General features: G+C 36.9%; 3 protein-coding genes across 3 annotated transcripts; 1 reads left to right on the plus strand and 2 right to left on the minus strand.

Annotated features, from left to right (window-relative positions):
• Positions 1-69,730: 69,730 nt before the first annotated feature.
• On the minus strand, positions 69,731-71,612 carry LOC129240583 (leucine-rich repeat-containing protein 15-like). Its single transcript, XM_054876484.1, has 3 exons — positions 71,326-71,612; positions 70,804-71,234; positions 69,731-70,727 (listed from the first exon to the last, which is right to left on the minus strand). The coding sequence occupies exons 1-3, from the start codon at positions 71,549-71,551 to the stop codon at positions 69,744-69,746; spliced, it is 1,641 nt and encodes a 546-aa protein (XP_054732459.1). The 5' UTR covers positions 71,552-71,612; the 3' UTR covers positions 69,731-69,743.
• Positions 71,613-84,570: 12,958 nt separating this feature from the next.
• On the minus strand, positions 84,571-207,003 carry LOC129240584 (uncharacterized). The gene is made up of 15 exons (XM_054876486.1): positions 205,767-207,003; positions 186,423-186,777; positions 185,724-186,017; positions 177,796-178,105; positions 177,028-177,734; positions 175,631-175,734; positions 175,275-175,554; positions 174,464-175,205; positions 174,222-174,374; positions 108,761-109,166; positions 104,547-104,567; positions 100,750-100,917; positions 97,959-98,090; positions 96,405-96,442; positions 84,571-85,848 (listed from the first exon to the last, which is right to left on the minus strand). The coding sequence occupies exons 1-15, from the start codon at positions 206,910-206,912 to the stop codon at positions 84,822-84,824; spliced, it is 5,883 nt and encodes a 1,960-aa protein (XP_054732461.1). The 5' UTR covers positions 206,913-207,003; the 3' UTR covers positions 84,571-84,821.
• A 21,062-nt stretch (positions 207,004-228,065) lies between these two features.
• LOC129241529 (long-chain fatty acid transport protein 4-like) lies at positions 228,066-240,856 on the plus strand. Its single transcript, XM_054877919.1, has 5 exons — positions 228,066-228,559; positions 234,838-235,247; positions 235,327-235,947; positions 237,920-238,121; positions 239,856-240,856. Exons 1-5 carry the CDS (start codon positions 228,488-228,490, stop codon positions 240,795-240,797), a joined length of 2,247 nt encoding a protein of 748 aa, XP_054733894.1. The 5' UTR covers positions 228,066-228,487; the 3' UTR covers positions 240,798-240,856.
• Positions 240,857-288,358: the final 47,502 nt, after the last annotated feature.

Below are 288,358 nucleotides of genomic sequence, written 5' to 3' on the forward strand. Positions count from 1 at the left end.
ATAATTGCCTCTTATGACAGTCACTTCTACCTTACCAGAACTCCCCAAATTTATATCCGGCTACAGACTGTGACTCCAACAACATTTCCCATACATAGAAGTTGCTGCAACAACAACAATCGTATGGCTTTAACCATTTTGAGAAATAATTTTTGTACATTGATGATCAAATTGTGACATTTTAATATATATAAACATTTATATTCCGAGGTAGTACTCCAATCTACCATACATCAATAAGATTGCCTTCTGTATTTATAGAGAATTTTTAGTGCAACGAAGACAACTCTGCATTCTGAAGCAATAATAAAGCAGAGCTTCAACAGCGATTTTAAGTGGTCCCATGAAAGTTACAATATACAAATTCGGGACATGTAAGTAGGTTAGGTTAGGTTGACCTGGCTGGCTGAAAATCATCACATAGACCTATTGGTCCTCAGTGATACCAGATGGAGCTTGACCCTTATGTTTTCTTGTAGTAGGCTTCTTGTAATAAGCCTGCGTCTTTTGCGAATCTAAGTAAGCTCTGAAGCTCTAACCCCGAGAGATATTCTAACCTCTCATATTGTAGAGCTGCGAAACATTTCATTCGGGTTCTAGCTAATGCAGGGAAAGACTCTTCTAGTTCATTGCAAAATCTGCAGCTATCATTGATTGTAATTCTCATCTTGTATGCGTGTGCCGCTAACAAATTGTGGCCGGTCAGTATAACTACAATAGTTCTGCTTTCCGTTCTAGACAGGGCTAGTACGAATCTGGCGTATTTATCTGCATTTTGTGTACACATAATTTTCGCGGTTTTGCAAGTGGCTAGATTATTCCACCTCCTGTCTATTCATATTTTCATGTCCGCAGCGATGTCATTGTATATCGTATTTAAATGTTTCAGAGTTTCGTTTTCTTGTTCGAATTGTATCTAAGCAGCGCTTTTGGCAATCTCATCTACAATTTCGTTTCCTGCAATGCCCTTATGTCCGAGTGCCTACCGGCACAGACTACCGTCTGTCTGCGGCTAGTCTCTCTATGGCTTCTATGGTCCTAAGAACGTTTTTAGATGAAATTTCATATGAGTTCATTGCCTTTATTGCCGCTTGACTGTCAACGTATATATTTATGTTGGAATTGCTCGATGTCTTTACTAGAGCTATTTCTGCAGCCTCTCCTACCGCAAAGATTTCTGCTTGAAAAATACCGCAGTGGTCAGGGAGCTGAATTGGCCGCCTGATGGCTAGCGGTGTGCAATAAATCCCTGCACCTACTCCGTCCACCATTTTTGAGCCGTCAGTAAATATATTTAGCGTATTGGAGCTAGGTTTTATATCTCTTGTCCACTCCTCTTCTTCTATTGTTGTACGGAGTCTCTTCACCCAATTGTATTTCGGAGTCATATAGTCCATATTGGTCCGATAACTCATACCTATTGAGCTATGACCCAATATTTTACAAGTAAATTCACCCGTTGCGTTGACCTTCTGCCGCAATGTCAATCGGTGGTAGGCTTAGTATTCTTTCAAGTGCTGCCGTAGTAGTAGTTTTAATTGCGCCTGTCATGCAAAATGCACCAAGGCATTGGATACTTTCCATAAGTGTTTTGTGCGTAATTTTTCTCAATTGTAGATCAATTTTCTCCACAGTAGATCACCATAAAGTAATATTGGCTTTACTACAGCTAAGTAGCACCAATACATTATTAAAGGAGATAGACCCCATGTAACTCCCAGCATTCTTTTACATGCATACAGTGCGTTACTGACCTTTTTCTTACTCTCCAACATATTGTGCTTCCATGTCAATTTGCTATCCAAAATTACGCCAAGGTACTTTGCGTGGTCATGTAAGTACATACGTATGAATATTTATACATAATTGATATAAATCACTCGAAAATAACAAAAAATGTGGTTCGAAAAGCTGCCATCTCTAGGCCCACAGTTTCTGCACAACTGCTTGTATATTATTTATGGAGGAAGCAAAACAAGATTTAGAGGGATTTTACCTTGAGCTCTTAAATTTTTTTCATGAGCTGAAAATTCCCAGGCCTAACAAAGACTGATCAAACTTGTAGCCTCACCGGATGTAATATTAAAAAAATATGTGCCTTGAAATTATCTATCTCAAGTTCTTAAAAAACACTCGATACAAGAAAACCAGTTTGAGTGTTGGAAATTTTATTTTAATATGATTGTCGCACAACGCCATTTACAAAAATTATAAATCTTCCGATGGAGTGATTAATTTTGCGCCACTTCTTACGTACGAATATTGCTCAAGTGCACTTCAGGGCGTTTCACTCAGCCACTTTCAAGTAAGTACAAGGTGGTGCAAAAGTAACCTTGCGATGTTTTTTGGCTGTAATTTAAAAAAAAAGAAAAACTTTGATTCTTCTTGTGGATTAATTTTATTTGGTCTTTTAATTTTTTTTACATCAAGTCGAGAATATGATGTCATGTAAATGGCCGCTGCCACAGTTGATTGCCATTTGAGCCCTTTTTATGGCATTTTCCATCACTTTGGCCAAAACTTCCGGCGATAGGTCCTCACATTCTTGACGGATATTGTCTTCAAGAGCTGCAAGAGTCTGAGGCTTGTTGACATAAATCCGCGACTTCAAAAAGCCCCACAAAAAGAAGTCTGGAGCGGTCAAATCAGGCGATCTTGCTGGCCAGTGTAAATCGCCAAAACGGGAGATTAGGCGCCCGGGAAATGTATCCTTCAGCATATCGGTTGTGGCACGTGCAGTGTATGCCGTTGCACCGTCCTGTTGGAACCACATGTTTTCCAATCCCAATTCATCAAGTTGAGGCAAAAAGAACTCGTTGATCATTGCTCTGTAGCGCTCTCCATTCACAGTAACCGTTTGGCCCGCGACGTCTTCGAAGAAAAAAGGTCCGATGACTCCTCCAGCGAAAGCAGCACACCATACAGTGACTTTGAGCAGATGTAATGGCTCTTCGTGGGTTACACGCGGATTTTCAGTGCCCCAGAAGCGTAAATTTTGCTTATTTACGTACCCGCTAAGATGGAAATGGGTTTCATCACTCATGATTATTTTTGATGAAAAATCATCTTCCTCTTGGTGGTGATTAAGGATGGCTTGAGCGTATGTTAGACGCGATTGGCGGTCAGCAGCTAACAGCTGATGCACCGTCTGGACTTTGTACGGAAACATCTTCAAATCTTGTACCAAAATTCGCTACAAAGACCGTCGACTGATACCCATTTGCGTGGCACGTCGTCTGGTCGATGTCGACGGCGCTTCCATGACATCCCCGGCTACAGTAGCAATATTCTCTGTAGAACGGCTACTCCGGGGTCTGCCACGCCTGGCAGCATCTCGTGTTGTGCCAGTCTCTTCGAGGCGAGCGGCTAAACGTCGCAGAATTTCACCAGTAGGCGTTGGACGGCGAGGAAATCTGCGACGAAATTCACGTTGTGCCAAAGTCACCGACCGATTATTGGTCAAATAAATAGTCAGCAATATTCCGCGTTCTGGAGCAGTGTAGCGTAATAAACAAACGTGTATTTCGCATGTGTTTACTACACAAATGTCAAAACAGAACTGACATTAGGGGCCAATCGCAAAATTTATAGCATTTTGTGATAGGTGGATTACTTTAGCGCCACCTGTTATATCTCCACCTTAAGGGGCTCCGTTGGTCTAGAGCTCGAAAATTAAGGGTATTTTCAGGAATTTTTTTACAATAAAAAAAATTAAAAACGATATTTAAATTTTTTAGGCTTTTTATTTAACTTCTTTTACTTTTACATGAAAAAACGAAAATACCTGTTTTCTGTAATTTTAATAATTTTAAAAATGGCGCTGAAGTTGACCCTCCCGAAAAATTTTACCTGGACGGTGTAGTCCATTTTGGCTCTTCTATTTATCTGAAACACAAAAACCAAAAAAATTATTAATCAGTATGACTGAGCTATGTCCCACTACTAGAATAAAAAAAAAAATTTACAAAATGGCTCAGTTTTCAGTTTGACACTCTAAAAATCGGGTTTTTTTTTCAGTTAAAAAAAAAAAAATTCGAAATAATTAAAATAATAATAATATGGTTCTAGTACAGGCGATAGCCATTGATGTTGTGAGCAACATATTTAAATTTCAGACGATTCGGTTGAATAGTTTTTTTTTTGTCAACACCGAAAAAAGTAGTTTTGAGATAATTGAGTTTAAATTTTTGACCACTAAAATGCGACCACTGATTACTCCGCGTGACGAATCTGACCCTACCTGCTAAAACGCTTGTAGAATCGAAAATACTGGGAATATACTTTCAAAAATGTTACAGGATATTCTTAAAAGCCTATACTTTCGAAATACTAAGAACAAAAAAAAAACAGATTTTTGGAAAATTCAAGACCACCAAATTCAAGGGACCCCTTAAGTGATTTTTGTCATATTTATTTAAATTATGATTTTCTCGTAATAAAATTAAAAAGTAATAAAATTAAAGATTACATTTTAGTGATGATATTACTAACAAAGACATTCGAAAGCTGGTACAAGAGCATTTGCATAAATTTTACGCAAGTAATTGAATACCTTTCAGCACCCTTATAAAAAATACAATCCCACCGGAGCGAAACCTTTATATCCCTCTAATATAGCCTGTCGAACTCTAAAAAAATTCACGCGACTCAGTATTGGCCATTCAATATCTTCTCACGCTCATTTGCTAAATGGTTCGCCCAAACCACTCTGTCCTCACTGCAACTCCATCGATTACTCAACCCTACATACTCTTGACTACTGCCAAAAATGGGAGGAATATAGAAATGCGATGTTTCCTAACTGCAAGCCCACTGATTTATTAAGAAACACAGATATTAATAGTATTACCTTAATTTGTAAATTCATTTCACAAACTAGATTAAGTATATAGATCATTAAGCTCTGAACAAGCCATACAATCCATAACAGCTATCCCTAACACTCACCCCAAAAACTATCCTTCCCCTCCACCATAGTTCCTCCTCCTTTAACTTCACCGAAAAAAAACAAATTAGTATGTTAGTATGTATATAGTATATAGATACTTAAGTTTATATTATCATAAGCCGAAGCCAGCGCTTAGTACTTACGTGTATTTAAAACAGGTACTTACAATTTTAATAACAAAAGTTGCATTCAATTTTCGAGAGCTTCTACGCGCTGAGCTGCGTCATAAAAAAATTAAATTATGGAAACTATATTAGAATTAATGAGAAAAAAAGGAATGAAGAAAGGCTAACATGAAAAGGAAAAATAATTAAACTGTCTTTCTTACGAATGAGAAAGCGCAAGTTTACACTTCGACTTCAAGGTCCTGTGTACCCCTTTCTTGCATTACCAGGTACTAGCGAAATAGGTAGGAAAATGCTAGTTATATCTTTGGCAAAAATTGTCACTCGCAAAACCGCTGATAGAATATACCCATGCATATACTCGTACATGTAAATACAATGAAAAATATCCATGCAATACCCCTACATAAGCACAATGGGTCCACATTTTAATGCGTACGACGTGCGCACTGACCTAACCTGAGTTGTTGAAAAAAATAAGAAAAACACAAACCATTTCATTTTCCCTTGTTGCAACATAATTAGATAAGGAGAACAAAAACACAAACACACAACAACAAAGAAGAAATACAGAATACGAAAAAGAGATACTCAGCTGCTGCAATGCAGAGTGTAAATATTTTCTATTGTTTTATGCCGTCAAAAAAGAAAATTGAATAAATCACTTAGAGCAACAACAATTGCAAGGCGAAAAGCAGCAAAGTGACAAAATTGACCCAAGCAAAGAGAAAGCTTCCGAATATTGGGAAATACTCATATATACATATGTGTGTACATACATAAGTAACGTATGTATAAGCATAAATGATCGTATGCATGCGGATGTGTGTGTGTGTATGTTTGTGATGACTGACTGCCCAATTGCTTATTAGATTAGCAATCCTTGTTACTCGAATGAGCACGTTGCCTTTCTCACTTTGACCAACACTACGCCGTCCGTAATTGCATCTTAACTTCTGCTAGTATGGTGTTTATTTGACAAGGGTCAAGTACGAGAATTGCCCACTTCGCCTTGACTATGGAAAATGTCAACCCAATTCCGTGGTTGTGTGCACAAAATTGGCTTGCTTTTATGTGTGAATGAATTGGGGAAGTCAAAAAGTCGACTAGATTATGGGGAGATTGGATTACTTTTAAGTTGTTCATTGATGATTTACTAGAGACGAATTTTGATTTTTGTAAAAAATTTACTTAAAACCATCAAGAGCTTCTTTGAGCAATTTACCAATAAATTAGAAGGCAATCAAGGTGTAACCAAGAATAGAGCTTTGATGAAGATATATTTAGCTTTGACTTAGCATTAACACCGATAACAATGTCAGCCTTGAAATCCAACGTAGAATCTCTCTTGCCAACAAGTGCTACTTTAGACTAAGTAGGCAACTGAGCAGTAAAGTCCTCTCTCGACGAAAAAAACTAACACTCTACAACGCTTACATCATGCCCGTCCTAACATATTGCGCAGAAGCGTGAACGTTGTCATCGTCCGATGAAGCGACGCTTGGGGTATTTGAGAGAAAGATTCTGCGTAAGATTTTTGGACCTTTGCACGTTGATAACGGCGAATATCGCATTCGATGGAATGATGAGTTGTATGAGCTTTACGAAGACATAGACATAGCTCAGCGAATAAAGATCCAGCGGCTACCTTGGCTGGGACATGTCGTCCGAATGGATACAAACGCTTCGGCTTTCAAAGTATTCGATGCGGTACCAGCTGGTGGTAACAGAGGAAGAGGAAGACCTCCTTTGCGTTGGAAAGATCAGGTGGAGAAGGACTTGACTTCACTTGGTGTGCCCAACTGGCGCCGGTTAGCACGAGAAAGAAACGACTGGCACGCTTTGGTAAACTCGGCCAAAAGCGCGTAAGCGGTTATCGCGCCAATTAAGAAGAAAAAGATGTTTAGCTTTGAATGACGTCGAGGAAAAATAGAACATCTGCGATCTATAGAAAGACTTTCATATAAACCAGAATAATATTACAAGCAATTATTTTCTTGGCTTGTTCATGTCGTCAAAATAGACTCAAATGCCTCACCACACCACTGAAAGTATTCGACGCTCTACATGAAGGTGGTGGTAGTCGTGGAAGACTCTTCTTTGCATAAAATAGCGAATAAGCGTCTGGTGTTTCTAGTAGCACGAAAAAGGAAAGCTCGTTTTCTTATTTTTGGAATCGGTGAAAATATTTTATGCGATTGGGTGTACCCTGTACTCTTTGGTCTTCTCTGGGACAGAAAGGTTTCGAATAAGTTCAGCGAATGCTGGGCTAAAACATTGAGATGCAGAACTCTAAAATATATCTTACTGCGAGTGAGGCAAAGCCAGTCTTCTAAAGCAAAACAAGTCTAAATTCTCTTTAGTTGTGGGGTCATAACTGGATAATATAATATTTCTTGCAAATTGAAGCAGTAGAACTCTTCGTAACATCGAGTCTTTTCTTCCGGAGCAGCATGGAGGATGATGAGGTGAAACTTTCACAGCATCTATAACTCAGCCATTATACTTTTGGAAGGCAAAGGTTTAGACATCTTGACATGAATATTATTCCAATTACACATTGTTTGGAAACAAATTCTCTGTCTTTATTCCCGTACAGCCTTCCCGTAGATCTTTTACTCCTTTACGCAACCGGTTTCCCCGGTTTAGGAGGCCAAAACTTTGGTGTTTTTCGAGAATTTTTTTGAACAAAGAAGGAATATTCAGAAATTGTTTAAATTTAGAGGATATTTTATTCATATTTTTAGGTACACTTTTGAATTTTTTTGAAGCTATTTCCGCGGGAGTTAGAGCGTGATGTCCATGGACGACCGCCATCCGAGTGTCTTGCTGGTGAGAATTCCTGAAGTTGCAATTTTTCTCTGAAATTAACAGCAATTTTTTTTTTATTAACAACATATTTCGTAAGAATATGAACCTAATTGTGATAAAAAAATATTGAAAATTGCATGCTTTTGAGGCGCTTGAACACAAAGTAGTTTTTTTATGCCATATTTTTTCAAATATTTTGCTTAAAAAACCATTTTTTTAAATAATAGTATAATCCCGAAAAGTTTAGAACGATTGGTCGATAACTTTTAACTATAAGCTAGAATGTTTATCTAAATAATAAACATACCAAAAAATTAAATAATTGTGAGATTAATAGCATTTCTCCAAACCTTTCCAATAAATTACTCTGCATTACTTTTTGACCACCCCCCGCAAGTGTAGCATATCTTAATATTTCATTTGCCCAAGTCTCCATATATGTATGTACGTATGCATGTATTTGTAAAGCGTCTGACACAATAGTTTATTTATTTGCGCTATGTTTTTGAATAAGGCACATTTGGTCGGCCAGCATAAAAGTCAGTAAGCAAAAGGAAAATCCAAAATACGGACAAATTCATCACTCACTTAGCTATATATGCTTCCAATGCAGTCTAATATATTTTTAGTTTTGACACACAAGCTTACATACAAACTTAACAAGTTTTCTAGACGAAAAGTTTTCAGCCAATATTTGCCAATGGGATTTGTTTAGTACCGAAATTCCAGCACACGAGTAACAGGCATTTTCTTCGTGCACCGTACAAATCAACTTGATTTATTTGTGCCGCAAAAAGAGGAATGTTGCGCTTCGAAAGCTTCAAGTAACTGTAAATAAATAAGGATATTATATAATTCCACAACACAAACAATGGGCACATACACATACATACCTATGCACATATGTAATACATTTATCAGTGAGTTTTTGTGTGAAGCTCCGCTCATTTGTATGTTAGCGGAACTACCGGACGGGTATGTGTTATGAAATTACTGCAACAATAAATTGGTACGTTGCCACATCACAATTCTCCACTTATTCCTTCTCATTTGCAAAAAAATGTATTACGAATTCTACTTTCGGGAGGCTTTCTAAACTATCTCGGCTTGGTCTTCTTCTTTTCAATAGACATATCGACTACAAAGTGATTTTGTCTGAATTCAGTCAAGCGTTGTATTGGTGACCGACATTTCAGGGTTGGCCGAGGCTAAATCCTGCGCTCTTGGAGGTATGAGGTGCCCATTTTTATCGACCAGTATTTTAAATATTTTACATTGAACCACTACTGAGGCAGCTAAAAGCCTGCTCAAATGGTTTGGTCCGTATCCATTTTTCCAAATATTAAATATTAATTAAATATTATTAATAAAATAATATTAATAAAATAATATTTAAGTATTCTATTAATAAACTACATCCAGCTGCGCAAATTTCAACCTTCTACTTTCAACCCAGTAAATACAAGACATACTTGTGAGGCGGTAATAGGGGAACTGGTAGGTAGGTGAAAAGGTTGAAGTGCCGGTTTGGCACTCCTCAAATAGCAGATATCTACAGCCAGCCAGAGCTGTTGATATAATGGGGGAGATTGATTGAATTTAGGTTGTTGCACTGCCCCAGGCTGTCGAAGAAAGGAGGACTCAGTGACCTTAGTCATCTAGCTGCCAAACCCGGACATTTACAGAGAAAATGATCTACAGTCTCTTTCTCTGAAAGGGCCCCATAGCTTCTACAATGAGGACTAAATGATAACCCTAGCTTCTCCGCGTGGGTACCGATCGTCCAGAGACCGGTAAACACTGCCACAAGTTTGGAAATTGAAAGCCGAGGAGTCCAAAGGACTTTCTGAGTCCTTCGTATATCGTATTGAGGCCAAAGAGTTTTCGAATGGCTCCATCTTTTCTGCGCTTTCCTGAGAAATAATTTGTGCAGTTCCCATTTAACAACTGTGGAGGGGATGTCGTTGACTGGGTAGGAGGTCTCTGAGGCCAATTTAGACTCCTTTCTAGCAAGCTCATCAGCAATTTCATTCCCCTCCATGTTCCCATTTCCTGGAACCTCGATCAGAGAAATGTTACCGGTGCACCCAAGAGATTTGATCTCCTCCTTAGAGGAGTTTACTAATTTCGTTCTACGCTATGGCGTCGTCAGATCCTTAATCGCGGCTTGACTATCGGAGAAAATGTTAATATCTCCCTCACTCTCCTCACTCTCGGGATCGCAAAAACTTATGCTTGAAAAATACTAGCAGCAAATTGGCTGTGTTAGAGAAAACCCCTGCTCTTACTCTCGATTGCATCGTGGAACTTCGCTGCAGATTTTTCCCTCAATCCAATCGTGCCTATTTGGAAAGATTGCCCTAGCACCACCCTCAAACTCTAATTTGCGGATAGAGAGATCTGTTCGAAGTTCGGAGCAGTACGGTGTTAACTGCCCGAAAATGCTACCATGTCCCTTGAGAGATTGTCTCCAGAGGCCAATCTCCTGTAACCTCATTGCACTTTGAGCTGCGATGGAAATGACGGAAAAGTCGATGGGAAGTAAGTGCAAAAGGACATTCAGAGCAGCACTGGGGCAAGTTTAACATGCTCCGGTGATGCCAATGCATGCAGTCCTTTGCACCCTCACCAGTTTAGTGATATTATAGCCCTTCCGAAGAGCTTCCCACCAAACCAGGCATACGTTAAAATTGGCAAAAATCACTGCGTTGGACATCCACAGCACGACCTGTGACTTGAGGCCCAACTTTTACCGAACATTGATTCGCAGGAGTAGAAGGCTATACTGGCCTTCTTTACCCGATTTTCAATGCCTAGCCTCCAATGGAGTTTGTAATCAAGTATCACTCCAAGATATCTAACTACCGATGAGAGTGGGAGAACGTGGTTGTTTAAGTTGGGAAGTCGAAAGGGTGAAGGTTCATATTTTCTAGTAAATATCACCAGCTCCGTTTTGTCCGAGTTGACTCGGATACCGCAAGTGGCAACCCACCGACTGAGTACAGCCAGTGACTTTTCCAAAATCTCAGCCGTGACTGAGGGAAATGCCAAGTCATCCGCGTATGCTACTACCTTAACCCCACCCTTATTTAGCATTATCAGAACTCCGTCAATAGCAACTAGCCAAAGTAGGGGCGAAAGGACACCACCAGGAGAACTGTATTCTGTATGAGAATTTTTCCAAGCTGACACATTAAATAAGCTATTGACGTCCCCAGCCATATGTCCAGATTAAATTTGGTTGGACCAGCTGTTCTTAAACACAATATTTCTGACGCATCCTTAAACATTGTCTATCTTTGGCCAATTCAACAGGTTATGAAAAAAATTGTCTCCATGACTAAACTTAGAAACATAATATTCAAAGTGCAGGGTGAACACACAGGAAACGCTTGACAAACTCTACTCTGTGCTCATCTCTACAGTTTCTACAGAAATGGTTATGAGGAACTCCGAATCTGGCGAATATGTGTCCATTAGGTAGTGTCCCTCTGTTCGTCTTTGATTGGCGCCGTAAGCTCGAATTCTTTGCAAGCCAAAGTAAACGCAATACTTTGCAAGTATCCAGATTATTTCCCCTACTGTTAGTAGATTTAATCAACTCCTGTTTAAATGTGCAATTTTAAATCCCCTGAAAAGTTTGCAATCTTTCCTCACTGCTTACAATATCGGCTCCTAAGCCATTTCTGTCACGAAAGTGAAAATCAATTTTGTGATTGCTTCCCCAAGCTAATAACCACATATACCTATAGGTTTTACTCCGGTTCATTTTAAGATAGCGAAATATTATTTGTCAGTCATTCCTAGCCTCGCAATGGCCTAAGCCTTCAGGTGTTCTGAATTGTGAAGCATTTAAATATAAGATCTATTGGTTTAATGTTGGGAAGTGCATCCAACGTCAAGTTAAATAAATGAATAGAGTGGAGTGCTGCTGTTACATATACAGATTGATTAAATGGGATTTAGTATTATATTAACAACCAATGACCAGATTAATGCGCGATAAATATAATATATTTGCTATCTGAACTTAGTCTCTCGCAGGAGTTAAGCACTTAAGCCACTCTTTGACATTGCTTTTCTTGGAAAAAATCAGTGTTCCACCTTGCACACTTGGACATGCCATTAAAGACCGACTGCACATCATCAACATAGGTATTAATAAAAATGAAGACAGTCCGTTCATTATATCTCACGATGTACAGAATGCAAATAGGTTGCCAACATCAAACCATTAATCCCCGTTCTTCAAATTTGAAGGAACCAACTGATTTGCCGACGTAATACGGAATATGACAGCAGTTTATTTACAATAAAGGTCGGCAAAAACTGAGCTTGTATTGGCCATATATGTATGTATGAGAACCTCAATGCAGCCAATGTTCATCTTACTGCATTGCCGTTTGAACAACTATGGCGAAAAAAATTCAGAAGGTGTGCCCATATATAAGACCTTTAACCAGCTCTCGGCGAATTTGAAAGAATCAGCAGATTGGCTGACGGAACCGGAGGTACGGCAGCGGTTTGTTTATGAAAAAACTGAGGATGTCTTGGAGATAAAAGAAAATTATCACCAAAACTGAGCAACGATTGATTAGACAATTGAAGTTGTCCGCACAATTGCTCTCACTTGGGGATTCGGCAGCCGAATTCTGCACGTACATTTTATAAACTCGTCCAATCAGTTTCTGTTCAGACGGTAATTAAGTGTCATTGGTTGATGTTTTTCGTATATCACTAAACATTTTTTGTAGCATGCATGCGGTCAGCATTTACATTTTGGCGGCTGCCTTTGAGCAATGTCCTGGGTTAGGTTGACTTAAGCATCTCTGTCGTTTATGCCTCAGTAGCATATATCGGGTATTTTTTAAGAGCTTGAAAACTTAAAATGATAGTACAAAACAGAAATATTGTTGAATGATTTGTGATAGATAATTTCACGCCGTTTGTTTTTTTGAATATAATATCCGGAAAATATCCGCCGCGGCAATGTAATCCATGTAAATACGATCAGTCTAATTTTTTACAACTTTTCCCAATACATCTGGCCGTATGGCGTCAACAGAGGTTTAAATGTTGCAATAAATCGATTGCTAAGCGCTCTATATGGCAAGTTGCGCCATCTTGTTGGAACTTCCCATTTATTTTATTTCGAATGATATAAAGGCCAATGATGCACTTCGCGAACAGATTGTTTTTTTTTTTAAGTAAATTTCCACAATTCAAAATCGTTATTCTGGCATTAAAAGATCCATCAAAGCTTGCTGAGCCTTACTGAATAGAAATGTCCACACAGCTTGTCATTCTCGGCTGTCAAACTATAGTTATCGATATGGATAGTTCTTATGCATCTAGAAACACCCACTACAGACATATATATGTACATATATGCGACCTCAGAAATTTCCACAAGAAAATTCCAAAAGCTTAGTTGGATCGAATCATATGATCATTTCGGTTAATTCAGGTCGCCTTCCGTGGCCCCTAAAATTGTTCACGTTTGTTTAACTTGCCGTAGTGACTTGGGATCAATGACTGAATATTTTCGACTAGATTTAACAGATGCCATAAAAACAACATAGCTGATACAGCCTTCCAAGATCAACCAACTCCTGTTCGAGAACCTTATATACGAGGGTGGTTTAATAATTACCCGTGCTTGATGACAGAGGCCGTTCCTGAGGGAAGTTGGTGTTAGCACTGATATTGGTTAGTTTGGATTTGGCAGCCATTCGAGTAAGGCGAGTTTCGTGATTTTCGCTAAAATGTGAGAAAAAATGCGAGATCGCCATCTATGAGGAGTGACCAAGACGCCCAGCAGACGTGGTTACCGAAGAAATCATTAAGAAATTCCACGACATTATTCTCGCTGATCAACGAACGAAAGCGCGCAAAGTTACAGAGACCATAGGTGTATCGACCGGAACGGCAATTAATATTTTACATGATAAGTTGGCCATGAAAAAATTGTCGGCAAGCACAAGCAACAAAAAGCGGATGCGGCTGTTAACTGCGAAACAGTGTTTGGAGCAATTTAAGTGAGATCCGAAGGAATTTTGGCATCGATTTATCACCGTTGATGAAACCTGGATCCATCATTGCATACCAGAAACTAAGCAACAATCAAACCAATGGATTTTTCCCGTTAAATCTGCTCCAAAGAAGACGAAAACAGTCCCATCGGCTGGAAAGGTCCGCTTGCGTTTTTTATAAAAAGAAAGACCAATCACTGGACAATAGTAAAGTGAATTATTGGACCGCTTTCACAACAAAATGAAGGAGACACGGCCGCACTTGGCGAAAAAGAAGGTGCTGTTTTACCACTATAACTCACCAGCACATTCATCCGGAGTTGTCGTCGCCAAACTGCATAAATTGGGTTTCGAATTGCTGCCGCACCCCCGCACTCACCCGCAGGGAACCAGCTGCGACTCTTTCTTGTTCCCTAAAAAGAAGAAATGGCTCGCGGGGAAAAAATTAGTTCAAACGAAGAAGTCATCGCCGAGACTAAGGCATATTTTGGAGAGTTCGACAAATCCTATTTTTTGGAGGGAGAAGTCTATCTTTCTAAAAGGGTACCATGTTGAAAATAAAACAAACACCCCTCGTAAGTGTGATTTTTATATATTTTAGTAGCGCTCATTTAGTTTAAACAGTTTAAATAGTTTTTAATATGCATTTTAATCTTGTTCTTCAGTGCTTCACACAAGCAGACTGCTTTTGCCGTTAATTAAACTGAAATATGCTATAATTAAAAAGCGAAGTAATCGAACTCGGTTGGAATTCAAAGTTTCTGGAATGGTCTGCTATCCCACTGTTCAATGGAGATAATAGGAAAGTGAATGAATTTTTTGTTCATCTTATATTTTAAGTAAACTATCCTTCCGCCAATTACTTATTTTGCTCATTTCTTTTCCACTAATTTGCGCTTCCTTTCCATCCATTGAGTTAGTTACATCATTGCTTAAACCAACTATTTCAAAAACTTTCCACTACCAATGCGACACTAAGCGCAAGCAACAAGTAAATGTTATCATTTTTCATTATTGGATGAACTTATTGGAAAAGCTTACTGTGAATGTAGATATGTACAGCAATATAATTCAAGTTTCTTCAAGCTACTTCACTGTATTTTTGTGGCATCTATAGCTGTTTTTAGTTTGGCCATTAAAGTGTCTAGACCGGGTAAATGTTGAGTAATCAAACAAGAAGTAGCAACGTCCTTTTCGCACATTAATGAAGTGCTAAATGTCGATGATTACGTTCTTAGCGACAGGTGCACCGAGGCAAAGGGAATGCACATGCTTTGTGTACGTAATTATATATGTATTATATGGTGTATATAAACGCACATATATGTTTCCGCCTAAATGTGTTTGTGTGTGCGCCGAAAACCACTTTGGAGGTTGTGTGTTGGTGATACTATGAAAGTGAAGGCAAGAATAGACGAGCGCGTGCAGGGAAATCATTTGTGCAGCGAACTGTGTTAAATAGAACTCTACATGCATCTACGCTACTTCAATTAATTAAATTATATTTCTATACACCGCATGTTTCCGCAAATAGTTCAACACAAGTCATCTAACTTTTTAACTGGATCGATATAATAATTGTTTTTGCCCCATTTAGTTCCATTGAACAACCGCATAATCGTGTACCGCAATGGATTCTCAACCATTAATTGCGGAAATTACTACTTGAAAGTTGATGTCACTTTTCTCTCACTTTTTTCATTTCTATTTGCTATTTCACCCCTGGCTAACTACAATAGTCAGGTAAATGTAAAGTGGCCGCGAAAATACAAGGCGTTCCTATTTGTAATATAGATAGTTTTAATTTAATGTAAAAGGGAACTGTTAAAAGATAAATTAGTCTGAATTACAAAAATCCTATCGAGTTAATTGTTAACAAGTCAGGAAGTATTAAATTTCGTCGGGAACGAATTTTGTATACTCGCGCACACTTTCTTTTCACTTTTTTCGGGCTTGTTGTAAATTTTTAGGATCATGGACAATGAGAGTTAAGCTTGCAACACCAGACGGATGGACACAAATTCACTCTTAGTTTATAAAAAGTGGACATGGTTTTTATCTGATATCAATAATATTTAATTCAGCGCCATCTGAAGAGGAGCGTGCCCCAAGTTTGGTTGAGTTTTATTAAATCGTTATCGAGATACATATACACCTTTACCCCATAGTGGGCGTGACAACCCCGATTTTTAAAAATGATGCCTTTATGGGCTCATTATTTCTACCAAATTTGAGTAATTTTAAAAATTCTTTGAAAATTACTTTCAAATGTGAGGTTGACGTGGTTATTGACCACTTTCATCCATTTTCAATACAAAACTAACATACCGGGAAAAGAATACACCCGTGGTAAGACATGCATATCGTAAGAGACGACTAAAAGCCGGCAGGAGAGGAAGGGGCTCGGCTCGAAAGGCCTCCTATAACCCGATTAGCTCCAGTGGCAGGGCTGTGAAGCTTATCAGGATCGGGACCAGTAAGATCCTGATTATGGAATACTGGAAAATATTCTAGGCTGGCGAAGGTAGTACTCTATCATCTCATTACAGGAGGGTGACGCCTTACCGAAATGGCTGACATGTCAATGCTACAATCGCCTCCGTCCCGTTATATGGTCGAATGTAAGTACTGCGGTACAGAAATACATCGAGAACGTACTTCGGAAAAATAGATAGACCTCGACACAGTGTAACAAAGCGAAGCCGCACAGATAGAGACACAAGAACACGAGCCTATAGCATGAAAGGTGGCAAGAAATATGGTGGACTCAGACGTGGGTGAATAGAATTGGTCCTTTATGGATGCCATTCCGTACCCTCCCGAAGTAATACAGAAAGTAGTCCCGAGAAGAGTGTCTCCTCAGAAGGTGAGGTGAGGTTTTAGAGGCTACACCGCTCGATCCAGTAGACGACGGTCGCTAAAAAAAACAAACATACCAAATTAACTTTGACAAAGAGAAATATGTGCACTGAATTTCATGGAAATATAATAAATTCCGTTCAGTATGATGGACAGATATGAATAAATCGACTCCGTTTGCCATTCTGGGCCTCTTGTCATACATACTCGTCGATCAACATTTATCTTGATTCTTTAACGTAACTAAGGTTGTAGGTATTTGACCAAATTATTATTCCCTTCGGCATGAATTCGCGCTGGTATAAGAACAGTGTCACTTAGATTTGTTACAATTGTTTTTCGATATTTAAGCACTCTGACAGCCCGTAGAGAAATTCGACCTCCGCTAACGATAAAACTTTCGTTGAGGACTCATTTAGTGACATCATGCGAGTTCCACGCTAGCACTTAGTCTGTTGTGTCAGCTTCTAGCAAGTTACGTGACTGTATCCTGGTATGGGGAGCCTCAATATTGTTTAGGAGTTTTAGCGAACCCGAAAATACCAAATTTTGAAACCGAAAATAAAAATCAACTCAAGTACTATATTTTCTCTTAATCGGGTTTAAAGTCGCTTTTGGCAGCATGATCACATGCCGCGTGATCTAAATTACCCAAAAAAAAAGGACTTAGCCTACTCTAATCTAAAAATTACTGGCACATCGCTAGATGATAACATTGCAGAGTGCGCTCCGAAAATGTTGCGATTCATGCCCTTCAGCATTACCCAACATTTCTATGAAATTTCTACTTTTTTTGGTATAGTTACCCTGTTTAAATCAATAGGGAAAATGCGAAAAATTTCCGGAAGTCCTGAAAACGTATCGACGGAAATTCAAATAAATGACATGCGAAAAATAACATTTCCTACTGCATAGAGGAAAAATATGCTCATTAACGACACCATTACAAGTGCACATAGTAATATTTGATGGCCGGAAATTGCTTTTATGAAGCAACCAAAGCAGTAGTGGAAATAAGCAGTAAAAGTGATTAGTAAACTGATTAGTGGTTCTCAATATGTTTTCAGTTTTTTTAATTTATTTTCTAAATAAGCGATAATTATTATAAGATTAAGTAGGTGACCAAGAAAATAAAAAAAGAAAGATTGGGATATAAAAGAGCAAGCAACTGGACTATAATCCATCTCATTATTTTCTACAGATAATTATGCATCGCTCAACCTTTATCTGTAGGAGTTGAAAGCCATATACATACACACATCACAGTAACCGCTGCACTTCTGTACAACTGCTACTCAACTTCTTTATACTGATTGCGAGGAGTACTTATGGTAAATTACGAATCTATGAACAAGACGAGTAGGACAACTAATGTTAACTAGATGACTAGAAGGACAAGATGGTTTCTTATTTTTTTACTAAGTGCCTGTTTTTAGGAAAGAGTGAACCTTTTAATTAAACATAGAATACACTGTAATTTAAATTACTTCCTCGGCCGGCTTTAGAGTACCCATTTTTATCTCAACCCAACGTAAAGGGAACTGCTGAAAACCGGTGCAAGATACTTCTCTAGATAAATCCATATGTATATCGTATATTACGTTCGTTTACAAATCGATCTGAAAAAAATCTGAGGGGTATGTTTTTAAAAATGAGAAAAAAATTCCCAAATATGTTTAACAAGAAAATTAAACTTTTTTTCAAAACAAAATATATATAAATTTTAAATTGCTAATATAGTGCTGATAATCTGCTTCTTCGAATCTCGGTGAAACACCAAAATTAAGAAAAACATTTTTCTAATAGCGGTCGCCTCTCGGCAGGCAATGGCAAACCTCCGAGTGTATTTCTGCCATGAAAAAGCTCCTCATAAAATATCTGCCGTTCGGAATCGACTTGAAAATGTAGGTCCCTCCATTTGTGGAACAACATCAAGACGCACACCACAAATAAGAGGAGGAGCTCCGCCAAACACCCAAAAAGGGTGTATGCGCCAATTATATATATATATGGGGCATTCTTCGCCAACCGGACACCCCCATCTGCCCAGAACAGTTTTTATAAAAAAAATTTTTCCCTATGCCGAAATAAAAGCTTATGTCATGTACTTTAATTTGTCATGTGGCACTTTTTAAATATTCAAGATGGACGACGAATATTGACAAATATGTTGGAAAACACCAAAAAAAATGAAGTAGTTTGTTAAGAAAAGTAGAGAGAGAGATTCTGGTGCAACGTTCGACTGTTTCATTAACAGCACTAGTTCTTGATGTATTTCACATGTCAAACGGTACAGAAATAATTTGAACAAATTATAGAAAATTCTAAACGAATAAACTATTAAAAATAAATCTGTCAAACTGTTCTTTTTAGAACTATTATCGCATCTGTTGTAGAACGTCGTACGAGATTCTGGTGCAACGTTCAACTGTTTCATAAACATCACTAGTTCTTGAGGTATTTCACATGTCAAACGGTACAGAAATAATTTGAACAAATTATAGAAAAGTCTAAACGAATAAACTATTAAAAATAAATCTGTCAAACAGTTCTTTTTAGAACTATTATCGCATCTGTTGTCGATATCGCTAAACTTCGTAAAACATTGTTTAACAGTTTTATTGACAGCACAAGTTCCGTATATGTCTTAATCGTTAAACTGTCTGGAGATTATTATAAAAAATTCTGAAAGAAGAAATTAATATCTAATACCTGTCAAACAGTTCTTTTCAGAACTATTATCGCCTAAAAAATGTCGGGAAAATCGAGAAGAGATCGATGCATTAATCCCTTTAGAAAAGTAGGTCCATCTTGAATATTTAAAAAGTGCCACATGACAAATTAAAGTACATGACATAAGCTTTTATTTCGGCATAGGGAAAAATTTTTTTTATAAAAACTGTTCTGGGCAGATGGGGGTGTCCGGTTGGCGAAGAATGCCCCATATATATAAAATAGTAAAATAGTAAAAATAAATAGTCAAAACTTTGCGATATGTCGCTTTCATCGTATGCAGCAGAGGAAATTCCTGAAATACAACTGAAGGGAACCGCGTTGATGTTAGATGTTGCGAATAAATACAGCTGAAGCTTCATCAGGAAGAAGATGGTTCCATATGTAGAAGTCGAGGCAAGGGAGGAAAGTCACTAACTGCCATTCACTTAGGAATGGCCAGGGCCATTCTTCTACATTTGGTCCAAGCAGCTCATAATTTCCGGGTTTAGTCCAAGTATCCTCTGGGTAGCTCTCGAACACTCGTTTGAGAGCGAGCTAAAGTGGGAAAGCGGAGCACACCAAGACAGCTGGTTGCGCGCTTTTGTTGGGACCCGCCACCTAAAACACCCGAATGAAAACACGAACAAATCCTGACAACTGCCTATACTGATGACGACAACTGACGAATGAACTAAGGATTATGATTTGAGGACACGCAACTAAAATGTCCGATCTCTTAATGGGGAAGGTGCTTCTGCGCGGCTGGTTGATGCCCTCGGCAAAACAAAGGCTGCCATCATTGCTCTATTTATTACTCTTAATCTATTGATCTGAAAAAAAAAATGAAATTTAACGGAAAGGATGAACCTATAAAATAAAAAATAGGTATAAATTTAACTATAAAATAAGCCTTTGAAAAAAAGTCAGAATTTACGGCAATTTTATTGACATTTTTAATCCCCAAAACGTAATTTATCAACGCGAAATATCTGAAATTTTAGGCTTTTCCTTCCGATAGTAATGTACAGAAAGGTCTCACCAAGCTTCAAACAAATCGGTCGATAACTTTCTGAGTTACAACACGAGTAGTTTTTAAAAATACAGTTTCGAAATAAATGAGTTTAAAGTTAAAGTCTCTACATAGTTAATGAGCTATAGAAGCGATAATATTAGGAATTTCCGCATAAAAATTACACAGTATATTCTTAAGATACTATACTTTCGAAATATCGAAAAAAAATTGTTTTCAAAATTTTACATGGGCTTCCCCCCTTAACATTGCCTACCGTGAGGCGAACGCTATTAGAAACAACTTTTTCTATCGTTTGATACATCATGTTTGGTGTACAAAGCACAAAGTAATGGTAGTTGTGCACCACCCATTCGGCGGACGTCAGCAACACGTTTTTAGTTCAATGAAGTTCATTATGAAAATCATTTTTAATACATTTATATTAAGCAATCCTTACAAAAATCTTTGGAAATTCAAACAAACTTTACACACATCATACGATTTTCGTTAATGTTTGGAATAAATTTGGCACCTGCCTCCAGTAGAAATTTCTTTTGTATTCATTTTGTACGACATAGATGGTTCATCTTGTCTTATTTAATTCACAAAACGAAATGTGGTGTCCCCTCAGAACTGCGTCATCCGACGCAGGATTTAAGTTTTGATCAGGCTTCTGCACAGTTCTTCCAAAAATAAACACCGCCTATACAGTTTACGCTCACTCCAACCGGGGAAGATTTCAAGTCAAATAATAAAAGTAAAGCCAGGTCAACGTAACCTAACCTAATAAAAGCAACGCAAGGCAAAGAGTCAACGTGTAGCTTTACGGTTTACAGTGTGCGTTCCAGACAACTGATCCAACGTACCATTCTATTGCAGATCTATTTCCACCTTATTCAATCTGATTAATATTAGGAAAATTTATCGAAAAGTTGACGTTTTTGCCTTTTTTTTGGGTACATATTGAGCCAAAAATACTTCATCGGAGATAAAAAACAGGCTTGAAATTGCTGGTTGCTTGCATTGCTGCTGTTTGTAGTATGAAAAGGGCGGAAATATTTTGTTGGAATGTCAACTGAAGAGTTTTCCATATCAAAGTGTAGTAGATAATTTATCACAAGTGATGCCGCGCTTTTTTTTTTGTGCAGACTTCCAGCAGGCTTGCCAGTATATCCCAAAATGTGACAAGCGAAATAGGTCATGACACCGCAAATTATCCATATTTTGCCGACTTAGAGGGCAAATATTATTTGAAGCTACATCGACCACGAGGGTACACTAGTTGCTCATCAATAGTTAGGTTTTCATATTTTAGTTATGGGTTTTGCACCAACTGATCCCAAAAGTCTCGTATAAGAGCAAGTTTCTTGGCTGTTCGTAGAGTTCTATAGTAGTCGCTTTGACAGCGAATCTTATTACAGGAGTAATCGTGACAAACTTCTTTTTGAACATTATTCCGCGAGAAACCGGACGATAGGTAGTGTCATTTTACAAACGTTCAAGATATTCTTCATGACATTTATAAATTCCTGCTAAAACCAAATGGTCAACGTAAGCCTTAATTGAAGTGTCGCCGACTGGTCACCAGTTATCGCCCAATACATTAACCTTTCCACATTAGTGCAGTGAATGGCAATATGGCGCATAGACACAGTGAAAGTCACATCAAGTGCGTCCAGAATTGCAGAAAAAAATGTTTTCTTGACAATCACGTTCAACACGTGGAAGAAGCTTCCAAATTCCAAATAAATTTCTAATCTTTTTTACGTTGTGGATACATTTCATTGCTGCCAATCTCGTCGTCATTGCCAGCAAAACACTTTCCTATCTCAGTTTTCTCACGTGACGTTTTCTCACGGCTTTCTAAATCGCCATCAGACACCAATTCATCAAAAACTTAGTAAAATTATACATAATTAGCCACTACGAGAAACCCAAAACTTATTCAACAGAAAAATGTAATATTGTATCAAAAAATTGGTGGTTTATTATTGGTTTAACCAATAAAAAAGCGCAAAAACTTATGAGTTGCTCTAGTTGTCACAGTAACTTTACCAATATCAATAAATCAGTCATTAGTTATTTGGTATTTACTGGAGCAGGTGGAATCAAAATTGAATCGTCTTTGCCGAAATAAATAAATTCAAATAATAGAACAAAAATAGGAGGGTAAAGGGAAATTAAATTACATGTACTTTATAAATAAATTGCGCTTATTCTAAATAATTCTACTTAACCGAAAGCCTAATGCCGGTTAAGTGGGCTCGGAACAATTTAAATTCGAACTTCTTAACAATAAGCACATTTTGTACTATTTATTCGAAAAAAAAAAATTAAATCGTTGCTTAAGGCTGCACGCCTTTTTTATAATTATTTTTATATACACTTTCGTTCACTCACAATGGCTTAAGCCCACAACAAAAAAAAAACAAACAGGTTGAACGAATAAAAGTAAGCGAAACGAAGTAAAAATATCGTTGAAAGGGCAAACGAAACTTTTCACAGCCTACAAAAGTGCGAGCGTGAGTAAACGATTAAGAGTAGCTCGCAGCAAAACATTCATCTCTAACGATGATTTGTTATGGTGGTCGTACAATCGTTGAATATGTTTAGGGGCAAAATGCATACTCAGAATGTGGTAGGTATGCGACCCGGCAGGGAAATTATGAGGTATTGAACCGAAGTTGGTTTGAAACGTGTCTGTTAACCCTCTTTGGAAATTTGTACGATGTTGTTATATATTTCAAACTTCAAAAAAATAAATAACATTTTCTTGAGAATAAATAAGTACATATAATGTGAAGGGAAGTAGCAAGTTCTTAACATTTTGTCACTTAAATTAACTCAACATTTCGACACTCAATTAGTTATCAAGAGTAGTTATCTTTTCAGACAGTCAAGCAGCTATAATGGCCTTAGACTCCAACTCCATTTCATCCAAACTAGTCTTACAGCGTAAAGAGGGCTTGAATTACTTAGTCATTGGCTTGAAATAACTCTGATATGGGAACATACGGGGTAATGAGATAGCGGATGAGCTAGCAAGAAAAGGTGCGACACTAGACTTAGCAGAGGCAGTGGCAGTCTCCACCCCACTGAACACAATAAAAGCATCCATTGCTTCACACAATCATACCTTAGCCGAAAGAAGATGGAAGCAACTAACTACATATATTACAACAAAAAACACATGGCTGTCATGCAAAATCCAAAGGACGAATCACTTGTTAGTATGTTCTTGACCAAACATTTCACGCATCACTGCAACCCTTACAGGTCATTGGAAAGTAGGGGATGATGCAGTCAGATTCAACCTCCCCTTCAGTCCCATCTGCTCAAGCTGTCAAGCGGAAGGGGTGAAGGAAAGTCTCTTCCACTACTTATGTGAATGTCCAGGGCTAACTAGGACACGACTTCGCTCTTTCGGTAAGCCTTTCTTACAGCAAATTAATTAACAAAATGTATCTGACTTAGAAAAAAAAACAACATCATGAACAAGGACAGTCGTAGTAAAAGGGTGCTGGTGCTGGTCACTAATTCAGATTATTTCAGTAGAAATACTCAACCACTTCAAGAACAACAGAAACAACAACAAAGCGCATTTTGCCTCTTGGTTGTTTGAAAACATTATTTGATTAATACGATGAAGAGGAAAGAAGGCAGCTCATTGCTTTACAGCTGTTGGCAATAAATTAGTTAAAATATTTCTCAACATGAATTGTTCATTTCACTCAATGTGACTAGATTGACAATTTCATTCAAATTGACCATTGAAAGTAATCAAGATATTAGAGTCGAGACGCTAAGTAACTGAGCTAATATTTTAAATGTCTGGGCAATACATAGAATAAGTGCTCACAAGCCGATTCGACATGACGACTCCCATGACTTTATCAACGTTTTTTACATTTGGCCTACGGAACAGAATACTGCAAGGGCTCTTTTAATATTATTATTAAATCGTGGAGCTCACATCATTTGTTCGACTGACTCAAAACGTTTATGCATATAAAGGACAGCTAGATCTACCTTAACTCTCAACATCCAGATGTCGGTAATTTGTTTAGAGCTCTTGCAAGTCGGCGATTCCGATTGTACAAGATACTTACATATGTATGTCTCATCGACAAGTCGCTATTAAATCAATCTGAGTTTCGCATCGAAAGGTATAAACTGTAATTGTTTTGAAATTAAATTTTCTTTTAGCGGTGCTTTGTTCATTTTTATAATAAGTAACGGGTCTAAATTGTGCTGATTTCAAGTTGCATTAATAAGCAGCACATTTTGATTGCTCGATTCAAATGTTTAAAATGAATGTCGTAACGTTTCCTTTTTGATTAGGAGAAGTTTTTGCCTTCTCAAAATCGTAAGTTCAAATTTGTCTAATTTATTTTCTAAGATTTTATTTGGCCAAGTGGAGGAACAAAAACATCAGCGGCAATCAATTTCGTTGAAAACGAAAATTACAATTTTGAGCGCTTAGCAAAAGGAAAGGATCTACGGCGATTGAAATCTACTATAAGAGTAATTAAGAAGAATGAAGTGGCAATACATATGAATTCCTTCTGACGTTCGAAGTAATTTATTTATCTTTATTTCTGCAAACACTACGCGATTTTAAATTAATTTTACCTTGTTTTTTTGGTTTTATGCGAATTTAGTAAATTGTCAAACGTATCCCACTTTTTCAAGGCAAGCAAAGTCTTTTTAATGCGATTTTTTTATATAGAGCTGGCTATTACTTTTCCAATATTTCTGAGATCTCGTATACACTCGCGGTAGAACTGTTCATCTATTGAGGCTATCCATGGATCAAGCCATTTTTGACTTCATATGAATGGAACTGCTGGTCAGCTAGACCATGTGCCATCGATCGGAACAGGTGATAATCGGACAGCGCAATATCTGGAGAATATTGCGAATGAAGTAGGATTTCCCATTTCAGTGTTTCGAGGTAGGTTTTAACGGGTTCGGCAACGAGAGGCCGCTTCTCGTGCAGTGCTCGGCTCAATCGCATCAATTGAAGTCGATACCGATCCCCAGTGATGGTTTCGCTTGGTTTTAAAAGTTCGTAATAAATAACACCAACTTGGTTCCATCAAATACGGAGCATAACCTTCGCAGCGTGAATATTCGGCAGTCCCCATGACTTTTTTTTCTTTGGACTGCTGTAATGAACCTATTTTTTATACCCGTCACGACGCGATGAAGAAAACCCTTCCTTTTTCGCCTCTGGAGCAGTTGTTCACAGGCGAAAAAACGACGTTCATCATCCCATGGTTTTAACTCATAAGGAACCCAAGTTCCCTGTCTCTGAATCATTCCCAAAGCTTGGAAATGGAATGGCGGGTAACTCCTAATACTAAAGCAAGGTCTTCTTGCGTTTGACATAGATCCTCATTGAGCAATGCCTCTAATTCAGCGTCTTCGCAGACTTTTGGCCTTCCTTCACGCGGAAACACTTCCCGCAAATGATTATTCGACACAAAATCAGACATTTTCACAAAACCAAAAGTAAATGATACCAGAACAAAATCATTAATGTGTCGAAGCAGTTTGTTTACCATATATCTAAGCTTGGTTTATGACGTTTAGGTTATGTTAAAATCGACACCCTGCTGGCGACATCTATTGACAAACGGCGGGAATTTAGTTAATATAATCAGTACTTGTTTTTTCTAAATTATTAAATTAAACAACATTTTCCCGAATGCTTCCTAAGAGTATATAATACAATGCCTTTTGCTTCCTTTGGCCTTTTGGTACACTGTGGTAATAATGATTTGAAAAATATTAGTCTAGGGGAAAAACTGCATTGATTTTGTGAAAAAAAAAACATTTTTTTCTCGGTAGATGGCTGTAGTGATCGATATCTCGTAAAATATAGATCAAACAATTTCAAGTTTATGCTCGCTGTCAAGACGACATCTCGCACTAAACAAGTCAACAAAGAGAAAATTTTACACACTTTACAGTTTTTCTTTGATAAAGGCGAAAAAGCAAGCCAGGCTGCAGGTCAATGGATTTTATGATGCCGATATGTGAATTATGTGCAATTTTGGTTTCGTCGATTCCGTTCAGGCGTTTTTGATGTTAAAGAGAATGCCAATTATGTCGATAAACTCACAGAAGTTATCAAAGTTGGTCGGCATATGAGGAAACGTATCATTGCGCAGAACCTAAATATCGATTATTAAACAGTTTTAAACCATTTGCGTAAAAATTTTACGCCATTCTTATAAGGCTCTCTCATTTCTATAAGGTCATGTGGTATGGTGCATAAGTTTGTACAATGAGAAGATACGATGAGTCGTCATTTAGAGTGTTTGGGAGAAAGATTCTGAGGAAGATTTTTGGACCTTTGCACGTTGGCGACGCCGAGTATCGTAGGCGATGAGGTAATGAGTTTTATGAACCCTACGACGCCCTAGACATAGTGCAGCTAATAAAGATCCAGTGGCTTCGCTGGCTAGCTGATGTCGTCCGAACGGATACAACCAGTCTGGCTCTGAAAGTATTCGGTGCGGTACCAGCTGATGGTAGCTGAGAAAGAGGAAGGCCTCCTCTGCGTTGGAAAAATCAGGTGGGGAAAGACTTGGCTTGGTACAAAAGATCAGTTGGAAAAGGACTTGACTTTTATTAGTGTGTCCAACTAGCACCGGTTGGCACGAGAAAAAAACGACTGGCGCACTTTGTTAAACTCGATGTTACCCACAATATTACCTAGAAATCCATCATTCAAGTTCTTGTTTGAAAGTAAAAGAAGAAAAACTAGCTTTAGTACTTAACTCACAAGTATGGCACCAGTTCTGCGCTAGCGGTTTTTCTTACAGACAAGTGATAGGGCAAGGATAAGCGAGTGTTAGTGTTTGTAGGCGTATGCACAATTTTAAGTCAGCCCACTCTGGCCTACCCTTGGGGAGTACTTAACAAACTTGGCTATAAATCAAAATCGATATTTTAACAACTTTGGCAATTTGCAAAACTTTATTCATTTCATCCATATCTCAGAGGTGTTGTTTTTTTCTTTTTTTTATTTATGCGCTATAGCAAAAAGCATAAATAGAAAATATTGTATAAACAAAAAGACATACATACGAACAGCATCCATAATGGATATTTTGCAACCCGTCAGTGCTTCGCCTGGCTAGAAAATGGCGTACAGAGACGCAGGAGGGAAAAGTGGAACGCAGGCGGTTAAGCGGCTTAAGAGCATCTTGGAGCGAGCAACTTCGTTCCAAAGCTACTACAGGTTAGCCACAATAGCGAATAATAAAAAGTACTTTTTGTTGCATACAATTGCCGATCAGATAAATGGAATAGATGATGAGAAATACTCACAACACTTGTGACCTAACGGTTTACTGGCTGTATACTGAATGTATAATAGTAGGCGCTTATGCTCTACTCATCATACAGGATGTGAGACACTTGTTGCCCGCTGGGCCTATTACATTTAATGTGTTGCATTTACTTTATATCAGAGTTGTGTTCAGAGGTGTAGAGTGGCATCATTATCTGCCATTTCACAAATTTTAAATTCTGCTCACTATAAGGACAGCACATGTTTTCAATCATTTTGATAATAAAATATTGAAGTTGTTATTAGCAACACAAAAAATGAAATAATAAGTTTCTAATAATAGATTCTGTTAAATAGGAAAAACTTTGTTTTAAGGAGAATCAAAATGTTCAAGTTTTTGAGTATTCTTATGATAAATTGGAAACTATGTGATGCTTACATTTTACCCATATAATTTATGGTGTTCAGCGGTTCTATCGAAAAAAAGCCACGTAGAATATTTTTATTTAGCATTTTAACCCTCGAACTATATATAATTGGCGCTTACACCCTTTGGTTTTTTATGAGGAACTTTTACAATACCTCACATTTGAGAGCAATTGCCACAAATACTTATAATAGAGGGTTGAATAATATTTTTCATAAAATTCCAATACATGTCCCTCCATATATCAAAGCTGAAAATTCAAGTTAAACGCCAGAAATAAGTCGGCACGGAAAATGTGCAAGAATTAATTAAAATGTTTATGGCTTAAAAAAAAAAAGATTTTAAATATATTATAATAAATCAATAGAAACGTTGTGATATATTTTGAGTGCTTTTCAACAGAAGTGGGTTGATTTTGATGGACTCCGGCGGGCATGTGGTTTTGATGCGCATCAAATCAGTTATATATTACTCAATTACAGATGTCAAACCACCCATGACTAGTTATACGGTTGATCAGCGCGTGTAAATGATGCAATCTTATAATAAAATATTTGGGATTAGAATTACAGCTCGCTAAAGTGATGTGAATTGGCCATGCAAATAGTGCGGTGTAAACCCGCTAGATTAACGTCACACTAAGTCGGCAATCGACCAATACCCTCAAAGCCAACATTACTCTGGCAATTATTCATTTGGATAATGACTAAATAAAATTCGCCCCATATTAAAACACACATTGCTTTCCACGTTATTCATGGACTAAATAAAGAAATATTATTGAGGTTGGACACAAAACATGGCCACTTTTTATATTAGTATGGGGATAAAGAAATTTGAGTCAAATTTTTGCGCAAATGGTTTGAAACTGTTTTATGATCGATCTTTAGCTCCCGGGCGGTGCTGCGACTATTAACTTGCCGGTCAACCTCGAGTATTTCTCTGATTTTATGGACATTTTCGGCATTTTCTTTAACATTAAAAATGCCTGAACGGTACAGTATCGGTACCATAAACTTCATTCATCTGCGGCCAGGCTAGCATTTTCTACTTTATCAAAGAAAAACTGTCAAATGTACCGATTTTTCTCCTTGTTGACTTCCACTGTAACACCCTCTAACCCAGAACTGAATGGATTAAATGAAAAATAGCAAAGGAATTTGTTTAGTGCGAAATCTAGTCTAGACAGCCAGCATAAATTTGAAATTGTGTGATCTATATTTAACGAGATATGGATCACAGCGGCGATCTACCCAGAAAAGGCTAAATTGTTGATGTTACTACCTACAACTATCATTTTCTTTGAGTTTTTAACTCCAAAAATGAATAGCCAGCTTAAAAATAGTTCGGCCCAGACCGAGTTTAGGCTTCCTTATTTTTTCTCTAAAAAGTTTTCGATTTTTTTAGCGATTATGGTTATTAATGCGCCAGTCGTTAGAAATAGTAATAGTAATTTTCAATTCATACCTGAAACACTTTCTCCTTACATAAATCGTTTAAATGCTGTAGGTAAGATGATTTATATTAAAATATTCAAGTACTTTGTTTTACTGATATTCGTAGGTTTGGAGGGCGAACTACATAAGACAATTATAGCAGCTTGACAAGAAAGTGGCTGTCGTCATAGCAGAAGGGATTTATGTGTGAATATAATTCGTAGTGCTCGTGTTTGAAAACCCTAGCAGACATAAAGCACAAAGTTAAAAAAAATGTTTCTTTCTATTATCTTTTCGCTAATTTCGATATTAGCTATTCGAGGGGTGGACAGACAATAGCGCACTTCTGAGTATATTTGTGCTATGAAAAAGTCTCTCTCTCTAAAAAAGCCATTCACCCTTCGGAGACGGCATTGATGCCACCATTTCGATGGCATTTTGGATACTATTAGGACATACAGCAGAAAATGTAAGTAGAAACTTGGCAAAACACCTAATAAAGGATGGCCTAGAATATCTTGTAGATTTTATCAGCATAGCATCGATTGCCAGTGAATGTATTTTTTTGTTAAACAATAAGAAACCAATGTGTATTATATATATATATATTAAATGATAAAATAAGGAAATCAGTTATTCATAGTAATTAGCGTAAGACTTTAAGGGTTTTATTATTTTTTATTCGATTTTTAATGTCTAAAATACTCACATACCTCTTACTACACTAGGCCATGTATGCCTTGCTGAAATGCATTTGTTTTCAACGCGGCTCGGAATTTACTTAATTATTACATAAACTTTGCTAATAAATTCTGCGGCTGATATATATTCTCCAGTAACTTCTATAGCTATTTTAAATGCTGACTCATAATATTTTATGGTTAGAGGTGGATAGAACTAATATGTTTTGAGGTGGTCTAGAGCTCCAATAAAATCTAGTTGTAGCTTTTTGTATAAATATATTTATTACTACCACAGCATTACCTTTGATGTTAATAGCAAACAATTTTACTTATGAGAAACACATAGCAAATCTGCACGCTGCCATTACTCGGAATATGCGTAGAGCTTTGCCAGCTGCTCGACAATTGTAGTTATTTAAATTATAGTTGCATTCCAGGAAATTCAAACTGCTAACTGGAAATGTTGCATCGCCTTTACAGTCTACATTGTACAAAACAAAAGTCTGCACCTATCTAGTAAAATTTTCAGTGCCAAAATCACTCATACGCCCGGTTGTTCATAGATTAGGAAAACTTCCTATCATTTTTCGCAATTTTCTTTCTTTCATTGAGTTTTTCTTAGTTGCTATGAACATTAATCAAGGCTAAAATTTTACAGTATGGACTCTCTGTAAAAAAAATTTCTAGCGATACTCCGGGAATATTTGATCTGTAAATCTTGTATGATAATTAAGACACATTGGGCCGCGTGAGGTCTGGTGAGGTCTGGTGAAGCCTTGCAGATAGCACCCGGATGCCCCATCTTGGAATGCAGGATGCACGTCTTGGAAACAACTAGTCTATAAGACGAGTGCATTGATCATCGATAGGCGCTCACCTTATGGAACAGACTGATTCTATGCTCACATAGATCAGACTACTTATTATATATCCCGAATATGAGCGTTTAGAACCATATAAACAGCTTCATTAGATATCTCATCCCTAGTGCTAAATTTGGAAAACTATTTGTTCTAGGTAATTGATTTATGTTCCGAATATGATTCCATATATATAATAAATATTTTTCCACATTTGTTTACGTCTACCACATTGTCATCTAGCAGATCGAAATAAATCCGTAAATCCATGAAAATACCATTGCAATTGTATAAACGGTTTAGAAGTCCATAAGCTATAAATAAACAAACAAATTTTCTGTCCAATGGAAATGCAACCGGCAACTTATAGTTATTTTATAAAAAAGATTTAAACGCTGCCGTTCGAAGTCGGCTTAAAACTGTGGGTCCCTTCATTTATGGAGCAACATTGCATCAAGACGAACACCACAAGATTACGCGCCAATTATTTATTTATTAGCTATTTTTCATAATATGAGTTGTACAACTTAATAGTTTTGTGTGAATTTAGGAAAAATATTTGCAAAATGAGTCCCGCATATGAAAGACGATTTAAAGCACTGTTTCTATGTATACACCCTGAAAGTCCAAAAATGTAATGTGAATCTGTAGAAAAATATATTAGGAAGTCGCCTATACCCTATAATTAACACCTATATCCTTTTTTGGGTGTTTGGCCGAGCTCCTCTTTCTATTTGAATATACCAAAGGTATACCGAAGTTAAAAACGTTACCGATTTCACCGGATGAGGTCAAAAAACAAAAAAAGCAAGATGAGAAGATCATTGATTAGTTTGTGACAAAGCCGAACTTATCGTTGCGTGATGCTAAATCAGTTTTATGGAAAACTGGTGTTAATGTGTAAGTTAACACAAAATGCTTAGCCACTAAACTCTCACCAAAGTGTTGCGCGTGGCCTAAGTCAGCGCGATCGTTCGTCTTACAAACAGGATCATCTTACAAACAGCCACAAAAGTCAAACGAAAAACTTGCGCGTGGCCTGAGTCAGCAATTCGTAGTCTTGTGTTAGTTCTTACCTAACGCAAGCAGTAGGGCAGCGCAGCGAGCTTCTGTAGTGCAGCGGGCGTCGGTAGCGCGGCTTCGGTAGTATAAGTAAGGGTTATTTTTATTGTAAGAATTAGAATTAAGTCGGTTATGTAACACGCCAGAAGTGAAAATAAATATTTTGTACAAGGACACAGGAGGATTAGAGAATGTTTACGTGCAGAAGTCCTCAAATTCCGCAGTACATTGAAAAAACCGGTGTTCTCATTAGCAGAAATTCAAAAAAGACTTGTATGGTCAAGACAAATTCATAACGGAATTGGGCAAATGAAATATTCTCGGATTAATCTTCTTTTTGGGTAAATATGTAGTTGCATACTTCGGTCCTGATTTACTAGTGATAATCGACATCTTCAAGGAACTGTTAAGCCTCGAGCTGTTAAGTTTCTCCAAAAAAATATTTCTCTTCTTATTTATGTTTACCGCCAATTTGAGAGCAGTTTTGATGAATAAAATTTACCAAAAAGAGTTAATATCGTCATTTGCGAAGATGTTTAGACGAACTAACCAACCTTGCATTTAACAAGAACATAATAATCCCAAGCATAGAAGCCGAAGATGTGTGAAGTAGGAAAATCAAAATGGAATTTGAATATTGGATTCGCCCTGACAGTGGTTTGATGCTAACTCCATTGAAAATGTTTAAGCAATAGTTAAGCAAAAGCTCAAGGGAAAACAAAGAAAGAAAGAATTATCAAGACAAATTCGACTGATTTGGAGCCGATGGCATCCACTCAAAGATGTGAAGCCATCATAGCTAAGTGGTGAGTGCTGATTTTATTGAATATATTGTATTATATTATAAGCTCATACAAGTATACAATGCAGTTTGATAGAACCGAATCGCTCAATTAGTTTCTAAGTTATGGCAGTTCTGTTAGACAGCCTGTTTATAAGATTTGTGTTCAGGATTGAAGGTGGTGTATGACAATAAAAGTTCTAGGTGGTATAAGAATTTTCAACATGGCCGAGAAGAACTTGAGTTGAATTGGATACATTGATCTTGTCCCTGTCATATCAAAATATCAGGAAAACAATGTTACTCCAGAAGGTATTCTTTGAAGTTCGACAGAGTAGCCTTCTCAATTTTTACCCTTTCTATTGGGAAAACTTTAAGACTGCATTTGTTGGGAATGCACATATTGCTCGTGCACTTTGGAAACTTAATTAAATCTGATCTTGAATTCGCTTTATCTACATCAAATTTCGTAAAAATTCTTAATTGAATTGTTTAATATTTTTTTTATATTTCTATTTAGCCTGTAAGGTATTTTGTATTGCTACAGTTCGTGTAAGGATACGGAATAAAGCGACCCGAGTTTTCTAATTGGGTTACTCGCCAAAACGATGCACCGCCTCATACGAAATTGTTTGTTAAGATATTTTTATTTGGTGCAAGACCTGATATGTTAAGTGAAAGCTGATTAAAGAAAATACGATTTTAAGCTTTGTGTGAAAATGAATGGCAAGCATACTAAATTACCAGGCTTAGCCCAAGAAAGATAGAATACAAGATTACGCTTTCTGAGTTCGCTATGGTGTCAAGCTTAATGAACAAACAAACAATAGGAAGAAGAATTACTTGTATCTTATGAAAAAGAGGAGGCGAAAGCAATAGAAACTACAAAAGGAAAGATATTATAAGTATGTATATACAAACACACACATTGTTGCCACGGCATTATCTGCATAAAAATGCATCACAAATCAGAAATAGTGCCAAGCAATTCACTGAATTTTCACAAACCTGTAATTTCTCCTCCTTTTGCTTGTTTTGTATTAGAAAGGGACCTGACATCGGACTTGTCACGAAAAATAAAGTAACTGTTTTGGGAAGTCGCCATCTTCAGTATTCCATTCGTCTTGAGTTTGGCCTGTCTGCTATGGTGAAAAACGAAATTGAGCGACCAACTTCGGCTGCCACGTCACCAGGTACTCGGCAGTAGAATTCTGCCCGCTCGTTTCACAAGTAATCACCTAATCGTCCAATCAGACGAACAGTAGACCGCGTATCACCGTTCGTATATCACCAACACAATCTCGTTTTTTTTTTGTAAATAAACCAGTGTCATAATTCCGATGACGCCAACCAATCAACGGATTCTTTGAAATTCGCGGAGAGCTTGTTAACGATCTGATCTTCGCCATACCCTCTGAATGCTTTTCACCATGGATGAAAGTGGCAAGCGTTCTGAAAGAGCTGTCATAAGAAGACTTGCAGTACTTGCAGTTAAACAATAGCGTGGAGCGGTGTGCGAATAGAAGAAACGCATATGTTGAAGTAAATATATGTATGTGTATATGAAGTCAAAATAAGAAAAAGTACATCAAAAATTGCAAAAAAGTTTTTAGTTTTTGTAACGAAAAATTAGTTCCTTTTTCATTAATTTTTAATTTAGTTTTAATAAATAACATGAAAAAATAGAAAATAATACAATTTTAATTTTGAAACTTTAGCGCTCGAATAGTCGAATTTTTTGCTTAACATAGTTTGTTGCATAGTTCTCCAGTTTTTGCAGCCTCAGCCTGGTTACTTAATCGCCGCGCTTCGGATTTACTTATGCATGTATTAATTGTACTTTTGAATGGTAATTTGTAAAACAAGTATTTGCGGGTATGAAAATGATTACTTCACCGGTAAAAATATCCATTATGCATACTTCGCCATTGAATTTTCGCTTAGCTGCGATGAAATAATAAATTGCTGATGTACATATTTGTGCAAAGTTATCTAGTAAATAACAACTGTAAATACGAAATACCAAGCTTAAATTGGATTATCCAGCTGAGAGCTACGAAGTATGTAAATATTAAAATTTTAGTGAGCAGTAATTTTACAAACATACCATGCTGATCAAAAAATTCCGGAAAAACCGCTAGGTGACGCTATAAGCCAATTGATTTGAGATCCGCTTTTTGGTTTTTTTTGTTAGGTTGCCGCATCCGTCACCAACATTCCTATTAATATTGTATAGGCTGTTGATTGGCATTTCCAAAAGTTCGACCGTCATGAGCAAATCTACCTCTGCAAGTGTTTTTTGTTTTTTAAACCTTTAAAAATGGAATTCAGTTTGTATTAAATTTTGCGTTAAAAAAGCGATACAGATTCAACGATGCGAAAATCTTAGAGATGTTGGGAAATTGTTTTGGTAATTTTACTCTAAAGAAAACAGCCGTTTACGAGTAGAATTAATGTGGCATGCCGTTGACATGGAAATGTGATGAAAACATGAATAAAGTGAAGGGAAAGTTGATCAATAAAGTTGATCAGTAAATTTATTTATTTATTTAATTAATAGTCTAAAAAATACAGTACTTCTTAGAGACTATGAAAACAGATTAATGCTAAATAAATTAATCAAAGTAAAATTAAACTTATAATTATAAGTAGGTAGGTAGGTAAGATGGCAAGAGTACCCCAGGTACACTACAAGCAGCACTTACGCGCCGTTTTGATACCATAATGTGGCCCACTACCTGTGAAAGGATTTAGGGAGGAGAGAAAGTCGCATATAGCCATCCAGTGCTGTTGATGTAGCGGAGGAGAGAAAAGGGATCTAGGCTGGATAAGTACTACTTTCAATTGTAATGAGTGAAAGAAAAAGATAACATTTCTTATAATTTACAGAGGAAGATTATTAGAAAATACTAAGAATTTAGTTCAAAAATTCATATAGAACCAATTTGAAGTGATTCTTTGTGGAAGAAAAATCTTGAAAGCGAATTATAATCACCCAGAGTTCTGGAAATCGGAGCATTGGAAGCATTATTAGTTCCTACCATCTCTAACCAGAAAAAATCATGATTCCGCAAACTTCGCTGAGGAATATTAAAATTATCTTTCTCGAGTAGCAATGGGGAGTCAATAACCCCATTTATTAAATCGAAAACGAAAGTAAGGGAGAGAATAGTCCTTATATCTAGTGATTTTAGATTTATGAGCAAGCACCGACTTTTATAGGATGGAATTGTATCAGTGAAATTTAAAGAACGCAAAGCATAACGCACAAAAGCTTTCTGGACACTACTAATATGACAAGCATAATATGGTCTCCAAATAAAGTAGGCGTATTCCAACCTCGAACGCACCAGAGACGTATGTAACAACTTTAAAGTATGTATATGGATCAACAAAGTCCAAACTAAAACGTCGAATAAACCCAAGTACGGAATAAGGCTTTGAAATGGTGTGATTTAAATGTTTTTGAAAAGAGAATTTAGAATCAAATACCACCCCAAGATCAGTAATTTCACTTCGATTGGATAAATTAGAACCACTAATGTGGTAGGAAGTGGGTATAAGAGAACAAGATTTAGAATAAGAAATATAAAAACACTGGCTTATTAAATTAACCATAAAAGAGCTGGCAGAGGAGATGAAAATTGGTCATGGATCCGTTAAGTACATTTTAGTTAATGACTTGGGCTTGCGCCGAGTTGCTGCAAAGTTAGTACTGAAGAACCTGAATTTCATGAAAAAAAAAACATGATATCCAAGGCTGAATCCAACCCAACATTCATCAAACGCATCATTACTGAAGGCGAGACATCCAAAGATGTCAAATCAAAAGAGAAAGCGGTGCTCAAAGCTTTTATGGATTACAACGCTTTGTGCAGCACACATTTTTAATACGGACTATTATTTGGGCGTTATGAGACCATTACGTGAAGCTATTCGCCAAAAAAGGAAGGATTTGTGGGAAAACAATTCTTGGATTTTGCACCATGATAAGGCACCATCGCACAGTGGCATCATTATTCGTGAATTTTTGACCAAAAACAAAAATAATACCATCCAACAGCCATCGAATTCACCTGATATTGCTCCGTGCGAAGTTTTTCTATTTGATCGAGACAAAAACCACTACGGCGAATGCAAAACGCAGCCGAAAATAAGTAATGCAAAAGTCGAAGATGACGCTGATGGCTACCATATACCTAAAATAAAGTTCAAGAAATGCTTCGTTACAGTTAATGGAAACTACTTTGAAGACGATAATTTCACTTTAGAGGAATAAACTTGTATTTTGAATTTTTTGAATATATTCCGGAAACTTTTTGAGCAAGGTGGCACATATATGGTTGCATATGCAGAAACATACGCAGAGTTTGACTTAGGATGCACATATCTACGTTCATGTTTCCACTTCTTATCTCCGATTTCCCCCAAATCCTTCCTTTTGAAACGACTACATACACATCTCAATACGTGTGCAGCTACAAGCTGCTGCTTGGCGTGTAATCAATATGCGCACTACCGTGTTAAGCTACCGCAAATAACATTGCCACCAGCAGCAAGTTACGTGCGATCAACCGAAATATAATATGTTGACTATAAGTACTTGTAATGTGTGGTGCAGATGAAATGTGTCCAAAATTCGATGCAAATGTTTTTTGAGTGCCTTTATGAACATTTTTTTCAAATTAATAGTTTAAAATATTAAAAGGAAAATGTATGCAAGTATTAAAATTTGTTTACAAAATTGTTTCATGTAATATCTGAAAACAGTCGAGGTAGATATAGACATATGCATGCTAACTAGAGAAAAAATTAACATAATATATTCCAATGATACTGTGTACCTTTGTCCTTATACATATATATCCTGTGACCAGAAAGCACCGGAAATATTTAAATAAAACAAAATAGAGCTAAATTTCAGGCAAATTTATTTTATCTCCTTCAAAATATGACCGGTCTGAAGTAGCACACATGTGCCAACGTTTAACCCAGTCCTCCATGCATCCCTGTAGGCCGACGAAGGGATACGGTGCTTGCACGATGGTATTTACTTGGTGTTTGGTCAAATAATCCAGCTCTATTTGGGCTCGGTGCGATGGCGCGTTATCATCATGCAAAATCCACGAATTGTTTGCCCACATTTCCGGCCGTTTGCAAAGTACAGCATCTCTCAAAATGAGACGATGGAAAAATAATCTGAATGGATCTTTATTCGCTGCGCTATGTCTATGTCGTCATAAAGCTCATACAGCTCATCATTCCATCGCTTGCGATATTCGCCGTTGCCAACGTGCAAAGGTCCAAAAAGCTTACGCAGAATCTTTCTCCCAAACACTACAAGCGTCGCTTCATCGGATGTTGTCATCGTCCAAGCTTCTGCGCTATACGTTAAGACGGGCATGATGAGAGCCTTGTAGAGTGTTTGTTTTGTTCGTCGAGAGAGGACTTTACCGCTCAGTTGCCTACTTAGTCCAAAGTGGCACTTGTTGTCAAGAGAGATTTTACATTGGATTTCGTGGCTGACATTGTTATCGGTGTTAATGCTGGTTCCTAAGTATACGAAGTCATTTACAACCTCGAAATCGTAACTGTCAACAGTGACATGGGTGCAGATACGAGAGTGCGCCGATTGTTTGTTTGAAGACAGGAGCTACTTCGTTTTGTCCTCGTTCACCACCAGACCTATGCGCTTTGCCTCTTTATCCAGTTTAGAGAAGGCAGAACTAACAGCGCGCTTGTTAACGCCAATGATATCGATATCATCGGCTTACGCCAACAATTGTACGCTCTTATAAAAAATGTACCTGAGCGATTAAGTTCTGCGGCTCGTACGATCCTCTCCAACATCAGGTTAAAGAAGTCACACGACAGCGAGTCACCCTGTCTCAAACCTCGTTTGGTAACAAATGGCTCGGAGAGGTCCTTTCCAATTCTGACGGCGCTGCTGGTGTTGACCCATGTCATCTTGCATAGCCGTATTAGTTTTGCGGGGATACCAAATTTAGACATCGCGGCATACAGGAAACTCCTTTTCGTACTGTCGAATGCTGCTTTGAAATCGACGAAAAGATGGTGTGTGCCGATTCTCCTTTCATGGGTATTTTCCAAGTTTTGGCGTATTGTGAATATTTGGTCAGTGGTGGTCTTTCCAGTGGTGGGCTTCAGCCTTTCACACAATACGCTCGCTAGAACCTTAAAGGCTATATTTAGAAGACTAGTCCCGCGGTAATTGGCACAAACTCCAGGATCGCCTTTCTTATGGATTGGGCAGAGCACACTTAAATGGTTGTTCTTTAGCCGCGTTATCGCTATTCTCACCTCGTCATGATCGGGTATCGGAACGAAAATTCCGTCGTCAACGATTAGGGTATCGGGATCTTCACATGCTCTGTGACATGCGCAGCTATCACTCTTTAACAGGTTCGAGAAGTGTTCCCTCCATAATTTAAGAATGCTCTGTATGTCGGTCACCAGATCGCCGTCTTTGTTCTTACAGAAAAATGCCCCGGTCTTAAAATCTTCTCTAAGCCGCCGAACTTTCTGGTAGAGTTTTCGGGCGTTGGTTCTGTTCGCCAGCAGCTCAAGCTCCTCGCACTCACGTATTTCGGCCTCTCGTTTCTTTCGGATAATACGTCTCTCTTCCTTTTTTAGCTCTCTGTAGCAATCCCACATGGCTCGCGTTGCGCCCGATCGCAGCGTGGCTCTAACTTAATTAACTATCCGTAATAAATAATAAATTCCTTCCGACAATAATAGGTATGATACTAAATATCATTCCGGGCATTTATTTATATCTGATATGCTTTCCTTAGTAGGTGCCTGGAGTTTCTTAACATATCAGATAAGACCAAAGGGCAGTAGAAATGTCAACTTGAATAAGTTTACAAAAATAAGAAATCAATTATATATAAGTAAATAAACAAATATAATCGGATGGTCAACGCACACGACTTTTCTTAATTATTAACCTTGAATAAATGTAAAGTTGCTGACAAGGGTTCAGACAGTGTCGCCGCTCATAGTCAGTTATTTTATGGCCATGAGACTAGAGTTTGTTTTCAACCACTGCATTAATCAGTTCACCTTTAGATAAAAATCCTAATGCAAGCAAGTAGACAGTACCAGAAAGTAACATCCAGCGAAAAATGTAACAAAAGTAAATTAATGGTCAAATATTTAATTATAGAAATACATACATACCACGTAATGGTGAAAGACCTCAGTCATACATGAAGGTTGAATAATAGAAAAGAGATTTAGTTTTACGTATATATGGTGCAAGTCTATATGTACATACTTACACATAGATATGTATGTATGGGTATGTACGCATGCTTAATAAAGTTGTGTTGTTTTTAACGAAGTTTTGTATATACGGGTATGTAATCTGCCATGGATTGGCCGTGGGTGCTAGTAGTGACCATGGCGGAAATTTTTTATGATGGAACGAAATTCACCCTACGATATTTTTTTTATCTTTTCGTGACTATTTTACTTGAAAATTTAGTAGTAAACAAAATGTTCTTATAGCTTAGGACAATCCTATAATAACATAAATGCTTGAAAGCTTCTGGCTTTTTTTCGACCACTAGTGGTTCTGCGTATTCTCGATAAAAAAGGGGCTTGTAAATTGTACTTGGCTGTAAATAATTCTCTCGTATTTATAGTAAGTAGCTTTTGCATTTCACTCTTGTTCCACTCTGGCCACACGAGACTAGCTCTTTATAAATATTATAATTTTCAGCTTCTTTTAGGAAAAAATCCCTAATCAAGAACTTGCTGTAATGGAATCTTATAACTTATAGGTCGGTTTGAGCAGTACGGTAGCACTTTTCTTTCAATATCAACTGCCTTCTCGTTACCTGGTACATTAAAGTGTACCTGTACCCATGCCCAATAAAAAGCGAACGGCTTTGCCAATAATTTTAAAGAGATGTTTGTAAGTTCTTTACTATTTCGGAATTAATCATAACGGAAAAGTACCTTTTCTTGGCTCTCTGAGTAGATATATATTTATTGTTTTTCGGAAATATTGTGGATTTAGTACTGAATCGCTTTTTAATTTAATCCTGTTTTTAAATCTTAATTGAATTTATTTACTCAGGCTGCTGCACGGGCTATTTTTGATTTATCTTATAGCTATTATTTTTCTATTGGGCTCTACTTTTTGCAACAACGCCAATTTAATTGTTACATGTTTCATTTTCATAATCAAAATCGTACTTTTCTTTACATTACCTAAGTCTATCAGAAGAATAACGTCTGAAGGAAATTGCAGTATCTATTGTATTTTACAACACATTTTTTTAAAGGATGCGCTACTTTAAAATATTTTGATAATTTAAAGAGAGTATACTTCGAGAGATATCTTTTATACTTTGAGCCCAATAATGAAAACAGAGGCGTTGTTTCATAGAAAATTGGACAATTTTAAAATTGCGTGACCAAATTGCTCATGGCGCACCTTCTAGAGGGTTATCAGTTGCTTGGACATTTTTTAGACATAACATAAGTAAATATGTATATTGTGACATGTAACATATGTCTTTAATTTTTTTTGCATGGCGGTGGATCTCTTTTGCCTTCTTTAGTTATGTGGAAATTGTTCGTTTTTCGTCAAGAAGGGAGCGCTCGACCTTCTAGAACATGATATAATATATTAGAAGAGAGTATGCTTTGTTTATCGGCTTGAACAATATGAGAGCACTCTCTTTATCTCTTCCGATGACCCTAATAGCGTTCATAGTATGTTGCCTATTCCTATTGGGTGGTTATTTTCCGCTTAATTTGAATGTGCTAATGAGCTGAATGGAGGAACGTTCGCTCGCACGTCCCAGAAGGTGCAAAGGTGCAAAGTTGCAAGCGTTTAATCATATATTGTTTATTGTTGCAATATTTTGTAAACTCTGTGGCAGAATGCTGAAATGTAATTATCTGCAAAATCATGGTGGTGACATATTGTGCTGCACTATGGAAACACTTTATTTTGTGTCACAACCTTTCCTCGCATTTGATTATCTAACTTACCCTTATCAAACTAGTTTCTGCTTGGTTTTTGGCAAAAGTCTATGTATTTGTACATATATATAATATGTATGTGCATATGCTTACACACCTTATGAGATGTTATCCTTTCTATTTGCTATATTTGCCAACAACCCGAGTGTTGCGGAAAGGAGCTGCTTGTGGTTAAATTCAAATTAATGAGTGTCGAGCATTTAATCAAGGTAGCTTTGGTTATTTCTTCCAATTTCGGGGCTGTTACCCTTTTCGATTCGTGGTATTGTTGTAGGAAATAATCTTTTACTTGTCTTTTGAGCGCGTGTTTGCCATTTATTTTTCCATATTTTAGATTTATGAGCATATAATTTAATCATCATTGCCATTTGAAACTATTTGGACAATTTGGATTATAAAAAGAGATTTTTGCGTAAAGAGGTCGCATAAAAACCACGACCATTTCTCTATGTTAAAACTAAATTTCCATCCGTTTACCCGATGTTACAGGCTTATTAGATATGATCATCCCAAAAATCTGGCGGCTATAGAAGGCTTGATCCGGACCGAATTTAGCCGTAGGTTAGGTTAGGTTGAAGCGGTTGTCAGGCTCATAGCTCATTGTGATGCCGCGTGTTTAAAACCAATGTGTGCTTCTCAAAAATTTTAGAATATCTCAGATTTTTGCAGAACTGAGGTCTGTCACTCATTAAAAAATTGTCTATCTAGAATAATAAATCTGAATAGGGCAGGACAATGGCACAGTAGGTGCGAGACTGTCTCTTCCTCCTCCTTATCTTCTACAGAATGTGCGAACCTATCAAAGGTGATTTCGGTAAATCAGCAGATAATATTTTTTTTTTGCCGTGTCCATGTGGCTGTCAGTCCAGAATGAAACAAGGCGAATTCATTCTTTGTTTTCTACTTGGCCAATACTTTGCGCTGATAATCAAACGTAAAAAACATTGTTGTTTGTCTAGTGCCACCAACATTAATGAATACGCCTTGGCTATGCTTATTTTGGTTTAGCAGCGATTCTGTGCGTTTAACCTTGAGAATCGGCGACAATTGTCGGGCGATTCTGCAGGTCGTTTCATTAATCCATCTTTCGTTCGATGTTCTTACGTTTCTTTAAGGATAAGTAGCTTGCGTGTCTGTAAGGGTATTCCTATGTCATTGTCTATGTACTCATCCGTCAATTTGGTGACGAGTCTCACTTGTTTATCGGTTCTGCAGTTACCCTCAATTTCGCGATGACCAAGAACCCATGATATCTTTAGGTGAAATGGCTCAGCCGTCCCGTTAAGACATGTGATTTAAGAGTTTTCGACTGTGAGGGATTTTATCGCCGCTTGGTGCCAGTATCGCGGCTTTCATTATTGGCATCAGTACATCCTGAAAGGCACTACAGAAGCAGAAGAGCCGAAAACGAGTTTACACCTCCACCCACCCTGCCCTTAAGCTTTGAGTCTTCTGCGTATACATAGATGGACTCGCCCTGTCTTACATCGTCCCGTTTCCACTCTTCCCTTGAGGGTGGGAGGGTCGTGAGGTATAGGCAAGCAAGTGACCTCCAATAAATGACATCCTTACAACGCCCGATGTAACTACAGCTCCCGAAACCATTACACTACCTCCGCCGTGCTTGGCAATATAAATTTTTCATTTCCATACCCGCACTTTTTCTCCTCCATATTTTAAATCCGCCCAAATTTCTTCAAAGACGAGGTTAACGCCAATGTAACAGTGAATGAAGAACGCTATCGTGGCATGATCAATGACAAGACGGCGCTACTTCTATACAGCCCGTGAAACAATGGATTTACTGCGTCATCGTTTCGATGAGCAATGTATCTCTCGTCTCGGACCAGTGAATTGGCCACCGAGGTCATGTGATATTAAACCTTTGAACATTTATTTGTCGGTGTATGTAAAGTTGGAAATCATTGGAAGTCAACATTACTGAAGGTATTCACAAGATACCGACCGAAGTCCTTTAGCGAGTTATTCGAAATTAATTTTTACGGATGGCCGAAGTACCGCGCAGATGCATTTGAAAGGGACTATCTTAAAAAAATTAATGTTATGAATGGTTCTACACACAAATAAAATATATCGCCCAATCAATTTGAATTTTCAACTTAAAATTCGATACCTTTATATTGATCGCCTTGTACTATGTGGGAGTAAATGTTAAGCTACATGCATTTGAGCACATAAAAAAACCATTTCTTCAAGAACATCCGAAATTACAATTTCCGCTTAAAAATCACCCACTGGGTGCTAAGGTTCATCTCTACTTCATTAAAATCTAGTACTTTATCGGAGATGATGTAAAGTAATTGAATGTTCACTTGCAAGCCTCTACTTGAGAAAGAAAGCAAATTGTTCAGTCATTGCAACAAAAGCTATCATATTTGGCAACATGCATTCAATTTCGATTTCCGAAAATTAAATTGACCTCATGTCGTTAGACAACCATAGAATTGTTTTTCAAGCTGACAAAACTGCAGTCGGTGCGCACATCAGACAACATAAAGCACCAACAATTGATGATGTGCCAATTGCAATGGCTGGAGTGCTAATTATGAATATCACTTCGAAGCATCACCAGACTAAGTTATGCAATGGCACACGATTGGTAATAAAGAAATTGAAGAACAGTTTAATTGAAGCAACGATTTTAAGTAGACTTCATAAGGGGAGGACATACTACCTCCAAGAATACCACTCATTGCGACCGAGTTGGCGTTCGAATTCAAACGACTGCAATTTTCTATACGCCTTGGGCTCGCCATGACTATCAATAAAGCGCAAGGTCAGTCTTGGAAATGCCCAGTTTGAATTTAGAAAACGAATTCTTTTCTCATGGACAATTTCATGTTATCGGTAAGCTATCTGATCTTTATGTTGAAATCGAAGACGGACAAATAGTAGTCAATACACCAACTTAACAATACTCGTAAAAAAACTATGGCCATGTAAAAAATTGAATTGCGTCATGCTTCACAAGGCCACTGAAATAGAAGAAAATGTCGAGTTTTATACCCAGTACTACTCGTTTTCGTTTTTCAGTCCCTGATCGAAGCTTGCAGTTAATCTTTTGTTTTTATTTTGTTAAAATATGACTTTTTATTAAAAATTTTTTTTTTTTTATTTAAATACTTTTTTTTCTATTTATTTTATTAAGATTCCAAAAAATATTTAGACCTAAATATTCGCTCCTACGAATTCAATAGAATTCCCTAAGACTATGTGGATTTATTTATTCTATTACAACAACAATAAGGACGAATTCAATAATATTTTAAGGAAATTAAGCAGGTACTAGAACACTTTTATCCGAATTTCCATTCATTTCCTATTTTGATGAGTTTGCAATTTTTTATATATTAAATATAGTTCATAACAAAGACCATATTAATCGAAGTTTCAAACTTTGTACAAGGCTTACAAAACTTTGAAAAATTGTATACTTTTTAATCAGATTTACCTAATTTCATAGCTTATTAAATCTTATGTTATAAAGTTTGAGGTGACTCAAAATTCTAGCTGACTTTTAAACATTTTTTTCACTGACGGGTTTGCCTATTTGCCCCGTATAACGATTATATTGGGTTCGGGAATAAGTTAGTACCGGTTTTATATTTTCTCTTATTTTACAATGATTTGTTTGCCGTTTGGCAAACGGTAAGTATTCATTCGATAGAACTCTTTCTACTCTACAAAACTATGTTAATTGTATTTTTGAGGTATTTAATTTTTTATTAGTTTTGAGGCTTAGAACTCGGATACGCAAGAGGCAAAAACTAACATTTTCGACACCTGCTTTTCTTTGCTTTTCATCGAGGTCAAAAAGCTGCCGAAGCAGCCCAGGACATTTGCGGCATGTGTGGAGAAGGTCTCATAGGCGACTTCAAAATGATGACTGTGACGTCGATGATACGTTCCGCAGCGGAAAGTCTTCTGAATTCGATGAAAAATGACTCAAATCGATTTTGAAGGAGAACTGTCGCCAAACCAGTCATGAACTGGCGGAAAAAATTAACTGCGATCATAAAACGATTTTGAATCACCTTCATTGAATGGGATTTACCGAAACATTCTGAGCCTGTGGATCTCACGTGTTCAATAAAAAAACAAAGAAATTCACCTTCACATTGCTTCTCAGCATTTCGCCCGTAATCGAGCAACACGCAGTTATAAGCAGCACTGTTTGTACTGAACCGTCACGGGAGATGAGAAATGGTGCCTGTACATCAATATACAGCAAAGAAAAGAGTTGGTGGCTGCAGTAGATACGCCAAAGCCGAGAGTCAAACCAAATCTTCACTCAAAGAAGATCGTGATATGTGTTTGGAACGACTGAGAGGGTACGGTCCACTGGGAAATTCAAAGAACTCCACGGTCAACAAGGAGCTCTACATTGCCCAGCTACATGGCGTGAGTGAGGCTATTCGACTGAAAAAACCTACTCGACATTGTCAAACCATATTCCTTTACGACAACACCAGGCCCTATGTTGCACAAGTCGTCAAGCCGCACTCCAAGATCTCGAATGGGCATCCTTGAGTATCCGTCGTATTCTCCGTACCTTGCACCTACCGATCCGATCCGCTCCCTGTCAAACCATATGAAGGTTTGATTAGCTTATTGATATAATTATTATTTTTTTTCGAAATTATTCCGCAACCCAAAATATTTTTTTGCCAATGTGTGGCGCTTTTATAACTTTAGAACGCAGTGTACAAATGTGCATTTATTAGCTCACTAATGTCAACAACTTTTACAACAACTACTTTTTATCTTGCATCTCTTACGTAAATTTGTTAAGTGCAAAATTGATCAAAATTCTTCATAAGTAAGATCGCGAAACTACACACTAAGAAAATAGCAAAGCTTAATATCCCACAACAACAAGTGAAAGTGTCAAAAGTTGAGTAAAAAATTAAAAAGGGAATGCATCAAGCGGCAAGGCATCAGGACATCAGAGCGCGTAAAATTTGACTTACCAAAAGGGCAAATATTGAAATTTTTGTGATATTGCATAACAAAATTAGCTTGCCGCACAGCTAGGTAGTTCCCTTTACCGAAAACCGACACAAAGGAAAGTTGGTCGTTGCCACTTGCTTGCCGGCTGGTTTTTCTTGTTGGTTGGTGCCTCGAGCGACTTCTCGTCTCTACTTTTAGGTCATCAAACAGTGTACGCTTGTGTGTATTTTACATAAGAAATGCTTTGAAATTCTGCTATAGCAGCATAGTAGTGCGACCAGAGATGTCAGTCGCCGCAAAGAAAGCATTCGTGACAAAAGGCCAAGCCTTCGAGGATATGAACCACAAACTTTTCTTCTCAATTTGCATAAAAAAGTACAAGGAAAGAGATTTAGTTTACATTTCTCAACAGCGTCTTATTACTTCGTGTACAGATTAAAAGCAAAATGTAGCTCAAAATTTTAATTTTTTGTACAGCGGAAACTATGAAACTCTTTAAAATAGTAGACGTAGTGTAGAAAGTGAGAGCCGAACAACAGGCTTTAAAATATGAGGTAAAGTAAAAAGTTCTGAATTGTTTCCGCTAGACGCTTTGGTGAGCCATATTTTACATCTCATAGGGTCATACTACAGAGCGTTTCAAATGTCATATTACCCATAAAAAAAAATTAATGAAGAAATGGTGTACAATAGTCTTATGTTCGGTGAATCCTGTTGGATGTTGCTGATGAATGATGGTACAAGAAAAAAAAGTAAGTAATGAATGCTTTTTTGGTCCGAAGTGAACTTTATATGCGCGCACATTTTAGTAAAATTTTATTTGAGCGTAGACAATGAGAGTTATTGCTTGTAATGTCGGAGGGCCGGGCGAAAATTTAATCTTAACATATAAAAAGTGGGCGTTGTTTTCATGCTATCTCAATAATATTTATATACTTCGGATCTAAACGAGGCGGAGAGCAATACCAAGTTTAGGCGAGTTTAAGATGCACCCATTTTTCAGAATTTTACTTTTTCGGATTCATCATTTGTGCCAAATTACCTTTATATGGTAGGTATATTAACCGATATTCCCCATTTTAAATGCCACACTTCCCGATATATATAAATTTATGCTCAAGTTATCGTACGATAGGCGGACAGATATAGCTAAATCGACTACTCTTGTCGTTCTGAGCATTTTCGTATGCATGGGTATGTCTATAGCTATCGCGATTCCTTTATGCTGTTACATACAACTATGGGAATAAAAGTATAATACCCTCGTGCACAGTTCTAAAAAATCGCGATCAAATCGCAGTATGCCATCCCAGATGATCACCAAAATCGGAGTAACGATCACAGATCGGGCGAGCTTCTGAGGCTGACAAAATATCAGCTCTCTAATCTCGAGGGTTTTCTCACAGGACACAATGCGCGAGGAATGTATGCTGTGAGACTTGGAATCACCTCGAGTCCTTTTTGCGCTGGATGTATGGAGGATGAGGTGGAATCATCTCAGCACCTTCTCCTTAGCTGCCCTGCTCTGGCGGGGCTAAGATCTAGGCATCTTGGCTCCTACTTCTTTGTCACGCCTGCTGATATAGCTGGCACTGACATTAAAAATCTGATGAATTTCATCAGCAGCATAAAGCGGTTGACGCAAACATAGTCATCGTTCGTAATCCGCACGCTCCTAACCATCCCAGCACCACTTCTCCCCGCCCTCTCCCTGTATCCCATCGGTCTTTCTCTCCCGCCTCAACCCCCTTAATGGCATCACAAAGGACGAATCCTTTTTCGTCCAAGTGTGCCCATTCCCTGGGCAACCATATCAACCTAACCTAACCTAACGACCAAAAAAGTTTTACTGTCTGTTTTGTGGGATCGAAAGGAATAAGAGACTCTGAGCTTCTTCTTCTTTATTGGTACGATAATCGCTTAAGCGATTTTGGCCGAATTTAACAAAGTTCGCCAGTCCTTTCTTTCTCGGGCTAACCGGTAACAGTTGGACACACCAAGTGAAGACTAGTTCTCCTCCACCTGATCTTTTCAACGCAAAATATGTCTTCTTCTTCCTCTGCTACCACCAGCTGGTACCGCATCGAATACTTTCAAAGCCGGAGCGTTTGTATCCATTCGATCGACATGACCCAGTGAACGAAGCCGCTGGATATTTATTCCCTGCAATGTGTCTATGTCGCCGTGAAGCTCACACCGCTCATCGGGTACGATACTCGTCGTCACCATCGTGCAAAAATCCAAAAATATTCCGCAGAATCTTTCTCTCAAACACTTCAAGGGTCGTCTCATCGACTATGAGCTACTTCCACTTACTTCTGACCTCTGCTGTCAATAACAAAGAATTGCGTCTATAAATGTCAATAAGGTAGGGTGTCCTTCAAGTGAACACCAGGTCGCAAAAATCTTTAACGATACACTGGAAAACGTACAGTGCTGGCTTACTACCCAATGTTTTTTTAGGAGCTTGAGAACTTAAAATGGTAATACAAAACAGAAATGTTTTTGGAATACATTTTTTTTACTACAATCTGACAGATAATTTCATGGCATCTATTTTTTGAGTATTACGAGTTGAGCTGCGAGTTACACGGTCCATTCTATCAGCCTAACTTTTAACTACTTTTTCGAATAAATCTGGCCGCACGGCTTGATAGCGATCGTCATTCATCGTAACGGCATATCCCACGTTATTTCGAAGTAAGTGAGAAGCGATGATGCCGCCAGTGCTCTATGAACTTCGCGAACAGATTTATTAATTCTTTTGTTTTTTCAAAGTAAAGTAAATTTCCACAAATTGAAAGTGTTGTTTTGGCGTTAAACGATTCATGATGACTTGCCAAGCCCCACTGAGCAGAAATGCCAACACCGTTTGCCAATATCAGCTATGAACCCATAGTTACCGATATCGATAGTTCATATGCAGCTAAAAACACCCGATACTAACTTTCGGTTTTTTAAACATTTGAAAAATTGTCCTGATTTTTTTTTTTTTTTAATGAGTTGGTCATGTTGTGTTTGCCAATAGAGAAAAAGGGTTCTTGAATCGCGTAATTATGAAATTGCTTTGAAAGTTTTATTTTTATCGAACAAGGCGACTCATATTTGATCTAAATCGAATAATCCTTACCATATTTACTTTATTATTATATCAGAACTTTTTACTTGAGCAATATGCCAAATGATGTTTTTATACCAGCGCGCACCTGGGCCCAAGGATATAGTAATTTTATTCACATAGTGGTTGTCTGTAATGGCATTAAGGAATCGAGATTAATATTGACCAGAGGGTGGTCCAAATGGTGATGTGTTTTAGAAATTTCAAAAAACTAAGAAAAATCAATGTTTTCTATTTGCAATAAATAGAAATCGACCAACCGTGGTACACTTTATTTTTATTGAGTTCGAATAAAAACCACACCTACTATGTATATGTTAAAATTAAATTTCCTTAGCTTTGCTTCTCGGCAGACAATGGAAAACCTTCGAGTGTATTTCTGCCATGAAAAATCTTCTCATAAAAGAAACTGCTTAAAACTGTAGGTCCTAATTTCTCACTTGTCTATGTTACATCCTATAACTCTCATTTTCAATTAACAGCTAGCCTAAACTCAATTTAACTAAAATGTAAGTGGGTATATAAAGTACGGGTCGAATTCAGTATTTCCTTATTTTTATGCCAACACAGCTTTGTATTTCAAATATTGTGATTCATGAGCTCCTTATATGCCACCTGTTGTGTGTAAGGTTTCAAATTTCTATGCGTTGAACAAAACGCTGAATACCAATCATTGGAGTCCTATTCATTAACAAGTACTCGTACATGGAGCACTTTCTGTAGAACAATAGACAGCCCTATTTATTCAGATAAAATTTTCATAGTATGAAGTCGAGTTTGATAGAATTTTCCGCCTTAACCGCCTTGTATTCATATGAACTTGTAGTTTAGCGCGTGAGTATGTGTCTCGAAAACTTTTTCAGCACCGAATGGGCTCAATGCTTTTAATTAAGTTGCCAATATGCAAGAGCAAATCTAGTTGCATGGCTCAAGTGGCGTTGAGAACAATAAAAATACTGCACATTTTTCCCTCTAAATAGCTGAGCAAGAATTCAACTTTTCCAGGTGCACAAGGTTTTGTGTGTCTAGGCATAGGAGTTGTAGGGCCAACTTAATATACACACCTTAATGAAAATTCTTTGAGAATACTAAGTAATTTGAGGGAATGTCAATGCATATGTGTGAAAGAGCTTACTTAGAATTTGGCCTAAAAAGCTGAGAACGAACATGAAATTTGTGAACTGATTGCAATTAGAGTATTTTGATTTAAAATCTATTTCAAATGTCTAGCTTTGCTATTGTCTTCGAATTGAGATGTATTTTTAAACATTATGTTCCTGTTCTAATTGTTTGGCTTTGTAGAACAATCAATTTATAAAATTTACGCAGTACGATCTTGAACTCTTCTCTTATGGAATAAACTATCTAGTTATCAACCAGTGCTAAATGCGACCAAAAAGATATAGTTGCCTCTGCATTCATTCGCTAGTTTATAGTTTGCTAATTGCAATAAATTGCCCAAATTTGCACAAATATTTGTACGAACGATTGTAAGCAGAGTTGGCAAAACAAAGGTTTTTCAAAAAACGAAATGTTATAATATTATAAATGTTAATAAAACTGATTTCAGTTTTCAAGCCTCAAAGATTATTACGACCGCTTTAAAGTCGGCGACATTTATATCCTGTGAATGCAAGTGCTTTAAATTAAAAGGTGAGCAATCACAAACCTCCGACCAACTTTCTCCTAATGCTGTTCTTCCAGCGGTGCGTACTCGCCGTGTTGCCACCCCGCAGCTCGCATTAGTTACTTGCTTGGCAGGGTTGCTACAAATGCTTTTAAAAAGCTCGCAGCTGTATGGACCTCATGGCCTTTGTGCCCTCTACTCATCACAGTACCTCATCCAAGCCTAGTTCCCCTATTAAGCTCAGGATAGAGCTGGATTGGATTGAGCGTATGTGCCTTTCTTCTGACTACATTTGGCCAAGATGTTTCGACCTTCTCCGCAATATAGAGCTGCATCCCAGTAGAAGGTGCATTGAAGTCTCCTGAGATTGGTCTCAGAAACAGCATGAGTCCGTAGACCGAATTCCGATCATGTGAATATGACTTCGCAGTCTGAAATGACCGTCAGCATTCTCAGATTATCCTTGGGGAGGGTTATGAGTTTTTAAACCTCTTTTGGTGCCAGCAAACCTCCATTAGCCCTAGCTCTTCACTCCTAAGCTTCTTCTTGATCGAGTGTTGTGCTATAGCAAGGAAGGGCTCGGGTGCTATTAAAGGCGAGGCCACAGCCTCTCTTGCTAATGCGTCCCCTACTTCGTTCTCAGTTATACTTCTGTGTCCAGGACCCAAATAAGCCAGATGCAATTGTGCATTCCTAGTAGATTAAGTTTCTCGACACACTCAAGTACCAGTGAGGATTTGATCTTATAGGACCATAGGGACTTAGTGTCGCCTGACAGTCACTCAGAATGGCAATTCGCTCATTCCGGACATTCCTGTCTAAGTTTAGCTCTGCATATAGACATATGCCATACTTCTCCGCTTGGAAGATACTGCCCATCGGCACAGACCGTTTGGTTCTGGGGCCTTAAATTCTAGCACCTATGCCTTCTGGGCTCTTCGAGCCATCTGTATACCATTGCAGGGTACTCCTCTGTAGTTTTTTTTCAAATGCAGGTCTACTCAAGATTAATTTATTGTTCATTTCAAGTCTGTACTTCTTTCCGAATTTTGATCACCTAAGTGATATCATCTCTGTGTAGCTGGGTAAGTGCAAGCTTAGCACTTCCATGTTTTTAGATGGCATCACTTTTCCTCTCCCGAAGCCTTCCCTGGTAATATTCAGCTTGGCTGTTTGATGAATAACAAATGGAGCGGTGTTAGCTCAAGAATCACCTCCATTGCAGCTAGGCGGTCCGCTCCCGTGATGCACAAGCATGCTAAGCGCTGAAGCTTAGTTAGCGCAGCACACACCGTTGAGAGAGTGACTTTCGATACCCAAGAAACCGCTCCATAATAATTTCCCTAAACATTTGAATACGTTCCACGGCTGCTGGAGAGGGATTTTTTTGACCTCGTTTAAAATCATTATTCTTCGCGCCGATTTCAGTCGTGCCCTTGGCCTAGGTAGCTTTTATTTGCAATTGAAGAGTCCCTTTTGCATCTTCGAATTATGCAATGCATTGCAGAATGAGTACTGTTTATTCAATTGTCGATTTATCTAAAATTTGCTCACTCTTAAGGAATTTAACAATCATTCGGCGTTCCACTTTAGATGTCTGCTTTCCTGACGGATGCACTGTGCCAAAACGATGTTTATCGCTTCAAAACCTCTTGCAAACTAAAAACTGCAGCGGTTTTTATGAATTTTGACGCGCTTGATATATAAGGGGACGCGATTATAAATCTTCCTATATGGATCATAAAACTCTCCGACAAGAATAGGCTAAAATCATTTGAAATGTGGCTTCTCCGGAGATTGCTCAAGATACCATGGACCGACCACGTTTCTTATGAAGAAGTACTGCGAAAAGTACACAGTGACAGACAACTACTCAAGTACATCAAGCAAAGATAAATTTCATATTTGGGGCATATTTTGAGGAACCCGAAATATAAACTGTTGCATCTCATATTGCAAGGCAAGATTGAAGGAAGAAGAGGTATGGGGCATAAGCAGTTTTCTGGGACCGGAATACAACGTCTGGGTCTCCTTTTAGAAGCAGCTAGAGACCGCGAATTATTTTCACATATAGGTCAATATTTGTACTAAAAATAAAAACAAAAAAAATTAAAAAAAAATATTATTACCTTTAAATTGTAAATGGTGGTTAAGTTTGAAGGGCCGGTATTGATTTTGAATTGAATAGAATGTTTTTAGGAAATTATTGTCATTTATCTTTATTATGATAATACTAATGTTATTCAATTACGTATGGAACAAAATATCGGCCAAATAGCTGCTGCGGCTTCGGCGGCACACCTCCATCCGATGGTTCAAATTTTCGATGACGCTGAGGCATAATTGAGGTTCTATGCCGCTAATGTGCCGAATTATCTCATCCCTTAGCCCCTGAATTGTTACTGACTTATCGATGTATACCTTTTCTTTCAAATAACCACAAAGAAGGAAGTCCAACGGTGTCAAATCACATGATCTTGGCGGCTAATTGACATCGCCGCGACGTGAGCTTATTCGGCCATCAAATTTTTCGCGCAAAAGAGCCATTGTTTCGTTAGCTGTGTGACAAGTGGCACCGCCCTATTAAAACCACATATCGTCCACATCCATATCTTCCAATTCGGGTCATAAAAGTTCGTTATCATCTCACGATAGCGAACACTATTCACAGTAACTGCCTGACCGGCCTCATTTTAGAAAAAATTCGGCCCAATGATGCCGCCGGCCCATAAATCGCACCAAACAGTCACTCTTTGTGGGTGCATTGGTTTTTCGGCAATCACTCTTGGATTATCATTCGCCCAAATGCGGCAATTCTATTTATTGACGAATCCACTGAGGTGAAGAGGTGCCTCATCACTGAAGATGATTTTCTTCGAAAATTGGTCATTCACTGTTGCCATTTCCTGTCACCATTCTGACCATTAACGACGCTTGAAATGGTCAAGAGGCTTTAGTTCTTGAGTCAATTGCACCTTTTAAGCGTGTAAATGCTAGTCATTATGCACAATGTTCATCAACGACGAGCGTGAGAGGTGCAATTGTTGGGCACGACGACGAGTTGAGGTGGACGGCTCTTCAACCACACTATCGCGAACAGCAGCAATATTTTCTGCAGTACGAGCTGTACGAGCATGCATTGGTTTTTTCACATCTCCTACAGAACCGGTTAGCTCAAACGTTCGCACAATTTTTCCGATTGTACGCACATTTGGACCAAGAATGATAGAAACAAGATTGCGCCCATCAGAGCGTACGTGACGTCACGTTTGCTGAGTTGTGCAGTATTGCCAACCATTTGCTCTTCGCAATAAATTTAGTGCTTTTTTATACCGAAAATGCGAAAATTTTGAAGTTTCGTGTTTGTTTCTTTTTGCGTTTAATTTAAAGCTACCGAAACTGTAAGTTAAAAAAAACTGTATTATTAAAGAAAGAATGTTATAAAAGGTCACTCTGAGAAGATTTTAGTGCTAATGAAAATTTTTTTACTCTTATAAAATTTGAAAGTGCAAATTTAATTTTGGGCTCCATTTAAGGTTATGCAAAAGTATTAAATGCCCCTCTCTCAACTCTTCTTTAGATTGAAAACCTTTTTACACATTTTAAAAAGCCTTTGAATTTATTGAATGCGAATTAAAACCATAGAGGTGTAGTCGTTTCTTCCAGTCATCAATCCTTAGTGAGACATAGAGTATCAAGAGGTGTATTCATAGTAAAAATAAGCAACAAAATACCAGAAAATACTAAAGAAACCATACTGACATTTTTACAAAAAGCGTACCTTATCTAGTTACATAACTTCAAATATAGCAAAAAAATCGTTCCCTTAACAAAAGAGTCTCGCTTAAAAAAAACCTCATAAATTAAATTGTACATAAGCATGACACATTTATTTAAAAAAACGCACATTTTAAAGACAATTTGTCACGCATACAAAGTTCTTTAAGTGATTCAATAAAAATTTGTTGGGTTATTTTCTTTGAATGGGCATTTCAATGCGTTTTTATATCCAAAGCTAGGCAACACTGCAGTAGCGAGAGAGAGATTTGACTGCCGAAAGCAAAAGAACACCAACAACACCTGCAATCGCGGGCAATGCCACCAGATGTTAAAAAAGGGTAAAGCTAAATAAAACTGAGTGAATTATTTAACTAATTATTAAAAAATGTATATTTTACAAAATTGTAAACATGACATTTTAATTAGAACAACTAGAAAAATGTCATGAAGAAAGAACTAAAACTCCGAGACACAAAATAATAAAAATAACAAAAAAAAAAAGCTAAATCAAGTTACGAAAATGGTAATCTGGCCATACTGGAGCTAAAATCACGTAACTAGTTGTCAAATTCGCTGAGCGCAAAGTAACGGGACCACGATGGGCGCCATTTCATTATTCTTTGCATCATGCATTTGGACGATTAAATTGACCGAAAAAATCACGAAGTGCGCGATATGTATTTTGATTTGAACGCCCGTTTTTATAATAAGCTTGAATAACTTTGACGCGTTGCCCGATTGTGTATCTTTCCATGGTTCAAATTGAGTTAGTCTTAAATTGAAAAATGTCAAATGAAATGCAGAAAGAAACTTGACGTTTAGGTGTGGTTCACATTCGATTACGAATAGCAAATAAAGAAGAAGAAGATCATAAATCTTCCGATAAGGTGATTAGTTTTCCGACTTGTATGTAAAGCGTTTTTCAGTAAGAGCGCTTCAACTTTTGAACTTTTTTGAATAAAACACAAACGGTTTGACTTTTTTAACTAATTTTTTTTTTATTATCGAGTTTGAACATATACATTTAAGTATGAAATTCGATTTCTTTTGCATGACCACCGCGTGCACGTTTTACGAAGTCCAATCGTTGAACCCAATTTTCGACCACTCTTTTGCATAAATCGGCCAAAATTCCAGCAATTTCGCGTTCAATATTGGCTCTGAGCTCACAAATCGTCGCTGGCTTGTTACTGTAGACCAAAAATAATCGTTTATCATGTCGCGGTATCGATTTCCATTCACAGTAACGTGGCGATCGTTCTCGTCAACGAAAAAATATGGGCCAATTACGCCGCCGGCATGTAAACCGCACCAAACAGTGATTTTTTCGGGATGCAACGGTGCCTCATGAATCACTTGTGGATTGCTTTCTGCCCAGTAACGCATATTTTGCTTGTTGACAAAGCCATTGAGCCAAAAGTGAGCTTCATCACTGAAGATGATTTTTTGGAAAATCTGCTCTTAAAGTAGCAGCAACAGAACGATTATTTTCATAAAAAATTTGCACGATTTGCAATCGTTGCTCAAGTGTGTAGCGTTCCATGATGAAATGTTTACTAATGAGGTCTACAAATGACAAGCGAAAAATAAAAAATATTGCGTCGTTCGCCCTCCCTATCGGAAAAAAGTTGAAGCGCACCTATTGAAAAACGCTATATGTATATTTTTTGGTGATATTTTTGTATGGTCGCTCCTATCTCCTTTTATTCAACATCAATTCTAACGATTGAACATTTTAAAGGCCAGTACTAAGGTGCGTGAAGTTTTAAGTAAAAAATTCAAACTTTTCAGGTCTCACAAGTTAAAAAAATTAGTAAATTGCAATGGATTCATTTGCATTAAAAGGATTTACAATATAACCAAAAAGAAAACGTTATCACTTTATCAACAAACATACTGCAACAATGGACATGCAGTTCCTTTCACTTGTTAACATTTACAGCCAATTCTTAGTTAAAGGTTGCATTATTACTCACACAAACTAAACTTATGCACTCTCATTCCAATCATTTTTTACTGCTTATATTTTGCCCTAATTAACTGTAACGTTTTGTAAACTTTTGCTCAACTCGTGCATAATTAATTGGAAAAATATATTGTCGAAAAAGCACATCGGGATTAAAACAAATCTGTCATCTCAACTCTAAAAAAGGTATAAAGCAACCTTTTCATTGCCTATTATTAAAAAAATAATAATAATAATAAAATTACTTCCGTTGATAAATAACTGCAATTAATTATTTAATATTATTACGAGTATATACAGGGTGGCTGATGAATTTTGCTACATTAAGAAACTCAAATATCTTTTTTTTTAGTGTATGGAATTCATTTATTTTTTTTCAAGTTGAAGGTCATTAAATTTTATTAAATGTAGCTTAACTAGTTTTAAAAATAATTTAATTTAAATGCCCCCCATGCTCGTTGACACAAATGCGGCATCTTAGTAAAAATTGTTCATTGCTGCTTTGAGAGTTGCGACAGGAATAGCCGCAATTGTTGCCCGAATGGATTGTTTTATTTCATCCAAATTTGTTAGCTTTGTTTTATAAACTTTTTGTTTACATAAACCCCACAAGAAAAAGTCAGGTGCAGTAAGGTCAGGCGACCTGGGAGGCCAACGAAATTCGGAGTTTCTTGAAATCAGTTTATTGGGAAATTTTCGTCGCAACTCTGTCATAACAGTCTGGGCTATGTGAGACGTTGCCCCATCTTGTTGAAACCACACAGAGTTGAAAGGAATTCTCTTTCGGCGTAGTTCTGGATAGAAAAATTCTTTCAGCATTTTCAAATAACGGTCTCCAGTAACCGTAACGGTGTGACCATTTTCTTAAAAAAAATAAGGCCCGACAATACAGCGTGAAGAAACCGCACACCACACTGTCACGCGAAGAGGATGCAATTCCGTCTCGTGGAGTATCTGTGGGTTAGAAGTACTCCATATTAGACAATTTTGTTTGTTCACATTGCCGTTTAAATCGAAATGGGCCTCATCAGACATGAAAAGGCAGTTTAACATGTTTTGGTCTTCTTCCACCATTTGCAGGATCTTCTGGCAAAATTCCAAGCGAATCGGCAAGTCTGCTGCATTCAGTTTGTTAACCATTTGAATTTTGTAGGGAAATAAGTCTAAATCTTTGTGCGTTATTGTTTGCAAAGACTGTCGGCTGACACCAAGTTGAGCAGATAAGCTTCTTGTTGAAACCCTTGGATTGCTTTGTATAGCTGCAGCCACAGCAGCGATCGTTTCCTCCGTCCGAACTGGTGGGTTTCGATGATAAGGCCTTCTTGCGACTGTTCCTTGCTCAGCAAAATTATTCACCAGTCTCATTATGGTCCATCTGCTCGGGGGATCGCCGCCAAACATCCGCCTGTACTCTCTCTGTACCAAAACTACGGACTCCAGTGCGTGATAGCGGCGGACTATCCAAATTCTTGTTTGCGTGTCCCAGTTATCCATTTTAATAAATTTTAAAGATCAATCTGCAAATTAAAACAAAAATGGAACAGATAACTTAAAAAGAAAAAAAGTTATTCAATTTTTTTTTGGAAGCGGCTTTTATCAGCCACCCTGTATTTCAAAATTAATATGTACCTTTTTATCAATTCTCTAGTGATAGGAATGAACGTGTTTAATGCGCACAATGCCCCGATTGCTCGTTCCCTGCGCGAATTAAATACGAGGATCAAAGAAATTGCAACAAGTTTTGGAATGAAATGGAATAAAGTGCTTAAAATTTTGACAGTGGCATACGGTTACAGTACTCTCAGTTAAAAAAATGTTTACAGAAGGTCGAGACGACGCTCGCTCTGGATGACACAGCACATCAACAACCGATGAAAATGTTGAGGAAGTGAAGAAAATTGTTATGGAGAATCGTCGAATCACAATTAGAGAAGTTGCTGAGGATGTGAGCATATCGGCATATCGGTTGACTCATGCCATGCAATCTTTTCAGAAATTTTGGGCACGAATCGTGGGCAGCGAAGTTCGTTCCAAAATTGAATGACGTCAACGATGATCTAGATTTGCTTAAAAGGGTAACACCTGGTGACAAAACTGGGTATATGCTTATCACAGCGAAACCAAAACCCAATCGTCCCAATGGAAGAGTCCAAGGGAGTCAAGATCAAAAAAAGCACGCCAACTTGAATTAAATATCAAGGTGTTGCTCACTGTTTTTCTCGATTACCATGTCGTAGTGGATCAAGAGTTCTTACCACAAGATCGTACGGTAAATAAGGATTATTACCTTGAATAACACCATTGAACCTTGAAGAATACCATTTGGAATTCACAGAGAGAACGTAGGTTCAAATCTCGGTGAAACACCAAAATTAAAGAAAAACATTTTTCTAATAGCGATCGCCCCTCGGCAGGCAATGGCAAATATCCGAGTGTATTTCTGGCATGCGAAAGCTCCTCAAAAAAATATCTGCCGTTCGGAGTCGGCTTAAAACTGTAGGTCCCTCCATTTGTGGAACAACATCAAGACGCACACCACAAATAGGAGGAGGAGCTCGGCCAAACACCCAAAAAGGGTGTACGCGCCAATTAGATATATATATGTAAATATATATACATATATACCTTGAATAATAAGGAGTATTACCTTTATGGCGTTTTACGACGATTGAGGCGATAAAAACCGAATCGCTGAGAGAACTCAAGAACATACCAAAAACTGCATATCAGAATTGCTTTTAGGATTGGAAAAAATGCTGGCACAAGTGTGAGTAATCTAGACGAAGGACATAAAATAGATAAAATTGATGAACAAACAAATATTTTTTGAGAAAAATTTAAATTCACCTTACTTTTTGAACACACCTCCACCACATAAATAAAGAATGAACCTCTAACTCCCTAGAATTTAATTGTTCAACGTCGAAATTGATGAACACAATTTGAAAAATATTACACCAGCTGTAAATAGTCAGTAAGAGCCTATGCATGTTTGTTGACTTACAAAATATGTGAATTAATTTATTGAGTGACTGCAAATAATTTCTAATAAGTACAATAAAAACTATGTATTGTAGCTACACAATTTTCGAAGTCAAATATTTCTGTTATTGTCGCTCTGGAGTCATACCACATACCAACAAATGTGATTGATTACAACATTGCGACATCCGTGAAAGTATTTCCGGCTGTGACGTAACAAGTATGCAAAAAAGAAAGGGAATTGTGTAGTACGATAATACGCTCTTTAATAACAATAAAAATAAAAAGACGCACTACAACAATGAAATGAAAGCAGATGCCCACCTATTATGGCAGTTTAATAGTTTATTCTGTAAAATTCGCTGGGAGCGCGATGGTGGTTCGAGGGCATCACCACCTTCTGCACTCCTTTTACCATTATATGACATTTTCTGTCAAAATGTATACACATTAAAAATTGTTTACATAGGTTAATGGCACACCGCAATGTTAATCATCGTACATGCTGAACCTGTCTGATGCGTAACAGTGCAGATGTCGCTGTAAGCAGTACATTTAATCGGTTGTTAACTTGACTATGGAATTCTCTCTAAACATCACAAGGTGACAACTTGCTTATGTTGAATTTGAGTATATGCATGTACTTCTGCTCAAATATGAACGAGACGGTATCAATAAAGCGGTTCGCGGATGACATATGGCAAAAATAAATTTTTCGTTTTTTAGTAGGACTGTTATAAGCTTACATGGCAAATTTCAGCGTGATATGTCACATAGTTTGTTTTCTGTGCTACTGTAAACAAGTCAAGCTCGAGTGTGTTCTTCGAATTTAACGATGGAAATTCAAAGAATTTGTTTGAAATTGTGTTATTCCAACAAAATTTCGGCTTCAGACGCCTTAAAAATGTTGCAGACAACCTATGGGGACTCTGCTCTATCGCGTGCACGTGTTTTCCAGTGGTACAAATCGTTCAAAGAGAGCCGTACATCGGTTGAAAACTTGTCTCATGAACGTCGTCCAGCAACATCAGTAAACGACGAAAACATGGGAAAAGTAAAGGAAATTGTGCTTGAAAATCGCACAAATCGCAAAACCGGTTAACGCTGAATATTATTTAGACGTTTTAAAGCGTTTGCGCGAGAACATTCGTCTTAAAAGGAAGGAATTGTGGGACAACAAGTCATCGTTCTTGCATCACGATAATGCACCAGCTCACACATCACGCCTTGTTCCCGATTATTTGAACAAGAATAATATTAATATCGTTCCGCTAGCACCGTATTCGCCTGATATGGCTCCATGTGACTTTTTCCTGTTTCCCAAGCTCAAGTTGCCGCTCCGTGGAAAACATTTTGAGACAATTGAAGTCATAAGAGAGAATTCGAAGAACACTCTCGAGCTTGACTTGTTTACAGTAGCACAGAAAACAAAATATGTGGCATATCACGCTGAAATTTGCCATGTAAGCTTATAACAGTCCTACCAAAAAACGAAAAATTTATTTTTGCCATATGTCATCCGCGGACCGTTTTATTGATACCGTCTCGTTCATATTTGAGTAGAAGCTAATTACATACATATGTACATTCAGACCGCTACAACCGATAGCACATCGACATTTGAGAATTTTTTTTTATGTAGTTTGTTTTTAATGTTCATAATTTTTTTTTAGAAAACTACAGCGCACGCTTGATAACGTGAACGCTCTAAAGCGCGAACACCCCAAAACGTGAACAGACATTTTTGTGCATTGACTACTCTAAAACGTGAACAAACCCAAAAGCTATAGCATGAACAATAAACGTTACAATTATTTGAATGCAGTTTACATTGATCTCAAGTAAGTCTGAAATCGGGGAATCCCCTAATTATAAAATAGGCATTTTATTTGTAATTGCATGTAAGGAGCTAGTGGATCCGTTTGAAGAAAAACTTAAAGCTAAAATGGCCGAATTGGAGTTTTGCAACGATCAGTTATATAATGCTGATGAGTCGGGGTTATTCCGGAAACTTTTGCCAGAGAAAAGGTACGCGTCAAGTTTGGAGAAGAGAGCCCCAGGGGTAAAGTCCGAAAAGCAACGAATCACGTTTTTATGCTGTTCAAATGCCACTGGATCCCACAAGCTTAAGCTTTTGGTAATTGGAAAGGCGAAGAATCCACGCTGCTTTAAAAACTTTCAGTGTCCCACCAACTATAAGAGCTCGGAATCCGCCTGGACGACGTCGGCTATTTTCAAGCAATGGTTTCATGAGTCATTTTTTCCACAGGTGAATATTCCTTTTAGGTTTTGTCCGGTTTTTAAGGTTAACTGGTTGTTTTTTAAGGTTACACCGTTTTTAAAGGAGAAAGCCTTTCCAATTAAAGCTCTCCTCCTAATCGACAACGCTCATTCTCGCCCAAATGAAGCTGAACTGACAACGGAGAATGGGCAAATTTCGGCGATGTTTATGCCACAAAACGTTACTTCCCTCATTCAACCGATGGATCAGAATGCAATAAAAATCTCTAAGTTGCATTACAGAAACAGCCTTCTAGCTTCAATAGCAGCGACAAAGTCTGATTTGCTCGAGTCGTTGAAAAAAATTAACTTAAAAAAAGCCATAAATCTTTTGGATGCGGTTTGGTTTCCTGTTGGTGAAGCAACATTAGCTAAGTGCTGGAACAGTACTGTAAATTTTACAATTTTTTTTACGGTAAACAATGATGATCCCGAAGATAATGTTCCGTTGGCGGTTTTAAAAGAAAAATGGGAAGCTGAACTTCGCACCTTGATGAGCAGCACCGTCGATCTCCGTAGTAGTTTAAACCCTGAAGTTCGTGTTCGCAGATATGCTCAAAGATATGTATTTGGGTTATTGAAAAAACTTGTTTAATTAAAAAGTTCAGATTGAATTCACGTTACCAGCCATTAATGAATGGAACGTCGATATCGATGAGGGCGGTGCAGATGACGATCATCAACAAGAGGACGAATCCGATGATACGATCAAAATGATATGAGTGTGCTAAGACGGTTAAGGGAGAAAGCTGTTCTTCAAGTTTTAGGAAAACAGAAGATACAAAAAAAGGTGACTGATTTAAAAAAAAAAAACCATCGTGAGACCTAATTTTCAATTAATATGTAACGAAAGCAAGAATAAAATGTGAACTTAAATTGTGAAAAAATATATTTACTTAGTCTTTTTCGGCATTCCAAAACATGAACACTTTTGTTAACGTAAACTGCCTTGGTTTGAATTAGTTCACGTTATCGAGCGTACGCTGTATAGCTGATTGTCTAAGAAAATCCGCATAAAACAGAGTTTCAAACTTTATACAAAAATTTGAAAAACTCCACAAAGTTTCATATGGAGAAAATGCGTAACACTGGGAAAGAAATAATTCTAAAAAATCAACCAAATTTTCTTACAACTTCAAACTACCAGTTTATTGTACTAAATAATATGTTTATACGTTTCTTAATAAAAACCTGATTATATATCAGCTATAAAACTGGATACGAAAAACCTCTCCAGAAATTCTAAATCGTGGTATTGCGATCTAAAGTTTGTTGAATGTTTCTAAAATTTTGTTTATGTACATAACTTCTGCTCAAATATGAACGAGACGGTATCAATAAAACGGTCCGCGGATGACATATGGCAAAAAGAAATTTTTTGTTATAAGCTTACATGGCAAATTTCAGCGTGATATGTCACATAATTTGGAGTGATATGTCACACGGAGTGGCAACTTGAGCTTGGGAAACAGGAAAAAGTCACATGGAGCCATATCAGGCGAATACGGTGCTTGCGGAACGATATTAACCCATTTTCTACCGCCGTTGCGTTTTCGCAACAGCAACTTTGAACTTTGTGGCTACAGTAAAAAAAAAGATATCTCTAAAATGTTATATTTTATATTGTAATTTGGACTGTTGACTTTATAATTATGCTGTAAGATGTTTTGTGTGCGGATTTGTTCCAAATCAGGACAAGTGTAGAAAAAAGTGTGCAAAATAATAACTTTTTCATATAACTGTTTGAGAACTAAAAATAGTTTTTTTTTTACGTTTTCTACTAGTTTCTTAAAAATAAGATATGAAATAATGACATTATCATACCAGCTGCTAATGCAGCTGAAGTTTTTTTGCAAAAATTTACTCTTAAAAACAGGTGTTGCGAAAACGCAACGCTGGTTGAAACGACTCATATGACTTCAACGTTTTGATGACATTATTTTTGGTGGGAAAATTGAAGTTTATGTCATACCAGCTGCTAATGCAGCTGTGGCAATTTGTACCATAAGTGCTATTATTTTTATTTGTGCAAGTAAAAATACATTTAGAAGTATTTCGTTCAAAGCTTTTATCGTTTTGGTAAGACTAATGTGCTCTTGATATTTTTTGTCAAAATTTTGTACCCTTACTTAATTCTTTATTGAAGAGTGATGGATCGTTGACGTTTTTTGACCATTGAGAAAATAGAATCCTATATAAATACTTCGAGCAGTGAGGATGAAGGCGAAGTAGTTTCAGCTAAACGAATGAAAATTGTTAAGCCTATTTCGAAAAAAATAACTTCTGTCGTATATATTCCACCAGCAGATGTTGATGCTGTAAGTAATGAAGAACTTATTGACGATAATGAGATGATAACGGAGGTACCAGCTATGACGAATGTTTGTGAAGAGTTGGAGGTCGAACATGAATCAGATGTGGAAGATTTTGCGTCGCCGCCGTCATACTTAGTTGGAATACCTGATGATGGACCATCCTGTCCTGCAAAAACAACTAGGTACACAGCAGAAAAAGACTTCGGTACACCAAACTGGAAAAAACCAAACGAATTGATTTTAAATTTGGACCTCCTGACGAATCAGGTGAGGAATCTTTAAAAAGCAATATTGCTGATTCTATGAGTGAGTCTGAATATTTTATTCCTATGATAATTTTTGGCTCATAAAATTTTTCTTTCAGGTGGCAAAACACCATTTGAATTGTTTCTGCAGTTCTTCGACGAAGAAATAATGGAAATGCTGGTCGTGAATACAAATATGTATGCTCACCAAAATAATATCGGATAATGGATATTAGCAAACAACAGATATATCGTTTCATCGGAATTTTGATACTAAGTGGTTATCATAAAGTACCTCACGTTGAACATTATTGGAGTACACAGCAAACACTTGGTATACCTATAGTAATAACTTCCAGTTGATCAAAAGAATATTTCATCTAATGGACAATTATGGCATTGATGCCACAGACAGATTTGGTAAAGTTCGTCCACTTATTGATGCACTGAATCGTAAGTCATGCAGTTTGGAGTTTTTGAAACGTTTCTGTCAATTGATGAACAAATGATACCATATTTTGATCGACATTCGTGCAAAATGTTTATTCGTAACAAACCAATTCGATTTGGTTTCAAGTATTGGGCTCTTTGTTCAGACAGCGGTTATTTATATGCAGTAGCACCATATGGAGGATCGAGTGTACCTTATGACAAGAATGTAGGCTTAGGCGCTTCTGTTGTTCTATCATTGTTAGAAAACGTTCGAAATGTAGATAACCATGCCATATATTTTGATAATTTTTTTTCGTCATACTATTTGTTTTGTTTGTTGAGTGAAAAACGTTTCAGAGCAACAGGAACTGTCTTAGAGGTGCAGAGAAATTGCCAAGCACTGGAAAAACTGAAAAATCACCAATACGACTACTGCTCCGAGATAAATAATAAATTATTTGTTGCTCGTTGGCAAGATAATGCAGAAGTAACAGTCATTTCTAATTTCAAGTCTGTCGACCCACTAGCTGTCTCACAATGTTGATGCAAAGCCGAGAAGAAAAAAGTATCTGTTAAACAACCTGGACTTATTCATGACTACAATCAACACATGGGAGGGGTAGACATGATAATGCCGTAGCTACCTATCGCGTTGGTATTCGTGGAAAAAAGTGCTGGTGGCCGTTATGGACTAATTCAGTCAATCCACTAGTACCACTGTTAACGCATGGAAAATTCATTGCCTGATTTGTAAGGCAGAAGGAACTCACCATATGTATCAAATTTCTTTTAAAACTGAAATTGCAGAATCTTTACTTTTATGTTGTGAAGAAGTTTCTGATGAAATAAGAGATTCATCAGATATCGAAGAAGCAGAGAGACCAGTCCATTTACCTCGCATAAATGTTCGTGGTCATGTCGTATGGAAACCTCCAGGCAACAAACGTAAAAGATGTGCTATGTGTCACTCACAAACTGTTTATGAATGTAAAAAAAGTAATTTGAGATTACATCGAAAATGTTTTGATGAATACCATACAGATTTAGGAAATAAGAAAAAATAATGTTTTTTTTTTAAATATTGCAAAACTATTACATTGTAAATTTAACAAAATACAACTATATTAATAAAGAAAATTCAAAAAAAATACCCAACTACAACTCTGCGTAAGTTATATTGTATTATTTCTATTAATAAGATCACAGCGTTTCAACCAGCGTTGCGTTTTCGCAACAGTCTGTCGTGGTGCATCCGGAAGACCTATCGGTCTGAAAATTTGTAAAGGTGATCAGGAGTCCTTTAATACCAACCATACAAAATTTCACGCAATTATCTACACGGAATCTAGTACCGGTAGAAGATGGGTTAACATTATCAAATAATCGCGAACAAGACGTGATGTGTGAGCTGGTGCATTATCGTGATGCAAGAACCATGACTTGTTGTCCCACAATTCCTTCCTTTTAAGACGAATGTTCTCGCGCAAACGCTTTAAAACGTCTAAATAATATTCAGCGTTAACCGATTTTGCGATTTGTGCGATTTTCAAGCACAATTTCCTTTACTTTTCCGATGTTTTCGTCGTTTACTGATGTTGCTGGACGACGTTCATGAGACAAGTTTTCAACCGATGTACGGCCCTCTTTGAACGATTTGTACCACTGGAAAACACGTGCACGTGATAGAGCAGAGTCCCCATAGGTTGTCTGCAACATTTTTAAAGCGTCTGAAGTCGAAATTTTGTTGGAATAACAAAATTTCAAACAAATTCTTTGAATTTCCATCGTTAAATTCGAAGAACACACTCGAACTTGACTTGTTTACAGTAGCACAGAAAACAAACTATGTGACATATCACGCTGAAATTTGCCATGTAAGCTTATAACAGTCCTACCAAAAAACAAAAAATTTCTTTTTTCCATATGTCATCCGCGGACCGTTTTATTGATACCGTCTGGTTCATATTTGAGCAGAAGTTATATGGTTTTTTTAGACAACGAATTATTCTTCTATAAAAATATAATAAGTTGAAAAAATCTAAATAGTCAAAACTGATCAAAATTTTAATGTAATATTGCACATTTATAGTAACGATGATATCCCATCGATATCTCTGAGTTCAATCATACTTTCTATATCAAATGATAGCTTTCTTAGCAGCAAATGGAAGAATTTTTGCTTGCTTTGAAGCACTTGAGCTTGCCTCCACCCATATTTCTTGCTTTCAGGTGTGTAGTGATGATGCAGAAGGCCTTCAGCTACGGGACGTGTCAGCGACGTCAAAGTCGCCATTTTTGAACTTTGCAAAGCATTTCCGTGCTGTAGACTCGCCTACGACACCTTCTCCATACACTTCGCAAATGTGCCGGGCTCCTTCGACAGCTTTTTGACCTCGATAAAAGGCAAAGAAGAGCAAATGTCAAACATTTGATTTTTACCTCCGGGTATTCCATTTCCAAGTCTCAAAACTAATAAAAAATTAAATAACTCAAAAATAAAATTAACATACATAGTTTTGTAGAGCTGAAATAATTCTATCGAATATTTACACTTTTCCAAACAGCACACAAATCATTGTAAAACAAAACAAAATATAAAACGCTATGAACTTATTCCCAACCCAATAGAATAAGCTGAAATATGGCTAATGCCCCTTTGGCACTTCTGTGCCATATATTCCGCATATCGTTTGACCGTTTTACTATACAGGATGGCCCATATAATGGTTTCGTTTAAAAAAATTCAGAAAGTGAGCAAAAATCATTTTTTTCGGTATATTATTGCTTTATTCGAAATAGTAATATTTCCATTATTTTTCGAGTGCGATTCCTTTAATTTACATTTATGCTTTAGCGCGCCTCACAGGTGCCAATAGTAGCAGTAGCTGTACTATGCGTATCAGCTATCATGCGCACTCGACCTATTCTTCTTAACAATATATAAAGATATTTTAATAACTTCCTCAATGAAGGTTAACAAACGTTAAACTATTTTACAAAAACTTGAGCGAATGGCTCTTCGGATTCTTATTCTTTACTATATTTATTTTTTTTTTTGCAATTTGATTACTATAGGAAATTTTTCTTTCCTTATTTTCTTAAAAAAAATCAATAATTACAACCAATGATCGGAACAAATAGGAAATGTCACGAATAGGCAGCTCAAACTCTGGTAGCTGATACATAAAACAATCTGGGTGCAAATAAAAATAAAATCTATACACATACTTGTACATACACATGTATATACATTAGGGTGGTCCAAAAAAAATTTGTATGCTGCCGCCCCCCAAAATAGTAAAGAATGAAAAATAAAAAGACCCGTATTTTTTTTTTTTTTAATCAGACCATATTTAATGGTGCCGCCGGGGCTTTGAAATATCCCATGTATTTTGCATGGGAAAAAATACTTTTTCGTAGATTTCATCTAAAAACCTGGAAAATGAATATATTTTAACCGGATACCTCAGTTTCTCTTCATAATTGGTCAGGGAATAACAACCAATTATGAAATAATTAATTTTTTTTGTATAAACTATTTTCAGAAAAGTAATATAAAATATTGTTTTTCGATTTTTTCTTAGATTTTCGTTTTATGGGGGCTTTTTGGGGTTCTATAAAAAACAGTTAATACAAAAAAATTAATTATTTCATAACTGGTTGTTATTCCTTGACCAATTATGATGAGAAACTGAGGTATCCGGTTAAAATATATTCATTTTCCAGGTTTTTACATGAAATCTACGAAAAAGTATTTTTTTCCCATGCAAAATACATGGGATATTTCAAAGCCCCGGCGGCACCATTAAATATGGTCTGATTAAAAAAAAAAAAAATACGGGTCTTTTTATTTTTCATTCTTTACCATTATGGGGGGCGGCAGCATAAAAATTTTAATATAAATTTTTTCCCATGCATTTTTGGACCACCCCAATATACATACGTATTAAATTTATTCACTTTCTTTCCTATGTGGAAATCCAATCTCTTTTACAGTTGCCAAGTCTCTCACGCACACATCTTTATCCGTCACAAAACACAGGGGTCTCTGCCCCTGGTAGTAGGGACTCTGCCGCCTGAAGTAGTCCACATTTTTGGCATTCAACCAATCGAACAAATCATCAAGGCAATTGCATTGCCACGGATTACCTTCCAAAGAAATTTTACGCAATTTGGGAAATGCTGTGACATCCATTTTCGGTAGGAAGGATAATTGATTATTGTCCAGCAAAAGTTCCGACAAATCATTAAGAGTGTCGAGTACTTTTTCAGATATTTCTTCAAGCAAATTATGGCCTAGATGGAACTTCTGCAGACGACGCATTGGCGCAAATGTGCGCACATCCAATGTGGTTAAATCATTGTTGGCCATCGAAAGATATTCCATAGAAGGCAACGCAGTGAAAGCTAGAGGGTGAATATGCTTCAAGCTGTTACTCTTAAGCGTGAGCTTTCGGAAGCGTTGTAAGGTCGTTGCGCCAAACACCAACGCTTCCAGCTGTTGTATGTTGTTCGCAGATAAATCCAGCATATCGAGCGCAGTGAGATTTGCGAAAGTATTTGGCACGATGCTGCCGATATCATTGTCATGCACATACACTTTACGCAGCAGCGTCAATCCTGTGAATAATGCGGCAGGCAGCGAAACCAATCGATTGCTGGAGAGATTCAAAATTTGTAATTTGCTTAAGGATGCAAACAGCTGAGCTGGCAGTGAGCTTATATCATTGGAACTGAGATCCAAGTATTGTAGCGGGGCTCGTTCCAGACCGCGAAAGGTTTCTGCAGAAAGTTGATGCAATGCATTGCCCGCAAGGTTGAGTACTGCTAGACTTCTGAGCGGCTCGAATGCGTCATTTGCGATGCTGCGAATACTATTGGAGGTGATCTTCAAGTGTCTCAGCTGCGGCAAGCCCACAAAGTCATATGCAGACAACTGAAATTGGAAGAAAATATGCGTATGTATGTAAGTATATGGTTTTATATTTTACCATACTTGTGTTTGATTGTACCTGTTTAATGTCATTATCACTAAGCGTTAACTCTTTCAGCCCACTGCAGGCACCAATGGACGCGTTCGTCAACGCGTTGTTATCCAAGTTTAGGTACTGTAATTGCGTGAGCGCAGCAAAGGCACCTGTTTCGATACGCTGTATATTATTTTGTGAAAAATTCGCAACTTTCAATTGCGAAAAGCTCTTGAAATTATTCGCCTTCAATTTTTGAAAATCATTCCAACTAGCATCGAGATACTTTAATTTGACAGGGTTAGGAAAATATCGGGGTTTCAAATCTTCCAATTGTGCATTTGTTAAATTCAAACGCTCCAAGGCAGTGAACAAACTAAATCCATTATCCCCTAGATTTAAAGCGCCAGACTGTGATAAGTCCAATTCTATGATCTGTGCCCAGCTCGATTGTTGCAGTTGCTCGCCTGATTGCGCTGCGAATCATTAACACTATATTAAAAGGCTACATACATATATATGTACATACCCACTCACAGGCATTCACTAGTGCTATCAAAAACTCACCTGAAAGGTCGAAGAACTCTTCTTTGCGATTTCGCACAACAATACCGCGCCAACTGGCCGTCAATTCCTCTTCTATTTCACCAAGCGTCTGCACTCCCCGGCAGCTGTAGATTCCAAAATAGTCTTCACCTTCTAATGCTACGCATTTCTGCGCCACTAACAGCAGTATTCGTTGGCTTATTAATGCGATTAGTATCAATACGATTGGAAATTTACGTTGGACCATGACTTCTTCTCGATTATTCAAGCGTCTCCCCAGAGCGACAGTTGTGGACTGGCGACTCAATGCACTTTTTGGTAAGCGTTTAATCAGTCATCACAAGTCGAGAGGGAGGTGCATCTGCGTTTGTAATACATTTCGCAGAATTTGCCTCTTTTCGCGGTACTGAGCTTGAAGCGCTCTCTACTGGAAATATTTCTCTTAATATTGGATTCGAGTAAAAAAAAGAAGATAAGTTTTTCATTAAAATGGGGGAATGTGTTTTAAGAGCATAAATGAAGAGAATTAAATTATAAACTTATCCATTCAATGTATGTAAATATACATTTGTGCTTGTATATGTGCGTAAATATGTGTGGCGGAATGGATATACTCGTAGTAACTGACTAATAATTGTTTCAGTTAATTAACAATAACTAAAGGCAATTTAACCACAATATTTCCGTCATTTATTATTATTATTATTATTTTTTGAAGAATTTAATCACAACTTTTCCTACAACAGCTACATTTTTTTAAATATGTCCACTATTGATTCTCCATGTCAAAATCTGTATAGCCCCTTATCAAAAGATTGTCTGTGCATATAAAAATACATATGATTTTTACCCTATTTTCAAAAGTTTGTGACGCTCCAGAAGTACAAATAGATCCGTTTTTTTAATACTTTTCATAAAAAGTGAAGCCAATTGGAACTAAATAGTGAATCACTCTAAGACCACAGATTTCCTTCTATAAACAAAACCTAGCAAAATTGAGCGAAATGATTTGTTTTTTATTTTACCATATTTTTAGTAAAAAAATTCTTCTTCATTGGCAAGACAACTGCTTAAAACCATTTCTTTCTCGTGCTAAACGGCGACACACGACTGGACACATCAAGTGAAACCAAATCCTTTTCCACCTGATCTTTCCAACGCAGCTGGTACCGCATCGAATACTTTCAGAGCCAGAGCGTTTGTATCCATTCGGACGACATGACCCAGCCAACGTAGCCGCTCGATCTTTATTCTCTGCGGTATGTCTATGTCATCGTAAAGCTCATACAGCTCATCGTTCCATCGCCTACGAAACTCGGCGTCACCAACGTGCAAAGGTCCAAAACTCCTCAGCAGAATATTTCTCTTAAACACTCCAAGTGACGCCTCGTCGGATATTGCCATCGTTCAAGATTCCGCACCATATGTTAATACAGGCATGATGAGAGCCTTATAAAGTGATAGTTTTGTTCATCGAGAAGGGACTTTACTACTCAATTGCGAACTTAGTCCAAAGTAGCACTTGGATTCTTCGTTGGATTTCAAGGCTGACCTTGTTATCGGTGTTAATGCTGGTGCCTAAATAAACGAAGTATTTTACAACCTCGAAATCATAACTGTCAACAGTGACGTGGGTGCTGATACGTAATTGCGCCGACTGTTTATTTGATAACAGGAGGTACTTCATTTTGTCCTCGTTTACCATCAAACCCAGTCGCTTTGTTTTTTTATCCAGTTTGGGAAAGGCAGAACAATGATATCATTATCATCGACATGTGGCAACAATTGTACGCTCTTATAAAAAAAAAAATAGTATTTCAAAAATAATTGCTCCCAAAGATCTGCATTATACTTGAATCATTTTACAATAAAAAAAAACTATTGTATATGTGTTGAACTTTAAAAAAATTTTTTTATTAATATTCATTGAAAAAAGGTGGTGCGGCAGTGGTTGTCCGTTAATTCCTCTGTATTGCAAGGCCAACCCACGTTTTCCTGAAATTTTTGAAATATCATGAGTACTCAAGAATGATAGATTAGAAGGTTTAGTTGTTCGAAACAAAATTGTGCGAGAAGCTTCGGCTGCCATGCCATCGGGGACTCGACCCGCTCATTTTACGCCTATTCTGACGCTCCTCCAATCAGTTTTTTGTTCAGATGGCCACGAAGTAAAAGAGACAGCGGTTGTATCGAGGTTTTCGTATATGACCAACACAATCTCAGTTTTTGTCTACTGTGTTGCCCATATTCGACAGACCCATGTGTCAAAGAAAAACCCAATTTTTTGATGTTGACCATAATAATCATTTTATTTGGTTCAAGTAGATTTGTTGACATCACTTTTTGAATATGATATCTCTCAAATGGCCGCCTTGAGCCTGTACGGCGTATTGTGCCCGTTTTGGAGCATTTCCCATAGTTTTAGCTAACATTTCGGCTGGAATAGCGGCTATTTCCTCACGGATGTTGTTCTTGAGCTCTTCTATGGTCTTTGGCTTATTAATATAAACCTTTGATTTTAAATATTCCCACAAGAAGAAGACAGGTGGCGTTAAATCGGGCGAACGCGGTGGCCAGTAAAAATCGCCATTTTTCGACATCAAACGACGAGGAAATAATTTCATCAAAAAATCGATTGTGGTGCGAGCTGAGTGTGGTGGAGCGCCGTCTTGTTGAAACCAGAACTGCCACATACGCTTTCGACGAATAATTGGCATCACAAAAGTGGTTATCATATGGCGATAAAGCTCCTTATTGACGGTAACAGCTTGACCATCTTCATTTTCGAAGAAAAACGGCCCAATAATCGTTTTCGCACTAACGCCGCACCAAACAGAGACTTTTTCATCGTAAAGAGGTACCTCTTGAATTTCGAGAAGATTTTGAGCGGCGTAAATACGGCAATTTTGCATATTTACCGTCCCATTCAATAAGAAATGAGCCTCATCGGACATGATGATTTTGTTCTTCTTCTTTTGACTTCTTTTGTTGAATGTAAATTTCAACAATTTGAAAGCGCTCGCATGGCATGTACTGTTCCATGGAAAAAATCTGCCTTTGCCGTAAACAAACCCCTGTTATAATCACGGTTACGTCAGCAAGTCATGTGATACCTTCGCTGAGGGCCCGTCAACGGCTTGATGTTGACCACATCTTCTGAATTCTTTTCACCAATATGAATGCCTATATTTTTGCTTATTTACCCTAGAAAGATAATTCATACTACAGATAAGATAACCATATATCTGAATGACCGAAATCGCTTTGCCTACCATTCGGAAGTGTGCAGGTTCGAAACCCTGGACACAAAGCACTAAAGCATAGAAAAAAATATTTTTGCTTGTAGCGGCCGCCCCTAGTCTGGCATTGCATACGTCCGAGATTATCTTCACATTAAAGAAACTCTCACTTCTTCTAATATTTGCAATAGTTTCTCATCTTTGGTGCAGCTATATTTTTTCTTGCTAAGTTTGTATATTACATAATATAGAATATATACCATTTTATCCTAGTCAGAGATTTAATATTCAGCATCGAAGTTATTCAAAGAGTTATGCATAAGACTATTTCTAGATTTCTTTAAGAAATTTGGTGCGGATACATCGTTTTCTCGACTGGCAATGGCAAATCTACTACTGTATTTCTGGCAATAAAAAGCTTCTCGGTAGCGTAAAACTGTAGGTCCTTCCCCACTTGTGGAAAAAATCAAGATGCATACAACACATAGCAAAAGGAGCTTGACCAAATGGATGTAAGTGATTTCCTAGTTTACATGATGTAAGGACTTGATGTGTTTACAAATGTCATTATCAAGATGCCATAAAAGATTTTCATAGGCCATTTGCTGCTGAACACAGCGGATAGAAGATATTCGCACCGCCTTTGGTTTCATTATAGAAATGAATCACACTGGGCTTTCAAGTACTCATCAGACTGTAAGTCTTAATTAATAACAAATTTATCAAAATGTGGTTTCTATTTGATTTCGTAAGAATTTGCAATCATCAGTCAAACAACTCTCCTGCAAACAAATATTTTCTGCTTGCAGTAAATTTCTGCATAGTCCCTCCTCCATATATACTTAGGTAATTGGCACTTACATCTCTTTTGAGTGTTTGGCCGCGCTTCTCTTCGTATTTGTTGTTCCACAAATGGAGAGACCTACCGTTTTAGGCCGACTCAGAACGGCAAATGGTTTTTTATGAGGAGCTTTTTCAGTGCAGAAATATTAATAACAAATAAAAATAAATGAACGTCCCAGGGTTACCATTGCCTCTCAAGGAGCGCCCCTATGGGAAAAACCTTTTATATCATTTGGTGCTTTGTGTCCGGCATTCAAACCTTCGCTCTTTCGAATGGTAGTCACATACCATGCCATTCTGCTACGGCGGCCGCCGTAATCCATTTAATGTTGTTAAATTGTATTCTCCTCATACGAAACATTTTGCTAACTCTTCAATAGTTTTCTTCTTCTTCTTAATTGGCGCGATAACCGCTTACGCTACTTTGGCCGAGTTTCACAAAGCGCGCCAGTCGTTTCTTTCTCGTGCTAACCGGCGCCAATTGGACACACCAAGTGAAGCCAAGTCCTTCTCCACCTGATCTTTCCAACGCAGAGGAGGCCTTCATCTTCCTCTGCTACCACCAGCTGGTACCGCATCGAATGCCTTCAGAGCCGGAGCACTTGTATCCATTCGGACGACATGACTCAGCCAACGTAGCCGCTGGATCTTCATTCGCTGCGCTATGTTTATGCAGTCGTAAAGCACTTACAGCTCATCGTTCCATCGCGTGCGATATTCGCCGTTGCCAACGTGCAAAAGTCCAAATATCTTACGCAGAATCTCAAACACTCTAAGCGTCGCTTCATCGGACGTTGTCCTCGTCCAAGCTTCTGCGCCATACGTTAGGACGGGCATGATGAGAGTCTTGTAGAGTGTTAGTTTTGTTCGTCGGGAGAGGACTTTACTACTCAATTGCCTACTAAGTCCAAATTAGCACTTGTTGGCAAGAGAGATTCTACATTGGATTTCAAGGCTGACATTGTTATCGGTGTTAATGCTGGTGCCTAAATAAACGAAGTATTTTACAACCTCGAAATTATAACTATCAACAGTGATGTGGGGGCCGATACGCGAGTGCGCCGACTATTTGTTTGAAGACAGAAGGTATTTCGTCTTGTCCTCGCTTTGCCTCTTTATTCAGTTTGGGGAAGGCAGAACTAACAGCACGGTTGTTAAGGCCGATGATGTCAATATCATCGGCATACGCCAAAAATTGTACGCTCTTGTAAAAAATTCTGAGCGATTAAGTTCTGCGGCTCGTACGATCCTCTCCAACATCTGGTTAAAGAAGTCACACGACAGCGAGTCACCCTGTCTGAAACCTCGTTTGGTATCAAACGGCTCGGAGAGGTCCTTCCCGATTCGGACGGCGCTGCTGGTGTTGAGCAATAATTTTAGAGCCTATAAATTAAAATTATTTTCGTTATCGCTAGAAAATAATTGAGCAGATTTTTTTTTGTGAACAGAATTCAGTAGGTAAAGTGTTAATAGAGCTTCGAATTTCTTATGGTCTTTTATGGTACCTCAAAAAGAAAACTCATTTGCTAGATTTTGTTGTACATTGAGTACGGATTTTATTTTATTTTCATATAGTTTTACTTGATTCTTTTTTTTTAGTGAAGTGATGGAAATGTAAATTCACTACCAAATTACTTTCAAACAATGAAGCATTATATGTATGTATGTAAATATGTAAAATAAAGTAGTAATAAAAAACACTGTATTTATAAATTGGATCTAAGAGTTTAAACAAAAAATGCAAAAAACACTGGGTTCCTTACTAAAAGTAATTTATAGAATTTTTTTTCACATTTTAATGTAATTCAAGGTAATAGAATATGTTTTTTGAAGAATATATATGCACGCACACACATGCATATATGGACTTACTCATAACAAAATTAAGCTAAATCAGATTGAGCTATTTATACTAAATTATATATGGAGATGTGAGTACATATTTTTTGGGGGCATATACTTATGTACTGATATTCTATGTATGTATGTATAAGTAAGTATGCAGTATTTGTGTTTCAATATGTAATTTATAGATAAGGCATGCCTTCCACACGCTTATAATCATATTCGGACGATTATGATAATTGTTTAAGGTTGTACATATACCTGTATGTATGTATGTATATATGTATGCAAGCAAGTACGTACATACATAGTTTAAATACCTAACGTGAGTATATGTAGCGTGTGTATGTAAGGAGGTTTGTTTTTGTTTCAAACAAATTGCATCTAAATGTAGTTGTGGCAATACGTAAGCTTTTCGCATGTTTGTATGCATATTTGCACACACGCACATACGTTTTTAATTTACCTATGTATGGATGTATGTACATATGTATGGTCCTTCGATTTGCCATATCTGGATATTTACTGCACATGCACATATGCTGTTGTAAACCTCCTCCTGTGTGTGTGTGAGTGTGTTGTTATTATTTAATAGATCCTTGCAACTGATTGCATATATACTTATGTACGTATATTTGTGTGTTAACATTTTTTAGTACATTTTTGAATTGTATACATATGCAAGCACTAAACTATAACTTTTCACATTTTTCGTTTGTTCTTTTTCATTTCTTTCAGTTTACTAAATATACATACAATGTCATACATATATAATATTCTATGTATCTAAATGTAAATATTATATTTTTTGTTGTTACCATTGTATATTGTAAGTATAGTAAATGTGGCTCTAAATTAAAGTAAATTCAAAAATTCAAAAAGTGTACATACATTTGTATCAGTAGTGTAAACAGAAATGGTGTGCGTTGTACCTACGAGTATAATATTTTTAGTGTTAATATAAGAATTCGTATTCATAGAGAAAACTGATGACTACATACAAATAAACCACAGCATATCATATTAGACAAGTTTTTTGAACATACGAGTATTGTGCAAATTTATATTTTCGGAATAATTCACGTAACTCTCAAGATAGGCAATAAAAGAGTTATCTAAAGAAAAGGCAAAAGGGTTTCTCAATCAGAGCACTCAAGCTTCAAGGTAAAATAGAATAAACAAAAATGTAATTAAATAAATTTACAGAAAATATCAATAAAATATAAATAAGATAAAAATAAAATTATATGAATTGAGTGAAAATAATATAATAATAATAAAAATGTATATTCAGAGTGCCCAATGCTCCGACGACATGTGTCGTAGATGTGGCATGCCACGGCGAAACTCTAAACTATGTTCTAGCTGGGTGTACTCTATTAACAAACTCTTTCCACCTTAATCGGCACGACGATCCTGCAAAAATTATGCGCCTACGACTTGCTCAAATGCACGATTTTCACCGTGAGAAGACAGCCTATTACAGATATGTTCCAGAACCAATGCATGAAGAGAACAACATGCAATGAGAGAACAATCCTTACGAATACCACAAGAACTCATAATAGACCTGACATATTTGAGGTAAATAAAAATGACAACACTGCGTTTGTCAAAGACATTGGCGACCCATTGAACAAAAATATTCATAAAACGTACACAGAGAAAATCAGCAAATACTCGAATTTGGAGATTGACATCAAGCAGCAGTTGAAACTCAGAAAGGTCTTTATATTGCCGCAGATCATATCGGCCCATGCATTCATTCACGTAGATCTGGCGGAAAACCTCAAGAAGCTCAAGCTGGAGAAACACTTTATCTACGAGCTCTAAAAAGCGGCTCTGCTGAATTCTTGCCACATCATAAGAAATTTCCTTCAGAAAATTAGTAATACTTATTTATTGTTATAATATTTACATCTGTACCTGTTAGTTTTATTTTAATTTAGAGTACGATAGTCTAAGAACTTTTTAAAATAGTGACTTGCAGCAAAGCTACCGCCAAGTTGTGTAAGTGCCTCCCAAAGATGTTTGAACAAAATAAAAAATAATAATAAAAATTTACTATAGACATAAAAATGGAGTTCGAAATAGATAAATGCAAAAACCCAACACACAGAACGCGGACAATGGACTGACAGAAACACAATACAAACACTAAACAATTAAATTCTCCTCAATATAGAAAAAAAAGAGTTTTATAAATACCTAGGTTTTAAATAAAATATTAAAATAGACCATATGTACATCAATAAAAAAAATAATTAACCGCTGCGTATTAAAAAAATCTTGAAAAGCTAAATAAACTCGAAGAACCATTTTAAAGCCAATACCATTGCTGACATATTCCTTTGGACACAAACACCATTCACATTCATGTAAGGAGCGTATAACAATCCACAGAAAAATGGAAGAAGTTTACTTATTGATATCCATCATCCACACACCAACCCGATAAATAATTTAAGAACATACACTCCTACAAGCAAAACACAGCACTTCATAGAGCAATAATACCCGCAGACAAAGAACTAAGGCCCTTAATTACCACAACCAAAACTAAATCGTCAAAAAACACACAATAGAAGAAACCCCAGCAGCATAATAGCCACATATAGCTAAGAATGTCAACTTAGATTAGCAAAACACATACATGTGCCTAGGTGGGAACCTACTTCGGATGTTGTTGCGGATTTCTGCCTAGTGCTCGAGTATAGTCTCCAGAGAATCATATCAAGATCTTTGTTTTGAGTACGGATGCATATGAAGAGTTCTACTGAACTACAGGAAAGTCCCAAAATCCAGACACTCGCTCGTACCAGCCTTTTTGCTACTCTCAACAAGAACGAACTTGCAGTTTTCGCAAGCTGGAATTTTGGCTGTAACCTTCTCCAGCCATTTTCGGGAAAAAGCATTGACACATTGCACTTTTACAATGCCGTTCACCGCGCTTTTACCTTCGAAAATCGGTGCGTCTTTCAACTCACCGATGGCTTTCCAAAGATAGCCGTCAAGATAGTCTTGTTACCCTTTGGATAAAAGACCGTTTTGTTTGTCGATGTGTATCTCTACCGTTATTGTCTTGGCTGCCATTAGCGCGAATGATGCGCCACACGTTGACGGAAAAGTGTCATTCGACATTTGAGGTTCTTTAGCCTTTTCAGGTAAAGGTTCATCTGCCTCCGATTGGGTCGAGAATGCACGCATTTCCGGCTTCAGTCTCGTGACGTTCCTCTTCTTTGTCTCTCTCCTCTGCCCTGACGTTGGCACAGATCCCGTTTCGGCTTGGAAATATTGCAATATTACAGAAGATTAATCTGTTTTATCGCGCTTTCCTGTTGCCATTACAGGTGGCGAAATTGATGGAGCTTGAGTACTTGCTTTAGCTAATGCTTCGGCTTTCTTGGCCTTCTGTCTTCTCTATTTGATCTCTGCCCTTCCGATAGATCAGCCCCTGCATTCGCATCCCCAGTAACTACAGCCTTTTTACCGGTACTCTCCTGATTCGCACCAGATTTAACCGTTGTCAGGGACTTACTCGTTACCAGAGATCCGTTTGATTGATAGATTTTCCGCCATCTCCGCCATCTCCACATCCCCGACAGCTTGTTCAGTTGCTTCGGATGGTTTCGACACGGTATATCGCTCTCACTTATTCGGCTTTCCGTTGACGTAGTCAATGTGCCATTTTTCACCACACTCCCATGAGATAAAAGCAAATGACACTGACCAAAGCACTTTTGTAGATAAAAAAGCAATACCACAATAAAGAAAAATAGACTCTAGTAAATTAAATTAATATAAAATGAAATAAAAATTAATTAAAAATACAATAAACCAAAATAGAATAAAAGCTCAAGTGCATCTATTAAAAACCCTTTAACAGAGGATGTAAATATGTACGTTTCATAATCCACCTTTCATACTTTCCTCAAAGGGAATAATTTTACATGAACGAGCAATGTTTGAAAATTTTTAAAACTTACCTAAAAAATTTTTAGTCGCTTATTATAACTGTGACCTTTACTCATTATAAGCGTGCCAGCGGGTATTATTGGTTAGCAACGCACCCATATGACCTTCAATAAACTAAATTGTAACTATTTGGTTTGGATTTAATGCCAATAATGTCATTGGGCCGCATTTTTCATATCTATTTTATGGTGAATGAAACTTGCTGGGGGCTTTGAGTGCACCTGATCTATTTTTTTCATCTAGCTTTACATATGTATACTCGAGTGGTGGTTTTTAGCGAGTCAAAGAAATGAGTTTTTTTTCTGTTTTTTTTTTTTTTGTTGACGGCCTAGTGATAAATGGAAGCTTATTTTATCAAATTTCACAGGGCGGAGATGTCAAAGAGAAAAGAAGGCATAGTTCATTTTAACTTATTTTATATACCTACAGTAGCAACAAGAATAAGAATAAATAATGATAATAGTGACAGTAATATTAATAATAGTAATAATAATAAAAATAATAATATAACAATAACATAGCAATAATAAGAGTAATAATAATGATAGTAATATGAATACGAGTAACAATAATAACAATACTATTAACAATAAAAATAATAAATATAATTTTAATTAATATACCAAAAGGCTTCCTTGTTGCTGCTGTATATTATTATTTAGTAATACTAAACTCTGTGCAGAGTGGTAAAACTCGCTTTTAAGAGGAGAATACTCTAATATCCTCTCATTCACATAAAATCCACATACTATAGGCTATCAACTAAAAAATATAGGCAATACAGATGGACACTATTTTACCTACATGCGTAAGTACGAGTAAATATAAGCTATGTATGAGCTTTGAGTGACGGCCATTGTCAGAAACTCTGCCCTTCAGCGCGTTACAAATTACGAGTACACATGGGTTCAAATTTTCCAATTGCGACTACCGATTTTTTTCATTTGACAGCTAAAATCACGTTCATTCATCTAAGATATGTGTGCGAGGAATTTAGTTTTGCCGTTCAACATTTACAAAATGAGCGACTTTTCACTTGAAAAGAAAGGGAGGGGGAACAACAATCGGAAATCTTCGAAAATCGAGTAAAAAACCGAAACGGTGATATCTATTGCTAACCTAGAACCTGCAATTTGCCTCCATTGTACTATTGTGCGGCGCCTTTAAGGATTGATGTCACTCCTACGCCAACAATCTGGGGAATTCAAAAGTTGAAATCTGAAAAATGAAGTTGCCAGTAATGAGATATGTGTTGAAACTTATTAAATATATCGAAAACTTGGCTTGACGGAATGATTTACTCGCAAAAACCAGACGTAATTAATTAAGTAATTTTAATTGAATTCGTGTTCCGTACACTTAGTGATAAATTTCCGTATTTAAAAAAAAAAAAAAGCAAAAGAAAAAACGCATGGAAATATATTGAAGCGCACTTTGTTTATAGCCAAATCAAATTCCATTCTAAACGGTGATTTTCGATTGCTTGCATTGAGTTTGCTCAGAGAGAGTAGCCTTGCATGAACGTGCGAGAAATGCATTTTGCAAAATGATGAATTACCTCTGTTTCTCGCAGCTCCGAAGTCCAATTAGATCATGTTTCTACATCAATTCTCCTCAATGTAAAATTTAAAAAAATTGGCCACTTTGACTCACAGACTAAAAATACTATTGCAATGATACCTATTTAAAAAAAAAAATTCGGCAACTAAAATAAATAATGAGATGAATCCCTTTTGCCATAGATATGCCATATCAAAAATCCGATAATTTCCTCTTTCGGCTGCTGAAGTCAAGCGTCAACTTCCTTGTTTTAAACAATGCATGTAGAATTAAGGGATTATTCTGGCAAAGACTATGCACGTACATATGAATTCATAACCCCTTGAAGAGTGAAGCTGAATATTGAATGCTTATCTGAGTTTTACGTGAAGTATTCCGCTATGTTTCAACGTAAACTTCCGCTAATATTCTGTACAGTGCGCACGGGAATAAAATGCATTTGCAGCTAAGTGCTATATATTTATGGACTTTTGAGAAAACAACTTATCGGTCTTTAGCAAATTTTGTTTTTGGTTTGTATACAGGTCGGCATGTCTATTTTTGTTTTTTGCTGTTTCTTTTTGTAAGTCTAGTTTTCAATGCATTTTTGTGCGCTGAACAGGAGTCTGGTATCTAAAAGTAATAATTAACAATTCGATCATAATCACTGGGTTAACCTCATCCTTATAGGGTCAACCTCATCATACTCAACATTTTTTTCTTTTATTTTGGAAATTGCACGCACACACAGTTCTCATAATAATAGCAACGCAGCATAGTGCAAAATTTTGTTTTGATTTTTAATGAATTTCATTTAGTTGTTTTTATAAAAATATAGTTTATACTACAACAAAATCCATATAACTTAAAGCTTCAAAATTTATACAAAACTGCAAGAAATTCAACAATTTTTAAAGATGCTCTTTTTAATTTGCAGTTTCATAGCTCATTAAAAAATTCACAATTCCAGCGTGCCTTAGAGAACAGATACCTCTAAAATTTGGAAAAAAAAAATTTTCCCTTTCATAAAATGTTAATATAATCCTTTAAGAATATGTCAAAAAGTACGTAAATTTACGTATTTCTTATATTATAGATCGTCAATCGTGGCGACCCTTTTCTTTGCGTTTTAGCGCAGGGAGAGGTATAGTTACGTTGCCGACTTTAGACGCGTTTTTCTCAAAACTATACGGAGAATTGAGTGTACATCCGCCATTTTAAATGATTTAAATAAAAAAAATGTATATTATTTTAATGTATAAAAAATTGTATGCCAATTTTGAAAAATATATATTGACTTCTTCATTTTAAATAATTTTAATGAAAATCAGGGAAAATATGGCCGTTTACAGGTATGTATATGTCGCCTTAAATGGATGGCAAATGCACAATAGCGTCAAAAACCAAAACTTGCGAAAAATCAACGCGAATTTTAAGCCACTATAAACTGGCGCAATATTTTAGTGTAGGGTTCAAACTTTAATTGAGAGTACAGGTTGAAATTTCAGGCACGTAAAATTTTTGAGAAGCGTCACTTTTAGGCCTCAGAAACGTGTTCAGCGCATAAAAATGCATAGAAAGCCAGTCTCGTATAAAACAACAAAAAAGCCGAATTTTGTAGGCTAGTATAAATCCAATAGCCTCTCACAGAATATTTGTATATTTTTGTGGAAATTTTAATAAAGTGGCATTCTAAGCCAAGACTAAGGATGATTAATTGTTTATATTTTGCATTCGCACTAAGCCATTTCAGGTAAAAAGTGCCAAGTCGACTTAAGTTGTTTCGTTAAAAGCCCATTGACATACATGCATTGGTTTGCAAGCTGCGTCAACGCACTAGCGCACAAAAATTAAAAGGAAGTTTGTGTTTTTACTCGGCTAACAAAATACATATAAATTGTGCTTTCATCTTATTCGTACATACATAGGCATAATTTCTATAAAATTCAAAAATTCAGTTTCTCAGAAATTCTTCAAAAAAAATGTTCTTAATTTTCATTTATATTAATTCTATGTTGTATGTAGTATATGAATCTCAGGCATTACAAGCTATTCGTAACTAAAATACATTCGCGCTCAGACTATAGTAACTGTTGGATTGAAATTGGCATTACTGCCATTAGTGCCATTTGGCGTTTGATAAACTTGCAGTGGCTTTTGCTGCTGTTGATGGCTATTTCTGCTTGCAAGTTGTGTTTTTTGTTGTTGTTGTTGTTGTTGTCCTGGTGGAAGCAGCGCCTGTTTTATATGAGGTTTATGCACATGATGATTTTGTTGTTGCTGATAGATCATCTGGTTTTGTTGGCCATTATGCAAATCAACAACACTACCGCAACCCAGCTGCTTGCCATTGCCAACACCGCCAATTGCTTTTACCTTGTAATTATTGCTGCTACCATTTGTACGAGAATATCCATTGCTGCCATACGAATCAGCCGCACCATTGCACAATCCGTTCTTGAACTCTTTGGAAAGGCCATTGGTGAGACCATTACACATCCCATCACTATTACCGTTACTTTTATTTCGACCATTCCAATTACCATCACCAGCACCCCCACCGCCACCATTCGTTTCACTCTTTACACCTCTGACGCCACCATTGCTGATTGTGCTGGTGTTGCCATTACTTTGCACAGCAGCAGTCGTCTTCCCATTGCTGGCTGCATTCCATTGCCATTGCTTCAATGGCTCGCCGATTAGTGTAATTTTTACGGGTTTGTAAATGTTTGCGGTTGGCGCGTGTATTGCTGTGCCAGCAGCTGATGTCTGGGTCAGCGTGGCGGCTGTTGTGGGTGCTGTCGCTGTTGGTTTTTCCCACGCGATCGAAGCACGTCGCGGTGCCAATGGCAACTGTTGATTGTAATTGCTCAGAGTGGTGGATATGATGGTGTGGCGGCGTATTTGTTGTGATGCTGCTTCTGATGCGGCAGCAGGCAAATTATTGTTACTGCCATTGCAGTGGTGTTGCTGCTGTTTTTGTTGTTGATGATGTGTGCATAGACTGTTGTTGCTGGTGGTGGCACTGCTGCAAAGGCTGTTGTTGTCACAGCTAGCTGCGGGATGATAATGGGTCGTATAGCTGGTGTACTCGGGCTTACTTCTAGATATGGACGGTAGTGCAAAAGCGCATGGAGGTGGTAAGAAAGAAAGCAATAAAAAGGTAAATATTAGTTCCGCATTAGATCTAAATTTTTTTGCAGAAATACAATTACAATTATAAACTTATGAAGTGAATGCGATTAATAAGTATATACATATGTATGTGTGAGTTAGTATGTATGTGTTTGTATATTTAGTCGCATGCTTTTTTGCTACTTCTCAAGGTTGTGCAATTGAAGTGGTGGTCATCCTATTGGACATAGGGCCAGGCACTCTTGGATGCCGCAGTAGGTCCGCAGATGCTTTTTCGATATTAGCGACACTTCAACGCCTTTCTGAACTAATGGATTAACATGCTTATAAGGTCATCATGGAATCCGTAGTAGTGACACAGAATAAGTGGGGAATGCTTTTAGATTTTTTAATAACATAATGACTCAAAAATATGACAAAGCCTCTAAACTATTGTTGCAGAGCAAAACTAAGAAAATGGACGTAATGAAGTGAAAATTAATTCAAGTAAAGTACCATTTTGGAACAACATCAAGACGCACACCACAAATAGGAGGAGGAGCTAGGTCAAATACCCAAAAAGGGTGTACGCGCCATATATATATGTACATATATATAAGTGCAAACGCTGACGAGTGTGGACGTGACTAAGTATCGAAAGAATGCCTAGAACAAAATTGATAGCTGTATTAAGATTCCTAAAAAAAGTAATCGTTAAAATGGATTTTGACTCAAAAATAAGTTTTTCTTTTAAATATTCTAAGATTGTTAATTTTTTTTCAATTTCAAATTACTTTGAATTATTATATTATAGTTTCAATAAAGATCGAAATATGTAAAAGGCCACTGAAAAATAATTGTCCTTGCAAGTAACTAAAGTAGTTTATGCCAGTTGCAAAACCAACAATTTTTTTCACGTTGAGCTAAAAAAAATAGTTGCAAAAAAATTAAAAAGTAGATAAAATAATAAATTAAAATAAAAAAACTTTGAAATGTCAAACCAACTTCTCAACGTGCTATTACTTAGTAACTGCAGGTAAGTAATTCAACCGACAAATAGCAAGTCTACAGTAGTCGGTGTAAATATGTTATTATTTTGTTTGGATTTTTGGAATGAAATTTTCTTATCCACACAGTAGAAATCGTAGCTGTTAAACATTCAATTGCACAAATTGATACCATTAAAATGATTATCTTTATTTTTTGTCAATGACAAGAAAGCATTACCTCACAAGTCTATTTAATTGCCGCATGCAATTAAAAAATTTGCAACAGTTTTAACAATTTTTTTGTGTGTTTTACATATTAGTATACATATTAGTACAGTTATTTTATTTAAAAAAATGTTATTTTTTAACACAACGCATTTAAGAGTTAGTTAAAAGTAGTTTTTTCAGAATGTTGGGTATTACAAATAAATGAAGGAATACTAAGACAAGACTAACAAATACAACAGTTATAATTCTGTGCTTAATACTGTTCCTAAAGCTATGTACCTATGTGTGTATGTATAATTATAGTACTTGGTAAATATAAATAGCTCAACATAACTTTATTGCACACTATATGTAATCGCATATTTGACTAAAATTTTCCAAAATCTGCTTTTATTTATATTATATTATAATATTTTACTTTTAACTTGTCCTGCACCGTACAAATACAATTTAAGATATGCCCTGCAAAGCTACGCAGCAAACATTTTCGTTCCTGGAAAAAGTCCTACTAGACCGAGAACGACTAGTCCGGCAAAGTGACGAGTTAGAGCTGTGTGCGAAGCAATCATTCCTCTGATGCTTTCCATTTCAATTCAACCGGCCTATTCGGGTCATGTTCTTCGATTTCGATGTAACTCAAATATGTTGCTCTCTGGTCAAAATAATGAGACACGTATTTTTTTGTTCGCCCGAAAAAAATTTTTTTCAAGAGTTATCGGCAATTTTGTTTTTCGGCTCAAAATCGATTTTTTTTAATTATATAAGAAAATTTTTTTTTAAATGCCCATAACTTAGTCAAAAATGAACCGATTTTAATAATTCTGGGTTCAAAATGATCGTAATTACTTACACGAGCGACTTTATGTAGAAACAATTGCAAAAAAGTAGTTGAAATTTTTTCGAAATTCAATATTTCAAAAAGTGTATTTTTTTTTATATTATAACTTTTTCCAAATCAAGAGGCCACCTCAAACTTTAATTGAGCTGAATGCCTAGTAGCTAAAATGCGTTGTTTTTGAGTAATGAATTTTTGAGTAAAAAACCTGTTTCGCACTTTTTGTTTTTTGCAAAATAAAAAATTTTCAACTACTTTTTTGCAATTGTTTCTACGTGAAGTCGTTCGTGTAAGTAATGACGATCATTTTGAACCCAGAATCATTAAAATCGGTTCATTTTTGACTAAGTTATGAGCATTTAAAAAAGGCCGTGAAATGTTAAGAAATAAATGACTTTTGAGTTGGTTTTTGAAAAAACAAAAAAATTGAATTTGTTTCAGGCAGTGCTAGGCTGACTTTGGTGTTTCCATGTTCCAAATACCAGTTGCTAACAATCAAAAAATCTTGACGAAATACTATTCTAGCAGCAAAACGAACTGTTAATGATGTAGATCAGAGCTAAGAGGTTATACAGAACTAGAACGGGTTATACAAGGTGACGCAAAGTTTATTACTCTATCGGAATATTCATAGTTTTTGCAAATGACATCGTACGTCAATAATATTTGAGACTAAACAGCTGGAGTAGACAAACAAACAAGCAATGGAGTGCATAAAGGTCAAAATAAAGGTATTCGTCAAGCAAAATCATTTTCTGTTATTTAGTAAAATAATTATTCAAAAGCAAATTGGATGACAAATTTTGCGTCACTTTGTAATTTTCGTTATAACATTTCAGGTTTCCAAAAGAGTATGTTGGGCACAAGGAAGTTAAATTAAGAGTTTAATCAGAACATAATTAGTTCGATTCGAAACTCCGAACTCTCTATGTCGACGTGACGAATACCTGTCGGTTAAATTTTATCGGAAGATGAGCTGAGGATGGATGGCAGCCGATAGAAGCTGAAAATGAATGTATCGGTATTTTTTGTTTTATTAATTGCGCATTTGGGATATTTTCACCTCCTTTGTATGTTAAGTAAGAAGCTTTTAGTCATTTTACGCTTTATTCATCTAATTTTTTATTTAAAATATTTATCATAAAAATATAATTCATAATTAATCTAAGTTTCAGTTCCTGTACAAGATTAATAACAATTCAACTTTTAAATAGAATTAAAAACACAACAAAAAAATTGGGAGCGCAAATTAACTTAAACTTTGAAGTAACTTAAAATTTTCGCTGATTTTTGATATTGGGCTCTCGCATTTTCTCCACATAAAAATAATTTTATGCATTCATATGAACCAGGCAATGAGAGAATATCGCTTAAGTACAGGAAAGACATTCAATCAACTAAAAACCGATTGATTCTAAATTAATTCCCATTTGAATCAATTGATGTTTGCCATGCTTGCACCTTTTCTGATTTAGTAATTCTCTGTTAAGACTGTCAACAGGAACGAATGGGTGCGTGGGACTTCAAGAAGGAACACGTCATCACTAGCATCGCGGAACGGAGATGTCATACCATGTTGCGGTTGTAAAGTCTATGGGACACTGAACCGAGTGACAGATGGACGGCGAAACTTAGGAAGTGAACTACTGCTTAATCTGTTCCTCTCGGACCACGGATACTTCCGGAAATACCTATACCAAGGTAAAGTAAGGCAAGGCAAGCGATTCAAAGCAAAGCGCTGAGCTATGGCGCTGAACACACGTTTGTTAGTTGTGATAGATGGCTCGCGGAAAGAAATGCTCGGAGAAAGCAGATTGGCGACATCGCGCTGGGCAACATAATTAGTAAAATGCTTGACAAAAGGACAGCTGGAATACGGTAAAGAAATACATCGAGAACGTTCTGCGAATAGAATTGGTCCTTTATGGGTCTGGGTGAATAGAATTGGTCCTTTATGGATGTCGTTCTGGGCCCTCCCAAAGTAATACAGAAAGTAGTGTCGGGAAGGATGTCTCCTCAGAAGGAGAAGAAGGATTGCTTTAGGTGCCATACCACTCGTCGCAGTAGGCGAGGTTGGCTGTAATTGCGAAGGCATGAACTCTACCACACCCGCCAAAAACAAAAACAAAATTGTGTCATTCGTTAATACTCTGAAAAGGTTGATTCAACCTACTACATTAGCGCCAGACTTTATTGGTCTCAGTGCAAAAATGCTGTTCTGTAATAAAAAAAATTATTTTGCCCAAAGTCCACTGAATACAAAGTTTAGAAATATGTATTGCGTATGTATGTTTAGTCCAAACTTTTCTTCTATGCAATTGTGATGTGGTGATTTTGTTACTTTCAGAGTTGTTTGGGAACTTTTTAAGCTCAATCTGACTTAACGCTCTTTTACTTTTAAATGAAATCTTATCAAAATTATAATCCTATATTATATTATATATATGTGTATATCATTTGGGGTACTATTTATTATAATAAATTTTTCACATTATTCTCAGTATTTATACATACACAGATTATTGCCTCTTCAATAATAATTGACAATGAATTCACGATTTTTTTTTTTTTTTTTGTAATTTAGTGTTATTATTTCATTTCATAGAAAATTATTAATTAATGAAGTGCAAATTGATTTTCATTAATTAGTTGTTTTAATGCATATTTTTGTGGTAGTCAAAATTGAGACTAATTAATAAATAATTTAAATTTTTATGTAATAGGAGTTAAAGCAAAACTTAAATTGGCTAAATAAAATTTCACTGTTCCACAACATTTTTGGAATAGAAAAGCGGCGACACAATCCCGAAAGTAAGTGTATCGCGAGGATACCTCTTTTTTTAAACAAAGTCAAATTGAAAAAATGAAAAAAATGAAGTTTCCAAATTTCGATGTCTTTTATCTTTATGTTACTCCCGAAAAGTCTAATAAATTGATTTCAGGTAGAAATTGTCAGCAGAAAGGGGAGCAATTTAACTACCAGCTTCCTTTTCCAGTCAGTTCAGTCTCTTTTTGAGAAATCACAAAAAGTTATGTTTAATACCCTTTAAGGAGGACTGAAATTTGCTACTGAAATTTTTATCGGAAAATTTCAGTGGGAGCTACCGAAGACAAAAAGTCGTCAATATTAGCGTTTTCTCGCCTACCCTTAAGTAAAATGATATTGAGAATACTTTGGAAGAAAATTGCAGTGGTATTTGATGTTGGAATTATTTGATTATTTGTCTACTGCGCATAATACACTATAGAAGTAGGTAAGTAAACCATCAGTTGCCTCAACACTAAAGTAACTATTATAAAATCATCAACGACTAAAACGTTAGGTTTGCTTAGTAGAATTCACTGTAGAAGACTACGTTGGAAAGGCAGTTGGGGAAGTGCAAATATATGCCTACCTATGGAATTGGAATCAGTGCCCAAGGGGTCTTTTTTACTTTACCGTTCATCGCTTTGTAAAATTTTGTACCCAAAGGCCTTGCAGGCAAAGCTGCCCTCGTACACTGATCATATAGAGACGCAGGTAAAATTGCGATAGTAATCCTATAGCGGTACTGATCAACATTTGCGCTGGTCAGAGGGTATCCGTTTCCTTCTCCACAGCTACGCATAACATTAAAAAAAAAAATTTGTAATTTGGAACCAAGTTACTGTGGGTCTATGTGTAGATGATTCGAAGTTGGATAAAAAAGTTGATTGGAATTATCTATTAAGTTCTACTTTAGAGTGCACTGTTTTGCCAGCAGAGATAATAGCCATCAAACAAAATTGTCGATTGGCTGCTCACCAGAGTTATACTTTTTGAGGAGGTCTACATACGTTTCCATAGTTCAAGACCATTGTCGTCCGAGGCTTATTGATGATGCCCTTCAAATTAGTCGAGGAATGACTAATTACCTTTCCGTTCACAATTAACTGTTTTTTTAATTATGACAAATATAATACATATTGTTTGCTTTCAATCTATTTTCCGTCACTGCAGCTGGTGAGAAGTCTTGCAAGAAGGAAGGGCATTGCAAGAGAATGAAAGGGCCAAAGTCCTTTTTATCGATCTTAAGTGCCTATTGAGGGAAGTTTGATCCAGCCAAGAGCTGTTCTAGGTGCATAAAGTACACTTTCGCACAAAAAGAATATGGGATTTTAATGATACCAGTGGGAATGTTCTATAGACAATGCATTCGAAATCAATATCTGAGGACAGAATGATTCCAATTTAGAATGAAAGTACTAGAAATATAGGTATAGTATAGCAAAACTTCCGAACACTAGTGCCACTTTGGACTAAGTAGGCACGACGACATCGACATAGCGCAGCACAGCAGCAGACCAGCTGGTGGTAGCAGAAGAAGAGGAAGGCCTCCTCTGCGTTGGAAAGATCAGGTGGAAAAGGGCTTGGCTTCACTTGGTGTGTCCAACAGACGCCGGTTAACACGAAAAAGAAACGACTTACGTGCTTTGTTAAACTCGATCAAAATCGCATGCTTGACTGCGAGCCAACAATTGAGGGCTTCTAATACATTACCAATGCATACAGAGTGACACCACCAAGTTAAAGCTGGATTTTCATCTACCAGCTAGCAAAAATGAAAAATACTTGACTCTACTAGTCTTAGTCTCCTGAAATTATAACGAGAACTGCGATATCCGGCACAATATCTAGTTGGTTTAGTCTATGATAGATTTAAGACCCTACTTTACGCTCTTCTAGATGTAAATATGAATTGTGTTCCCTGCCTCTATTCTAAACTTTCGAGCGAGTATCGCGTAAGTTCCATATTCAGCGTTCAGTTATAGACTATTTCCATACTATTTTGTACATATTTACTTGTCCAGGGCTTTGTTAAGCTCCCAGAAGGATTCTGGTCAATGGATATTTGATGTGGCGTCTAATTTCACTACGCAGTCCGCCTAATAGCTATTGCCATGACCAGTTTGTTCTGGTACGCAGCCCAGTAGGACTGTGATTCTTGCTCCCAGGGTATTGAGTACAGCGCATTCCTCAACTAGATGAGATGCTATTTTGTGAAACTACAGTACACATAGGGTTGCCTAGTTGTCTGACAAAATGCAGATAATAAAATTTCGGGAGCAGTATTTACTGTTTAGTTTACTAACTTCCTCACTACAAAATGAGAGCTGGTGCGACCCCTGTCCGGCATTGGAAAACAGAAAATGCATGGACTTCAATACAATCATCAAGAGTCATACTTGAAAAGAGAAAAAATGTGTTGCTTCCAGAGACTCAATTGGGATTAAACTCAGAAAATGAGCCCAGCAATCACTGTTTTCGCATTTTCGCAGTTGGCCCAGGACCGAGCACAGCTCCGGCTCTGGTATCTACGCGGAATCCCTCGGGACAAAACTGCACTTTGCTCTTGGAATGCATGCATCTGTGTTTCAGGCGCAGGTGTATGCTGTTCAAGAAGCGATGAACTTTGTTGTGGAAAACAGATGGAGACATCTGTATATGTGTCTGCAGCCGCAGCCAGGCTGCGCTCATGGCCTTAGACATCCCCCAAACCACATCAAGGGTAGTCGAGTCCTGCAAATCCAGGCTAAAATATTTCGGTAGACATAATAGCCTGATGCTAACATGGGTCCCGGGTCACGTGGGTATCGTGGGTAACGAGACCTTTGACTCCTTAGCTAGGATGGGCTCTGAGGCCAACTTCTTTGACCCGGATACCGTTCTGCCACTCCTTTCTGCAGCTATCAAAGCCACGGTTAGCAAATGGGTTACTACAACCCACAAGCGAGCTTGACAGGCTGAGAGAGGCTGCAGATGCACAAAACTGCTAATATCTGTCATGCCCGACAGAATGTTGCAGATTCTCCTGTCATTAAGCAGAAAGGACTGCAGATGGCTGGTTGGATTGATGACGGGCCACTTTTTATGGGCAAAGCACATGGAAAAGGTAGGCATCTCAGACAGTGTAATCTGCCCAGCTTGTGAAGAGGAAAATGAGACGGCGGACCCTTTTCTGTGCGTCTGCTCGCCTTCGCTCGAATCAGGCTTGAGGTCTTTTGCCCTGATGTGTTAAGAAGCGACCACCTTGGCTCCTTGGCACCACAAGATTTTTTTTTTTTTTGTTTTGTCGGGACAACTAGCAAGTGCAGCACTCAGACACTAATTAAGTCCATCTTGTTGTTTTTAAATCTACCCAATCTGCGAAGAAATCCGAGTAGATCTTGTGGATCCGATAGATTTAAAAAAAAATAAAAGGGAATCCGAGTGCAGTACATTGGACTTAATTGTGTCTGAGTGCTGTATTTGCTAGTTGTCCCGACAAAAAAAAAAAAACTCCCTCACTCTATTATAGGGTTTATTACTTTCACATTAATTAGAACCATTGCGATTTCTCATACGTTTGAAAAATCTACTAAGTACTTAGCCACAAAAACATACAAATATCATTATCGAAAATGTGGGTCTGCTAAGGAATAGATAATTTGGTATCAACATCTTCCAAATAGGTTCCTCAGTGATCTTCCAACAAAAGTATCCCAGCAAGAACTTCACTGCTGCAGAGTTAGGTTGGTCTTATAACTATACATGAGTGTTTCACGTACTCTTTGACTAGTCTTATATACAGCGCCAATTCCTATGGTACCAATATGTACTCAGCTGATCCAAAAATAACATACTAAAAAATAGTTACAATATTTAGTTATATTTATGTATATAGTTCTAGATCACTGGCCTCACTAGCATATAATTGTAATTTTTTACAACTTTTAAAATATTATTAGTTAATTACGATAGAAAGGAATCGTAAGCATAAAAATAAAAAAATTAAATTAAAATTCTAACATTATTTATATAATTTTAGGTTGGATATTGGATATCAACATTTCTGAACGCTAAGCTAAATATTATTATTTTTACTTATTTACTATTCCTCATATTTTTCTATACAGTGCATATAAGTATTTACTAACTCGAGAGTTCTGTTAGTCTTATAGACAAGATGAACAATTGTCAATACATGAGTAGGTTATGTGTAGTATACAGATAATGTTAATGGCACATAAAACAATAACGGCCATGATAAGATCGCAAAACAGTACCTGTTCTTCACCAAAGCGTAGTCTATAAGTTTTTACCAGTTGAAACGATGCAGAGGATTTTTGCGTGTGGCAGCGTGTAATAATGTGTGAGTAAGTATATGAGGGGCAATGTGTATGGGTGCGTATGTGTGTGAGTTAACAAAATGTATATTTTTTATGTAATATTAAAGCAAGCATTAGATCATATTTTTTCAATATTTTTGGTCGTGAAACCCATTCAAATAAGGCAGCATGAAAGAGAAATTTGCGAGATTAGCTTTTGATTGATATGCGGTAAAATACGAACTTCTACTTATACCATATATAAATCGATTTTTATAAAAAGCTTGAATATAATATAATAAAAAATACATACATATGTACGAGTATTAATATGCATACAAATTTTAATTTGGTATAAATTAATTTTTTTCTGATGTTGCAGCTCAACTCAAGTAAATATTTATAATTAAACAAGCACGTTAATTTATCCCCCCCCCCCCCCCCCCCCCCCCCCCCCACTCTCCCTTTCCCTGTGCTCTCTCAATACTAATGCTGGCATTTTTTTTTTCGTGTTCCTCTTCTTTCTGTCTTGGCAATTTCACGAAATTTCGCGAATAAATTGCCTATGGCAAAATTCGTTGTAGATGGTGAAAGAAACAAAAGATGTTCATCGTAAGCAAATCGCTTACATAGCGCATACGTAAATAGAGCCAATTGGCCAAGTCTTGTCTATAGTATGCAACTAGGCCGCGGTAATAGCGATGATGCATGTAGTTGCTGTTGTAGCATGTCAAAATATTGCACGAAAGCTGTCTGCAATTTGCAACCAAACAACGCCAAATATGCAAATCGGCGCAACTGCGCGTGAAGTGCAACAACGTGCCACATGCAAATACAACAAGTCGTTGCAAGGTGCCATCGATGCGTCTAAGGCACGATTGCCAGTTACCATCTTCAACACCAACGCCACTACCATCGGCGCCGCTTTGGCCAATTGACGCTGTGAAGCCGTTTAGGCAACCGATTACAATGCCACCGAAGTTGTCTTTGAAATGTTGCAATTTGCGGTGAATTATAGTGAAGAAGCGCTGCACAGCTGCTGGAAAGGATGCGATTAGTATTTGGTTGGAGGCAAAATATTTTGTGGGTATTTTAGTTTTGAGAAAATTGAAGAATTGTACGAATGTTTGCTTGCAATTGCAAGCGAGGTGGTGTAGTACGAGGTTGATTTGTTGTGCAGAAAGGCTGTTGAGAGGAATTCAAAACCAAAACAAAAAAATAAGTAAAGTTCAAAAATTTAAAGGCTAAGTTGTTGGAAACAAAATAAAATAAAATACAATAAGTTTAAATTACATCCTTTTGATAAAACTTTCCCATTGAGAGAATTACGAGAAAAACCAAAACCAATTTATTTTGATATTTTAAAAACGTTTGTAAGTGGCTTACCTTGACAATCCTTCTGGACCGTATGAAAGAGGTCGGGTCTGCTTGTAACGCAAAGAAAAGATGAAAAAATTCACTTACTTACAATTGGCATTAATTCAATTTAATTAAAGTTTTCTAATCTGTTTTCTTATATTTATATATTTAAGTTATGCTTATATATCCACTCATATTTATTTAAAATTATTTTCTTTTTTTTTCTTTAATTTATTTTGTTTTTATTTATTTTATTTCATTTTATTTCTATATTATTTATTTTGTTTTACTGTATTTTAATTTAATTTATTATAATTTATAGGATTTTATTAATTATTATTTTATTATTTCTTATTTGAATTTTTTACTTTGATTCTTTTAAATTTATTTCATTTTGATTTGCTTCATTCTATTTTAAATTATACTAATTTCAGTTCATTTTATTTTTATTTTATTTCAAATACTTAACACTATTTTATTTTTATTTATTTTGTTTTAAATTTTTTAAATTGGTTCTATCTTAATTTGTTTTAATTTATAGTACTCATATTTATTGTAGATTATTGCAAATTTTTTATTTTACTGTCATTTATTTGAATTAATTTCATTTTAATTTATTTCATATTTCGATATATTTTAATTTATTTTAATTTACGCCAATTTTATTGAATTTATTTTATTTCATTTTGTTTTATTTTACTTCATTTTATTTTTATTTATTTTGATCTAAATTTTATAGTTTATTTTGCTTTAGTTTATTATAGCTTATCATATATATATATATATAATTGGCGCGTACAACCTTTTTGGGTCTTTGGCCGAGCTCCTCCCCTTATTTGTGGTGTGCGTCTTGATGTTGTTCCACAAATGGAGGGACCTACAGTTTTAAACCGACTCCGAACGGCAGATATTTTTATGAGGAGCTTTTTCATGGCAGAAATACACTCGGAGGTTTGCCATTGCCTGCCGAGAGGCGACCGCTATTAGCAAAATCGTTTTCTTAATTTTGGTGTTTCACCGAGTTTTTAACCAACGTTCTCTCTGTGAATTCCGAATGGTAATCACGCACCAACCCATTCGGCTACCGCGGCTTATGTAGCTTATCATACTAGTCTTCATTTTGGATTATTTTAATTTTTGTTTACTTTTTTTGCTTTTTTTGCTTTTTTTAATTTTTTTATTTATATTTCTTATTCTACTTTATTTCATTTTATTTCAGACTTTATTCCTTTGTTTGCTTTAAATATTTTTGGTTTACTTCATTTTAATTTATTTTATTTTAGTTATCTTATTTTATTTTATTTTATTTTATTTTATTTTATTTTATTTTATTTTATTTTATTTTATTTTATTTTATTTTATTTTATTTTATTTTATTTTATTTTATTTTATTTTATTTTATTTTATTTTATTTTATTTTATTTTATTTTATTTTATTTTATTTTATTTTATTTTATTTTATTTTATTTTATTTTATTTTATTTTATTTTATTTTATTTCATTTCAAATTATTTTAGTTTAATTTATTTCACTTTATATTCATTCATATGCAAGTCTATAGTTTTCTTTTCCTTTACGTACCCTTTCGGTTTGTGTTGCTGTATTGATGCATTCTTTTGTGCTGTCACTTCTTACTGGCGGTTTTTTCGATTCCAGACTTTCGATTTGATTTTTTTGCAAACGTATTGTACGTTCACGATCTTCGACTTCACCCTGTTGTTGTTGCATGATTGAAATGTAATACCAAAATATTTTAGAATTTTAGTTATAATGTAGATAATTTTTATAATTTTTCGAACTAATATACAGTCAAAAACAATCGCAAAAGAGTACAAAATTAAGTTAGAAAATAGGCAAAATTATTACGGATATTGAATGTGTGAGTGGGAGGAATATTACATTTGTGTGTACAAAAAATTCGTCTAATTGAGTTGAATATTCTTGAAAAATAATTTATTCTGATATTGAAAGCAAGCAATGGCAAAAGTGCAGATTGCGTCGTGAATTTAGGTTAGCGCACTGCCCTAGGTGTCGAAGAAAAAAGAACTCAGTGACTTTAATCGTCTAGGTGCCAAGCGTGGGCATATACAGAGAAAGTGCTAAACAGAATTCTTCTTTGAAAGCTGCCCACAGCTTCTGCAATGTGGATCAAATGGTAGGCCTAGCTTTTTTGCGTGTGAGCCGATCGTCCAATAACCGGTTAACACAGCTACGAGTTTGGAAATTGATTGGCGCGGAATCCCCAGGACTTTCTGAGTCTTCCGTGTATTGTACTGGGGCCACATGGTTTTCGAAATAGCACAAGAAGAAATGGAGCACAATCTTTTCTGCGCTTTCCTGAGGAATAATTTCTGCCATTGCATGAGTTACCTAATTTGGATCTGCACCATGGCGTCGTCAGAGCCTTCATCGCAACCTGACTATTGAAAAAAATATTGATATCTCGCCCTCACCTTCCCTAAGCATTTTGCATGGCTGCAGAATCGCAAAGATTTCTTCCTGAGAAACTCCAACAGTATTGGGCAATTTTTAAAAAATAGATAAATTGGGTGGTTTAGAGAAAATCGCTGCTCCGATTTCTGATTCTTGGAACCGTCAGTGGAGGCAGAGGCGCCCGTTTCGGTACAGATTTTTCCCTCCTTACAATCCTGCCTTCTTGGAATCTTTGTCCTGGTACAACTCTCAAACTCCAGTTTGAGTCCGAAGTTCGGAGAAATACGGTGTTAATTGCCCAAAAATGCTAGCATGTCTCTTGAGAGTTTGCCTCCAGAGGCCAACCTCCTTTAACCTGATTGCATTTTGAGCAGCGACGGAAATAACATAACAATCGGAAACGACATTCAGCGCAGCACTGGGGCCTTACCTAAATGCAGGGACATTAATTGAACGGACGATAATGCAACTTTTATTAATTTATCCCAAAATTATTGGAATGAGGAAAACATAAAATATTTTGATAATATGCTTGAATTCACTAGATTGTCGGTGTGTATTGTCGAAATGTTTATGTAGTTAAAATTTTTGTATCATCATTTATAATAGCCTATATGCACTAAAATCTTAACTGCTTCTGTAAAATATAAATAAATAAATTCAACTCTGATTGATTTTTCTTTACATTTGAAGTTTGCTGACAACAGATGGCAATCAACGTTTTAAAGAGAGTCAACTGCGATTTTAGATTTTTATTCCATTTATCACAATAAATGTATATTTACCATATAAAAAACATTTTTTCGGATATACATTTAATGTAAGTTGAGATTTACAGATCACAGTTTTCTACAGTGCGGCAAGCTCTAAGCAAAGAAAATCTGCAGAAGGTCATTGGTCTTGGTTTTCATTTTTTAGCATATTTTATTCTGAAGAAGTAAATAATCTCATTCACTTATAGCAAAAAATATATGTATGTACATATATATATTCACAGTAGAAATAAAGGAACAACTAATTCTCTATACCAAACATACCAATGCTCCCTCTTTAGTTTGTATTGTTACGACTTTGGTAACGGCTAAAAGTTAACATTTGAAATTCGCCTATTACTGCATAACATTTTCTTTTAGAATAGCAAGATTTGGTTGAATTTGTTATGAAATAGAGTATCCTATACATTATCTAGGGGTAATGGCGCACAATAAATAATAATTAATTATAATTCCTTTAGCACAAATCTGCCCCTTTTGCCATTGAATTTGCCATGAGTGTGTACGAAGAATTTGATATTTATCTAAGCACGAAAATTATCAGATCTATTAAGTGCATTGTTTTTTGGCAGATACCAGTATGTGTACAAACATATATTTACATGCTTTTTTAAACAATTTAAAACAGATAAAATTTGTAATGTTTCATAAAAATTATTTACTAAATATCAAAGTTTGTTTACAAAAAACAAAGAATTCACAAATTTATAAATGAAACGAAATTAGTAGAAAAAACTGAATATTAGTTATTTGAATTTGTTAAAATGCAAGCTTGGCGCAATGTTTGTATAAATTACCTTAGTTTTAATTTAATTATTGCGGTTAAGGTATTGGAAAATCTTTATATGGGCTATGCGAAATTGTTACACTTGCAAATATTTGATATTAATAACCTAAGGAACTTAATCGAAAAATTGTATATAATTAGAATTTTCGAATTTTTGTAGGATGGTTTTTTTTCATTTAATTTTTTTCTTTTCTCTTTTTTTCGTTACAATCAACGCATTACCACGTAAAGTAAGAAGAGATACTCAGTGGTTTGTCTCCTTTCAAAATAAAGTTGTTCAGACTTTTAAGAATAACTTAAATTAAAAGTATAGCTTACTTTTCATCGACAAGGACAAATCAAAATAGAACAACAAAAACTTATAAAAACGTGCAAATACCTGAAGGTAAACCACCTGTCTTCGTAGGTCGGCTAACTCCACCATCGGATCATCTGCGATCGACGATGCCAAGCTGGTCAAGTCCATGTCATCCAATAGTTTGCTATCCAAGCCACAGGCAGCGAAGAGTTGCCCATTGTCATCATCGAATGGGTTGAGAGTATCCGTCTATTTAATGGAAGGAAATAAATTATTAAAATCGTTTTTGTTATTATCTCTATAGTAGAGGTATGCATATAAATCAAAATAATTTGGAAAAATGAAAACATTTGTGGACAGATGAACAGTATAGCCAAATGCATGGTGATGAGTGCTACTTAACGTAAGACCGTCCACGGATATTTTTGTGTTTGTTGAGGCCAGTTGTGTGTTACATTGTACCCAAATAGAAGTGCAAAAAAGAAAATTCTATACATTCTGCTGTATCACTATGACCATGGTGAAAATCCAGAGTAGAAAGTCACAGAAGAGTGTGATATATGAGAACCCAATGCTCTATAGAATGCAACAGCAAATTGGAGTTTCTAATGATTCCATTCTGGTAATACGGACGTTGTAGATGAGGCAAGCACTGGTTACTTAAACATCGGAAATGGCAATAAAATCGTAGAAATCGTGGAGTCAAATCAACATGTGACCACTTATCCCATTACCTAGGCACTGAGAGTTTTCCTGAAAAGCGCTAGAACCTTATCTTAAAGTTGATCCCAAATCGATTTGCCACGTTTTCAAGCAAATAACATTTAGATCGAATTGACGTCTAAAATTATTTGCTGAAACCTAACGAACCATTTTTGAAATGGATGGTAGTTGGTGGAAAATATAAGTCACATAAGATAAAGATCATCACTATTTTATACTTAAATATTTCCAAAAATGGCTTAAAGGCACAAAAGTGCTCTCAAGAGAAGTTTGTAAAAACGAGTTGGTTACGTTTCCTTCAAATACGAACGAGGACTTTTACAATACTGAAGTCTTGAAACTGCCTTCAAAATAAAAAAGTTATGGAATGAACTATCTTCTAAATCGAATAATCCTAATGATCATAGCTTTGTTGTCGAGATAGAGCGAAAAAAAATGGTCACCAAAATCAATCACCTTATTGGAAGATTTATAATTTTGCAAATGGCGTCGTACATCAACCATATTTGACACGTGTGATTTAGACAGCTGCAGTATAGGTCAAAATAAAGGTTTTTATTACTCAAAATAATTTTTATTTATATAGTAAAAAGACATCCAAAAACAGAATTAATTGAATAATTTTGCGCCCCTTTTTTATATCAATTTCCTTTTACACCCAAGAATTTTATTGTATAGGGATTGGTTGCTCATAAGTCAGTACCTACATATTCCTAAATCTGATATCTAACTCTTCTTTTTTCTTTTTAACTCGAGCATTCCATCTAAGCTTGGTATCTAGTGTCATATCTAAGTATTTGGCGGTGATGCGATATGGGATTTGCACGCCGTGACAGATATTTGATTTTTTCTGTGTGTAGTCTAAATGAGCCGATTTTGTTTCATTTAGTTTTATGCGCCATTTAATGGTCCACTTGCAGATTTTATTTAAATAAATTTGAGGGTTTTTGATTGAATCAATCTGAGTTTCTCCTATCGATAAGATGGCTGTGTCGTCAGCAAAAGTTACTGTAGAGCAATTTATGTCATTAGGTAAATCACATGTAAAAATAATATAAAGAATGTGCCACAGCACGCTGCCCTCTGGGACGCCAGCTTTAATTTCCTTAAGTTCGGAATATGAGTCTTCGTATTTTATTCGGAAAAAACGATCGGATAAGTACAATTTTAGAATATTAAAATATTGTTTTGGTAGAAGCGCATTTATTTTGTTGAGGAGCCCACCGTGCCAAACTTTGTCAAAGGCTTTAGACACGTCCAGAAAGACAGCAGAGCACACAGAGCAGAGTAATTATGTGCACTTGATCAAAGGTAGAGTGTTTTGTGCGAAAACCAAATTGATGTACTGATATTATATTGGTAGGAGCGAGATAGGCCGATAAGATATGTGCCTTCCCTGGTTTATTAAACATAATTATCTCAGCAGTTTTCTAATACATAGAGATATGGTGCAATTTGAATGTGGCGTTCATTACTTCAGTAAACTTTTTAACTTAAAAAAGCTAATCGAGTTGCATGCAGGCGTTTTTGTTTTAGTCTACAGTCAGCAACAACATTGAGAAGAACGAGAACGCAAAGCTTGTTCCCGAGCCCGAACAACACGGCTTCCTTCGCCCTTCCCCGTTGACCGCCATACCAAAAGTCGCAAGTTGCCGTGTCTGAACACAGTCTAATGAGATTTTCCTAATATCGGCAAATATAGTTGGCAGCATTGAAAATAGTGAATTAAACCAGTTTCATGAGGTATAAAAGCACTCGTTGGCGCCGAATTTAGCTCGATAACTTTTGTTATTTTCACATGGAATTTTTTTGTCAAACAAGCAGAACTTAAGTATAATAAGCAGAGAAATGGTGAATCAAAGATGCTTAACTCACTCAGGAAATATTCGTTTAGAGTCACAATTTCAAAAGCCTAGTAAAAATGAATTTGATAGGTTGCTAGAAATCGTTAAAGAATGCAGCAGATCGCTCCAATAACACAACACTGCACTTAGTTGGATCCCCGGCTACTCTGGAGTGGAGGGAAATGAAAGAGTGGATGAGTGTGCAAGGAAAGACTCTGAGCTTGACCTTCAGCGAGTGTTAGGAGATATAAGAATTGCTCTAAATGAACTGCACACTGCGATTGGCTTGAGCAGAAACCAATCGAAGGTGGTCTTTGACTATTGACAGCAGAATATCGAAAGGGCTCCGGCCAAAACTTAATCTTAAAAGCACAAAAGGCATGCTTGGATTTAGCAGATCAGCTACCAGCGTCCTCACAAGTGTTTTAACGGGTCACTGCACTTTTGACACCCTAGCCAATAGAATAGGTGTACCTCACATTGATTTCTGCAGGAGTTATGCAGGTGAAGAAAAAACTGAGTCGGTACAACATCTCCTCTGTCCTGCACTTTAAAGAATCCGTGTCAAATATCTTGGCGATTAGGTCTGAATTATTCAATTGCAATTTAAGATTTGAGTTTAAGGAACTTATAAACATTAAAGATCGAGATATCAAAGGAATCTCAGAACTCTTATGAAGGCAATTGCTTCATACACAAGCCGTTTAATATCTGCAATTCAGCTTGCCAAAAAAACACCAATAAAATCTGTAGAATAATATGCGTCCGACAGCTTTTAAAGGGTTAATGTACTGAGTTATTAACTCTGCACTAACATTTTCTCATAGGCTCAGCAATTCAAATAAACTGCATAGTGCAGTTCGGAGAATGCTAACCTTGGAGCTTACTCAAAATTGTAGGAAATCTTTAGAATGCTAGAAACAAGGCGGCTGATGTCCGTAGCCTTTCCGTATATAATGAGCTTACATAAGTTTCTCATGTCTGATGCGATTTCTGTCTCAAATTTTCAGAATAAAATTATATTATTAGTCTATGCTTGAGTCTATGAAAATGTCAGTTTCAGATGGTTTTACGCATCTACCTAATTACATGGCCCGTTCTGTTATAATCCGGTACCAACTACATTACCAAATTATTTGGTTTTAACAATTTTATTCCAATAGGTTTTAGAAAATGCAACCCATTTCACCAAGAAAACGTCACGCCCTTATTTTAAATTACAGCTGAAATATTACCTTAAGCCGTCACCAATGCAAATTCAGGTATTTTATAACATAAGTATTGTATTGTATATTAAAATTATAAACATACCCTCATCAAAGGTTCTTCGTCCTGTTGTTATAATTGATCAATTTTGAAAATGTAAATGTGGATTTGGAAAATGAAAAGTAGTGTGAAGTGCAGCGCGGTAAAACCAAATTTATTTACATGCAAATAGAACGAAACAAAACAAAAATTAAAGTGCAAACAATGATAAATGCTTTATATACAAATGCATCAAATGAGTATTATATAAGGTTGTCAAAAAAGTCTTGCGGTATTTCCGGAAGCTTGTCTTTGCAAGCGCGTAGTTCTAGTTGTATTCGTCGCATCGGTTCACGCTAGAGTTTTTTGGAAAGCTCTTTTCACGTGCTAACACGTGTTTGACAAATTGTTGTTTGCTTTTAGTCGTTCGTGAGTTATAGCGTCGCAAACATGGAGCAAAATAAAGAGAAAATACGGCATATTTTACAGTACTACTACGATAAAGGCAAAAATGCATCTCATGCTGCCAATAAAATTTGTGCAGTTTATGGACCCGATACAGTTTCCATTTCCACCGCACAACGATGGTTTCAACGTTTTCGTTCTGGGGCAGAAGTGATCGAAGATGCGCCACGGTCCGGAAGGCCTGTCGTCAAAAATTGCGATAAAATCGCTGAATTGATCGAAAGAGACCGGCATAGTAGCAGCCGTAGCATCGGCCAAGAGCTGGGCATAAGTCATCAAACCGTTATAAACCATTTGAAGAAGCTTGGCTTCAAAAAGAAGCTCGGTGTATGGGTACCACACGACTTGAACGCAAAATGACATTTTTGCCCGTATGGATGCATGCGAATCGCTTCTGAATCGCAACAAAATCGACCCGTTATAGAAGCGGATGGTGACTGACGATGAAAAGTGGGTCACTTATGACAACGTGAAGCGCAAACGGTCGTGGTCGAAAAGCGGTGAAGCTGCCCAGACGGTGGCCAAGCCTGGATTGACGGCCAGGAAGGTTCTTCTGTGTGTTTGGTGGGATTGGCAGGGAATCATCCACTATGAGCTGCTCCCCTATGGCCAAACGCTCAATTCGGACCTGTACTGCCAACAACTGGACCGCTTGAATGCAGCACTCATGCAGAAGAGGCCATCTTTGATCAACAGAGGCCGAATTGTCCTCCATCAGGACAACGCCAGGCCACACACATCTTTGGTGACGCGCCAGAAACTCTGGGAGCTCGGATGGGAGGTTCTTTTGCAATCACCGTATAGTCCGGATCTCGCACCAAGTGATTACCACCTATTTCTGTCCATAGCGAACGAGCTGGGTTGTAGGAAGTTGTCCACAAGAGAGTCCTGTGAAAATTGGCTCTCCGAGTTTTTTGACAATAGGGAAACGAGCTTCTATAAGAGGGGCATTATGAAGTTGGCATCTCGTTGGGAACTTGTCATCGAACAAAACGGCGCATATTTGACTTAAATCGCATTATTATAACCAATTTTATGAACAATTGAAAATTCAATAAAAATACCGCAAGACTTTTTTGACAACCTTATATTTATGTACACACATAAGACAGAGTCACTCAAGCAATGCTATGTTCAAAGTGATAATGAATTTGTAGTTAACCAATGACAAAAAATTATAACCTCTTTATTTTGATGTTTATGAAACTCAATACAATTATTTTTATATTTCTCTTCATACAGTTGCCAAGTAACCCTACATTTCAATTTGCAAAACTCAGAAACTCAGAAACGCATGTAAAACATTCAGAATCTTTAGAAGTCCCTGATTTTCAAAGAGCCAAGATCTTTCAACTCATTAAAAAATGGTCTACCAAAAATGGTAAATCTACGTTTGGATAGAGCAGAGCAATGGCACAGCAGATGTGAGATCGTCTCTTCCTCTTCTAGACAGCTTCTGACGAAGTCATGTGTCTGCTCGCCCATTCCTTGGGCGTGTCTGCCCAGCGCCCCTTTATGCCTCAGCAGAGATTCTGTTTCCTTTCGCATTGAGAGTCGGCCACAACGGCTAGGTGCAAATGGCAAATATATGAAAATATGTTTGTTATATTTATTTAATATCATATAATTTATATTTTAGTGCCTTTTTCAGGAGCATTTTTTCTGCATTTGGTGCTTTTTGAAATGAAAAAATTGGCAGTATTGGTGCTCTTTCGAGCCATTTCTTTGTTTTCCGAATTCAATCGTGGACACACTTCGATACAGCCCTGAAGTTCATGATGGTTGTTATGCCAGAATAAAGCGTTGCTAAGCGTGAACTGTTATTGCAACATCATGACGTGACATGCAGTGAGATTGAGGCATGTTTAAAGATTAATTTTGTTGGCATACGTATGTACATATGTACAATAATAAAGCAAGAATATTTTAGCGTCAAAAAATTTCTTCGCTTAAGATACTGAATAATTTGAGAATCGCTAAAAAAGCTAGTACCGATCGATAGTAAAAAATGCCATTATTTTTCTCGCAATAATTTGACATGTCTTACCACACATACATATGCACTTGCACACAAAAATGGTTTCACGGTAAGTTAACCTTAAAAGCCCTATGAGAAAGAAGGTCTAAATTCGTTTCGAAACGAACTTTGTATACCCGTACGTATTTCAGTACATTTATAAACAAATTTTGGGAAAAATACTTCATTTCTCACTGTCTATGCGTTTGTTTGATTCCAAAAATTAAAATTACACACTTCGTTTATCTAGGAACCAGCATTAACACCGATAATAATGCCAGCCTTGAAATCCGCTAAGAATCTCCCTGGTCAACTAGTGCTACTTTGGAGTATTCCTCTCTCGACGAACAAAATTAACGCTCTACGAGTATAAGAGTCATATCATGCCCGTCCTAACGTATGGCGCATAAATGTGAACGATGACAACATCCGATGCAGCATCTCTTGAAGTGTTTAAGAGAAAGATTCTGCGGAGGATTTGTGGACCTTAGCACGTTATCAACGGCGAGTATCGTAGGCGTTGGAACAAAGAGCTGCAAATGTTTACGATGACAAAGTCAAAGTGCACCGAATAAAAATCCAGCGGTTTCATTAGCCGGTTCAGTAGTAAAGAAAGAGGTAGCCCTCCGCTGCGTTGGAAAGATCATAGGCAGACGAACGTCAAGCAGACACATGTAACTAAATCGATTCCTCTCTGAGCATTTTGGTGTATAGAGGATATTTCAAAATACCCGCCTAGATGTTTTTTTTAAATAAAAAATCTAAAAATTCAGGTTCTCTCAGGTTTCACTGTTTCTATTCAAAATGCGGCTGTTAACAATTATATGTGAAAAATTACTCGATTTAAATGTCTACCATGAGCAAGTCTATAGGTAAAATCCAGTCGATTCATGAAGGCCTAATTGTTGAGAACGTCGAGAAATCGATGTTGAAGGTTGTTCAGCAACACTTTGCGCTACAGCAGCAATATTTTTAACAGAACGTACAGTTTTTGGTCTGCCAGACTATCTTACCTATTTCTATCCTCGACTGAACCAACCGTTGAATTTTCGACTCATTCGAACGATTATTCCCACCAAAATAATCACCAATTTCGCGATATGTTGTTCTTAAGGATCGACCATTTTCCTAATAAGTTTCAATGATTTTAACGCGTCGTTCTATTGTGTAAAATTTTTCATCTGTCTACTTGGCAAATGTCAAAGATGACATAATAAAGGTAGCATCCAGGAATTATTCCCTACTGATATCTAGGCGGTACTTTTGATATCTGACTCGATGTATATCTAACTCGATTCCTTTATGCTGTTATATACCACCATTACATGAACATAACACCCTTGTGCACAAGTGCGCGCGAGTTGCATACTCTCCTACTTCTAAGAGTAAGATCATTATTTAAGAAAACTTCCGTTGTTAAGTTTAAAGATTACTGTAGCTGTAAGTAAGTTTGTAACATAAAAATTGAAATATTAGCTCTTAAGTTTTAGTTTTAGTAGACACTTCTGTTCAAACAGTTGATTTTAGTGACTAATAAAAACAATTAAAAATTAAAAAGGAATATTTAAAACATATTCCGTTTGTCGCGGGTATAAAAATGCAGCCTAAGCCATTAAAAGTCATATAAAGCATTTGACGATGCTATGCATTCTAGCCCTGCCCCTTGTTGGCGATGGGAAATGAATGCCACCGGTCAAAGATTACACAAATTTTATTGGTGAGCAAAACGCTTGAACGACCCTGATTGTATGTGGTTTTCCAAGATATTTCATGATATTCCTTATTTCCACACACTTACCTCCTGTAAAATGCGTCGTAGCCGCAACAGCTGCTTCTTGAACTGCAGCACATCCTGAATCATCGCATTGCGAAATGATTTGTCATACAACATTAGATCGTCCGAGGAACTGTGCGAATCGCGATATAGTTGTGAGTAGTGATGCTGAAAAGGTTTCTGATGATGGTAATGACTGCTGAGCGGTTGCGAAGCATTCGTCGATGACGTGGAAGCGTTTGAAGCACGCGAAGCATTGGCGCTACGTCGTAAACTGTGTGTTGATTTAGAGCTGTCCGAATCCGCACCGCCGCCAGATGCTCCAGCACCAGCATTCGCTAGAAGGCCGCTGGTGCTTGAAGCGGGATACTGTTGTTGTTGCAAACGCGAACGATTTAGTAAGCGTGTAGCACGAGCGGGCAAATGGGCGCTGAAATGAGCAAAAAGAAAACGAAGATAATTTCAAATTGTCGTGTGTAAGTCTGAAGTAAGAAAAATAATGATTTTTATTATTATTACTACTTAATTACGAATGTTGCAAATAAAATGCTTTCGAATGTGTCTGATTTTTTTAACAAAAAAAAAAAGGGAAATGTTCAACCTTGAATGTTTTCTTTAAATAAATTCTAATCCTATACTCTCGCATTGTGTTTGCACCTCAGATATGTGGCATTTGCGTGCGGCGCACTAGCCGACAGCACCGTTGTAGCGGCACAGTGACACCAACAGTTGCATACAGCACCTAAAGTAGACGTCGACTTGGTTGCCGTTGTCGTCATCGTTGTTGTTGGAGATCTTGATATCGATGCAGCAACAGTTGAAGAAGTTCGCCTTGAACTTTGTTGCATGTGTATGGCATGTGGCAAGTATGATTTATGTACACCATGAAATGTTTGTGGCATTCGTGCAGCTGTACGGTGGTGTGTATTATGTGATGGAGAGTGCAGTTGCTGTGGATTGTCACATGTGACATATTTAATGGTAATTGGCGACGAGGTGCGGGGTGTCTGAGGTGTGCGGTATGTACGCGGTATTGCCGCTGTCAAAAAGATATTCTCTGATGTTTTCAAATCGGTGCGAACGCGTCGTGCACCAATTGGTGATTGTTGTAATGGCTTTTGTTCTTTTTGTTGTTGCTGTTGCTGCTCTTTTCGCTTTTTCTGGTGGTTTGAAGCCATTTTCGTTGCAATTTGCAGCAACAACAACAGCGACACAATCTCCAACGTTGCAAAAGCATTTGTATTCACCAAAGGCACTGATTTGAACTTTTTACGTACACAATTTTTTTTTTTTACTTATACTAAGTAATCTATTTTTTCTTTAGATTATTTTTTAGTAACTGAATAGTAGTAAAGATTTTGGAATTTCACTGGTGACGTGAAAAATGTGTCGCCATTGCAAAGTAGAAAACGACAGACTGACGTTTTATGTCGTTGGCGTGAATAATCATACTCCCAGCTTTATTTTTGTTGTTTGCATAGCATGACACAATCCGCACATGCGCATTGCTGTACCTCCCCTACTGGAAAAATTTGTATTGAAGCAACTACTTTCCTCTGCACAGCCAACGTAAAATGTCAGATAATAACTAGTCTCATCGAAGCTAGTCTTATCAGCTATTGCTGTATTTTTGTGGCGGAAAATTAATCACCCATCCGAAAATTTATAATTTTTGTAAATGGCTTCGTATGTCAATCATATGTGACACCTGTAAACTAAGCAACTGTAGCATACAAACAAGGAAGCGATGGACCGCGTTAGGATATAAAAAAAAAAAGATTTCCGTCACGCAAAATTATATTTTCTATTAAAAGTTTTTCAAACAAAATTTAATTCAAAAACTTTTTATTTTAAAAGTTATTCAAAAACCAAATTACATGATTAATTTTGCGCAGAGTGAGAACTGCGTTGTTTTGTGAGAAATTATTTTTATCAGAAGCTATTTTTAAGCTTTTTATTCTTGTTCCCCCTACTGTTTGTTCTACGCTATCGGAGCCAACTGGATTTACATGTATTCGTCCAAGGACTGTCACTTAAGCAGTATTGTAAAGTAAAAATGTATTGAGAATGTTTTGGGCTCTTATAACAACAACAAGGGGTTTTGGTTGATTTCATATTTGTAAATGCGGTCGCCTCTTGGTAGATAATGGCAAAGTTCAGACTGCATTCCTGTCATGAAAAGTTTCTCATAATAATCAATTGCCATGAACATGAACTAAAGTGAACAAAAAATTGTCAAAAGGTGGCTACTATTACAAGCCCACATGCCACAGGCCAACGCATAATAAATAATAAATTAATGCCGGTGGAAAGAAAAGAAGACTCAAATGGAAATGGAAATATTTTTATAAAAATTATATGTATGTATATTAATTCTTCATATCCGTATGAGATAGTTGATTAATATAAAGTGTTGTTTTTCCTTTAATTGTTAGAGTGGAAGGAGTGCAACTGTTTCAGTCCAGTACCTTTTAGGCTTCGTTAAGGAGTCTGAAGTACTCAGGCTGAGGTACAAGATATCGGTATTTATATTATATATAATTGGACACACCCTTTATTGGGCTCCTTTTGGGGTGTGAATCTTGATTTTGTTTTACAAATGGAGGGTGGACTTACAATGTTGGGCCACCTCCGGTCGGCAGATGGTTTTTATGGATTTTTTATGGAGGCTTTCCCAAGCTAGAAATACACTTGGAGACTTGTCATCGGCTGCCGAGGGGCAACCACTATTAAATCTAAAAAACCACTATTGAATGGTTGTCCAGCAACATCTCATTCAACTACGGCGGCCGCATCGGAGTGCCCCAAAAGGGCATGGCATGCGGGGTCGTATTGCGACTCATTTACTGAGATGATTTGGGCATGCTCTAAGTAGAGCACAGTGCTTCAGGTGGTTTGAAAAATTCCGAATTGGTGATTTTAACGTGGAGAACCAGGATCGTGACGGCTCAAGCCGACGGTTCAAAAGGAAGTCTCTTTTGCCTCGAATCGTTACGGGTGATGAAAAATGGGTGTATTTCTCCAATCCCAAGCATAAACGTATGGTCCGAGCCACAAGCCAAAAACAACGGCCAAACCAAATCGATTTGACCGCAAGGCCATGCTGTGTTTTTTATGGGATCAGCGTGGCATGATTTGGTACGAGCTATTCAAACAAGGTGAAACAGTTGACGGTTGACAATTGGCCGATTTGAATAGCACTATACACCGCAACGCCAGAATATGCCAATCGGCGTCACAAAGTATTTTTTATTGATGACAATGCACCGCCACATCGAACAAGAGCGACCCGGGAATTGGTGGAGACGTACGATTGGGAACCGTTGACGCATGAGAAAGGTGAACCGATTTCTATTGACATGACAGCATTGAGATAACCTAGTCGCTATGCCAGAACACATTTCTATGAACTTTCTAACGAGCTTTGAGGTAAAAGGAAATAAACGTTGAAACCGATAGATTACTGATCTGTCTAAAAAACTAAGCTTTGAAGATATTAAACAATTAAAAAAGTTGAGTTCTATTACAGGAGAGTAATAACCCGTTATTCGAGATGATGATTTTAAATTGCCTCGTGAAACGTTTATTCCACTGACAGAAAAATCAAGTACCAAAATTTACACTAAAAACCTTCCCATATAAAGTTGACTCCGCGTACCCAATGTGAGTCCTACAGCCTATACATGCGAGCAGAGTGAGAGGGAGTGTTTCGCCAACAATTACAATTTGAATTACTGTCTAACTAATTTTGTTCACATAACGATTGTATGTAACGACATAAAATAATCGAGACATATTCAGACACACATTGGTGAAAATGCTCAGAATGACTAGAGGGGTCAATTTAACCGCCTGTCTATGTGCCCGATAGCTCAAGCAAAAGTTAATATATACATATATGTATCTACAAAAAAAATGAAAAAAGCGTTATACATCTGTTTCAAATAAAGCAAAATTACTCACATCTGGTAAAAGTGATGAATAAAAAAAAAACAAATCAAAAAAACAAGAAATGCGACCAAGTAAATTTTTGAAAATAGTCGGTACCACCCTCAGTTTTGGGTATATATCTGTATCTCGTTCAAATTTAGTGCACGTATTGCTCCACATCTCATTTAGATTAGACATAAATAGTAATGAGATCGGATAAAATCACGCCCACTTTGTACGTGTTCAGACTATGTTTCCGTCCATCCGTCTGATATTACAAGCTATGCCTCCCATAGTCTATGAGATTTTTTATTCAAAAAATTAAAAGCCGACCCAGTTAAAATTTTATTTAAAAGTGCGCGGGAATATAAAATTCGTTGCGGCACGAATTCAGCCTTCCTTACTTATTTTGTTATAGACCTCCTCAGTCATTTATCCAGAACGAACTCGAAAGATTGTCCTATGCATATCAACAACCAGTTTACTTTAGTTCCTTTGAATTTTTAACATATTTCGACACAGTGCAACAAAACGAAGCCGCGCGGCTAGAGACACAAAAACACGAGCTTGTAGCATAAAAGCTGTCTACAAATACGGTGGACCCCGACGTGGCTGAACAGAATTGGCCCTTTTTGGATGCCGTTCTGGGCCCTCCGGAAGTAATACAGAAAGTAGTCCCGTGAAGTGTGTCTCCCCAGAAGGAGAGGAGGGATCGTTTTAGTGGCCACACTACACGACGCAGTAGACGACGTTCGCTGTAAGTGTATCTTGTGTCCTGTATCAACTTCTGAATGACACCAAGCAAATCTAAGATTAGTATTTTTAGCCTTGGTCAAATTATATTTTAATCATCATAAATAGTTATGAATTCAACTGCCGAAGAAAAGCAAAAATTAAAAAAAAACAAGGAAATATTTATTTCGAATATTTCAACCTGTTCCGTCCTGCTTTCATTTCCCTACAGGGTCTCATTGAAGTAGAAATCTATGAATTTCTTTCTAACATTTCGATCGCAAAGAGTAGATAGATTATGATAAATGAGTTTATATTATTTATTTATATATATGTGTGTGATTTTGAATCCTTTCAAATATAAAAATAAACTGTGGTTGTTGCTAAACGAATTAGTAATGAAGGCTGCCCTACTGTTTTAATAGCCTTCGTGTTATTAATCAGTCGTTGGTGGCGAGCTTTTCATTAAATATGTATTTAATTTATGCTTGCACGTACATATGTACGTAGGTATAACAGCGCTTACAGAGAATTTGTATTGAAATAGATTCCATTATCCTTAAGGTAAGATAATTGTGTCATTTAATATAAATATTTTATAATCAAAGCACGTTTCAATTATTGGTTTACTTTTAACTGAGTGGCAACGTATGTTAAACTATGTAGATTATGTTAAGACGGCTGGACCCTAGTGGTACAAGTGAATTTTTTTTAATTACTTCATAGTCCCACTAATGATATTAGGGTACGATTCGATAAACTGTATTTTGAAGGAAAAATGTTAAAAAGCTTCGATTAAGTCGTAGCCGAAGAACAAAAAAAACCATGACTTCCGTTGGACAGTCGCTTTTCGCACTCATCCCTTAATAGAAATAAGCGCAAATTATGCTTGTTTGGTGTAAAATGTAGAATGGGCAAGCCATTGCGTTGTGTATTTCGCTCTTTACTTATCTTCCTACAAAAATAAATTTTATTCATAGGCCCAGTCGCAGACAACCCATATGTGTATAACCCATATGTGGATGTAGATGCCCTCTTTACATGTTCGATTTCAACATGGATTCGCCTCTTTGGCAAACCAACCTACAAATACAATTTTTAAAAGTTCTCTGTCTATACTCAATATGTTTACTTACAGCTCAGACTAGCAGTTCCACAGGCTAAACAATAATATTATTATCCTAAAAGAAAGTAATGAGAGAGCAACTTTTAATTTTGCAGTAACACAAAACAGCAGCTTTCCAACAGCCCTTATTTGTGACTACGCCAGGCACGATCAGTTCTTGCTAAAAAGGGAATAAATGTGAGTATCAACAACATCGAACGTCCATCAGTCGACGGCGAACATATCCTACCGTACCACATTGTCAAAACCACTACTCTCAGAAACACACATTGAGAAAAAACAAAACAAGAAAATGGCATCACAGTAATGGACTGGTCTTTTCAGACCCCAGACGCCAACCCCATTGTAAATGTGTGGAAAATTATGAAAACGAATCTTGTCGAAAAGATAGTCCACGATTTAAAGCAACTCGCGCGTCAAGTTCGAAAATCTAGTCCTGATTGTGGACGAGCTACGCAGAAAAGCTTCACAGCATACCGAAAATATATCAGGCTATACTCGACAACGATGTATAATTTTACAACCTGCAGTATACGGACATACCTAATTTGGCGGTTATATTTTCAGTGTAACACCGCAAAACCGCATACAAGATGCATTTAACAAAACAAAAAGGAACATTGCTCAAGTAGCAACTATAGGACTTGCAGTAACGCAGCATAGGTGAGAGTAGTTGCGCTAGCTGGAGTACACATGAATTATTTTGCAAGTAGCACTAGAGCCGATCCCAAGATTTCTGCTACTACTTCAACTACAGAGAGCACTGAATATTTTTTTTTTACTGGTACTCTGAGCTACTAGCAGTAATGAAACGTAGCTTGGAGCGGAGTTTTGCGCTACATGCCCCCCAACTCATGATGGAAAGAATAATGAGATGGCGCTTATCGTGGTACCGTTACTTTGTTCGCAGCGAATTTGACAATGCGTTAGGTCGTTTTAGCACCAGTATGGCTAGATTACCATTTTCGGAACTTGATGTAGAATTTTTTTGTTTTGTTATATAGTATCGGAGTCTTAGTTCTTTATTCATGACATTTTTCTAGCCTGTTCTAATTAAAAGTAATATTTATAATTTTCTAAAATATACACGATTACATCTCTATGGTTTTAATTCGCATTCAGTAAATTCAAACGCTTTTTAAAATTTGTAAAAAGGTTTTCAATGTTAAAAAGCGTTGAGAGAAGAACATTTAATATTCTTGTATAACCTGAAAAGGAGCAAAAAATTTAATTCTATAAGAACCAAGGAATTGTCATTAACACAAAAATCTTCTCATAGTAATAAAGTTTTTTTTTTTAACTTATAAATAGTTTCGGTAGCTTTAAATTAAAAATAAGAATCAAACACCAACTTAAACATTTTCGCATTTTGGGTATAAAAAAGCACTAAATTTATTGCACAGAGTAAATGGTTGGCAACACTGCACAACTTGGCAAAAGTGACGTCACGCATTCTCTGATGGGCGCAATGTTGTTTCTATCATTCTTGTTCTCTACTCATCCATTCAAGTTCAAAATAGTTGTGAGAGCAGAGCAATGTTTTCAGAAATATTGTTCCTACGAAGTAGTTAACTCAAACCCTGATTTGAAACATTGAAATTATTTTATTTGAGAAGTTTATGCATATTATTATGCATATTATTATGCGATTCCATTATTCTCGAGCCCATGCTAGAGTTGATGGCGTTGTCATGCAATCGTAGTTTCACTACTGGGCTCATGCAGTGACTGAACTATGTATGAGCTTGGCATCAGTGGGCCATTAACTAAACCTATTCCGTTAAGCTTTCTTTCTTCCTTCAAAGGCATAAAAATTCCATTGCATTGGTACACAGATATAAAAGTACAGATATGTATTTACACACATAAATAAACAGTTAACTGTTACTAGAGGGTGATACATTTCCCTTCATTTGCATTAACAAAGTCCATTGTTGTTGATGAGAGCTACACAGATATGCAAATGTTCATTTTTATTTGTTACGCTTCGCTTGTTTACTTACATACATATATATTGCGTGTACTTCTTTGTTATAAAATAGTTGATCACTAAGTTGGTTATCAGACACTTAGGTGGGTATTTGAAGTGGAAAAATTGTACAGCATAGCAAATAAATTTTATAATATTTAATGATTCTCGCAAGTGCTTCGAAATAAAAGAGTATTTTTATGAACATTAATCATGCTGAGGCAAGTGGCACAAAAATTTCTCAATGCAATTTTTCGTTTATAAATATGCACACAGAGATTTTTAATCAATCGATAGATTCGGGAGTTTTTGATAGCAACGGAAATTACTTTTCTCGAAAATCCCGTTTACTTTTTATAATATTTTCGTTTCTCCATACCACGAATCCACGATATTTTGTTTTTATATGCAGAATTATAAGGAAAGAAGTATAAAAAATATACGATATTTTTCAGCAACACTTTACACTTTATTAAATTAAAATTTAATAATCATAAAACTGCATATCAAAAAACTTTATCGGGGGATCAGAAGTTTGTAGAATTTTTCTAACCTTGCATTCAAATTTTATGTACCTGGTTTTTGTTAGACAAGAAGCCAGACATGCATACAAAAATAATGAAATTTCAAAAACAAAAAGAGAAATGTCAAAATTTTTCAAAATTGTTGTTGCGCCACCATTTTGTAGCGAATTGTATAATTATTGGAACAATTAAAAAATTATTTACATATGTCATTTTATTTAAAAATTTGATCGTAACCATAGTTCCGTCAAAAAATTGCATTTATAAAATCCATGAAAATATTGCCCTGAATCGGATTGACAATTTTTTCGATAGCGCGCATCAATTCAAGTTGTGTTAAAGAATGCAGGGCGTCGCTCTTGCTTATCCAACAACACAACACCACACTTTGTTGGATCCACGGCTACTATGGAGTGGAGAGAAATCAAAGAACGGATGAGTGTGCAAGGAAATTCTCTGAGCTTGCTCTTCAGCGAGTGGTAGAACACATAAGCATTCCTATAAACGAACTGCACACAGCGACTGACTTGAGTAGAAATCAATAGAAGGTGGTCTTTGACTACTAACTGCTGGGTTTCCAAAACGCTCTTGTCAAAAGTGAATCATATAAGGACAAAACATATACTTGGGTCTCCTGGGTCAACTGCCAGCCTCCTCCAGGTTTCATGACGGGTCACTATGCTATTACCACCCCAGCCAGTATAATGGGTGTACCTCCCAAGAACTTCTGCAGGAGCTGTGGAGGCGAAGCTCCTACAATAGCTGTAGCAGTAGCTTCTCTATTCGACAAACACGAATAGAACCGGCAAATATGGTTAGTCTGCCCCTGTACAAGTACAGTTTAAATTATTTAGTCAGAACTTACAAGAAGTTGTTCTTTTGCTCAAAAACCTTACACCTGGGAGCACTTTTGAGAGATTATGTGAGCTACTCTTCCTACTTAGAATTTGCAGCATTAAGTTCGAAGTGTTACTTCTGGCAAGTTCAATAAAAGTGTCAAACTATCAGCTGGCTTGCATTTCACAACAAAAACAGAAACGCTTGAAACTTAATAAATTGACAGTCTGTATCAGAAAAAAAGGAACAGCGATATATATCATGAAGTATAAAAGATATATCTATATTTAAATTGTTTTTTTGCATGAAAGTATGTACAAGTCGCAAATACTCATCGTTGTCGAGTATAGCCTAGCATATTATTCATGCTTTGAAACAGCTTTTCTGCGTACCTCGTCGACAAACAGGACTAGATTTTGCGAACTTTTCGCACGAGTGGCTTTAAATCATGGACTGACCTTCTCGCAAGATGCGTTTTCATAGTTCTCCACACATTTTCAATGGGATTGGCCCCTGAGGGACTGGGAAGGCCAGTCCAATACTGTGACGCCATTTTCTTGTTTCTCTGTTTCTCAATGTGTTTTTCCGAGAGCAGTGGTTTTGATGATGTGAGACGGTAGGATGTGTTCGCCTCCTTCATTGGTGTTAATACTAACGTCTATTCCCTTTTTAGCAAGAAATGATTGAGCTTGGCGTAGTCACAAAGAAGGGTCCCGCTTAAAAAGTTGGGCGATCACTTTATTCTGCTTTTTTGTTGTCACTCGCTTCAAGCCGTGCTCGGAAAAGGCATCAACATCTTTGTACACCTTATATCGCTCACAAAAAACTTTTTTGGTTTTTTAATTACTTTTTGATTAAAAATTACCACAGCATAAGACAATTTCAGCCCTTTCGAATTCGTGCATAAAAGTACCGCTTCGAAGCGCTTCGTGTACTTCTCAATCATTTTTGTTTGGTTGCGTTTACGGGAAAGTTTCGACCGACACTAATCTGAGTTAGCACTGGCGTCCCACTTGAGTGGGACTATTACGTAGAAAAAAAAAAATATTTATATATCTTGAAGTTACAACAAAAACCCGGTTCTTTTCTTCTGACACAGACTGTATGTTTGTCCCGCTTATTCATCAGTACTGGGCACTACACCAGCATATGTTTGGCGGTTTCAGCTTTCTCTCTACATAACCTGCAGATTCCATTGGGATATTTTCGCAGTAGTAAGATGATAATTCAATATACAATGCCTTTATAGAGTTCCTCTCGTGATTTTAAAATTGTTATGGTTTCATTTCATACAAACTTTAGATCGGGTTGGATTAAAACTACCTATCATTGATTTTTATTACGGTAAGCCAGGTAGATTTTTGCAGTATGATCTCCTTTGACTTTGCTCCACTTCCTGAATAAGAGAGGAGAATTTACCCTTTTTGAGGCTATTTTATAAAAACATATAAAATTTTGTTGTACTTTCCTCCTGAAATAAAATTTATTATATGCCGCAAGTACTACAATATAATACACTTATTGTATTGACAAAAGGTATATCCATATTCATATAGTGAAAGTGAGTATAGGTTAGATTAGGTTAGGTCCTTGGCGAAACCAGATGGAGGCTGACCTTTATTAAGATAGACATCACGCTGGATATCAACGCTTTCAGTGAACCTAAGCAGCGCAGATATCCTTCAGACCCTAAAACTGTCTGGCTCCCAGACATTTCAAGCGTGTTTTTGATAATGCCGGACAAAAAGCAGAAGATACTCTAAAGTTTCCTCTATTTCCTCGCTGTACTTCCTGTATTGGGCGTTGCTAGCAATCCCTACCTTGTACGCATGTGCCGCCTATAGATTATGACCTGTTAGCATACCTATAATACTTTTGCAACCCTTCCGCGAGAGCGTATCTAAGTACGAATTGAGTAAGTTTTTTGTCGTTAGTTCTACACATGACTTTTGCTGTTCTAGCTTCCACTCGCTTTTTCATGTAGTCGTCCATTTCACCGCAAGATTTTTGTTTTTGTTTTGTCGGGACAACTAGCAAGTGCATCACTCAGACATTAATTAAGTCCATTGTTAGGTTAGGTTAGCCTGGTTGGCAATAAGCCACGCATAGACCTTTTGGTCCCTAGCGATACCAGAGGGAGACCGATCTCTATGAATACCTAAAGTAGGCATCATGTAGGATGTCAGCGCTTTTGGCGAATCTAAGCAGCGCTGGGAGATCCGCTTTTGAGACGTCCTCCAGACCCTCGAACAATGGGGCTCCCAGGCATCTTAGTCGCGTTTTTGATATCGCCGGACAAATGCACAAAAGATGTTCTAAAGTTTCCTCAACATCCTCTCTGCATTTCCTGCGTTTGTCCGTGTTAGCAATCCCTATCTTGTACGCATGTGCCGCCAATAGATTATGACCTGCCAGCATACCTATGATAGCTCTGCAGACTTTTCGCGAGAGTACGAATTGAGTCAGTTTTTTGTCGTTAGTTCTACACATAACTTTTGCAGTTTTGCATGTGGTCAGATTAGGTCATCTAGCGTCTGCTTGCTTTTTCATACAGTCGTCCATTTCATTGTAAATATATTGTATTTAGCGGTTGGTTTTAGCCTTTTTATGGCTTCCCTGGTCCGTTGGACATGTTTGGACTTAATACAATATGAGGTTATTACTTTTATTGCTGCCCACGTAAATATTAATTATTGAGTTATTGTAGAGGCTAGCTACGCGGCTTTCCCCACCAAAAACAAAAAAGAAAAAAGTGAGTATAAGTTTTAAAACATTTTTTTTTAATTAGTCTTTCAAAATCCTTCAAGAACATTAAGTGATAAAAAAAGAAGAAACTTGGTAGAAGTGCAGCATTACTCGTACAATATATACATCTATAGTTTCACATACATGTGAGATTTTTCCTGGATAACAAAAAAAGTTGATTTTTGTTGACCAGGCATTTCAGTAAAATTTAAATTCTTTTTATTATATTTTTCTGATTGCAAAAAATCGATTTTTAGCCGAAAAACAAAATTGCCGATAAAGCTTGAAAAAAAATTTTTTCGGGCGAACAAAAAAATACGTGTCTCATTATTTTGACCAGAGAGCAACATATTTGAGTTACATCGAAATCGAAGAACATGTCCCGAATAGCCCTTTTGAATTGAAATGGAAAGAATCTATGTAAGAAAATTTTTTTTAATTACTCATAACTTAGTCAAAAATGAACCGATTTTAATAATTTTGGGTTCAAAATGATCATCATTACTTACACTAGCGATTTTATGTAGAAACTGTTGCAAAAAAGGAGTTGAAAATTTTTTATTTTGCAAAGAACAAAAAGTGCGAAACAGGTTTTCTACTCAAAAATTCATTACTCAAAAACAACTCATTTTACCTACTGGGCATTCAGCTTAATTGAAGTTTGAGATGTCCTCTTGATTTGGAAAAAGTTATAAAAAAAAAATACACTTTTTGAAATATTGAATTTCGAAAAAATTTCAATTTTTTTTCTTTTTTACTAAATAAAAAATTTTCAACTACTTTTTTGTAGTTGTTTCTACATGAAGTCGCTCGTGTAAGTAATTACGATCATTTTGAACCCAGAATTATTAAAATCGGTTCTTTTTTGACTAAGTTATGGACATTTAAAAAAAAATTTTTTCTTGTATAATTAAAAAAAATCAAGTTTCAGCCGAAAAACAAAATTGCCGATAACTCTTGAAAAAATTTTTTTTCGGGCGAACAAAAAAATACGTGTCTTATTATTTTGACCAGAGAGCAACATATTTCAGTTACATCGAAATCGAAGAACATGACCCGAATAGCCCGGTTGAATTGAAATGGAAAGCATCTACTATAAACTAACTCTTAAACGAAATTTTGTTATTCATTCTTCTTTTGATGCTCATTAATGGTCATTAGTGAAGGGAAAGTACAACTGATCCAGGTTTGATTTCAGGTAATGCGAGAGGATTCCGTTTTACATTTTGTAGCAAGGTAATGCAGTGCAAGTGACTATTTTGAAAGAATGCGCCATTCATTTAATGTTTTCTATAATAAAAAGTAATGCAGCAGTAAGCCCCTCTCCTTATTATGAGGTAACGATGCATAATGCATTGCATTCGCTGCTGGGGGTAACCAACTACATGTGCATGTGTATGTACATTTGTACAGCCATTCATACACGCATATTCACTTTTTCTCATCTTTGTACAATTAATTCGCATCTAAAATTTATATACATCTTCACATACATATGTATGTGTAAGTGTATAGCTCATATCTTTCGTTAGGTGTTTGGACGAGCTGCTTCCTCAATTTATGTTGTGCATCTTTGGCTTCCCAATTGCAAATTCGACATGATTTTTATAAGAAGCTTTTTCATGTCAAAAGTGCACTAAGAAGTCTGCTATTGTCTTTCGAACAACGACCGCTATTGGAAAAAAAGTATTTTTTCTATAATTTTATGTATCATGCCGCAGTGGGTTTCAGATCCACTTAATGATAGCCACATACAAACACACACGGCTACGAAGGCTACCGGTAAAGTTTTCCAAGTAGAGCACTAAATACACGCATAAATAAGTGCTATGGTAACTAGCAGCGACTGTTGTTAAATCATTAACTTTTTCTTGTACACATACAAATGTATGTATATAGACTAGAAAAACTGTTACAAATGAATTGTAACATTCGTAAATAAATTCAGAAATATAAGGCCAAGCTTAATGAACATCGGAGTTACTGGCTGAAAACCGAAAAGACAGAAAGTGAGAGTTACTCAAAATGAACATTAAAATCACTCAGGCACGCAACACATCTATAAATGTACATACATATATACATATTAATGGGCAATTACTACCATTAACTATAATTTTGGTAACTAAAAACAAACCAAAAGAGAGAAGCTAATGAAAGAAAAAAAGTGTGTACAGAACTGCCGTACACTGCGCTGTGTTTGTTCAAATAACGGTTTGGTTATCTGTCAAACCAGCTTTCCTACTAAACACAAGTTCTTGACTTTCTCTACAGTATATTCCAGTCAATTGCCTTCCAAATACTTACGGTGCAGTTGCCCAACAACACAGTTGCAACCCGCTCAAGAATAATAGAATGCAAGATTGCGCAGATAAACAAACAAATGTACAGGCATACAAATCTAGCATTACGTGATTCTGTTAAGTCACTGAAAATCGAATACGGATCCACGGAATGTGCAAGCTTTCACAATCTCTCTACCCTGGAACGCTGGATGCCGCAACCATAGAGCCAAGGACGTTAGATTACAAGACTTGATCATCAGAAGGAAATTTGAGAGTAAGTTTGGCTATTACATCATAGGGGATTTGACAGAGAAAGAGAGAGAGAGAGAGAGAGAGAGAGAGAGAGAGGGAGAGGTAGTCGAATGAAATAAAAACGAAATGTTTAAAGTGAGGTTAGTTGAATACAATCAGCCCTCCAATCAATCGATGGTGAAATATATTGAAAAGGTGTGACCAATAACAGGCAGTTATTTGGCTCTCCGCGAATTCGATAGTATCAGCGGATGGGCTGACGTAGCAGGAGTTATGAATCAGTTTGTTTATGAAAAAACTCTGATTGTGTTAGAGATATACGAAAAAATAGCACAATGTCACTTTGTTGCCGTCTCAAAAACGACTGACGAGACGAGCGTGTGAAGAGATGTGAAATGATTGTGCAGAATTAGGCTGAATCTGCCAAGTGACGTGGCAGCCAAAGTTCCCCTCACACTTTTGTTTTTCACCATAGTTATTGGCCAAACGTGGGAAATTTATCACTCTTGCAGTCGTTGTTCAGGGGGCAATGAAGTGGAATGGGTAGGATCTGCCTTGACTTTTTTCATATATCACCAACACAATCTCAGTTTTTGCTGGCTTTATTACGTCGAAGTGCAAAGGGCAAGAAGTTGAGAACGTCGAATCGATATTTCGGTATCTTCTTCAACACTTTGCTCTATGAACTTCGTGAGTAGATTTTTTTTATTATTATAATTATAAATAAAAATTTCAAAACTTGGGAAAGTTGTTTTGGCGTTAAACTATGCAAACTATTAGGTGCGCAACTAAGTTTTCGCTGTTTTTTTTTGATGAAAATACAACTTTATTCTGTAAAAATGGTTACAACTGAATCATCGAAAGTATCGCTTATCGCTGGCCACTACTTTTTCCCAATTTTCTGATAGATCTCGTACACCGTCGCGGTAAAACTGTTCATCTTTTGAGTCTATCCACGGATCAAGACATTTTTTTAATGTCTTCATATGAATGGAACTGCTGGTCAGCTAGACCATGCGCCATCTGTCGAAAGAGGTGATAATCGGAAGGCGCAATATTTGGAGAATATGGCGGCTGGGGTTGGATTTCCCATTTTAGTGTTTCCAGGTAGGTTTTAGCGGGTTTGGCAATGTGAGGCCGAGCGTTGTCATGCTGTAGAATCACTTTTTCATGCCTCTCCGCGTACTGTGACCGCTTCTCACATCAATTGAAGTCGATACCGATCCCAGTGATGGTTTCGCTTGGTTTTAACAGTTCATAATAAACAACACCAACTTGGTCCCACCAAATACATAGCATAACCTTCACAGCGTGAGTATTCAGCCGAGACGACGACGTAGAAGCATGACCGGGCAGCCCCCATGACTTTCTTTTCTTTGCATTGCTGTAATGACACCACTTTTCATCACCCGTCACGATGAGATGAAGAATACCCTCCCTTTTTTGCCGCTGGATCAATTGTTCACAAGCGAAAAAACGACGTTCAACATCCCTTGGTTTTAACTCATAAGGAGTCCAAAGCATGCAATCGCTTGGAAATGCATTGGCGGGTAACACCTAATACTGAAGCAAACTCTTCTTGCGTTTGACACGGATCCTCATTGAGCAATGCCTCCAACTCAGTGTCTTCGAAGGTTTTTGGCCTTCCTTCACGCGAACGGTCGTCAACATTAAAATCTCCGTCTTTGAAGAGACGGATCCAATCTCGGCATGTTGTTTCACTTAAAGCACTATAAACTTTTTGTAGCTCTCGATGCGCTTCAGCCGCCTTTTTTTCAATGAAAGAGGAAAATCAACACTTCCCGCAAATGACGATTATTCGGCACAAAATCAAACATTTTCACAATACCAAAAGTATGTGATACCAAAACGAAATTACTACTGTGTCGAAGCAGTTTGTTTCCCACATGTCTAAGCTTGGTTTATGACATTTAGGTTATGTTAGAACCGACTAGCACACACTGCTGACGGCATCTATTGACAAACAGCGGGAACTTAGTTGCGCACCAATATAGTTAGGGATATGTTCTCATGCAGCTAAAAAATACCCAATACATTATATTAAAAATGGATTGATTTGTATATAAAATTTAGAAAAAACTTTTCTAAACCGTTCGTATAAGCCACCGCCTTAAATACTCGTACTGAATGCCATTAAAAAAGAATGAGCAGCAGTAAAGTTAAACAAACGAAACCATAAAAGCTATTAATATGCGAGTATTGATGTATTTCAGTGTGCAAGCCTAGCAGTAAAATCAGTCGTTTAATATTGTTTTGCTTTTGAAGAAACATAGAAAGCAATCAAGTTACGCTGTAACGCATGGAAAACTAATAATAATAATAAATAATTATTTAATATACTCGTAATAAGAAAAAGTTTCTCCGTAAGCTACAATTTGAAAATCTCGCATAAAAAACGATGCATCTTCACTAGTATCAGCTCTTTTCTGAATTACGCTATGCAAATACATTTGTGTGCATCTTCACAACTTAAGATACTTATTTATAACTATTAATAAGTCGCAAACCCTGGCAACTACTACTCTTTGTTTTTATTTAGATATAAAGCAGTTTTGAAATGTCTAATGAATACTAATAATAACAGCAGCACTCTGAAAACGAAGGCATTCATCTACCATTATCCAACGGCTGGATTCAGCCTTAAGTAACTGCAAAATGCATATAAAGTCAATGTGCCAGTTGTTGCACGCAATTTGATTACTTTCACTCATCTGTCTGTGATTTGTTATAAACAATTAAGCAAATACGCGCATGCGTGCCGAAAGTAACACCTTTCAGTTGCTGACATTTCTACATAACATCAACAACAACAGCGACCACCACATGCTCACAGATATCCATGCACTTACTTCCCAACCATTCTTTTGCGCTAATGAAGCAAAACAAGGTCTTCCACGTCTGGGGGCACTACGTCGCTGAAAGCGTTAATCCAAGCGTGTCGTTGACACGCGACAAAATGCCCAGACAACTGGTAGCCAAAAGCGGCCTGCTAGACAGCCGTCGTGCGCCTTATTGTCACCATGTGCGTCAGCAATGCAACAGAGTCGTCATAAGCCGGTATCGTCATTGTCATGATTGTCATCGTTGTCGTCATTATCATCATCACCTTGGTCAACGTGTCAATGGCAATTAGGCGCATTAATTTTTTTTAATGTCAGTCAGTGTGTACTAGTGGTAGTGTAGTTTTTATAATATACACTTGCACCTAGTGGTTGTTTATGTAAGTACTTACATAGAAGAAACATTCGTGACAGGTGTTTGTGATTAAATTTAATTTCTTCATAATACAGTTACGCTTTAATTTATTTTTAACTACTTTTTTTAGAATATAGCACTGAAAGCCACGTTTTATGTGCTTGCAAGTTATTAATATTTCCATGTAGAAGAGAGGCCGCTGGGCTAAGGAAAGTGTCAGTACACTCCAAAAAATATTTAATAGTGTCTGCCAAAATATACAAATCTTGCAGTTTGCTTTCATGTTTTTACGCCAGCTATAAGGATGTGGAAGATGCAATGATTTCTATTCTAGAAATGATGCGGAAGTTGAATATAAAAGAAATATATAATAATGTTGGAAAGCAAACTGAAATTAACGGTTTTATTTAAAAAAACAAACCTTAGTTTTTAAATCGCGATGTAAAGAACAGAAAGAGTGGGCAACAGCAGACCGTTAAACGACTCGCAGCGATTTTAAAGACGTCATCTAATTTGCTGACGTAACCGGGGTTAGGACAGCGGTTTGTTTACGACATAAGTCGGCATTGAATTTGCGTTGGTGATATATGATAAAATCTACATTGCAACTGTTCCTTTTACTTCACAGTCGTCTGAACAACGACTGATTTGAGGCACGGTGAAAAGATTTCAGAGGTGTAGCTCAGGCTGATGATAGGCTCTCTGCGTATTTGAAAGAATGAGCTGATTGGCTGATGTAACAGTGGTTTATGACAATGGTTTATTTTAAAAAATTGAGACTGTGTTGGTGATATATGAAAAAAATTAACACAACTTTCCCACATGTAGGTTCGACGCCATCTGAACAACGACTGTAATACGCGTGAAATGAGCGGGCAGAATTTTGCTGCCGACTCCCCGATTGCGTTACAGCCGAAGTTACTCTCACAACATCTCTCTTTCTCTCTTCTTCTTTTCTATCATCCTTATTTAGCGTTAAAGCGAGTAAGGAAGCCGACGATTAAGTGAGTATTACTGGTGCTTTACGGGTTAGAATACCCTGTGGAGTTATTGTTGTAATTCGTACTTTACTATTTAGTACGGATAAAGACACAAAAAGGGTGCAGAACACTGCTTGTATCTGTAAAACAGCTCATGACATCAGCGTTCTAATGACAGTTCAATATATTGTTTATAAGCCATCAAAAGCATTTGCGTCTCAGTTTTGTTGATTTTTTTTTCTGTGATGGAATTCAAACGTAATAGTGTGATTGCGTTATATTTGGCTGGAAAAAAAAAGTGAATAAAATCTTTGTGTATCGTACTATAAAACCTTACAATGATACTGGTAGGATTGCAAAACGCTATGGAGGTGGACCAAAAAAAACCGCAACAACGCCAGAAAAGGTTCGGAAAGTGAAGGCTCGACTTGAACGGAATCCACGTCGAAGTGGAAGAAAAATGGCCAAAGAACTGAAAATACCGCAAGACAACATTCGACGCATATTGAAAAATGAACTCAAGGTCAAGGCTTACAAGTTCCAAAAGGCACACGATCTTTCACCCCAGCAAAAAAATGTTCGGTGCGAAAGAGCAAAGACGTTGTTGCGCTAGCACGAACGTGGCGAATTTCCTAACATTGTGTTTTCTGATGAAAAAAATTTCCCAATTGAGCAGTTCATAAACATTCAAAACGATCGTGTTTACTTGACCGAACGCTCATACTAGAATTTGAGCCTACGTATGGCCACTCGAAGCAATTGCCCATCGCAAGTAATCGTTTGGGCCGCATTGACAGCTGATGGACGCTCTCCAATCGTTTTTATCGAGCCTGGTGTCAAAGTGAATGCGACTTATTATCGGGAAAATGTTTTAGAAGCTGCTTTAGAGCCATGGACACGCAAACATTTCGGTCGTTGACCATGGACCTTCCAACAGAACTCGGCACCGTCTCATAAAGCTTGTGGGAACTTAGAATGGTTAAAAAATCATCAAACAATGGCTTCCGAATTCGCCAGACGCAAATATCCGATGGACTATTCCATCTGGTCCATTTTGGAGAGCAAGGTGAGGACTAAAAAATATGCCAGTATGGATGCGCTGAAAAAAGCGATTATACGAGAATGGGACAAAATACCTCAAGATCACATTCGTGCAGCATGCAACTCATTTTTTGACCGTTTGAAGGCTAAAGTCAAAGCAAATGGTGGTCATATCGAGCTAAAGTGAATATATGTCAAAATTGTAATCATTTTTGAACAATTTTTCTTTGAAATCAATAAAAACTAATTTCACCCAAAAAAGTTATGGTGTTTTGAATAGGTAAATAGCAGTAAATAGCAGTTCGAATGTTGGTTTTTTTAATAAGTGAATATGTACGTCGCACATTTAATAATATACAAAAGATTAGTAAAAGGAAATTTAGAAAATTTAGTTTTTTGAAAAAAAAAAAACCCAAACAAATTGTATCATTTAGATAAGTTTAATTTAACTGTTAATTGTAATAAGACTGAAAGACTGTTTATAAGCGTTGAAGCTCATTGCCGCATATCACTGTATTATATTTAGTTTTGATTATTCACAACCTAAAAGATGGATTCTTAAAAGATAAAAATATATTCCTTCTCTTTTAAATGCCTTTTCCCGAAAATACCTCGAGCCTTGACAATAATGTTATACTAAATTTTTACAAGATAAATTTCATATAATACTTTCTAGAGTCACTTTTTGAATCTCTTCCAAACTGAAGTTAAAACAAACAATGGCTTACAACCAAAACGTGTTTTTATCTTAACACGGACGACTCTGAAGGAGATTCTGAGTAAATTCAAATAAAATTAAATCTGTTACGAATATATATATATATATATATATAATTTATGCCGAATATATTATATATAATTTATTAACTAGCAACTCTTGCCATAACAACATGCGAGAATGAAAGCCATATGAAAGTGAATGAGAATGGAAAATAATTTGAAGATAAAATGATATCAGTTCATGCGATTAAAGCAGTTTGGCCTACCATTTCTTAAAACTACCTTAAGGCACTTTGTGTATCTCTTCAAAATCGATTTTTTTTCTTGTTTTTTGAAGTAATTGTAAATAATCACGCTCATACGCGTTATTAAATAAAACAAACAACAGTTTACCATCAAAACGTCTTTTTATCTTAATATTTAAAATAATAAAAAAAAATAAAATAATAATAAAATAAAAAAATTATAAAAAAATAATGAAGTAAGAGGAATTGTATATAACCGTGTATGATATCAGAAGAGCGGTTGAATGCAGCAACACATCTGTATATTTATGCAGATTTAACTCCCATGGTTGAAAGAATTTTAGATAAATTTGCTGAAAAGAAGCGGCGGGTCGAATTCGAATTACAGTTTTTTTCATGCATCTAAATGTCTTTATTTGTTCCATCGTGATTTGGATTTAATTAGTTTTCATTAAAAAATGTTTTCATTTTGTCTTTTTATGAATTTTCGTAAATTATTTTATATACACAATTTTGTTAGGGGATTTTTATATGAAACATGTTGCTATGTAACTTTGAAAGGTAAGGTAATTGAATGAATTTATATACATTGGGTATACATTTTTTTCGTAATTGCATTTTTATTGGAGTACGTATTTATATACATAAATACCGAAGTTTTCATTTTCATTCACACATACATTTATTCATATGCACATACAAAATTATGTTTTAATCAACTGGCTCGATAGCAATAGTTGCAACTGCAAATATAAGTTACTTACTTCAATAATAATTTGCAATTCACTAGAAAACAGTTAAACAATTCAATTACATATTTTCCTGTTGTCAATTATAGCCGCATTTGATTGTCTTATTTGCAGACATAATTTTAACCATTAATACCAAATTAATAATGCAGAAAATCCGAGTAAAACTATTAACGTATTATTGGTATTGCGGTGCAATTTCGAAATTACATTAAATACATTTGTCGAACTGCCCGCTAAAGTCATGCCACATGCCGCAAGCGGCTTACTGCACTCTGAAGTGGCATTAAGATTGATTTGTTGTTGGCAACCAAAGCTACAAATAACCACCAAATAGCAGTCGTGGTAATAAACCCGATATGGCGGCTGCCAAAAGCGGATTCGAGCTCAACTTAAATATGTTGTTAGTGTGAGTGCGTGTGTCTGTGCGCACAAAACGTCGCAAAAATCAAGCATTGATGCCGCATAGACGCAGAAACTTGTATGTGGCAATTGCAAAATTATAGCATAACTGAAATGAATGCATTGCGCTGATATGGCATTTGGAAAAAAATAGGAAAGAGGCAAATATTACGATTAACTGAAAATATGTGAAAGGTTGACATATTTCCAGCTTCCTTCCCCGCGCTCTACTTTTCCTGATTGTATTGAATGCATACCGCAGTTTATGGATTTAGTTTATACTTTTCCAAATCAACTCAAAGAGGGAAAATTCGAATACGCATTGCATTTAAGTTCTTCAACTCTGAATTATTGCCAAACAGATTGGAAAAAGAAATATTTGTGTAACGAACAACGCACCGTTGAGACGATTTTTGAGCAAGATGCCTTTGGCGTTTCTTTGGTTAATAGCAATAAATATATAGAAAGAGGGCTAACATAGCAGAAGGAAATAACCAACTAATGAATCTTCAGAAGACACTGCGCTATCTTGCCAATCAGGTAAGAAAAGGTGTAGCGAACTTAATGCAAAACAAAACAAAAAGAAAAGAATAGTAATCAAAATATATTTCAATCATAAAGCAAAATAATCAACTTATTTTACTTTCCAGCAGGAAATGGCCAAGTCAGCGTGCTAATAGCTATTGCGAACAGCTAAAAGGTGGCCAATGGCCATCCGGCTAGGGTACATTAATTAGATTCTCATAGATGCAAAAGCGAGCGATTGGACACACCAACATCGTATGTGTGTGTATTTTTGTAACAGAGAATGCCTGTATTCACATGAAAAGCGAATTGCCACAATACCTTGTGTAGGTACTTATTGCGTACACACATATTTATGTTACCTACACCACTGAGTGCGTGCTGGTATGCATTAATTCATTAGAGCGCAAATAGAGAAAATGATGAGAATTTGTGATTCTGCAACATCATTATAATCAAGACAACGGATGGGATAGCGGAAGGGGAAATGAACCCAGAATATTCACATAAAACGAACATTAAAGTGGGCTGCAGAAAAATTTATATGGGTTGTTAGTTTAGTTTTATGTTGCTTATTTTTCTGCTCGGCTACACTATTTTCAAAACAGTCAATTTGATCGAGGATAGCTGGTTTGGGATCATTCTGAGTATACAACTAGCGATGCTAATACACTTTACACCTGGCAATGGAAAAAGTAGAGTACTGTAGAAATACGGGACACAATCTTTGAGTAAATGACCAGTATATAACTAGAGCGAACACTGAAATAGTATCAGCAGCGAGGACGGAAACATATTCCCACAGGTACTATAAATAGATTATTTCCAATCTTGAGGTTTCTGATACGCCTTTCAATACTAATGTTCCGAAAGTGCCTTTCAATATAAAATGAATGAAAAGTGACTTAGGTGAGATTTCTTCAGATATTCTTAAAAAATGCAGCTCGTCTATCCACGTGTCATTAAATATCATTTTTAATCTTTCCTTTTCAGGGAGTGTATTTGTTGACAGCTGGAAGATTGCGGCGATCACTCCAATCTATAAGTCTGCAAATAAGAACGATGTTAGTAAGTACAGACCTATTTCGAATCTAATTAACTGTCATCAACTCTTTACGAAGGTAACAATAATGAATCAACAATAAATTATTATACATTTTACCATCAAAAATATAATAGACCTGCGTAAGCATGGTTTTATCTGTGGGCGCTCCACAACTACCAATCTCGTGCCAACTTTATCTCACAATATTGTATATTATCTCTGCACACAATAAAGTAGTTTTTTTTTTAGTTTCTTTTTTCATGTAAAGGCCAAAAATGGTGATATTTTGAAATGATTGTATGGGGAACCCCCCAGGGGAGTTCCAGGGGGTGTGCCACTGGCATGGGTGGATCGGCCGTCCAAAGTTAGTGGGGGTCGGTCATACATTTTGACTCGATTGAAGCACTCTAACTGGGTCAAAGTGGGATTTTTCGTTCGGCCCAAATTGGGGGACATCACAATTCGTTTTAGAGGCATGGTTCCACCGGCAAAGTCTCTTATTTTGATCCATAGAATACAATTTTCACAGAGCAATGAGCGATTTTTAAATCGACCCGCCCTAATATATATATAAGTAAATGTGATCCTTTAACTCCTATTTGGAGTATAGGGCGTCAAAAATAAGCTTTCGCTTAATATAAAAAATGTTTTCATAACAGCTTTTCAACCACTTTGAACGTTATTTCTTTCTCTTATCCTTTATCAAATGCTGTTCTTTCCAAAGTTAAAGAGTTTTCCGACCTAATCGTGGCATTTGACACTGATTTACATTCGTAAAATTTGGTAGTCAAATTTTGGCGAAGTGTTATGCTAATTTAGCATTTTTTAGGCACTATGCGACAGATTTAAAGATCCCTAAACTAGAAAATTTTTCTATACAAAGTCCGGCACTCGAAGTGTAACCAATTAAAAAGGCCATAAATTTGGCTCGGAAAATTACTTTTATTCAGTTCAAAGTTAAAAATGTGTGAAAATAATACAAAATTTAGAATAAATTTACTTTTGCCTTGACTATGGCCTTGGCGGCCGCCGTAGCCGAAAGGGTTGGGGCGTAACTACTATTCGGAATTCACAGAGGGAACGTAGGTTCGAATCTCGATGTAACACCAAAATTAAGAAAAAAAAATAAAGTAGCGGTCGACCCTCGGCAGGCAAAGGAAAAACCTCCTCATAAAAATATCTGCCGTTCGGAGTCGGTTTGAAACTGTCGGTCCCTCCATTTGCGGAACAACATCAAGACGCACGCCACAAATAGGAGGAGGAGCTCGGTCAAACACCCAAAAAGGGTGTACGCGCAAATTATACATATGTATTGCATATATATATGGCCTTGAGACGGTACAGAAACAAATTGCAAGCCGCCCGAATGTTACTTGCAGGTATTTTGACCCACTAGCGGAACAATGACCTTTTCCAGCGGCTCGAGACTGATGAATATTTTAGTTCGGACCTTACTCTCCAAATGGCCCAAAGAAAATAATCAATCGGATTCGCGTCTGGTGAATTGAAAAGCTGTTGTGTAGATGTTATGAAGTTCGGAACGTTGTTTTTAAGCCATTTTTGGTTCACTCGAGCTTTGTGAGACAGTGCCGAGTCCTGTTGAAACGTCCATGGCCTGCCACCGAAATGTTTGTCTGCCCACGGCTTAAAACAACCTTCAGAATACTTTCCCGATAATATTTTGCATTTAGTTTGATACCAGATTCGACGAAAACGATTGGTGTGCGCACATCTGCGGTTAAAGCGGTCCAAGCCATTATTTGTGGTGGGTGCTGCCTCCTGGTGACCAATCGATGACTCACATTCTCGTTTGAATGGTTGGTTAAATAAACCCTATCGTTTAGGGAATTTACGAATTGCTCAATTTGGGAAATTTTCTCGTGAGAAAACACAATGTTTGGAAACTTACCGCTTTCGGGCAAGCGAATCAACTTCCTCGCTCTCTCAAGTCTGACTTGTTGCAGCTTTGGTGTGAGATCACGCGTCTTTTGGATCTTGTAAGGCTTGACTTTAAGATAATTTTTGAGTATGCGGCGGATGCTGTGATGAGATATTTTCAGTTCTTTCGCCATTTGATTGGCAATTCATCGGGAGTTTCACTCAAGTCATTTCTCCACTTTTTGAGGCATTTCACCACCACAACAAAAACTTTATTTTATTTAAGGATCTCGACCTTACGAACAATCGCTGGTTGTGAGTTCCCAGCCAAATGTAATGGAATCACACTATTACGTTTGAAAACCATTACTGATTTTGTTTGTTCGCGTTTACTCTCGGCAAAATGCTTTCGCGCGCTTATAAACAATACTCTGGACTGTCAGTTAGCCAACTTACAAAGATCTGATGCCCGTGCTTCACTTCGAGTGCGGGACCTAGTACCTATCCAGTTTGTTCTAAGCTCGAATATGCTCTTTTGTTTTGGAATCCAATGTAGGTATACCTTGCAGTCATATAGAATTGAAAGGGTACAAAGAAACTTTATTCGACTCGCTTTGCAGCCTCTTAATTTCCTTAATCCACTGCTAATGCTTATAAATCTGAGGTCCGTCGCCTATAGGGGTACGTCTTCTGTCCTTGATCTTGTTTCTGATTCTGCGTTGTACCTGAAAATAGTGGCTTTAATATGGATTTTACAATCCATTTGATGTCCAAAAAAAGTGAAATCGAACTACTTTAATTTTGCCCCTATTACGGGAGCTGTTACTGAGTTAAGTAGGATCTACAGACTACTCAACCTAGAATATGATACGCTAAGATCTCTTTTCAATTCGAGAATTACGTCCCACTAGTCATAAAGCCTCTTGCTCTAGCATGTGAAATTTAATTTTAAGCAAATATATGTACGCATCTGTTTGTGTGGGTTTTGTCATCGTAGATTTCAATAAAATGAAAACGCAAGAAAAAATTAAATGAAATATTACACCTGCAGTTTTCCGTACCTGATTTACTATGAGAAATATTCCAATTTTAATGAAGTGTTTTATCAAGGCAAGTGTTTCAATACTGTGCCCTTCTTCAAAAGAACTTTGGCACTGAACTTTTCTGCACTGAATTAATTTTGCAGTTCTTTTACCCATTTATGCGCTGTTTTTCGAACTAAAGCCCTTCAAAAGCTATAATTAAAAATTTGCGAAGAATAAAAAATATATTTGCGTTAAATTAATAGGCAGTAAAACCGAAATTACTGTTTTGTAATAAATGTTTGTGTAATTGTTTACATTTTACAGCCACAAACAGCTCTGAATAGGTAAACGAGCAGCCATAATTACAATACTTTTGTTGAGTTTTCATATACATATCCACATATACGAGTAAGAGCATAAATATGCACATTAAGCGTTTCTTACCAATTATTAGAGCTGCTAATTTCCAATAACAATGAGCCTTCACAGTCTCGCATTTTGTCTAATCAAAGTCGTTGTGTGTGTTGGCCGCATACATATACAAATTATGAATGTAGATGCAAATATGTGAGTCTGTATATATTTCTTTCCTTGTCTTTAAGGCACTTATTACAATGTTTTGCCGCACAATTAAAACAAATTATGTTCACTTGCTCCTTTCACATCACTTACGGTGCACGGGCAAAGCAATTGTTGGATATAACTTTGTTTACTTACTATCGACATTTTTTTAATTATTTTTTCAATAGTTTACATAAATGGTTACATAATTTTTTTGTAGTTTACTGTTAGCATTTACCTGCCCGTTTGCTTTTTGTATTCCACGCCGCTTATTAGTGTTAACACTATTCCCGCGTAAGCTTGCAGTCACTTATGAAAATGTTTGCACTTATGTACGTATTTGTAAAAGTATGAATGCAATTTCTGTGTGCATGTATAGTATGTATGTGAAGGTTTTAATTATTATTATAATTTTTTTTTTTTGGTTTTACTTTCCGGCAATTTGAGATCTGCGCAACTTTAGCAGAAGGAAAGAAATTAGTAAGAAAAGTAACAGCTAATGCATATTTTATGATGACATACATATCTACATGCATTTATACATATGCACTTTTAATATAATTTGTTTAGCTAAGTAATAAGTATTGCTCTCACTCACGTCACCGTGCACATTTAATGACAATGTGGCAGGCGTCAGCAAGTCAGCTGTCAGAAGGCTGATAGCCCATAGCCGTAGCCACAGCCACGACCACAAGTTACACCGCAATCATAATACGAGTATGTAGCATTCAAGTATGCATGCCAGTATTTGCAGATATATAAATACCCAGTAGGGAAAACGGGAAATTCCTAGTGTAGAATTAGTACGATTTCCTCAGCTGCGAGGCACTTCGTTACTCACATACGAGTATTACGTAGCGAAGCTGCCTTCAGTATAACTATGGAACAGAATCGAGGTATAAAAGTAATTGTATGTAAACACAAAAAATTCTCTTGCTCTTACATACAATCGCTAGAAGGACATACCAAACTTTTCAGGCATTTGACCCATGATAAATTAGCGAAGTGGTATGAAATCTGCTTCTCAAGAAAAGTTGGAAAAGTCTAGAAAGTTTTCAACTAACCCAGTTTTAAATTTGATGAAACTGTATAGGATTTGCAGACTTGCTGTTCTTTTTGTTATTATTATAGGAAACACTGCTGGAGTGACAGTTTTTGGCCAGATACAAATCCCGGTCGTTTCGATTACGTAGAACGAATTGTCGTGGGAAAGTTGTAGACATTTTGTAACTAACAGCTGGCACCAATATTAATAATAATAATAATTGGCGCCTACACTTCTGTCAGGTGTTTGGCCTAGCTCCTCCTCCTATTTGTGGTGTGCGTCTCATTGTTGTACTGCAAATGGAGGGACCTTCAGTCTGAAGACAACTCCTAAACAGCAAATATTTTTTATGAGGTGATTTTTCATGGCTGAAATACACTCGATAGTTTGCCATTGTCTGCCGAGGGGTGGCCGCTATTAGAAACAACTGTTTCTATTATTTTAGTGTTTTATGCTGGGATTTTCGAATCTACGCACCCCCGAATGGTAGTCTCCCACCAACGCATTTTGCTACGGCGGCGCCTCAAATATTAATGCTGATGCTATTTATTAAACTGAAAATGTACTCTGATTAAATATATTCTTCCCATCTCTGATAATTTTTGTATAGATATGTCTATATCTCTATATTCCTTTATACTTTTGCATACAATCGTTCTGGGAGCGGAATTCTTATATCTAACAAGAACTGGTCATGGTTCTAAATTCACTAAAAGCGAACCAGTTCGTAACTAGTGCACTTCCCTATAGGGTGAGTATGCATACAATAACATAAAACAAGCACACTTTCTGTCATACACACGTTTATATTATATATCTACTTATCTCTGTGTATGCATTCAGACGCCGCTCTTTGATTTCTTTGACTTCTCAATACAACTCAGAAAGATCTACAAGGCTAAATGCAACGACTAATGAAAAGTATCGGAATAGTTTTTTCTTTGCTCAAATGTGAACAAGTTTTTCTCGTGATATGTACATATACGAGTATAACAAATAGCTTCTTTTATTTTTCTTCAACACTATCGCCTTCTCGCAGCAAATTCAACCTCTTACTTTATGTAATGAAAGAATGTGGATTAATAACTTGGCATTAATAACACAGCATTTTCTCTGTGTGGCAAACATATTCCTATCTATTATATATATATATTTATAAGTGGCTGAAATTCAAATGGATACATGGATATGCATACATATGTAAAGTGGAAGGTAAGGTACTTATTGCCTCCTAGGGGTTAAGAGGATCCAATAATTTTAAAAATTAAATTGAATGAAAAGTTGCTAATGAGATTTCATTGTGTCTTGTAATTGACTAGTGTAAGTATATTAGTAAAACACTTCGAAAATTGCACAGAAAGTTTCTGTTCAACGACAGATTTTGCTATGTGGGTAGCTTCAAAGATATTACTAGATTCCGCACAGAGCTTGTATAAGACGTGACCCTACTTCCCTTTGTACGTTGGGTAAACGAGATAAGGAAAGCAATAGTTAAGATAAATTGAATGAGCCAATCCGAAATAATTAGATTCCGATATTGGTTCTTCTCTATGTTATATCAAGGTCATTATTTCGGGGTGAACGCATACTCGGCCTTGTAGGCGATGTTCGATCTTTCAAGGACATACCTCTACTAAGGTATGCGAATTTACTGAATTTGCTTAGGTAATTAAACTCCACGCAATGGTAAGTTTCTCGTATAAATACATTTTTTATTATCCTTAGAACCAGTCAAAATGCGTGTTTTTGGTTGAATTTTTAACTAGTCAGCTATAAATTTAGTAATATTGTTATTCTATATAAATTACGAATGGAAAGCTGGCTACTTGCATCTTGATTTCTGGTGCGTATCTAACTCAAGTGCGTCGCATGGAAATCATTCCGTTGGCCTAATCTATTGCTTCCTGAAGCAAATGTACCTATTCTAATCTCCCTAGTAAAGCGAATATAATTGTACACTCCTCCTTAGTCTATGATTACTGCAAAAGACAGAGCCAGATCCAGATAAGGAACATTATTTAATTCATACAGGTATAGCGCTCCGAACTTTAGGAGCTTAATGTAAAACACAGGAGTGTGTCAGATATTAACTGGTGGAACGAAAGGGCTAAGTTTCTGCAAGAGAACTCAACTGCCTACTGATCCATTTAGAATATTAATTACAAATTTGGAATAAAGAAAGGCAAATGTGACTTCTTGAGGTTTCAGTGACAACGGGATTTATGAGAAGAACCAGTAAAGTTCAAAGAACGTAGCGCAAACTTTATAAAGATCTTTGCGGTTTGCTCTATGCGGTTCACTTGCGCAATACGATATGATCTTGATATCAAGGCAGCGTCGGCAGGAAATCTGCATCTAATTAACATGGTACAGGATAAACATACAGTTATGAAACCATCTGTTGTCCTTAACAACACATCATGCACTCCGATCGTTCATACTCTAAGTAGCGCTTTTTCTTTGTACCATATTTATTTACATCTTTTCCCACACCACATAAGCAGTAGCGTTCTTAAGGTCAATCAATGAACTATTTATTGGGTGTTTGGATGACCTCCTCCACCTATTTGTCTTCTGTGTCTTGGTGTGTTTTCATAAATGGACGGATGTATTGTACAATTTTAAACGACTCCGAATGGTAGATGATTTTTTTTATGATGAGCTTTTTTTATAAAAAGCTTATTACCATTTCTCTTTACTATGATAATACTGGTATCGCTCAATTCCGTATGGAAAAAAATATCGGCCAAATAGGCCTCGGTGGCACACCTCCATCCGATGGTCCAAATTTTCGATGACGCTGAGGCACAATTGAGGTTCTATGTCGTTAATGTTCCGAATTATCTCATCCTTTAGCTCTTGAATTGTTGTTGGCTTATCGATGTACACCTTTTCTTTCAAATAACCCCAAAGAAAGAAGTCCAACGGTATCGTTGACGTTTAGGTGTGGTTCACATGCAACATCGGCCCTTGAAATGTAACCACCCTTTATAAGCCGAACAAAAGACAACATAGCGTAGGATTTTGAAACAACATAAATCAGATGAGTATGATATGGACCCAAATATTTAACTTCGGTTACGCTAGCAAGAAACAAAACAGAAATTTGGTATCTAGTAACGAACGGGTTCCATTTCTTGGTAAACTTGGAGAATGAATACTTTTCTACATTCTGAAAAAGCCGATTTCGAGTGCATTGCAAGAATATAACTTCTGAGATTCGATCTGTTACAAATGTTAAGAACAATAGTGGCCCAAGATGGCTACCTTGAGGTACGCCTGAGGTAACTTTGATGGCATCAGATTTTATATTATTTATAGGAACGAATTGAGTTATATCTATTAGATAAAATGTAGGCTACTTAAGTAAGTTAGGATGAAGACCAAAGAGAAAACATTAAGAAAACATTATCAAAGGTGAGTACATAATGTCTCTTTACCAAATAAGACCTAATCCAAACTAAAAAAATGGAATGAAAGCTTGTACTTGGCAATTTAGAAACGAAGATCTTATCAGAAACCCTTTCGGAAGCTTTAGAAAAGTTAGTATAGTTTGATAGGTTTCACCATTCGTGCCATCAGATGATTCGGCCACAAAAAGTTCGTTAAAGTAAAGTGGTTGGTTTCTTGCGTTACATGGCAATTACATTGTGCTGCTAAAATTATTAGATGCTTACGTAAAACATTGTTTAGATAAACATAAATTGATAAACTTTTAGTGTTCACCATTGATGGTAATAGGATCCATTTTCAGTTTGATTCCGCTGATAGGCAAATTAACACAAGCACTGACATTTTCTGTATATATGGGACTGCCAAGAGGGCGGATTATCGTCACACTGGTAATGAAAACTCCGCTAATTCTTGTACCCATAAAACTCGCACAGTAAAAACCCATTTCAACAACAATCTAGTGGCTGCAACTCCTGCATGGGTCGATGCTGATCCGAGTATATGGAATGCACTGTTTGTCCTCCAAGAAAAGCTGAAATATGCTTCTTCATAAAGTGGCAACCCTACTATACACATACATACATATATGTACAAGCGTCGTACTTTGTGTTTTATAGTTTTGAAAGAGCTTTTAGTTTTTGCTTGTTACCTCTTTTTACTGGCCATAAATGAAATCATTGACGATAATAATGATTAATACCGTGAAAACAGATAATGTGCAGTGTCATAGCTGGGCCTTCAAGTATTTGTTCAGCGTTGGGACAATTTTACAGTTCAATGTGAGCAATTTATGAAATAAAAGAAATACTTGATTTGAGGAGTGACGTCTAATGGTCGGGTGGGAATTTTTCGTAAACGCTAGCAAACCATTAAATGGAAAATACGGAGACTACACCTATTCGCGTAGAATAATTAAATAAAATCATAAGCAAATAATAACGCCACACAATAGGGCGTATAAAAATAATCAATAAATCAAAATCTCTAAAAAGAAATGAATCTAAAGCTCAGCGTGACGTTGTAGTAAATTTAGTGGCAAGGAAAAAAAGTTAACACCTAATATGGCTTTTTGTGTTACCACTACACCTTCGTGTTATGTTACCTTATGGTATAATTTTGGTAATGATAAATGGTTATAAAAATACATAGAAATGATTCGTGGTGAAAGGCTCGTTTTTTAATTTTTAAAATTTTCTTGGCATTTAATTTATGTTATTTTTTACGTACCAGGGGTTAATTTTTTAAATCGGCTTTAGTGCAGTGTATTCTTCTGCTTACTATTACTTTCTGGGAGAATTTTAGATATCGGCTGCAGAAATATCAATTATAAGTGAAGTTTTTTATCAATTTAAGTGAAAATCTGTCTCTACCCAAATCATATAAGAAGAAGATGATATGAGAATGACAACAATTGGTGGAGCATTGTCCAGGCGGCGCTTAGCTGTGTTGCTATGAAATCTTGTTTGAATTTTAGTCCTTAAGAGACTCTTCAGAAAGCAACTTATCCTTTAATTAACAAATATGCTTTAATGAAAAAATGGGCTTTGAGGAGCACCAGGATTTTGCAGATATTCCTAAGTAATCTATATTTGTATATATATTTAGGTTTTTAGGCATAGACATTATTTCCAAATAAAACGAAAAATTAATTAAATTTTTTTACTGCATAACAATAATTTCCGTTATTTGAAAACTGCGTCATATGAAAACTATCAGTTTTTCTGTATGACTTTCATCAAATTAGGCGGCCGCCGTAGCCGAATGGGTTGGTGCGTGACTACCATTCGCAATTCACATAAAGAAGGTCGGTTCGAAACTCGATGAAACACCAAAATTAATAAAAACATTTTTCTAATAGCGGTCGCCCCTCGGCAGGTAAAGGCAAACCTCCGAATGTATTTCTGCCACGAAAAAGCTCCTCATAAAAATATTTGCCGTTCGGAGTCGGCTCAAAACTGTAGGTCCCTCCATTTGTGGAACAACATCAAGACGCACACCACAAATAGGAGGAGGAGCTCGGCCAAACACCTAAAAAGGGTGTACGCGCCAATTATAAAAAAAAAACTTGCTACTAACGCCTAAATTTTAGCTAGTTGATCAGCATAGCCTAGCAATAGGCTTAAATCTAAACACAATAAAACAAAGGACTTAGAGAAGATGGCCAGACGGTCTGAAGGCGTATTAGCATGGCACCTTTTTGCGATGATTCAGTCAATAAGACTTCACACTAATAAAGATATGGTCCCGCACATTGGGAGCCCCACCACTGATATTTTCGCAAGCTCTAGTTGTAGAAAATACGCATAAGCTGAAGATACCTTCACATCATATAGTATATTTTCAGTGTACAGCAGTAGTTGATGGGCCACCTGTGGGTTAGTGTTGCTCAAAACGTGACTGATTTAATTCCTCATAAAGGACCAAATTTGGTACGCTATTAACTCGCTAAACAAAACTATGTTAAAACCATTTATCTGCATAGGTATTTTATGGCTTCAGCATATTCCCAGAAGGTTGCCACGTATTTCAAAGTACTTAAAAGTTGAATAAAATATCCCAATTTTTTTTCTCCTTGTTCACTCCTCCCCGGGAACATAGGGCCTCGACAAGACTTTTCCATCTTCTGTGCTGTTGTTTTTGCACCGTCCCATGAGATGTCGACACCTGTTAGTTCGCGCAGCATCGACCTTCTCCAAGTGTTTTTTGGTCGAACGCGACCTCTGCTTCCTCGCGGGTTCCAGTCCAGTGCCATTGTCGTGATACTATCTGGTGATTTTCTCAGTGTTAGACCTATCCATCGCCACTTTCTGCGTTTGATTTGCCTAAGAATGGGTTGCTCGTTCGTTAACCTCCACAGTGCGTCGTTACTGATGGTGTTTGGCCAGAATATTCTGCAGATGATGTGGAGGCATTTGTTGATGAAGGATTGTAGCTTCTATGTGATGGTGTTAGAGACCAGCCGTGTTTCGTTTCCGTACAAGAATACAGCCTTTACGCATGAGCCGAATATTCGGCGTTTTGTGCACCTGGAGATTTGCAAACTCCCAATAAGTGTATCCCAATAAATGTATGGTATTCTTTAGTTAAGTAATTTCCCTGCATGAAAATGTCATCTAATTATTAATTGCCATATATGTACGAAAACTCGAGCAAAAATTTTAATATTTGGCTCACATATGGTATGAGTTTCACCAAGTAATTTTCAAAAAAAAAAAAATCGTGGTATTTCTGTTACAAATGAAGCAAAATTACATTTCACAAAAATTTTTATATAAAAAAAACAAAAGCCGATGTAAGTAAACTAAAAAAAGTTTTGCTACTCGAAAACGGCTTAATAAAATTCGCCAACCCAAACTAGTTGGAGGTACTGCTCCTCACCTTATTTAGATCCTACATAAACATTATTGAGATCGGTTAAAAACTAAACTTAGTCTTCACATGTTATGACTAAATTTTCGTCTGTCCAATTTTTATAGTTATAATTTATTATAATTTATAAGTTATTTATAAATTAAGTTATTTATAAGTTCTAATTCCCACTGTCTACGAGTTTGTTTGGTTCCATCAACTAACATACAGCTCAAATTGAGTTATACTAAAATTTGTGCATATACATAAAGTTCTGTCCCGACAGGGTTTAGCACTTCCTCATTTGTTTTCAACACGAAAATTTGATTGAATTATTTAAATATTTAAAGTTTTGAACTATATGTTACCCTATCCACCCTATGCTCCAGTAAAGAACGGCCCATCTTATAAATTTGTGCATACATTTTTGAATTTTCACATTTGGTATATTATTAAGATGTTTTAAGCAATAAATAATAATAATATCCCAGGTTTAGGTAATGAACGAAAAAGCCTTAAAGTATATCGCTAAGAATATTCTTAAAGGGTTGTTACTTTTTTAAATTATTTCAAAATTAAACTAAGTATCGCAATGTCATTATCAACTGCGAGGTGTTTGGACAGAAACATTTTTATACAAGCTTGACACAATTGTTTCATAAATTTTGTATTTTACTATTTACTTACAAAGATGTTAAACCCTTTTTGGTAAAATTGTAGCAAAAAAAGTATTTTCTTACTTAAATGGAAACAAACTGCGAACGGTTTAGAAAATAAATTTTAATTACCAAGTCCAATATTAGAACAAGAAATTATTTCACTTAATCCGATCGCGAAGTTGCGAAGTTTCGCGAATATGAAACTATTTTGTAACTAATTGGCACGTACAATTTTGTTAGGTGTTTGGCCAAGATCCACAAATGGAAGGACTTACAGTTTTAAGCCGATTCCGGCAGTTGGTTTTTATGAGGAGCTTTTTCATGCTGGTACTGTGCTTTCCTAAGCCCTCTCCTCTCTGGACACTTCATCCATCCGTGGGAAGGTGGGCTCATTGGAAAAAAGTTCCGTCAATCCCAACTTTTTTATAGCGAGGTATTAATGTTATCGATCGCGTCGGGGCTATCCAATTCTTCTCCCTGTCATAACTTTTTGGGAAATGCTAGCTCTGTGCAAAACACGAATTCCGTCTAAATCACAGCATCATAAGAAATAAAGCTTTGTAAATTCTCCACTCATCGATCCCGGATTGCGTCAATTACTCTATCATGTCCTGACTTAGGCGGTATGTATTTCTTGTCATACTACTATAGTCCTGAACATACCGATAAAAACTTTTTAGCGAGTTGTTGTTCGTAAGCAGACCATTTTGAAAATGAAATGGTTTTCTACAAATTTTACTTTTCCTCCACTTTTACTCAAAATTTCAAGAGCTAGCAACCCAGTGTCTTGCAAACCTTTTATCATTGAATCATGCTTACAAAGTTGAAGTACTCGTACAATATGACGAAAAATTTTGAAAAAGTTTTAATTAGAGGAATAACATTCGGTTGTGGCTGGTGGTTCCCACTCTCCATGAGAATGTATACGGGGCCACTTCAGCTCGGAGACCTATTCTAACACCACTTGGTTGAGCAGAAGCATATCCCTCTAACTCCCGATGGAGTAAAATCACTTTACGTCTATACTAGCAAACCCGGCCCCCTTCGCTGGGCACACGAAAATAGAATATATATGGTTTAGAACAGAAAATATATGGTTTTCATACTATTTATTTCTTTTTTCTTTATTCAAGAGCTTTGGCATAAACAATATTTTTTGTTTTTCTATTTGTTTTTGAGTAAATATAAAATATAAATTGAAAATCCAGCCGAAAGCCTACGATGCTAGCGCTGCACTACTTTTAGTTTGCATAATAATTTTATTGTTATGTAAACCTTTATAAAATAAAATAAAATAAATTGAAAATCAGGAAAAAAGAAGATTGTTTTTAAATTTCAAATCAACGCATATGAATAACTAAGAAACAATCGTCTTTTTTCCTGATCATCCATGAATTTTTCTTTTCAATTTATATGTTTTATTAAGCATTGGAGCACGAACACATAATTTCATTCGGATTTCACATTAAATTCTCAAATTTCGTAAGAAATTATTCACTGTTCCAAAATCCACTCCAAAAAAATGCACGAACAATTTTTACACGTTACACTTACGTTTTTTCCTTATGGCATCCAAATCAGAAAGAAATATTGACACATTGTAACTCACACTGTCAATTTGACAGTTCAGTTCCGCCCCAAGCGTTAAAAAAGTAAGCGACATTATGGCTGGTTCAAAAGAACGCTGTACCCGTTGCCAGTGCTCCGAATTACAACCAAACTTTACGAAACCCATTTTCAATACTTACTTAACAATGTGCGTAAGTTTGGTTTAATTCGGTGCAAAGACACGGCGGGTCCACGTTTTGGCATATATTTCCAGACCCTAGTCATCAATAGGTATGAAAATTACCCCGTATTAAAGCACTTATCAACAGCTTTCATTTGATACCCATATTGTACATACACAACCTAAGGTTACCCGGGTCCACGTTTTGACCTATATCTCGAGACCCTATCTACCAATAGGTATTCAAACTATACTGAAATCATCTTCAATACCTACTTAACAATGTGTGTAAGTTTGGTTTAATTCGGTTCAAAGACACGGCGGGTCCACGTTTTGGAATATATTTCGAAACCCTAGTCATCAATAGGTATGAAAATTACCCCGTATTAAAGCACTTATCAACAGCTTTCATTTGATATCCATATTGTACAAACACATTCTAGGGTTCACGTTTTGGTCTCTATCTCGAGACCCTAGTCACGGAGCGAATGGAAATACTCTGAACTAAAGCATTCACCAACAGCTTCCATTTGATACCCATATTGTACATACACGTCCGAAGGTTACCCGGGCCCACGTTTTGACCTATATCTCGAGACCCTATCTACCAATAGGTATCCAAACTATACGGAAACCATCTGCAATACCTCCTTAACAATGTGTGTAAGTTTGGTTTAATTCGGTGCAAAGACACGGCGGGTCCACGTTTTGGCATATATTTCCAGACCCTAGTCATCAATAGGTATGAAAATTACCCCGTATTAAAGCACTTATCAACAGCTTTCATTTGATATCCATATTGTACATACACAGCCAAAGGTTACCCGGGTCTACGTTTTGACCTATATCTCGAGACCCCAGTCACGGAGCGGCATGAAAAATACTCTGTACTAAAGCATTCACCAACAGCTTCAATTTGATATCCATATTGTACAAACAGATTCTAGGGTCCACGTTTTGGTCTCTATCTCGAGACCCTAGTCACAGACCGGTATGAAAAATACTCTGAACTAAAGCATTCCCCAACAGCTTCCATTTGATACCCATATTGTACATACACGTCCGAAGGTTACCCGGGCCCACGTTTTGACCTATATCTCGAGACCCTATCTACCAATAGGTATCCAAACTATACGGAAACCATCTTCAATACCTTCTTAACAATGTGTGTAAGTTTGGTTTAATTCGGTGCAGACACGGCCGGTTAGCGAACACACACAAAAAGTTGACTTTATTTTATATATAAGATTTTTTTCAGTTTGTGTCCGAAAAATCCAAATATCTTACGGAACCCTATTTTTGTCCAAAATAAAATGTAATCCATGTTACTCTTGGATAATGTAGTTTTCGAATGGTGAAAGAATTTTTAAAATCGGTCCAGTAGTTTTTGAGCCTATTCGTTACAAACAAACAAACAAAGTTTTCCTCTTTATAATATTAGTATAGATAATATGTAGAGGGTCGTATTGTGAACCTCCAATAAATCTAATCTCTCAGGCAAACAATAAAAAATTGTAAACAAAGTATTACAAATATAATAATTTGATTATATTATAGCTTTAAATTTGAAATAAAAGCAACAATTTTGTCTGTAAGTCTGTCATAGTAAGCCAACTAAAAAATAACAGTCTGCACTTTCTTTTTGCCTCGCTTGTGTTCAGTCAACAATTGCCAATTGCCTTAACTAAATCTCAAATATCAAACAAAAGCCGAACGGAAATGCTGCCATACAGCAGCACAAATCGGCAAATATACAAATCACATACACAAATATCAAAAAAGGAGAAATAAATAAAAAAAAGAAATATAGCCCCAACAAACAGTTTGGTTGAGTAAGCACTTTGGAATCTCGACGAAGGAATGAAGCAGAAGCATACTAAAGTAGTTGAATAAAAAAAAATTGCGCGTGTTGCAATAGCCTCTGCGCACGCGTCAGCCGGCTGGCTGGAGTTAAGACGGGCAAGATGGGCAAAACACCGGCCTGTATCCAGATTTGTCGCTTACGTATTTCACTCGAGCTGGTGCGGGTGACTTGTGCATAGCTCTACTCAAAATGTGGCAATCACAAATATTATTTATTGTTGTATTGTTTATAGTGAGTGAGTAGCACACTTTTGTTTTTAATGAACAGTTTCGCCAAAAAAAGAAGCAAATTTGGCAACGTTTTACGGCCTGTTTGTCACATCTGGAGTAGCACCATTGCCACTGAACGGTGGTGGTGGCAGCGCGCCAATCCAAGCATGACGGTGGTAAAATCAGTCACTGACATTGCCGGCACCGAAGCGTTCCTGAGTACTAACAAAAAAGTCTTGCTTACTTTTTTATTTTTTCTTTATTATTATTTTTAATACACTACAGGTGGACGGGAGACGTTGAAAGTATTTTAATTAAATCACTGCAGTGGAATTTCTTTTTTTTAAGGCACACAAATAACATTTTTACATAATCCTTAGCATATTACACAATGCAGCTGCGTTTTTATTGCACTCAATGCGCTATGCATAGTATTTCTTTGCTATTTCTGAAGACGTTTTCATATTTAATTTTTTGATTTTTTATTTTTCATTTTCAGGAGAATAAGTTTTTTTCATTTCATTTATTTTTTATATTATTTTAGTCTCTATCCATTAGAAGTTTATCACACAGCCAAAGAACCACCGTCTGTATCAATTTGTATATGCATAAGAACACATCAACTTGCGACTACACATTCGCTTGCTTTCAATGGCGCGTCAACACTGGCTAAAAGCCAACAACGGCAGCCAACAGACCAAGAGCTGCCTGCTAACAAGCCAACAAATGTAGTGGCCTGCGTAGGAACGTTGTGGAAATGAGATTGCAAAGACAAAAATCAAAATCAAATGCCAAAAGTAAAGCAAAGGCAAATGCAGCAACGCAAGTAAATTTGCGCACTTTGCCCACTACGAACTTTTTCTCTGGTTGTTGAAGCTGCTTGTTGTTGTATTTATTTCCTTGCAGCAAAGAACTATTTTCGGTTGAACTGAAGAGCTGTTATACAGTGGAACGGGTAAGGTGAAAATTGGCTTCGACAAAAATTATTTCGCGGGTTCTCCATGTCTAGCAATGCGAAGTGCAAAACTTGAATACTAAAATATGCAAGAGCAAGAGAACACTCACATTGCTCGACTCAGAATTACAATAAAATAATAACAACAAATAACTGATACGTATTTTCTAATCTTAAATGCATAGTTCGAAAATAATGGGTGCTCTATATGAAGGTTTATTTTAAAAAAGAAAATAAAAGTGTACAGTAATTTTTTTTTCCGAACATGATTTCATTCATATGGTTGCCTCGATAACGTATTCGAATATAGTGTATATAAAAGGGTGTAAAGGGCCCAATTAATATTAATTAATATTAATTATATATTACATAATAAGCTTTTTTATGGCAGAAATACACTCGGAGGTTTGCCATTACCAGCCGAGAGGCAACTGCTATTAGAAAAAAATTGTCCCATCATTTAGTATTTCATGTCCGAGGTTTCGGGAATGGATGCTACCGAATAATAGTCACCCAACAACCCATTCGGCTATGGGCGACTTTTATTTTATTATTTCATAGGTAAAATTGGCTAATTTCTATCCGTATGTGCACTTAAGCCGTTCCAAGCCCAACATGAATGTGCATCGTTAATACAGGTTACAGATTAGGGACTACGAACCTTCTACACATGAAGACGAGTCTTAAACGAGAGAGGCTAATCATGGTGTGCCATGGTTGGTTGGTAGAGGTGCTGTGTGCGTGACATACCCCAAACTCAATAGCACAAAATGTGCCATTTTTGTACACAACTAGTAGAACCATTGCCGTTATTTGATTTATCTTGATTTTACTATAAATCTGTCTATGTCATATATTTTCTTTCCTGATATTACAACCAAGTTATTCATTGAGAATTTCCCCAGCATTCTATGTCGTAGAACACCCAGGCTTTGGCACGCATACACATAGTGGAGGACTTACTACCTAAAAACTTCTTGATTGGAGCATCTACATCTACCGTTATATGGCCACCCCATCTTCCTAGCATGATCTTCGATAGGCCAATGGCCGGTTATTGTTGAGACGTAATTCTTAAGATTTCTGTTCTTGGCTTCCTTAACAGCTCGTCAGTTCCGGACTTATTGGAATCTGGTTACGTTTCCTTCGCTATTTTGTAGGTATTGGTGTTGGTTCATCTCCAAGCTACCAGCTTCTGGAATTGCAAAAAGATCTCCCGTTTGTAGACGCTTCGGAGGCAGCCCACTGCTAACTCTTCAGATGCTCAAGAGGAAGCCCTCCAGCCTCGCAAGCTCGGCAGCTTTTTCATTTCCTTCTATGGCCCTTTGGCCAGGTACCCAGGTGAGAGTGATGCCTGTTGTGCGAGCTAAGCCGTTTAATTCTTCTTTGCATTGTCTGATGATTTTTATATTGGTTGTTGCTGACGTTAGTGCAAAGGTTTTGAGTGACGTAGATGTTTATGAGGCTCTTACAAGAAACGATTTTTTGCCATTATATTTTGAAATATAACGAAGTTTCAGATCAAGGCTGGCAGTGGAGTTTCCTATGTTAGTGGCCTGACAATAGTTCAATAATCTATTTTTGTCTCTTTACTTGAGCTGTACGCATAACATAGGTTGGCCTATCTAGCATTTGCAACTTAAACTTTTAATTTTTTTGGCTTTGATAATATACTATAACAGACATGCTGTATCAAACGCATAGTTTATAGTTAGACATTTACAAATCGACTCATTTTGTAAATGCACTGAAGAACGCTTGATTTAATAAAAACATTTTTAATGCAAAATCGCATTTTATGATTAAGCACATTTTCATCTCGACAAAAATGTTAGAAAAAATTGTCACATACGGCGATTGGAAAATTCAAACGTCACCATGGAGAAGCCGATGCATTCACAATGAGTGGCCATTTGGTGCGGACTGTCATTGGCTCATTTTTTGAAGAAAAAAAGTGAAAAAGTGAATGACAAGCGTTAAACGATTTTTTGTTTTCGTAAGTTGAAGAGGATGATATTTACAGATGATATTTAGTTTACAAAAGATGGTGCTACGTGCCATACGCCAAACCTAGAAACGAACTATTTTCGAAAAGAGAATAATCAGATGAAGCGGCGATGTCCATTTGCCGCCTAGAAGCTGCGGTTTGCATTTTTTATTAAATGATCTAATTTACTAGGTTCTTATAACAAAGTTTAAGCCTAACAGTAAGTATTTGGCTTTTAGTTTATCTCTTTGTTAGCCCTATCTTGCCTAAATTAAATTATATTTGGTCTAAAATCAATGTTACGCTAAGCATTTAGAGATAATTCATAAGTTGAAACATGAAATCGAAGTTGCCAGGGGTGAGGAAAGTGCTGAAACTTGAGGAACTGTACTGAATGATTGATAAATAAATTGGAGTACCGTGAGACCGCAAGGAAGTCATGAAATTGTATTCCAGTTTACTCTTCCTAATAAAAAAAGAATCATTGAAAAAAATTCATGAGAGTTTGATTTATCGCCAAATTAAATGCCAAACGCTAGATGGGTCACCCTGTAAATATATTAAGTGCATTGAATTTTGTTTTGTTTGGACTTCCTTCTTAGTTACACTTTATAGGTAGATACGTATATTCCGTTAGTGAATTCTAGTACTTCCACTTCTTTTTTGCCTTTCTTTGGCTTTTACTCATAAATAATAAAAACTTAGCATTTACTTGCATGTTTGTATGAATTCTTTTTTATTCATGTTGTTGTTGCTAACATTGAAATCGAAGTGAAGCAAAGCAGTGAGGAAACAATGCAACAAAGAAAAGTAAATAAAAGAAACACAACGCGGCTAAGTGAAGTGACGTCAAGTTGATTTATTGCCGCCAGCTTTGTCGCTTGGACTTCGGTTCATGGGTTTTTTGTCTTTATGCATTCCACTTTTGCTTTGCTTCCCTTTAAAATTTCAAGTACACGACTTTAGCTGCTAGTTCTTCATCTTCAATGGCAATCCGTTGCTGTCAGCGCGAGTTTAGTTGCTCTAGTCTCTATGCTCTGCTGCTGCTGTAGTACCTATCAAAGATTGGCTCTCCGCTGTTATTTCCTCTTTATAATTTGACCGCTTCTGGAATTTCAGTATGTATGTGGGTATGTGTGTGTGTTAAAAAAGCGCATTGATGTTGGTGCCAGCTTCTTAACAAGTCTGTCAACTCTATTCAGCGATATGTATATTGTAATTTACTCAGAAAGAGAATTTATATACAATATATGTAGATGTGTTTGTAACTACATATACATACATATGTTTTTTCAATACACACACACTTAATTTTTAAATTACTTCATCCGTGTTGACTTTTATGGAATTTATAGTTGGAAAAAATCAATTATCTGTATAACAAAATCATTGCAACAAAGGGATAAACTTTGGTTATGCTCGAATTATCTGTTAACTTCTTTAATAGTGAATTCTGAAAAGTCTTCTGTGCTCAAATAGTTAGATAATTCATTTACAGACATCTCCTTGTGATCTGCAAGCCAAGTTAAGTTCGGTTAGGTTAAGTTAAATGGCAGCCCGAAAAACACAATGAATTGTTCATATTCAGAAACCAAGCATCGTGATAATATTAAGAAACGCAAGGTAGGAAAAAAAGAGAGGATGCGGACAAGCAGTATTTAATCGAAATATGACTGAGGATTTTGATTGATGCTTAGTGGGGCGCATATTGGCCGCCAAAGTACATAAATCTAAGCCACTGAAGTAGGATAGCATAGTAGTAAATGCTGATATTATTTCATCTCATCGTCCTCCAAGGCATTAAAAATCTGAAGAATTTTATCAGCAGCACAAAGCGGTTGACGCAAACGTAGCACATTCATCGTTCGTAATCCACACACTCTAAGCCCACCCTCCTAACCATCCCAGCGCCACCTCTCCCCGTCACTGCATCCCATCGGTCTTTCTCTTTCTCCTCACTTCCTTCATAATGGTATCACAAAGGACGAATCCATTTTTTCTTCATCGAAATGTGCTCATTCCTTGGGCAACCATACCAACCTAACCTAACCTCCAGCCAGGTACATCGGCATCAAAAAAAACTCAAAATTATGGATTCTTATCAGTTAGTGTCCGGTTAAGGCTCCTCCACCAATCTGTACAATCTACCAGAATAAGCTGCTAGTCAAAGTTCTTGCACAGCATTCGCTGAGCTGTTTAGATACGCATCTGTCCAAGAGTAGACCACAGGTGGGGGAATACAGTCAGCGAATAGAATAAATATTCCCACTGATATGCTATCTAAAACCGGTGCAAGTTTAATATTGATCAGTGGTTTATATTTACATTATTGCTCAGCAGAAAGGGATAGCGACTACCTTTAGAAATACTTTATCATCTTACGGGACCACCAAAATCATGCCGTGCTTATACAAATCCAAAAACGCCAACTAACTCCCAAGAGTAGGTTGTCTTCCACATTCCCGTGCCACAATGCATGTAGCAAAAGTAAGGGTACTCTGAAACACTTTCCGTGCTATTAAGTGGCTTCACTTTGAAGAGACTCTGCCTACAGTGGTTAAGGTCCGCCACTTGATACATCTAAGCTGTAAGTATAGTTATGGGAAGGTGGCATCAACATCGACATGAAAACGTGAAATGATGAAAGGGATGACCTTCAGATCCTTCGTCGCATTATCTTTGATCTCTTCTATCGACTGAAATTTCCTTCCACGAAGTGGTAACTTCAACTTGGGGAACAAAAAGAAGTCGCACGGGCATATCAGGTCAATACGGTGCTTGCACGATGGTATTTACTTGGTGTTTGGTCAAATAATCCAGCACAATTTGGGTTCGGTGCCATGGCGCGTTATCATCATGCAAAATCAAAGAATTGTTTGCCCACAAACGCTTCAAAACGGATAAATAATATTCTTTATTGACTGTCTGGCTAACCACCATAAGAAAAAAATATGGACCGGTTCCCACGTGCGCGGTTCATTTAAATTAAACGTCCCCGGTACTTTTTGATCATAGGGTATATGTTGTACTTTAAATTTATTTTGAATTACAACCAAAGAAAATTGCTTGATATTTCTTATGCCACCTTGTGTAAACGCCAAAAAAATTACGCTTTCTGTTTCATTTGAGTTCCGCAATTCTCAAAGAGTTACCCGCTACTTATACTTTTTTGGTTGTTCAACTCTACAACTTCATTTTATTCAATTTCAGCATCGAATATAATAAATTTGCTACCTAAACATTATTAAGTGACAGTTGATTTTAATGCATAAAAACTAAATTCACGGTATTCGGATGGTAATAATTTTTAAATGTCAAAGTTTTGTGTTCATAAAGCAATTCACACGACAAACGTGGGCACGAATGACGCGACATTAAAGCACAATGTCGGCACAGTGAGTGGCATTTACCGCTGCCACACTAAGTTGCATGCGACATGTGCCACAATATCGTGTCATGTGTGGGTAAACATACGTATGTACATATGTATGTGTTTGGATATATATATATGCATTTACTGTTGTCAAAGCGTGTGGAAATCTATGTAGTTACAACCACCAATACACAAACTGAAGTTGTGAATAAAGTTATATCCTCACTCGTTAACATTGGGCAGAAATGAAAAGTAAGCAGGTGTATTTTCACATAAGCATCGCCACTCGCCACTGGTGGCTCCAGAACCCATAGGCGCCGGCAACAACAACAATATGTTAATGTTAGCAATAGCAAGCAAAGTTTATTTATTTTTTTAGTTTTTGGTCTGACTGCGCTGCTGAAAGTTTAATTTGGTTTTACACAATTTTTTTTTGCGTATATTTGTATTTTTATTTAAAAAAATCTTAGCTATGGTAACAAACAACAAACCAAATAAAACAAAAACCAAAAAACGGATAACCAAAAACTAAAAAGCCGAAAGAGACAATGGCAACTGAAAATGCAAAATAAGCTTTGGCTGCAAAGTGAAGCGAAATGAATGTACGTATGCACATACATATATATGTATACACATAAATGCTATGCTGACGCCACATTGGAAAATATGAAGCTCTATAAAAATTATAGCTCAAAAAATTGGAAGTAGGAAAGGCTATGAAATGATGGCGAGCTATGTAGTTATTTGAGTGCAGTGGAATAACGAATGAAATTTTACTGTCCGACCCTTTTCAAGCGACGTACGCTTCTCAAGCGAAGACCTTTCTATAACGAGTCTGATGATCTCGGGTTAACGAATATAATCAAATTCCGCGTTACGCACAGACCTTAAACTGAGCAGCTTCAATAACCATAGCATAGGACTGAGATGAAACATCTAAACCGAATTGAATTTTTTGCTAAATCCTTTATCTCCAGCATTCACTGCCTCCATCAAAGCGATTCGGCGCCATGCTGTTTTAGGCCTTTCCCTTTTTCGGTTGCTTTTTGAAGAGTCTACATAGTCATGTGCATTGCCAAAGATTTGTCTGGCAGGTTTCGGCAAAGAATGCTTTTGGCAACTGGTTTGATGTTACGGCATTGGCATAACAACGAGCCACTTATAGTGTTGGACCGCTAAATTTTGAGAATGTGTGGCAGTCATCTATTTATAAGAAGTTTAGCTTGCTTATAAGGCTGTCGCTAACTAGTTTTATTTTATAATTGGCGCGTACACCCTTTTTGGGTGTTTGGCCGAGCTCCTCCTCCTATTTGTGGTGTGCGTCTTGATGTCATTCCACAAATGGAGGGACCTACAGTTTCAAACCGACTCTGAACCGCAGATATTTTTATGAAGAGCTTTTCCATTGCAGAAATATACTCGGAGGTTTGCCATTGTCTGCCGAGTGGCGACCGCTATTAGAAATATCTTTTTCTTAATTTGGGTGTTTCACCGAGATTCGAACCGACGTTCTCTCTCTGAATTTCGAATGGTAGTCACGCACCAACTCATTCGGTTACGGCGGCCGCCATCCCTAGTTATATTTCGCATGAATTTGAATTTGAATATGTTCACCTTTGTCTTCACAGACAAACTGGTAGAGTTTCATATTTTTCATAAGCAATCGAAAGCTCCAGCTTTTTTTGCCAATATTAATTTTATATCTTTGTTCGCACCACCACTCACAGTAATTTCACTTCCAAGTTATTGAGAGTAGTCGACAATTCAATATTCTCTCCCTCAATGACGAAATTTTAGCCATATAGTGAGGCGTCACTTCCTAGATTACTAAATTTTCCAGAGTATTTTCGGCGTGTTTCGTTGAGAGTAAACATACATTGTCACTCAGGCAGATAGTTTTAGCTACTAGTACATCTTATAAATAAATAAACATATGCCATCAGCATAATCGAGATCTTCGAGGTTCTCCGAGAAAGTCCATTAGATGCTGCGGGAAGATTTATGCAAAACATATCGATAAGGAAGAAAAGGCGATATTAGGCAGTATTTTCTGACTCCTGTGCTGCATTTAACAATTAGCAATTGAAATTTAACAAATAAATACAATTTAATTTTTCCTTCAAAGTATATAGACTAGTAGTAAGAAACTTAGCCCAAATATCTGCTCTAAGACTCAAGATATCAGGTCAATTTTCACAGAGGCTTTCTCGTCACAGCAACATTCTGGACTCAAACGTAAGGTCAGACTTTGTAATTCCACAAGCTAAATTTTTTGCAAAAAGCCTAGCATATTTACAGAGCAAAATGGATGGCAAAAAGGTCTAGAATCGACATACCACTTATACAACTTCTTTACAAATGGGTCCGATATATCGGCAAGGGTAGGAGTGGCTGTCTTATGTCCTCAATTTGATCTTCAAAAGGGTTTCAGAGTCATTCCTTACAGTAGTATACTTCAAGCAGAAATCTAAGCCGCAACAAAAACAGCTCAATTAACCTCTCTTAATATTCGGACAAATGTAATTACGGTTTTTTGGCCTAACTCGAAATCTGTTCAACAATGCAGATCCAAATGGATGGGTTCTGGGAAAATAGGAAGGTCACTATTTGCTGGGTACCGGAACACAATGGAATATAAGGAAATGAGAGAGCCGATGAGCTCACTAAGCCAGATATTTGCTTGCCGAGATTCAGCATGTCAGATATATACCCCTCACTCTCCTTTCTGAAAACGGAACTATTTAGATAAGGAATTAGGTCTACAAATCACTCGATATCAGAACATTCAAACTCTTACACAACTGCCAAAATTGTGCTAAGGATGGAAACTACAAACTTTATTTTATCATTCTCTAGAAAAGTCTTCAAAACATTTGTTGGAGTACTGACGGAACACTGTCTTTGCCAAATGGGATGCCAGAGCGATGCGTGTTGCACTTGCAACGAAGCAAATACTAGCGGCACTTTGGAAAACCTACTTTGCAAATGTGCCTAGGATCAACATATTTTTCATCCTTAAGGGATATTGCTGACAAAAGGCTAAACGACTTGTTAAAACTGGCAAAGACGTGCATTAAGAATTACATAAAATGATATCATCGACTGCAAATACATAGCACTGGTAGCATAGTGGACCCTAGAGGTCTAAGTGAGATCTTATTACAAGTCAGCCAGCACTACCTACTTAAGGATAGCAGCTTACTTTTAAACACTTGCACTTAAAATTGCAACTGCAAACTCAGCCTCAGAGCTATTGAAATATATTAATGTGCTTCAAACTGTGTATTTCATCAAAACATCTTGGGATAAAGTAGAAGCAACAACAACCCACAACTGCTTCCGTAAAGGAGGATTTTCAGAAATTGATGAGAGTCGTCCGATTTCGTTCCACAAGACGACATTGCGCTAGGCTAAATTTCAGGATGCACTCAAATTGGCGAACGATTTCGACTATACCGAAGGTAACGAAATATACATTAATTTGGGGAAGAAAGTAAAATTAGGGCGAAGAATATAATAAAGAAATAAGTGAGCCAATAACATCGAACTATGAGGTGCTAAAACTTTTTGCGCGTTTGAAGCAATTTACCTGAACTGACTTTGTAGCTTTTCAACAGATCAAAAATACTAAGAGTCATCTCGAAGATTAACATTTAAAATTAAAACAATCAAAGCATTTATGAGCAATATACTTCATCCAAATACAAATGTAATAATAATACAAACGTGCATAGAATACATATCGTCCCCTTAGTATTAAAATAGCCTATACATTTTTTGATGTTTTGAGAAAATGAGTTTCAAACTTTTTGTCGAAAGTAGCTCTCACTCAAATCTCGTTATGTCTGTAAATATTTATTATTTTTTGACCGACGTTTTGACCCACTTTGTGGAACTAGAATTTGACAAAATTTTGACCACATATAAAATCGACGATGGAGAATCCAAAAATTCAATAAAAAAATAATAGCCTATGAGCACATAGGCTATTGTTATACTAAGGGGACGATATGTAGTTTTCATGCTTAAAGGACGAATTTGGATATTGCGTCTATAAGCACACATTTTCCTCACACCAGACAAAAACACAGCAGGTGTACGATTATGAGGAATTCCAGTGTTAAACAGACGAAATTCATTTTGCGTACAAATTGTTTATAAGGTAGCAGGAGTACTTTTGACCTCCCCTGCAGTATCACAAAGAGTAACATTATAGAGTGACTAGGGACCTAAAAGGTCTACTGTAGGTTTATATTTTAATGCCCTCTCGTTGTTCTCAACTTTAAGAGGAACGCTCACAGTTTTTATTAGACTTTCTTTCGTACATATTTTGCAGTAATTATGCAATGTAATCATTTAACTTTCCTACAGAGCCTGTTTCTGTTTGCGGTGAATTTGTGACGAGGCTAAAGCTGATTGTTGTGTGAGTTTTAGATCGAGTTGAATGCTTTTGCAAACTTTGGAGTAAAAATTTGCAAATTCTTTAAACGGCATTGCATTCAGAAGAAATATACATACATCGCAGATACATAAGCATGTATCTACATTGAAAAAAATGCTATGTTCAACTTCTTCATCTTAACCCTGAATGGGTTATCTTCATCGATGAAATGTTTGCTTTTTTCCAATTTACCGTAAGAATGGATTGAAGAACATAAAGCTATAAAATACACAAAAGCGGCTTTAAAAATAGAATAAGGTTTAACAAATTTATAAAAAGGTTCGTCAAAGTTTTGAAATATCTAATCAGAATCTTTTGACAACTTCTGAGTACGCAATCTTATAACCCAGTCAATTTTGAAGTAGGTTAGGTTAGGTTGAAGCGGTTGTCTTGTGGCACACACCTAGGCTCATAGCCCATTGTGATGCCGCGTGGGGGAGCTTTCCCTATTTCTCCTAAAACCATTGTGCGCTTTTCAAAAATTTTAGAAGATCTCCTATTTCTGTGGAACTGAGATCTTCCAATTCGTTAAAAAATTGTTTGCCTAGAATAGCAAATCTCCGTCTGGATAGAGCAGGACAATGGTACAGAAGGTGCAAGATTGTCTCCTCCTCTTCCTCATCAAGACAACTTCTACAGAAGTCGTGTGCTTGCACACCCATCCTTTGGGCGTGCCTACCTATTAGGCAATGTCCCGTTATGACTGAAATCAGTGTGCTAAGATTGTGTTTATTTTGGCTTAGCAAAGATACTGTGCGTTTAGCACTAAGAGTCGGCCACAGTTGATGGGCGATTTTGTAGGTGGCTTCATTACGCCATCTTGCGTTTGCTTTCCTTACGATTTCTTCAAGGATAAGTAGCTTACATGTTTGTAACGGAATGCCTATGTCTATGCACTCATCGGTCAACTTGGTGCCGAGTCTCGCTAGTTCATCGGCTCTACAGTTATCCTCAATGTCGCGATGGCCAGGAACTCATATTATCCTTAGGCGAAATGACTCAGCCATCTCGTTAAGAGATGTGCGGCATTTCATGGCTACCCTGGAGGTTGTCGACTGTTTTGTGAGGGATTTTATCGCCGCCTGGCTGTCAGTGAAAATGTAGATGTCATTTCCGGATATCGCATTACACTGTACCAGTGTCGCGGCTTTCGTTATTGCCATCAGTTCAGCCTGAAAGACACTACAGTAGTCGGGGAGCCGAAAACTGAAAGAGATCCCCAGATGCTCGGAGTATACACCTCCACCCACCCTTCCCTCGAGCTTTGAGCCATCTGTGTATACATGGATAGACTCGCCCTGTCTTACATCGTCCCGTTCCCACTCTTCCCTTGAGGGTAGGAGGGTCGTGAACGATGTAATGCATAGTCCACCAATCCGGGAATCTCCGAAGTGCCAGCCAGGATTTTGCCGTGACCGTAGCTCTTATTTGACCACTTGCTTAGAGTGTTCAGCCGTATTGCCGTGCTGCGCGCGATATATTTTGCCTGCAGATCTACTGGCAGGAAGCTTAATGTCACATATAATGCTTTCGATGGTGTGGTTGACATCGCGCCAGTTATGAGAACAGATGCTAGTATCTGAACCTTGTCAAGTTTTTTGATGTTCACCCCCTTCTCAAGGGCATTCCACCATATTACAGCCAGTGTACCATTCTGGGTTCCAATCCCCATCTCTTTCCAATTAGCCTTCCGCAGGAGTACAACGCCATCATAGATTTGCGTACTCTATCTGCGACTGTGAGCCCCCAATTTAGCTTCCTATCCAGTATAAATCCTAGATATTTCGCCTTTTCTGTTACTCTAAGTGGTTTCCCCCCTAGGAATATGTGTTTAAGAGCAGGTGTTTTATGTTTTCTGCTAAATAGTATCAGATCCGTTTTTTCCAGATTTACTTCAAGTCCTCGACTTTTACACCAGAGTGATAGTCTATCTGAATTTTGAAGTAATAAAGGATAAGTTTTGAAGTCGGTTGATTTTCGCAACTTTTTTTCAAAAGATGTAAGGAATTTTCTTCCATATAAATCACACGTTCGAAAAAGTTCTGTGACATATCAACTTGAAAGCGACTTTGTTTCGAAGTTATGTATTATACATTTCTTCTATAATGTTTGGAATGTCACATCATTTAAATGATCCTCTCGGCTTTTAAAGCATTAGAAGAAAGATTTGTTTTTTTTTTTTACTTTGAGAGGCATAGGCAAGTTTACTTTGGTTAATTGGCTTTTTGGGGTATGCAGTTCTTTTATGTACTCAACACTCGATACTGAGGAATATTTACCTTCAGCTGTATTTGATAGAAATATTCTTCAAACGGCTGTGCAATTCTTTTTGCAGTGTTTCTTCTGAAGCGCAACCTACAGTAATAAACTAATATAGTTAGTGTATTTGTCAGGCATTTCATAGTAAGAAAAGATGCAACAATACGTAGTAGGTATTAGTTAGTATATGCTAGTATATGTTTTAACTGTACATAAAGTAACGTTACTTTATTAGCGACATTGTGCAGTTTGTAAAGAAGCGCTATCTGATTGTGTACCTGTGTACGCTCATCAATATGTATGTACGTACGTGCACGAATTTAGATGTGTGATTATGTTTAAGAGCAATAAAAACTTTATATGCAACAACAACAGCAACAGGTTCTGATAGAAACAAAATAGGCATGCAGCAAATCGGCAACAAACAACAAATGAGCTACGTAGCAACACGGTTGGTAATAGGCAATCAACATTCGACAGTCGACAGTCGACAGCCAACAATCGGCATCCGATAGCAACCTGACAAGACAATTTACTTTTATTGTTTAACAAATGTCGACAGGAGGTAAAATGCTGGCAGGTTACTGTGCAACTTTGGAGGATTACAATGGAGATGAAGAAAAGTGGCGGATTGGTGGACGGTTTATGCACCTAACGGTTACCAGCGAATGCGGCATTTTTCATGGCTTACCAGCGAATCGCGAGCTCGTTTATTTTTCCGCTGCGATGGGAAATCGTGTTGGCCCCCGCAGTGACAACACCAACAACTACAACAGCTTGTGGGAGACTCCATCACCTGCATGCTGTTAAAGTGGTTGACATTTTATTTATATCTACGTTGGCACATAAAAGTACATTACAATTCTCCATTGCCACTTCAGCTACATATATTTTTGTTTTGATTTTTGCCATTTCCTTTCATTTTTAACTGAACGCTCCTTTGTGATTTTCATCTGAGGATTTTTGAATTTCTGCCAAGTCGTGGCCTTTTTACTGAAGCATGAAATTTTTAGACGCCAAAAAGAATAAACGGAATGGAGCGAAAATTGTGACGGTAAGCTGGAAGGGGAAGAATATCTGGAAGAAGAAGCAGCTGCAGCTGCAGCTTGTATTATACTTTGGCAAATCGTAAACGAGTAGATCAAGTAGTTGACCGGCCGGCACTTTACACGTACCACGCTTCCAGCGGCAAGTGCAACGACCAGCTTGACAACAACAAAAACAACAAATTACTGCCGCTGCAAGCAAGTTTGAATTAGAAAGAAAAAATATTTGAAACGGATAAATACATACATACCTACCTACATGTGAAGACCTATACAAAAAAATATCCGGCCTGCGCTGTGGCTCAGCCATTAAGGCAAAGTAAGTATACGAAAGCGCGCTGAGCAATACAATAACGTATCAGCGGATATAGAAATCAGAGGGCATGCATATATCATCCTTGCTTTACTTGTGATATTTCCGCTTACCCTGCTTAGTGGAAATTGGCACACAGCGAATGAACACACACAACAATTTTTTTGAAAAGTGTTGCTTTGTTTGGTTTCAAAATTTTATATTAATATTAATGGAAATATTTAATTATTTCTTAACGCAGAGTAATACCACACATTGAGAAGTTTTTCCAATAACAGGTGTTATTTAAATATGTATATAAAAGGCTATCGAGAGATGATTAACGACGTTTTATGGCCGGTATTGGATGGTATTGATCTGGACAACGTTTATTGTCAACAAGACGGCGTTACGTGCCACACAAGCAACGAAACCATTGATCTTTTACGGGAAAAGTTTCCGGACCGTGTTATCTCTCGAAGAGGTGATCACAATTGGCCACCGAGATCTTGTGATTTAACATCTTGTAACTTTTTTCTTTGGGACCACGTAAAAGAAAAGGTCTACGCCAACAGCCCAGGGTCGATTCAAGACCACAAAGATGGAATTCGTGAGCTTTCGAGGACAAGGACATAGGGCAGCCACTTTGCAATTCGATTATGGAAAATTTCATGAAAAGGATATTGTTCTGCAAGCGTGGGCGTGGTGGTCATTTGTCTGATGTTATTTTCCATTATTAGCGGCATAACTTCCTCTTTATAATGAAATATAGTAAACATCCGATCATTTAACTCTATGGGCAAAAAGTAAGGTGAATTTATTCGTCAAACTTCGCGGGATTAAAATTTCGCTCTAATTATTTTTTTCATGAGTTGGCAGGACTGTTAATAACATCTGGGCCAACTTTCATGTGAATGTTATTATCAGTAATATATTTACGCTTGTGTTTACCAAACGACCAAGATTGCATTTGTCGATTTTTACAATGTCTGACTTGATTGAGCAGAGAAGTGCCATCAAATTTTGTTTGCGGAATGAAATTTCGGCTGCGGAAACGTTTAGCATGTCGCAGAAAAATGTTTATAAGTGGTACAAAGACTTCAAAGAGGGTCGAGAACGTGTTGATGACTTGGAGCGCTCCGGACGACCATCGACATCAACAGATGACCAACACGTCAATAAAGTGAAGGAGTTAGTGCTCAAAAATCGTCGGTTGACTGTTAAAGACCTTACTGATATGATCGGAATATCAGAAGGATCTGTGAAAACCATTTTGAAAGACCATTTGGGCCTACGAAAAGTCAAATCTCGTTTGGTACCGAAAACTCTCAATTCCTTGGAAAAAAGTCGTCGCGTTGATGTGTGTGGACAAGCTCAAATGCATCATTACGGGAGATGAGACTTGGATTTATGCTTACGACCCTGAAACAACCGATCAATCAAGCGAATATCGTGCTAAAGGCGAGGCCAGACCGAAAAGAGCACGTCAAAGTCGTTCAAAAATAAAGGTCATTATGACAGTTTTTTTCGATTTTCGTGGTGTGGTGCACTATGGATTCCTTCCTCCTGGCTAAACTGTTAATAAAGAATATTATTTGAGCGTTATGCGTCGTTTACGTGAAGTAATTCGTAAGCTGAATCGAAGAAGGTGCTGATGGCTATACCGGAAATGGACTATTTGGCATGTTTCGGGGATTGGAAAAATCGTTGGCATAAGTGTATTTCATCGAGAGGGGATTATTTTGAAGGCGATGAAATTTACAAGAATAAATAATTTTTCATTTTACAACCAAATTCACCTTACTGTTTGCCCACAAAGTATATTAAAAAATAGTATTTTTCTTTGCATATCAAAATATCAATCGGTTCAGTATTTTACGATTAGCTGTGGTTTGAAAATTAATTTTGCTATTTTTTTTTATTTTTTAACACATTTTGTGTGACAGGAACGCATCTGTTGCAAGTTTATACAATTTATGCAAAAAAAAGTCTTCCAGTAGGGATTACCTTCAGAATACAAAAAACCCCATTCAAATCGGAGCATTCTGTGCCTAGGGTACGTAACATCTTAGGACTTTATTTTATACCTCATAAATATATACAAAGCTGTGTGTTTGCATACTTTAGTTGAACAGCATTAACCGCCTAGTTGAAGTGCAGCTCAACTTTGGCCAATTCAGAGTGCAATTGCACTTTAGTGATTGTCAAATGTTTGTGTTGTTGCAATCGCCTTCAGCACGCAAAACGTTTGTTGGTGTTGCGCTTAAACTTCAAATCGGAGTCGGCGTTGTAGAGGTTCGGCTGTTAGCACTCTTGTAGTTGCCATTTGCCTTCACCGCTTTAAGACTTTGTCGATTTGTTAAATTTCGTGAAAGGTCGTTTGTGAATGTTGCCGCTAGATTCGGCGCCTTCTGCATTATTCCATTGTTGTTACAATTGTATAGCCAGTGCGCCGTTTATTTGCTGTTGCCTAACCCCACAGCGGTCACTTGCGACAACTTGGCGCATTGTTATGTATGTATGTAGTTATATACAAGTACATATCTATGTAATCTGTACTTGCTTGCCAATGTTTCTGTATATTCATTTATACAAGTATAGGTGCATATACCTTTGCGCTTCTCAACCGTTTGCATTTATCTATAGTAGTGTATCTTAAATCTTTCTCTTTTGCAATTTTCTCATCTCTTGCAGTGGGTGTAATTTTGTTTTGCCTATTTTTCACGCCAATCCCATCTACCATTTACTAGTTGTCGTGGTTGCGGATAATTATTATCGGGTTTTTTCTGATTTTCCCACCAGCTTTCTGTAATTATGTTTGTAGGCGCGCATACGACTTATAAATACCCTATAGGACATGGCGTGCCAATAGAAGTAAAAACTGGAATTGTACTTACCCTTGCCATAAATTCTGTGACAAAATTAAGAATGCATGCGGGGAGAATATATGTACATACCTACTCAAAAATTATACTCAGTTTCGTGACAAAATTTCGCTTATTAACAGTGGAGGGGATAAAAATTGCACTCCAGTGATTGCATTAAAAAAGTTAGTAAAAGTGCAAAGGAGATGTACGAGTCGCTGAAACAGCTTAATATTTCGAGAATGTTTGTTTACCGCACGATCATTCGTTTTTCCCAAACGTCAGAAAAAGAAGTGGTCGTCCTCGCGGGGTTCGAAACGGTGCAGCCATAAAAGCCGCTCGAGAAAGAATTCGTAGAAATCCGTTTGAAAAGCATAACATCATGTCCAGGGAAATGAATGTACCGACTAGATCCATATCAAGACTAACTCAAGACCATCGCTCAACTGCTCATCTTTTGACAACGCAGAAAATTAGGCTGGAAGATGCAAGCAGCTTTTTCGGTGGCTCGCGGTTAACGGCGATGAAAATGTTCTTTTCACTGATGAGAAAATTTTAACTGTTGAAGAAGTTTTTAATAAGCAAAACGACAAAATCTAAGCTAAAACTTCTAAACAAGCAAAAAATTTTGTACCAAGGGTTCAACGTGGACACCATCTAGCCTCCGTAATGCTTTGGTAAGAAGTGCCTTGTATTGGTGTTACATCTCTTGCCATGATGAAGCAGTTGCGCAATACTTTCATCAATGGAGAGCTTTGGAACTTCTAGCTAGATTCCACTCTAGCCCATAAGCGAAAACCACCCAGCAGTGGCTAAAAAACGATATTTCTGGGCTTATAGCCGCAGAAGATTGGACGTCTGGAAGTCCATATCTGAATCCATTGGACTACAGTTTGTGGTAAGAATTGGAGAACATGGCCTGTTGAAGACTTAACAGAAATTTGGAGAGTCTCAAAGTCTTTGATTCGAGCAGCGACGTCAATATCCATGGAAACCGTGCGTGCTGCAATACCTGAATGGCCGATCGTTTAAAGGCTTTTGTGAAAGCAAATGCTGGCCATTTTGAATTAAACTAAACTTTGTTTTTAATATTTACATTATTAAATAAAACTAGCTTATTTAAAAAAAATGATCATAATTTCATCTCTATAACGGACTTTACTTGTAACAGAACTTATGGCAGGACTAAATATACTTAAGTATTGTCTAGTTTGTGTTTGGTACATTTCGAATTCTGTCCGAACTTCACTCTAATATAATATAAAATATAGGTTGTTGCCATACCGGTATCTTAAATAAAGTATACAGTACCGAAAACGAGGTTACCAATGAGTTACAAAAAAGAGATTAACCAGCTGTTCTTCTGAGATCGAAACCATTCTATGATCTTAGTAAGTCTAGAAACCGAATCAATGAGAACATACACTCAAGGCAAAATAAGTTCTGTGATGTATTGTAAGCAAAACTTGTGAGATGCTCCTCAAGTAGAAATTATTTAAATCAGCTGAGCTGCGGTCATAATCGCCAAAATTCGCATCTACTAAGACATATTGCCAACTATGGCTGAAGGACTATCAAAAGTCCCAATTTTATCTTCTTATGCCATCAAATATTTTTTTCTATGATATTCTATTGTATCTGAATGCAAACTCATCCAATATATATTGGTTAAAACGAGATTTAAACTATCAAGTGTGTTTTTAAAGCTTGAGAACTTAAAATGATAATGCAAAACAAAAATATGGCTAGAATGATTTTTTTTTTATTATAATCTGGTAATATTTTTAGAATATGATATGCCGTATGCATATGACCGCCGCGGCTACGAGTTACATGGTCCATTCGAACCGTCCAGTTTTTGACGGAATCTGGCCGCATGGCGTCAATGGGGGCTTGAATGTTGCAATAAATCGATTTTTAAGCACGCTGTATGGCTAGTTACGCCATCTCGTTGGAACCAAATGTCGTCGATGTTTAGTAGACTAATTTTTGGAGACAAAAATTTAGTCAACATGGCGTAAAGGGGGGTAAGGGTTTCATCGGAAAAAAAGAACACTATTTTTGGGAATTTTTTTCTTAAATATGTATTGAGCAAATTTTTTAAAACCTCTTCTACATTATTAAGAATACTTTTAACTATATTCTGTAATTTTTTCATGCGGAAATACTTAAAAATAAGCCAGTGACAGACCATGTCCGGGAACACCTTGAAAAAGAAACATTTTGCAGTGATGTATCTCGGTCGGAAATTATCTGAAACCAAAAGCAATACAAATTTAGTCAAAGTATCGTAAAATCTTCCCCCCCAACGTTGTCCTCTTATTTTTTTTTCTTCGTTTAAAAATTTTTGGCGACGGTCTAAAGTGAAAACTTCTATTTTAAATGAAAATTTCCGCCATTTTTTGGGCGGAAAACCCCCTTCATGTTAAAAAAAAATATAAGCTAAACTGGGGGGGGAGGCATTTTATATGAATGTGTGCCAAGTTTGGAATGAATCGGTCAAGTAGTTTTTAAATGGTAGTGATCACCGACTTTCAAAAAGTAGTTTTGAGAAAAACTTGCCAGCGGCGCTGCCTTCCCGAACGCTCAGACCTGTCAGAGCTAAGGCGCGAGACTAATGGGACAATAACTCCAAAAGTTTTGCTGAGATCGGCTTAACATTTTGGGAATATATTCTTAAATTGTTAGACAATAAGATAAGACAAGAAAAAATCGATTTTTTGAATGCGCAAACCTTTACCCCCCCCTAAAGGCAGCTTCTTCCTCATTTCGAAAGAAATAAGGCCAGATTAAGCCGCTCTAAGAACTTCGCGAAGAGATTTTTGTTTGTTTCAAAGAAAATTTCCACAATGATCCATAATGACTTATCAAACCTTACTAAACAAAAATGTCAACACAGTTTGACATTCTTAGCTGTCGATATCGAGAGTTCTTCTTCTTTAACTAAAAAAGTCCCGATACCTATAGGTCGTTGACTTCTGCCACGGACTTCACGAGATAAGTAGAAACTATCGTATGCCGCAGAAAAAATCAATTACGGGCCGACACAATAATTATTGTCCAGTTTAAAATCTGTTCACTTCCCTACAGGCCACAAACACTTATACCACCTTTCAGGTGCCGCCGCACTTGGTTAAGGTAAAGTAAAATTAATTATGCTTGCTATGCATGCTAAGTTTTTATATCATTTTACATGTTTATGTTAAATTGTGGGAACATTTTTTAACATCAATAATTTTTCAAAAAATTTGTCATGCTAAAACTTTTCTGTTATTACTGTATCATTAATCGTTGTATACGTAAGATAATGCAGTTCTATGTATACTAAACACATTTTTATTCATATACATACAAATGCATATACGAGTATATATTTATTATTGGTTATAAATTAAAATGAATAAAACTTTAAATAATTGTACTTATGTCTAATTTAGTGTCAGTTTTTCTGTGCTAGCAAGGCTTAACTTAATTTATTTATAAGCATTGTTAAACTAGCACTGAAAGGCGTAAATGTTTTTTGCATTATGAAATAAACACCCGAAATAATTAATAGTTCACACAACTCTAAGATACGTGATGCGAAGCTTTACAATTAAAGAAATTCGCTGTGTAGATATGTAAATAGGCAAATGATCCATTCGATATTTCTATTAGTGGCTGAACTTCTTCGACTAATGGCGGAACAGTACACGCATAACAAGGTGCTTATGAATCGTCCAAATATATATATACTAGTATGTAACCCCCGAAAAGCGGGTGGGCTTTTTTCCCACGGAAAGTAAACAGCATATGTGACACTTTTATATATTAAAAGTTATGATGATTAGAAAAGTGTATATTTTTATTCATATGTAATATGTAAGAACTTGTACATATAACATTTTTAAACTTTTTTTCAGTTAAATCAGTAATTTTTTTTTTAAATTAGTAGTTTATAATGAAAACTACATTCAACGTCAAGTTTTCGTTATTGCCCATTTGAACTCGTATATTTTCCCAGGATCTAACCCGGCTTAACGCAACATAAAGTTGGCCGTGAGCAAAGCAATCCTCCTTTAAATGAAGCCCCACCCTTGATAATGTTTGGCCCTGGGCCTTATTTATTGTTATGGCGAAAGCTATTATAATGGGAAATTGGCGGCGCTTCAACGTAAAAGGAAGGCCGCAAATTTATACGAGGCAATAGAAATCGCTTTCCCTGAGCCTCTCCGCATAACACTTCCGCGTGCAAACAATTCGGATGCATTTGTTTTATGATAAGTCGTGTGTCATTCACCAATCCTTCTGCTGGGCTTAAATTGCGAATCAACATTATCACTGTTCCAATTTTCAATTGAAGCTTATGCGGCGGAGTTCCACTAAAATTGAGGGAGTGTATAAGTTCCACAGGGAGTTTTACCCGATCTTGTGAATCTTGTGAAACAATCGTATCAGCGCTGAGATATGTGCGCTCTTGAGAGCCGCCCTATTGGCAGTATAGGCAGGTCTGACTAAGCTTTAGCGCTTGTCATTGGGCACACAAACTGCATTAGAGATGATTTTCGGTCTAGCACCATGTCATCTTTTTATTCAGCAGTCAACCAAGCGTTCCTTAACATGACTAGGGAAGGTTTCGACAAAGGTAAAGTAATTCCATCCACGAATATGGATTTTTTGGGCTTGTCCAATTCCCCAGAGTTGATATCACAAAGGCTGTAGTTTTTCCGAAGAGGTTCAGAATTGCACTAGAATTAAGATAAACCTCTCTTTGAAACGAAACTCCAAGGGTCTAATCTTGTCTACAGATGGCTCGAAGACACCAGAAGGCATATACCCTGGGATCTATGGTATCAAAGCTGGATGTGCCAATAGTAGTTTTCCCAGCAATTTCTAAGCAGAATTACTCAACAATTTCCTCTCTGTGTGCAGAAATCAAATTAGAAAATAAATTTCAGAATGAGCGAATTGCCCTTCTGAGCAATAGTCAGGCTGCACACAAGGCGTTATCTTTCTTAGAAGTTAAGTCCTTCCTAGTCCTTGAGTACATAAAGAAAGTCAATCCAATAGGATTGCATATTCGCATCAGGCTGATATGGAACACATGGAAATACCTGGAAATGAGGTGGTTGATGCATTTACAAGAGCGGCGTCGGTAGTAATATGACCAGAGCGGTAACGAGAGCGTATGCCCCAGGATACCAGACAATCAATTAAGATTTTAAAAATTAAGTTAAGCGATATAAACTAGCACCAAACAATAGTGCTACGTAAGGCTAAGTCTTTATTGGGAGGGTAGAATTAAACGAGAGTTAGGCGTCTCATAAATCTCCCTAAGGATAATCTGAAAAGGCTCACTGACATTCTCTCAAGTCACTGCAAATTTCGCAGTCATTTGCATAAGCTCGGGATATGATCCACCAACTCCTGTTGATTTTACGATCAAAACGCGGTAACTCGTATTGAGAAGAAATAGTAGGCATCTGATACGACCAGAAGAAAGACGGATACACTTAACCCAACTCATATCTATCATGGGTTCCCTTAGGAAACTGGAGTTCGATGGGGTATTGTGATGACTAGATGACCCAAAATATCTTTAGACCAAAGTGAAAACCTTCAATTGTTCTATTCTATTCTATGTTACGTAAGTATGTGGTTTGCCTTTGGATAAGCGGATGCAGGCTCTCACATAAAAATGCAGATGATGCTGTGTGCAACATTTCGAAGGAAAAAATATAGCTCAAACATTTTTCAACCAAACTCTTCCCTTAACGGCAGAGGGATTAATTTCAAACCCTATTTATAACAGTGTTAGCAACACAGTACGAGCAACGAAAAGATAGTTTAAGTTTAATCTATTGTATATACAAGGCACCTTTTCAAAAAACAAAAATGCTTTCGGAAAATACTTCCATTTATAGCGTCTGAAAATTTTTCAGTTTGGCTGGCTTTGTAAGCGTCATTTACTTGTCATACTGGACATAGTATAAATAAGGATGAAGTATACATATTTTCTGACCTGCGTTCTTGTATAGGGGTTTTCAGTAAGAGCGCTTCAATTTTTGAACTTTTTTGAATAAAACACAAACGGTTTGACTTTTTTAACTAATTTTTATTTTATTATCGAGTTTGAACATATACATTTAAGTATGAAATTCGATTTCTTTTGCATGACCACCGCGTGCACGTTTTACGAAGTCCAATCGTTGAACCCAATTTTCGACCACTCTTTTGCATAAATCGGCCGAAATTCCAGCAATTTCGCGTTCAATATTGGCTCTGAGCTCACAAATCGTCGCCGGCTTGTTACTGTAGACCAATGACTTCACATAACCACAAAACGGGACGGCTTGTTAAATGGACCGTAAAATGGCCGAAATGCTCTTAAAGTAGCAGAACGATTATTTTCACAAAAAATTTGCACGATTTGCAATCGATGCTCAAGTGTGTAGCGTTCCATGATGAAATGTATACTAATGAAATTTACAAATGACAAGCGAAAAATAAAAAATATTGCGTCGTTCGCCCTCCCTATCGGAAAAAAGTTGAAGCGCACCTATTAAAAAACCCTATATGTACCTATAAATAAAATGTGCATATAAGAAATGTGTGTGGCGGAACATGTCTATGCACTTAGTGGTTGCTGGCTTAATAAACTTCAAAGCAGTTGGCAAAGCGCCAGTTGACACGTGCCTTTAGTATCGATTTTTACCACACCAGCAGATACCTAATTCCGTAAAACTAAACCGAAATACGCTAAGACAAAAATCACAGAAACGCTAGAGCATTTAGCTATGCCTAGAAATACCCACACACACATAAATGCATGCATTTACATATTCTGATATATGTAAGGGATATCCCTTTGCGCCAACGAATCACCAAAGAATGTTGGCTGTTTCGAATAACAAAATCGGAGATAGAAAATGAATTAAACTGGCATAAATGTTATAAAAAAGGAAAATAAATTGTTTCGAAACAATGCACTTAGAAACTTATTTAGATTTGGCTAGGCTGATATGAAGCCTAGCGTTAGCAAGTGCCGAATATATGGAGCTACTGGTATAAATAAATATATCTTCGCAGCGCTGGAATAGACCTGCCTAAAACTACATTTGATTGTAAAACTGTGAGCCATGCCAGTTTTATGAGGTACAACCAAGGCGAATTGAGTACTGAAGGTGGTGCCATTAAAGAACAATTACTTTACTCTGACGTCAGCTTTCTTCGCAATACAAAATAAACGAAGAGAACAAACAAAAGTAAGAGAAATTATATGTTTGTGAGAATTCGATAGCGGCGAATCTTGCTCGATAAATTTGTTGTAGCTTTCACATAGAATTTTTCGTCAGAGAGCTAGCGACCAGAGAAAGAAGTGTCACCGACAGTTTGCTTGTGAGAGCAATAAGGGCATTCGCTGGTTGACGTTGAAGCAGAACGGTAGTCAGTTCATGTGGTGAAACTATTCATTCTGATCAATTTGGACATTCCTGAAAAATGAAATTTTGATAGAACAATTACCGTGAATGTTAAAATATGAACTAATTCATTGTGAAATAAATGTACAAATTGGATATTCCTGACAGAAGGTTCAAAATTAAGACCGAAATTTTTACGCCCAATGACGTTTTTAAGACTGTCTTAAATGCCTGTAAAGAAGTCAAAAGTTGCTAGCTACGTGGGAAAGATACTACGGCGGCAACTATTCTTTAAAAGAGTTATTTTGTTTTAAAAGGCACTTAAAATTAAACTAATACAAAAAAGGCAGTACTGAATTCCATTGCACATTTTAAAAAAAATTTAATTCTAGCTGGCTGTTATTGTAAAATTATATGGACAGACTGAAATTTAGTCTTAACATATAAAAAATAGATGTGAGTTTGGTTCGATCATCACAATTTCAGGTCTAACTGAGGTGGGGGGAAATACTAATACATAGTTTTCGTGAGTTTTATTAAGACGACCTGACATTGCCCGTACTGCAGAATTTATTCAATAAGTACAAACGATCATTGACGAGGACGTGGGGGACGTGGGGGACGGGTAGGCATGTAGACTAGACAAGTGATCTATAAATAACCTAAACAGGTTCATCGACCAGTCCAAATGGTTCAAAGCAGATGTTGCTAAATTGAGAAGCTTAGACTAAGCACTCTGGCAACCCTACAATCAGGCAAGAGGACATTTAGTGTTAGCTCGTTTACAAGTATTAAAAAAACTTATTAGTTGTCATGTAAAGAATAAAAATTTTAGGAATGAAGTTAAGTTGGCTATTGGCTATTTTTATGGGAAAGTATTTGTATGGGTCACGGCCCAACCGGCTGAAGGCAATCCTTCAAGTATTTGTGTGAATACGTATCAGTGTATCAATTAGTTTTCTGAACAGTGAAAAACTAAACTACCAATAAACATTCAAGAGTTTGAATTTAATAGCAGATGCTGGCACGATATCACATCATAGTCACTATAATTGAACCAGTTGCAAAATTCTGACTCATTTGCTCGTTTGTCGTAATACAAAAAAAAATCAAGGAAAATTAATTCAAAGTTTTGCATTTACTATGCTGCTCTTTGTAAGTAATTTTCATTTAATGAGTTAATAATCAAGACTATGCACTTTTTTGAACAGCCTAAAATAAGAGCTGGTGTTAATTTTTGCATATTTGTTTAAATAAAATTTTAGGAACAAATTTTAACCTATTACTGAGAAAAACAATTGAAATGTTGAGGATACACAAAATGGCATTTAGGCAAATATAAACGTCGATGAAGTCAATTAACTGAATTTTTTCATATACTAGCTAACAAAATGCTGATGCGAGGTTGACAATTGACATTTGCATTGAAGTTTTTAGTAGTAAGGCACTTCAGTACTAGTCGGTTTGAATGCTGGGTTTGTGACGGAGCGATATAACAAAGTTCTTCAGATGAGTTTACGTTTGGCATAAAAATCCAAAACTTTTGATTTATGTAGTTTGAACTTTCTTCAAACAGCGTGTGCGCCACATGCATAAGTACACAGAAATTTCGCTGACACATATAAGGGAATTTGATTTGAAGAATATTTGAAGCAGATTTGACTATACCTGGATATTCCATTAATAGTCAGATTATATTGCAATTTATAATATAAGAATCGAGTGTGTAATATACTATGTAGAATTAATAAATTTATCATTTAAATGTACTCACATAGCCGAATCCTTGTCGGAGTTTCTATTGGTATGCAAACGTAAAATAGAGTTCAGTTCTTTCATCACATCACTGCCTTTGCGATCCAGCTCTGAAAATAATTCATTTTCGCCAATTTTATGCAAATCTGAGCCGCTTCGACTTTTTACAGAACTTGATTTTTGAAAATAAAAATTAAAAAGTACAATTTTTAAATAACGTACACGCACAATTTCAAATTTATCGCTACATATTCCACCTACCGATCGAGCGAGTCCACGCTGCTCTGCATATCAAAATCCATCATCAGATCATCCGAACAAATCGATTCACATGGTGAGAGTGTATCGAGCGACTCGGCACGCTCCATTACCGCTTTGCGCAGTGAGAGTGGTGTGCGTAAACTCAATTCGATCGCTTGCTGGAGTGCGGTTCGTGCCTTCGATAGACTTTTCAACGAACGCAGTGAACCTGTATTTTCCATGAGCGTTGGCGTATCTGTCTTATCTTTGTGCGATGTTAAACTATCAACTAAATCATGCGCCTCGCTGTTAAACAGCAAAGCCGGTTGATCGGCGATCTCATCGTCAATCAAATTGCCACAATCCGACAGAGATAGCGAATGTGATGCATGTGTGGGCGTGCCTGGCGAAATGGGACTACCCATTTCCAGCTCGGGTGAAATCTCATCGATGTCCTTCTCTTGTAATTCTTCGTTTATTTTGTGTTTTTTCTGCTTGCTGGCCGCCTCCTCGGATTCCGTGCTGCTCACCAAACTATCTGTGGGTGAGGTTTCGTCGTCCAATAGATAAGTGCTGCCAGCCAAAGCCATTTCGGCAAATTTCGTTTCATTAAGCGTATTGTAAAATGATTTGGGACGATCTGGTATATCCATCTCGGGGCTCTCAGGTAAAGTTGAGCTGTCCACATTAATTCGTAGTAGCGTAGTGAGTGCTGTTGTTGTTGGCAAGTTGGTTCCATTTGGCAAGATTTCGGTGAGAGAAGCTGGAAATTTAGAAGAAAAGTGTGATAGTACTAAAATTATACTACAATTCCTAATTTATAAGTACATACATAGCGTGCTGGCTTGCATGTCTGTAACTATACCACTTATGTCATCGTCATTCAAATCGACAGACATTTTCATAGCTTTTTGCTTGTCATACTTCTCAGTATCTGTGTCCTTATCCTTATCCTTACGCCCCTCTTCTTGCAGTTTGTTGCTGTCTTCGCTGCTAATACTGAGACTGCTGCAGTCTTTCACTGCAAGTGACTCCCCGGCATTGCACCAGGAGAGCATTATGGAGCTGCCAGGGGACGATGTTTTGCTCGAACAAGTATTGATGTCTTTAAACTGGAAATACAAAGTCTTTTATTGAATGAAGTGGTCCATTTTTCTATTCATTTTTTATTTTTGTGGTGTGACTTACTCTTTTCCCTTTCTCTGATGTTGAGCGGTCCAAGTAGAGTTTCTCTTCATCGACGCACTCACTTTCCTCTGAGGAGTTTCGCGTTATGGTACACTGGGCGGAGGCTGTAGTGTGACGATGTTGTTTTTAGTTAGAAATATAATACAAATATTAAAAATATATTTATTAGGGAACTACAAATATGTGTATAAATATGTGAGAAAATGAAACCACTATAAATGCTAAAGCAAAGATTCGATATAAAATCGAAATGGTCTAAAAAACACAAAATATAAATTTTTCAGTTTTATTGCTGCACCTTCGAAGTAGACTTACAACGAATAATCTAATCCTCGAAAACAAATTTCAAATTTATTTTAAAAATATAAAACTGGTGTATTTAGAACCGTTTTCTAACCTAACCTATAAAGTGAGCTTTACTAAACAAAGTGAAAAACTAAGTATGCTTAACCTTGAGGTGCTCTTTAACTATTTTTTTGCTCCCTAGTCTCACAAAGATAAATTTCCTAGTTTACACCAAGAGATCCCTTAATTTCTCAATTATTTTCTGGACTGGTAATGGTGAGTATACCTGCTGTTCCTTAATCTTTACTCAACTTCGACTACCCCTTTTAATTAATCAGCGAAAAGCTTTTGAGAGAACAAAAAATTGGTGCATTATCATGATAAAAACTGAGCTGTACCTTTAGAAGCTATTGGAACATTTGAATGGAGTATTCGTTTAGATCACAATCGTGTTTTCATCATTCGACTTTTAGAGACGTTCATGAATTATTTACAGGCGTTTGTTTTCTTCAAGCCTACAGTGACCAATGAATATCTAGCAAAGTGGCTTTGATAAAACTTAAGTTCAAAATCTCAAAAACCTAAACCAAAGATTCGTATGGTTAGATTAGGTTAGATTAGTCACGGCCATCAGAAAGACCAATTTTGGTACCCAAGAATGTTTTTGTTTAATCCCATTCCTACATATCCTTAGATCCTCCCAACCATTAACGCGGATAGTCTATCACTGGAATGTGTTACTTAGCTCTAAATTGTTTGACATATAATTTTTCCAATCTTTACGGAGTTCGGCAAGAAGAAACTAAATTATGGCACGAATACTCCCAGACCAGCCGGGCCAAATTTTGTTACCAAATACCAATTTTTTAATATTTCTATTAGATGACAACAAAATTTTTAACCCATTAAAGGTTTGATTTTATATTTCAATAGACGACCGTTCCCAAAATAAGAAACGAACCCGCCGCACTTCGTTTAAAAACACTAATGTACTACTCCATATTTTACGATTTGTCTTCTGAAACTAGACAATTTCCGACAAAATTTCATATACTTCGTGTCTTTTCACCGGCACGATTTTGCCTCCAAAAAAACATGTCGATTCAACTTACCCACGTCGATCTGTTTCGTCTCCTGATTGCCGCCAGCCTCACTCCTATTGCCAAAAATTCCTCCATTTCGCTCATAGCTCTCTCGACTTAATACAGTATCGGAGCGTACCAGACCACAGAGTGGAAGCGGTACAGTTTGATTCTCATTCGGTAACTTCGGCAAGGCTAGCGGTTCCACAATCGAACTGGACTCGCTCGATAATGGGTCGTCCAGATCGCGTACTTGAAATTTGTGACGCCCGTTCATGACCATTTGCAGATTACGCGGACGACTGCGGCTACGTTTGGGCGAAGCTCTACGACCTGCGATGCTACCACCATCACCACCACTCGAAACAGAACTATCTAATGCCATGTCCATGCTGGCAATACCTGAATCAGCTGAGATCTCACGACTACCTGAGAAGCCACGCCGCGTATTATTAGCCATTTGTTTAGCTGTCTTGAGGTCCATGTGGCCGCCGGCTGTGTGTGTTACGCTGGCGGACGCTACTACAGTTAAAGGGTGCTGCTGTTGGATTTCTTTAGCGCGTGCCCCCGACATTGTGCTAGTCATCACGGGAGAAGGTGTGTAAACGCCGCCCGGTGTAGTAGGTGTGGTCACGCCCACACTGATTGCCACTGGGAATTCCGGTTTGGGCAAACTCACTGTGTGTAGGGTGAATTTCGAGAAACTGGCTGGTGGTGCCCGTGGTGTGGGCCGCACACTGTAATTGGAAAATTTGAGATTGAAAAAATTAATTACCAGAGCCTTTACTATATACTCACATAACATTTGTATGCATGCCCGTGTTGATGACGTTTCGCGACTGATGCTGCTGCGACTGGTACGTTGGCTGATGTGTCCAACTACTGCCGCTGTTGCGTCCACTACCATAGCTGCCATAGGTGCTTGGCTGTTCGAAGAACTGTCGCCGCTGATACTCGATTGTGCTATTCTGACTCAAATTGAACGTTATCGATTTGGGTTGCGTTATTTTTGGGCGGCCGGCAGCATCGCTACCACTACCCGACTCACTAGTCTCATCGCCTGAAGTCAATGCCCGGCCGGCATGTGCACTTTTCGAGCGACGTTTCACTGCAAAATCGAAAAATCTGTTAGTGTATAAATAAGAGTGTGCAAGGAAATTTTAAATGTAATAGTGCTACAATTCACGTTTCTTATTTCTTTTGTGCATTCGCTTTTTGGCTTGTTGGTTATTTTGCTGTTTTGTGACTTTTGAATTGTTCATATTGGCCTTTAGCCTAAATTGAAAGTAACACACTGCACGATTTGTGACATTCGCAATACTTGCTGCAGACCTTGCAACACAATCACAGCGTAGCAAAAAAAAAAGCGAACAACTCATTGCCGGTGTACTACTCTGCGGAGCGTTCGCTCCCCATTACCCGCCAATTGCTTTTTAATTGAGTTCACGGACTTGTCGCGCCATAACACCGAAGTGAATGCATACACTTTGTGTACGAGGCAGTTGCCGAAGTGAGGAAATTAAAAATTAATCGATTTGCAAACAGCACGAGAAACATTTTTGCTTTATGAGAAGTCGATAGTGACATATACACACACACACAAACGATATCTTGGGATGCGCAACAAAATTTAAAAACAAAAAAGAAATATGAAAGCCCAGGCAATCTTTTTTATGAACTGTGCATCTCTATATATAAGTACATCCCCTCGAAAGAGAAGTAAGCGGCATGTACCATGTACCAGGCTTGGTGAACGTGTTTACGGATGAATAGTAGTCCGATGGAGAAGTTGGTGGAGGAGTACTCTGCGAAATCTCCACATCAAGCTTACGTTTAGTTTAAGAAATCACTGTGGTGAGTTCCAAGCAGCGATAGGTTCTATTAAAGTAGCATTTGAATGGCTGCTCTCGAGCGTTACTTTCAATGGGATAAAAATCCATTCCGACAGCCAAACCGCGAACACTTCAATGGTGCACTACAGACTAGGCAAGAAGAGGATTTCCTTTCGATCTCATTCGAAAACAAACTCATATACGTTTCAAAGTAGAAAGGCATTGCAGGAAGCTGTGGAAAGAGAGGATTGGGGCTCCCTTGGCGAGTTGTGGTCGCTTCCAGGGAAGGGGAATTACGTGTCAACTTCGGGAGCGCTGGGCAAGAATACTTCGTTTTTCGGAAGCATCCCTCAAAGAGTCCAAGGATTTAACTATATTTTTGATAGACGATTATTATGAAGTACTTAGATGTATTTCATCTTATGTCACAAACAAAATCAAAATTGAGCGTGTTCAAGTTTGTCTCCTTAATTTATGCGAAGACCATTCAAGTTTACTGATCCTGTGCCATCTATCTCGTCCCGTTTGCAATTACTTATATTAACTTCAAGTGTTTTGAAAGTAAATTATCAATACCAGTTTTTTCCTTAGTTTTCAATGTTCTTAAGGGCAACATTGATTGTCACTTCGTGATTTGAATGATATCTGCCACTTTCATGAAAGATTTCTCGATTTTAAAGAAAAATTTGCTCCACTATAGAACTCCATGTTTTAACTTAGTTAGATGTACGTTTGTAATTTGAGTAGACTTACAATTTCATTATTCTTTTATTTTAGTAGTCAGTTTAAACTTAAACATTTTTGGCGATCGAGGGAACTCCCAAAGCCCGATTGTGGTGGGTGTTCTAATCGGGTATTATCCATTAAGCATCCATTGAGAATTGACATTACTTTGAACCTTATCTTCACTAAGATTGAGGCATCTCTCCATAGATTTCTTTGCTGAGATACATTGAAAGAATATCCGCCGAACTTTTTCATCTCTACAAAGCGAATATTACCCATGCTCTTATCCCTGTTTTCCCCTCATTCCATTCAATGGTACCACGATGAATTCGTGCCCTGAGTTTGAAGGCTAATTTTAAGAGGATTTTAGCGTCACGAAAATATCATCCCTAACCACGGCTGTGTTATAAACTGTATCATATATGGACGTCACACTCTAATGTATTATACATATCTTGCTATCTTTCATACTTTGTTAGTTTCTTGTTTCCTTGTTAATCTCCCATACGAAGCATGTAATGTGGCTAGGTTCCAGATAATGCAGAAAGTATTCTTATGATTGTGCTACTGTCGACTAAGTAGCAAATTGAGTAGTAAAGCCCTCTATTTGCAACAAAAACTAAGATTTATATGACACCGAAGAATCAGGGGTCCCTGGGAGTGTTTGAGAGGAAGATTCTGCGAAAGATTTTTGGATCTTTACACGTTGGTAACGCTGAATATTGCAGGCGATCGAGTGATGAGCTGTATGAGTTTTATAGCGACATAGACACAGAGCAGCGAATGAAGGACCTGCTGCTCCACTGACTGGATCATGTCATTCGTATGAATACAACCGGTACAGCCCTGAAAGTATTCGATATGGTACTGGCTGGAGGTGGCAGGAGAAATTGAAAGCTTTCTTTGGGTTCGAAATATCAGGTAGCGAGGGACTTGGCCTCACTTGGTGTGTCCAAGTGTCGCCGGTGAGCGTGAGAAAGAAGCCACTGACGCGCTTTGTTCAACTCAGGAATGAAAAAGAAGATGACGATTACACTTTGCACTGGGTAATCCCGACCATTCAGATCCCATTAACGCCTATTAACCCTAAAACACACCCCCAGAAAATACCACGTAAACACACACCCGGGATACGTTTGTACCCGGGACCTTATTTTGCGGTTTTTTTAATGCTTATTCAACCGATTTCTATGATTTTTTTTAAATGTATATGTTAATATATAACAAGTATTTTGTCTTTTGTTTCATTCGAATATTCCTACTGGTTCCAGCGATATGGGCAAATAAAGTCAGGACATGCAACAGTGGATTTTTGTTTTTGTTGTTGTCCTGATAAATGCAAAACAAAATAATATAATTTATAATAATATTCTTGTAGAGTAACAACGAATACACATTTTGGTTTTTATTTCATTGAAATATTCTACCTGGTTCAAAAGATATGTGCAAAAAGGTCGCGCAAGCTATGGGTACGTAGGTAGCAAATACACTGCTATAACTGGTTTTTGTATTTTATATGCAGCTGCAAGGGTTGTTTTCACACGAGGTGTTGTTATAAATGCTGCCTGTTGATATTTTCATTATTGTTTTGGTGCTCAAAAGTGTAAGAAGTGAAAATATAAGTGAAAATAACTATAACTGAAACTATAAATAACTGGATACGAAATGATTTCAAGAAGAAACGAATATTTATCAAGTGCAGCATATAGAAGGTAAAAAATGTAAAATAAGCAACAATGTAAACATATACTAATTTTTTTTATTATGCGGCTAACTGAGGAACAGCGAGAATCATATATACAATCTTTATTTGATGAAATTTGTGACGATGACGCTCCCTATGACTTTGACTCAGAAGATGAAGAAGAAATTCAATTCAATGACATTGAAATTGCTGATGACGATGCTGAAGTTTCGCAAAGTGCCGCAGAAGTATTACCTGATTATGCGGACTATGAGGATGACGAAGAAGACGATGAAGAAGAAGAAGTAGAAGAAAATAATGAATTATGGATGAAAGAACCAAATGTAAGTCGTCAGGTACTCAGACAAAATATTATAAGAGAACGTTCTGGACCAGCTAGATGCACTGTTGGCAATAGAGCAAACATTCAAATGTTTCATGAACGTTGAAATGGATGATATAATTATGCGCCACACAAATAAGTTAGCAAAAGAAACTTATAATGCTTACAACAATGCGCATCCAAACACAACTCCTAAGTCATGGACGCCTGTGTCAATAACAGAGCTGTATGCATTTTTTGGCATACTTATTAATATACGACTGGTGCGAACCATAGCAACATGTTCGAGATTTATGGAGCGTCAAAAACTATCCTTTATATCGCGCCACAATGGGAGTCAACCGTTTCTGTTCGATATTGCGGTTCCTAAGAAAACACTCGTGCAACACGCTTACTAACTGATAAAGCAGCACCGATCAGTGAGTTGTGGACGATGATGAAAAATAATCTTGCTGCACATTACAAGCCCAGCTCATGCTTGACGATTGATGAACAATTATCTCCTTACCGTGGACGCACACGGTTTACGCAGTACATACCGTCAAAACCTGCTAAATATGGTGTCAAGGTTTGGTGGATTTGCGATGCCACAAATGCATATCCACTGCATGGACAAATATATACTGGCCAAGCAGAAACTGGTAGGGAAACGAACCAAGGGGAACGCGTGGTGAAGGATTTGTCTGCCAAATACCAAGGAAGTGGCCGAAACATTACAATGGACAATTTTTTTACGACCTTGCCAGTTGCAGAACTGCTTCTCACCTGGAAACTCACGATCGTTGGAACTTTGCGCAAAAACAAATCATATATTCCTCAAGAAATGAAGCAGAACAAAAACAGGACAATTGGTTCAACGACATTTGGCTTCAAAAATAATGTGACAATGTGCTCTTATGTTCCCAAAAAAAATAAAGCAGTAATTTTGCTTTCGACCATGCATAATGATGCTGAAATAGCTGACAGTGGGAAACCTGAAATAATTGAATATTATAATCGTACCACAGGTGGTGTTGATCGAATGGACCAAATGTTTGCGGAATATCCAACACAAAGACAAACAAAACGATGGCCACTAGCGATGTTCTTCAACATGTTGGACATTACAGCTCTTGCAGCCTACATTGTCTACGATTTGAATAACCCTATGTTGCCTTGGAGAACAAACAACAAGCGTAAGCAGATCCTGCGCAGCTTGGCTGAAGCATTGTGTATGCCTATTATTGAAGCCAGAGCCGTAAATCGTCAAGTGACGCGAAATTTTTCGACTAAAATTGCTATTGAAGCATATTTCAACCGACCGCTGGAATCAATGGTGTCAACAGCAGCATCAACATCTGCCGCAGCGCGCACGCCAAAACCTGTGTCCGGATCTTGCTATTTATGTTACGCACAAGTGGAAAAACGCCGTAGAAAAACCAGAAAGCTGTGCGCCAAATGTAAGATGCCAATGCGATTTTCCTTAGATATAAGATGCATTTTTATAATTTTTATAATAAAAGTCAATAATATAATGTGTGAAATGAATATTTTTAATTTTTCAAATAAAAAAATAATATAAAAATGGTTTTTTTTTTTGATTATTATGAGGATTTTTACTATTGGGGTACAAACGTATCCCGGGTGTGTGTTTACGTATATAATGTCTTTGGAAGGCTGTAGCTCCTGAACCAATGGTCCGATCTGGTTCACATTTTGAATTTGAACTCAAAACTAAATAATCTTCCTAAATCCGAAGTTAGCGGTATACAGGTATAGCGGTTCAAAAGTTACAATACTTCAAAGTTGAAGTGGATACATTTGTACCCGGGTGTGTGTTAATAAGGGTTAATAATTTTAAACCCTTACAGAGTAAAATTGAAATCCTGTATTTGTCTTCGATGATTATTCTGTGCTTTTCTTATAATTTTCTTGAATATTCCTACCAAATTTTTTAGTTACTGATAGCTTATTTATATATGCAGCTTAGGAGATTCACAAAATGCTCAAGATGCTCCAACAGAGCCTTAATTAAGTTCACTAGAATCTCAAAAGAAGTCGTGTTAGATTTTTTATTTTCAACAAAGCAATGCAGGAATTCTTTGAAACTTCTTTAGAATTAGTTTTCTGACTCCTATCTATGTTTCAAATATATAAATATATTCTAGCCTCAATATAAGAATTATTGTATGGTATTCAATGGCCTCGGTAGTCTAGCGTAAGTGGTAGTGGGTTCGAAAAACGTATCCTTTCCATCCTTACTCTCGCACAATAGCCTACGCATTATTTGCATTGTGTCTGCTAAAACAAACAAAAAACAAAGAAAAAAGCACAGTCACACAGTGCATCAGTGGCGACAGAAGGAGGATGCGGGCGACTGCGCTAATAGCGCAGACACGCGAAATTTAGCGAAATCCTCAACCATCTGTGAAATCCTTCTGCCAGAAAAATGTGAAACACAGATTGCGCTCCAAGCAGTAAGAAGACGTTTTTCCTAAGCAACGACAAGTGGACATTCCGACTACTTAGGACTGATAGCGGCAGGTTAATCACCTATCCTGTCAGAAATCAAAACAGATGAGCGGAACCAACGCAAGACTGAGACTTGTCGATGAACCATGCTCCCGAGAAGATTGAAAAAAAATTCAGTGGTTAGATAAATAAATATATTTTTAATAAAATATAAAATAAATATAGAATATATAAATAAATGGATTTTGCAACTTGCTGATGTACTAAGAGCAGAAGAAGAATTTTATATCGTCTCCGAATGCCAAATTATTTTCATAAAAAGCTCTTTCGTAACAGAAATGCAGTGGTGGAATTACATACGGAGGTACAAAAAAAAGAACTATTAGTTTTCATTTAATTTCTCATGTTCACAGCGATCAACCAATCCGAGATTCACCGATTGGTAGGTATTTACGATCCCGCGTTTTTACGCTGTGGATGTGTGCCCACATTCGATATATTCGAGAGCTGAAGCAGTTAACTTTTTACAGCCAACAGATCAGAGACGGGCAAATTTGAGTAGTCAATAATGAATATTACCGATTTTCCTTATCCGGTGCAGGTCGAAACTTTAAATTGTTTACTTCGGTCACTTTAATCGTCCCTTAAGGCAACCTATACAAACTAAAGTGGGAAAATTCGAGTCAACATGTTTTTTTCGAATATTTCTCTTAGACAATGCACTGCTGGAAGTAAGAAACATATCATAGCTTCAGCTCAATGTGAGGCAAATTAGTTGATTCCACATGACATTCGCAAAAATTAGGAATCTCTCAGCCTACTTCATAGCAGAATTTGTATAAAAGGTTTTATCTCCATGCATCGTTACAAGAAAAAAATCAACATGAGTTGAGAAGCCGCTGAAAAAAAAAAAAAATTTTCAGCTAATGTAAAAAAATTGAACTTTAGCTCAAGCTCGGTTTTTAGTATTGTGTTGAATAATAAAAGTCGATAGCTGTTACTAGGCTAATTTTTGAGTGTAATCCTCGGTAATACTCAGAAAATTAAGCTTATTTTTATGAATAAGGTAAATTATGTTAAGATGGCGGCGCCATAGCCGAATCGGCTGGTGCGTGACTACTCTTCGAGAGCGCCAGGGTTCGAAACCCCAGGCATGAAACATCTCAGTGTACTTCTGCCACGAAAAAGCTCCGCATAAAAAAGCCATCGACCGCTCGGAGGACGTATAAAACTGTTGACCCAAATTTATAGAAAAAATATTAAGACGCAGACCACAAGTAGGAGGAGAAACGCGGCCAAACACTTGAAAAGGGTGTGTACGTTAAATAGATACGCATAAACATTGTTAAGGGTATAACGATCCTATTTCTTGATTGGATACAGGTAAAAAATATTTTCATTAAATTTTTTTCGTGGAAAAAAACTTCACCAACAATTTTCCAAAGATTACCAATAGCTTGATAAGTCACTTTTCTTTTTTCTACCTGTTTTACGAGCTAAGTCTCCTTTTATTAGGCAATTAAATTATCATTATTGCGCACTTGAATGTCTGGCAATGTTTCGCCTACTCACATTACGTCTTGTCCACGTAGCACATCGCAACCCTCTTACCCAAACACTTTTATCCACTCACATGCCATTTTTTGTAATTTTATATTTTTAGCGCTTTTGCAATGCTTCGCCCACTTACAGTTGCTCACAAGCGGCTTTCGTTGTCCATTCACGTCCACGTCACCAACAATTCGATTGATGTTGCCATAGTTATTGTTGTTTTCTGCATTTTCCTGCATGTCCATTTGATAGCGCTGTGTTAGGCCAGCTGATGCCGGACGCGCAATATTTGAACCGCGGTAACCGAAACGCGAAGCGACTCCAGGGAGGTTGGTAGCTTGGCCGCCACCTGTGGTCCCTGTACTTTGATTAGATCGCTGTGTCGTTGCGGCCGCCGCGCCCATTTTCTCAAAATGTACTTTCGACAGAAGCTCTTCATTTGATGAGTGGCGGTAGTGAGCATACATAGGTGGAGAAGGAAGACAAGAAGACAAAGAAGAGCAAGTTTTTGGCATGTCAGACATTCATAATACTCGTACACATAAAAGAAGTGCAGGGGGAGAAAAGTTCTATTTATATAAAGTAGTGTAGAAAGACAACAAAGTTTGATATTTGCGTTGAGTACGTAAATATGTATGTGTGTGTGAGCGCATGCAAATTTTGCTACTTTTTAGGAGGTGTGTTGGTGTTTGTCGCACCCAAATACCTGTTGTACAAAATTAATCATTTTTCGCCCGATTTGTTCTGTATGAACTGTATTGAACTTAGGGTACCTACATCTACTTGCACGAATGTATGTATGCATGCATTTTATGCCTCAGCAAGTCATTGCACTAACCTGCATTGCCATTGTCGTCCTGATGTTCTTCGCCCAATAACGGCTGCCCATTGCCACCGTCATCCTGCTGAGTTCCCGTTTTTTCATTATCCTCGCCTGAAGAATTACCATCGCGTGAAGTTGTTGTTGTTATATTATTACACTTGTCTTGTTTCTTTTTTGCGTCACCGCCAGTCACACCGCCAACGCTGGCTTCCAGCAATTTCTTGAGCTTCTTTGGCGTTGTATTGAGTTTCTTGCGAAAGCCGAAGGACATCGCAGTGCCTTTGGTCTCGATAATGCCCATCCCAGTGCCAGTTGTGCCAGTAGTGCTGCCGCCATGTTTCTTCATATGCTTTTTACTTTCAGCCTGCCCCTGGAACGATAAAATGTTGAACGTTGTTCTGTACATTCTGGTTTATGCGAGTATGTATGTATGTGTGCACTTATTCAGTAAGCTATTCATTCAATGAAATTGGCATTTTCTTTCGTAAACTAACAATCCTGTGGTTGGAGGAGACTTTTAGTTTGAATTTATTGACTATTACGAAAGAGGGAAGTAAATTCGCAAAGTAGATAAAATCCACCGAAATATCTTCAATAGGCAATCGTGAGTTACAATTTTGTAATTTTTGCGGCCTAATAACAATTTATAGTATTTCTAAAGATTTCCAAGCCGTTATTTGCAAGCCCTCAGTTACCAGTGGACATTCTGTAGCAAAATATAGGCTGATTGAAAAGTATTAAGAGGGACACCCACCAACGATTTGGGGAATCAAAATTTATACGTCATTTTAATATTCGAACACATACAAAATGTTGTTTTGATTGTGTGAATTAATTTATCTGTAAGAGACATTTTTAGTTGATAAAGCAGTTTCTTAGTAAAAGAAATTCATAAAAAAATACCCAAATGGTTATTTGATTGTTGTCTTGACCCTCATTTTCAGCTGCACAACTATGGGTCTTGAAGATGAACTACGCACTAGATGTCCGACAAGTACAGCAATACCAGGTAGTGATATTGTGTGTTTGAAATTGCTGTAAATATCCAAGTTTGAGTAAGAGTGAAGTTTCTGATGCCACAGGCATCTTAGCTGAATGAGTACTACTTCTTATTATCCAATTTGATTTGGACAAGAACGAATACTTCTTATCGTGCATGGGTAGTTTCATTTGGAAAAGATACTTAAAATGTTATTGTTCCATTTTGTATTTTTGGAGGATCATTTGAATAAGTTTACTGAATTGATTTTTTGAACACAAAAAAATTATTTAATTTAAAAACTATTCTACTTTTGCACGTCTTTTCGATTTTCTAAAAATGGAACTGAATTTAGTAAAATGGATTCAATGGTGCGAAATTCGTAGCACAGTTGGGAGACTGTTTTCGGTAATGATGAATTGAATGAGTTTGAAAAGGTCGAGCCAAGGAGCACCAGGAGATTTGGTGGCTCCTAAAACACTCAGGCTAAAAAGCCCATTGTATTTAAAGCTCTGGAAAGGGGGAGGATAGTCAAGGAGGAAGGGAGAAAAGTATCATAGAAAGAGATAGGAAAGAATAGAGACAGAGATAGAGATAGTTAGTCCTGTGAGAATTTTCCAGATTCTTTGGCAAATCTGTAAATATCCTCCAGTTTGAGAGAACGAATATTACTCATTCCCATGACATCGGAACCCAATACTCGTAGTCGCGCTCTAGCAAAGGCAGGACACTCACAGAGAAAGTGCTCAGTGCTATCCGCCTCCTCCAAACATGACAGGCATACCGGATCCTCGATGATTCCAATGGTGGTCATATGCTGACCCCATGGGTTGTGTCCTGTAATGATGCCGACCATCAACCGAATGTCTTTCCTTCTAAGTTTTAGTAGAAAGTTTGACAGTTTTCTGTTCGGACTTGTCACAAAACACTTCGCAGTTCTGCAGCGTTCTAGACCGGACCATCGCTCATTATGTAGATTGCCTACATAATCGTTGATCCAGTTCTTGATTCCTGCGGGACTGATTCCGATTATTGGCTCTGGCCCCTGTGGGGGCACCGCTGATTCACGGTTGGCCAATTCGTCGGCAATTTCGTTTCCTTGAACACCGGAGTGTCCCGGAACCCATATAAGTACAAGCCTGTTTTGTCTTGCGACAGAATTAAGCTTCTTCTTACATTCTTGAACAATCTTTGAGGTTTGCTTCGCGTTCTCCAGGGCCTTCAATGCAGCCTGACTGTCACTGAAGACTCCAATCTGTTTCCCGCTCCATCTCCTCTCGATTATCCATTCAGCTACTTTTGGGATGGCAAAAACTTCTGTTTGGAAAACAGTTGCCATTCCCCCTATAGCGTAGTGATACTTATTACTATCGTTTAAGTACCATCCGGCTCCAGACCCTATTTCAGTCTTGGACCCATCGGTAAAGAAAATATCCGTCAAACCTCCCTGCATGCCTCCTGGATTGCTCCATTGCTCACGCAATGGAAATCTGACATCAAATTTCCTTCCGAATGAAACTGGGGGTATCAGGTCATCTTTAGGTGCCAAAAACAGTGGATACTGCTCCGACAGCAACTTAAAGATTTCTCTGTGTGTCGAAGTTCCATCTTCGTGCCAGAAACCATATTTATGGAGTCTACACATTGCTTTTATTGCTTCCTGTTGTATCTTAAGATCCAGTGGGAGCAAATCAAGCATAGCATTTAGGGCATCTCCAGAGATTGTACTCATGGCACCCGTGATGCATAAACATACACTTCTTTGCAGCCTGTATAGTTCCCGGATTGTGGACTTAACCATGCTCCGTCGCCACCAGACCACAGAAGCGTAAGTGATGATTGGTCTGATAAGTGCCGTGTATATCCATAGGACCACAGCAGGTTTCAGACCCCAAGTTTTGCCAAAGGCTCTACGGCATTGCTGAAAAATCTTCAATGCACGATTCACCTTCAGTGAAACGTGTGTCTCCCAAGTCAGCTTCTTATCCAAGATTACTTCTAGATATTTAACTTCGTTGGAAAGACCAAGTGTCACACCTTTCAGTGTTGGAAGACTGAGTCCATCCAATTTCCGTTTTCTCGTAAACAAGACTATAGTTGTTTTGTTCGGATTAACGGAAAGACCTTGTCTCATGCACCAATCATCGATTTTGTCAAGAATCCTCTGCACTTTCGTGCAAAGCCTCCTTAAGGATTTATCCGATGTTAGCGCACAGACGTCGTCCGCATATGCTTGGACGTGAAAGCCGAGTTCCTGCATCTCCACTAATAGAGAGTCTACGACGAAGCACCACAGCAGCGGAGAAAGAACACCCCCTTGGGGACATCCTTGCTTGGCCCTGACTGTGATTTGCTCGTCATCGCTCCCACCAGCGGTTAACAGCCTCTCAGAGAGCATGGAGTATATCCATTTTATAATGGCTTGATTAACTCCTTGCTTGCTAACAAGATCGTGTAAGGCTGATTCACATGATTTTCCACTCTGGTAAGCGTGTTGATTTCTACTAAGTGGACTTCTCGGCAATACCCCACTCGAATATGTTTCTCCACCACTCCTTCCAGACTTTTCGACATGAACGATGTCAAACTGATTGGTCTACAACTTTTTGCTAGGGAATAGTTATCTTTTCCTGGTTTCGGAATAAACACTACTCTTACGCGTCGCCATTGGGATGGTATATAACCAAATGCAAGACAGGCTGTGAAGATCCTTTTCAGGGCCTCAATCAGCCTGTCTCCTCCTTTTTTAAGCATTGCTGGATATATTCCGTCTGGTCCAGGGGACTTAAACTTCTCAAAGGAAGATAAGGAAAACCTTATCGATTCCCTTGTCACTATCCGACTAGCAATATACCAGCTGTACCTAGAGGTTTCACCGTTGCCACCGTTGTTGTTCATGCCACTCTCAACTTCAGAGAGAGTTCTACTACCCGGAAAGTGGGTTTCGAGTAGAGCATTAAACGTTTCCGATTTGGAAATGGTGTATGAACCATCAGGTTTTCGAATGGAATCCAGCCTTACTGAGCGGTCTAAATGAAGGACCTTACAAAGTCTCGCTGTTTCCCTCATTTCTTCGACGTTACTGCAGAAATTTCTATAGGATTCAAGTTTGGCTTGCCGTACTTTTTTCTTATATTCTCTCTGTGTAAGTCGATGATTGGCCCAGTCCTCTTCTGTTTTGGTCTTCAAGGCCTTATTAAGAAGTTTCCTGGACCGCACACGAAGCTTCGACAGTTCAGGGTTCCACCAAGGAACCGCTTTCCCCTGTCTGCTTTGCCTGAGTGGACACAGTTCCTCAAAGCAATTGATTAAAGTACCTTCTAATTTCTTAGTCGCATCTTCAATCATTTCTGCTGATTTGAGTTTTTTCAGGTTTGGTAATCGCTCTGTTACAAGCTCACCATACCTGTCCCAGTCCACATTTCGAGGATTCCTACCGGAAGGTATTGATATTGTGTCAATTCCCAGTCGGAATTCGATAAGACGATGATCAGAAAGAGAGTCCTCTTCCAAAACTCGCCATCGGTTGATTTGATTTCCAACTGACCTATTGGTAAGTGTTAAATCAATCACCTCTTGTCTCCTTCTGGTCACAAAAGTTGGTTTGTTACCAGTGTTTTGAATGACCAAATCGGATGACAGGATAAAATCCAGTAACTTGAGACCTCTGGGGTTTCATTTGCTGCTTCCCCACACAATGTTCTGTGAGTTTGCATCACAGCCCACTATTAGCCCCAGATTATTGGATTCTGCGTACTTGACCACTTCTCTTAGCTCCCTCGAAGGAGGTGGCTGTAAAGAGTCGTAGGGTAGGTAGGCCGAAACTATAATAGCTTCGACACTGTTCCCACTTTTCAAGTACTTTATTTTTGCAGCAACGATATCTCCGGAGCATAGCTCTTTTAACATCGTGTGTTCGATCAACCTCGGCATGATAATACATGCTCGCGGTCTCACATTCCCTTCACAATGAAGTATTTGTCCCCACGACATAGCACTTAGACCACAGATACGCTTGTGACATACCCATGGTTCTTGTATAAGTATTATGTGTGGGTTTGTTTGCAGTTTTGCATGCCTACGGCACAAGAGAGCCGTAGACGCTTTGCTATGCTGCAGATTTATCTGTGTAAATATTACTTCAGTCATGAGACTGAGTATATTTACGCTTTGTCCTCCACCTTATTCTGGACGCGGAACTGGATCCGCCCCAGATGTAGGTGGGGACGGCACCCGTACTTCGACTTAAGAACCTTGAGGGACCCAAGATCGATACCCAGTACCAGGTGGGAACCCGCCTCCGAAGTGGTAGCGGATTTCTGCCTGGTGCACGAGTATACTCTCCAGAGAGTCGTGTCAAGACCCTTATTCTGAACACGGATGCGTTTGAGGAGTTCTGCTGAATTACAGGAACGACCCGGAATCCAGACATTCGCTCGTACCAGCCTTTCTTTGCTACTCTCAACAAGAATAAACTTGCTGTTTTCGCAGGCTGGGATTTTTGCTATCGCTTTTTCTAGCCATTCTCGGGAAAAAGCATTGGAACAGTGCACCTTTACGATGCCGTCCACCACGCTTTTCCCCTCGAAAGTCGGCGCGTCTTTCGACTCACCGATAGCTTTGCAAAGATAGCTGTCAAGATAGTCTTGTTGCCCTTTGGACAGTAGACCATCTTGCTTGTCGGTATGTATCTCCACCGTCATTGCCTTTGCTGCCATTCTCGCGAATGATTCGCCAGACGTTGACGGAAGAGTGTCATTCGACATTTGAGGTCCCTTAGCCTCTGCCTTGTCAGGCAAAGGTTTGTCTGCCTTGGATTGGGTCGAGGATGCAGGCATTTCCGAATTCCGTTTTTTAACTTTCCTCTTCTTTGCCTTCCTCCTCTTCCCGGTCGTTGGCACAGACCCCGTTTCGTTTCTGGAAGAGCGCAGCGCTACAGAGGAATCCTCTGTTCTGCTACGCTTTCCCGTTTCCGTTACAGGTGTCGAAGTTGACGGAGCTTGAGTCCTTGCCTTAGCTAGTGCTCGGTAATGATACTCTAAAAAAAAACAACAACCGTTTACGAGTGTCATGAACGCTTCAGCAGAGTTTGTGGAAATCGGTTCATTTTTGACTAAGTTATGAGCATTTAAAAAAAAAATTTCTTATATAATTAAAAAAATCGATTTTGAGGCGAAAAAAAAAAATTACCCATAAATCTTGAAAAAAAATTTTTCGGGGGAACAAAAAATACGTGTCTCATTATTTTGACCAGAGAGCAACATATTTGAGTTATATTGAAGTTGAAGAACCTGACCCGAATAGCCCGGTTGAATTGAAACCGAAAGCATCCTACGAATTTGGTGGGACCAAGTTGGTGTTATTTATTATGAACTGTTGAACCAAGCGAAACCATCACTGGGATCGGTATTGACTTCAATTGATGCGATTGAGCCGAGGATTGCGCGAGAAGCGACCGGAATACGCGGAGAGGCATGGAAAGTGATTCTACAACATGACAACGCTCAGCCTCACGTTGCCAAACCCGTTAAAATCTACCTGGAAACACTGAAATGGGAATCTTACCTCAGATATTACGCCATCTGATTATCAAATGTTTCGATTCAAATGTTCCATTCATATAAAGACATTAAAAAAATGTCTTGATCCGTGGATAGCCTCAAAAGAGAACAGTTTTACCGCGACTGTATACGAGATCTACCAGAAAAATGGAAAAAAGTAGTAGCCAGCGATGGGCAATACTTTCAATGATTCACTTGTAACCTTTTTTTCAGAATAAAGTTGTATTTTCATCAAAAAAAAAACTGCGCAACCAGGGCATTATGAAAATGCATTAATCTTCGAATTTTGAATTAAATAAAAATTGATTGAATTATATTAAAGAATTAACTTTTAAGGTAATTAAATTCGCCTATTATATACGGCGCCTACTGTAGCCGAATACGTTGGTGCGTGACTGTTATACGGAATTCAGAGGGAATGTAGTTTTTTCTAATAGCGGTCGCCCCTCGGCAGGCAACGGCAAAGCTCCGAGTGTATTTCTGCCATGAAAAACCCCCTCATAAAAAATATCTGCTGTTCGGAGCGGGTTGAAGCTTTAGGTCCCACCATTTGTGGAACAACATCAAGACGCATCCCCCAAATAAGAGAAGGAGTTCGGCCAAACACCCAAATGGGCACCGAGCGGTTACTACGCCTTAATTGCTTTAAATTTGTTTATCGTTTGAGTAGAATCACGGCAAGACAATAAGCATCAGCATCACTACTTCGTAGATTATGCTAATGTATGTGTAAGAGCAGCACATTTTTCGTCGTGTATGTGTGAAATCCGAAGAGAAAAATTTGGTACCCGTGCCTATTAAATGGCTAGCTCTGTTATTGAAGCCTTCTCACATCGTTGAGTCATATCAAAACTAATAGATTACCAACAAGGATGATGTTCTGATATTAGCCACTCCTGTAAAAATCTTTTCGCCATGGATTGCGAAGCTTTAGTTTCAACTGTGGTGAAAAATGAAAGTGAGCGATTTACTTCGGCTGCCACGGCATTGGGGACTCGGCAGCTGAATTATGCCCCTCGTTTCACACTTATTCTTACATTCGTCCAATTATTTGCTGTTTTGTAGGCAACAAAACCATATGGGCGTGGACTGTGTTGGTTTTTTTCGTAAATCACAGAAAAAATCTTAGTTTTTTCGTACATAAGCCGCTGTCATGACCTCGGCTACGTAATCTAACTACTTCAAATTTACTGAGAGTCAGTTAACAGTCTGATATTGGCCACACCTTCTGAATTTTTGTCACGATGGAGTCGTATTTTCCTTCTAGTTTAGATTCTTATCCATAAACTATAAGATCCAGAAAAAAGTTCAGTCGTGATTGAGGAAAACCGAAAATGAGAAATAGTTCCATTATATATACCTACATTTTTTTTATTTTTTATTAATTAAGTGCCGCTTTGGTTATAGTGAGGCACCTTAATTGTTTACAGTGGTGCCCATATGTTTGATCAGAACAGCTGATTGCTTTGGTTACTGTTATGGCTACAGTACGGCACCACTAACTGCAACTTATGCCTCAACATGCGTTTGCAAACCTACATTGAAATTAGTTACGAAGTAAATACAATTATTCAGAATATTTTGGTAAATTTCAGTACAATGGAATGGCGATCAGTAGCTTTCCCGACTTCCGTAGACTTCTACACATGGAACCATCCTCTCTGTGTTTAAAGTTGGCTTAATCCGAATACCAAGGCGGTACAGGTGGGCATTAACTAAGCTACTGACTCAGGGGCGAACGTAGGTATGGGTTTTGTTGATGCAAATACCTGTAGGAAATTTAGCGAAAACTTTCCTCTCATTAGATAATTCCGCAAACCGAGGCACTATCGTTTTTCTTATTCTTTCTTAGCATGACAGTCATGGGTGGACCACACTACCGTTTTGAAATTTTAACGTCTTTGAAGCTATCGAATGACTTCCTTCAACATTTTGCATATTCATTATCATTTAGAGGTTCAACGTGACATGGTGTTACTGACCCTCATTCTAAGATATAACCAACTTGTATGTCTGTATATTTGGGAGAAAAAGTGTATTTTCAGTGTGCGTGATTTAAACGGCCATATTGAGTTACATGGTGTTTTTTTATTTCTGAATCATCAAAACAAACTTTATAGCTGCAATTTTTACCACCAGCAACGCAACATTAAATAATTATTTTTCATATTTTCATATACAGTAAGAACTTAATAGAGTTATTTAAAAAAAATTGGAATTTAAATATTTGGCATAATGAAAGACGAAAGGCACATTTGAAGGAATTGATTAAATGGAAAGACAAAGCAGTTGACTCTTAATTATCTGTGTAAGCCTAGTTCACGTGCTTGACTGATACTGCCAGATTACACGGCAGCTGAACTACATCGCGGCGCTAAAAGTGTGCTAGTCTTTCAGTACACTCAAGTCTGCTTTCAAATATGACAATGTTTTGCGTATACAAATCTTTTCTCTTTGCCCTACTTGTGCGCCCATTAGAATCAATTAGGATATTTCTAACATGCAATGTATGAGCTCCCGAACACTCAACAATCTACGAATGCAGTTCAATGTATGCATGCATCGGTCAGAAAATAGGTCAAACATGTATTAATAAATGGAATTACAGCACAATACTATTGACATTTAGTCTACGTACTTTTTTCTGCACGTGTACTATTTGGTCCTGAAAATCTACTTGCACAAAATAAATAAAAACTGAATAAAAACAGATGGTCTTAACCGCAAGTCACATAATAGCGTAAAAGCACAAATTCAAATGGATGATTCATTATATAATACGGTAGTGTGGGGTGGGTGTGCTTTATTGCATGTTTGTTGTTTGCCACATGCAAAGTCTATCCAAATGGAGGCAAAATGTTCTAAAACACTTACCTACCCATAGCAATAAAACTAGTCTAATATAAATATATGTATGTAAACCTCTTTGTATGAATATTAGGGCAGGTCAACTTGTGTAAGAGTGTGCCTCAGAGCGAGGATCACAGCTCTGATATCTGGTTTTGAATGCATCTTCCTTTTCAAAATTTCTTTACAACATTTAAAAGACTACAAATTCCCCTTCTTCCTCTTTTCGATTGAAGAAATAATCACCTAAACAACTTAGGCCGCTTTCAAAACAACATACCAGTCGTTCTTTCCTCAAGGCAATCGGTGCTAAATATTTAAGTGATCTTTCGAACACAGGTGAGGTCTTTCGCTGACAATGTCTGGAGAAAAAATATTCAATACTTTCAGGGTCGTTGTATCTAATCGTTCACGCCAATCTTTCTTAGCAATTTCTTTGCAAGTTTTATGCTGCAAGAAGTTATGTGCAGGATGGTGATCCGAATTGATAATAATATACCGTAAGTATTTTTGAACTACTGCAAGCGTACCTTCCATCTAGCGATTGGAGCTATGTAGGCATGTTGAAGGCACTAGCTGTTAGCGAAACTTTACCGCGTAGGTATATAATATGTTTTTGAACGAGTGGGTAAATATATGTGAAACGGTTGTGCAAATTTTGGCTGGAGATAAGATTTTGTTAGTGATATATGAAAAAAAAATCAATACAGTCTTCGCTTATGTTGCTTCGTTGCTATTGAACAACGTTTGATTGGGCGAGTGTGTGAAGACATGTGAAATTATCTTGCAGGATTCGGCTGAATCTCCCAAGTGATGTGGCAGCCGAAGTTCTCCTCTTAATATTAATTTTCACCATAGTTAAAAAGCAAATCTGGTAAATCTATAATCCTTGTTTATGTAGATTGTAGTGACCCGCTCGTCTATTGGAGTGAACCTAAGAACCATGTGACGAAGTCTTTCTCACACCACAAACCCGTCACGGAATCTGTGTATATTTTCTGTAGTAGGCACTTGCCTTCTGTGGAAACACCTACTTTGCCACTGCCTTGCTCTTTCTCTTTGTAGGACTTGACAAATGTGCCTAGGATAAACATATTGTTTATCCTTGAAAGATATTGCTGACAAAAAGTTGAACGACTTGTTAAAACTCGCGAAGATGTGCATTAAGAATTACATAAAATGATGTCCTTGACTCTGAAATATATAGCACTGCCAACACAATGTACCCTAGGGATCTAAGTGAGATCTTTTTACAGATCCGTCAGCACTACCTAACCTAACGTAACCTAACTTCCAATTTTGTTTATCTTACTCAAAGATTCAAATGTAATCTTGGAATTTGATCATTGAATTTTGCTTTAATTTTAATTTCTGTTGTTTACGCAGCTGCGAAAATCGGTGTTCACTCTTTACAAAAAATTTAATTACGTTTAGCATTTTTTTCAGAGGCATAGGCTATTGTTAATTTGCATGTGTCGTAGTCGGATCTCTTTGGTTAATTTTTTATTGGTAGTTGATTTTGTATGACTTGTATCAAGCACAGCGCAGAAAGGGTGTGCCGAGCCATTTGATCTAAAACAGATATGCGCCAAATCGTACAACTTTTTCGCGAAAATCGAAGCTCTGTGAAAAGTGTTCATCACGCAATCAGGGTAACTTATGGTGTCCAGCGATTAGGCCCATTTTTAGCTTAATGGCTACGTCAATAGGCAAAGCAATATGTGGGTTAAGGAGTAATCTGAAACCATTCATACATGAACACAACCGTTTGGTGCGATCTATAGGCTGGAGGAATCATCGGCCCATATTTCTAATGGTAAACCCTATTGCGCCATCATAAACGACATTTTGATGCCGAAAATTGAAGCACGTGGTCTCCACAACAAGACGGGGCTGGTTCCAATAAGACGGCCCTACTTGCCACACATCCCGTGAAACAATAGGTTTACTGCGTCGTCGTTTCAGTAAGCAATTTATCTCTCGTCTCGGACCAGTGGACTGGCCACCGATATCGTGTGATATCACAGCGTTGAACATTTATTTGTAGTTGTATGTAAAGTCTAAAGGCGGCCGCCGTAGCCGAATGGGTTGGTGCGTGACTACCATTCGGAGTTCACAGAGCGAACGTCGGTTCGAATCTCGGTGAAAACAACAAAATTAAGAAAAACATTTTTCTAATAGCGATTGCCGCTCGGCAGACGATGCCTAACCTCCGAGTGTAGGTATTTCTGCCATGAAAAAGCTTCTCATAACAATATCTGCCGTTCGGAGTCGGCTTGAAACTGTAGGTCCCTCCATTTGTGGAACAACATCAAGACGCACACCACAAATAGGAGGAGAAGCTCGGCCAAACACCCAAAAAGGGTGTACGCGCCAATTATATATATACAATATATATATGACAAAAGTTATTTTCGATATACCAGCCGAAGTCCTCCAGCGAGCCATTCACAATTGGTGTTTACGGATGGCCGAATTACGGCGCAGTTGTGGCCAATATTTGAAAGAGATTATTTTTAAAGAATAAATGTTATGAATGATTCTATACCTAAATTATACAGAGTGAACAATTAATTTGAATTTTCGTTTTTTTATTTCAATTTCAAATCCGATACCTCTAAATTGATCCCCCTTTTAGTTAATAGACGCAGCAAAACCGGTAAGTCCTTAAGCCAAATACTTATGCTTAGGAATGGCATCAGAATTTGCCTCTTCGCATTTGACTAACTCTCAAATGGGTGTTTGGCTGCTACCCAGAGGATGCAAATGGTTTTTACTCCACTCACGATGCTTTAAAAAAAATAAGTTGCTATGCTACGAGGACTCAGTATGTAAAGACAGCCAACTATAGACACACATAAATGACCTGGGATGAAGTTAAGTAAAATCGTGTTGATAGAATGAACAATGAAGATCTTGGCCTACATCAAATGTAGGACTTTGGAGGTTTGTATAATACTTCTTAGAATTTTGCAGCACCAGTAATAAATGTAGATATTAACTCTAGGGATGCTTATCTTACGAATGAGCATCAAAAAAATCGAGTCGGCTTAATGTATGCGAGTAGGTGGTTTTATTAAATTCATATTTCCGCAAACCATTTGCACTTAGGGCAGTTGTGATGACACCTATAGTGGCATTATAGTGGCTGCGTGTGGCATGCATCAATACGTCAATTATCGTAAACACGATGAATCATACAAAATCTAAGTATGCCGCATGGAATGAAAAGTAAATAGCATTAGACATTCATATATACATATACATATACATATACATATATATAAATTATATATATGTACATATATATTATAAGTATGTAGAGTCGTAAGTCCTGGCACCTAGTGCAGTATATGTTTGAATTTGCTTGGATGAAGCATTATTTTTTGTCGCATTTAGTAGAAAGTGAATACCTGAACTGCCTCAATGGCACAAAAACAAAATAATAAATATTGACACCGCATGCCACATTCCACAAATGCATGCCACATGTCGCTGCGCCTCAAAGTTGGCTATGTAGAAAATATGCAGTACGCTTTCCTAACATTTTTATGTTCCACAAAGCGACTGTGGCAACCAAATGTTGGGAAATATGTGTATACCAGCACAATGTGCCGCTGCTGTTGTATAGTAAATTGATTTGTGCAAGCGCCTCAAGTGTATGTGCTTGTATGTACGTATGCAGGCACACTTTTCTCAAGTACTTCTACGTAATTGATTTCAATTGAAAGTGCTAAAAAGAATAATGTTGAGCATGGCGTATTCTTTACCATTATATCGCCTTCGGTTAATGTCTGCGTCAATTGAATGACTTCAGCGTCGTTATCATTGATTATTTGTTGTTGGTGTTGTAGTATGTCGTCGTCGGCGAGCTCCTCGTATGTCTCGACTGCGTCTTCTAGATTGATGACGAGGTTCTCGCATTCATCCATCTTGAATGCTGGCCTTTCAGTGCTGTAGCCCCCAGTGCAGAAGGTGGGCTGTCGCCTTCTCGCTGCCGTTGGTCGCCGTTTTTGAGCACTTCACTTACTCTCACACACAAACGATATGTAAGTGGAAACTTTGCAAAAAACTTCAACTCTTCAGTTATTTCTAAACGACACTCACACTGGTACACTTTCTTATGCAACAATTAAGATTGATTCATAGAATTCTAAAGCTTTTAGTTGCATATACACAGGTATTCAGCTCCTAATTCATGCGAATTAAGTTTTCACTTTGCAAAAACTGCTACTCGCTAACGCACTCTGTATACCACGACTTGGGCGAAAGTCCTTGAAAATAGTTGCCCTTCTTCAGATTCACACTTGTCAAGTACTTCTTAGCAAAATTTGCAACTTTGCACTTAACACTTTTATTCCCAATAATTAACCGATTTTTATTCTTTTTCTATGTAATTGATTTTCACTTAGTTTTTTTTTCTCTCAGTTTTCTACAAATTTATTTCATCAGTTTGCTGCCTTTTATTTGATTCAGCGTCACAGCGGAAATGTTTGTGGCAGCGGAAGGTCTACGAATTTTCCTATGGTTTTCCACTGCGTCGTGTTTTTGTTTGCCACTTTCTGTGGATCTCATTCCAGACACGAGCATGCGCACTGCTGGGAAAATGGCATGACTGGGTTGGTGGTTGTCGCCTTGGCGATTAATATTGCCCGCATATCCTGTCGCAACAGTGACACCTGTAGTTATTTTGTAATCGGCATTTAAGGGTAGGTTCATTGCATTGCAGGGTGGTTAAGAGTAGAAAATTCCGACTCATGTTTTGTACTGAAATGAATTCCATTTTTTATTTTTGTTTTAACACACTGCCAATTCAAATATTCATAATAACTGAACTGGAAAAATTATGTAAGATTTTGAACAGCATAAATGTTGGACTTATAATGAACGTATTATCCTATTAACAGTATAAATTTAAAGAAAAATGTTTGGCCCAAAAACTATAATGTTAATTTGGGATATCTATCCTGAAAGAGCATACAAAATAAATAAATAAAATGCGAGTTCACTTCTGTTAGGTGTTTGGCCGAGTTCCTCATCCTATTTGTGGCGTGCGTCTTGATGTTGCAGACCTTACGCAGACTCCGCAAAAATGGTTTTTTATGAGGAATTTTCTCATGGAAATAAACTCCGAGGTTTCGTGAGCTATTGATGAAACCCCCTATAGCTTTAGGAAGAGTACTAAACTATCTTCCCGTCAATGCAAATCCCTAGTCCAACTACAGGGTCCAGCACTCGAAGTGTAACAAACTTCAGACCGCTCGCGCTGGAATACGGGCATCAGCTGTCTGTTAGTTGACTAAATTACAGTATACAGTATTGTTTACAAGCGCGCGGAAGCATTTTGCCGAGAGTAAACGCGAAAAAAGAAAATCAGTAACGGATTTCAAACGTAATAGTGTGATTGCATTTTATTTGACTGGAAAATCACTAAATCATTAATATGACAAACGAACTGAAAATATTTGACCGTAGCATCCGCCAATTAAGAAATGAATCAACAGCTGATTTTCTAAAAAAATCTTGATCCCTTTACAAATGACTATGAATACAGCCTATGGAGAGCTACGCGATACCTAAAGCGTCCTACTAGAAGAAATGTCGCTATTAAAGACAGCAATGGAGTTTGGTGCAGGTCAAATGAAGAAAAAGTGGAGGCATTTGCGCAACACCTTTCCACAGTGTTCCAACCTAATCCTGTTGGTGATGGAATACAAGACGAAGAAATTTTTAATTTCTTAGATGTGCCATGCCAAATGAGTTTTCCAATAAGCCATATTAGCACGACAGAAGTAGAGATAGCGATTAAAAACATCAATAACAAAAAATCACCAGGATATGACAAAATAGATGAAAAAACTCTAAAAAATCTGCCCCAGATGTGTCTTCAACTATTAACGAATATATACAACGCTATGCTGAGACTTGACCATTACCCAACGCCTTGGAAATGTGCGGAAGTTATTATGATAAATAAGCCCAATAAACCTGAAAACATTATGTCTTCATACAGACCGATAAGTTTGCGGGTAATATTCTCTAAAGTATTTGAAAGAATACTTCTAAGAAGAATGCTGCCAGTGCTGGACAAGCATAATATAATACCGGAACATCAGTTTGGGTTTAGAAGAGGTCATGGAACAGTAGAGCAATGCCACCGAGTCATCAATCACATTACAGAGGCACTGGAAAGTAAAAAATATTGTACAACAGTTTTTCTTGACATACAACAGGCATTTGACCGAGTTTGGCACCCGGGAATTTTATATAAAATTAAGAAATTACTTCCCGCTCCATACTACTTATTACTGAAATCATATTTAACTAACCGAAAGTATTATGTTGTAAATCAAGGCGTAACATCTAATATATACTCCATAAATGCTGGTGTGCCGCAAGGCAGTGTGCTAGGTCCGGTTCTGTATACAATATTCACTGCCGATTTGCCAGTGTTGGCAGATGTAAGCATTGCAACGTATGCTGATGATACAGCTATAATTGCAACATCTCTGACCCCAGAAGGAGCGTCGCTGAATGTACAGAAAGAGCTTTATGAAGTAGAGAAATGGATGCACAAATGGAGGATTAGGGTCAACCCCCAAAAATCTACACAGGTAACTTTCACTCTTAGAAAAGGAGACTGTCCTCCTGTTAATCTTTGTGGTACACAAATACCACCAAATACGACTGTGAAGTATCTTGGTGTACATCTTGACAGAAGGTTGACCTGGAGATCACATATAAACTCTAAAGTGAAGCAACTTAACCAAAAAACAAAAAAGATGTATTGGCTTTTTAGTAAAAAATCGCAGCTAAGCCTGGAAAATAAAGTAAGAATCTATAAAGCAATCTTAAAACCGATTTGGACTTACGCTTTACAACTCTGGGGAACAGCAAGCCACTCCAATGTGGAAATAGTCCAACGTTACCAGTCAAAAACTCTAAGACTAATAACAGGTGCTCCTTGGTTTGTGAAAAATGAGGAGATACATAAAGACCTCAATATTCCTTATGTTAAAGAAGAGATAAAAAAATACAGCAAAAAGTATATTAATCGACTCGAAAATCATTGTAATACCCTAGCTATAAATCTGTTAGATAATAGTCAAAGTATACGACGACTAAAACGATTCCATATACTAGATTTATCAAATAAATAATATAAAATATCCTAACATAAAATGGCATATAATGGTTAGTCTCAGTGGAGACTAAACCATTTCTGTTAAGTACCTAGGTTAAGATTACAAAAATTATAACATTTGCTTATTGTCGTCAAGATAGATTGCAAATAAAAGTATACATACAAAAAGCATCCGCCACATAGTGAAAAATGATCTCACAACAAAGCAACAACAAGTCAGACTAGAGAGAGCGAAGAAGTTGCTTCGCTTGGCCGAAAGTGGTCAATTTCCAAACATTGTGTATTCTGACGAGAAAGTTTTTCAAATTAAGCAATTCGTAAACTCCCAAAACGATGGAGTTTATTTGACCGATTGTTCATACGAGAATTTGAGTCATCGATTGGCCACTAGTAGGCGGCACCCGCTATAGATGGGCGCTCTCCAATCGTTTTCATCGAGTCTGGCGTCAAGGTAAATGCGAAATATTATCGGGAAAGTATTCTGAAGGTTGCTTTGAAGCGGTGTGCAGACAAACATGTCGGTGGACTATGGTAGACCATGGACGTTTCCACAGGACTCAGGCCGTCTCACAAAGCTAGAGTGAACCATGAATGGCTAAAAAATAACACTCCAAACTTCATAACGTCCACACAATGGCTCTCAAATTCACCAGACGCGAATACGGTGGATTATTCTCTTTTTGCCATTTTGGAGAGAAAGGTCCGAGCTAAAAGATTCACCATTCGCGAGGCGCTGATAAAAGCTATTGTCCGCGAGTGCGCCAAGATACCTGCAAGTAATATTCGGGCAGCGTGCGGTTCATTCCAGGACCGTCTCAAGACCATAGTTAATGCGAGAGGTGGTCATATCGAGCAACAGTAAACTGATTCTTAATTTTGTATTATTTGCACACATTTTTTATTTTGAATTGAATAAAAGTAATTTTTTCAACTAAATACGCCTTTTTAATTAGTTGCACTTTGAATGCCCGAATCTGTTGTAATTTCAACGAAGCTACTAGTTTAAAGTTAACCCGGCCAAAAAAGAATCTCCGTCCAGACTCTTTCTAAAATGTCATGACGGTGCGAACGATGCAACAAGGAGATCTTTACCAACGACCAAAAAACTGAGGAAATTTATTGGAAAAACCGTTCCACATATACGCAACAAATCAAAACTTTCGGTTGAGATTTCCACAGATCGTCGGGTCTGTAGCGAGTTCTGCAATAATTTGGAGGTTGACAAAAAATTTTTGTTTTTCTTGAAATCGCTCATTTCTTTGCAGATTTGGAAGAGTTCGCATGAGCGGAAAATTTCAACATTCAATTATTTTCTTTCTGCGTTCCATTTTAACTCGACAGCGAACAACATGAAATGAAAATCGTCAACCGATCTACAGTATATGACGAAAAGAATTAAATGCTGCTAAAGAGACTTTTTTTCGCAACCTTCCATATGCCATTTGTTATGATTGTGAGAAATTTTGAAATAAATTTTTAGTTTTTTAGAAAAGTTTGCAAAATTAGTTCCGTGTCTGAAAAACGGCTAAAGATCCAAAAAGGTTGTGCATCTACAGCAAGAGATTTGAAAAATTGAAGCCGTTCATAAATAACTGGGTGCGATGATAACATCGAAGTTAAAAATAATGATGATTTCCCCGCCCCTAAAAAAAGTACCTCTCAAAAGTAAAAAGAAAAGATCATTGATTTGTTTGTAACAAAGCCAAACTTCTCGGTTCATGAAGCTGAAACAGTTTTAATTCAAAGATACAAAGGCCCATTCGAAGATATTTATGTACGTGCAGAAGATTTTAAATCCAGAGCCTATTGAAAAACCGCCTGATTAGCACACATTGAAAAAAAGACTTGCATGGTCTTAGGCAAATTCAAAATAGAGTTCGGCAAACGTAATATTCACGAAAAATTTTCATTTTAGGCGAATAATTCCATGCGTCGAACCAGGTCTTTTGCTGATAGTCGACAGCTTTCAAGAACTGTCAAACATCCAGTTAATGTTCTTGTTTGGGGCTGCTTCTGCGAAAAATGATTCGGCAGTTTATTTGTGTTTAACGTGAATTTGAAGGAAATTTTGTTGAATAAAATTTATCAAAACGCATTCTTAAAAGCATAAAAAGAAATAACCAACATTGGAGTGCCACGTTTGCTTACTTTCAGGCAACGCACCGTGTCACAGGTCAATCAAAACAATCGCAAAAGTAAATTGAACTTGGAACCCCTCCCACATCCACAGTATTCACAAGATTTGGCTCCCAGCGACTACTGGCTGTTCGCAAACCTGAAAATATGCACGCCGGTAGCATCCTCCTCGAATGAAGAGGATTTAGCTAAAACTGAGGCTTATTTAGAGGCAAGAGATAAATGGTTCTACAAAAGTGGTATTGAAATGTTACAGCGGCGCTGGAATGTCTGCGTTATGTTTGATGGCAATTACGTTGATGAATAAAGCTAATTTGGGAGAGAACAAAAATTCTTTTTTTTTTTGTCAAATTTTCAGCCCATGTGTTATTTACTAAACGTATAGCAAATGAAATTATGTACGGCATTTTTGAGATATATACATATTTAAAATTTAATGGCATATTTTAAGCATCTAAAAGAAGTTTTTGAGACCATGTTAATTGTTTCAATTGTAAGTTATAGAATTACACAATTATCGGAACCGGTCGCCGCTTTATTAGTTGCGATCATCGAGAACCCACCTCAGGTTCACACAAACTTCAAAAAACTCTCCCACTGCCTAAAACTTTCAAATCATTCATCAACCATAAAACTGCTTTCTAATAAAAATTACGCATAGATATTTCATTCATGCTTTCATTCTCACTTACCTCTGTGGCATCGTCGCTTGCCACCGCTAAGTAATCGTTGCTGTTTATCCTTTCGCTTACTTCACTGCTCTCATCAACTGCAGCAACATTTTTAACACCAATATTGACTTTGCACACTTCACCGTTTATTAATTGCGCTTGGTCTTTGGCAAGCAACTGTTGTTGTTGTTGTTGCTGTTTAAAATGATGCTCTTTGTGATTTGTTTGTGATCTCCTTACATTATTGTTGCCATCAGCCGCAATCATGTCGCCAACATTCTGTTCTTCTGGCTGCACTAACAAATGAGCCAAACTATTTTGTTGTTGTTGGCTTTTATAAGCATCAAAGGTGGCTATATTTGTATGAATGCTATCAATTACAACAGCGTGGGCGGCTAGACCATAGTGATGGCGTACACCAATTACCGGCTCATTCTCTACGCTCTCATCATACTCCTCCACCTCGTTGTCGTCGTCGTCGTCATCATCATCAGTGGTGCTGACAACGGTACAATATTCACAGCCACTTACATTGGCGTACACTAAATCTGTTGTTGTCGTTGCGTCATCAACGACATTAGTAACTTCAAGAGAAGTAGCACAATTTTGACGCAACTTCTTTGCATGACTTTCTGTTCCATTTGTTATTGTTGTTACATTTTTTGTTGCTGCATTGCTTGTTATCCATTGGTTTGTGCTTTCTTGTGTAGATTTGTGTGTATGTACTATTTCTGACTTCGATCGCTTTTTGTTTCGGCCTTTCTGTTGACTCTGTTGCTGCTGCTGTTTTGCATTCGGATTCGGATTCGGACTCTGCTTCTGTATCTGATTTTCATTTGAATTTTGATTTTGTTTAGCCGACTTTGTGGCGTCGTCAATTGTAGCGTTTGCATAATTGTCCTCATCCGTTGACTCAATCGCCTCTTTTGCTGCCTTTGACTTCGACTTCGCCTTCACCTTCTGCTGCTGCTGCTGCTTCTGCTGCTGTTTCTGCTTCTTGCCGTTCACATAGTAATACTCACATAATTGATTTCCATGCTCGTCCTTGAGCGCAATATATTCAGTGCTTTCAGCAAATTTACTCCAAATTTGGTTTGCTGTGGCCAAATCCTTTTCGGATAATGCGATTGTTAGTACGGAGGGATGCTTTGATACACACTTGCCCATAGGTGCTGGCGTTGAACACTCCTTTGCTTGACAAAATCTGCTTTAGCGCTATGTAGGTACGTGTGTGTGCGTACTTACTCAAATACATGCAAGTTTATATTAGCCATATAAGGCGTATTTATTTTTATTGTTTTTGCTGCGGCTGTTGTTTTTATTGCGTTCGTTATATTTGTTGTATTTTGTGCACACTTTGTTAACTGCTCAGTGTTGTATCTTTTGTCCCAATCTAATGTATGTTCCAACAAATCCTTTTGTTTTTGTTATTTGCTATCAGCCCAACTCTTCAAGCGTTTGCATAACATATGTATGAGCGCATTGCTGGCTAACTAAACCAAATTTTGAGGCTAGCTACAGTTGCTAGTTCCAAAAATATTGTACTACTATTTGCTATGTCTTTTGCCACTGCTGCTGCTGCTGCATAAATTGCGTATTTATCTTCAATGTGCTAGACTTTACCTTTCTCACCCGCACTTTCAAAATTTCTTGGCATCTACCACAAATTCTTTTGAATTATCATTGGCGTCGCAGTTATGGCACAATTTTGTATCTGAGATTTTGACAGGTTTATTTTTTTGGCAACTAAAAGTGTTTTCTATCTACTGAATGTTTAATCCGATTTTTTTGTGCCAATTATTTGGAGATAAGTGTGGTTTGTATTTATTTAGAAATCTTTAGGCCACAAGCTGTAAAAAGAGAAAATAAATCGTAAAATAAAGCAGATGAGTTAAAAAAAATAAATAATATACAAGGTGTATATACATGTACATATATGTATGAGCATATGTAGAAATGTAATTGTTAGTTTTATGAGGCGAAGGAACTTTCTACTCAAAAATGTGTTCCACGTTAGGCGTTTTCAAAATCAATGCTACCAGACTTTCGCGAAAGTAAAATCAATTTTTAATTTATGCTTTTCTAATGCCTTGCATATCATGTTTTTGCATTTTTGAGAAACCAATCAATGTTAAGAGCCTGAAATAGTGAACCGCTTCGAGTAGTTGGATGGCAGGTAGAGGCACTTAGGCAAAGAATATGATATACTGCACAATTTAAAAGATTACTTAAGGGGTTAGGTGGGTTTGAAAATTTCAAAAAATCGATTTTTTTTTTGTCTTATTAAATAGTATAATATGTTTAAAATATTCTGCTAAAATTTCAAATTGATCCGAGTAAAATTCTACGAGATAGACCCTTCAGAAGTTCCGCCCATCAGGCCATGTCAGTGCAGCGTTTCGCAGGTATACGCGTTTATCTCAAAACTCGATTTTTTAAGTCGGTGGACACGATTTCTCGAAAAGTTATGAAGCGATTTTGTTCAAATTTTGCACACATCTTTGGAATGACATTATCAAGTTATTGAACGAAGGATTTTTTTTAATTTTTATTACAACTAATTTTTTCGAGCCAACACATGACGAAAATTTGACCAAAAAATGTGTTTTTTTGTTCAAAGTCTGTCAAAAATTCAAATTAAATTTTATTTTTTTTTCCTTCGTCCAGTAACGAGATTTATCCATGTACTAACGAAATATTTTTGGTTTTTTGATTTTAAATGAACCAATAATGAGTTATGCTGTCCACGGCAAGAGCATTTTTTTGTGAGACGTTAAGGGAGATGAGGTACCAACGGCTGAGTTTTCGGAATTTTTAAATAAAAATTTCACAAAATACTGTTTAAATATGTATCTTTGATATGCTGAATTGTTTAAATAAAATATATGATTGTATATATTAAAAAAAAAATAGTAAAAATATCCTTTCTTTGAACCTCTGTAACCCACCTAACCCCTTAAGGCGATTTACTAAATAGCTACCTCGGCAAAGTATCGAATACTTCTGATGCTAACGAATCACAATCGAAATGCTTAACATGCGCATAATTCTCAGATTATAAATTTTGAAGTTGTTCTATTTTTTCGCACTTAACAGCATGGACTTTTGTATATTCAGTTCTCAGGCATGTTGTGTTTGACCAATAAGGCCCAGACTAACATTATTATGTAGAGAGTGATCGAATTGGAGGTACTTTTCGCAATAGGGGGTTTGACTGATCTCGCGTGACTACTGTCAAACTAAAGCAAATACTTATACGTAATTTTTTTAGTATTCAATGACATTTCATCATGATAAAACTTACGCCTCAACAACGTATACAAATCGTACATTAATTGTATTACGAAAATCGATGCTCTGTGAAAAGTGTTCATCGCGCGCTCAGGCCATCGTATGGTGTATGGCTGTGAGAACCATTTTTAGCTTACGACCCTACGCCAATAAGCAAATTTACAATTTGTGAGATGAAGAGCAAACCGAAGCCAATTAAGAACAGCCATTACTTCCATTGAAAACAATCGTTTGGTGTGGCCTGTGGATTGGAGGAATCATCGGCTCATATTTCTTCCAAGGCGAGGCTGGCGCCATTGTAACAGTGAATGGAGAATGCTATCGCGCCTTCATAAATGAATTTTTGATACCAAAAATTTAAGCCTGTGATCTGCATAATATTTGTTTTCAACAAGATGGGGCTACTTGCCATATAGAGCATGAAACAACGAATTTACTCCGTTCTCGTTTGGGAGAGCAATTTACCTCTCGTCTCGGACCAGTGGATTAGCTTTTGTACTTTTATTTATTGTACTAGCAAACCCGGCCCCCTTCGCTGGGCACACTAAAATAGAATAGATATGGTTTAGAACAGAAAATATATGGTTTTCATATTATTTATTTCTTTATTCTTTATTCAAGCGCTTTGGCATAAACAATATTTTTTGTTTTTCTATTTGTTTTTGAGTAAATATAAAATATAAATTGAAAATCAGGAAAAAAGAAGATTGTTTTTAAATTTCAAATCAACGCATATGAATAAACAATCGTCTCTTTTCCTGATCATCCATGAATTTTTCGTTTCAATTTATATGTTTTATTAAGCATTGGAGCTTTTTAACCATTATCCATTTATATTTTTCAAAAAAAAAAAAAAACGAAAAAAATTGTTTTTTCCACGAACACATAATTTCATTCGGATTTCACATTAAATTCTCAAATTTCGTAAGAAATTATTCACTGTTCCAAAATCCACTCCAAAAAAATTCACAAACAATTTTTACATGTTGCACTTACGTTTTTTCCTTATGGCATCCAAATCAGAAAGAAATATTGACACATTGTAACTCACACTGTCAATTTGACAGTTCAGTTCCGCCCCAAGCGTTAAAAAAATAAGCGACATTATGGCTGGGTCAAAAGAACGCTGTACCCGTTGCCAGTGCTCCGAATTACAACCAAACTTTACGAAACCCATTTTCAATACTTACTTAACAATGTGCGTAAGTTTGGTTTAATTCGGTGCAAAGACACGGCGGGTCCACGTTTTGGCATATATTTCCAGACCCTAGTCATCAATAGGTATGAAAATTACCCGTATTAAAGCACTTATCAACAGCTTCAATTTGATATCCATATTGTACAAACACATTCTAGGCTACACGTTTTGGTCTCTATCTCGAGACCCTAGTCACGGAGCGGATGGAAATACTCTGAACTAAAGCATTCACCAACAGCTTCCATTTGATACCCATATTGTACATACACGTCCGAAGGTTACCCGGGTCCACGTTTTGACCTATATCCCGAGACCCTATCTATGAATAGGTATTCAAACTATACGGAAATCATCTTCAATACCTACTTAACAATGTGTGTAAGTTTGGTTTAATTCGGTTCAAAGACACGGCGGGTCCACGTTTTGGCATATATTTCGAGACCCTAGTCATCAATAGGTATGAAAATTACCCCGTATTAAAGCACTTATCAACAGCTTTCATTTGATATGCATATTGTACAAACACATTCTAGGGTCCACGTTTTGGTCTCTATCTCGAGACCCTAGTCACGGAGCGGATGGAAATACTCTGAACTAAAGCATTCACCAACAGCTTCCATTTGATACCCATATTGTACATACACATCCGAAGGTTACCCGGGCCCACGTTTTGACCTATATCTCGAGACCCTATCTACCAATAGGTATCCAAACTATACGGAAACCATCTTCAATACCTCCTTAACAATGTGTGTAAGTTTGGTTTAATTCGGTGCAAAGACACGGCGGGTCCACGTTTTGGCATATATTTCCAGATCCCAGTCATCAATAGGTATGAAAATTACCCCGTATTAAAGCACTTATCAACAGCTTTCATTTGATACCCATATTGTACATACACAACCAAAGGTTACGCGGGTCCACGTTTTGACCTATATCTCGAGACCCCAGTCACGGAGCGGCATGAAAAATACTCTGTACTAAAGCATTCACTAACAGCTTCAATTTGATACCCATATTGTACATACACATCCGAAGGTTACCCGGGTCCACGTTTTGACCTATATCTCGAGCCCTATCCACCAATAGGAATCCACACTATACGGAAACCATCTTCAATACCTTCCAAACATTGTGTGTAAGTTTGGCTTAATTCGGTGCAGACACGGCCGGTTAGCGAACACACACAAAAAGTTGACTTTATTTTATATATAAGATTTTTTTCAGTTTGTGTCCGAAAAATCCAAATATCTTACGGAACCCTATTTTTTTCCAAAATAAAATGTATACCATGTTACTCGTGGATAATGTAGTTTTCGAATGGTGAAAGAATTTTTAAAATCGGTCCAGTAGTTTTTGAGCCTATTCGTTACAAACAAACAAACAAAGTTTTCCTCTTTATAGTATTAGTATAGATTATGAAAGCTCTGAATACTTTGTGGATAAACCAGCCAAGATTGAGATATTGGAAGCCAGCACTACTACCGTTATTCACCAGATACCGACCGAAGTTCTCCTGCGAGTCATTCGAAATCGATGTTTACGGAAGTTGCGACGACTATTCTAAAGAAAAAATATTACAAATGGTGCTACATAAAAACAATAAAGATTGGCCAGTCTGTTTGAGTTTTCGTCGTTCCATTTCAATTTAAAATCCGATGAAACGAAATTTCTTTGGAAATAAAAATCTATCAAGCAAAGCGGAAAAAGAAAACAAAGAAAGGTTGCATTCGTATGCAGATATGGTACAACGATCAACCTATAGTTAAAGTCTAGATTATTGTGCAGGTCGAGAACTGATTTTAGTTGTATTCCTATAGCGATCTTGGCGCTTTGTTAAATGTTTAGGACATTGCAACTTAGCTATTCATTGAAACGTATTACCCATCGGAGGTTTGATGAAATAATAAAACTGCTGCAATAATTTTCAACCCTATAATCAGGTTTTTAGACTGAATAGCAATACAACGAGCCTGGCTATTGCATGTGCAGACTTCGCTCTGTCATGATTTTATTTACAAGTAGCTATATTTAGAAAAAAGTAACAAGAAAATTGCATTCGGACTTCTGCTAGCGTTGATGGGGAAGTGTCAAACTAGTGAGGGCCCACGTTTATTTTCTGGAAATGGAATGTGATAAATACATTAGGCTTAATTAGGCATTTTCATTATATGCAAACCTCAAATAAATCTAAATCCAAGTTACATTACATATTTTCCGTTTTGGCTATTTCTGACTTTGAAGTTGAATTTTAAACCTTATTATTAGAGTTTTATTAGAGCGGCCGCCGTAGCCGAATGGGTTGGTGCGTACTACCATTCGCAATTCACAGAGAGAACGTCGGTTCGAATCTCGGTGAAACACAAAAATTAAGAAAAACATTTTTCTAATAGCGGTCGCCCCCCGACAGGCAATGGCAAATCTCCGAGTGTATTTCTGGCATGCAAAAGCTCCTCAAAAAAATATCTGCCGTTCGGAGTCGGTTTAAAACTGTAGGTCCCTCCATCTATGGAACAACATCAAGACGCACAGCTCAAATAGGAGGGGGAGCTCGGCCAAACACCCAAAAAGGGTGTACGCGCCAATTATATATATATATATATATATTAGAGTTTTATGATAAATATTTTTGTGGTCAATTTGAGACCACTATATCCCTCTGCTCTGAGTATTTTTAACTCTTTTCCGCTAAAGGGACAAAACAGACACATATAGTGAGGAGTCAGAGTGTTAATTTACTCCACGAAAATGTTACCCGTTTTTTTATAACGAATTGTTGAACATATTATGAACATTATTATTACTAAAATCATTACATATGTAGGATAACATTATTTTCTTTGACGGTTTACCATAAGGATATGACAGAAGAAGGAATTTTGACCGCCCCTCAAAAAGAGTTCATACTTAAACTTTTAAATCGCGAATTTAAATATATAGAGTTGACATATAGGGTTTTGTTTTGTTGTTGTTGCTTTGTCAATGTTATATCTACGCGAAATGAATGATTGATTTTATGTTAGAGAAATATTGGCAAATATTACAAACTTGTTTCCAAAGACAATGTTGTCTAGCCAAACCAGTGCACTTTTGGAAAAAAAGTTTATCGGAAGAAGAATACTTACAGTTTCCCGCCCGCCTTGCTTTCTCTACAACAACAAACAATGTACCAGAGCAACCTAAGCTATTTTGTTTCACTGACTCCATAATTAAAAGTTGTTTCATTGCTGTGCTTTAAAAAAAAAATATTTTTTCTTTACAGAATTGTGAAAGTTCGGAGTTGTGACCTCAAGGAATTTAGATTGCTAAAATTTGGTTCACATTTTTACCAGAATTTTTACCCAAAAAGATTATTGAAATGCAAAGTTTTCGGCCGCTGTCTATGGTCAGTTAAGGGGTGATGGCAAAAAATTAGCCTTCTGTTGAACAACTTTAATTTAAAAGCTAACGCATTGAGACAATAAGCGTTAATTTTTATCGTTGCTTTAGATGTTTATGCTCGTTTCATAGTTTCTATTTCCAAATACAAATACAATAGATGCAACATACCATTCGGGAACGCATTGGGCAGCTCTATATAAAACAGAAAAACGTGGCAAAATATTTACCGGCAATCAATTTAAAATCGGGGTTGTTCCTAGATCTATTATGAGAGTGAAATAAAAGTATGGTAGTAGAAAGATTTCACTGATGATGCCCAAACGGAAGCCCAACTTTAAATAAGCAAGGGTAAGTTTAACAATAATACAATAATCAGAGTCATATCTACAAAACCTTAAGAAAATTTTAAATAAAGTGCCGAATTAAGTTAGCTCACTATAATATACCGTCGAGGCAATATCTTGATCTTAATAATATAGATAATTCGAAATTTCAATAAAAATCAACCGAAAGTTATTTTCCTGTCAATAAATCTCATGTGCGTGGAAATGAATGGTTTTATGCAAATGGCATTTCTTAACAAAGCTGCAAATATGAAATTGTAGTTCAAACAGAAATTTTAACCAAAGGTGTGCTACATTGCCCTACATCCCAAAATCTGAGAGAGGAATTTCGAGGAATTGGCTTCAATCAAGAGGCCTATCAGTGAACAAGGAGGTATACTGAATTTTCATCCTTTTTTTTTACTAACTATGTCATGGTCACTATATCTTCTGGCGCCTGTCGAAGCGTCGTTCCATGCCGTTAAAATTCAGAAGTTTGTAAATAAGCGAAATGGTAATTTTGTACCAAAAGAACGGGTCTCTACTACGCTGTCTCATAGAGGATCTCTTAAAAAGTTAATTAAAAATGCCTACAAGAACAATTGCAGAATTGCACAAATTGTAAGAAACTCAAAACAGGAATCTGAAAGTAGAAAGAATTTAATAAGTCTCCTTTTTTGTCAACACCCGTTGCCCGCCCTCGAGTGGGAAATTCACGAATTCTAATTTAATTTTAAAAAATATTTAAAAACAAAAAAAATATATATATTTTTATATCAGAATAAAATAATTTTTCTCTATGACAGAGCAACGCATGTCGTATATTTGCTAGTTTACTTATAAGTTAAAATGTTGAATTTAGAAGCTTTAATTTTTACATTTGTTGAGTTTAATTCCCTCGAATGAAAGCTAGTCATAATAAATACCCACGTGTGTACATGAATCTATGCAAGTGTATGTAAACGTTATTCACAGGATCGTGATAATTAACCTGTTTGACGTAGCACCATATGCACCTACATACCATTTAAGTATAGTGCCTATACAGGGACATTAATAATGACAAATCGCGACTTGAAGAGTCTAGCCGTCGATAAAGTACTTCTAATTACATGCATATGTTTGTACTTCTACATACTTACATGGGGAGAATCAGGTAAGTATTAATGTCGCTAAAAAATTAATCACCAACGGTACATGGAGAAAATTTCGCAAGTTCAAAGTGTAAAACGTAGACAATCACATTGTTTGGGTAGCCTAGGTGAGAATGGAATTTGTTGTTATAACAACTGTAAAATTCAGTACATGAAACAGAACTTACAGCCAAAGACATGTGTGTGCGATGTAAATGATTCGCAAACAAGTGAAAATATTTATGCTTACATGAATGTTCGACAACATTTATAGCACAATGCCTGTAATATCGCTCATACGCCCCATCGAACCGTTTCATTCAAACGAGTACTAATATAATATTTTATTACACATAAATGCTTGCCAATGTAAATGTGTACAGCCGTATGGTAATACTCTATTGTACTCACACTGGGATGAACAAACGAGTACTTATGCAAATGACTTTAAGGGGCAATATTTTGTACTTATTGATTGAATTTTAGTGTTATTCTTTATACCCGTATGAATAGTGCGGCCAAAAAAATAATTATTTTCAATAAATGGTGTCCTTTAAGCCATTATTATAAATTTAATCAAAACTGTTAAGGGAATTGTCACATTGTTAATTGAAAATAAAATAGCTTTTAGGGGTTGCTTAATGGCATCTTTATTCATCTCAAGCTTTCCCGTCATTTTGCCAAAGGAAAAAATGTGTGTTTAAGAATTATCTTGATATCCAAAGATTTTGCTTTGAGTTTTGCTAATACCTATTCCTTAATTTTGGATTGTGCTAGCAAACAGGCTCTCATTCATAGTACCAGAAGTTTATTCTGCCCTTAAATTTTTTCCATTTTAAAGGCTGCTGTTTAAGAATCCTAAAGCTGGAAATATTTTCTTTAAATTTCAATACACAAAAAATAAATTATATGCTGTATATGCTCAATTCGCTTTATTATTATTTAAATAGATAGTTGAGGGTGCGGAATTTCTACTGAAATCGAAGAAAATCGATTTATGACATTAAAAAATTTGTTATCATTTCATAAATTTACAGTTCGTTAATAATTAATAAAGTGTGCGTCAAAAGATGCGTCTGGATATTGTTTTAAAATAAAAAATGTAAGAAGATAGGTTTTTTCAGGGGTCACAACTTTTATTAAAAATACGGCTCTTAACAATTAAATAGGATAAATTGCATGACATGTCAGAAAATGTCCACCATGAGTACGTCTATTCGTGAAATTCGCCAAACGCCGAGATATTGATGTTGAAGTTTGTTCAGCAAAACTTTGTTACAGCAGCAATATTCTCAACAGCAGTGTTAGGCATTGTGTATTACCGCAAAATTGCACTATCACAAATGTTTAAGGGTTTCATTATCACTATTTTTCAGTATTTTAACAATCCACTTATTGCATTAATTATTTAATGAACTATGCCCAACCCTACTCAACGGAACGTTCAGTTTTTGGTCTACCAGACGAAGTTCTACCTTCAACAGAAATAGTTTCTTAAAATTTGTTCACCATTCTTTGAATTTTCTACTCATTCGGATGATTATTTCCACCAAAAAAGTTACGAATTTTGCAATGTGTTGTTACTAAGGTTCGACCATTTTCATAATAAGTTTTAACAATTTTAACGCGTTGTTCTATCGCATCAAATTTCACATCTGCCTATTTTAAAATTGTCAAAGATGACATAGAAAAAGATACCGTCTACAAATTATTCACTACTGACATCTTGGCGTCACTGTTTCTATCTATGTCTTACACTTCTCAAACGGAACATTGTCGCAAATGACCGATTTGCAGTTAATGGGCATGACTTCATATGACCAGCGTTTCATAAAAGAGGTCTAACGTGTGAAACGAAAGAAACAGAATGAAAGTTCACTCAGCTGGTATAAAAACGGACTGTTTGGTCTAAGTGAGCTTATCTAGAGGGTTACAGATATGGCAGCCAAGGCAACTTTGTCTTTTCCATAGATTCTGCTCAACCTGTTTTGAGACTAAAATAATACCATTCTTCTTTTTTAGAGTCTTATACTCTACCAAAATTCGCTTCCAACTTTCTTAAGCTTATGTTTCATGATAGCTCAACCATCTATTGTATTTATCTGAGTTCACATTCAACTAGTTATCCTTTTTTTCTATATTGTATATCGCTCCTTTATTGTAATCAAATTCAAAGTGGAATTGATATAGTTCGCAGTAGTTAAATTGGGCACTTATTATCTTTTTCATAATCGATGATGAAGAACTCCCTTTATATTTACATCTCAATTGAAAAATGGAACGGTTTCAAGATCAAACCAATAAGTAGCCTATCAGAATAAAATTGCTTCGCCCAATTATGCACTTGCCTTGGTTTTGTACCATTTTCCTGGCTTTGAATTTTGCAAATTTTTTTTCCTGTACTTATATTTTATTTGCAACCTTTCTAACTTGAATAAAGAAGTGGCAAGAATGGGATTGGAGATGAAAGGCAAAAATTAAAGATATATCCAGTCATCAAATAAACAGTCATTGCACCTACTTTTCAGCCTATATTTCACTTTGACATTTACATATAATAGTAGAATAGAAGAAGGGAACTTTATATACTTAGAAACAGTACTAACATCGATAGTTATGTCTACCTTGTAATATAATGGACAATCGTTCTTACCGGAAAGTTGTACACAGAGGGACTGATTAAATTGTGAATATCTTGCTTGAGCACTCGTCAGGCACTGCACGAGGCACTGCGCAGAATCTGTACGATGATATCACCTAATGAGAGGTTCTTGTAGTGATCGAAAGAAATATTATTTGGATGGTTTATGCACCTTTTGTACTTAAAAAATATATTAATTTGACCGGAAAAAAAGAGGGATATAGTTCTACAACGACACATTTTAACACGTAATGTAAATAATTCTATGACCAAAATTTGGTATCTTTGACCCACTGAAAAAAAAATTAAATGTGCTTGGTTTTACCAAAAGTTTTCTACCCGTGATGCACCTTGAAGGCTAGAAGTCACTTTTATATTATGGTCAAAAATCGAATTTGTTTGCTTTTTTTTGTAATTTTATAACTTCTTTCAACCTTATGAAGTATATATCGTCCACTAAAAAAATTCTAGTGAAGTGAAAAATGTGCTGTACGTTTTTGGTTTTTAATTTTCTGGAATTTTCTATAGGCATTGCATGGAATACATAATTTTTTGTCGCACTATGTTCTTGAAACACGGACTCTTTATAGGAGTTAAAAATTTATTTGATTTTTATTTAATTATTAGTTACTAAAAATGCTTATAACTCTGGCGTAGTTACTTAATTGTGAATGTGTAGTACATTTAATTTATAATTTTCCTTTTAATTTTAGGCAAGTAGATTGTTTTCACAAAATGCATTCCAACACAAAAGTAAAAGAAAATAAGAGCAAGAAAATTTAAAGACCCCAGTTAATCAATCGGTATTCAATTTCCCTCATACTTTCATAATTACTCTCGAAATAAATGAATCAAATATGTGTGTGTGTGTGCAGCGTAGAGGTATTTTACGCTCAGCTGCGCTAATATTTCGCAACGATTCGAGTTGCGTAAATGCATTGCCCTAAACCATTTTCAATGACATTTACGGCGCTGAATTCATTCTAATTTATAATTCACTTGCTGGTATGCCAACACTCCCTGGAGTGCTGTAGGAGACTTCTTTTAAAGTATTATATACGTATATACGTACATAGGTACAGACTACTCACACACACCATATGAAGAAGGCTTTTCAACTGCCACCAACGACTCTGTATTAACTCCTATAATCCTGCCAGCCAATTTACGATAAAAATTTGTTTTGCTTATATTTTGACTTGGCTGCTCTACCTTAGACGTCTTATTAATTTTTCATTGTATTTGATATTTTTTTTTGTGATTTCATGTAGTGTTAGGAACAATAAAGACGCCACCAAAATTACACCCTACCTACTGTGGTGTGCTGAAGTGGAAGTGGCTTTGGTATCATGTGGCGAAAATCAGTGATGTTTAGCTCTTCTACATCGATTTTTACACACAGGTCCGAATATACACAAACGTATGTACATATAATGCAAAGAAAGGATGTCTATATACATACATTTGTTTATGTGCATATATCATATATAACAATATAGCCATGTATGGAAACGAACCCCAAATATTTGTTTGCTTATCATAATAACGTAATTGGCCTACGGTTATATGCTCTTATTTGTCGATTGTTTTATGTTTGCTAGGAGTTTCTTTATTTCTTACACTTTCTTATTCATCATAGTCAACCTAATTTGCTTTACATGCTTTTCATTGTGTTTTAGATTTTCGTAAAAAATTAAGCGAAAATGACTGTGGAAACTATTAAATAGAAATATTACAAGAAATTTAGCTTTAAGAACTGAATGGAACCTCTTGTTTATTAAATCAACTAAAACGCCTATTTTGGGTTCGTTTGCTTAAGGTAACAGGCCAGGAAAGGCCTTCCATTTGCCAAATGCGTCCGTGGTTTTATCTTTAGGTGACTGTTTAGCACGCTGAGTTACCACTAGAAGAAAATATACCGGTTTGTTTCAATTTGCCTTAAAATTCAACTATTGAATTTCAAAAGATTGAGAATACTTATGAAATCTAAATGGGTCTGATGAACATTCGAAAAAATTTGCAAAAGTAGCGGGGCCATGTTTTGACTAGTGGAGTTCAGAGGCAGAGGCGTACATGTGGCATACATATAATACTATTCAACTGCTTCTCGTCTGTGTATCCGCGACAATAATCGCTGGATGGAAAATCGATTTTCTTGCTGTGAATTTCTGCATTACTTGTTTTCAACGGCCAATTCCAAAGTGATGAGGAAATGCTTAGGATTCAATAATTAGCGCGTGTATCCTCTGCTTAACCGTTTTTGACAGAGCTCCTTCTATAATTTTTAGTGTGCGCCTTGATGTTGTTCCGCAAATGGATAGACTTTTATGCTGCCTCTGATCGAAAAATATACTTCTGGGCCTGCCATCGCCTACCGAGGTGTGGCTGGTATCGTGCCTACTGCGTGTTTTGAGCCCAAACTCTGCCGAATGATAACCACGCAAAAATCCATTCATCACAGCTGGGATTATCTTTTAAAAATTTTAGGTCAGACCAACTTTTTTAGTTTAAGAGCGTGATTACTTTTCACCGAAATTAATAACTTATTTGTATTTTCCGTCCCCAAAAACTATCTCATGTAACTTTTCACTTTTGTTTGGCTTAGGAAGAGTGAGGAAACCGACATTAGCGTAGTATTAGCTGAGCTTCTGAGTGAGTAGGTCGTTTACGGGGTTATTTATTTAAATTTAATAGCCCGTTAGATTACAATAGAATAAAACTTGAGGATTGCGCGTAGATCTTATGATCTTTTGTGCCCACTGCTCATCACAGTACTTAACAAACCCTATTAAATTATTAACCCTTCTGTTATGTTTGGGTCAATTTGACCCAATTTTCAGTAAAACTCATCGAAATTCGCCTGTTAGTCTAGTCGTATTGTATTGATTCTTCTTCTATTTGTTAACTGCAGTAAAAGGAATAGATAAATATGAAAATTAATATAACATCTGTTTTTTATGTTGCTGGAGGATGCCAAATGTAATTTCAATACACTTATTACTTTGTTGGGTCAATTTGACCCACCTAGTATTTTGAAACATTTTGCCATTTATTATTACATCACTCGATCAAAAACGCAGACAAAGAAAGCTAGTTATCGGAGATCGAGTATATTTTGCACAGCTCTATATTTATATGTACCTATATTCTCGATAAATTTATAGCCTTTTCGAAAAAGGGGAACTCCCGTTTTATGCACCTGTGCAAAGAGTAAGTGTCGATTGTTTGCTTAGTTAGCAATTTATTATCGCGCAGTAAGGAGCTTATCAAAGTTTTTATAAAGAAAGTGATTACTAAATATGTACATATACATATGTTTCTACAATGTCCCAAAGGAAGAGAGTAAGTCAAGTTATTTAATTTACTATGTTTATGTTGCTGTTACACATTTTTATAATTTAATTTTTGAAAAGAAACTAAGTATTGAAGAAATACACCAAATTATTAATTCTGATGCTGAGGATATTTTCGACGAAAGTGATAGCGATGAAGACTTCGTACCTATCGCAGAAAATGAAACGGACGATTCAAATACTTCATCCAGTGAAAGTGAAGTAGATGTCGTTTTTGAAGGTAGCAATGCGACAGAAGAAGTCAATTTGCCAAATATTTTATCGAAAGATAATAGCATAATATGGCATGATCAGCCACTTCCAATTTCAAGAGGCAAAATTCCTCGAAATCAAATTTTATGTCAAAGTCCTGGCCCATCAAAGCGTGCTATTTCTATGGTCTCAGATATAAAATCCTCTTTTGATATTTTCATGCCCTCAAGTATAAAAAACATACCGGTAGAAATGAGCAACATCAAAGGATTGCAGTTTTTTGGAGACAATTGGAAAATTATAGACCTTATAGAATTAAAAGCATACACAGGATTGCAAATCTTAGCAGGAGTATACAAATCGCACAATGAAAGTCTAATTCATTTGTGGGATGAAAATAATGGCAGGCAATTTTTCGGGCCACAATGAGCTTGGAAAGATTTATGAACATATCACGATGCCTTCGTTTTGACTCCGCTGCAGACAGGGATGAGAGAAGACAGCGTGATAAATTAGCACCAATAAGAAACATTTGGGATCAATGGAATCGGCAGCTCAGGTCATATTATCACTTACATGAAAATGTAACAATAGATGAGCAGTTAGTACCTTTTCGTGGTCGTTGCATCTTCAGGCAATACATTCCATCGAAGCCCGCAAAATACGGCTTAAAAATATGGGCTCTATGTGATGCAAAAAAACAAGTATGCCTGGAACATGGAAGTTTATTTAGGACGGGCAAGAAATACGCAACCGGAAAGGACCCAAGGTAATGCATTTATAAATTGGCTTTTTGTATGTCTCAAACCTATGTACAGTATAAATAAACCGTCTCTATACAAATATTTATAGGTGAACGTGTTGTTCTATCCCTATCAGAACCCCTTCCCAGAGGTCACACTATTACTTGCGATAACTTTTTACGACGTACAATCTCGCCGTTCAGCTACTTCGCAGGAACATTACTTTAGTCGGTACAGTGAGGAAAAATAAGCTTTTTTTGCCACGAGAAATTGTCGACATGAAGAAAAAGAACGTTTTAGAAAGCCAATTTTTATTTACGGTTAATGTAACTATTGTATCGTACGTCCCAAAAAAATATAAATTTGTTGTAGCATTGAGCTCCCTTCACCATGCTCCACTTGTTGATGAGGGTAACAGAAAAAAGCCTGAAATAATACTTCACTATAATGAAACAAAAACATGTAAACGTCAGACCAAACGTTGGCCAGTTGCCCTCTTTTCGAATATGTTAGATATTTCGGCATATAACGCATACGTAATATGGACAGAGATAAATCCCTCATGGAAGCTTGTTGGAGCTTTATAAGCGAAGACTTTTTCTTGAAGAGCTGGGAAAGCAAATGATCGAACCAAATATTGTCCGCAGAGAGAGACTGTCGCGAGGAATCGCTGCTAAGAATATAGTAAAAAATATTCAAGAAAACTCCAAATCTGCAGTAGAAGCGTCTACTTCTAATATTTCTGCCAGAAATGAATCCACCAAAAAACGACAGCGAGGTTTCTTCCGTCATCATACAAAAAATTCGATCAAATATTCAGCTGTTTGCAGTACGTGCCAAAAATTTGTTTGCAAGGAACATAGCAGCTTAGTTTGTGAAAATTGCCGTTAAAACATACATATCTGAACTATTTTCTACAATTAACATACACTTAACTTTATTCAAATAAAAAAAATATGAATTCTTTCAATAAAATTGTGTTATTAGTGGAGTTTTTATAAGTGGGTCAAATTGACCCAAAACACTATATGTGTAATTTTTTCCTAACATAGCAGAAGGGTTAAACATAAGATAGAGCTGGAGATAAGCTGAGCGTATAAGCCTTTCTTCTGGCTGAACCTTCTCCGCGGTATAGCGCTGCAAGAGGAAGGTGTGTTGGAGTCTCTTGAGATTGGTCGCAGAAACGACTAGAATCAGTGACCCATATCCCGGTCATGAAGTCTGCAATGGCCTATGAGAATGCCCGTGTGAATTCTCAGTTTATCTTTTGGGAGGGTTATGAGCATCCTAAACCTCGTTTGGTGGATGCCATCTTAAATTGTCGGATTCTAGAAATTATAAAAAAATTTTGCTTATGGGAGGACGTGGAGACTTATAACTACATAATCGAATTGGCAACGTTTGCAAATGTAAAAAAATACATAAATTCGAGACCCGATTACGCTGAGCGATAGATTATCCGCTAGCTTAAGATTCATTGCCTTAAGACAAAGCTACAAGGACTCCATATTCTAGAAAAATATTTCGCCAAATTCCTTAGTTAAACTGGTAGCTTGTTTTTTAGGCACTTAATTAACTGCACTATAAATTTCTGGCTCAAGCTCATTTTTTCCGCCGATGTGCATACTTCAAGCATCAACATAAAATGAGAAATGTTTGTTTCCAATATTATGTTCGGGCATCACACCACAAACGATGAACATGTCCACGAATCGCTTGCTGAAAAACTTTTTGTTTGGATTTTTCACAAACATGCTCGCCAACTTGCCCAAAGACACATTTTTTGTCTGTGCCCTACTTTATCGCGTGATTTCTGCCTGATAAGCCTGATAAGCCGTTTTGGTGACATTTATTGGCCACCCAGGTCGCCCGGCCTTTCGCTATGGCCTTTTTTATGTGGAAATATCTCAAGAGTAAATTCTATGAAACAAACCCAACGACCAACAACCAAAGGCTAATACTAACTTCACTACCGTGATATCTCGTTTTGCGTTTTATTTGCCGTGAAATGTTCCTGATTGTCAAATGAGATGAAACATCATAATGAAAATGTAACAAATGTAAGCAAACAAATTTATGAGCATCGTCTCACAAGCATGGTTTCTTCCTATGTTTTGATTGATTTTTTTTTTGTATTTTACTGAATTTTGGATAAAATGAGTGTAACATACATTACTCTCTTTCACTTATTCTAAATTCAGCTCTTGTTTCAATCAGACGTGGGTGAGTGAAAAAGGAGTTTGTTTTAGCTGTGCCAAAGTGCTTGTAGGCGTTTCGTGCATTTCTAAGGAGCTGTAAATATTTTATTACTTATATATTTGTTGGTCCACAGCAGAGTTTGGATATTCGCAAAGTTTTTTCTTATTCTTAATTTATGTGCTTCGACGGATGAACCATTTCTCTATGAGGATTATTAATTTGGCTTATTTGAAGAATTTAAAATAAAACCAATTGTATCATCATCACCCTTACTGAATTTATAATTACTGACGACTAGTTGTTAATAATACCTGTTGTTTTAATGTTTTTATTATTAATTTAAAGGATAGAATTGAAAAAGTCAAATCGATGATGGTGCCTATTAGTGTTGTTGACTTATTAACGTCTGACGCACAATCGAAATTGAACAAATCTTTCATGAATTTGATAAACGTTTCGTCATTTTTCACGTTTGTGTAAATGTAACTTGACCTATTCCATTGCAATTCCATTTACCCCCTCCTCTATAACCATACAAAATATCTATCAAACAAATAAAATTAAAATTTTGTTTTGAAAATTGCAACACTTACATCTGTATTTTCTTATGACGTCACGTCACGTTAAACTATCCTTAGTAAACCGACTTTACAGACAACCTCTTTTTTTTTAATTTTAATATTTAAAAAAATGGCGCTGAAATTGACCCGCCATAAAAAGTGTACCTGGACGGTGTTGCACGGCTCTTCTATTTATTTGAAACACAAAACCCAACAAAATTATTAATCAGTATGACTGTAGCTATGTCCCGTACCAGAATAAAAACACAAAAAATAGTGGTTTTTCAGTTTTTTAATAAAAAAAATAGGAAATAATTGAAATAATAATATGATTCTAGTACGGGCGATAGCCATTGATGTTGTAAACAGCATATTGAAATTTCAGACGATTCGGTTGAATGGTTTTTTGTTTTGTTTTGACCACACCAGGCCGAAAAAAGTCGTTTCGAGATAAATGAGTTTAAAGTCTGCATGAAAATTTCACAGTACATTCTTAAGATGCTATATTTTTGAAATATCGAAAAAACAAAAAATTGATTTTTTGAAATTTCTATTCCCTTAAAATAAAATATGATTCGCGAGGTTAATGTCATATCGACATTACTTCTTCACGAATGGCATGGAGTGCGGAGACAAGATTACAATGTAATAGTCAACAACAGAGGAAAAAATTAAAAAAAAACCCACACTTGACTTGTTTGTAATTGTTATTGAAATAACATTTTTTTATTAGTAATTCTTTTTTAAAAGAACTTTTTTAATTTACTTTTCAATTTCTAATTCTACCACCGTACAGGTGTCGTACTTATGCAGATATGCACAGTTCTGTTTGGTGCTCCTTTCGCAATCTTAAAATTCTCCAAGTTTTTCCCACAGAAGTACGTGCTTTAGGCAAATACTGTTTGAACTATTACAAAAATAACTTCCAAATACAGAAGTATGAAATCATTCAAAAAGGCTTTTTATTTCACTTATTCGTCGTAAAAGGAGTGCTACGCGTTTTCTTCCAAGTCACAAATGGGCGAAATTTTATTTTAGATGGAGAAAATAGACAAGACTGCGCCAAAAGAAATCATTAAGCGATTTTTGAGTAAACTTATTATACCAAATTGAGTGGGCTATAAATTGCGTACCCTAAATTTTTTTTTGCAAATTTTGATTAAACATATGATTGGTTTGAAATTTTAACGAACATTTTTTTAAATTTTTTTTTTTTTTTTATTTTGCGCAAAGTTTGAAACTTGGTTTTATACGGTTTTTGTATGAGCATAACCTATTTTTGTTAAAAAAATAGATTTTTGTTTTTCGCATTTCCTCAAAGTATAGTATTGTAAAAGTATTGTGTGGTAATAGTAAAAGTATTGTGTGAAAATTTGAAGTGAATCCGACAAATACTTTTCGAGTTATTCAACAATTAACAAAGGGCGCTCGGGCGCTCCGGAGCGTACGAGAGCAAGTAGCTAGAAACAGCTGCAAGCAACCGACTTATCGGGTCTTATTGTTATGAATGTACATTTTACATGTATATATAAGTATACCTAAATATATGTATATATTCCCTATATATACCGTACTATATATTTTTTACAATTTCTAGGTAGTAGACGGCCGCCGTAGCCGAATGGGTTGGTGCGTGATTACCATTCGGAATTCACAGAGAGGTCGTTGGTTCGAATCTCGGTGAAAGCAAAATTAATAAAAACATTTTTCTAATAGCGGTCGCCCCCCGGCAGGCAATGGCAAACCTCCGAGTGTATTTCTGCCATGAAAAAGCTCCTCATAAAAATATCTGCCGTTCGGAGTCGGCTTGAAACTGTAGGTCCCTCCATTTGTGGAACAACATCAAGACGCACACTACAAATAGGAGGAGGAGCTCGGCCAAACACCTAACAGAAGTGTACGCGCCAATTATTTATTTATTTTTTTTTTTAGGTAGTAGAAGTGCTGAAAAATATTTTTTTGGTGCCAGCATGCCTGTAATCGTTGCACTGAGCAGTCAATCGTTGTGTGTTAAAATAAACTGTTTTTTAAGTAATTTACCATTGGACGTGATTCTAGAAATGTTTCAAGACAACTTCGGAGTTCTGAATGTACTAAAATAGGTTATAATGAATACACTGGGACTTAATTGTAGTTCTAATTCTCATCGGTATGCTGAAAAATTTATGTTGCACGTATAAAAGTGGCAGATAAGCGCGCTAACTATAACACTCGAGAAGGCAGAATGCTACGTAGGCAACAGCAAATCGATATGCTATGACGGCTGATGAATTATTTTATGGCCCAGGAATAAATGACACAGTGTAAGTTATTAAATATTTCGTATAACTCTACATAAAGCGATAGCAAAACTTTAAATGCGTTTTTCTCAAAAACTATGTTTTTTGAACTGGTGATCACTGTAACTTAAAAACAGCTTGGTAGATTTTAATAAAATTTGTACAGCTTTGGAAAAACAGAAAAAACTCGTGCCTGATCAAAGGATTTTTTCCAAAATTTTCAATTTTTTTAAACAAATAATTGTCGTTTTTTTTCTCGAAAATCTGAAAAAAGTTCTTGAGGTCACCATATTGTTAATTTTGAAAAAAGCTTCGATAAGGCAGAAGATTATATCTTAATAAAACTAATTCCTCTTGTGCGATTGATTTTAGAAGCATCTCCAAGGACATGTGATGATCACCGCAAGGAACTTCTGGAGAAACGGGCTCCACATAAACAGTGATAACTTTTACAACTTACAACTTTTACTTTATTAATGCTATCTAAATATGATGCTATTTTTTATTTTTGTAAAATAAAGCAATGGACCACCAAAAAAAATTATAGAAAATCATTATTTTTTCGGGCCTCTGACTACCCCTAGCCCCATAAATAAAGTAAAGCAAAAAATTAATAAATAGTCAATATTTGCAATATGTACTAGCGCAAATGCACAAATCATAATGGATAAGCAGAAAACATTTGATGTTTGACAGTGACTGTCATATCAGTTATTATTTTGTTTCTTAAGTTTTAAGTCAAAATCTCATTATTTTCTTGATTCCACCGAGAACCGGTTAGTAAAGCCGTCGAATAGTCGATCACCCTATCATTTGATACTTATGTACTCGTATGTGCTTTTATGTTGCGGAACTCAACGCGCTGATCAGTTAAGACGAAAGCTGCATGCAAGCTTTATAAACTGCGACAGTTGAGCGGCCACTGGAATCAGTGTGAGCATGTGTGTATGCAAGTTTGTACTTGAAATCACATATCGCCGCACTGGCTCCCATGTCGATCGGCTAGCTTCAATGCATCGGTGAACGCAGCAGCGAATGGAGGTGAATTTTGTGAGTTTCAAACGCCGACCGCGTTATCTGTGACAAAGCTAAAAGTGAAATCGTGCAAAGCGGACCATCAACAGAGATAAATATTTAACTACAGCATCAGAGTTTTGTTACCATAAACACAGTGCCAATTATAAGTTATTACATTATTTACGGCTATGCGACTAGTACAAATTCCAGGCGATGTAGCATGAACTTTGCTTTAAATTTGTTTTGAATCAACGAGAATTATAATTTGCTAAATGGCTTAAGCATTCAATTAAACAACTACAGTGGTGAAGTGAAGCTTTAATGACTGTAACTAATGTAAAATAAAGTTAACAGTTTGAATATTTAAACGAGTGTACATTTCGTGGCCATATTTTATTTGAAACTTATGTGCATTAACTAGACAGTGGCACCATGAGTGCTGCATTTGAAGAAGGGTCACGCATAGTGAACGCTGCAGATAAATTGGATACCGCCAATGGAAAAGTAAGCTGAAATTATACGAAATTTACGTGTGTTTACAGCGGGTTCAATTAGCGGTAAACGCATTCATATTTGCGCATAAGATGCAGTCTTAGGTGTACATAGATGAGTGTATGCATGTATTTTTTTGTGTGTGTGCAAAACAAAGGAACCTTACTTTGTGTAATGGTGAAGGCGAATTTTGTGGTGTCCCACTTAAAATGATTATATGTGCGAACATGTATGTATGTGCATATGTATGTAGGTATGTATAAGTGTCTTACTATAGGTTCACCAAAGTCGGCATGCGAGTACATACATACATATCTATATGCAGGTTACAGGTGAATATATTTACATACCCATACATATGTGTATATATATAATATTTCTCTAGGTAGCGCATAAACATATTTCACATTCATACATATGCACATGTGCACATACATACTCGCATGCTAAAATGCTCTTATAATTGATGTACCAAACAAGTTTTTGTTTCTGCAATACCAAAGTCCTACACACATGGCTACATATCGAACGGTGGCCTTTAAAACTCTGTAACTTAAAATCGTTTCTATATCTAAACTTAGTTTTCATCGAGCGAACAAAATGTTATAGATAAAATTTAAAAAATGTACGAAATTTGCTAACACAGAGTTGTGCACTTTCATATATTTGCTACTATTAAATATTTTATGTTTTCCAGTTATGCTCATTTAGTGATTAGTGCGCAGTGTGTATATTTCCTCCAAATAACCAGTTCACTGGGATTAAAAAAAATTGAGTCCAGAGTGCAGCAACAAATTAAGAGCAGCTTTCAATATAATCATCTCGCATCATTTCGTACAGTACTTATTTTCAATTTAAAAATGGTTAATTGTTTTTGTAATTAAGCCGAATAATATATTGATATATATTTAGTTAAATCTATACTTGTTATTTTATGATTTTATAATTAGTATTTTCAATTGTTTTTAAAAATTGATCCTCCCCTCGTTTCGAGTCTGTCTTCACCAGCAGGCGATCGTTGCAGAATATTCAAAATTCATTTGAATGCTTTGTAAAATACGAAATGCAAAATTATTTACTTCGAGCGGTGACTTTATTGCAAAAGGGTAAATTAGTTAGGCATTACGTATAACCTCTCAGTGCAATGTAGTACACGACGAAAAAGAATAGGAATATAAAACAAGCGAAGAAATGCCTAAGCTTTAATTTATTTACTCGTACTGGTGCATATTTTTACTGAAATATCGCGCTTTTGACTAAAACAGACATAACAAAGAAAACGTTTTTTCAACTCGCTTCTCAGCCACAAATGCTTATATCTCCGCGTGAATATCCCAAACGTAGTTTGAGCAAGTTTTTTCTACTTTTCGCATTCAATTTTTAATAATAATAATATTTAAGCCCATAAAGTGCCCGCCACCCGCCCAACCGGCACGAGAGGCGCAGTCCGCATGACGTACGAATAATTTTTGTCTTGACGCCGTGCCAAGAAAGGCAAGAGTTTGTTAAGCGTAGAGATCTAAAACTGTTCAGCTCCAAAAAAATTCCTCAGATATGTAGGTAAAGGTAAATGTATAGGCATTTTTAAGCAAAAGCTTGCACAGCAATGTAAAGGGTTTTCCAATAACAGGTGTTAATTTGAATAACCCACTATCTCGATACTCGTAAATGAGTCACTTAGATGTCACTTTTGAAGCTGTCATTTTTTGATATTTGACAATTAGAAACTACGCCATTAATAAAAATGAAACGATACACGCTTAAATAACGCATTGCAATTATTAAAATTCACTATAAAAATGGTGAAAATTTGGCAGATACGATTCGTAAATATAGCTGTTGTAGTCGAAAGTGAAGAAACCCCTGGTTTGTCCATTTCTCGTCGTTCTTCGGAATCAGGAATTCCACAAACATCATTACACCGTATTTTTTATAAAGAGATGGATCTTAAAAATCCATTTAACACAAGAACTCAAGCCGGCCGATCATCAACAATGTCGTGTCTTTGCTGATTAGGTCGTTGAAATGCATGCAAATGATCCGGAATTCCACTTCGGTGGCTTCGTCGACAAGCAAAATTAAACTGGAACAACAGTTACGGTGAATGGATTGCGCTATCGAGAGATGATTAACGATTTTTTATGGCCGGAATTGGATGGTATTGATCTGGACAACGTTTATTTTCAACTGGACGGCGCTACGTGCCACACAAGCAACGAAACCATTAATGGAATATCAAAATAAAACCTCTTATTGGGAAACCCTTTATATCTTTAGGCATCACTTGCATGCAAATAGCGGCGATAGTGCAGCGTAAGTTTTAATTTGCAGCCAGACTCTTATAGCGCTCTAACTGTTATGACATATTAATGAAGGCATATCTACTTATAAATATCCAATAAACGCATTCTCTAACCATAGAGAAAGGTGTGATCTCGCATTAGATTTCTTGTTTCTCGAATCCAAAAACAAGCTAAGAAAACTATTTTATATTTTGTTTAATAATCTAATAAGAGAAAGATAGAAAATCTTTAGAAATGTCTTGCTGAGAGAGAGTTTTCGATGGCAATGATAGATTAATCAAAGAACAAAAAAGTTTTGAAATAATTGTGTGTAAAAATTGTAAGCGAAAAACAAATTAATTGCTGAAAAGCATTAGCACTAATAATTATTATATAAATTAATAAATAAATTAATCAAAGAGTAAATAGATAAGTTGTGAACATGCTATTTATTGGGCATAGCGTCAGAAATAAGCTAACTCCTCCAAAACTGAATTTTTTTTTGTTATGACGAAAAGTTCCAGGAATATGCCACCAAATATGAGAACTATCAACTTTATCATAAAACATTTTTTCGCTGTTTCTAGGTAGAACATAGGGCCCATGTGAAATGCTTGAAAAAAGTTGTTTATATGTAGATTTGTTGGCTTAGTATACTTTCCCCTCTCTCGCGCAGGGCTAGGGATAAACGCGAAAAAACGGTCATGATACTTTTTACCAGGGAGTATAAGGTCTCGGCGTGGAACCTCTCGAAGCTAGGCGATAACGAACTACTTCTCAAAGATCATGCAAGGCATCTCGGAGTAATACTGGATAGTTAAATGCTTTGGAAGCGCAATGTTGAGAAAAAGGTGAAAAAGGCCAGTAACGCATTGTACGCATCTAAACGAATGCGGGGCGTTATTGGGGCCTATCACTCTCACTGATGGATTGGTGCTACACGGCAGTAGTTAGACCGATATTGCTGTACGGGGCCTTAGAATGGTGAACTGTGACAAGAAAGCTGACATACTTAATGCCACTGAAAAGGATTCAGCGACTCGCAGCTCTGTGCATAACAGGAGCAATGAAAACGGCTATAACGGCGGCGCTGGAAATGATACTCAGCGAGCCACCTATTGACCTTATGGCGGAAGATCTGGCAGCGAAATCCAAGGGAGGCTAGTGGCTGCAGGAATATTCTCTTGTAGAACCTTCGGACATAGCTCAATAGGAAAGAGGAGTTCATGTCCAAAAATGTTCAACGGAGCAGGGAGGCCATATAAAGGCTAGCCGCATATCTATTGGGTATCTGGTCACAAAGGCAGTATGGGAAGCGGAATAGTAGACGAGATAGCATAAAGTGCTGTTAGGCTACCATTTGAACAAGATAATGACTTACTAAAACCGCTAAATACAATATACAACGAAATGGATAACTACATGAAAAGCAAGTGGAAGCTAGGTGGACTAGGTATATATTATACTATATAAAGCGGCCAGTGTTTTTTATGTCCATTCTTTATAAAACCAATACAGGTATATGGAGAACTGTTTTAAGGCAAAGGGTACATCAAGTTATTTACAACACCAACAAAAGCGTGATTTTGCGTCAAAAACTCGAACAAATTTAGATGTCTGCAAATACCCATGGTCGACGACGAAATCAAAAAAAAAAAAAAAAATAGCTGCAAAAAATACCTTAAACATTCCAGATGCACCTGAATTCTTGTTCCACTGCTCTATGGCGCACAATCGGCATACCACGCCTAGAATGAAGAGATCGCCGCGCATAAGATGGAGATACGTAGATCAAAACGAGCCCACGCAACGGGCTAACAAACACCTAAATTCGAGTAGGATTTAAAAACTTACTGTTAGGATTTAATTTAGCTATAAGCGATTCAGTTATAAACCATTTTAAAATTAAGCACGAAATTTCGAAAGAAGGTTAACTGGAACAGACGTTTGACGTTTTTTGTTTGTTTAGTACTTCTTAATAGTTTTTGAATTATCTAGTGTTTTATTTTTGTATGTATGTATGTGTATAATTATTATACAAATAATAAACCTTTTTCTTGAGTGTATCATTCGCCCAATTTCAATGAAACCTTACGCCGATTTGAAGAAAGCGACTTCCTTAAGTGAAGAAATGTTAATAGCGATATTTAACCAACGTGGCATCTGAAATGTGAAACAAACTGAAATCCAATCTATCTCTTAAACCGATTAAGCTAGAGAACTGTAACCTGGCATCTCTCATGCGAACTGAAACCTAGTTACATAGTATAGTTCAACTGAAATTGATAAAACCTATTACTTACAGTTAGGAATGTTATTGGCCAAATTTTCGATCACGGAAAATACTGGCATAAATTGATAGAGAACGACCGAATTTCGGCTTAGAATTCGGCCATATATGGTATACAACCAAAAAAGTTCAGTTTGGCTTGGAAAAAAAACCCAAATTTTGGCAGAACTCTTAGTATTTGTAACATTTTTTTAATATTGGGATCAAAGCCCATATTTTATGTTAAAACATGCTCCTCCATCGAGTGTGGCTAACAAGTTTGGTATTTCTACCAACCTATATACTGTTTTGCTCTTTTATTAACAAAAATATGGGATTTTTAAAGTCATTGCTTATTTATTACATTAGCTCTTGAACATGTTGAGTTCGGTTTCAGTTTGGACTTAAAAATCGATATTCCTTCATTAGTGTGCCTCCCAAGAGAATTAGCGGTTTTTCCACCTGAATTATTTATTAATTATATTCTATTTTAATACAATACCTTTATACAATAATTATTAAAAATGTGTTCAAACAAATCGATTAAGATATAGATGAGTTTAAAAGTTTAAAGGTGTACTTACCGAGCTTAAAAATTGTATCAACGGAATCAAAATAATGAGATTTTTATACTACTTTTGACTTTTTTGGAAGATAGGTTTAAGTGACACTTACCCGATCAAGATTTAGATTTCTCAGACATCATAGAAAATTTATTTTTTGCCTTTTTTACTGAAGTTATAAAGAATAGAAAAAATATCTCATTACATTCACTTCTTTAACAAAATTTTTAGACATTTGTATGCACAGCAGTTATGAGGTAGCCGTAGGTCTTCGTTCAACTGCTGCATTTCTGTATGCATACTACTAACGACCGTATTATTAAGCCTTGAGCCATTAGCGAAGTTAGCCACTGGCCCTGGGTCAAGGTCTTTTGACTTAAAACAACGTGTGGGAGAAGTGCCCCTACTTCCGTTCCTAAAATGAGAACTTCGTATTAGACATCTGATGTCTTGTTCTAGCCAAAAGAGAACCTTGTATCAAATACGAGATTGTTCTTATGCAGGAAAAAAAAAACTTTCGTCAAAAGTGGCACACGCAATCGTCGCTCGATTCGTAAGACAAGGGGTTAACTTTACACAAATCTTTCTAGGATTCCTATGGAAAATCTATCTTCAAAGCAGAGCCGTTGAGCGGTATAATTTAGCTTCCTTCCAAGAATTTTTGAGTGCCCACATTTGAAATTTTCCACGTATTTATGCTAATTTCATTGTAACTTTTGGGTGAGAATATTAAGGAAGGAATGTTGGTGAAGAATTTAGGTTATACCAAATAAAGATATAAATTACTTTAACAGATTTGTGCAAGCTAACAGATGGTTGGAATAGGGCTTGTAAATAGGTCTTCAGTGAGACACCAGAAAGTGTCATATTGTCTAGGATCTCCCTACATTGCAACTATCTAAATACATACCTACCTATCAGAACTTTATCTTTACTTAAGAAAATAAGCAATGAAAGAAAGTAAGTTTGAAGGAGACTATCGATTATGTGCCTTTGTAAAATAAATGTTTGAACCTATAAGTTAAGCTTTGTAAGTTAAATGAAAACTTAAAACGACGCTCAAACTATTTGTGAATACTTTTGCTTTAAATTATATGCAACATTAAAAAAAAAATTGATTCAGCCTTTTAAAAACTGCCACTAATTTTTCTACATCCTTACTACCATTACCAACAGGCCATTGAAAAAGGTCAGCCGCCGTGTACGGGGTATGAAGAAGGGAATTCTAAAAGCAGTGAGAAAGAGCAATACGCAGTTCATACGACCATTAACATTGATGAGGACCAGAAGAACCATATTAATGAAAACCATCAACAAAGGTGCAGCAATGGAATGAAACCAAACCACTCCACAATACTTACAAAACAACAACACACAACTTGTAAAGCGCATTCGAAGACCAAACAGAGAATACTTGTAACGCTTACAATAAGCATAACAGTAACTGTTGTTGTGCTGCTGTGGTATTTCTTCGGTTGGCTGAGCGGCGTGCCGGCAATGTTCGCTGCTATATTTGTTATGATGTTGGTGATAGTAGGATGGCGTTGGTTCTATATTGCCGCCATGACGTCCAAACGTGATATTGTGTAAGTTGTATTTTTATTTTATTTCATTTCATTTTTTGTTAGTTTCCTTTGCTTTAATATTTTTACTTGATTTTTTTAGTGCATTGTGTGCCTACATACGGCTGCTTTTGCTTATAAAGAGATGTGAGCGAAGGAATTTATCCATAGGCGATATATTTCAAAAGAATGTGGAAAACCATCCTGATAAACTGGCCATTATTAGCGAGACACAGTCGTGGACATTTCTACAACTAAATGAGTTCTCCAATCGAATTGCCGATATATTTAACAGTCACGGCTATAAAAAAGGTGATGTGGTTGGTTTAATGTTGGAAAATCGCGCAGACTACATTGGCCTCTGGTTGGGTCTCTCAAAATGTGGGATCATAACCGCTCTTATCAACACCAACTTGAAGGGACCATCATTGCTGCACAGCATCACAGTGGCTAAATGCGCAGCTCTTATATATGGTGAAGATTTTGTTGATGCAATTGAAAGTATAGCGACTGATATTACTGCAAAATTCTACCAATTTAATAATGAAATAAGTAAGCCAGTAAGACATTCAGCAGAGGACTTGGCCACTTTGCTACACTCATCTACACACGACAATCCGCTACCCAGCTCAGCGCAACATCCAAATCACCACGATAAATTGATGTACATTTACACCTCTGGCACAACTGGCTTACCAAAAGCGGCAGTAATTTCTCATTCAAGGTATTATAAGGGAAATTCATCTATTTGTACTCTTGAAATTACTTATAAGAGAGCAGTTACTAATTAAGTGAAATAACCTGAATTTTCTAATGCCGTGATGCCAGGTTATTTGCACTTTTTTGTGACCTGTCCCAGTACTGTGCAAATGTATAAATTTTTTTACCGACCGTTGTTCACCCCGCAAGTAAGATGCCATCTTCATAAAATTTTGGATAGGGTATAAAATAGGGCCACTAAATAAAATATTCACTCACAACTCCCAACCAGTGGGATAGGAAAATAATTCTTTCCACTTGGCCAAAATATATTTGAGTGTACTCTGAAACTGACCGCTGACTTTCATAAATATTACGATCCCGGCGCCACCTTTAGAGTTGCAATTACTTTAGCTACTGGCAAAAGTCCCGCCGAATTGAGGTCAGTTGTTGCAGAGATTAAATAGACCAACATTCAGACAGCAAAGTTTTCCAAAATTACTTTAATATATTTACACTACTTACATCCTACACAGTTATTATTAGAGTTAGCGCGTGGCGAATAGATGAAGCAACTGGTATAAATGAACATACATTGGCAACGCTGGGATAGAGCTGCCTTAAATTACATCTGCTTGTAAGATATTTAGTTATACCAGTTTAATGAGGTATAACCGTACTCGCTAGCGGCGAATCTTACTCGATAACTATTATTATTCTTGCTTAGCACAGGGTAGTTCATATAGTGTTCTTGTTTTTTTGTTATTTCGAGAGTGACTGCTCTTTTCCCATACAAAATCTTTATAAGATCATTATCCGCGGAACGGTAAGAATCGCTTTACGCTTGAAAAACTTTGAGAAATATTGTTTAAATATTGGTCAACGATTATGCTTGAAAAAATCATATTTTTTTGGCGCAGCGCGTTTGCATCTTTGCGGCTATACAGGGTTGCCAATATTCGACGGACCCATCTGGCAACCCTGTACTTTTTGACAGAAACGTCAGATCGCTTAATGACATACCTCGTTGGAGGCGTCAGTCCAAGCAGATTTTTGCCATGGAACAGTACACGCTACGCAAGCGCTCCCAAATTGTTGAAATTTACATTCAACAAAAGAAGTCAATTGTATAAAAAATTAAATAATGTGAAAAGTGCGCCTTCTAAGAACCATTAAACGTTTGTACGAAAGGTTTCCGACTGGTGATGCTCTTTCTAATCCAAAGAGGTCAAATCAAAACCGACCAAAGCGTCGCCAAGGACATCCCAAAATCGCCGTTCTCAGCAGTTGGGCATTGCTCGGACCACTTTACAACGAATTACCTGCATTGATTTGCATTTATTCCCGTATAAGATTGAATTGACGCAAAGATTGTTGCCTGCGGACAAACCTCGTCGATTGGAATGGGCCCAAAGAGCCATCGAAATCCGTCGGGTGCGTCGAATATGGGCAACCCTGTATTTAAAGTAAAACTGCCGCATCCGCACGTGATTGGCGAGAAGTAAATACATCCTGTGAGAGTGGCATCATTGCCCCATTTTTCTTTGAAAATGGTGTTCGGAGCGCCATTTCGATTAATGATGAGCGCTGCGGATATGTATGTAATGATAAACGAATTTTTACGCCGAAAGTTAAAGATATGAACCTATATGTTATTTGGTTTTAGAAGAATGGCGCGCCACACACACCTGACAAATGTTAAAGATGATATAAAACAAAGTAACGTCTAGGAATTATTCACTACTGACGTCGCTTTCACTTTCACTAGGCGTTACTTTTGGAATACCCTTTTTTATGTAGATAAAAAATATTTTTTTTACAGAATTATACAATAATTGACTGCGAGATTATAGTACTTTTATATCAGAATATGAGCACAGCAAAACACCGTTGTGAAAATCTTCAACCAATTCTTTGACCTAATCAACTCTAATCTAGAAATACTAAAAATTGTATATATATATTACTTACATTGATTTTTGAATTTTTATTTGCAGATATATATTCATTGCAGCTGGTATTCATTACGCTCTGAATTTTAAAAACAAAGATGTATATTACACCCCGCTACCACTGTACCATACAGCTGGTGGCGTTATGAGTATGGGGCAGGCCTTACTTTTTGGCTCTACTGTTGTTATTCGGAAAAAATTCTCAGCTTCGGGATATTTTGCTGACTGTGTTCGTTTTAATTGCACGGTAAGCCCGGAAGTAATTCATTTTTAAACCAAGCTTAAGAACCCATCCGCTTATCATCAAATGCTAAATGAGCTCAAATCGCATTTCATATTGTAATTTCACGAGAAAGCATTGGTAAAACTTTTAATGTTAAGATATCTGCCTAGCATCTTTTTCTGTCCAGCTTCCCCTGCAGAAGTTATAAGGAGTAAAAAATAATGGGATTGCTTAATTACTTTCTAAGACTTTGTCAAGGGATGTACCCTATGATCAAAAAGTACCGGGAATGTTTAATTAACTGTTTTCTTCGATTGTCAAGGCGTAGTGCACCAAAAGTACCTTCTATCGGGTCAGGCAGTCAATAAAGAATATTATTTATCAATTTTGAAGCGTTTGAGAGATGCTGTACGTTGCAAATGGCCGGAAATGTGGGCAAACAATTCGTGGATTTTGCATGATGATAACGCGCCATCGCACCGAGACCAAATTGTGCTGGGTTATTTACCCAAACACCAAGTAAATGGCCCCGTGCGACTTCTCTTCGTTTCCCAAGTTGAATGCGATGAAGTAGCTGAAGGCCATCCCTTCGTCGGCCTACCAGGGGTGCATGGAGGGCTGGGATAAACGTTGGCACATGTGTGGTGCTTCAGGCGGGTCATATTTTGAAGGAGATAAAATGAAATTGCTGAACTTGAACTCTGTTTTGTTTTATTTAAACATTCCCGGTATTTTCTGATTATAGGGTAGCTAAAGAAATTCAAACATTCAGGGTCACGTTTCTTCATTTCTTAGACGGAGATAACTAAATTGGAACGTCGGAGCTCCTAAATTTGAAATGGCATAGTAATACAAATGCTTAACAAGACAGCATATTGACTCAATTGAGAGTTCCGTAGTATCAAATCTATAGCTACAGCATATTAATATAATATCTGGGTGCCCAAGCGAGAGCCCACTTGGACAAAGAAACAAATTCATTCATGGTTGTGCCATACAGAGTGGAAAAACAGAACAAAACCGAACGGGGGGGGGATGAAAAGGCTTTGGATTGGAGAATGATGACCAAACGGGGACTAGTTACATGCGTTAACCGCTTCAAGCTCCTGATAAAACTAACCAGGTGCGTAAAGTTTAAACCTGCTATATCCACAGGTGTATCAAAAAAGGGAGAACCCATATAACTAAATCTTAGCTCGACGAGAGCAGGGCAGATGAATAGAAGGTGCTAAGATGACATCCCTACCAAATTTGAGAGCTATGGCTTTGTTAGCCTCAAAAGTTCCCTCGAGCGCCCCCGATCTACCCGTGGCCAGAAGGATTTCTCTGCGCACTAAGACAGCGCTCACTGAGTTAATGCTAGGCCAATCCTTCTAGAAGCAAACCACAGGTTCTCAAGAGAACCCCATTCGGAACGCCGTTTTGCGGTAAAACCTCCTCGAGGCACTCTGTCTCGCCAGCTCGTCCGCCTAGCATTTTCCCACTATGCCACTGTGACCGGAGACCCAAAGCCTAATATCAAAGTAATCATGTATTAGTACAAATTTCAGGCACTGCGTTGCTTATTCAAAAATGGCTCAAGAGATTAGACACTTCGTCAAGAATGAAACTATCAATGCTTTAAGAAGTTGGGAAGAGAATTCTGGTCTGAAGTATATTTCGATCTGAGCACTACCAAATATTTTGTTTGGCCCCACTATTTTACTATACCGATATCTTATATATTTTTTTATTTCTCTTTTGTACGTATGCTTTCAGATTGCCCAATACATAGGCGAAATGGCCAGATATATCTTAGCCACACCACCGTCTGAACTCGACCGAAAGCACAAAATTCGTATGGTCTTTGGCAATGGTTTGCGTCCGCAAATTTGGCCACGTTTTGTGGAACGCTTCAATATTCCAAAAGTGGGCGAGTTCTATGGTGCCACTGAGGGCAATGCCAACATAATGAACAATGACAATACTGTCGGCGCCATTGGCTTTATTTCTCGCATAATTCCACAAATATATCCAATATCTATTATAAAAGCTGATCCAGATACGGGTGAACTCATTCGTGGCGCAGATGGTTTTTGTCAACGCTGTGAACCAGGCGAGTGCGGAGTATTTATTGGCAGAATCATAAAAGGCAATCCCTCTCGCGAGTTTCTGGGATATGTGGATGAGAATGCCTCAACGAAGAAAATTGCGCGCGATGTATTTAAAAAGGGTGATATGGCATTTCTCTCTGGTGATCTACTGACGTCTGATGAACGCGGTTACCTATTCTTTATGGATCGGACAGGCGACACATTTCGTTGGAAAGGAGAAAACGTATCAACTAGTGAGGTAGAAGCGCAGGTTAGTAATGTTACCAGCTATAAGGACACAATTGTCTACGGCGTAACGATACCGCAAACAGAGGGAAGAGCTGGAATGGCTGCCATTTACGATCCAGAGCGGCAGGTAGAGCTTGAGCGTTTCACAGAGGATATATCTAAGATGCTGCCTGCGTATGCTAGACCGCAATTCATAAGATTTTTAACTAAAATTGATCTCACTGGCACATACAAATTGCGCAAAGTTGATCTGCAAAAAGAAGGTTACAACCCTAATGTTATTAAGGATGCTCTTTATTATCAAACGAATTCAGGGCACTATGAATTACTTACTAGTGAAATTTTTGAAAAAATAAACAGAGGGGAAATTCGATTTTAGTTAAAAAATTCAGCTAGTTTCATAAGCAAATACGCACATATTTTCCATTGTTCTCAAATAAAACATTTTCTAGATTTTTAACCGAATATTTTTGTTTCATTTATTTGTTTTTTTGAGTAATTTTGAATGGCTGTAGTTTTAAAATAATTTAAAGAGGGATTACATTAAAACTTCTTTTCGAGCACTTAAATTGGCCTATCGAAAAACCTTTTCAATCAGAGAAAACATCTTGATAGAGTACCTCAAAAAACAACACAAAAACGGATTAAATCAATGAGAATTTAATGGAACCATCATTCGTATCAAAAATGTGATTATTAGATTGCAGGAACAGCGTGACGCCAAGGACTCGCACTTCAGCAGAAGAATGATTACGCTGCTACAACAACAACAATAATAAGTCTGTACTACAAGGTGAAGTCCAAAATAAAAAAGACTGGCGTCATAAAAATGATTTTAATGGCGCCATCTTTTTAATGAGTTAGTGCGTTGGAAGTTACATCTCCAGCTGACTTCCAGTGAAAGTTTGGTGATATTCGCTTCAGAGAAAGCAAAGTTAATGCGTCCAGCCTGTAAGTATGTTTGTGTCATCGGTACAAAAATGAGTTTCGAACAAAGAGCGAATATCAAATTTGGTTTTAAAATCGGTAAAACGTTTACGGAAACATTTGAATTGATGAAAAAAGTTGATGGCGATGATTGCCTATCTCGTGCCAGAATTCGTAGTTGTGAGGACAGAAATAACAATAAATATACGGGACACCCAAATGCAGTAATCACCGAAAACTCCATCGAAATTTTTCGTAAATTTATCAAAAATTAACCGAAATCATCGTCGAAATTCAAGGAATCGGAGTTGAATATCTCCAAAACATCAATTTATTGCATTTTACCTGATCATTTGGGCTTACGAGAGGTATGTGCACATTCCATTCCGCACAAGTTAACTGAGGACGAAAAATTGTTCAGAATACAACATTCGAAAGCCCTCGTTAAAGAGGCGAGAAAAGGCAAGAACTTCCTTTACAACATTGTAACTCGTGATTTCATCACCAACTGGTATTTCCAACATGAACCAGAAACCAAGCGTCAAGTGTCGAATGGAAGGCCTCAGACGAGCCACCACCTAAAAAATCGTGTTTGGAGAAGTAAAAAATCAAGTCGATGCTCATTTCTTTTTACGATTCCAAGGGAATAGTCTACAAGGAGTTCCTGCCAGTGGCCCAAATCGTCAATGCAATTTGCTATCTTGGCGTTTTGAAGCGTTTGCTGCATCGCATTCGTCGAATTCATCCTGAATACCGCGAAAGAGGAGGTCGTTTTTACATCAAATAAAGTTGTGAAATATTGAAAACCTTAGAGGAGTCGAACAATCAACTGAAAAAATGAAACCAATTGGCCATCTAGGAGCTCAGATTTGACTTCATTGGAGTATTTTTGTAAGGCTTCGTTACGGATAAATGTTACGCCAACTGTCAGCAACGTTTCAATAAGCGTTGAAACATAAAATTGAATTTGCTTTTTGTGAAATAAGTGCCGAATATGCTGAAAAAATAGGTTACCACAAAGCCAGCTGTGGAGGAGCTACTTAACTTTTAACAGAACTTAATGAAAACAGGTTTCAAAAATAAAATCACTGAAAAATATTCAAACGTATTTTATGCCAAATAAAATTCCAAACGCTGCAGGAGTCAACCATTTTTGCCATTTAAAATGCTATAATTAATTAAATGCCTACTACAAATAAATAAAATGCCTTTTTTACCAAAATATTTCGAAACCGAATGAAGGCAAAACGCAAGTTGTCATATTTCTGTACAATACGAGGGTAGCTTTAAGCTATTTAAACTATTTGTATTGATTGATTTAAACTAAATGAATAAAGGCAAATATTGCATTTATCTGACTGTTCATTATTGATTAAAACGTAATTACTGCTACTGCTTTTACGTTACTGTTTTCAGGACGTGGATGCGGAAATTTAGATTTCCTTTGAGTGAGTTCAGTACTAAGCACATGGGAAATTAGGGAAATACATATCATAGGCATGTACGTCCCTTCATTTGGGTACCACACAAATAGGAGGAGGAGCTTGGCCAAACATTCAAAAGGGGTGTAAGCGCCAATTATATTATATATGTATACTTAATCTTGCCATAAATTCTGTGACAAATTTTGCAACGCATGCGGCAAGAACAAATTCACAGGGCAAAAGTACACCAGGAGGATGTCTTATAAGATGGGGTGAAGCAGTTGAGCAGAACTTCCTTCAAGCGTTGAATCTTCCAGCAAGGTTCCGCTCCGGCCCATAAGGCAAAAACCACCCAGCAGTGGCTAGAAAACAATATTCCTGGGTTTATAATCGCAGAAAGTTGGCCATCTGAAAGTCCAGATATGAATCCATTGGATTAGAGTTTGTGCTGAGAATTAGAGAATTGGCCAGTCGAAGACCTTTCAAAAATTTGGAGATTCTCAAAGTCTTTGATTCGAGCAGCGGCGTCAATATCCATGGAAAACCGTGTGTGCTGCAGTAGCTGAATGGCCTAATTGCTTGAAGGCTTGTGCAAAATCAAATAGTGACCATTTCGAATGAAAATTAAAACGTTTTTGGTTTTATATTTGCATGATTAAATAAAACTAACTTCATTAAAAAAAGTATTATAATTTCATATCAACTTAACTTGTAACAGAACTTATGGCAGGACTAAGAATGTGTGTATATATGAACCCGAATCTTTATACTAATTCTTTAAAGTTCAATCTTTCTACGATTTCACCTAGACAACTTTTGTTAGAAAGCATTTATACCAGAAAATGTACTTTGTATATTTTAAAATTCTTATTCCATTAGGAAAACATAAGCCACTGATATTTGGATTTACCACAACTAACCACCACTGGCATAAGCATAACGGATTCAACTGACTTCCGTTTCTAATTTAATTTCAATCCAATTATTTAATACCTCGCAGCAATGCGAAAAGTTTATCTCCGTAATTCAAACTGCAGTTCATCATAATAATGCTGCGTTTAGTTCAACTTTGCATAAAGAGAAAAAAGCGCTACTGAACTGCAATGCACCGTAACTGGGCCATAATATGCATTAAGACTGTGCATAGTAATAATTATTATTGTGGCATTATTAGTCATGAAATCAAAGCTTTTAACATTATATAAACCATAAATACATACATACATGTAAGTATATAAATTGAAGAGATGCCTTGATAGTAAGGCAAATACTTGCGAGAGCTTCAAGGTGAACAGGAGGCAACGTATTTAATTTGATACATTCCACATGCACGTCTATACCTTGAACACAAAACAAACACAAGTATATGTAACAATAGGAAAGCTTGGAAAGAAATCCGCTAGAAAGAGAAAGAATTGAAGGTAGCCCTATTCATCTACTACTAGTATAAGTTCCCTTAACCTTTATTTCCTTTTGATGCCATGCCATTTCTAAATTTGTTTCATTGTGGCACTAACTTTACAAAAATTTTAAAAAGATTTTTTATTTTTTAATTTTTTTATTTTATTTTTTTCTTATCATACTCCATCGTTACTCAATGTTGCGCCAACTCATTCCCAGCCACTTGGACCCTGTTGACTTTAGTCCTTTTAACATTTCACCACTTCATCATTGTCGTTCGCGTGCCAGTCGCCGGCTGTTGGCATTCCACCCGCACTTGTTCAATGCATTAGGAATAGCGTGCGAAGAATATGCAGCTATAATGTCAAACGTTTAGCCAGCATTGTCGCTATGGTTACAAATAAAAAAAAAATATTTACAGGCTACTCACATAATCACTGTTGTTGCTAGCTGACAGGCAGCTGACTGGCAAAAGTGAGTTGCAGCTCGCACTGACAGCCACGTCAGATGCGCAAGATATGCGCCTGCCACCAGTTGATGCCTGGCTACATATGTATGGTGTGTATGTATGTAATTGGTGCGGTACGTAATATTGTCTTTACTACTCAACTGCCACAATTGGAAGTCATCGGAAGTTATGTGTCGCTTTCAAATGTAATTGGAACTTCCGCACCAGCGTTTCATAGTTTCGCTTCTTTCCTTCGTTGTTTTTACTATTTATGTGTAGGAATGTATGTATTATTATATATTAACCATAGATATGTATTTTTATAGCATTTTTTTTTCTAGTAATAAAAGTTCCATGCTGCTCTTTTGTTCTTTCTGTCTCAAACCTTCATTTGCTCATCCAGTTCTTTCGGCTGCTTTTTTTGCCATTGCATTTCAGTTGTATGATACTACTTACCATTTCAGAGAGTGCAGCTTGCGTTATTATTTTATATCTTTCCCTTAGTTTCTTTTGTTATTTGATTGCTCTTTTGTTCGATCTCCTTTCCATTTAGTGCAATTTTTACTCATTTTTCCAAGTGGCCTTTTCGCTTACTTGCTCCTCCATAGGTTCTCCTAACCGCAAAACTTAGAACTATGATTGAATGCAAATTTTTCCTCACTGTTAGTTGCAGCTCTTTGCAACTTCATGTATTGCGAGTACAATGTGTATATAAGGGACGCCAATGTAAGCGGAACTTCGAAATATTTTTAAAGTAGTCTTGAGTTCTCAGAACTTATCCCGAGTTTTACCGTGCGATATTAATTTTTTAATAAGAGTTAAAATTTAATAACTAAAAGAATTTAAGAAAACCGTGAAATAGAATGATTAAAATTAAAATTTATTTTTAAATGATACAACTTTTTTTTATTATGAAAAAAAAAGAAGTAATTTGTATTGTTTGTCATGTACAAAAAATTACCCTTCACAAAACTTTGATGTTTATACAAAAATGTGCATGTTTTTTTGCTATTGCCGGGGGGAGGGGTATTAATCAAATGCCTATGTACGCTAAATGAAACGAGATGATTGTAGTCATAGTATAGAGTAGGCCGGTCGATCGTCATACAAAAAAAAAGTTGAAAAAGTTCACCCTTATGTAAAGCTTATGTTGAGAGGGTTTCAGGCCATAACAATTTTTTTTTGATACTTCTGAAAACCTCAAAAATTGGTGTTTTATTATAACTTGGTTATTTCTTATCCGATTTTTGAAGATAAACTAAACTTTTTAGATATTTCATTACTATTTCTCATTGTTATCATTACGATTTTCCACCTAAATGGTACTCTAAAAATGACCAAACTACTTTTCTATTGTGTACTAAATACTACTAAAAATTAAACTTTTCTTTCAACAAAAACGAAAAAATCTCACATTTAAGAATTACTTGCTACGCATTTTTATGAGATGTCAAATGTTTGAAGTGTTATAACCTTTTGGGTTATGAATTTAGCAAAAATTCGTTTATAACTTTTAATTAAATTCAAAAATTTAAAAATTAATTTGAATTGAATGATGAATTCAAATGAATATCTTAGGGCATACAACTCTGTATAGCTAACCTACCTATGCAAAAACGACTTCGGAGCTTAAGGGGACAGATTTTTATTAAAATTATTTAAAATAAAGAAGTCAATATATATTTTTTTAATTGGCCTACAGTTTATTTATACATTAAAATAATATAATTTTATTTTAATCATTTAAAATGGCGGATGTACACTCAATTCTTCCAGGAAGGTCGCAGCGGGGCTTCTCAATCGGCGGGCATTGTAGCATCGGCGTCAGTGACCCGAATACAAAAAACCAAAAATTTTTTTGTTTATAATTTCAATACGAATTAAACAAAAATGGAGAAAAAAATTCGCGGAATAAAATGCTTAAAAAAAATTGAATTTTGGGACGAATTTTCCTACTATTTTTGCTTCGAAAAAATTATTTTTCGAAAAATTTTCGAACACTTGTAAATTCACATAGAAAATAACATGATAAAAAAGATGTGTGCAAAAGGGAGGTCGGTCAATAACTATTCAAGTTATCGTGTACGCCAATTCGAAAAATATAGTTTTGAGAAAAACGTGTCTAAAGTTTGAATACAACGTAACTATACCTCTCCCAGCGCTAGAACGCATAGAATAGAGTCGTCACGGTTGACGATCTACATATAATAAAAGAAATACTTAAATTTTCATTCTAAAATTTTTCTGACATATTCTTAAAGGATTATATTAACATTTTATGAAAAAAAAAATTTTTTTCGAAATTTTACAGGCATCTGTCCCCTTAAAAGAACATAAGAACGAATTATAGAACTTATGAAGTCTAGAATAATTACCTATTGTTTTTGAAAATTATATACTAAAGAAAATGGTTATACGAGGACGGTTCAATAAATAATCGTGTTTGAAGACAAAAGGCGTTCCTGAGGGAAGTTGGTGTTAGCATCGACGGCAAAACCAATCTATCAAACGACGGCAAAACCAATTTCAGGTTGATTGATAGGTTAGTTTAGATTTGGTAACTAATCGAGTGAGACGAGTTTCGTATTTCCGTTCAAATGGCAAAAGAGCAGTATCGTTCGGTAATTCGCGCTTTGTTTTTGGGGAAAAATGCGAGGAGATAATAGTAAAGTTGGATGCTGTCTATGGGGAAGGTTCGTCATCTATAACCACCGTTAGTTATTGGTTCAACGTATTTAAACGTGGGCGAACATCCGCTTTTGATGAGAAGCGACCAGGACACCCGGCAGACGTGGTTACCGAAGAAATCATTCAAAAAGTTCACGACATGATTATCGCTGATCGACGAACAAATTTAACACGATAAGTTGGCGATAAAAAATTGTTGGGCTGATGGGTGCAGCGATTGCTTATGGAGGACAAGAAGCGGCAGAGGCTGTTAACTTCGAAGCGATGTTTTGAGCAATTTAAGCGAGATCCGAAGGAATTTTTGCGTCGAGTTGTCACCGTTGATGAATCCTGGATTTATTATTATACACCAGAAACTAGGCAACAATCAAAACAATTGATTTCTTCCGGTGAATCTGTTCCAAGAAGGTGAAGACAGTCCCATCGGCCGGAAAGGTCATGGCAACGCTTTTTTGTCCTCCTCATGGATTTTTTTAGAAAAAGGAAAAACGATCACTGGACAATACTACAGTGATTTATTGAATCGCGTTCACAAAAAATTGAAGGAGGCACGGCAGCATTTGGCGAAAAAGAAGGTGCCGTTTCGCCACGATGACACACCAGTATATTTATGCGGAGTTGTCGTCGCAAAACTGCGTAAATTGAGTTATGAATTGCTGCCGCACCTCCGTATTCACCCGAACTGGCTTCCTGCCACTTTTTCTTCTTCCCTAGCATGAAAAACTGGCTCCCATGAAACAAAATTTAGTTCAAACGAGGCCACTAGCTCCCTTCATGTCTCTTCGTCTGTTAAAAATTGTAAATACTATAAGAAAAAGTGAGGTATCCCCTATTGAAACATCGTCTAAATATTTGCTTTGTCATATTTGTGTATGATAAGTCCTAAACTCTTCTAAGTGGCACAAATAAAAATTTTCTTCTAGTTCGATTTTCACTTTGGAGAAAATCTGTAGTTTGACTTCTAACCATAAATCTAATTCAAAAATTTTTTTAAAGCTAACTTCATCATCGCTCTCACGCTCCAAATATTCGTAGAAGTAATTCGTGACTAAGTGTTCGTAGTTATTTTCAAAAATTCAATATTGAAAATTTAGTAGCCTTACCGTTTTTTAATCTTAAAAAGTCAAAATTTTAAAATATCTCGTAAACCTTTATACTTTTAAACAAGCGACCATCGTACTGTGATTTCAGCGCAAAATTGTACATGAGATTAATGAATCAACTGTCGGGGTTATATATATTTTTTTGTCAGGTAGTGTTATTAATGCCATGCCACTGAAAAAAATTTTTCTTAACACTTCCGGTTTTATTCAATTTATAATGCTATACTCAACAGTAAAATTTACATACATATAGATGCTAAATGGTATCTTTTCGCATATAACGAAGCATGTATAGTCACTCGCACCTTATTGGATACAGATATGATTTTTTTGCGAAAATGGAAAAACAGAGTATGCAGATATTTTATTTATTTAAATACAAAACACTGTTCGATCATTTCATTGAAACGTAAGAAAAGTTAAAGCATACAGAGAATTGACGCCGCTGCTTAAGTGATATAGTTCAAGTACCGCTCTTGCCGGCGCAAGTTTCAACAAACGAAATTGTATTTTTAGTATGCGAGAGTTTGTAGAGTGAGTTCGATATAACTCAATGTTGAATTTTTTGTACGTTTTTTTTAACCATGAAACCGCGAACTTCGATAGAAAAGCGTGAGTTAGTTTTGGAGCATTCAAAACAGGGAATGTCTCATCGTTAAATAGTAGTAAACAAGGGACTGAAATTACCAAAAGGGATTTAGGTAAGACCTACCATCCAGAAACTGTTAGAAAAATACTGAGGGAAGCAAAGGGTAGAATAGTCCGTTATAAGCCTTTCGTAAGTGCAAGTCATAGAAGTAAGTGGTAAGCGCGAATCAAGTTAGACAGAACGGAAATATTTCGCAGTAAGCTTAGACATTTGCGAACATAACCACCGCACTCTCTGTCGAAGATGTACATTTTTGTGTCGAATTACCATCATTTTCGGGAAGTTTTTATTTTTCGCTTCCATTTGAAAAAAAAAACTTCAGTTGATGCCTATTGAATGCTCTCAAATACTTATAGTGAAACCATAGTTTGTGGTCAGCTGTTTAGCAAATGGTTTCTTTAGCAAATACTCACTTTAATAATAACGTTTTATCATTTTCTGACTGGCGTAGCTTTTCATGCTGATTTTGTAACAATAATGGCATAAGTGCAATAAAAGCATGAGGACCGCCAATGTTGGCCATTCTTGTTGCCCTTGAAATCGCTTGCACGTCGAAATTTTTCGATAAAGCGCACAGGCGCCAAAAATTAGCTAACAACTTTTAAACTATGTGGCATTGCGGAAGTCGCTCGAAAATTTCCTCCGCAACTTTGTTGAAATATCATAATCTTCTCTAAAATAGACATTTATGTGTTCGAACTGAAAACTTTTATCTCTCTTGAATTTGCGTAAAAATTGTGCATGCTATCTCGCGTAGATTGCTTCCCGGCGTAATAGTTTGGTATTTACTGTCAATTAGTGCAACTTGTTAGTGGACATTTAATGATTTTTCACATTTTTTTTCTGCTTTCGACAATGTTTTATATCATCTAAAAATCTCAATTGCAGCATCAAAAGTTAGTAGAACAGTTAACGTTGCAAGTTGAAATGGCATTGAGTGAAAAAATAAAAAAATAAAAAGCGAAAAATTCTTTAAAATGCAACGACAGAAAACAAATTCAGCGACACTTGTAACCATTCCACTTCATTTGCACATTGCAATGCTGCCTAAGACAAATACTTAGAAAGAATGGAGTATTGAGCGAAAATGGCGAAAGCCTGGAAAAAGTGTGCTTAAAAAATGTTTACTCTTGTTTTTTTTTCGATAGACTTACTTTTTTTGTGAAAATCATGTCTGCTGTCAAGTGGGTACATGAGCTTATCTTGCGGGAAATCTTCGAACGAGTGCCAGAAGTTATACAGCGAGAACATGTAGAAGTACTAGGCAAGGCCAAAAGAAAGCAAAAGAAATAATTACATTCAAGTTGTTGGAAAATTGCAGTCGTTTGCATTTATTTAACATTTTTTATTTATATTATTTTTCGTAGACCTCCACCACTGCTTTCATTTACTCATCACTTTTTTTTGCATTTTTTATATTTTTATATTCATTATTTTTAACAGTGCCAGTTAGTATTTGCATTTTTGTGCACGCAAAAGTGTGCCTTGACAGTTGCGTGCGCTTGCACTTTGATTTTTATTGCACAAAAGGGACATTAGAGAAGTGCTTAGTGAGATTTTTTGTTTGTTATATGAAAGCATGAAGACAACTTGGCAATAAAAAATAAACAAATTGTGTATAATTTTTATTTTATATCTTTCCTTTAGCTGAATGTGGTAATTTAAGTAATTAAGTTGTGTAATGATAGAGAAGGACACGAATTGTCGATAAAGCAAGGGTGGGGCGTATACGCGACAAATAGATGAGTAGGCGTATCTGCTACAAAACCATAATTGTGGTGTATAAAAGAGTGCTTAATAAATGTACAATCACAATGAGAGATAATTAGAAAAATTTGCAGATTAAAAGCTTCCGGAAGCCTTGCCAAACGAAAATGAATTACTTAGAATTTTTTCACTGCTTCACCATTCCTAAGAAAATGTACTTGAAAAGAGACAATTGTGCTTACAAATGCAATAGTGAAGGATATTTTAAAAGTGGTGCCTAGATGTCCGTAGTGAATAATTTCTAAATGGTGCTTGTTTTTAATGTCATCTTTGCAATTTGTCAAATAGACCGACGTACAATTTTACACAATAGAAAGACGCGTCGAAATGAAAATGGGCCATCTTTGAGAACAATTTTGTGCAAAATTCGTCATTTTTCTGATGGAAATATTGTTTCGAATGAGTCGGCATTTCAAACGTTGGTAAAAAAATGTCAAGATACTGATTCTATTAAGGATAGAAAAAAGAACGGGAAGACCAAAAATTGGACTTCTGAAGAGAGAATATTGTTGCTGTAGCTCAAAGTGTTGCTGAAGAACCTGCAACATCCATACCTCGACATTCTCAATAATTAGACATTCATGGATCGATGACGGATTTTAACTGCGAACTTACTCATGCTGGACATTCATTTTTCACATAAAATTGTTGATAGCTCTACTTTAAATAAAAATAGTGAAACCTGAAAGAATCTAATTTTTTGCATATTTTACTTTGAAACAGTATCAAGGTCTACCTCTCATACTTTACCATGGTGGAATTATGCAGCAGAAATGTTATAAGTAGTATGTAAACTTCGACAATTCGCCATTGCCTTATCGAAAGTGTAAACCTTTTAGATTCTTTAAAGGTCATCTGCAGAATATTCTGGCCAAACACCATCAGTAACGACGCACTGTGGAGATTAACGAACGAGAAACCCATTCTTAGGCAAATCAATCGCAAAAAGGAGCGATGGATGGGTCACACATTGAGAAAACCACCAGATAGCATCACGAAAATGGCCCTGCACTGGAACCCGTAAGGGAGCAGAGACGACCGTGACGACCAAAAAACACATGAAAAATATCGATGCAGCGCGAACTAGCAGATGCCGACAACAGAACCGTGTACGATGGAAGAGTCTTGTCGAGGCCTTATGCTCCCGAGAGGGGTGAACAGGTAAACAAAAAAACCTCGAAATATTCACAAATTTTAGCCTTTTTGAAGAGCCAATATCAAAAGGACTTTAAATATTTTACAACAAATGCTATAAAAAATTATCTGTGGAAACTTAGTTAACTTCCTAGTGAAATTCTCAGTAATGTTTAAAAGAGCAATTCTGCTGATTGAATTGACACAAAGAGGAGCAAATAACGAGAACTTTTGTGTGAAAGATAAGTTAGACGCATCAATATTCTCGTATTCTAATGAAAAATCAAATTAGGGGTAAAAACACCCAATGGTCTTAGGTAAGAAAGAACCATCAAAATGTTAAAATTAGGAAAAAATATTTAGCACAAGTAACTCTGCTACTATTCAGTGAATGCATAAAAAAATCTTGATAGTTTTACGAAGTGATGAAAGGCAGTATATTAAGTCCATATCAAGAGAATGAATAACGTGATTACACGAAATGCAAGACGAGAGTTTAGTGCCCATAATGTTTAAATAAACAATTTTAAGTAGTTCAACGTAAAATATTTATCAAGATTATTAAAATACCTACCGTTATTCAAGCACTGATTTAAAGACAATGTGCGGAAATGCATGCCGCACTTGAAAAACATTTATTTTTTTTTATTTTTTTGGAAGGCCTATTTCATGACTGTAACATAATAATTCTTCTGTGAATTTGGTAGTGCCAGGAATTATATAATCATTAAGCACTTGAAATATCATGAAGCACACGAGCGCCCATCAGTTCACGTTATTAGTCACAAATAAATGACATTCATAGACTTCACGCATATTTTCACAAAAATTCACATGGGAAATTCCAGAGCAAATAAAGTGGCAATCAAATAATGCCTTGAAGATAATATTAAAATTTTTATCATAATATGTGTAAACGTCACCAAAAAACCAACGCATGAAACGTACAGCGAATGATGGCATTATTGTAAAATATAAGGAAGCTGAATGGCAGAAAATAAACAAGTGAAGCTGCCATATTATTTCACCATTTATTATTCCAACATGAAACTTTACTAAAAATCTGCCTGCCCGTGAAGGACAGAAAAAAAATTATTCTCCAATACTCCTCTACACAGGAATATTTGGTTCCAGCAAGATGGCGCTACTTGTCATACAGCCCATAAAATAATTGGCTTACGGCTTCATCGTTTCGGTGAGTAATTTATCGCTCGTCTCGGACCAGTGGATTGGCAACCCGTGGACTTTTATTTGTTGGGTCTGATTGCTTTGTGGTTAAACCAGTTTCGATTTATGCAGTAGAGGCCAACATTACTAAAGTTATTCACGAGATACCGACAGACTGAAGTCCTCCAGTGAGTCATTCAAAATTGGTGTTTACGGATGGCCGAGTTACAGCGCATTTGCGACCGACTTTTGAAAGAGATTATTTAAAAAAAATGAATGTCATGGTTCTACACAAAAATTTGAATTTTCGTTGGTTCATTTTAATTTAAAACCGGAAAGCTCTAAATTAATTGCTCTTTATATCTCGTACGATCTGTTAGAGCACAGCAGTATGATGCAGCTAACTACCTTTTATTAAATTTGTAAATGCAATGCATGACTTTAATATCGTATGCACGTAGTGGATGCAACTTTCTTAAATAGGAACGAAAAAATGATGCCCGATGATCGCAGTAGGAGAAATAGGCAAGTTTTCACAAAGCGGCAATTTTTTTGGGAATAATTGTTCTCAGATGAACTGAATGGTAAAAAAAAAACTACGACAAAGTTCATTAAAAATACAGGTCGAATTCAACATTTCCTTTCGATGGACCAAGGAGTAAATAGGAGGTATTTAAAGAAGAATAGAGGTCGGAAATATGAAGATTTAACGCATGATCTTATAAGCCGAAGCATGATCACCTAACACGGGTCCCTGTGACTTCTATTTTCTATTACAATAACTTAAGTTACTATTTCGCGGAAAGCGATTTGGGATAACTGAGAAGATCAAGAACAATATGCAGAAAAGCCGCTGGCCACAATTGGTATACGAAAATTGCTTTAAAACTTGAGAAAAGCCTTTGAGTATAAGTACAAGGTGGCGCAAAAATAATCACTCCATCGTGTATCAACACTGACTGTAGTCACTTGCCGGATTTCATCTTATACGAGTACACTTGATAAAAAATCACTCAAAATCATCTTTTTTAATTGGTAAAAAAACCTATTCGAAAACAAAATTAAATGATTATTTTTGCATTCAATAGCACAGCATCTCCAGGGACTCATTGACAAGCTTTGACAATTTATTTTCTTTTTCTTTAATAATTTTTTTATGCCAATATGGTTCAGTACACCTGCGTTGACAATATATCTGGTCGGAGAAACTGCCTATCGTTTTTTACTGATGTGTCAAAACTTGGCGATAAAATTGGCTTTGATGTCTACTGAAAAAAGCTAAAAGGAACCTCACCTTTCTAATTCACTGTAGCGTATTACAGGCTGAAGTTCGAGCCATAATGAGGTAACTGCCTGGTTAGGCAAAAATGTGACTATCTTTAGAAATATCTATATTTACTGCGCTAGCCATGTGGCAATTAAATATCGTCACTAATGTCGGGCGAAATATTTCCGTATCAGGCGTTCAACAACGCTACTTAATTGGTCAAGGAAACACGTCTCTATGCTAGTTGGCCAGAGGTCACTGTTTCCTTGTAATGAGTAATGAGTCTGTCAGACATCTTCTCTTGTACTGTCCCGCGGCGTTTATGAATGATACTGATGATCCTAGGGATATTCAATTCAATTGGTTTGCTCTTAAAACAAAATACTTTAACGTGGAGTGCCAGATAAAGTGCTCCTGTCGCATCACAATGGATCGGAAATGGTCTAAGTGAGTTAGGTTAAAGATCAACTGCCTTTTCTATCTACCTACTAACCATAAAAAACCATACAAATCGAAGTTTCAAACCTTGTGTAAATTAAAAATAAATTCATTAACACACAAATCGTGATTTAATCTTCACATTTTTTAATCAGAGTTTTTTTACAAATATTCATGTAGCAGTTTTATAGTCCACTGAATTTTGATATAATAAAGTGCAAGTTTTAGGTGGCACAAAAATCAGGTCGATTTTTGCCAATTTTTTACCGCTGACTGTGTTGGGGTTTTCCTTTAATATAACAAAAATGTCGAGCGGCTGAAAAACGAGATACAATATTTGCATTTTATTTAAATACGAATATGTAGTAGTTGGTATGAGAATTATTTAAAGTGTATACAAAAATATAAATTAAAATTCTAACCTTTTGAGATTTGCTGATAAGGTACGGAAAACATAATATACCAGGTATATACCTATGAAGTAAGACTTTCAGCTATTAGTCCATAGATGCCGCTAGGAGTATTTTTAAACCCTTCAAAATGTCTTTTTTTTTCGTCTGTCATCTGTCAATAATATTCAGTTCATTGTTTGTTACGTTTCATACAACAATGCATTTTTGTCGCTCTTAAATGTCGAATTTCGTGCCTTCAAACTACGATTTGCGGACATCGTGAAACCACTTGCGAAATGCTGCTCTCCCGGTTCAAAAGGAAGTCTTTTTTGCATCGAATCGTTACGGGTGATGAAAAATGGGTGTATTTCTCGAATCCCAAGCGTAAACGATCGTATAGTCCGCCCGGCCATAAGCCAAAAACAACGGCCAAACCAAATCGCATCGGCCGCAAGGCAATGCTGTGTGTTTTCTGAGATCAGCGTGATATGATTTGGTACGAGCTATTAAAACCAGGTGAAACAGTTGACGGTGCACGCTACCAACGACAATTGGCTGATATGAACAGCGCTATATACCGAAAACGGCCAGAATATGCCGATCGGCGTCACAAAGTCATTTTTCTTGATGACAATGCACCGCCACATCAAACAAGAGCGACCGGGGAATTGGTGGAGACGTACGATTGGTACAATTACTCACCAGACTTGGCGTCTTCCTATTATCATTTATTTGCATCGATGGGCCACGCACTTTCCGAGCAGCGCTTCAATTCTCACGAAGAAGCCAAAAAATGGCTCGATGATTGGTTTACGGCCAATTTTTTTGGCACGGCATCCACAAATTGGCTGAGAGATGGGAAAAATGTGTCGCTAGTGATGGCTTTATTTTTAAGATTAAATTTGTAATTATTTTTTGTTAATAAACATTTGAAATAGAAAAACAAGTATCATTTAATAGGTATATATACATCTGGTATATAGAAATAACCACAAGTAGATATATATCTTTTTGGTTCTATGGAATATCGCTCATTTAATTGATAGAATCGCTTAAGAAGCTATTCAAGCTAAAATGAATATACTGAAAACTACTTACGCAGTCTTATGTATTGTCGCATTGTAGCTCTAAACAATATGCTACACTAATTCGATATTTTATCTGTTTGTTATTTCATACACAAAAACGCGCATGCTGTGTTTCTGAATTACAAATGAGTGACAGTTAATGTAATGTAAGCATTTTGTGGCGCCATATCATATCGCACGAGTCGGTAAGTTGCTACTTTGCTGACGGTGGACTATTTTCTTATGAAAAACTGTTACCACTTTTTTAGTTTTCTTCTTCTTTCTTTTAGTTTTCGGTTAGTCACTTAGTTATCTCTGCAGCGGTTGGCAGTGATAGCTGTTGGGGAAGTGCAAAAGTTTTTCATAATTTTTGTCACTAAGTAGTGATCATACAACAAACATACATGCATCCAAAACTTACTTGCACAGATGTATATGTGCAGTGGTGCCAGATTGATGTCAGTGGGGATTTCGTTGTATTTTGGAATTTATAAAACTAATTAAGTAAAGATATTTGCATTTGGAGATTTGGGGATTTGATGGTGATTTGTATTTGGTATACAATTTTCATATTGAAATTAAAATCCATAAGCATTTTTATGGCCGCTACTATTATTTATACATTATAATTTCTTAATATTTTTATTTGAAATTATTAAGTTTTGTTTGTTTGTATTGTAGGGGAATTATTGGGTTATTCAATTTCTAATGCATTGTAAAAATACAAATATTTGACTTCCTTACGGCCCTATGGCCTAATAGGAGCGATAGTTGAGTTTAGAAATACTAATTCTAAGTTATAAACTATCGAGGAAATAAAAAAATACAGTAAAAATCTGCAAGAAGCTATTTTTTTATATTTACGTAGTTCATGCCTTCGAATCGAATCTACGAAATTACTGAACATCTTTTAGTTTTCGGTAGTGTTGTTTTATAAGTTGAGTAAGAGTTTGATAACTTTCTATCATAAATTACTATAATTGAGTTGGTTGGTTGGTTAAAGTGGTGATTCTTCCAGAATTCAAATAGCGCACCATTTTGTTGCCACATCCTCGTTACCAACTTTTTTAACGGTTATTTACAGCATGACTATATCCAGTCTGTGCGGTTTAAGAACCTTATTAGGTTGTTGACGTCTAAGCCAGAAATATGTGATTAGTAGCATATAGGCTTCCCCAATTGCCAGTTCTTCCGCCAGGAAGACACTGCTGGTATTAGGGAGACGCACAGATTTCTCAGTTTTAAGTTTGTGAGAATATATACCAGCTCCAACACAGCAGTCCATTTTACTGGCATCCGTATAGACTGTAGTGTCGAAGTTGTTTAGAGAGAATCCCTTATTTCATTTTTCCTTAGATTGAAAGAGAGTGGCAAAATTCCTATTGAATGTTACCGTCGGGACGATGTAGTCAGTCCTCGCCGAGGTTAACCGAGTTTGTCGCAATAATAGACTAGCGTGACCATAAGTTTTTTCTTTCCAGCGACCCGCTTCATTTAACCTAAATGCACTCATGGCTGCCGTGTTCTTAATATGTAGGTCTAAAGAAATAACTTGAGAGCCTCTCTAGGACATGATCTGAATGCACCGACCGTTATTGTACAGGCTGATCTTTGTATTCAACCGAATAATTTGGTTTTGTACTCTCTCCCTAGAGCTTTCCACCAAACTACCGAACCACACGATAAACCAGGTCATATAACCATCTTATACAGCCATAATGTATGCTTAGGTTGAAGATCCCATCTTCTTCCAAGCATACGTTTACAGGCATATAAAGCAACTTCTGCTTTCCTTACCCGTTCTTCGACATTTAATTTCCAGCTAAGTTTGGAGTCCAGATTTACCCCTAAATACTTTGCGCAGGGTAATAGTGAGAGAGTTTGTCCTTTAATATTTGGTAGGGTAAAAGTTGGTACCTTAAATCTGGTGATGAAAAGCATAAGTTCTGTTTTACGCGGGCTTAAAACCAGCCTGTGGCCCAAGAGTTAAGCTCGCCTAACGTCTTTTGGATGATCCCACTGATCGTATTAGGACACAGTCTTGACGCCATTAACACTACATCATCAGCGTATGCCACCGCTTTTACCCCACCTTTATTAAGTTTTGTTAAGACTTTGCTAATAACGCATAACCAGAGAACTGGAGATAATACTCCCCCCTGTGGAGTGCCATGGTGGACCTTCTTGGTTATGCTGATATTACCCATATTAGCTTTGATGATCCTGGTTTCTAGGATAGGACCCAATTACTGATGCAATTGCCCACCTCTAAGTCTATCAACGCCCCTTGGATGGCATCTGTACTAATATTGTTAAAGCTGCCTTCTATATGCAAGAATGCCGTCATGGTATAATATTTGTTCTCTAGAGAGCCCCCTATTGTTCGGACTATCTTTTTGGAATGAAGACGACCTTGAGTAGTTTCTAACTATCTGCAATATGACCTAGGTTTAAACACGCTTTAAAAACTTCCTCTAGCCATGGTAGAATACAGTCCAAGGTTTCCTATAACATTTTTGGAATGACCCCTTCTGGCCCCGGAGATTTAAAAGGTGAAAAAGATTTAATTGCCAATGCAACTTTCTCCTTTGTAATTATTTCTTTTGCAAGATGCTGTGGATTATGTTGGCTAAGCCTGATATTTCCCCTACCACTTTCGTGAACGCTGCACCCCGGGAAATACAGAATTTCTAACGATTCTTCTGTCGCAGCAGTCCAGAAGCCATTGAATGATCTTTGGATAGAAGCTAAGCCTAGCAGAATCCCTGGTGGATTCGATTGACGAACAAAATTCCCTCCACCTCTCTTTCTTGGCAGCTATAGTTGAGTACTCTGAATAATTCTTTTTTCTGCACATAATAGTAACTTAAAAATTAACCAAATGCGTTTGTATACATAAATTGCTGAGAATCGATACCGACAACTAAGGTCAAAAAGCTGAGAATGGCAAGTTGTATTGTCATTTCTGTTCAATAAGGATTGGTAAGTCAGCATGAATTGTTTAATGCCAGAACAATGCTTCCAAATTGTGATAATTTACTTTGGAAAAATTAAATCTGCTCCTGAAGTTCATTTGTCCTTCGTCGATGTGGAAAATTTTACGTAAGGATCTTGACTTATGTGCCTATAAAATCCAGCCCATGTAAGAAATAAAGCCAAATGACCATTGTTCGCGTCGCATTTTTGCTGATTGGGCTCATTTAGATTTATTTGAAAAAGTAGTCAAAAATTGGACAGATCGAATGGACCCATACATCGAATAGTATTTAAAAAATAAATGCCATGAAATGATCTACCAGATTATAGTAAAAGAAAAAGAAATATTCCAACAATATTTCTGTTTTGTATTATCTTGTTAAGTTCTCAAGCTCTTAATGCATGCAAGAAACTTAAATAAACTAACATGAAACCATAACTGCTTAGCCTCTCAAGAGAGGATATCCCGAAGGTTGTGGCCTGTATAACCAGTTATTGGCTTTTGGCAGGCACTATATGACACTAAGAGGTTTGTCTCATGAATATTGTAGTAGTTGCAGATATGAGAAAGAAACTGTTGAGTACTTCCTATGCAATTGACCAGCCTTGATCAGAGCAGATTGTCTAGGTAAATACTTTTTCACTTCTCTCACAGAACTGTCTGGCGTGGGAATGGGACCAATCCAGCGCTTCATAGGAGCAACAAAAGGGTTCCATGAAGAAAAGTAAATGAGGTTCGCGTGTAGTACAGAGATATCACAACGGACCTGTTAGGTCTAAGTGAGTTAGTCGTACAGGCCGACTACCATCATAAGCTAACTCAACTTACCATGAAAACATATATTTTTTCTCATTTGTGAGTTATGGGTATTTAGAAGAAAACTGAGCATATTTTGAGTATAACACTGACCCAAAATGGATATGAGTTATACACAAAATTCTGGCAACACTGTATATACATACATATGTAAATGTATGCATACATCCAAAAGCATTTGCCAGTGTAAGTAACTATTTTTGACATTTTTGGGTGGCATGTGCTCGTTTACGCTAACTTTATTTTACTTTTAATCGTTGACACAAACTTTTTGCCAAGTGGCTAAAACACTTGCTTAAATAGTGCTAACACTCATGATTGTCATGATGCAAACCTATTAACATATAAATATGTAGGTACAGGGTGATGGCCATTTGAACATGCTGAAAGAGTGTTCATTTGGCGAGTTATATTATATAATTATTTTTTTATGCCCGCACACACTTATGTACAAGGGTAATACAATTTTGTGCACATATCGCTTGTATACAATAAAGGTATCAAGTGGCTTTAGCCCTTTCTGTCCGTAAGTACGCACGATAGCTCGAGCAAAAATGAATATATGATATATCCATGATACTTGGTACACTTATTACACTTTATCTAAGGTAAATTGGTATGAGATGATCCCACCCTTCACCGAAGAAGAGCTTAAAACCGCTGCAAGAAGCCTCAAAAGAAACAAAGCTCCAGGCCCAGATGTCATCCCAGCCGAATCACTCAAACTTGTGGCTGAAAGCCAACCAGATGTGATGTTCGACGTTTACAAAGCATGCATTGCTCAAAGCATCTTCCCTAAGCTGTGAAAAATACAGAAACTGATGTTAATCAGTAAGAGTAAGGGTGCTGTTGTTGTTGTTGAGGTGGTTGAACATTTTCTGAACTGAAATGCTCCTAATTAGTGACCAGCACCGTTTTACTACCACTATATCGTGTGATGATGATGTTTTTTTTTTTGTTTTTGTTTCCAAGTCAGATCCATTTAGTGAAATCCAAGTATAGCAGCAAATCCTTTATCTCGATGTCTGAGATCTCCTTAATTTGCTGTAGGAAAGGCTTACCGAAGAATCGGAGTCGTGCCCTGGCTAGTCCCGGACATTCACATAAATAGTGGAAAAGACTTTCCTTCGCCCCTTCCGCTTGACAGCTTCTGCAGATGGGATTGAAGTGGAAGTTGAGTCTAGCTGCATGATCCCCTACTTTCCAATGTCCTGTAAGGGTTGCAGTGAAACGTGAAATGTTTGGCCGAGAACATCCTAGCAGGTCATTCGTCCTTTGGATTTTGTATGACGGCCATGTGTTTTTTGTTGTAATACATGTATGTATTTGCTTCCATCTTCTTTCGGCTAAAGCATGATAGTGTGAAACAATGGATACTTTTAGTGTGTTCAGTGGGGTGGAGACTGCCACCGCCTCTGCTATGTCTAGTGTCGAGCTCTTTCTTGCTAGCTCATCCGCTATCTCATTGCCCCGTATGTTCCTATCTACTCTTGCACCAACTTCCTAGCTAGCTAGCTACTCTTGTACCAACTTCCTTCCTAAGGGTGACCCAACGCAACCGTCAGCTTGGCGTCCGCTTTGCATGCTGGACAGCGCCGGAAAATTGTTTGAGAAACTCATACAGCGTAGACTTGCAGAGTCTGTGGAGAGAGCAGGAGGATTGTAAGCAAGACAATACGGTTTCCGAAGCGGAAAATCAACCCTTGGCGCAATAGAGGAGGTAGTAAGCAGCGCTCAACACATACGGCACTACCCGAATCGCATCACCGACTTGGCTATGCTTGTTTCGAATACCTGCATACCTGATAAGGATTCTCCAGTGCTACTTGAGCGAGCGCGAACTGCTGTACGACACACCAGATGGTCAGAAAACAAAAGCAATAACGTCCGGCGCAGCTCAAGGATCTATACTCGGCCCCAATCTCTGGAATCTGAGCTACGATGAGATATTGAGCATAGAAATGCCAGAAGATACGTGGGATACGCGGACGATATAGCGGCGGTCATACCAGCTCGCGACACTGAGGACGCTAGAAGAAAGCTGAACCAAGTCATGATAAGAACGCAAATATGACTCGAGGACCACGGCTTGGAACATAAAACCGAAGTCATCCTTATGGCACGAGGTCACATGCCACTCGAGGTCAGCATGCAAATAGGCGACACGTCCTTAGTGACCCAAAAAGTAGTAAAATACTTAGGTATTCAACTTGACTGCAGGCTTACTTTCTGGACCCAGATACGCTAAGTAGATTAATGGCAAACATCGGTGGGCCAACACAGAGTAAAAGAAAGCTAATTATGGCAGCCACAAGCTCAATTCTCCTGTACGGCAGCGAAGTATGGGGAATTGTGCTAAATTGCAAAGCCAAGCGTAAAGCACTGGGGGCTGTGCACCGAACAGCGGCACTCAGAGCTGCCTCAGCCTACCGCACTGTCTCAGGCGCTGCAATTTTCGTGGTCCTGGAACGAATGGATGCGTGGGACTCCCGTAATCACTAGCTTCCCAGAACGGAGACGCCAAACCATGCTGCGATGGCAAAGCCGATGGGACACTGAACCGAGTTGCAGATGGACGGCGAAACTTATTCCATCAATTGACAAATGGGTCCAAAGGAGCTTCGGAGGAGTGAACTACTTCTTAACCCAGTTCCTCTCGGGCCACGGATACTTCCGGAGTTACCTATACCGATTCCAAGTGCATATACTGCGAACACCGAGCGATGACACTGAACACACGTTTTTTAGTTGTGACAGATGACTGGCGGCCGCCGTAGCCGAATAGGTTGGTGCGTGATTACCATTCGGAATTCACAGAGAGATCGTTGGTTCGAATCTCTGTGAAAGCAAAATTAATAAAAACATTTTTCTAATAGCGGTCGCCCCTCGGCAGACAATGGCAAACCTCCGAGTGTATTTCTGCCATGAAAAAGCTCCTCACAAAAATATCTGCCGTTCGGAGTCGGCTTGAAACTGTAGGTCCCTCCATTTGTGAAACAACATCAAGACGCACACCACAAATAGTAGGAGGAACTCGGCCAAGCACCTAACAGAAGTGTGCGCGCCAATTATTTATTTTTTTTTATTTTTTAGATGACTGGCGGAGAGAAATGCTCTGAGGGAGCAGATCGTCGACATCGCACAGAGCACCATAATCAGCAAAATGCTCGAACGCGGGGACAACTGGAACGCGGTAAAGAAACACATCGAGAACGTACTACGAAAAAAAAAATATTGATCTCGACACAATGCAACAAAGCGAAGCCGCACAGATAGAGGCACAAGAAGACGAGCCTATAACATTAAAGCTATCTACAAATATGGTGGACCCAGACGTGGGTGAATAGAATTGGTCCTTTATGGATGCCGTTCTGGGCCCTCTCGAAGTAATATAGAAAGCAGTTCCAGGAAGGGTGTCTTCCCAGAAGGAGAGGAGGGATCAGATCGTTTTAGTGGCCACACCACACGACGCAGTAGACGGACGACGGTGCGAAGGCATTTTCAACCCTACCTCACCCACCAAAAAAAAAAAAAAAAGATAAGTTGGTATTATTGAAATCGGGCGAAATCGATAAATAGCCATGTCTACTTACCCTATAGTGTAACCTATCAAGTAACTGTATCTATCACACTCTGATTTCTACTGTTTTAAAAAGCATTGAGTTTTGATACCAGAAAGTGCAAGTTTGAAGTGACTGAAAAATCAAGTAGATTTTTGACACTTTTTTTGCTGAAGGATGGTATCTTCCGCTTAAAAAGAGTTTCGTCAAATAGTTCCATGAAGAAAATAAACCACATTGCGAGAAAAAAAAATAACTAATAGGACTATGAATAAAATAACTCTTCGAGCTGTTTAAAACTAGCACTTTTTGTATTAAAAGGCTGTGAACAATAAAACTGCACACCCCTATAGAAAAAAATTACTCCAATTTGGTACAAATAATCAACCCAAAAAAACTAATACAGCGAAAGTAAAATTTGGAAAAAATGTGCGATGCTATTGGCGTCCAAACTTCGTGCCTGTATTGCTTTCCACCTCATTTATATTGATTCGATGTGATTATTTTTGAGAACAGGCAAAATCTTCACCCAGCTTTTATATATATAATCAGTTTTCGTCATCTGTCTGTTGCCAGCCAGAATTTTCATTGCTTATTAGTTTGTGTGATATCAAAAATTAAATTTTGCTGAAATGTCACACTTCATAAATTTTTTGCCTTCCAAAATAGAAAGGTATGCGCTGTCAGTATGTGAATTTCTTTCTAAAAATTTTTTTCGGTACATATAATTTTTCAGTGGATTTAACTGAAATTAAAATTATTTATAAAATCTCGGAACAATTTTAAGCCAGTTAACTCAAATTGTAGAGACAGTATCAACCCAAGATCGGATATCGCTCTGATGACCTCGAAAAAGCCATTCACTTCAGAACATTTAAGTTTTGAAGGTTAGTGTTGAGGAGTTGTCATTAAAATGGACGTGAAAACATGCAGCACAATTGGATAATCTTTGGCAGTCCTTTTTAGAAGATCTTGAATAAAAATCTTAAGTGCTTCCGTACAAAAATTAGATGTTGATTGGAGGCTTTTCAAGAAATTGATCATGAACCAGTAGTAGAAATTCCATCTAACTGGTCCAAGAAACAATCTCGATTTACCCACCCACTATCATCGCACTACAAGAAGGCACCAATTCATTTACCAAAGTTGAACGTATTGTATGCTGTTTACCCAAACATATTTACTGGACCTAATCTTTTTGGTGATGACAGTGGAAATGCTTTTACCATGACTGCCGAATCGTACCAAACGATTTTGAACGAAGAATTAAAAAAAGTAATAAATTAGATGAGTAGGCGCTAGAGGATTTTTACTTAAATCGAGGTAGTGTCGTGGTCTACACAGTAGACACTATTGTATTGTACAGTTTTCCGCGCCATTTGATTTTTCGATCATAGCGAAATCACCCGAAAGCCCCTGAGACTATTTCCTCTGGCAAGGTAAAGGAGTTGTAGATTCTCCAGAACAACACTCACTAAGAAATTCACAATCGTACGCTGAATACGAATATTAGGCAAAATACTGAGGAAAACCGCAAAATTCGCATCAACGCTAGTCGGCCGCCTACCAGATATTATTTTCGAAATATGAAACAATTTTGTTTACTACTTCAGATGAACATAGACGCCTCAAAAAAAATTATTGTTATATTTTTAATTATTATGGAAATACAGCGAGAGAATGTTAGATATTTTTTGGATCACCTTGTACCTTCACACATTTGCCTATTTATGTAAGCGTGCATTATGCATGACAGCTGTGTGTCCGCTTGTATATTTTACTTCCCTTTTGTTTTGTTGTAACTAGTTTGAGGGGCTAACGTCAATTATTCCGTTGCAGTTACTTGCTTGTGCCGCTTTCACAGTCACTTCGGTTACCGCTGAGGCCTGCTTCGGGTCTAAGTGCCAACGCCAATGCTTCCGGTTAAACTTTTGATTTGGCATCCACAATTACAAGTATGCTCAAACAGCATTGTGAAAATATGAGAGTGTGTGAAAATTGCTTGCGGTTATCCGCGCTCGCTTGCTCATTCACATTCTAGCCGCAATGACTTAAGAGCGTTTCCGTTTGTATGCTGCCTGCCTCTCTCTCTCTCGTGTGATTGTTACGCCCGCAGTGCTTTCGTTTTTCGAAGCTGTTTTTTTTACTATTTTGGCGCAAAGTTTTACATATTATGACAGCAAAGTTACCATTTGTCATTCTAATAAATTGTATTAGAGACATTCATACACATCCACACTTTAAGAAAACGCTACTTGAGGGGACCAACAAACGATAGTTGAGTTGATTATTTTGAATTATAAGACTATGGATCAATGGATTTCTGAAAGTTTCTAAAATCATACAAGTATTAAAATTAATTTTGCTATTAAAAAATAAAAAAATATTCAAACTTATTTTACTTGTTTAAGAAGTCTCAACGACTCAGTGCTGTTAGACCAACCATCGGAAATGTTGAATAAAATCGTAGAAATCGTCGTATAAGAGTACTTGAACACTAATTCCAGTGCCTTAGAATTTTAGATTTGTCAGGAAACTGTTCGGAACCATTTGTATAAATATATTTAAAACTTTGTCAATTCCATCCTCGAAGTAAGCCGCAGAAACAAATTTACTTCACTCAGTACCTAGCCATGTTTTTCATACCCTCGGAAGGCAAAACTCCGAGTCGTAAAAAAGCTCCGTATAAAAACCCGTCTGCATAAACGTAAGCAATCCAATGGATTTTGCTTTTAAGCTCATCAGAGAATCAAATAAAATGCTAAAAGTTATCAATAGGTCTCTGTGCCACAGTTATAGTACAGATTTAAATAGGCACAAGATTGCATTTCTTGAAAGAAATCTTACTGATATTGAGGAAGTAAAATAGTCTATTTTTACACATACATCTTATACTACCAATATCATATATGATATCTCACCCTATATTCTTCAGTCGACGAACTCCTCGAGTTCACCTCATGAGCTCACATATTCTTTAAATCTCAACAACGTCGTCGCATGGTGCGATAAGAAGCAACTTCAATTAAATATTAAGATATGCCCACCATGTCAATTTCTAAGTGAAAGCATTTAACCTGTACCTCATATTTTATAAAGAGCTCACGTCTAAGTACTCTTAATGAAATTACTGATTTTGCAGTAATCTTCGACTTCACCTTTCAGTTTCTTAGTCATTTAAATTTTATCATCCCCAAATTGTATTTTACATTTGCCTTCATTCGGTGGTTTGCTGCCGACTTAATGGATCCTTATATTTTGAGGTCACTATTTACTTCACCCGTACGATCCAAGTTAGAGTATGCCGCCTTTATTTGGAGGCCTCATAATCAATAGAATTGAACGCATTCAAAAAAAATCTCTTCGTTTTGCACTCAGATCTTTGAACTTCACTGATCCGCTTTCTTCATATTACTAATCTTAAAATCGTTAGAAAGTAAAAGAAGTACAATGTCACTCTGCTTTGTTTTCGATATTATGAATGGGACAGTTGACTCGCCATTACTCCTAGAGCGCATTCATTTTCACATGCCTCGAAAAACCTTCGGAGTAATGATTTATTCTTTCTAGAGCGGTTTAGAACTGTTTATGCCTCAAAAGTACCTATCATCAACCAGATTTCAATCTCTTTGGCTTTTTATTTACCGCTATCTAAATTTAAGTTTAAATAAAATACTTTAGTTCTATGTAGTCTGTAAGACACCAAGTATTTCTTGACTTGACTAAATCAATAAGTAAATAAATAAATAAAAATAAAAAAACCTGTTTTTTATCCAGTATACGACTGTTATTACAAGTAATGGGATTGAAATAGTGACTAAAAATGTATTTATTTTAAAATTATTTAATTTAAAATTATTTCATTATTTTTTAATTTTAAATTGAAACTACTTCAAAATAAGCCATCAATCATTAATTTTGATGAAGTACTAAATAAAATATGGTCTAGTCAGAAAACGAAAATTATGTGGGAAATATACTACTGTGGGCAAAAAGTAAGGTGAATTTGGTTGTAAAATGAAAAATCTTTATTTATTCTTCTAAATCAATTTCATCCCCTTCAAAACAATCCCCTCTCGATGAAATACACTTATGCCAACGATTTTTCCAATCCCCGAAACATGCCAAATAGTCCATTTCCGGTATATCTATCAGCACCTTCTTCGATTCAGCTTTTATCTCCTCAATCGACTCAAAACGCGTTCCCCGGAGTGGCCTTTTGAGTTTTGGGAATAGCCAAAAGTCACACGGAGCCAAATCAGGCGAATACGGTGGTTGCGGAACGATATGCGTGGAATTTTTGGCGAAATGGTCACGAAGAACGGGTGCAGTGTGAGACGGTGCATTCTCGTGATGCAAAAACCAAGAGTTGTTGGCCCATAATTCTGGTCTTTTTAGACAAATTGCTTCACGTAAACGACGCATAATGTTCAAATAATATTCTTTATTAACAGTTTGGCCAGGTGGAAGGAATTCATAGTGCAAAACACCACGAAAATCGAAAAAGCTGTCATCATGACCTTTATTTTTGAACGACTTTGACGTGCTCTTTTCGGTCTGGCCTCGCCTTTAGCACGATATTCGCTTGATTGATCGGGGAAGTAAGCATAAATCCAAGTCTCATCTCCCGTAATGATGCATTTGAGCTTGTCCTGATAGTCTGAAAGTATTGTTTCACACACATCAACGCGACGACTTTTTTCCAAATGGTCTTTCAAAATGGTTTTCACAGATCCTTCTGATATTCCGATCATATCAGTAAGGTCTTTAACAGTCAACCGACGATTTTTGAGCACTAACTCATTCACATTATTGACGTGTTGCTCATCTGTTGACGTCGATGGTCGTCCGGAGCGCTCCAAGTCATCAACATGTTCTCGACCCTCTTTGAAGTCTTTGTACCACTTATAAACATTTTTCTGCGACATGGTCGAATCACAAAATTTGATGGCACTTCTCTGCTCAATCAAATCAGACATTGTAAAAATCGAAAAATGCACTCTTGGTCGTTTGGTAAGTTATTAACTGCCAGTTGTTATTAACAGTGCTGCCAACTCATGAAAAAATAACTAGAGCGAAATTTTAATCCCGCGAAGTTTGGCAAATAAATTCACCTTACTTTTTGCCCACAGTAGTATATAAAGGTAGTGTCTCAGTCTCGACGATGATTAGTGTATTTTTGATTTCACAATTTTACAATTGTATGATTTCATGCCGACAACTTTAAAATTTCGTATCTAATTTTGCCAGTTTTGTTAGCAGAATTACTACAAAATAAAACTCAAAACGAACCTTTGTCAGCTACTTTATATAAGAATATATTCACATAAATACTGATACGTGCATGCTATGAGTTATACAGTATCTATCCAATGAATTATTAACGGTAGGAGTTTATTCAAAAAATGTAGCATTATGAGAAAATGTTTGAAAGAAAGGTCGCTTGATGAAACGTATTGATGGAATGTAAGATGTAATACAACATATCTAAATTGTTGTAAGAATATCTCAGAAAATTAAATTTCCATTCTATTCACAGCATCTAGTCATTCAGCCTGTGATGTGCTTCATGCCTTCGGCCGGGAGCTCGCCATATTTAAATACTATGGAAAATTGTTGAGCCCACCTTGAAGAGTAAAGAAATATTAATTTTAATATATATTAATACTATGATCTAATGAAACAATATACTTTATACACTATTTATGAAATATGAGGCGAATTCCGAGAAATTATAAAAGGACTGGACTGGCAGAAAGAATAATCGCTGTATTCAAAAAAAAAACAAAAAAGAAGGCAAAATATTACATCAAAAAGAGATTTAGAGAAAAACTGGTTTTCAATTTGCCATGCCTATAGAACAGACAAAAATCAACTTATTAACATACACTAATTGCTTTAATTTCATTGCTAGTCGAAATTAAAAGTTTGTACAATAGTATTTTCTTACCATTCGTAATACATTGAACAGATACTGTAAGTATACATTTAGGAGTAACTCAAGCTCAATGCGTATACGCCACGTAGTTCACATGCTTGCTGCACGTCCCTCATATCCTTATACAAATGCAGGATGTGTTTATATTTTGATTTATACATACCCATACATGAATGGCCAGTAGTTGGTCTATGCGGATGTGGTATTTTTAGCAGCGATTGTTGTTGCAATTCCTATTCATACCAAAATGGTGCAAATTTTTACACCTCAAAAAACCAAAAACAAACCTAAAAGTTTCTGGAGTTGTCACTTATTATTGCTGATATTTTTTGTCACATTTAAGTTATGTCAGAATGAGTATTTGATCTTTGTTTATTTTGTTTTAGTTTTTATTTTTGGTCTGAACTTTACTTATGTGGAATCGGCACTACTCTCTTTTCCACTTAAGTTTTAAGTGCATTACATCATTAATCAAATATAAGTTGAGAATAAAAGTTTTTCGACTATAAAGTTTTTTATCTTTATAATTTTTTGTGACTTCTAGTACCTGCTTTTATAAATTATTAGGAGCTTGAAGGTGTTGCTCATATTTTGTGTGCCTCAATTGAAGGAAAGTTTGAGTGTTGTGTGGATTAGATTGAGAGCAATGTGTGTTGGTAATTGATATATGAACTTATATGTGCATAGGTTTACATAATAGTCATATCTTTGTTCCTTTAAGTTTGTCTGCAAAGTCTAAATTTGCTTAGGGAAATAAACGAGTGGAGTTGAGTTGATCGATTTCTAACCTTTTATTAAAATCTTTACTTTGAAATGGTTACAAGTAATTCAGGCGGCCAACAACTCATAGAGCGGCCAAACATAGGAACGCCAAAGCTAAAGAGGTGTATCTAAGGTATGCTTCCGAAGCATCCAAATAATTGTACTCGTAGTATAGGAATTGTGGATGGCAGTCATAAACGAATGGAATCGATGAGTAAGTAGAAAAAAATTTAACTAGTTAGATGACCAATATTACTTTAAGTAGATAATTTTCCTTCGCCCACTTACTAGGAAGTGGTTATATATGCCATTTGCTTCCTTCAGCCTACCAAAGCTGGAAATAAAGTAAACATATGTAAGATTGAGTATGAGAAGCTGCAGCTCAACAGGTTCATCAACTTCCCAATGCAATATTACAAGGACCCCAACCGACAAAGTGGATTGCTGCAAATGACTCAACTGAGCCTGAGCTTAATATAAATAAGTACATCTATACCTTGCTATACGGCGAATTAACACTGGCTTAGGGATCAAAGTCTTCTTTATCTAGACAACTAAAAAAAAACGTCGAGAGCGCGTCTTATTTCAAAAAGAGAATAAATATCTTTCTTCAAAATGATCCCGATGAAGAACGCAGCCAAAAGCTATACGACACAAGAGGTAAACTCAGCGCTTAGCTGCTACAATACAATGCAAAATGAAAGAGAAAGGAGTGCACGAACTTTGCGTTGGACGGATATTTTAAGTTCAATCAATCAACAAGAACGGCAAATGCCGACGACAATATATCATCTGATGAAAACAACTCCCAATCAGTTTATGATTTTTATAAGTTTTTCTTTTGATGATTAATTTTTTGTATTCTTGTTTGTTGAGCTATTTTATTTGTAAGTAAGTATTCTTATAGAAAATAAATATAATAAAATGCCTGTGATTAACTTATCACTTTATTTATAGTTTTCTTTTTTTATTTCGCTTTTGCACTGACGCAGCTCTCGAATGTGGGTATCCTTACCGGGCATTGCCCGTTAGGTAGGATGCTGTTCTCTCAGCACCTTCTCCTCAACTGCCCTGCACTCGTATAGCAGTTTTAAATATTACGCAACTGGCAAATTTCATCGACAGCTTGAAGCGAGTAACGCAATGGAATTAGGCTCTGTCCACTCGCCATTCTGTAATCTAAAGCCCTTTCTTTATTTTTCTCCCCTCTTTGTTTGTACCCTATGTTTTTCCCCTGTAAGGCATCACAAAAGATGAATTTGTTATTTGGCGAAATGGACCCTCGCTTGACTAGGCATTTATTCTAACTTAGCCTAAATTTTTTTAAAATTTTCGCATTTTGGATAGACTGCAACCTTTGAAACATTTAGGGATGGCAATATTAGCGGAACATTTTGACCCCAGCATTTCAAATTATTCTTTTTTTTAATTTTCGAGGGATCGCGGCACTAATAGGTAGAAGTTAATCCAGGGCTTTATGAAACCTATCAAAAATTGGGATGCCGTTGACCCATTTTTTTATATCTCCTTTGATTTACATTTTTGTTTAGCTTTGACAATTTAGATAGATGGCAATCCTATTCCAAAATATTTCGAAGTAAATAGTTTTTCAAACACCCTTTTAATACCCATATTGTATTGTAATAATATTGTACCTCCTCCTGAACCAATTTTTGACCTACACTTAGACGCATAGTGATGTCAAACTGAAGTATAATGCCAAATACAAGAAAGATTGGCGAACCAGCTTTGGAGTCGATATGTAACATACAAACAACCAACATTTACCTTTGCATGAGCATATGCAAATGGTCAATATAATGAATGATGCCCGCTTTTATACAATTGTTTTGTATTATCAATATATATCAAATCTTTAATGAATTTTATCAATGTACCTGTAGGCAGAATTTTAAGTCTTGTAATACTTTTAGTTAAACTCCGTAAAGAGACGTAGGTTGATTGCTTTATTTTTACTCAAATAATTTTATTGCAATTACTTTTTGAAATTTGCAATTACAAACTGATTGATTAACACACAATTCTGCCCTCAGTAATGGCACTTTTCGAAATAGTGTAAAAAAAATGTTTATGATATTGAGATTTTCTCATCAGTAATTTCGCGCACAAGATATGTCAGTATGTCAAGCCAACCATCATGTTGATCACATTCTAGATCGAGACCTTTCCAAAAAAAGGTTTTAGTTATGTTTTTTCACTATTTCTTGATATCACTGCCATTGTAAACTTAATTTTTAGATGGATCAGCGTGGACGATAGAGTGAGCTCCATTTTATTATGGACTCTAAGTCCTTGAAAATCATCGTGCCGTACGTTATTTGTTGATTTCTTTTGCATTTGAGCATCAGCTATGTTCATATATTGTAGAAGTTGTATGAAATACAGACTTGAGTGTGCCCAGTGTTAATAATATTTCTTTCCGTTGTTTTATGTTTCATACCCAACCGTTTTCAAAACTCATTATTATTTTCTAATATCAAATGTCCATGAAAAATTCAATAAAAATTTTACTATCAGTTTCAATATTCTATCTCTATTATACAATATGATTTTAATTAACATCTTAGCCATACTATTTTGATTAAATTTTCTACGCTAACGGAAATTTAACTTATCTGCATAACGGATTGCAACGTCAAATGCACTCATTATAGCTTCGGCAGAAAAGGCGAACAGCACCCACCAGCGGTCGTCATCAACAGCAGTGCGAGGAGAATTTGCTATTGGAAAAACAAGACGGCCAGGCCAACCCGCATTCTTTCTAATTAACTGCCCATCACCGCAATACGCAATAATAATTCAAATAATATTCCTCCCCAATGCATTTTTATCTGCTTTTCTGCCATTTTCCTTTTTAATAAAGCGCGCTTTAGCGCACACGTTGCGTATTACTTTTCACTCAGCCAACAGTGTGGTGAGTACAATTACCATAAATCCTTGCAAAGGCCCCCAATACTATACAACGGCCAAACTTATCGCACGCAGCACTGCTACCAACCCCTCCAGTTGCCTACCGTTGCAACATCATTCCCCCGAGCTTGTCATTTTGGTCGGCTTCTGGTTTGACTTCGCACTTAATCCTGACCATGTCATTCGGTGGAGGCTACTATGATCGCTACTGTTGTTGGCAGTGCACAGGATATAATAACAGCGCAGCATTGCGGTTGGCTTGTCGGCTAGCAGTGCACTTGAATCACTCACTTCCGATGGGCCAGTTTAATTCAGTTATGTATTGTCTTTTCTTTTAATTTTGCTGCACATTCCTCATATTTTCTCTATTTTATATGTACGAGTATACGAGTGTACCATTTACAGAGCGTGATATTCATTTTCATACCTTTCCTTTCATTAATCACATAATTTTTCTCCGTTAATTATTATTTTTTCAACAAAGGCACCAAACCAGATATGCAGCTGCCTATATAAAGTTTGCGTCTTACCAAGAGCATTGGCATCCCAGTCGGGGGTTGGAAAAGTGTGAATAGGTGTGTGCGTGCATGTGTGTGAGAGAGTATAGTTAGTTAAGAATTAATTAAAGTAGCAGATACGTGAATGGTGGTTTGAATAATACGTGCGAAGTAAAGTAACTTTTCATGGAATATCAAAGAAATTATAGTGATAATAATTACAGCATGTTCCAAAAATATGCGTATACTACTTTATTTCCTATTAACAATTTGTTATTAAGTAAAAGTATGTGTTGAAGCGAATTCGGCTTACTTTCATTTTCGCCTGTAAGTATGCAGCAAGTTGCGCTTTTGCCCATCAATTAATTTCCCGAGTTGATCGTTGCATCTGACAAAGAGCTTATCAAATGTTCAATTTAAAGCGTAACCTGCGTATATACCACAGTCTTGTAATACACAACGAATATCAGCAGGCTCTCCTCATAATAGCGACTGGGTCCAGAAGTCCCCTAGTTACAAGGCTCCAAACATGTTTAGCCACTCCGTACTGGTGTAGGATAACAAACTTTATGAACCAGAATTTCAGAAAACACTCAAGCTTTCCTCGGCTTCCACACTCATTCTAAACTAAATAGTAAGATTTGGCTTATGCTCAAGGCTGAAGGTGGCGATGCTACAAAACAAAAGCAAATATGGAGCTCTTTTTTAAGTAATTTATTTGTGTTAGGTTGAAGTAACTTCTGAAAAGTAGAAAATAGAAACATGCCCACTTTTGCTCTTTGATAAATATTAAAACCAGAAATATTTTCTTGTATACAAACCAGTTCATTTAGAGAGGCTGTTACTGACGAAAGAAACTATGACTAGTGTGAAAATTTACATGTTGATAGTTAATAGGTTCATAAACCGTTAACCCCGTTTGGGATGAAATCATGGAAAGCTGCTGTAAGCATATCTGCAAAGGCTTTAGTACATTTGGACACTCAGATAGAAGTTTTACATGGAATATATAGTAATAGGAAAATGTCCCAATATCGTTTCGTTGATTGTACCCTATGATCACGAAGTACCAGGAATTAAAAAAATGAGACTGCAAAATTCTCCGAAATTCCAAAAATGTTGATACCCATACAGGGCGTTACCAACTTCACACTGCTTGTATCTGTAAAATAGCTCATGACATCAACGTCAAAATTGTTTTAATGACAGTTCAAGATATTGTTTATAAGTCATCAAAAGCATTTGCGTCTCAGTTTTGTTGAATTTTTTTTCTGTGATGGAATTTAAACGTAATAGTGTGATTGCGTTATATTTGGCTGGAAAATCACAACCAGCCATTGTTCGTGAGCTCAGTCACCTCAAAGTGAATAAAATGTTTGTGTGTCGCACTATAAAACATTAAAATGTTCCTGGTAGCATTGCAAAACGCTATGGAGGTGGACCAAAAAAAACCGTAACAACGCCAGAAATGGTTCGAAAAGTGAAGGCTCGACTTGAACGAAATCCACGTTGCAGTGGAAGAAAAATGGCCCAAGAACTGAAAATATCGCAAGTGAGCATTCGACGCATATTGAAAAATGAGCTCAAGGTTAAGGCTTATAAGTTCCAAGAAGCACATGATCCTTCACCAAAAACAAGTTTGGTGCGAAAGAGCAAAGGAGTTGTTGCGCTTGCACGAACGTGGCGAATTTCCTAACATTGTGTTTTCTGATGAAAAAAATTTCCCAATTGAGCAGTTCATAAACATTCAAAACGATCGTGTTTACTTGACCGAACGCTCATACGAGAATTTGAGCCTAGGTATGGCCACTCGAAGCAATTTCCCATCGCAAATAATGGTTTGGGTCGCAGTGATTGCTGATGGACGCTCTCCAATCGTTTTTATCGAGCCTGGTATCAAAGTGAATGCGACTTATTATCGAGAAAATGTTTTAGAAGCTGCTTTTAAGCTCGTGTGAACCAAGAATGGTTAAAAATCACGTTCCACACTTCATTTCGTCCACACAATGGCTTTTGAATTCGACAGACGCAAATCCGATGGACTATTCCATCTGGTCCGTTTTGGATAGCAAGGTGGGAACTAAAAAATATGCCATTATGGATGCACTGAAAAAAGCGATTATAAGTGAATGGGCCGAAATACCTCAAGATCGCATTCGTACAGCATGCAACTCATTATTTGACCGTTTGAAGGCTATAATCAAGGCAAAAGGTGGTCCTATCGAGCTAAAGTGAATATATGTTAAAATTGTAATCATTTTTGAACAATTTTGTCTTTGAAATCAATAAAAACTAATATAATTTCACACAAAAAAGTTATGGCGTTTTGAATAGGTAACACTTCATACCGTTCACCCTGTAGTGTTTACAAATTTTCGAATTTTCTGGAATTTTTAAAAAAATTATATAAAAATTATATTAAGCTTAGTCAAGAGAGAATAATGAATACATCTACCATGCCATTAAGAGGCGGCGTATAACTTTTTGCTTTTCCATTTGTGGACAACTTCAAGACGCCCACCACAAATCGGAGAAAGAGCACGATCAAGCCACCAAAAAAAATAAATTTTGCATGTTAAAATTAGATGGAAGGTATTTAATGCGTTAAGAAATTTTAGTGTTGATATGATATTTGAATCAGTTGGGGTGGAAAGAGTCGTAAGTGAGTACGCGTCCTCAAACGCATTTGTACATTTGGCGGTAAGGTGGGAATAATGTAGTAGAATGTGGCGTAAGCTTAAGTAGGTGTTAGTGCAGATGGGATATTTATTAGACGATGTAAATGAGTGAGGAAAGAATGTTCTAGTAATGATGAATGCTGTAGTAATGATTGGTAATGTTATTCGGATGGCACAAAAGTTATCTTATTTATGCGTTTTTTAAAGGTGGTTTTAAAATTAATAAAAAAGATGATTAAAGTATTTATTAAGCAATAATATATTTTCCTTCATTATTTGCAATGTCTTCTAAGTGTTTAGGCAAATTTTTAATTCCCTCCTCAAAAAATTGTTTGTCCTTGGAGCCAAAATACGCTCCGATATCCTTTTTTATAGCTTCTTTTGAGGAGTAGTTCTTGTTACTCATAATGTTTGCCTTGCGGTATGAAGTCTTGCGTTGTCGTGGTGAAACAAAACTTTGCATCTATTCACTAAAGACAGTCGATTTTTTTAAGTGTCTCATTCAGGTTTGATAGCTGATGGAAATAATAATCAGCAGTTATCGCCTGGTTTGGTTCCAGAAGTTCATAATAAACAATACCGGTCATATCCAACCAAATAGACAAAACAATCTTCTTGGGGTGAAGGCCATCTCTAAGGGTCGGCTCTGGTGTTTAATCTTTATCTAACCATTGGCGTTTGCGAACAGGATTATTGTAAAGGACCCATTTTTCATCACCAGTAACGATACGGTTCAAAAAACTTTCATTTTCAAGCCGCTGCAGCAGCTGAGAACATACATTCTCTCTCTGCTGAAGGTTGGCGACGGAAAGTCTATGCGGAACCCATTTTCCCAGCTTTGAAACCTTTTCCAACTGAACCAGGTGCCTGTGAACTGTTCCATGCGATGAATTTAACCTCTGAGCTGTGATATCGACTGTCAAATTTGGCTCAGCGTCCACGAGTTCGAGCAAGGCGTCGGAGTTAAAGACTTCAGGACGACCAGCGCGCGGGGAATCCTCCACACCGCAGTTGCCACTTTGGAATTTTGAAAACCACTTTTGCGCAGTCCTTACACTCGCGGTATCCTCTCCGTGAAAGTATTTATTTCTGCAGAAGAAGTTGTTGCTTTTTACCACTTTTATAAAAAAAATACAAAATATGCCTCTTATACGTGTTCGAAGATTCCATTTTATTTTTTAACCACACGTGCTTCTATCCGCGATTAAAATCACTTGTTGAATGTACAATATATCAAAGAAAATATAAATAGTTCCGTTATATTCCGCGGAAAATTTTTTATATGCAAAAATCGTACAAAAGTGAAGTTATGGGTAAAATACGCACGTACTTATGGACTGTCCTGATATTTAGTTTGAAAATATTGCCAGAGGAGACGTAAAGCATAAATAACCGTAGTTATATGAAAAACAGGATTAACAAGAATGTTGTATAGTAGATTATGAATTTATTTCAAACACTTGTTGAATAGAATAATATGTAATAGTTTGCATGGCAACTTTTATTGTATAGGGTTTTCCAATAACAGGTGTTACAGGTGAATGAATTGCACTATCGAGAGATGATTAACGATTTTTATGGCCGGAATTGGATGGTATTGATCTGGACAACGTTTATTTTCAACAAAACGACGCTACGTGCCACACAAGCAACGAAGCCATTGATATTTTACGGTGGCCACAATTGGCCACCGAGATCTTGTGATTTAACACCTTGTGACTTTTTTCTTTGGGGCCAGGGTCGATTCAAGACCTAAAGGATGGAATTCGTGAGGCTATCGAGGTCTAGAACATAGGGCAGCCACTTTGCAATTCGGTTATGGAAAATTACATGAAAGGATATTGTCCTGTAAGTGTGGTCGTGGTGGTCATTTGCCTGATATATAATGAAATACACATCGGATCATTTATATTAAAAAATAGAATTTTTCTTTGAATATCAAAATAACACCGCTTATTGGAAAACCCTTTACTATTTTTGTGTTTGCACTAGTAATATACTGGTTATTTGAAGGTGTATAAGCGCGGTCTCGATCGCAGTAGTTCACATTCGTTTCAAGCGAAAAGATCTTTTTTATCTGACGTCAGAAATGTCTACGTTCGTCCCGAAAAACCGCACGTGCGGGAAGTCATGCTTTATTATTACCGTTTAAAGAAAAGTGCAGCTGAAACGTGTTGTCTACTGATCAAACTTTACGTAATGTCACTTCATCAAATGCAACTTGTAAAGAGTGGTTTCATCGCTTCCAAAGTGGCAATTTTGACGCAAGTGATAAAGTTCGCAAAGGGGCACCGAAAAAAATCGAAGATACTCAACTACCACAATTTTTGGATAAAGACGCGGGTCGAACCCTTGATGATATGTCTAAAGTGTTGGATGTTGGCAGATCAACCATCGGTAAACATTTGCACGGGATGGGAATGGTCCAGAAAGCAGGCAACTGGGTGTCACATCAATTGAAAGAGAGGGATATCGAGAGACGTTTGGTGACGTGTGGGATGCTTCTTGAAGGGCAGAAAAGAAAAGGTTTTCTGCATCGCATCGTCACTGGCGTTGAAAAATGGATACATTCTAATAACCCTAGGCATCCAAAATGTTGGAGCCTGCCAGGAGAAGTAGGTCCATCGACAGCAAAACAAAATATCCATGCTTCAAAGGTCATGTTGTGCATCTGGTGGGATCAGAAGCGTAATTGTAAACTCCTTAAACAATCTGAAACCATCACTGGCGATCATTACCGACTGCAGCTACTGCGTTTGAATCGAGCTCTCCAAGAAAAACGGCTGGAATGAGACGGCGGAAAGCCTGAAAATTGCGGAAAACCTAAAAATTGGTCCACACTTTCTCCGAAAAGTTAATTCTGTAATTTTTACGGTTGAAGTTACAATCTTCTTTATTAAATTTTCTGCCCCTTTCGCTAAATAATGTGAGAGGTATAACATACAGTTTAAGCGGACATTTACTTGCGGACTGATAAAAAACATTTCGTCCATCTCAAAAGCTATGAACTAGGGTGAGTCGTTGATCAGTCAAATATGTGCACCTTTTGGAAATTCATTTAAAGTCTTAACCATGTGTACATACCCGCACTGTAAACGTTAAAATCTCCATTCGTTCTTACCGTTATTTATTTCTTTTTATTTGTATTTGTAGTTGCTGCTATTATTGCTCTGACCCCCTTGTCAGTCCATGCTTTAATGGCTATAGACATACAAATATTTCACGTATTCAACGCAAGCAACGCCTAACATAACCGGCAACACTGCGGCACCGCTACGATATTACACAGAAATTTTCATTAAAATTTTATTAAAATGAAAAAGTTGTTCGTTGCTGTGCCGCTGCCACTTACTCACACCTATTGCCCTTTTTCGTAACACTAGTACAACACCAACAGAAACAACAGCAACAATAGCCCTGTCGTATGCATTGTTTTGCGTGCTGATGAGTTTAGTTTACATTCATGCTCATCATCATTACGCGGGAGCGAGCCTGTACCATTGGTGCCGTGAAGAAATTGTAGCAAATGTTTGAAGTGAGTGTGTGTTTGTTAGGGAGAGAGAGAAAAAGAGAGATGTAGACGTTGGTGCGATGGGTGCCTATTTGGTGTGTTGCATATTGTTAGGAGCGTGACTCGGGAAACAGATCGCAATACATGAGTTGCTACAGCGATTGCTTCCTGTTGTCGGAGTAAAGGCCTTTGGTGCTGCTAGTGTTTGCTACTGTGCTGCTATAGGTACATAGGATAGGTGCTGCTCGAGCCAGTGCCGCTGCCGCTGGGTGTAATAAATGCAATAATAACTTTTTGCCATTATTTGCTACGCCGTTTATAATTTTACTTTTGTATGCACATGCCTACATAGGTATGTATATATGTACATTCATATATTAGGGTGCTGCTTATCTTATGTCACAAAAGCAGTGAATTCTTTAAAGTCCGTAAATTGGTACACTTGAAAATTTTATTCAATTCGCGTGATTTGTAAATTAAATTTTGACTTTCTACTTCGATTTTAGGGATCTTGAATCTACTTATATGTATCTACTATATAAACTCTAGATGCAAATATATAATAAAAATGTTGCCATTTTCTTTGAGTCGCAGATTGTTATATACATTTAATTGAAATCGAAAGATATACCACATTTTAATTTCCAAGCGTTCCCTAAACGTCGCAGTTGTGTTCCTGTGGTCCATTATGACTGATCAAATTCAAGTGCGCTATGCTTTTTTTACTGTCTTCCATTATGGAAACATACCGAATTGCGTTGACAAACAATAGTAGCTGAATATTCTTTACCTTTATATCCACATACACATGCACATTAAAGCATAAAGAATTTCTTCGAAAGAGCATCACTCCAAACTTGCTGCACCGACTTCGAAATTTTTGTAACTGTTTATATATAACACTCATTTTACAGAGGGTTGCCACTTGCCAGTAATAAAAAAATAATAATTTATTAAGAAAAATCTATTCCAAAAACATTTGATTGATAGCGTTGCCACCTCGATTTTATGGCAAAAATAGCAACTTATCACTGATTTCACTTGAATATTAAGAAATAGCTATCAAATGTCATTTAAATAAGTTTTAATAAGAATCAATTTTTTTGTAGTGTTGCCACATTAATTTGAATTCAAAAATATTAGCTAACATCAGATTTCATTTGAACACTAAAATATATATATTGGGTGTAAGGTATGCAAACCAGGTTAAATAAAAAAAATATTTTTAGCTGGTGCTACTACGTAATTATTCGCACAAAAATATTTATTGCATATATGAATAAAATGGTTAAAACAGCCGTAATTCAATAATATTTTTTAAACGAGTTTCCATATAGATTTAAAGAAAAAATTGGATTCAATAACTAATCCTAGCACATTCATCCATTAAAATGGAAACTAAAAAATTGGCTAAAACAGATCTCGATAAGGCAGCACACATTTGCTCGTCATTTAACCCGAGTGTTCTGCTCCCTCGAAACTGAACCCTGAACCCAAGCACTGCTAAAAAAGTAAAATTAACGCTAGAACACATGCACCAGGTGAAGCCACCCATAAAAAATATCCAAATAAAAGAAGTTAAAGAAGTTATAAATTTAAAAAATAAGGCACCTGGATATGACCTCCTAATAATTCTATTAGTAAATGTAAAAATGATCCTCGAACTAAGAAAAAGCGCTAAACAAGTCGAATCATATCAATCCATCTGCCTATTGCTTCTAAAGAAATGGAATTCCTTTTTCTCAAAAGAATGATGCCCTATACTTTATAAATAGTACACATAAAGCATTTGAACATGAAGCAATTGAACAAAAAAATTGCACAGCAGCTTTTCTCTAGATGTCTCAAGCCTTTGACTGGGTTTGGCATGATGGCTTACTCTCTAAAATAAGGGACACTCTTTTAATAAATTATTACATATTTATTTAGTCCTACTACGAAACCCAGCTACTGAAGAAACAATAGTGGGAACGTTCATACTCACAATTAACTCCCATCCCCATGTGGCCTCCCAAAAACTACAAAAAACTTTATAAAGTAACTCCTTGGTTGAAAGAGTTGCGCATTAAGCCAAACGAGACAAAATCTACCCAAATCACCTTTACACCAAATCGGAAAGCTTGCACGTCAACTAAGCTCAATAATAAAGGGTGATTAAGTTTTAAGAGCCGGTATTGACTTTGAATAAAATACAGTTTTTTTAGGAAATTATAATTATTTCTCTTTACTATGATAATATTGGTATGACGGAAATACGTACAAAACAAAATATCGGCCTAATGGCCGCCACGGCCTCCGCGGCGCACCTCCTTGGTCCAATTGAGGTTCTATGCCGTTATCCATCAAATTTTTCGGCCAAAAGAGCCATTGTTTCGTTAGCTGTGAGACAAGTGGCTTCGTCCTGTTGAAACCAGATATCGTCCACATCCATATCTTAAAATTCGGGCCATAAAAAATTCGTTATCATCTCACGATAGCGAACACTATTCACAGTAACTGCCTAACCGGCCTCATTTTGAAAAAAATACGGCCCAATGATGCCGTTGGCCCATAACCGCACCAAACAGTCACTCTTTGTGGCTGCATTGGTTTTTCGGCAATCACTCTTGGATTATCATTCGCCCAAACGCAGCAATTCTGCTTATTGATGAATCCACTGAGGTGAAAATGTGCCTCATCACTGAGGATGATTTTCTTCACGCATTGCGCGATATGCATTTTGATGTGAACGCCCGTTTTCATAATAAGCTTTAATAACTTTAAGGCTTTGCTCGATTATGTGTCTTTCCACGGGTTAAACTGAGTTAGTTTGAAATTGAAAAATGTTGAATGAAATGCAGAAAAAGCTTGAGGTGTGGTTCACATTCAATATTGGCCCTTAAAATTTAACCACCCTTTATAAGAAATACATAAGTTTACGTTCTAAATTTTTTTTGACATATTCAAAGGATTATATTAACATTTTATGAAAAAAAATTTCGAAATTTTACAGGTATCTGTCCCCTTAACTTACTAATCTCACTATTTTATGTGGAGCTTTTTCATGGCAGAGGTTTGCCATTGCTTGCCAAGGGGTGACCGCTATTACAAACAACTTTTTCTTCATTTTGGTGTTTCACGGAGTTTGGAATCTACGCCTCCCGAATGGTAGTCACGCACCGACTCATTCGGCTACGATGGCCGCCAGATATACTGTCAATTAAGCAAGATTTAATATGATCCCAAGATCAAACAATTATATTTCAAACTAAAAAAAAATTAACAATGATTAGAAGAAACTTTGCAGTATTATAAAGAAAAGTTACAAAAAAAAAGTTTCGCCAATTTTGGGCACACCCTTATGCCCGCACATATCCACTAAACTCATACCGTTATGTAATCAGCTCCGATTCATACTTCCACTGCAGCACTGATTCAACTTTTAGCAGGTCTACCCATCAACAGCCATGAGTAGTTCCATCTCGCAGTTTTCGCCTCTGACTGCCATTTATAGTTTTCTGTCATAATTTCACTTTTTTCAGCGAAAAAAAAAATCTACAAATTGTGCACTGCATGTTCCATGCGGCGCTCAAATCAACACTAGTTTTGCTGCTGTCAGTGGCAACTTTTATTTATATTGCACTTTCGAAAAGGCAAAATCGCATGCTACACTAATCCATCAGTCGCAAAACAAAAAAAAAAAAAGAAAAATTACACTTACATATTTACAAAAGCAGAATATTGCATGGCAGGCAGCAATTGCACTTCGCTAATTGAACAACCAAACACTTAATTAGAAACGTCTGTCAGTCAGTCAAATAACGGCATGTAGGCAAGCATGCTGGCATCCAAGTCCCCCTAGAACAAAGAATCACTCCCTCAGGGTCTCCAAGCACTCAACACCTATACATGCTCGCCCCTTTGTGTATTTAAAAAGTGAGTGCGCTTTTCAGAATGTTAATATTAATTTTTTTTTTACTTTCATTTTAACAACATTGAAATGTAAGCTTTATAACATTACTTCTATGATTGCACTTGCGCTTTGAAATGTTCAATTCAAAGCATTTAAATATATATTTTTTTTTGATGAATTATTTATTTATTTTCCTATCTCCAATGGCGTGGAAACATTTACGACCTTCCAAATACATATATGTATGTAAATGTATATTAATTATAACTAATCTGTGCAGTTAATTGGAATATTTTAATAAATTCGTCGCATATGGAAATATATGAAATGAACTTGAACCCTTGAATAAATATTCAAGTGCCACTTAATAGAAAAATTTCATGACAGCATTACCCGAGTTGGATTTATTATAATCACTAATTCAGTGATGAGTAGGTACAGGTAATCCATGTTTGTAGTCAAGTGAGCGTCATTAAAGGGTGTCACATTAAGTTCAGCTACTACGTGTATCACCACCTAGTAGTGATTAAATGTCTGCTTGTGTAAGAGCCTCCTTGGACGGAGTATCAAAAAGTATCAAAACAGACCAGAGGGACGAAAAAGGAAGAGGAAGTTTGGATTATAGGAACAACCGAACGATAGTTAATCACATTTGCGTTAACTACCTCAAGCTACTGATAAAATTCATCGGGTGTGTGATATCTACTATATACGCAGGTGTAGAAAAAAGGTGGAGGTAAAAAGTTTAAATATGTGCTGAAATGAATCCATCTCATCCTCCAAAAAAACAGGTGCTGCTGAAAGGACTCGAAGCAATACCAAGTCTCACCGCATGGATACCTAACGGACAATGTCCGGCAATGAAAGCAACAAAATTCGAGAACAGCGGCTTGTTAGCCTTAGCAGTTTATACGGTTATAACGATTTGGTAATAACCGTATAAAAGAAAGTTCGAAAATATCTATGAAATCATGAAAATCGTGAATTAAGTTGGGCATGTGAGCATTCATTGCATTGTTCAGGTTCTAAATGTTAGCTAAGAAACTGTCTAAGCCAACTAAATTAGGTTGGTCTTAAGAGGAAGCTCGGTATATAGGAATCACTCCAATTAGTGCAAAAAAACATTATTGAACAAGGATCACTTTTGTAGTGGACCTCACCACCAACTCTGTTATTCGATTCGATAGTAACTTCTTTCGCATTCTTACAATTAAAACTACTTTAAAAACCTTTTACACCGATTAAGAAACCACTAATTTTCTTAAGTGCGCCCGTTCTTTCGTTCATAAGATTCGCCGTGAATTTAAAGCATCTGTTTCAAAATTCAAAAAGTACGAGGAATATTCTGACACTGTCCGATCTGTATTCAACTATACTACATTCAACTAGTGCAAGACTCTGCTCATTCACACAAAGCAATGGCGACACAAGATTTATGGGCCGAAAATTTTCATAACCACATAACACCGAACTTATGGTCGCCTAATTCCTCAGACTATGTCTTCCTGAATTATTACGCATGAGGCTTAGTTGAGCGTGAATCCAATAAACACCCTCATAATACCACTTCTTCTCATAAGACTGCAGTTAATACCGTTATGATCAATATAAATAAGGAGCATTTGATTTGGGCATACAATCAGTTCCGTACCCGGATTGAGGAGGCTATTCCAGCTAATAAAAATTTTATTGAATGATTTATGAATATATGCTTAAAAAATTCGTGAAGTTTCAAAGAATTTTGTTCAAAATAAAAGGTAATTAGTTTTAATCGAATAGTCCTTAAATACCGTACCCACTCTGAATACAAAAAATTAAAATACTAAATAATTCTTCATAAAATGGTGAAATAGTCGACGAAGCTTAGATAACTCGAAATTGTGGTTGATTCTATGGAAGAATATAGGGATTTAGCGAAGGGGCAAGTAAAATGTTTTGGTTCAAAGGAACTAAATATCTAACCAACTTTAGAGAACAAGAAAGTGGAAGTAAAATTCATGTGTACCTTCTACCCACAGGATTGTGGAATGGAAAGAAGTTTTGTCGCTCAGACAACACCTACACCAACCAACTATCAGTTTTGACTATTTTTCGCGGTCTAGCGGTCCAACTAGCTTGTCGTCCGAATTTCAAAATTTTTATAAAAATCTTAAAAATTCAACAAATTTTGACCAAAACATTAAACTTTGTTTTCCGGATTTCAAAAAATAATTTGGGTACAAAGTTTTTTAGCCATTTGAAATGTAGTAAAAGGAAGTGCTCAAAATCTCCTTTTACCTTTGGATATAGTTTTTTACGCCAGTGTTGCGTGTTTTCTCTATAATTAAAACAATTCTGTATTCGTTTATCAAACTTGCAATTTATTGTATTAGGTGGTTTTTTAGTTGCATGGGAACTATCGGTATTGATAACTATGGTTTGACAGCTGAGAATGGCACACTGTGTTGACATTTCTGTTCAGCAAGGTGTAGCAAGCCATCATAAATCGGATAACGTCAGGACAACGCTTCCGAATTGTGCAAATTTACTTTGAAGAAAAGAAAAAAATTAATGTTTTCCCGATGTTCACAGAATTCATTGGTCCTTGCTTCCCTCGAAATGAGGAAGAAGCTGCCGTTACAGTGAATGAGGAGTTTTATCGAGCCATGCTGACTGAAAAAATTAATCAGCTAAACATCGACGACATTTTACCCAAAAATACTGCGCCAATTATCATACTGCGCGCTTAACAATCGATTTATTGCAATGTACAAGAAAAAGTAGGTAAAAATTGGACTGATCGCATGGACCAAATAACTTGTAGCCGCCGCAGACATATGTCGGAAATCATATTCAAAAAAATGCCATGAAATTATCTACCAGATTATAATAAAAAAAACTAATTTTAATTATATTTCTGTGTTGTGTTATAATTTTAAGTTCCCAAGCTCTTAAAAAAACCCTATAGAAAATGGATTAGGCTATAAAACTGGTTACATAAACATTGTTTTTTTAACTCTGAATAAAAAGCTTTAAATATTGAAGAAAATGTATAAATTTTTATAAATTTTGTACTCAGTATGAATGTTTTTTACAAGCTATTTGATGTGGAATTAAAAAAAACTAATATCTACAATATTTGCGCATATACTTCTGTTAGGTGCTTGGCCGCACTCCTCCTTCTACTTGTGGTGCACGTCTTCATTTTATTCCACAAATGGAGGGGCGTACAGTTTTGAGCCGACTCCAAACGGCAAATAGTTTTTATGAGAAGCTTTTTAATGGCAGAAATACACTCTGAGGTTTGTCAGTAGCCAAACTTGGCTAAAATGTTGAGGTACTGAGTTTTTTCGCGGGTTGCATATTAAAAATGATAACATTGTTTCTTATAAACTGAAAAGCAGATAATTTTTAATAAGTTTATGATATCTCAAATGTACGGATTTAGCTCAACTTTCTTATTTGAACTGTGGGATTTCTAGAAATATTTTCCACATTTCTGCACTCTACCCACTATTCCTCTATCTGAGGAGCTTCTGAAGATTTAAAATGCAAAAAAAAAACATTATGTAACATAGCAAATATTCATAATTATTGCACCTCTTTGGTGAGACTAAAGCAGCGCTCTCGCTGCCGAAGAGGCCGGCCCTCGATTATTTTTCTTCAATTCCGTTCAATTTCCATGACTACTCAATGATATTCAATCATTTCAGCGTCTACTCATCAGCTGATCTGCTTTCGTGAAACTTAGTTTCAGGTGTATTGGCACTACCTTTTTAATTACTCAAAGCTGAGCACTTATCAGTTTTGGTTAGAATTTGTCTACGGAATTTTCTCATTAGCATCCCGCGTGCAATCATCTACAATTTCTAGACCACACCTCTAAACTTCTTTTTACGATGCTAGACGAATCTCTCTTTTATCACTTTCATTCTTTCCTCCCTTTTTCGTTTTTTTAGTAATGGAACTATAGGCATTCCATAGTGACTATTTGGTGGATAATCTTAGACAAATACACTTCGAAGAATAAACTTATCGACGTGCTGACCTTCGTATTGAAGTTAGGGTAGAACTCTCACACTAAATGCTAACAAAAAAAGCTTAAAATACGGCCAAATATTGTCATGCAATAAAGCATAAATATTACTATGATTAAAAAGCAAGATTATTTTGGTTATAACTTTTAACAACGCAATTGATTTTTCAGAGCATATTTCATCACGTCTACAGTACAAACTTGGATAATTTTTTTTTTCGAATATTTCGTAATTTATCAGCGTAAAATGCATTTAATATGGGAATTATTGTTATTATTGGACCTTGCCATTAAACAAAGGTTTTTAATGATTCGCAACCAATTTCCGTCTAACCAAAACTATAATCAATTCCCTTTAGTACTCATTTCATGCAGACACGTTTATTGGGCATATTTTCATTTCTCTTACCCTCAGCCATAAATAAAGCACATGTTTTAATCCCTGGGACTCTATTACTCTGCGTCTTTTTTCACTCTAAAGCTAACTGCAA

Source organism: Anastrepha obliqua, chromosome 3 (genome assembly GCF_027943255.1).
Source record: "Anastrepha obliqua isolate idAnaObli1 chromosome 3, idAnaObli1_1.0, whole genome shotgun sequence".
NCBI lineage: Eukaryota > Metazoa > Arthropoda > Insecta > Diptera > Tephritidae > Anastrepha > Anastrepha obliqua.

Coding starts and splice junctions, on each gene's coding strand:
- LOC129241529 (XM_054877919.1), top strand. CDS start 228,488: ATGAGTGCTGCATTTGAAGAAGGGTCACGCATAGTGAACGCTGCAGAT. Junction 228,560..234,837: donor TGGATACCGCCAATGGAAAA/GTAAGCTGAAAT, acceptor CATTACCAACAG/GCCATTGAAAAAGGTCAGCC. Junction 235,248..235,326: donor ACGTCCAAACGTGATATTGT/GTAAGTTGTATT, acceptor TGATTTTTTTAG/TGCATTGTGTGCCTACATAC.
- LOC129240584 (XM_054876486.1), bottom strand. CDS start 206,912: ATGGGCAAGTGTGTATCAAAGCATCCCTCCGTACTAACAATCGCATTA. Junction 186,018..186,422: donor GGACGACAATGGCAATGCAG/GTTAGTGCAATG, acceptor CATCAAATGAAG/AGCTTCTGTCGAAAGTACAT. Junction 175,555..175,630: donor CATCAGAGAAAGGGAAAAGA/GTAAGTCACACC, acceptor TTGTATTTCCAG/TTTAAAGACATCAATACTTG.
- LOC129240583 (XM_054876484.1), bottom strand. CDS start 71,551: ATGGTCCAACGTAAATTTCCAATCGTATTGATACTAATCGCATTAATA. Junction 71,235..71,325: donor AGAGTTCTTCGACCTTTCAG/GTGAGTTTTTGA, acceptor AATGATTCGCAG/CGCAATCAGGCGAGCAACTG. Junction 70,728..70,803: donor GTGATAATGACATTAAACAG/GTACAATCAAAC, acceptor TTCCAATTTCAG/TTGTCTGCATATGACTTTGT.